Source organism: Lemur catta, chromosome 17 (assembly GCF_020740605.2).
Source record: "Lemur catta isolate mLemCat1 chromosome 17, mLemCat1.pri, whole genome shotgun sequence".
Lineage (NCBI taxonomy): Eukaryota > Metazoa > Chordata > Mammalia > Primates > Lemuridae > Lemur > Lemur catta.
Window position 1 is genome coordinate 15,559,288 of NC_059144.1, and position 286,408 is coordinate 15,845,695.

Below are 286,408 nucleotides of genomic sequence, written 5' to 3' on the forward strand. Positions count from 1 at the left end.
TGGGGTGCTGTGTGTGTTTCATAGCTCCACCTGGGCGGGGATTACATGGGTGAATTTTACCTATGTAAACATTTATCTGGTTGTACACTTAAGACTTGGGCACTTATAATAAGTTATACCATGATAAAAAATTTTAGAGTTATATATGGTAAAAAAAATCTTTGTTTAATTTAAAAGAGTTCTTTCAACACAGTATAAAATTAAAATCCTACGTAAGGAAAAACACACACAACAGAAATATCCCTTTCTTGTCCTCCCAAGACACACTTTCTACCCAAGACACACTTTCTACCCAATACACGTAAATACCCTCCCCAATATACTCACTAACCTCCCCCAACACTGTACACACATAGCTAAGGACTCCAACACCAACACAGATAGAAGTCACTGTTTAGGCTGGGCATGGTGGTGGCTCATGCTTGTAATCCTAGAGCTCTGAGAGGCTGAGGCGGGAGGATCATTTGCGCTTAGGAGTTCCAGACCAGTCTCGGCAAGAGTGAGATCCCTGTCTCTAGTAAAAATAGAAAGAAATTAGCTGGACAACTGAAAATAGAAAAAATTAGCCAGGCATGGTGGCACACGCCTGTAGTCCCAGCTACTTGGAAGGCTGAGGCAGGAGGATTGCTTGAGCCCAGGAGTTTGAGGTTGCTGTGAGCTAGGCTGACCCCACGGCACTCTAGCCCAGGCAACAGAGTAAGACCCTGTCTAAAACAAAAAACAAAAACCAGAAGTCACCGTTTAATAGAGCAGACGCACCCACGCTCCCCCTCAACCCCACAGCACACTCATCTTTAAACATAGATGCTTTTACACTCTGGGTGCATGGAAACACACCCCACCTGCAAGCACACGGAGACACACATGCACCAAACCTATGGACCTAACTGACTCGATGGGCAGATTCTCGAGCCAAACAGGTGTGCATGGGGGTCTTGGCCCCACCACTTCCTCACTGTCACAACTTCAACTCACAGGCCTCAGTCCCCTATCTGTAAAATAGGCCCAGTAAGGTCTTGTATCACAAAATAAAACGAAATGAAAAAGAAGAACATAAACAAATAAACTCTTTGGGGGAAGGAGCTATGCCTAATTTGTCTCTGTATCCTCAGTGACTCACATCACGTCATTATTAGTAAACTTACATGTGTTGTCAGTTCACTCCAGATTCATCTATAGATTCAGTATAATCTCAATCAAAATTCCAACACGGTTTCTGAAGGAAGTTGGAAAGCTGATCCTAGACTTCTTGCAGAAGAGCTACAGTCCAAGAATTTTCAAAACATTTCATCAGTCATGTCAGTAATAAGTGAGCACTAAGCAGAAAACAGAAAAGTAAGTGGAGGTCAGCTGAGCCAAAGGGACGGCTGGACACGACGGGGAGCCGGGACACGCAAGACGAGGCCAGGGAGCCCCACACACAGACTCCGAGGCTGGAGGGAATTGGGCTCATTTGAAGAACTACGGAAGGTCAGCTTAGAGAGGACCCAGAGGGTAAAGAGAGTGTAAGAGGTGAATGGAAGCCTGACGTGGTGGCTCAGGCCTGTCATCTAGGTACTCACTGGGGAGGCCGAGGCGGGAGGAAGGTTTGAGCCCAGGCATTCAAGACCAGCGGGCAACATAGCGCGACTCCTCTAAGAGAATGGAGAGGAGGATGGAGAGACAGGCACGGAAGTAAAGAGAAGCCAGTTCTTGTAGGGCTGGAGGCCTCGAATGCTTTGCCCTGTGCCCAGTCCTGGCATCCTACTGGGGGATGGAGGTTAGGGGTGGGAGGGAGGTGGGGAGAGTGGATCAGAGCTTAGTCCTTCAGGGAAAGGGGGCACCTGTCCCACTCCCACTTCCTAGGAGCTGATTTCTCACAGAACCCCCCAGAACCCTGAAACCAGGGGGAGTGCCCCCAGGTGTCCCTGCCTATCCTCCCCCTCCACTAAGGATGCTGAGCAGGGTGTTCTCCGGGACTGAGCCAGGGAGCTCACCCACCTGAGCATTAGAGAGGACTAGTCCCCTCTAAAAACTAGGGGGGGACCTGGAAGGTGGCCCAGCGCCATTTCAGAGGCAGAGCCTCCTCCCACCCCGGGGTGCCAGAGGGGTGGGGTTGGCAGAGGGGAGGGCGAGGGCCGGCCTGGCGCGGTTAGCCACGAGGGGGCGCCCGGCAGTCCGGGGCGAAGCCGGTGCCCTCCGAGTACTGGCAGATCCTCGCCCAGGTGCAGCCGCTGGATTTGCGGTGCCGCCGCCCGCGCAGCTGGAGCCAAAAAGCCTCCCGGCGGCGGGCGGGCTCCCCCTATCCCTGAGCGGGGCGGGAGCGCAGGCCCCGCGGCCACCTCTGGGCCGGACCCTAAGAATTCAGCGGGGCGGGTGCGTGACAACTGAGCCAGCCTTCCCGTCTGTTAAATGGGGACGGTGACACCTTGCCTGGCCTATCTCACACCCTATTGTGAGCAGTCAGAGAGGAGCAGCTTTAGTTTAGAGGTGACCATTTATTGTGCACCTACTGTATACCAGACACAAATGAAATAAGATTTCCCGTACTTACCCAGGCAACGAAGTCACCATACCTTTCTCATTGTTCAGGAGAGGAAACAGAGGTGAAGAGACTTGCCCTAGGGTGTGCGGGTAATAAATACTGAGTCTAGACTCGAACCCATGTCTGGCTGACCGTGTTCTCAACCAGTGTACTACATAGCCTCTAAACCTTGCCAACTGTGACCTGGCAAACTGTGCAAAGTGCCATGGCCATGCCAGTCTTTACTGACAGAAGGCAGGTGAGGTCAGAGTGGCACCTCCAGACCCGGGGGGCAGTGAGTCGTAGTGGTCAAGTGCTTTGGGGCACGCTGGCCTTAGTTTGAATTCCGGCTCTACAGGATTGCTAGCTGTGTGACCTTAGGTAAGTTTCTTAGTCTCTCTGGGCCTCAGTGTTTCCATCTGTAGAATGGAGTAATAACAGTACATGCACACCTACCCCATAGGGTTGTTGTGAGAAGGGTGAGTCAAAAACACTTAAGCACTTAGCACAGTGCCTGGCACTTAGTTAAGGCTCAGTAAAATAAGTGGCTCTTCCTAAAACCTAGGCATTTTATTCCCAGTCCGATGCTTCTTTTTTTTTTATTGTGAAATATAACAAACATACAAGATTTTGAAAATATAAATGTGTAGCTTAATGAATATTTTTAGAGCAAACACCTATGGTCTACCCCCCAGGGAATGAACTGGAACATTGTCTGCACCTCTGAAACCCCTGGATCCCAGTGCCCTCCCTCCACCCAATGGGTAACTGCCATCCCGGCACTGGGATACTCATTGATTTTCTTTCTAGTTTTGCCAGTGCTCTTTCAGGCAACAAAAGCTCCCCCTCCTCCCAGGCCTTGGCCCTGTGACTTCTAAAATAGGAGAGACCTGGGTCTGCAGTAGACAGTGGCCAGAGAACGGAGCAGGAGGGGCTTCAAGGCTGCTGGGGTGCGTAGGGTCCCAGGAACCCCTCCTGTCACCTGCCCTGCAGCCTGCAGATGAGCAAGGCCAGATCCCCGCCCTTCAGCTCCAGCCCTGCTGACCCTGTGCTCAAATGGGCCCGTTGAGGGTAGCCTGGGGTTGAGTGTGATTCAGGGCGAAGCCAATGGATACAAGCCCCTCCCAGTTAGACAGCCAGGCAGCCTGGCCTCTGGCAGACACCAGCTTTGCTCAGCTGCCTCACCCCAGGGAGTGACCAGTCGTCCCCTTGGGCCAAAAGGGGAGGCAGCCAGAGGTTAATAATGGGGGAGGCATTGCAGGGGAGAGCTCAGAAGGAAGGAATTGGTTCCGGGGCTGAATCCTCCTGCTCGATGGCCAGTAGCTGTGGACAAAGAGGGCTGCCTGCTGGGAGAGTTGCTGGGCTGCCTACCAGCCAGCCCAGCCTGCAGTGAATTATGTCATGCACACCAGCCAACAAAAGGCACCTGCTGGTTGCTCTTCCTGGAATGTTCCCACTGTTGCTCTGGCCAATCCCTGGCCAATCCTTCAGATCTCTGCTTAGACAGAAATCATCTCTTCCAAGAACTCTTTACTGACCCTTCCCTGGCCCTGCGGGGGCCTCTCCCGTGTAGCCCCAAGCATCCTTTGCTTAACCCAGCATCATTTTATTGCAACATCTTTCAGACTTTTATGGACCAGAAAACCCCTTCCACACAGATGTATAATCTTACAAACTCCTTAAGATTAAAAAAATAATAATATTATAATTGTTATTTTCTGTTGTTTCTCTTCTGTTTACAAAAAAGCAATTTAAATTCAAAAATAATTTCCTTTAGAGCTGTGTGTTAATAATGATTCTTTAATTTATTCAACAACAATAAAACATTTCTGTGAATGCTTCATAGGTGCCAGACACAGTTCTGGACACTTGGGATGCATCAGTGAGCAACACAGACAATGTGCCCTACCCTCTGTAGCTGACATTCTAGGGAAGACAGAAAATAAGCTATGCTGCCAGGCTGGGCAACACAGCAAGACCCTATCTCTAAAAAAAATTTAAAAATTAGCTGGGCATGGTGGCACACGCCTATAGTCCCAGCTACTCAGGAGGCTGAGGCAGGAGGATCTCTTGGGCCCAGGAGTTTGAGGTTGCAGTGAGCTATGATGACACCACTGCATTCTAGCCCGGGCAACAGATAGACACTGTGTCTCAAAAAAATAAAAAATAAAAAAAATTAAATCTCTAAAAATTCACATTATAAGGTTGAAATTTTTAAAATCTGATTACCATAATTTTAACCTTTGCTCCAAATTTTATATTTTAGGTTTCTTAGAGTCAGATTTTACAGAAGCAAGTAACTTCATGTTTACTACAGAAACGAACTATAACCAAAAATATGTCTGTCTCAAAAAAGTCACATTTTCTTTTTGAATGCTAAATGTAATTTCATAAGCAAACTCCATATATATGTCACTTTTCCCCCAAGAGTTAGGAGATTATAGAATTTATCTTGAAATCTGAGTCTCTCTTATGCAAATAAACACTTTTTGAATTTTTTGAAAGTCACTTTTACTTGTCTTTTCATTTTTATGGCAGTTGCTTGCTATGTTGCTCAGGCTAGCCTTGAACTCCTGGCCCGAAGCGACGCTCCTGCCTCCCCCTCTGAAAGTGCTAGGGTTGCAGGTGTGAGCCACCATGCCTGGCCGAGAAATTTAGTTTAAAGTGCTGCTGAGTACTTTGTTAAACTTTTCTTTTCATGCATATCTGCAACTGACTCTTCTTTAATGAATGTGGCTCACCAATATTTCAAAGCAAACTTTTCACTTCCATGTTGCATATGGTGATATTCTAATTCTATCATTCCATCTTCATTTATTAGTTGGGACATTTCTATAAAAAGAAACCTACTCTTTGGTTACTCAGTGGTTCAGTTAACATAGAAAAGGCAGGAAAATGCTTGATTCTTTCCTTTTATTTATTATTAATAGTTTCCAAAATAATGAGGTGGTTCTTCCAAAAGAGGCCATTAGTTTTTTAAGTACCATTATGAACCCATGGATTTAAACATATTTGTTTAAAGTTCCATCTATTGCAGTTATTATTTATGCTCAAAGTGCCCCATCTTCAGCCTGTGGGAGGGCTTTCCACTGATTCCTGTGTTCTCCTGACCTTAGCAGTCTTTGAGAGCTTATGGTAACTGTTAAAAGAAAAACTTTAGACAAAATAAATTTAATAGAGTTTATTTGAGCAAAGAATGATTCATGAAACAGGCAGCACTCAAAACCAAAAGAGGTTCAGAGAGCTACACTCTACTAGCACTGTGAACAGCAAGCTTTTATGGGCTGAACACAAAAGCAAAGTAGAGAAATTACCTGTCTGGCCACAGGTAGGTGTTTTCCTTATTTGGGTATGGTGTGATGGGAAGTCCCTAGTTACACAACCAATTGGCTGGTTGGCTATTTATGACTGACTGAGGCTGTTTTTGTTTTATTTTTGTTTCTGTGTCCATTACAAGAAACACCTCCAAGTTAAGCTTTGGTTTGCTTACATAAGAGCTCTGGGTACAGTGACAACCTCAGACTAATGGCCTTCTTACTCTCTTTAACACTTGCTACTTTCTGGTTTGACAAGACGATTCAGGCTCATCTTGTATATTCTGTCTCCAACCTGGGAAACTATGTTTTTAAAGGGTGATAAATCTGCAGTTATTAAGGAAACCCACCTAAAACATTAGAAGCTTCAACATCTAGCCCAATGCTTAGTGCAGAGTAAGTTGTTAATAAATGTTAGCTGATTGAATAAATTAATGATTATCACTTTCACTACATTTTAAATATCATGAGGTCAGAGACCATATACTTCTTTTTAAAAGAATTTTATTGTAGGCCGGGTGCTGTGGCTCATGCCTGTAATCCTAGCACCTTGGGAGGCTGAGGCCGGCAGATCATTTGAGCTCAGGAGTTCAAGACCAGCCTGAGCAAGAGCAAGACCCCTGTGTCTACTAAAAATAGAAAGAAATTATATGGACAACTAAAAAAAAATATATATATATATATATATATATATAAAAGTTAGCCGGGCATGGGGGCGCATGCCTGTAGTCGCAGCTACTCAGGAAGCTGAGCCAGTAGGATCACTTGAGCTCAGGAGTTTGAGGTTGCTGTGAGCTAGGCTAGGCTGATGTCATGGCACTCTAACCTGGGCAACAGAGTGAGACTCTGTCTCAAAAAAAAAAAAAAATCTACAGGTGTGAAGCTGCATAGTTTCAAATGAAACCAACTCATTTTCTTTTTACAGAAATACGAATCCTGAAACTTTCAGGAGGTACATTTGTGATTGTTCCTTGAGGTGATATCTTGTGTTTCTGTTCCCAGCAGTCTTCTTTCCCCCTTCCTTAGGTTGGGGATCAGAATCTTGATTTCCACTGGGGGAACCACCCAGCCAATAAGGAGGTGCAGCTGTCACTCAAACCCAGCCTCCCTGCTCTTAACTACCAAGCTGTTTCCTACAGAAAATAATAATATCAATAACTGAGCACCTGCTAACCTTAAGGTGCTAGAGGTGGTGTCAGGTACTATTTACAAGCTGCCTTCACAAATAACGCTTCTCTGGCTGTATAGTTTTTATTCCCAATCGTGAAAAGTCAAATTGAAATAATTATCCCTCTATTTTCTTTCTAAAACCTAGCTTTTGGAAAGCCCAGAGACATCTTGCTACATAAGAACTCTGATCAGATAAATGTAATTTACAGATATGAAGATAATCTTAAAGTGATTTTAAGGAATTATTACTTTTCTGTTCATCAATTTGTTGATTCTCTGCACAAGACTTTAACCATCAGTCCATCATAGGCATAAATCAGACAAGTGTTTCCCAAAGTGTGGCAGCCATCCCTTGTATAGGGATATGAGATTATTTAAGGTGGCTAGCAATGACCACTATTTTGATAGAAATGTTTTCTTTGTAATACAAGAAATATAACTGGCACACAGAATCCATGATTTCATGGATAATTTTGCTTGGGAGGCTATTCAGTGAGTATATGTTATAAACGTGTGTTGTTTAAAGACAAATACAGTATTAAATAAATAATAAAATCGGTGCACTTAGCCAAGAGTAGTTAAGGTGGCTGTAATGGGTTGAATGATCACCTCTAAAAATATATGTCCAAATCCTAACCCCTGGTACCTGGGAACGTGACCTTATTTGGAAATAGTCTTTGTAGATGTAAGTAAATTCAAGATCTCAAAATAAGATTATCTTGGAGTTAGGGTGTGCCCTAAATCCAATGACCAGTATCCTCATAAGAGGCGAGAAGACAGCCACACAGAGACACAGGGGGGAGACAGCCAAGCTGGGGCCAGAGGCTGGCGTTGTGCAGCCGGGATTGCTGGCAGTCACCAGAGGCCGGGAGGAACGCATGCAAAGGTTCTCCGCAGAGCCTGCAGAGGGAATCAACCAGGCAGACACCTTGATTCAGGACTTCTGGCTTCCAGAACCGTGAGAGAACAAGTTACTGATGTTTAAAATCGAGTTTATGGTAATTTGTTATGGCTGCCACAGGAAACTAACACAGGAGCAAAGGAGCAAGTCAAGGTTGGGAATGCTCAATTAGGCATTACACTGAGTCACCTACACCCTCAGGTGATCCCCATTAACCCTTTCCATCCACCATTTGCATTCAATATACATAGCTGTTTTAAAAGTGAAGATAAATTTAACAGTTTAAATTTACATTTAATAACTTTTTAATGAAGTTTCATCTCATGTCCCTATTCCTGAAGCAACATCATCAACCCCTGCTTGGGAAAGGCTGATCTCCTCTTGTCACCCGTACTTTGCAGATGAGAAAACTGAGGCTCAGATGGAGGCAGTGTCTCCAAGTCTCCAAGAGAGACTGAATGATGCTGTGACCACCGCTGCAGTTCCTACAGGGCTACATTTATTCTCCCCCAACCTCCTGCAAATACTCCCACGAGTGCCGCCGACCAGAGCCAGACGCCGGGGCTATCCGGACCCTGCAGTACCCGGGGCGCGTCGCCAGGGGGCGGGGCAGGAGCAGGGAAAGGGGAGTTCGGAGACGCGCACGCTGCAGAGGCCGCCAGTGGCCACGAGGGGGAGCGCGTGGGAGCCCCGCGAGGGGTGGGGCCCGCGGGCGGCGCGCATGCGCTCAAGTGGAGACGGCGGCGCCAGCCCGAGCGAAGGGTGAGACGGTGGCCGAGAGAGAGGGCACGGGACGCGGACGGTGGCCGACGAGGTCGGGTATGGAGCACCTGGAGCGCTGCGAGTGGTTCCTCCGGGGGACGCTGGTGCGGGCGGCCGTGCGGCGCTACCTGCCGTGGGCGCTGGTGGCCTCCATGCTGGGGGGCTCCCTGCTCAAGGAGCTGTCTCCGCTGCCCGAGAGCTACCTGAGCAACAAACGCAACGTCCTCAACGTGTGAGTGCACCGGGTCCTCTGCGGCCCCCCGGCGCCGGCCCGCTGCCGCCTCGTCCCGGGAAGCCGGGGGCTGGCTGCCTTGGTGGACGAGTCATTGGAAGGGAAGTCCTCCCAGGCGTGACAGCAGCATCTGCACGCGACGGAGGGACCCCGTAATAGCTAGTGTCACTAGCAGTTCGCGTTTGCAGACCCAGATAGGATAGCCTGAGCTAGGCTGGGCGGGCAGTGAGGGGCAGGGTTGTGCGTACGTCTGTGTTTGTGTGCAGGGATGTGGGGTGGGGTGCGGGGATGAACCAGCCTAGTCGCTGCTGCCCTGACCCCCACCTCCCCTTGGAGTTAGGAGTTGACCCCTGCCCTATTTGGGAGATGCCACCTCCCTGCTGCTTGCCTGTGTAAGATCCCTCCCAGCTTGTGAGGGAATCCCATCACGATCTGTGAAAGATCCCCCCCCCACTTTGAGAGCCTTGCCCCAACTTGTGACAGAGCCCCCTCTCCCAGATACTCACAGAGGAATGGAACCTTCAGTCTATGACCTTTCCCCTGGATCTCCTTGGTCCTTGGCCCTTCTCAGCCACCCAAAGTGCATGGCAGTGGCCCAGAAAAGCAATCCCAGCTGGGCTCTTTGAGACATCTCCTTAATTACACCCACCCACTCCTTTTCGTTTTCTTTCTCTCTTCTCTTTTTTTTTTTTTTGAAAAAAAAAAAAACCTCTTGGATTGTAAGTTTATTGCATAAAAACACAGTTGCAGTAATATAGGGAAACTCTGAAAGATAAAACTGCTCCTTTGATGTGAGCCTAATTTTTCTGCAGAATTAGTGTCTCCAGCATCTTCTGAAAGTCAGCCCAACTTTGGGTATCTACTTAAACTCTTGGTTTCTCTCCCAGGCAGCTTCATCAAATGCCTGGTGGGTCTCGGCTCTGGCAATATGTTCCTCATCAGTCCCAGTGAAGGTGTTAGTGACAGGCACTTGGGCGGTGCCTGAGAGACTGTTGGAACCTGGGAAAGAGTCCTTCTGTCCTTGGCCCACGTTCCTTCCTCACCCACCCCGAGAGGCTGGGCTAAGAATAGATGATGATAGTGGTGGTGGCCCCAAGTCTTGGGTCGAATGTTTACTGCAGCTGGTCCCTAGGTCAGCCACCCTTCATGAGCACAGGAGGCAGACAAGGCAGCTGCTGCCATATCTGGCCTGGGTGAGCCAGGACCCAAGCAGCCTGGCAGACAAGTCTGTTGTTTGGGGGTAGCCATGGAGTCGGGCGTTTCGTCGCAAGCCTCTGTGCTATGATAATTAATGGAAAGGAGCTAGTAGATCATTGGATCTGGAAGGGGTCTTAAAAATCATTTGGTTCCCCCCAGCTCTATTTAACTGCTCAGGAAACCAAGGCCTGGAGAGGTGTAGTAACAAGTTAAGTCAGAGTCAGGATTTGAAGATGAATCTTTTGGCTTGAAGTAAAGCTCTTTGTTCCAAGGCCATTTCTGCCATTTAGGAAAGAACCGTGGTAATGGTAGAAAAAGCATGGGCTTTGGGGCTGACCAAACCGTGGTTTAATCTACGCTTGTTGGTTGTATGAGTGTGACCCTGGGTAAGGTACTGAACTGTTCTGAGCCTCAGATTCCTTGTCTATGAAATGGGACAATGATACCTTCCTCCCAGGGTAATTGTGAGTGTTCCATGGGAAGGTGAATGTGTGTGAAAGCTTGTGACATTTAGTAGGTGCTTTCCTGAGTAAATAACATAGTGCTTAAGACCACAGGCGCTGGATTAGAATCCTAGCTCCACCACATACCGCCTCCACTTTGGACATGACACTTCTCTATGCCTCAGTTTTCTTATCTGTGAAATGGGGATAATAATTGTACCTACTTCGTGGAGTCGTTTAAGGATTAAATAGTTAATACATTTAAAGTACTTAGTAAGTGAAGGGAAGTAAATGAAGAATGTGATAATTGTTATGATCTATAGCCTTGATCGAGTTTTCTCACTTTCCCTCCCTCGGCAGGCTAGACACCTGAGTCATGACATTGTTTCTCCTCTGCCGTGTTCCATGTCTTCACTTCCACTTTCCTCCTCTGCCAGGTATTTTGTCAAACTAGCCTGGGCCTGGACATTCTGTCTCCTCCTGCCCTTCATTGCCCTCACCAACTACCACCTGACCGGCAAGGCTGGCCTGGTCCTGCGGCGGCTGAGCACCCTGCTCGTGGGCACGGCCATCTGGTATGTCTGCACATCCCTCTTCTCCAACATCGAGCACTACACGGGCAGCTGCTACCATTCGCCGGCCCTGGAGGGCATCAGAAAGGAGTACCAGAGCAAGCAGCAGTGCCACAGGGAAGGAGGCTTTTGGCACGGCTTTGACATCTCAGGCCACTCCTTCCTGCTGACCTTCTGTGCCCTCATGATTGTGGAGGAGATGTCCGTGCTGCATGAGGTAAAGACAGACCGAAGCCACTACCTCCATGCCGCCATCACCAGCCTGGTGGTCGCCCTGGGCTTCCTGACTTGCGTTTGGGTGTTGATGTTTCTGTGCACGGCCGTTTATTTCCACAACTTGTCCCAGAAAGTGTTTGGCACCTTTTTTGGTTTGCTGAGCTGGTATGGCACATACGGGTTTTGGTATCTGAAATCCTTTTCCCCAGGACTTCCTCCCCAGAGCTGCAGTTTGAATTCAAAGCAAGACAGTTATAAGAAATAAAAAGAGAAACAAAAGGGGGGACAGCAGGACGGTGGCTGATATATTTTTCATTTCTTTTGCTTAGTTATTTGGCTAAATTATTGATCCTACTTCAGAGGGGAAGCTTCCCAGATAGTCTGGGTGGGTGGTGGTGGAGTCTGAGGAGTGACTTCAGTCCTCAGGCTATTCTTGGCCACGTCACATGTGTCACAATCACCACCGTTCCCAGTCAGGCACGTTTTGTCCCTGCTAAGACTTGACCTCTGGAACACCCCTTTTGTCCCTAGAGGGGAGAGCTAAGGCTCAGCGAAAGGACAGGATCAGGAAAGCCCTGCTGTGTGGCTGAGGGGGAGGCAGAAGCCTCAGGCCTCTGCTACCTTCTCCCTGACTCTAGTTGCCTTTTGATTTTAATGGCTGCGAATGCTGTTATTTAACGGCATTTCCCTCTGGCCAATTTTGTATTAGCATTTATTTCTGGCAGGGTTCTTTCTAAAACACCCAATGCCTGAAAGACACTCTCTTGTTGTAATATTTGTTTCATTCGTGGAATGTTTTATATCTATAGCAACTGGCTCATGGTAAGCCACCAAAACAGGCCCGGTTACACTGCAGCGCCTCTGCAACCAGTATTGGATGATTCTTATGGAGTGAACAGTGACATTTTCCGTCTGTGTTGTCTGTTATTATATGTTGGGTTTTGGGGCAATAAGGTAATCTTTTTTTTCTTCTATTTTTAGTGAATACTTTATAGTTTTAATGACAACTATGGCATTTGTTCTTTGTTGACAAAACTCCTGAAAATAACTGACAACTCCAGTGCTGCACTTTGGCACACGTAGATTGTTTTGAGGGTTTTTTTTTCTTTCTTTTTTTTTTTTGAACACTACTTTTTATAAACCGACCTCTGGGCTTATAGTATTAAATTCCACCTCATGGGGCTGTTTTCTGTGTTAAGAATAAAACCAGAAAGCAGTCATTTTTAATAAAAACCTGATGAATTTTAAGCTGAGTCAAAGTAATTTTGCAAAATGCATAATTCCACTGAAACTTCCCTGACCACAGAGCAGTGATACAGGCTGAACAGTGTCTCGGGGTCACGTGCTGGGTGCATTGATCCCTCTGCTGTGGCCGAGAGCATTTTTACCTTGTGGACAAGATTATGATAATTCAGAAGTGAAGTATTATAAAATGCCTCCCTCTGATGGCAAAAAGCCAACCTGTTTGCAAAATCCTTATTAGATGGTGGCATGACTTTGGCCCCGCCCTCCTTTTACTTGCGTCACCAACCAAACCAAACCTGGGCCTGCTCATGTAGCCTTGAAATCAGTCGACCTTTTCTTTCCCCTTTGCACGCGCCTCAGTTTCCCACCTTGTCACTCTGTGGCCTCCACTGTGAGAGTGCTGGGAAGGGTTAGAAATCCTGTCATCTCCCTCCCACAAAGGCACAGTTCCACACTCTGTGATGGGACAGCCCCTCTCCTCTCCCCAGCCATCTCCTTAAACCTTTCAACGGAGCCCCTTTGCTGCTTGGGTTCATTCTTAAAGCCACTTTGATGCTCCTCTCCCTAGTCAAGCCTGGTGATAGCATTACTGATAAGCACTGACTCAAGCTTAGGTTGTTAGGAGTTCGAAGGTAAATTTTCAGGGCACTTTTATTAACATAAAGGTATATTTAAAATATTTTGTATCCAATTGAGCAGGTTAACTTTATCGATCAAAACGTGAGGCATGATACGTCGTACCCAAAAGGGACAGAAACACAGGCGGTGAGATGGCGGAGGTGTCCCCATGGTGCTTTGGAAGCATTGGCAGGATGTGATGGGTCCAGTGAGGGAGGATTTTTTGCCACCTGGAGTTTACATCCATCAACCAGGGGTGGGAGTCAGGGTGGACAGATAGCAGGGGTTTGCTGAAGGGATTGAAATCTCTCTTAAGTGTCATGTTCAGCACCAAAAGGAAATAGGCACAGGGTGACTCCGGAAGTTCTTTATCACACTTAAATCCCCAGACATTCTTCTCATGTGTGTCTGACTCAGGCTCAGCCCTGAACTCACACTACGTGGAAAGTGTCGATTGCCGAGCGTCCTGCTCGTGCTCAGCGCCCTTGTCTGTTCCTGGGAGCAGGCTCTCTGTCCCTGCGTGAGACAGCGTGGCATAAGGGGGAGACTCTGGGCTCAGGCAAACATGAGATGTGGGTTCTTGGCACCGCTCCTGGTACCTGTATGACCATGGCAAACCTCATTTTCCTCATCTGTAAAGTGGAGATCATTCTGTGAGGATCAAGGACGATGCGTGTGAAATGCCCAGCGTACGTGCTTAGCAGGCGATAACCACCCCGCCTCTTTTTTATAGACTGAGGCCTTTAGAACTTTCTGGCTTCTCTAGAGAAGGCAGAGAAACTAACATCTTCTGGGTGCCATCTGGAGTCTGGGTCTCCTGTTGTATAAAACGTAGTCTTATATTGATTGTTTTGCAAAGTGTTGCGCCCGGTGCTGAACAAGAGACGTTGGGGGGCCTGTGGTCACAGAATACGGCCGTGCTGCTTTCGCCTCTCCTCGTTGAGGTTCGTTCACCGAAGCCTCGTTTTCCACGTGCATCTGTCATAGTCTGGGTACCAGATTGTATTTAGAGAATGGCTCTTGCCACCGTTACATACACACAGATCGTGTGTGTAAACAAGCAAATTAAAGTAAACTGGAGATAATGAAATCCCACATTCCAGCATTTCGTGTGTTCCTTTCTAATACCACTTAAGGAAGTCCAGGGCCCAGTAAACCCCAGCTCACTTTGTGAAAGTTGGTAATTCTTTCCAAAGTTACTCGTCGTATATAGGGTATTTCTTGGCTGTAGCTATTCCTGTTTTTTCCCATAAAATAAGTATATGTTCAGTTATATATTTCTTTTCTTTTCTTTTTTTTTTGAGACAGAGTCTCGCTCTGTTGCCCAGGCTAGAGTGCCATGGCGTCAGCCTAGCTCACAGCAACCTCAAACTCCTGGGCTCAAGCAATCCTTCTGCCTCAGCCTCCCAAGTAGCTGGGAGGGACTGCAGGCATGCATCACCATGCCCGGCTAATTTTTCTGTATATATTTTTAGCCGTCCATATAATTTCTTTCTATTTTTTTAGTAAAGACGGGGTCTCCCTCTTGCTCAGGCTGGTCTCAAACTCCTGAGCTCAAACAATCCTCCCACCTCGGCCTCCCAGAGTGCTAAGATTACAGGCATGAGCCACTGTGCCCGGCCTCAGTTATATATTTCGTAGCTTGACTTACTCCTTCCCTCCATGCCACCTTCGTATCTTCCAGTACTGAGGTCTAGATCAGCTTGAATTGGGAGCCGTCCTCTTGGCAGAAGGAGCAGAGGCAGACTTCACGGAAGGAGCACTGAGTGAGGTCATCTTTGCAAGTGCTTGGTAGCCCTGGAGGCCTTTATGCACCCGGGAGCTTCTCGTGCCTTTTGGTACCCACTCATTTGCCAGCCTGACCTGCTTGGCACCTGCAGGCAGTGTCTGTCGAAAGCTCCACGGCTGCAAGATTAGAATTTCCTCACACTGCAGAAATTCCCTGTTCAGATTCCTTGGGCAGCAACAAAGCCTCCTTGAGCTCACACTGGGAGCCAGCAGTTGGGTAGAATGATAGCCGCCCCTCTTCACAGAGTTTGTGGTCCAAAGTCCACCCCTTTGTAGCTTAAACCATGTGCTGGGGTTGCAGAGATGAATTTGGTGCATCTCTGCATTTGAGGAATTTTTACTCTTGTGCAGAAGCACCAGTTCCACCACCAAGTGCTCTGAGTGCCGGGGCAAGGTCAGGGCCCGGGAACAGAGCAGGAACAACCAGCTGCCCTGGAGAATTTGGGAATATTTTCACAGAAGGTCACAGTTCTCTTGGGTCTTGAAGGATGAGGAGTTCAAGCAGTTGGTCAGAGAGGGGCATCCAGGGCAGTGGGGACAGCACATGCAAAGGCACACGGAAATGTTACCATGACTTTTATCCAGACGTCCGTCCCTTTTTGAGAAACCTAGCTTTCCCGTCATTTTCAAAAGCAACTGAGATTGGAGGAAAGACAGACTTAAAAAACTGTCAGTGGAGATCAAAGATGCTTCCTGCTAATGCCCCAGTGTTGAGAGGTGGGACCTTCAAGAGGTGATTAGGTCATGAGGACTCTGCCCTTATTAATGGAGTAATGTCATTATTGTGGGAGTGACTTCGTTATCTTGGGAATGGTGTCTTGTAAAGGATGAGTTCAACCCCCACCCCCGACCCCCTCGAAATCTTTTGCCCTTTTCCCTTCTGCGATGGGGTGATGCCAGAAGGCCTTCGTCAGATCCAGCCCCTTGATTTTGGACCTCCCAGCCTCCCAAACTGGAAGAAATAAATCTGTTCTTTTTAAATTACCCAGTCTGCAGTCTTCTGTTATAGCAACACCAAACAGACTAAGACACAAAAACACTAAAACACTCAGCTGGAGGTTCAAATACCTGGCTTTGAGCTGGGTTCTGACGCTCCTTTTTCTACTGTTCTGTGTGACTTGGAACTAGTCACTCAGCATCTCTGGGTCTCAATTTTCTCATCTAGTAAGTGATGGGGGTGGACTGGATCATCTCACCAACTCTTCTAATTTTCTCTATTCTGTTTCTCTGTTCTGCTTGAGGAAAAGTTCTTCCCAAGCTGGTTTATGGCTTTTATTTTGAAAACAACATAAGAAGAAACTCCCACTCAGAGTTGAGGTGACAGCTGGTTTCCCAGCGAGTGATGGGGGAACAGACCTCTGGGTGCACTTGATCACCTCCCTGCCCCCTTTTTCTCTGCGTCCACACCCTAATGTTGTTCAGACCGGATCACGTGGGTTCATGTGGGTTCACATGGGCTTGCTAGACACAGCGGAACCTAATTCCCAGAGGGCTAAACTGCCGAGGTCTTTTAAAAAGTCTCCAAAATCAAAACGTTTTTGATAGCTGTCAAGAAGGTAGGTCCTGTTAAGAGAAACCCTGCACAGTTTAGACACCCTTAGAAATCATCCCAGAAACCTCTAATACAGTCTCTGGGGTGTTTTAAAGTTGAACACGTACTGTACAGGAAAGGAAACAGGTGTTCTTGTACCTTAAGGGAAGTGGGGTGGTAAATCGGTACCGCCTGTTTAGATGGTGCCCTAGGAGTGTGGACTTAAAATGTACAGACCCAACAATTTCAGTCTCGGGATTAGGGCTTTGGGAATGCTTAAAGATGTGGGAAAAGATTTTATTACAGCTGTCTCTAAGAGTGAAAAATTGTCAAGAGCCCAAATACCAGTTAAATAAATTATAATAACCCTGTATGAGTAATATAATGTGGTCACCATAAAGAATAAGTGGTGTTATGTCTAGCGTGGAGGTGCAGAGACCTGGGCTGGTGCTGACTGCAGCTCAGAGCTGTGTGTCTTGGACCACGTCAGCTCTCTGAGCCTGTGTTTCTGAAGTGTGAGGTTGGGTTCATGGTGGCTCACCTCATGCCCCATTCCTGGCCCCAGCTGTTGAGGGGCACCAAGTGTATCCGGCTCCATGCTGGGCACCGGGGATGCAGCATTAATTTGGAGAGGCACAGACCTGCCTTCAGTGGGTTGTCTAGCTGGGCATGAACCCAGTGACCAGTGTGCTGAGCGTCAAAACCAGACTGTTCCCCCAACCCACCCTGACATTGTCACAGCCCAGGCAGAGATGACTTATAGAAAGCATTTAGAAAAACAAGGAGTGAGGAGTTACCATGGACTGCCTGAGTGCAAATCCTGGCTCTGCCACACTTACTGGCTGCGTGACTTTGAACAAGTTCCTTAACTTCTCTGGGCCTCAGTTTCCTCATCTGTAAGACAAGTGATAAGTACCTACCTCACAGGGTTGTGAGGATTAAATGAATTAATACTTGTGCTCAGAACAGTACCTGGGGCCTGGGAGGCACCCTGTAAATGTCTTTCAAGTGCACAGTAATCCCTAATGTGCCACCAGTGCCATAGCATACTTTACAAAATCAGGAAAGAGAAACCCCGTGCATGTGACTTTTACGTTTTGATTGACTTGCAGGTAGTCAAAAGTTACAGTTAATGAACATGGAAAGCCAGGTCCCAGGGCTCTACTGTGGGCATGGAGTCTGCAGTCTGCTTTCAGGGTTAACTCGGAGAGGAGAGAGCTATTTTCCAGGAGAGCTGAAAGGAAAGGACACATTGTATACGTGGTGCCCTTTTAGCAGACGGTAAAGGAGGTCCCCTTCTTGTTTGAGGTGCCCTCTGCTCCAAGATAAGCCAAAACCTACCTGGCCTGGTTGTCAGCCTGCTTATCTTTGGGGACCAGGCTGGGGTCCTTATCACAGCCACTTGCCCTGGCTTTGCCAGGATGTGGCTGCCCAGGGCACGTGCCTCTGAGGTGTCTGAGTGTCTGGGAGGTGAGTGGGTCGGGAGCCTGGGAGCCACCCCTGTTTAGCATCTTAATTTCAGAGCAAAGTTAGTCAGGCCCGGCCCAAACAAGCCACTGCAGCCCATTTCCCGCCCCATCCTTCAGCCCTCCCTGCTTTTGCCTGCATTTCCTGAGCATGCTGCATGCCAGGCACCCTGCCAGGCTGCTGGGGAGGGTGAACGAATGGGGAGTAAATTGACTCTCTTCTGGAGTTATTAGAAGCATTGGACCCACAGCCACACAGACTGCATTCAAATCCTCAGCTGTGTGATTCCGGGCAAATCACCTAGTCTCTCTGAGCTTGTTGCTCAACTCTGAAGTGAGGGTAATACTTTTCTGCCTCACTAGTCTTTGATTGGCTTAATGAAGTCACGGATTGGAAAATACAAGCTTTAAAATGTCAGGCCCCTGCGAGGGCTGCTTATTATTAAAGAGATTTATTTCTGCCTAATGAATGTCTGTCTCAGAAGCCTGTACACTATAGCTCCTAAATGTCCCCAATAACCCTGTAAAGCCTTAGTGTCATCAATGTAATTTTTAAAAAGCAACAATGAATACAATTAATAACTAGCATTTGTTCTTCATTTTTTAATTTGGTGCCTGACATTTTTACTGTATTATCTCACCTGTAGTTCCCAAGAACCTAGACCATAGAGAAAATGGCAAGGGCTTTGGCTTCTAACACATCTGGCTTCATATCCCAGCCCTGCTGCCGTATCCGTAGCTCTTGCTGTAATAATGTTTTGTAATGCACCACCCCAGAACTCGCTGGCTTATGACAGATGCTCCCGGGTCAGGGGCAGCTCTGCTGCCATGGGCTGGCGTCCGCTGGTGAGCACTGCTTCTGGCTGCAGGGCCACTGTGCTTGGCTCCTGGCCACCAGTTGGCCTCAGCTCTGCTCTACTTGTTCGTTCTGGTGCCCAGACTGAAAGGACAGCACCCACATGGGGCCATGCTCTTCTCATGATCACCGGGGCACCCACGCCTTAGCCACACCACATAGCACATTTAAAGCTTCTGCTCCTGTCACATCCTTCCAATAACATTCCACAGGCCCAAGAAGGTCCCATGGACGAGCCCGGTATCGACTGGGTAGGGAATAAACCGCCCACCATGGGAGGTGCAGCCGAGTTTCAGGTCAAAGGCTGTGAATGTATAATCCTGCTGGGGAGGACCAATAATCCAGTCTACCACTTGTGCCTTGGGTGCTTGAACTCTCTGAACCTCAGTTTCCTCATCCTTGAAACCTAAAAACCTATGCTTCTCAGGGTTAGGAATAATTCATGTAGATTTCCTAGTGCATAGTTACTATTCACTGGATGGCAGCTATTTTCCAGCTCCATATCAGAGATGAGAAAACTAAGGCCTTTAGGCAATGTGGGCCCTGGTTGCTAGAGAAGGACCAAAGAGGTCTCTGGAGATAGGTCTGTGACTTTGGCAGTAAGGAACCAGTGAGCTGAAGAAAGTATTCCCGTTAGCACCTCTTACTGTCCTCCCCAACTGGAGTCCTTCTGTGTGTGCTGGAGAGACCTTCCTTCCAGTGCAAACTTTGGGGGCTCCCACTGTCACAGTCCGGGCAGTGTTGTCCATCTTCCTGACTACTGAACTGGGATGACGCCCCCATCCTCTCCATCTCTGCATCCCCGATGGCTCCTCATAGAAAGCTCAGCAGCTGACGGATTCTGCGTAAGGATTGACGCTTCCTGTCCCCCACCCTAGATTTTCTTCATGATATTCTGAGAGAAAGAATGGGACCAGGCGCAGGACTCTTGGCTCTGGCTCTCCCACAGCGGGTCCTATTTAATGAGTCTGGCCCAGCACAGGTGCTCCAGGAGTGTTTGGGAATCCCTCCTCGTCCTGCTGGGATTCCGGAGCCCAGGATAACACTATTCTCCTCCTGCTGCGGCAGGTAGAAGAGACTGACACGCGGCATCCTCCCCAGCTCTAATCCTTGCCCCGTCAACAGTCATCTCTGCCTTCTTTCCAGAAGTAAATGATCAAAACATCTGTCAGAGAGTCAAGAGAGCCTGTGCTCAGATCTGACTCTGCCCTAACTTCGTGTGTGACCTTGGGCGAGTTACTTCATCTGAACCTCAATTTCTTCATCTGAAAGAGAATGTGTAACTCTCTCTGTCCTTCCCACATCTTAGGGCAGACACTGCGGTAATTGCGCTAGGCTGGCTTCCTAAGAAACAGACTCTGAGATGGGATTTCACTTAGGGGGGTTATTGGGAAGTGCCCTTGGAAACGTCACTTGCAAGGGAGCGAGAGAAGCAGGACGGGGCAGAGAGAGAAGTGGAGCTATGGTGCAGTTGCTGCAGAACTCAGCTCACCCCATGGGGAGCTCTGGGCCTGGGCTGACCCTTCAGAGATGATGTCCTAAATTGAGGCAAGAGGGCAGAGCTCTCGATCCCTGTGTGTCACTGGACGCGAGCTACCCTCGGGGAAGTGCAGTAACTTTGAGTGAGGCAGCTCCCTTCAGCTGAGGCAGTGTCCGAGAGAGACTCAGCTGTGAGCTGTTGGCAGCCAACGCTCCCAGCAGCTGGGGAGACAAGGCCCTCTGTGCTGGGGGGCACATGGTGGCACACCCCAGTATCCATTACAGCAATAGTATTAACAGCCCATGCAATGTAATAATAACCATAATAATAAAACCCTATCACAAATGTACAGCACTTGGTAGTTAATAAAGTAATTTCATAATCATCATCTCAGCAGTTCCTCAAAGCAATCTTCTCAGGTAAATAGGGTGTGAAATTTCTTTTTTACTTTATTTTTTATATTTTATTTTAATAGATTTAAAGGGTACAAGTTTAATTCCATTACATGTATATATTGTGTCGTGGCAGAGCCTGGGCTTCTGGTGGACCCATCACCCAGGTAGGGTACATTGTAATTACCCACAGGTGATTTTTCATCCCACGCCCCCTCCCAGGCTCCCCCTTTTTGAGTCTCTAATGTCCATTTTACCACTCTGTGTGCCCTTGTGTAGCTATAGTTTAGCTCTCATTTATAAATGAGAATATGTGGCATTTATTTTTCTGTTCCTGAGTTACTTCACTTAGGATAATGACCTCCAGTTCCCTCCAAGTTGCTGCAAAAGGCATTCTTTTATTCCTTCTTATCTCTGAGTGGTACTCCATGGTATATATATGCCACATTTTCTTTATCCGCTCATCAGTCGATGGGCACTTAGATTGTTTCCATATCTTTGCGAAGAAAAGGGGAGGAACTATCCTGCAGAAGTCATTCACAATAGAGACTTACAACCTCCTACACGGTTCAGAGTCCTGGAGCCCCGTGAACGCAGGGAAGGCTGGATCTCCTTGAGGAAAGACCCTGCAACTGCCAAGAATATAAACTACAATCTTCCCATCAGCCCTTCGGAGGACCTGCCACTTAGCTGGGTGCATCCCACAGCAAGAGCATGGACTTCCTCTCTTCAAGACTGATTTAGCTAATACCACCAATGAGTGCCAAACTTGTACAGAGTTCCTGACATGGCAACCTTCACCATAGCAACTAGCCATCCAATGGCAGACTGATTACACTGAACTCCATCCATCATGGAGAGAGCAGCAATCCGTACTTATTCTACGTATGGATTTGCCGTCTCTGACCACTACATCCATGGGCTTATGAATGCCTTCTTACAGCCTTGGTATGCCACATAACATCACTTCTGATCAAGGAGTTGATATTACAGCAAAAGAAACGTAGCAGTGTGATTATACCTATGGAATTTTCTGATCTTACCATGTACTCTTTTGCCTAGAAGTAGCTGGACTTACAGAACACTGAAATGGCCTTTTGGAGACTGTTATGGTGCCAGCCAGGAGACACTGCGGGGTTGGAGTGCTGTCCTGCAGGATGCAGCGTGTACTTTGAACCAACCACAGTGCTGTTTCTCCCACAGCCCGAACACGTAGGTCAGCAATGCTGAGGTGGAAGCGGCAGTGACTCTCGCCACTATATGTAATAACACATTCACAAAACTGTCGCTGCCCATCCCTGGAACTTTGGACTTTGATGGTTTGGAGACTAGAGTTCCCCGGGATGGGACACTTCCACTGGGGGAGCGCATCAGTGGTTCAGTGGAATTAGAAGTGGAGACTGCTGCTTGGCCATTTGGAGCTCCTCATACCACTGAAACTACAGGCACAGAAGTATGTTACTCTACTGGCAGGGGTGACCAATCCTGATGAACAAGGGTAAATTGGGCTGCTCCTATGCCAGGGTGGCCTGAAAGACTATGTATGGAAACTAGGGGATTCTCTGGGGTGCTCCAGGATACTTCCACATCCTATTGTAAAAGATTAATGGAAGACCACAGCAACCCCAGGACCGCCAACATCTGAGTAGTTTCACCAGGGGAAGTACCCCGGCCGGCTTAGGTGCTGGCTGAGGGCAAAGAGAACACAGAATAGCTAAGGGAGAAAAGGGAAATGAAAAGTGTCAGCAGTGGCCTTGGAATCAGTTACAGCAGTGAGCACCATAGCAGGCATGAGTATTCTCTTTGCTGGTTTTGTGTGTGTGCATACATCGGATGTAAGGACTGCTGGTGATGATCATTTACATTTAATCTGGATATTATAGGATACTGAGATGCGAGTGTGATCTCTAGAGCTAGAGGAGGAAGGAGGAGAGAACCCAGCACCACCATCCAGGGTGATGCTACTGACTGATGGGGCTTTGTGAGTCTCGTTTTCAGAGAGAGGGTGAGCGTGTCCTCGATTCAGGAGGGCAGCTGATCCTGCTGGGAGTAAGCATCATGTCATTGTTCTTGCGTAGAAGTTTAATTATGAGCAGGGAGGGTCCGTGGGGATGTTTGAGTAGCCCAAGATGTGGGTAGTGTCTGTGGTCACTAAGTTCTACCCTTGCCCTGTCTTGGCCCCTGGCTCACTGAGTTTTCTTTTTACCTTGATCTTAAAATGCACAGATTCTTATACTTTTTTGGCAAAATAAACAAAATTATGCTGTATGTTCTATAAATGATTTGATGTTCTTTGGGCATTTGAACACATTTTTTTCCTGTGCGAAATTGGGGTAGGGGGGCATGTGCCCTGGGTACCCCCTAAGGTCCATGTATAGGTTAATGTGAGCAAATGGTTGTGAACATGCTCTGTAAACCGTGAAGTACTGTGCCCAAGTGCGGTGGATTTATGTCAAGGTCAGAGCTCTGGAAGGTCTATCCAGAAGCCAGCCCCAGACCCAGCCGCTTGAGACCCAAACTCAACTCCTGCTCGCCCTTTCGAAGACAGAGTCTGAAACCCCATGTCTCTCCCCCTCTGCCCCAACCTTTGGAAATAAGAACTGGGTGGACAACACAGGCTTAGACATGAAAAGCAACCGTTCCTCCTGGATGCTTTATTGGGGGCTTTCAGCAGTTTCTAAGCACAAGTGGCAGTGACACCCAGACCCTTTCCCAACATGCAAAAGGCACAGGAAAGTGAGACCTGACCAGGGTGGCAGCGTGGATGCAGAGACCCCCCTGCATGTCACAGTGCAGCCTGGGGGGAGCCCCTGGAGTGATGGAGGGGTGTGTATGAAGGGGAAGGCTTGGGCAGAGGCTGGGAAGGGGACCTGGGTTCATCCACCTCCAGACCCACCCCTGTACTTGGACCAGGGCTGACCTTCCAAGAGGTCAGCATGGCTTTTACTGGAAGTCCCACCTTACAGGGCAGGAAAACGCAACTCAAAGTAGGAAGAGTATGACGGATGCTGCCTTAAGGGATTTCTGTTATATTAGTGCCAAACCAAACACACTGGCCAAATCCAGAGGGGAATGGAGAGGGTATGTTCACGGTGTTGGTCCCAACCATGGCCTGGCTATGGGTGCCACTGCCTTGGCTCAAGCCAGTGTGGTCTCAGTGCACATCCAGGAGAAGCAAGAAGCCCCTTCCGGTCTTCAGGGGCCTCCCATGGGGTCTCTGGTTCTCCAGTCCCACCCGGAGTTACCGAAGAGTTGAGTCTGGATGTTGGCTTTGTCCTGTGGAAGAGTTCCCTGGGCAAGAGGGAAGGGGAGGCGAGGGGTCAGGCCCTCGGAGCCCCAGCACCTCCCAGAATCTGGGCCCTGGTGGATGACACGGCCTGGAACTCACCTCCGATCCCAACCAGTCCCCACGGTTCCATCTTGAGACCTCGCGTCGAAAGAAAAGGCATTCGTGTTTTGTTTCTGTTTTCTTTCCTCTCTCTCTCACTTTCTCCTTCTCTCCTTTAGTAGAGCCGTGGCCTCCAGTCACAGCATTGGCAACATCTACTTCTAAACTATGGAATGTTTTCACACTGACGACAGGGTTACTCAGAACGAGGGGCGGGCATGGCTGTCCACGTGTTCATGAGACAGTGAGTTACGGAGAGCTCGTTGGGAATCACACAGCACAGAGACACCAACAGTCAGACACCAAGCCCCAGGCCTGGCCCTAGATGTATTTTTTCTTGAGGTACCAGTAGGCAAAGTAGCCCATCCCACCCAGGGAGCCCATGAGGAAGGACGCCCCGAAGAAAGAGGGGGGTTTCCGTTTGACCAGCCGGAAGGCGTTGGGGATGACGGCCGACAGCAGGGTGGTGTGGATGTCGCCCAGGACTTTCCGGAAGGCAAAGCGTCTCTGGACCCTCTCAAAGAAGGACTGCAGGTTGGGCCGGCTGCCATCTTCCCAGTATTTCTTGGACAGTCCCAGGAACTTGAGGCGGTGCAGGGTGGCTCCCAGGAGGACATCCGCGAGGGTGAAGGCACAGCCGCAGAGCCACAGCTCGCACTTCTGCCCTAGGGTGGGGAGAGAGGACACCGGGTGGCTCAGCCTCCTCCCTCAGCTCGCTCACTTCTCTCTCATCAATCCCTCCGGCCTTGGCCTGCCATCGCCCGCCATCGTGTCTCCCGAGGGTCATTCACTCCCGTACAACTTCAATGACTTGTCATGTGCTTATACTACCTCTGTTGTTATTGTCTGCTCTTTAAATCAACTGGCTTTCAAAGAGCAAATATGTGTGTTTAAGCTCAAGACTCACGTATCCAACTGCCCCTTTGACAGCTCGCCTTGGGTGTCCACTCTGCATTTCAAACTCAACACATCCAGGACAGAATTCCCGGTTGTCACCCCCAAGCCCTCCACACTCACCCCATCTCAGTAACGGCAGCTCCAGTGGCTCCAGCCGGAAGCCTTGGTGCCACCATGCAGTCTTCTCCTTCTCTCACCCCCCACGCACAATCTGTCCACAATTCCCATCTGCTTTATCTTCAAAATACATCCGGAATCTGATCACCTCCGCTTCTGCCATCCTAGTCCAAGCAACCATTCTCTCCTGCCTAAGTTAGCACAGTGTCCCCCTAAAAGTTCTCTCTGCTTCCATCCTTGCCCCCTAGCGTCTATTCTCAGAACAGCTGACTGTTCACAGGGGGACTGTTCAAACCCAAGCAGATCATGTCACTTCTGTCTTCTCAAAACCCTCTAAGGACTCCCCGTTGTGGCCAGAGTAGAAGCTGAAGTCCTTTCAAGCCCTATATGGCCCTGTGTGAACTGGCCCCCAGGTCCCGTCCAGACTTCAGATTCTACCTCTCTCCCCTTCACTCGCTCTTCTCCAGCCACACCGGCCTCCTTGCGGCTCCTCATGCCAGGCACATTGTCACTCAGGGCCTTTGCACTGGCTGCTTCGTCTGCCTGGAACAGTCTTCTTCCCCCTAGCCACGGGGCTCATTCCTCCACTTCTTGAGGTCTTTGCTCAAATGCCAGCTTCCTGAGGGCTTCACAGACCACCCATTTAGGATTAAAACTCCCAACCCCAGCAGTCACCACCCCTCCCCAGCTTTGTTTTTCCATGGAGAGCCTCACCATTATGGTGCCATCTGTCTCACGCACTTGCTTTGTTTATTGTCTGCCGTCCTCTACTGGAGCAGAATCCCCATGAGGGCAGGGATTTTGGTCTGTCTTGCTCGTGGCTGTATCCCCTGGACCTAGAACTATGCCTGACACACAGTAGGTGCTCAATAGATCCTTTTTTTTTTTTTTTTGAGACAGAATCTCACTCCATCGCCCCAGGTAGAGTGCAGTGGCTTCATCATAGCTCACTGCAACCTCAAACTCCTGGGCTCAAGCAATCCTCCTGCCTCAGCCTCCCTAGTAGATGGGACTACAGGGGCGCACCATGACACTCGGCTAATTTTTCTATTTTTAGTAGAGATAGGGTCTCGCTCTTGCACAGGCTGGTCTCGAACTCCTGAGCTCAAGCAACCTCCCAGAGTGCTAGGATTACAAGTGTGAGCCACTGTGCTGGCCAGTGTTCAATAAATCTTTACTGAATGACTGATGAATGAAAAAAGAAACTATATAATTAACAGTATCATTAGCCATAAACTATGTACAATAATAAAAGTAAGCATAACAAAAACAAAACAAATGCTATTAAATTCCAACTGGATACTACCGCCTGCCAAAATCTCTATGCCCCAGACTTGTTTTATTTTTAAGAAAGGGGCAGATGTTAACACATATTATAAAGGGGTTAAATACTAGCATCATACTAACACTCTTTCTTTGATATAATCAAAGGAATTGAAAGCAAATAACTCCCACTATGTGATTTTATATTATTCATCACCATGTTTGTGTGCCAACTAAAATTAGCCTGCATATTTAGAAAGCACCTGTTTGTGAAACATGTTTCTTCCAGGTGTTTAGACTTGAACTTCTGGAGCCTCTTTGATCTCTTTCATCACCTCTTTGCTCAAAAACCTTCAATTCTCCCCACTGAGTACACGTTAATGTTCGAATTCCCGTGCCTGGCTTCCAAAGCCCTTTCAAGAGTAAGTTTAGCTCTGGTACACTGCTCTAATCTTGACTCCTCATGAGCTGCCCACCTGCGCCTGTTTCTCCCAAACAAGCCCTGTGTGTTTCGGCCTCTGGGCCTTTGCCCCTGCTGCATCCCGTACCTACAGTGCTCTCCCCCCACCCCATCCCTTGCTGGAAGGTCTGCTTCCTGGGATGCTTGCTTATGCACCTTGGAACGGGCTGTGGAATTCCACGAATCCAATGCCCCCCGCCATCAAAACCTGAGCCGCTCCTTCCACTCTGCATCTTCTTGTTCTAATCAGAAGTTTGTTCTTGAGTACATAACCTTCGAGATGCCTGATGAACACCCAAGGAGAGAAAACGAGTCAGCAGTTAGAGATGCGGGTGCCCAGTTCAGGGAGCGCCATCAGTACAGAGGTGGCATTTAAATCCAGGAGAGTAGATGCTATCAGCCAGGGAGTGAGTGTAGACCGACTTGAGAAAAAAGCCAGGGACTCACCCTGGGGCCCTCCAAGGTTTAGATATTAGGCCACACAGAAACCCGCAAAGGAGATAAGAAGGAGCCGCCTGCGAGGCAGCAGAGTGGCGTCCTGGGTGCCAACATGAGAGTGTGTTCCAAGGGGAGCGAGTGCCCGACTGTGTGCAAACGCTGTGCAGAGGTCAAATAAGAGGAGGCCCGAGAGCTGGCGATTGCATTTATCGACTGATGACCTTGGCAAGAGCAGCTGGAATAGAACACTGACATAAAAGTCTGGGTGGAGGGAATGCAGCAGAGACAGGGAGGAGAGGAATTGGAGAGGGTGAGCAAAGACGGCTCTCTTAAGGCGTTTTGCTAGAATGGGAAGGATAGGCCGGTAGTGTGAGACAATTCAAGAGCATTTTTATAAGCTGGAAGGAATAAAACATGTGCATGGGAATAACCCAGCAGAGAGGGGAAGGATTCTGCAGGAAGAGGGGAGAGAGCTGCTGACATGGTGCCCTGGAGGGGAGGAGTGTGGATGGATCTAGAGCACTAGGGAAGGGGGTGGTCTTAGCAAGTTCAAGGACAGTCCACCCTTGGTAACAAGAGGGCACACGTGCTACCACATTTCATCCAATCTAAGTACCATCAAATATAAGACACCCACCCAAAAGTAAGAGAGAAGAATTAAATTATTGATTGTAAGAAACATTCTAATTTCAGAGATGCTAAGATGTGGTTTAACAAAGATGCATCTTAGAATCCATAAGACGCAGGGTGTGTGTGGACACTAATGCTGCTGGCAGGTCACTGTGGGGACCAGAGCTGTGAAAGTCTCTTCCCAATGCTTTGATTTCTTGGTGACATAGAGAAAGTGATCGGTTGTGAGTGAGGATGTAGGGGACATGGCTGGAGGGTCAAGGAGAAAGGAGAAGGTACAGAGGAGTCACCTGGAGAGTGGGGAAGTGGAGGCCCGGGGCAGCCTAAGGTCCTCTAAGGCTGGTGGTCATGAGTTCAAAGTGAGTCCCGCCACCATCGTGTGTGTTTCTCCAGCCACATTTAGGTTCCCAGGTCCAGGCACTGAGTGGGTAGAAAGTTGCGTGCAACCAGGTTTGGGGTTTTGCAAAGCAAGTATGATGAAGCAAGGGCGTATGAAGGAGGAGAATGAAGGGCCAAGGCATTGAATGTGCAGGCCAGGAAGTGCTTCTAAGGATGCACAAGGGAATGGCAGCTAGGTATGGAGAGAGGTGACATCGGCGGGGGACAGTGAAGGGAGGCGGGATCAAGGGATGGAAGTCTCCAGCTACAAACTGCTTAATACCAGCAAGGCTGAGTGTGGACAGATTTGGGAATAGGCCCACGGACTGAGCCCTGGGGCCCTGCAGGGTGTGGATACTGGACAACAAGGAGAAGCCAGCAAGCGGGTGAGAAGGAGCAGCCTGTAAGGTAGGAATTGAACTGGAGAGTGTGGTATATTACCTGGATCCTCACAACAATTCTACAAAGTGGTGCTATTATTATCCCCATTTTACAGATGAGGCGACCGAGGCACAGAGAGGTTAAGAAACTTGGTCAAAGCCACACAGCCAGTAAGTGGCAGAGCAGAGCTTGGATTCAGACCCGTGCCATCTGGTTCCAGCATCTGTGCTTGTAACCACTGTATGACATGACTTTTTCCCACGTGCAAGTGAACATGGACATGGCATGTGACAGTACGAGCATTCAGGCCCCTTTCAGTAAGTGCATTCTTTACTTGGGTCTGTGTGCAGATCTGTCCAGTGTCTGCATCCTGCGTGGACTGTGTGTTTGCCCCCGTGTCTGCCTGCACAAATCCACGCAGCTGATTGTGTAGACGCGTGTGGCTATCCGCACACAGGGGTGTCACACGTGTAAGTGCAGTGTGAGCCCGCGTGCACCTGGCCGTTTGCCTGCAGATGTGTTCACAAGCATGTGTGTGTGGGTCATGCCTACGCTTACGTCTGTGGGCAAATACTGACAGTCTACCATGCGTGGGCCTGGGTACCTATCTGGATGTCACCAGAGGGCCTGACCCCTTCAACTCCCCCTCCCTCTCCTCCGGTCATGCATGCCCTTGGCAAACCCCAGGCCTGGGTGAACCCCACCTGGCACTTCTCTGAGCCTGCCTGCCGACGACAGTGTCACAATGAAGCTGACAGTTACACTTTCAATGCAAGCCACAAGGCCCAGGAGGGCACCCAGTGCTGCCGGGCCCTAGTGCCTTCCTTGAGCAAGCCGGCCTGCCCGCTCCCTGCGAGACAATTGCGTATCTTTCTGTCTTCTCTCCTCACACCTCTCGCAACCCTTTGCCCAGCTCTCTCAGAAGATGGCAGCCTTCAGACATGAAAGCCCACGCGCCCCACCACAAAGCCCCCGAGAGCCTCTGCCTTCCACCTCCCGCTCATGCAGGTGCAGTGGTGGCACGTCCTGCTCCCCAGACCAGTCCCTCGACAGGTCCCTTGCACCGTCCTGTGCCACATCTACTCAGTTTGCCTTTGCAGACTCTCTCCCCGCCTCTGTACCTGTTCCGTGCCCCCGGAGGCCCGCTTGGTGGATGCAGCCCGGGCTCATGCCCTCTGGCTCCTGGTGTTAAGCCGAGGCAGGGGCAGAGGGTGGGCAAGCATGAGGTCAGACTTACTGCCCATGGTTCCCCGCTGCAGTCAGCACTGGCTGGCGGTGTCCCTAGGCTGGAACTGTCCCTAGGCTGGAAGTCGCAGCCCCTATCGGTGGCCTTCCCCACACAGCCTCTGCCCAGGCCCCTGAAACTGCCCCCATGGCCTCACGACTGCGCCCCCAGGCCCGAGCACTGCTCTTTGCCCTGTGGAGCCCTCACATCCTGCCCACATCTTTGTAAACAGTCCCTTTATTGGGTCCTCTTCAGGTCACCCAGTTTGCAGGTGCCCTCTGTGTTCTCAGGGGATGCCCTGAACCTGAGCTGTGCGTCTGGTCTTCAGGCGCTTGGCACCGCCGTCCGGCATCATCAATTCCTCCTTTCCAATGCGGCCTCTACCAGCATGAGAACACACTCGCGCATCTGCTGCCTTAAAACAGCTCCTCCCTGCACCCCACATCCTTCCTCGGCCACCACTCCACTCTGTCCCCACTACAGCCACACTTCTCAAAGGAGGCGTCTACACTCGCTGTCTTCATTGCTCACCTGCCTGTCTCTCTTCAGCCCACTCCAATCTGGCTTTTGCCCCTACATCCCATTGCAGCTGCCCTTGGCAAGGTCACCACCACCCACGGACATGGCACAGAGCCCAGTGGACGCTTCCTGTCCCGGTGTACGAGGTTTCACAGCAGCATCGGACACCGTCCTGCCTCCCTAAGACAATCCTTTCTCAGCTCCTGTGACAAGAGGGTCCTCCCACCTCACTGGCCACTCCGCAGTCACTTTGCCAACTCCCGTAACTGCCCTCACCATGGGGGAGCCCCGGGGCAGGTGTGGTAATTTTAAAGTACACCGCAAATTACTTGGTAGGTTCCTCCCTCCAGTGGAGCCAAGTTGAATAAGGGCTATGTCTTGTGCTCTTAAACATAGGATTGGAACACCTGACCCCCCCCCATAGACTGTGACAATGGCCACAAGCCCCTCCCATCCCTGTTTGCATGCTGCTGCCTCTTTGTAGTGTGGCTTTGCTGCTCCAGCCACCAAGAGGTGGCGTCTAAATCTCCACCCCTTTAATCTGGGCTTTGCCGTGTCACTTGCTTTAGCCCATGGGAATTCAGTAAATGTGACACGAGCAGAGGCTTGAGGAGGGTTTGCACGTGGGAACTTTGCTCTCTTGCTGCTCTTGGTAACCTTGCAACCACCACTCCACAGACGGGGCTGGGTCAGCCTGCAAGTACCTCCCCTGGCCCTGCGGACAGCCAGCCAACCGCAGGCAAGCCACTGAGGCCACCCACTGCCCACTGGCCACACAGGCAGGAGTGTCAGCCATCCCCCTGTGGGACAGAGGTGTGCCACCCCGGCTGAGCCCAGCCCATGCTGCCAGGCCCCAAATCAGGAGCAAATAAAAGGTTCTTCTGGTAAGTCACTCAGATTTGCTGTGGTTTGTTACACAGCAAAAGCTGACTGATACAATCCCCTGCTCAAAACCCTCCTAAAGAGTCCCCATTGTCCTCAGGATAAAATCTAAACATGTGAATATAGGCTCTGGGGCCCAAGATCTCACCTCGTCCGCTCTCGCTCCCTCCAGCCTCACTCACGGCACTCTCGCCGGCAGTTGCCTGACACCTGAGGGTTCCCGGTCCTCTCCCTCCTCCGGGCATCCCTCAGGCTGGGACGCACATCCCTGCTCTTCTCTGGGCTCCTTCTCATCCATCAGCTCTCACTCTGAATGTCACCTCCTCAGAGAAACTTTGTCCAATTTGTCCTGCTCATTTATTCTCAAATCCTGACACTTATCACTGTTGGTAAGTCTGTGTTTACTTATGGGATTACCTGACTAGTGTCTTTTTCCTCTCCAAGACTGTAAACTCCATGAGAGCAAGAACGATGTCAGTTTTTGCACATAATCTTATCTCTAGAGCCTGGCACATAGTAGGTGTTTGATAAATATTTGAATACATGAATGAGAAGGAATGGTAATAATCCTTTTTTTTTTTTTTGAGACAGAGTCTCTCTGTTGCCCGGGCTAGAGTGAGTGCCGTGGCGTCAGCCTAGCTCACAGCAACCTCAGACTCCTGGGCTTAAGCGATCCTACTGCCTCAGCCTCCCGAGTAGCTGGGACTACAGGCATGCGCCACCATGCCAAGCTATTTTTTTCTATATATATTTTCAGTTGTCCAGATAATTTCTTTCTATTTTTAGTAGAGATGGGGTCTTGCTCTTGCTCAGGCTGGTCTCAAACTCCTGACCTCGAGCAATCTACCCGCCTCAGCCTCCCAGAGTGCTAGGATTACAGGCGTGAGCCACTGTGCCTGGCCAATAATTATTTTTAAGAACTGCTATTTCTAGAACATTTTCCCTTGTGCCTGGCACTATGCAAAGTGCTCAACACTTACTATCTTCCGGAATCTTCATAACCTCGCTATGAGTTAGATTCTATTATTGTTCACATTTTGATCAAGAATTTGCATCAATATCAACTGGTTCTGTGCAAGGGCTCTTAACTATGACATTATAATACCTCCCATCCCTGCATTCTGCCCACAAGGGGAGCGTGGAGGGTGTGAGCACCCCCACCCCAGGCTGGTTCAGGGGCACCCTGGTGGGTGAATGAGTGACAGAGGCCATGTAGGCCCAGCCAGGTCTTTAAACCCATAGCCACCTTCCTGGGGTATCTGCTTCCCCCATGCCCACCCTGGTGGGACGTAGGACTACTGAGGCCTCTCCATCTTGAATAACCCATCATCTCACCATGGGGCCATGCAGTGTGGCCTCCTCTCAGCCTCCTCTCGGAAGATCTCAGGTCAAGAGTTAGCATTTGGCCCCTCCCAGTCTGGAAATCCCCCACGAGTGTGTGTTCAAAGCCAGGCTCTGCCACTTCTATCTGTGTGACCTTGGGAAAGTTACTGAACCTTCCTGTGCCTTAGTTTCCTCATCCGCTAAATAGGATCACTAATACTACCGACCTCCTAGAGTTGTTATGGGGATTGAGTGAGTTGAAGTCTGTGAAACACTTAGAACAGTAGCTAACACACAGTAGGTGTTGTTAAGTATATACAGTTTTATGGGCTGAATTGTGTCGCTCCCAAAATTCATGTGTTGAATCCGTAAGCCCCAGTATCTCAAAATGTGACAGTATTTGGAGACAGGACCTTTAAAGGGATAATTAAGGTAAAATGAGGATGCTAGCACGGGCCATAATTCACTGTGACTGATGTACTTATAAGAGGCAATTTGGACACGCGAAGACAGCAGGGGTGCGCGGCACAGAGGAAAGGCCGTGTGAGGACACAGCGAGACGGCGGCCACCTGCAAGCCAGGGAGAGAAGCCTCAGGAGAAACCAACCCCACCAGCACCTTGATCTTGGACTTCTAGCCTCTGGAGCTGTGAGATAATAGATTTCTGCTATTTAAGACACCCCATCTTGGGTATTTTGTTATGGCAGCCCTAACAAACTAATGTGTAAATAAATAACGTACCTGAGATTCAATGTCACCTAGTGAGAGAATGGCAGAGCTGGGACTCTCTCTGTATGACCCCCTAACCAGTCTCAGAACCACTTCGCATTTGGCCCCTGAGAACAATCCTGTAATCCTTCCCCGGTGGCTCCGCCTCTGATAGAATCAGCAAAGTCCCTCCTTGAGGTGGGTATTATTTTTTACTCTCTTAGTCATCCCGTGCTTTCTCCCAGAAAGGATTTAAGGCAGCTGGCATCAGTATGCATGACGATCATCCCTGCTCAGGACGTGAGGTGTCTGCATGTGTCTTGTGCTTGTGGCATTGGTTGTGAGATGCGGGAAACAACACTGGACTCATGGAGAAGGAACCTGTTCTTGCCCTAACCAGGCCGCTCGTGAGCCGTGTAAACTTGAGCAAAGCATGTCATCTCTCTGAGCCTCAGTTTTCCCATCTGCAGAATGTGCATGCTTTTAGCGGTCACATGTGTTAAACTGGTATTGTGCTAGGCCCTGTGCTGAGTGCTTTTAATTTTCACAAGAGTCCAGCAAGATGAGGTTAAGGTTTTCAGTTGTATTATTACCATCTCATTTTGCAGACAAGGGAACTGAGGTTCCAATGGGGAAAGCAACTTGTCCAAGGTCACGTAGGACAGGCCCCAGAGCTGGAACTCTGACTCCAATCCGTCCGACTCTAACCCTGGGCTCTGCGGCCCTCCCACTCATGCAGACATGTGTGTGAGGAAGCTGCAGGTGCAGCAGTGCATGCTGCACGCGCTCCACAAAGTTGCATTGTCAGGAGACAAGACCGACAAGTCTAAAACGGAGCAAGATGGAAAGGTCCAGAATGAGGTTTGAGGAAGGGCTGTGGAAAAGATGGTGTGCACCAGGCAGAACGGAGCAGAGTAGTGTGGGGAGATGACTGCAGGAGGGAGAGGTTGCAGGACCAAAGGTGTGGAGGTGGGAACGAAGCTGCCTCATCAGGGTCCGGAGACCCATCTGGGAGCAGGAAGGGTCAAGGTCGGAGAGTCCGGCTGAGCTTGGATGTTTGGCTGCAGATGAAGGAGCCATAATACATTCTGGAGCAGGGCAGGTGAGGTGGTATGGTGGGCAGCGGTCACCACCACCACCACCACCATCATCATCTTCACCAACCTTTATTAAACACCTACTCTGTGCTAAGCCCTGATCTAAGCACACTATGTGTGTTATCTCACGTGGTGTCTCAACAGCTCTCTGAGGCAGGTCTTATTATTATTCTTCCCATTTTGTAGATGGGAAACTGAGGTCCAGAGAGGTGAGCACCTGGCCCGTGGTTACTCAGCTAGTAAGTGGCCAAGCTGGGACTTGAACCTAGGTCTATCTGAGTCCATAGCCCATGATCCTAACCACTTGGGAGGTCCTCTGAGATCTCTGGGGGAAAACCAGGCTGGGACTGAGCAGGCGCAGGGTGGGCTGGGTGGGCTGCAACCCTCACCTCCCCCCAGGGCTGGGACCCACCTTCGTTCTCCAGCTTTCTCTTCTCCAGTTCGGCCTCGATCTGGTCCAGCACCATGGCCAGCTCCCCGAGGATCTTCTTCAGGTAGCTCACGTCATCGTGCTCCAAGATCTTGGCCTGGGGTCAGGACAGGCAGGAGCCAGAGAAGCTGAGTTGGCCTCACTAGAGCCAGGATGTCCTGGGATGGAAGGAGCTCTGCTAACCCTCCTTCTGCAAACCCAGCCTCCAAATATCCCCCAGCGTACGGGATGCCCCTTCGTCTGGCGCTTGCAACACTCCTGCGAGACTGGCTGTCCTGCCTGGGTCCCTCTCACGGAGCTGGTGCACTTACACACCCAGCTGGTGGGAGCTTGGTTGCTAGTGGCTCACAGCTGTTCCTTCTCCAGGAATTGCTCTCAGCCAATGGGGAACTGCCTTGCTCAGAAATACTTGAGAGGTTACCCCTCTTCCCAGCAATCTGTAGTCAATGACCGACTGATACGGGAGTATAACAGGCTGCCCCCTTGCCTCAAGGCTGGCCAGCATTGTGGTGCCATTTATGCTCCAGAGCTTCTTGGGGGTCAGATGAGGCTTGGCCGCTTCCTGTTCCTGTCCTGCCCATCCTTCCTGGGTTCCCTTCTGAGCAATCCCTTGGTATCTCCAAGAACCTCTGTTCACTGCTCTGCTTTTTGGGACACAACCTAACCCATGAGGAAACTGAGGTCCCAGCTCAGCAGTGGCTTGCCCAGGGCCAAACAGCCAGTAAGCAGCAGAGGAGGCAGAATGGGAAAAGCAAGCCAGTGGTTTCTCCATTCCTCATCATTGCTGATCCTTTACTTAGAACCAGCTTCTCCCAGTCCATTTCCACGGAAGAGATGGTGGGGGAGGGGAGCCAGCAGGCCTGGGGCCCTCACCATGAGCTTCTTCTGTTTAGAAAGGTAGGGCTCGGAGAGCTGGGGCTCCTCTTCGTGGTCCAATTTCATGAGGTCCGTGGTGGCGTTGGCTAAATGTCCTGGGGGGAGAACAGGAAAGGTCCCGTCCCTCTGGCACTGCCTCCCCGGTCACTTCCCCCACACAACTGGAAGTAGGTCTCAGCCAAACACTGGCCAGAGAAGTGACAACAACAGTCAGCACGTGGGGAGCGCTGCAGGCTGCAGCACAGGGATGGGCGAGACGCCATCCTGCCCTGGGCTCAGGTTGGTGTGAGAGATGGGCACACACAGCAATCCCTGTGACACGGCATGACCGGTCTGTAACGAAGAATGAACTTAATGGGGAGGGACCCAGGGACCAGGAGACCTCACCAGGGAGGAGGGGTAGGAGATGCCAGAAATGGGCAGGACCCGGGCCCTGGGCCTCATCATCTTCCCTCCCACACCTGCTTCTCCCCCTGCAACCTCCCAAACTGCAGCACCTCCCCCGACCAAGGCCATGCCCAATGCCTGGGATTTGTCCTCGGCTCCTCCCTCTCCCTCCTCCCCACAGCAAACCAGTCTCAGGGGCTGTGGATTCTTCCTTCTCCACTTTTCTTATGTTTTCTCACATTAAACGTCCCCCATGCCAGTTCCAGCTCTCTCTCTTCCCCTCTCTCCCTCTCGAGCCCTCCTTTTCCCCCTTCGGCCAGAGAGACAGTTCCTCAGTCACACAAGTGGCCATGCCACTCCCTGTTCAGAGCCCACCCTGGCTCCTCACTGCCTTCAGATAATGTCCCAGCTCCCCAACGGCCTTAAGGGAGCCCGAGGGATCCATCTCCTCCCCGTCTCACCTCCTCCATCTTTCACTGAGTGTCCCCAAGTGTCCCTGTCCCCAGAGGGTACATTTCGGCCACTCTAAATGCTTGCTGTTCCCAGAATGTTCCAGACTGTCCCAGACCTCCAGGCTTTTGCTCACACTACTGCTACCTCCTGGAATAGCCTTATCCTCTTCTGAAATCCTCCTTCTAGATCCTGCTGAAGGTCACCTCCTTCATGAAGCCCTTCCTGCTTCTCTCAAACAGCGGCCCCCAACCTTTTTGACACGAGAGACCGTTTTAATGGAAGACATTTTTTCCACGGACCGGGGGTGGTGGAGGTGTTGTGGGTGGCAGGAGGGTGGTGCAGAGCTCAGGCAAGGATGCGTGGCCTGTTTCCTAACAGGCCACAGACTGGTACTGGGCCATGGCCTGGGGGTTGAGGCCTGCAGCTCTAGGAGGTCTGGCCACTTACTGCCTTTGTTTCCCAGTGTGCACTGCCAGGGAATGCAAATACGCTAAGCAGAGCTGCCCTGGCACAACTCCATTAACCTTGTAGTTTATGTGACCAGTGTCCCCCTGGACTTGTGCAGTGCACAACCTGTACTGCTTGCTACACATGGAGATTTTGATGCTAATGGAGTTATCTCTGGATGCATATGTCTCTCACTAGAACTTGAGCTCCTGAAGAGCAGTGGCTAGGACAGATTCATCTCTGTTCCCAGGCCTGGCACAGAGCAGGAGCTCAGTGAGTGTTGAATGAATGAACAAAGGAACAAATGGAATGAGTGATTGGATGAGTGACTGCACTTGTTTAGCTCTGTCCTGGAGATTTCATCACCCACCACCCCCCCACCTGGCCTGATATAAACCTCAGTAAACACACTCCCAGCTTCCTCAGCTTTGGGGCTATAATAAGTCTGATTGATATTTTATTAATGTGAAGGTCGAGGACAGCATCTTCTCTCCTTCCTGTCACCGGGGCTGCCCGTGTGGCTCTCTTTAGACTCCAGGAGGGCAGGCCAGGCAGAGAGAAGACCTCAGACTGATTGGGGGTGGGGGTTGCTGCAGCCTGGTTCTGCTCCTCCTGCACCTGAGTCCTCTGCCCCTCCCCCGGCTGGGCTAGAGCCCTGAGGTCCTCTCTGCCTTCAGGGCGGGAGGGGAGAGGGAGGGAGCCAGCTGGGCCTGCTCTGGACTCACTGCTTTCTAGGCACCTTCCAACAACTCAGCACAGGCTTGGGGGAGCACCCCCAGGCGCACTTAGAGACTGTCTCCATCCTCAGCCGGGTCCCCAGTATTGCTCACCTGTGTAACAGCTGGGGGCCCCCTAACTGCCTGTCCATTCTTCCCCGGGGGAATGATCTTTGTAAAATGCGGATCTGATCAAGCCACTTCCCATCACTGTTTCTCCACTGCTTTCTAGATAAAATCCCGATTCTGCCAGACCTCCTCCCCAGACTCGGCCCACAGCCCCTCCCACCAGCCCGGGGCTACACTTCAAACACACCAAACACACCAGGCCTGTCCTACCGCGGAACCTGGAATGATTCTCCCTCCCCTCCCCCTCCGCCTGCTACTCAGCCTCAGTGGGAGCCTTCCCCGACCCCAGCAGCTGGCGTGGGCATCATCTCTGGTCCCACAGCCTCCCTGCTCCCCGATCGTAACTGATTGGTAGTAGGTTTAAAAAGTTTTAACTAACTTATTTTTGCACAGCTCACACATGCATACTTGTTAAAAATTCAAACAATATCGGAGACTATGCAATGAAAGCAAATCTCTCCCCTCTCTACCCGCAGTCTCTTAGTTCTGTTCTCCGAAGTCAAACACTATTGGCAGCTTCTTGTGCATCCTTCTAGAAACAGTCCTTGCATTGTAAGCACCTGTGTATCCATTTTACTCCCTTTTAAGTACGTTAATGATAGCACACTAGAAGGGGTGGGTTTTTTGCCCTTCACTTTTTTCTACTCACTAATGTGTCTTAAGAGAACGCTCCAAATGCCTATTGTATCTTTGAACATCTGTATAGGACTGCATTGTGTGGAAGTAACCATAGCTCATTTGCCCAGTTCCTAACTCATGGGTTATTTCCAGCGATATTTCTTGCTGTTACCAACTGTGCTGCAGTGAATAGCTTTGTGCATTCTTGGCGCACACATCCAAGTGTAACTGCAGCGCAGTCTCCAAGGTGTGGACCTTTTTATGTTTGACATAGAATGCCACACGGCCCTCCTGAGAGATTGCTCAGATTTACGTCCTCCTGCACTGCAGCTACCTGGTTACTTGTCTTTGCTTCCACGGAACTGTACCCCTGGCACGGTAGAAGCTGTGCCTATCCCATCTGTCCCCAAGCCCCCTGTCCAGGGCATCACAGATGTTGTTGGCAGGGCTGATGTTGGTCGCAGGACAGTACAGGTAATTCCTGAGTCTTGTTCAGTAGAATTCTAAAGGGACAGGGCTGAGTTCCACAACCTGACCGTCCTCCCTGCCTTTGAACATCAGCCTCATTCCTTCGAGAGGGAGGAGGTGACCATTTCCTGAGCACCTTTCAGGTCCCCTCTGGCTGTAGGACTCCATGGTGACCGTGCTGAGCCTGGACCAAAGTCCGTAAACAGCTGTTGGATTATCTGACTTAATCCAACACCATTCACGGGCACAGGATACAAAAGGATGGACCAGGCTATGGGCGTGTCCAGGCTGGCAGTTAGGACAGTGCATGGGTGACCTTGAATCGGAAATCAGAGACCCCACTGGGGGCCTTGCCACGTCTGGACATCCTTCCTTGGTAACCCAACCCCGGGGTCACTCAGTACCCTTGGCCACCAACCACAGCCCTGACTGTTGGTGACCCTCCCAGGGCCCCGACCCAGGTGTCTGTGGCTGGGACTCCTGTGGGGAGGTTCCCCAGCTCCCATTGGACAAAACAAGCCTGGTGGGGGGGACAGACAGCCCCATAGTCTTGTACAGGATGGCAAGATAAGAGTAGGGGGCGGGGAGGGGAAGGAGAGAGAGACTGGCAGAGAGGGAGAGACACATATTCAGTTAGAAACACGGGCGAATGAGAAGGGAGGCCAGAGAGAAAAAGGGGAGAGAAAGCAAGCAAGGGGCAGAGATGGGGAGAGAGAGAGAGAGAGAGACAGACAGACAGAGAAGTGCCCAAAACCAGACAGAACCCCCAGGCACACAGAGAGAGGCGGGACACACGCAGAGAAGGCGAGAGGGAGAGGAGGAGGAAGGGGATGATAGGAGAGGGAGCAGGGCATGAAGGAGGGAGGACTCCCATGGAAGGAAGGAAGGCGCCATGCGGGCGCCAGGGAGGGGCTCTCCCAGCCACCGGGCACTCACTGCGGATCTCGGCCGTGGCGTACTTGGGGATCATGGAGTCGGTGGTGAGCTCGGGGTGCAGGATGCAGCCGTGCGTGTAGGCGTCCATGGGCAGCGCATCCAGCAGCTCCCGGTACTGCAGCACCCGCGCGTGCTGTGGGCTGCCCGCCTCGGGCATCAGGGCCACCACGTGCTCTGCGGGGGACCGCCAGGGGCTGGGCCGGGCAGCAGAGGGCCCTGCCTCGGCCACCGCCCCCCAGCACCCCTGAACCCGAGGCCTGGGGCCCACACTGTCCCCCGGGGGCAGCCCCTCTCAGCTGTAGACTTGTTGCCGGGTGGGAGTCTAGGCCCAGTGTTGCTGGAGTTCAAGAGAAGCTGGCAACCTGGATGCCTAAAACGCAAGCCTGGATTTCTGCGTGTTGGCAGCTGACTCATATTCTATTTCAACAGCACCCGTCTGGGCCCTGATCCCCTCTCTACGGCTGTCTGAGCCTCTGCGGTGGGCAGCGCGATCCCGGCCTGTGGAAGGCCTGAGGCAGGGAGAGGACAGAGGGTTTTGTGGGGTTTGGGGGTGTCTGGGCCCTGCCCCTGTCACGGGGTTTGGGGGTGTCTGGGCCCTGCCTGGGCCTGGGGGTTCTGGGGCATCTGAGACCATATCTATGGGGAGTCGTTAGCCCTAGTGCTGGGGAGGGCTGGACCCTATCCTTGCCCAGGGACCCCTGGGAGATCTGGCCCCTGCCTGTGGGGACCTGGAGCGGGGGTCTGTGTCCTGGTCATGTCCCAGGGGCTCCTGAGGGTCTGCGGCCACGTCCCTGACTCCAAATTCCTGGAGAAGGGGGCTGTTGCCCTAGTGCTCCTAGTGGGTGTCTGGCCATGCCTCCGCCCTGGAGTATCGGTGGTAGTGGTAAGGGGTGGGTCTCTGGAGTCCCCAGGGACCTGTGGCTTTGCCTGTGGCTCTGTGGTTTCTGGGGGGCATCTGAGCCCTGCCTGTAGCCCTGTGGCTCCTTTTGGGGGAGACTGGGCCTTGCCCATGGCCCTAGTGAATTTCCCCAGGCTCCCCAAGGCCCCGGGACCCTGTCTGAGCCTGTGGGGCCCCCTGGGGTCTGTGGCATCGAGTGGCGGCAGCCGCTGTACCTCCTGTGAAGGTGCGCTCCACGTAGTCGATGATCTGGTCGTAGTCACTGATGATGTTGTCGCGGTGGATGATGACGGGCACCTCCTCGCCCAGGTTGAGCCGCATGAACCAGGGCTCCTTGTGCTCACTCTGCGGCAGGCTCACGTCGCGCTCCTCGCACGCCAGGCCCTTCTCAGCGATCACCAGCCGCACCTGCAGGCGCCAGGGTCAGAGCGGGGAAGGCGGGCGGACACAGGGGACACTCTGCCCAGGTGGGGTGGGGCGTGCGGGGAGGGAGGTCAGAGGTCACACACGGGAGGGGACACTGTTGCTTTCAGCCCACCCTGGGCTTCTGGTTGGGGGTGTACCTCCCAGGGGCATGCGCCTCGTGGTGGGAGGAACACAGCCCCGTTTGGAGACAAGGGGGAGTGCTGCCTGGTGGATAAGCCGTGGGGGTTTGACAGCTGGACACGCCTGGGATAGGACTCCTGGCTGTGTGAGTGTGGGCAAAATTCCTCAAACTTTCTGAGCCTCAGTTTCCTTATTTGTAAGATGGGAGTATCAATAATACCAACCAAGTGTCTGGTACACAGATGGGACTCCATTCATGATTATCACTGTCATGATTGGGCACACAGCCTGACCTCCGGGAGTGGATCTGGCCAGGAAATACACGAACATTCTTATCATCATCACAATCAATAGCTAAATTTCTCAAATTATTTGGGGTACAAAGTGGGGTGAAAAATAATTTGCCAGCATCGATCAAGCCCTTTATTGCTCCCAAACAGCTTCTCATCTGGTTGCCTGGTTGGATACTCAAAATAGCCCCCTGGAGGAAGGCAGAACAGAGAGTATTTCCGTATTTTTCTTAATAAGAAAACTAAAGCTCAGAGAGGGCAAGTAGCCTACCCAAAGTCACACAGCAATTCAGCAGCTGAGTTAAAACTGGAAGCAAAGTGCCTGACCCCCAGACTAGTGCTCTCTACCTTGAGGGCTCCTTCCAGGTAGTTCTGGGCCTGTCCCTTCCTGAGTCTTTCCTTATGTTTCTAGAAGGTCCCAGGAAAACACTGGAACTGGTGGAAGCTAACAGAGAACCTTGAGGCTGGGGCATGCTCCTGACCCAGCCCAATATTTCTGAGCTAGAAAATGGTTAGCGATCGCTTAGTCCAATTGCCCTCTACATGTGGACTGAGACTCAGAAAGAAGGATGGGCTTGTCCAGGGTCCCCCAGCAAGAGGATGGCAAGATGACGGCAAGTGGCTCCAGGCCAGGGGTGAGGGAGGGCATCTCTGTGAGAGGTAAAGTTCTGCTCTCCTCAAGCACCAAGGTCTCCACACACACCTGAGATGGTGGCTGCCGGGACTGGGTGTCCCCAACCTCCCTCCCGGACACTAGGAGTTCAGCACCCAAGAGAGGCAGCATGGTGTCTTGGGCAGAACTGTGTCGGTTCAAATCCCAGCTCTAGCACTTACTTGCTGGATGACTTGGCTTTACAAGTAGCTTTAACTTCTTTGTGCCTCAGTTTCCCCTCCTGTCCAATGGGAGTCTTATAGCAATTTCCACAGAGGGCTGTTGTAAGGATTAAATGCATTAGTCCCTGTGGAATGGTGCCTGGCACACAGTAGGGGTAATATGTCTTAGCTACTTGTATTAAACCAGGTTTTAGAGGCAGACGGACCTGGACTTGAAGCCTGGCTCTACTGCTTATTTGCTGTGTGACCTTGGACAAGTCCCTTGACCTCTCTGATTTCTAGTTTCTGTGAACTAAGGAAGGCAATCCACTCCTTCAAGGCTGGCATGAGGTAGAGATGGGGTGATGTGGATGGAGTCCCGCAATACATGGGTTCTGATAATGTCACTATTATCACACACACACACAGACTGCCCTGCACCCCTGGTTGATGTCCTAGAATGCTCCATGCTCCACCCTCACAGCTAACACGAACAGTCCCTTCTGTTTGGTGGACTGTGTGGAGGGAGAGGTAATTTACCCCTGAACAGATTTATTTGCTCCATCAGCCAAAAGCAGGTCCCATAGGTGGGGCCCACACAGAGCCCCCGGGCTAGGAGGCAAGGCAGCAACACCATGTGACCTTAGAGCTCTCAGCGCCCTTTCTGAGCACCCTTTTTCTCATCAGCAAAACAAGGCGGCTGGACTCCCTGTTCACGGACAGCCCTGCAGCCCTGCTGCGAGCTGACTCTACTACATTCACCACCATGCAGGAGACAGGGCTGGCTCTGCCTGCCCCCTTGGCAGTGGGAGGAAACTGCTGGTTCTGTCTGAGAGAGGGGGAGGAAATGTTGCAGAGAGTGAGCAGCACGCCCGCCCGGGGGTGGCATCTGTTTGGGTGTGTATGAGTGAGCAAGTGTGTGTGCATGTCCGAGTGTGCATGAGTGTGAGTGCCTGTGTATGAGTGAGCAAGTGTGTGTGCACATCCATGTGTGCATGAGTGTGAGCGCCTGTGTATGAGTGAGCAAGTGTGTGTGCATATCTGTGTGTGCATGAGTGTGAGCGCATGTGTATGAGTGAGCAAGTGTGTGTGCACGTCTGTGTGTGCATGAGTGTGAGCGCATGTGTATGAGTGAGCAAGTGTGTGTGCACATCCATGTGTGCATGAGTGTGAGCGCCTGTGTATGAGTGAGCAAGTGTGTGTGCATGTCCGTGTGTGCATGAGTGTGAGCGCCTGTGTATGAGTGAGCAAGTGTGTGTGCACAGACAAGTGTATGTGTGAGTATGCAAGTATTGCGTCAATGTGTGTGTGTGCGTGTGCACACGTGTAGTATGGGCCTTGTGTGTGTGCATGTGTTAGCATGAGTGTGTGTGTGTGTGTGTCTGTGTGTGTGTCTGTGTGTATGTTTGAGCTCGTGGGTGGCCTGTGCCCTGGAGAAGCCCAGGGAATCGAGGGTGGAGTTTGGCTGAAGCAAACGGCTGCCTTGTCTGATCCCTGCAGTCCTGGCCTCAGCTTGGGCCTCAGCTTGGTCCTCCAGCCTCTGGGCCGAACCGGGACCTCTAATTGGATGAAAACAGAGACCAAAGCAGGCCTTTGCCCTTGGCGGGTCCAGACACTTGGCCTTCCATCTTTCAGGGGCCACTCCCGGGCCTGGCGGCCTGGAGCTCCAGTGAAGGTGTCAGGTGTGGCTGCTGTCTGGGGAGGGGACTATCTTTAGAGGCACAATAATCCTGCTTGGAGCTGCCTCAGGGTCACCCTGGCAGGTGGCCAAGGAGACTTTCACCTTTAGCTGAGCTGCAGGCCAGAGCCATGTGTCACCCTGTGGGGGAGGGGGACCCAGAGAGGAAGCCAAGCCCAAGGGAAGGGCATGCAGTCACCAAGGCCATCTGCCATCTCTGCCTCCTAGAGGCTGGACCAGGCTTAAGTGGTCACCACTCGGTGTGACCAGACATCAACCATCTCTGGGTAAACCATCTTCCCTGTGGGTGCCTGAAAATCACCCATGGGCGCTTCACTGTTGTAGGTTAGGCCCTGTTCCTCATCACCCAGGTCCTTGTTTGGATGATGGGCTGGGTTGGCATCTCTGCCCAAGCCATTTAGTTGCTGTGTGATTTTGTAAAAGACACTTAGCATCTCTGAACCCCAGTTTATTTATCTCAAATATCTTTTTTTTTTTTTTTTTTTTTTGAGACAGAGTCTTGCTTTGTTGCCTGGGCTAGAGCGCCGTGGCATCAGCCTAGCTCACAGCAACCTCAAGCTCCTGGGCTCAAGCAATCCTTCTGCCTCAGCCTCCTGAGTAGCTGGGACTACAGTCATGCGCCACCATGCCCGGCTAATTTTTTCTCTCTATATTTTCAGTTGGCCAGCTAATTTCTTTCTATTTTTAGTAGAGATGGGGTCTCGCTCTTGCTCAGGCTGGTCTCGAACTCCTGAGCTCAAGCGATCCTCCCGCCTCGGCCTCTCAGAGTGCTAGGATTACAGGCGTGAGCCACCGCGCCTGGCTTCAAATACCTTTTTAAAAAAATTAATAGACTTTATTTTTAAGAGCAGTTTTATGTTTTTATATACCTTTTAAATATAACACTTTATATTTACCAATTCATCACTTTTCGAGACTTATTTATTAAGTGCCTGCTATGTGCTAGGTCTTGTTCTAAGTGCCAGCAAACAAAATACAGATCCCAGCCCCGAGGGAACTGACACGTTAGTGGGGAGACACAGATGATAAGCAGTTAAAATGGTTCGGTCTGTCAGAAGATGGTGAGGCCCTCAGAAAACAGAAAAACTAGAGTAGGGACGGGGATTGGGTCCCAGAGTGTCAGGGGGATGGAGGTGGTTTTAAAGAGCGTGGTGCATTAGGGCAGGCCTCTCGTGCAGGTGGCATTTGAGCAAAGGCTTGGACAAGGTGAGGAGTGGTCCACACAGCGGCCTGGGGAAAAGATCTCTAGGCAGCAGGAATGGCCCTGAGCACATGCGACAAGCTGGGACGGCAGTGAGGAAGCATTGCTGGGGCAGGGTGTGAGGGCAGACAGGGAGGAGAGAAGGAGAAAGATCCCGTGCAGAGGCCTTTAATCCATGCTCCTAGGCCAAGGGGCCTGTGAATAAATTCAGGGAGTCCTTGAACTGGGATGGGAAAATTACATGTTTATTTTCAGTCATCTCAAACTGACATTTAGCATTCGCTTCAATTAGGAATGTAGGCGATAAAGTATGGTAGTGTTAGCAGCGCCTGCAATATTGTCACCACCAGGAATCAGATATTTTCATCACTTTGCGGTTGTTACAGTTACCTCAAAATATCATGCACACTCATCACGACTTCAACATGACAGTAGCTATCAGATCTGCCACCAGATCGTGTTACATAAAGGGGTTAATACGGAAACATATATATTATTATATAATGCTGTACTTCACTATGATTGGTTTCCTTTCTAATCTAAAAATCCCGTGCATTTTATTTTATTCAATTAAAAACATTGTTCTGAGAACAACCCATAGGCTTCCTCCGACTTGAGTCCTGACCAAAGCAAGGTTAGGACCCTGTGGAAGGGCCTGAGGCCATCGTGAGGACTCTGCATTTTTCCTGGAGGGACCCAGGGAGCCACGGCAAGCTTCTGAGCAGAGAAGTAACAAGATGTGTTGCATCCGTGGGCCGCCACTTGGGCAGGGGAAGGTGGCAAGTGGTCAAGTGCAGCCTGGACAAGGCTGGAGGGCCGATGCCCAGGAGTTTGAAAGGCAAGGCCAGGGTGGGAGGTAGAGGTCATTCTTCACCTCTTGCTTTGTCCTGCCCTGCTTGGGTGTCAGGAATGGCCTCTGGCAGGCTCCAGACCTGGGTCTTGTACACCTGGGGGCCGAAGACTGGGCCAGGGGCTCCCCACAGGTACGCTCAAGACAGAGCAGACCCTGGGGGGTGGGGTGGGGTAAGGGAACCTTGAACCAGGCTTGCTGCAGGGAGCGGGATGGCCCCGGAGATGCGCTCTGGTGGAAATAGCAGCAATAATAATAGCCAACTCTTATATAGCACTTCCTCTGTGTGAGGCCCAGTTCTAAGAGTTTTACATGTATTAACTCTTAGTCCTTCCAGAACCCAACGAGGTGGGTTCTAGTACCTACCAGTACCCTCATTTTACAAAAGAGGAAATAGGCACAGAGATAGCAAGTAACTTGCCCAAAGTCACACAGCTAGGAAGTAGCAATCTTGGTTTTCGAAAGGCTGGCAGGTATGAGGACAGAAGGGGGCACGGAGAGGCAGGGCAGTGCTTCCTGCCTGGGGATAGAGGGAGGGAGGCAGGTTGTATCAAGCATCTAGTCTCGTTCCTGTTGAGGTAACTGAGGACCAGAGAGGGTCAGGTCACACAGCCAGTTGGGACTGCCAGCACTAGAATCTCAGTCTCTTGACGCCCTGCATTTTCGCCCCTCCCAACCTCATTCTTCCCCGCAGAGGAGGAGGGGGCTGGGGGCAGGAACAGCCTCAGAAGCACGCTAGCATTTACACCGTGCATTTAGAGCCTCTTCCAAACCCTGTGGCTCCAAACCATCACCTGTGATGGCGCCTGGAAGTTCATTATTAGTGTGCAAGTTTTCCAAGCATTGTGCTAAGTGCGACCATGCACGATATCGTTCGCTCTTCCCAACCCTCCGAGATAGGTACTGCTATTACCACCAAACATACGAGGAAGCTGAGACTTAGAGAGGGGAAGACACTTTCACAAGTCACATAGCTGAGAAGTGGCAAAGTGGAGTTTGACCTTGTGTCTGCCTAACTCCAAAGTCCATGTCTTTATAACAGCAACCAGCACTTAACTGGCACTTTCTATGTGCCAGGTGCTATTCTGGGTGACTTACATGGAGGCATTTGCTGAACCCTTACAATGACCCTGTTGGGGAGGCACTAATTTACAGATGTGGATAACTGAGGCATGAGAGGTTAAGCAACTTGCGCAGGACTACCCAGCCGGTCAGTGGTGCAGCTGAGATCGAAGCCTGGCCGGTCCAGCCCCAGAGTCTGGGTCCGGTACCCTGACACTCTCCTGCTGCCCTCTGGGTCTAGAATGGTCCCCGGATGCCCAGTGGAGCCACCATTGCTCCCAGAGGTGGCCATTTTCCGCTATTAATAGCCCATGTGCCACTAAGGGCAGGCTTCTTGGATGCTTCACAATGGGAGACTGCCCCCTTCATGCCAGCAAGGCCCTTCAGATGGGAGGGAAGGAAGAAAGCTCACGTGCTAAGCTCCTACTACAAGCCAGGCACTTACTATATGCCTGTGTACTCTAAATCCTCCAAGAATTCTGCAGGGTAGGCTGTAAATTCCCCTTTCCCAGATGAGGATATTGAGGTACAGAGAGGTGAAGTGACTTGCCCAAGGTCACGCAGTCAGAAAGTATCCAAGATGAGAATGGAACCCAGGACTATCTGACTGCAGAGCCCATGCCCTTTCTGCCAGACTACCCTGCTTCTAGAATCCACCATGAGCCCCTGTGTGGGAGGAAGGCCCTGGCAGGGGAGGCAGGAGAATGCCCAGGCCAGCTCGAGCAGAAACTTGGTCAAAATTGGGGTTACACTGGATGGTCCTATCCCTGACTAAGGGGCCACCTCAGCCCTGAACTCAGGCTGAATAGAAAATATTCTCGGGGAGAAGAGCAGGAGGCTCCGTCACAGTGTGGTTGTGGGAGGTGCCGCTTCCCTGCCCTCTGTCTTGTGCCAGCCACTAGGGCCTGATGCCTGAGGTTTCAGGTGGGAAGAGGTTCTAGAATCTGAAGGTCAGTCTGATTCATCTCCAACCCCCAGCCCCTTGCACGAGGCCTGGCATGCAGTAGGTGCTCAGCAAGCATGTGCGGGACTTATGGATGAGTCCCAGTATGACCTTGGCTAACCCTGGCCCTTTCTCCATCTAGAGCTTTAATAACCCCATATCACCCGTTATTAACAGAGCCTTGACCCCTCGCCAGGCACTGCTATCAGCACTTTTTGTGCATCCTATCTCATTTCACCCTCACAATAGCCCTCTGAGGAAGTGATTGCCTTAGCTCCACTTCACAGATTATAAAACTGAGGCTTTGCAGAGACAAGGTGACCTGTCCAAAGCTTTACGGTGAGCAGTGGGGAAGATGGCTCTCCTACTGGGGACTATCTAGTCTATATTGTAAACTAGGGCACTCAAACGGTGACCAGTGAACCAGCTTCCCCAGCATCAGCTGGTGGCTTGTTGGAGGGGCACTCCAGACCTCCTGAATCACAGTCTCTGGGGTAGAATCCAGCAGTCTGTGTGTTAACCAGGGTCACCCAGTGATGCTGATGCACGCTCAAGTTTAAGCAGTGCCAGTCCAGAGCACTAAGTTACACTGCCTCTCCAACAAGCCTATCAGCAACCCTGAGGAGGGCTTGTAAATAGAAGTATTAATAGCTATCATTATTATTACCCCACTTTCCAGATGATGAAACTAAGCCTGGACCAAGACTCAAACCCAAGTCTTTTTGGTTCCCAGGCCATTTCTCTCCACGGAATCTCTTTTTCCATCTGGAAAAGGAGTGATTGGAACAAAAGGACCTTCCGGGAAGAAAAGGAGTGGGAGGATCCGGCAGCAGGTGCAGCTCTGGCCTTCCCAGGACCCTCCCCCGGCCCTGGCCATGGTGCTGAATCCATGCCCCGGAGACGGGACAGACGCCCAGGGTGGGAAAACTGCGCCCCTGTCTTATGGGCGCAGTCCACCACCTTACCCCCAGGAAGCTGAAACCCTGATAACTCAGCACCAGACCGGATTTCCAACTGCCCCCCAGAGCCCCTGGGTCTGAGAAGGGTCTAAGGGCCGGGGCCACTCTGTGTCTTTAAGAACAAAACACAGATCTGATGGGCCGGGCTGAGCTGGTCTGAGGGGATGGGTTAACTCCTTCCTTCTCAGCTCAAGATGGGGGTGGGGTAGGTGACGGCTGGGGACAGACCCTCAAAGCCCCAGGCAGAAGAAGGCCCGCAGCGGGGATAGAGGGGCAGAGGGGCACAGCGGGCCTGGGGGTCTGCAGTGTCCCCGACAGCAGCGCGGAGGGAGGGCCTGAGACTGGGCTGCCGGGACAGACCCCAGAAAGCGCTTCTCCTCCATGCAGCCCCCCCAACAGGCCGCCTTCCCAGCAGTGCCCATCCCCTTCCTCTTGCCTTTGTCTCTCTGCTCAGCCCCCCGACAGACCGGGTCTTCCTGGGAGGGAAGGAGGCAGAATGGATGCTCCCAGAATTGGGAGCACAGCGCTCCTGGGGCCCAGCCAGGGCCAGTCACCTCCCGGGAGAGCAGCCCTGGCACCCCGCGTCCCCGTCTTCCGGGCCCCCCAAAGCCTAGATTTCACGCTCGGGTCCCTGGCCGCCGCCAGACCGCTCGAGCCCTCGGGGTCCCCCGCCCCAAGCCCGCCGGCGCCCGCGGGCTCTACCTTCTGCGAGCTGAAGGACTGGGTCCAGTGGTACAGAACCAGGCTCTCCTTGGGCCAATGGGCGGGGCTGGCCGCCTCGGGCGCGTCGGGGGCCTCCACCGGCTTGGCCACATCGCTCTCCAGCGCCGAGATGGGCCACCAGCTGCAGTTGGTGGGGGTCAGGTTGTTGGGGGTCGCCATGACAGCCCGCAATCCGACGGATGAAAGAAGGAGGCTCCGGCGCGGCGGCTCTCGCGCCCAGCATCACATGGCCTCGCCGAGCCTGCCCCTCTCCCTCCCTCCCTCCCTCCGCTACCAATGTCATTACTCAAGGGGGGAGGGGGAGGGCGAGGGGATCCCGGGAGCGCCTTCCTCCCGGCCACCTTCGGCCGGCCCCTGGCCCGCGCCAGAAAAGCCACCAGCCCGCTCTGTCAGGCTCCCCTGCAAGGGCGCAAGGAAGTGGGTCGTGCCCCCCAAACCGCTTATATCTGGCCAGTCACCTGCCAAAGACTCCACCATATAAACGCATCCGTGCCTGTCAATCTTGGAAACAGCAAATACCTCTTAGGACCACTGGGGTTACAGAGATCTATTCCTTTTAGAAATTAATGTCTGGAAATATCTCCTCTCACTTTGAAACTGTACTGTTCTAACTTTTCCCCTGAAGGGCCTCCAAGGGCAGAAGGGAACAAACTATGATTTATTTCACAAGCACTTACATAGCGCTTACTGTGTGCCTAGGCACTGTTCTAGGGGCTTTACAACTATCGACCCATTTAACCCTCACGATAATCCTGTTTGCCTCATTTTACAGAGAAGGAAATTGAGGCACAAAGAGGCTAAGTGACCTTGCTCAAGGTCATCCAGCCCGTAGGTGGTGGAGCTGATTCGAACCCAGGCAGTTTTGCTCCAGAGTCTGCTCTCGGCCATAAGGTCAGGATGGTAGCATAACAGCGCAGCAGGCGTTTAGCAACCAGAGCAGTTTGCAGGCACCATCTCATTTTATCTGCACAATAATCATTTTTCCCAGATGGGGAAGGTGAGGCTCAGAGATGTCAAGTCATTGGTCCAATGTCACACCTTCACCAGAGGAGACCAAGGCATAACCAGATGAGCCCACAGAAGCTGCAAAGCTTTTGCTGCCATGTAGTGTATCCTAAATATTTGTGGGAACTTTACATGAAGTTCCTTAATAAACCCATTCTTCCCTCACTGGAAATATTGTGTTTCAACATATTTACCATTGAGCAAATACAAAAGCAGGACCTGAGACAGTAGATGCAAATAGATGTATTAGGAAGACAAGCTGCAAAGCCCCCACCCCGACCTAGTCATGCTACTCGGGACTCCTGGGCACATCCCCCAGACTGTAAACATGGCTCATAAGGAATCAGCATCCTTCCTTCTACCAGGTAACAAATGTCCTGTAGCCCATGGGTTTCTCTTCTTGCCTTGGCTGCCAGGAAGCTTGGAGCTACACTTTTATCAAGTCCCAGTTGCTACATGAGCCTCCCTGGCTCAGCACACTTTCTTTGTCTCTCTTTTATGCATTTTTTTTCTTCTTTTTCTTCGTAGTGTCTTGTTGCTCACTGTTTGATTTTGCAAAGAAGGATATGGTACATTCTGGGGGAAAATTCAACATGTATGCCCCCAGGGGCATATCCTTGTATGTTTAACAAGTGGCATAGGGGATTCTCATGAGATGGCAAATTTGGGAAACACTGAGATAGAGGGAAGAGCCCGGATGGGAGTCTGTAAGACTGGGCTCCAGGCTGTGTGACTTCTCACAGGTCACTTGCCCTCTCTGAGGTTTGTCTCTTCATCCGTAAAATAGAGATGATAATAATAAGTGCACGAGGCAGAGATGGATCACTGTCTCCCAGAGTCCTGGGTACTCAGGCCATAGTATAGAGGCTACTTATGATCTTCACTTATCTCACTCTCCCTAAAGAAATATAAATGTATTTGTTTATGAGGTACTGCCTCAGCCCCCACTGGGAATGTCACGTAATATACACTGTAACACCATATTACCTTCCTATAATCCTACCAAATCTGAATTCAAAAATCCACTTCAGATAAGAGATTGTGGATTTGCCTACTCTTTCAGGAGGAAAACTTGGCAAAATATAACAAAAGTCTTTAAGATGCGCCTACCTTTTGATCTTGAGTTTGACTTTTTAGGAATTTATCCTATGGAAACCATTGGCTCGGCACACAAGCTTGTACAATTTATAACAACCATCGTAACAGATATGAGAGTTTCTATGTGACAGATACCATGCTAAGCACTTTACAGATATTATCTTAATTGAGATAGGTATTGTTATTATCCTGATAATACACATGAGAGAACTGACGCTCAAGTGCATGAAGTTATTATTGGCCCACAGTTAAGAGCTAACAAACACTAAGTCCATAGAGAAGGGACATCTAAGTGTCCAGACAATATGGGATTTATATTAAAAACTCAGGGCCGGGCGCAGTGGCTCACGCCTGTAATCCTAGTACTCTGGGAGGCCGAGGCGGGAGGATTGCTTGAGCTCAGAAATTAGAGACCAGCCTGAGCCAGAGTGAGACCCTGTCTCTACTAAAAATAGAAAGAAATTATATGGACAACTAAAAATATATATAGAAAAAATTAGCCAGGCATGGTGGCACATGCCTGTAGTCCCAGCTACTCAGGAGGCTGAGGCAGTAGGATTGTTTGAGCCCAGGAGTTTCAGGTTGCTGTGAGCTAGGTTGATGCCACAGCACTCTAGCCCGGGTAACAAAGTGAGACTCGTCCCCCCAACAACAACAAAAAAAAGTTCTTCAAATGATTGTAATGTGCAGTCTAGGTTAACACCTACTTAATAAATGGACCAGAAGATTCTGAATCAGTAGATTTGGGATAAATCAAACTTCCATATATATATATATATATATATATACACACACATATATATATTCCATATATATAATATATATATACATATATATATATTCCATATATATTATATATATATATTTAGAGACAGGGTCTCATTCTGCCACCCAGGCGAATGCAGTGGTGAGATCATAGTTCACTGCAGCCTTGGACACCTGGGCTGAAGCAAAGTGAGCCTCTTGCCTCAACCTCCCAAGTAGCTAGGGCTATAGGCATGCACCATCACACCCAGCTAATTTTTTAAATGTCTTGTAGAGATGGGGTCTGGCTCTGTTGCCCAGGCTGGTCTGGAACTCCTGGCTTCAAGTAATCCTCCTGCCTCGGCCTCCTTAAGTGCTGGCATTACAGGCATGAGCCACCACACCTGGCTGTTTCACCCCAGAGACTGTGACACTCCCCACTGCCCCAGGGTCTGGCTACTCCAAGTGTGTTCCGAAGCAGGAGCACATCACTGGGAGCTTGGAAGAAACACAGTCTCAGGCCCTACCCTAGACCTGATGAATGAAAACCACAGTTTACCCAGACTCCCGGGAGATCAGAACACGCCTTTCATGTGGGCAGCTCTGCTGTGAGGCGCATGGGCTCCTTTGGGGAGGACAGCAGATTAGGTTCTGTGATCAGGGCTGGCTCATCTTTTCTTCCATCCCCACTCACCTCTTGAAGCTGCAGACACTTTTCCAGTGTCACAGGCATAGTCTGTCCTCAAATATCTGGGCCTTGCTGCTCCCGCGCCGTGGCCATCTGTGCATGGGTACTTACTTCGTTGGAAGGTCTGGGCACATGCACGGTTTGATGAAGCAACAGGGGTTCCCAGGCCTTTCCTGCCAGGGAAGGACAACACAGAATCTGGGCATGCACTCGAGGAGTGGGCCATGGGATTGGGTGTTTCTCCCAAAGACCTAAAGGTCGTTAGATATGCAGGTTGGGGACACTACACACTTATTCTGAGGTTCTAGGACCAGAGGAAGTTATAGGGAAGGAGGTTGTGGTTCAATATAAAGAAAAGGTTCAAACAAGCAGGAAGGGGCTGAACCCAGAGGAGGACAGCTACCTGCTGAGTGTGCCGCACCCGGCAGGAGGTCCAGTATATAACAGCATCTGCCCTATCAATATTTGTTGACTTTAAGGTAATTGGTTAAAAATGAGTATAAATCCCTTGTTTGTCCCTGGTTATTTCTGTGCACTGTAGGATAATTTGGCAACCTTTTGTGCGCTTTTTGTGAGGTGTTCAAATTTCTGTGTTTTCTTATTTTCTCATTATGTTCTAATTCTCTTTCATCCAGCTTATATCTGCACCGCATTCTTTCCAACAGCTGAACAACTAAAATACCCTAAATGGCCCACAAAAGGGGGTTTGTGAAATCATACTTAGCTAAACAATGAAACAGAAGTTGTCAGAGTATTAAGATACAAGCTTACTGTGGTCGTAAATGAAAATAGCAGGCTGCAAAATAGCCTGTATGGTAAGATCTCATTAAAAATATTTTTAATATATATTCCTAGAAAATACCTAAAAGATAGTGGTTCTTTTTTGGACTACAGTCAGGAATCTGTCTGCAAATTGAATAAGAGGTAGAAAATCAAACCCAAACACACAATTTTAGTGAGTTCAGGGGCTCCCTTCCCCCCATAGCCCACCCATCAATTCAGGGTAAGAACCAGGTATCTGGAAGGATCCCACCAAGATGCCGACAGCATAGTCTCCGGGTGAGTGGGATTACAGGTGTCCCCATGAACTACTTTTTGCTTGGCTTTATCTTTCCCCGCCACCCTGTTCTGAGCATCTATTACTTTTGAATAAGAAAAACAAGCAAACAGGAACCAGACTTGTTCTAAACTCTGCTTTAAATCTCTAATTCACTTTGGCCAGCTCTACCTAATTGGCAGTGTTTTTATTTGAGAAAATTGCAGATTTTGACGCTGCCAATAACCAGTTAACAAGGAAGCTGAGGCCCCAGCAAGCCCAGTGATTTATCTGGCCCCGGCAGGCAGCAGGGCAGGACCAGAACTCAGGCCCTTTGCCTACATCCTCCCTTCCTTTCCCACCACGAGCCTCTTCCTGCTTTCTCTCTCATTAAGCCAGCAGGACTGGGGTGTCTTAGGCATTCATGGCCTCGTGGCCTGGACACGCCATTCCACTGACGTGGTCTGTGTGGATTCTAGAGAGTGGAAGCCATTGGGCCGGGCAGCCTCCGCACATGGGCTGTGGAAAACCACACTGGGCTGTGGCTCAAATGCACAGAACTGCTGGCACCAGGGCCAGGAGCTGTCTGCCCACTTTGAAAGTCTGCTACCGGGGGATTCCACACCATGAATTTGCAAAGGCTGCCACATGGGATGTTTTCTTGGGAATATCCAGGTGATACTGACAAGTCCATCACAGACACATCCTCCAGGCAGGCTCTGGCTTGCTCAGAACCAAGTGGAAGGAGCATGGCACTACCCTGGGAGTCCTCGCTGTCCCCAGTAGGGCTTAGGACTGGCTCCACTCCATTTCCACTCTGAGGGGACCTAGTGGACGTGAGGGAATGTGTCTGTGTTCATCCCCTACCAGAGCCTATGTCAGCAGCTGCAGGCTCCGCAGAAGCACCAGGAGGCTTGGCTCAGCTGGAAATTCACTGGGCAAATGGATCTCAGGTTTCAAAGCTGAGAAATGAGCGTGAAGGTTTTTACTGGCGTCTGGGCAGATGAGCCCATGGTGGGTGTTCTGGGTTCCCTAAGGTCAGCCACAGGATGCATTTTGTTTTGGAGCTCTGGTCTGTGACGAGGAGTCTCTCTGGGCTAAGATGACTCTCAGAGATGGCTCCACCAGGTGAAGGTGCTTTGGAAGAGCAATAGAGAAATTCTGAAGGCCAGAGGAGGGGAGACTTGAACCCGAAGCACTGATGGCTTCTCAAGGCCCACACTGAGGACTTCTTTCTATAACTTATCAGGGCCTAAGCAGCAGGCACTTACACGATTCAGCCTTAAGAAGAGTTGCAAAGTCAGCCAATAGTTAATAGTCAAAGACGTGTAGATTTAAAAAAAAATCTTTAATGGCATTTCAAAAGAATTACAGAAACACAGGTTCATTATAACAAATTCAATCATATATAAAGAAAGAAGTAAAAATAACTCCATTATCCTGAAGAGGCACAGAATCAAACAAGGTATCACTTTTTAAATTACCAGATTGGCAAAATTAAAAGGAATGACAATATGTAGCATTGGCAAGGTACAGGCCAGGAATTCTCAACCTTGGTTCTGTTGATGTAATTCTTTGTTGTAGGGGATTGTCCTGTTTATTAAAATTTGTATCATAAATAATTTCACTTAAAATACATTTACAAGAGTAAACATTTTTTTTTTTTTTTTTTTGGTGGCTGTATTTATTAAGAGACAGAGTCTCACTATGTTGTCTAGGCTGGACTCGAACTCCTGGGCCCACCCAAGCGATCCTCTTGCCTCAGCCTCCCAAGAAGCTGGGACTACAGGTGTCCACCACTGTGTTCAGGGAGTACAAACTTGTTTGACAAACTTTTTAACGCAGCACCACTGGTAATATTGAATAGAAATTGGTAATGACCCAAATTAAATAACGTTAAATGTAAAATGCCCAGATACAGAAAAAAAAATTTTTTTTTTTTTTTTTTTGAGGCAGAGTCTCACTCTGTCACCCAGGCTAGAGTACTGTGGCATATTCACAGCTCATTGTAGCCCTGAACTCCTGGGTGTGTGCCACCATGCCTGGCTAATTTTTTAAGAACTTTTTTTAGAGACAAGGTCTCACTAAGTTGTCCAGACTGGTCTTGAACTCCTGGCCTCATGTGATCCACCCACCTTGGCCTCCCAAAGTGCAGGGATTACAGGCGTGAGCCATCGTGCCCTGCTGAAAAGAATTTCTGTCTTTCTTTCTAGAAAGGAAAATTAGCTCTGATGTCGCAAGGTCTTCAAGATAAAATTATTAAGGGGAAAAGGCAAGGTGCAGACAGTGTAGAGGACATTTTTATAAAATTTAAAAAACAAAACTGTATAAACAAATGCATATGTGTATGTATTTAAAAAGTACATACATAGCACTATGTATGGGTTTTGTTTATTTAAAGCCTGGAAGGAGGTGTGCTAAACCACAGACAGTGGCTGTTTCTCCACAGAGTAGGATGGAAGGGCACAGGGGAGCACATGGAATTTTTTATTTCTACTTAAAATATTCCAGCATCACTTGCGTCATCTTACAAGGACATTGTAAAATAATAAAGATAAAAATAAGAGGTAGGAAAGGAAGAAAGGACGAAAAGAACTCTCACTGGAGTCCTGCCCTCCCCTCCCCTGGAGTAAGCAAGCCAAGCTTAAGGGGTTCCCTGTGCTCCACTATGAAGTCCCCAGGGCAGCATCACCCATACCACCTTATCAGATGCTCAAAGCAATGCTTCTAAGTTGGCAGAGAGGGGTAGTTATTTCCATTTTGCAAATGGGGAAACTGAGACCCAAAAGTACAGCGACTTGCCCAAGCCCTGGAGAGATCAAGGGGGAACCCAGATCTCTAGAGACCTGGGCTGTGGTTTCTTCTGCTGCCACCCCCCAAGTAACAGCAGCAGGTGCCTCAACAGGCTTCTAGGACCACGGGTCTGACATCCATGCCTGGTTCAAGCTTGTGCCTTGACTCCTTCAACTCCTCTTCAGCGCTTAGTCCTTCCCACACAGCGGGTATTCATCCCCCTAAAGTAATTTTCATCCTCTGGCTCTCCTTTTCTGAAGGGAACATGCTTTAGAAAGCGCATCTGACTGTCACTCACCAGCTCAAGCAGCGGCTTCACCTCTCTGGGCCTCATCTGCAAAATGGAGATAAACGTACCTAACTCAAGAACTGTCTTGAGGATCAAAGGAATCGTGTGTGAACGCATTTTGTAAAATATAAAGTACTTAAAAATGACAGTTTATTTTAACAGAATAAAACTCTAGCTCTCTCTCTCTGGGAAGTTTAAAATAACATTAGCAGGGTAATTGCAAGTGAGAGTACGTTGAATGAAAATATGAAGTTGCAACAGGCACAAGTATTGGCGTGGAGGTTGGGAAGAGTTCAGATAATGGGTCGGTACCCCTAAGCTCATATCTTACCCAAGTCAGGTTTCTTTAGAACCTATTATTGGGCTTTGGGACCTGTGCTGTCACCAGGGAGAGATGCTACAATGCTAAACATCTTAGGGCAGGGGCAACAAGGAAACAAGAAAAAACCAATGTGTTACCAGCACTACAGATTGTATTTCCACCCACAGGAAAACAGACCAAGCAGGAAACAGGTTAATATGTCCACCAGGGTTTATGGAACTGCTTGGTTAATTTACTAACATTATAAAGAGTAATGCAGGTGGAAGTGCCTTGGGCATGGGGCCAACTCCCACCATCCCAGGGAATGCAGTAAAACCCACCTTGTAAAGAAACAGCAGCAACAAAGGCCACTTTAAGAAAGCTCAGCTCATTGCCAGACAGGGTGTGGTGAGGTGGCCCTATTACATACGCTGCTGAGTGTGTGAGTGGTTCATTACCTTCCTCTTAAGCAATTTATCAGTGTGTCACTGGAGACTTTCAACAGTTGGCACCTTCTCACATAGGAGTTTTAGGTGTAAATTCTATTCTAAGAAAATAATCAGACTCATGGTCAGATGTAGACACACACGTTTTTGTACGTATACACTCACACAAAGATGCTCAGCTCACACACACACACACACAGAGACACCCCCCAACTGTCCAAAAATAGAGGAATGGTTAACTACAAAATATTAATAAGTTATGAATATATTTAAATGATGGATTATACAGTCATGAAAATCATGTTCAAGGAATATTTTGTGACATGAAAAATGCTCACAATAGTAAATGAAAAAAAGCAGGACATAAAACTTATATATAGTTTAGAAACATTTAAAATATACACATTTAAAATAGTAGTGATGATGATGATGATGATGATGATGATGATGATGATGATAGCAGTAGCTGACACTTATTGGATGCCGTGAGCCAGGCAGGGTTCCATCACATGACTCATTTCCACCTCTCCCTGCCCTCTAAGGTAGGTCCTATCATTACTCCCACGATTCAGAGTAGTAAACAGGGCACAGGGACTTGGGCGGTGTGTCTAAGGCCACACACGGGTGGGCACGGGGAGGCAGGGCTTCCAGCAGAGCCCTTGTGGCTCTCAGGCCCTCTGTAACACTGGGACAAAACGCTGAAAATGGACATCCTCCAGTGCTGGGACCGAAGGGCAGGTCATTTTCTTCTTTATTTTCTAAAGTTTCTATAGAGGCATATTTTTCTTTTGTTAACATTGGTTTTATTACAAAAATATCAACACATTAAAATATTTCCAAAATACAGGGGGGGAGTATGAAATAACCTAAGCTCCAGACAGATGGGAGGAGGGATATCAAAGTCAATTACATTGGAAGGGACCAGGAAAGGCCAGACGACAAGGCTTAGAGAGAAGACAAGCAGCTCAACTGGAAACACGTTTCACCGGGTGTTTGAGGGACATTCGTGTAGATGACTAGTAGGATAGGTGGACACCGCTGGACACAGGGGTGTGGCGCTGAGGAGACACATGGGCTGGAGGCAGATGTGGCGTGAACAGCAAGCAGATACACCTGAAGCTGTGAAAGACACCACTGTTTCTGCTTGTCCTTCACCTCCACTCCTTTCTTTGGGTAACAGCAACCCAAGTTTCCCCTCGGAGAACTACCCCATCCTTTCCACAAAGGCTTGGTGAGACAATCAAAGTGCCTTGCCACCCGGTGAGTGGGCACATCTGCCAAGATAGGTGGAAAGGAGAAAGTGTGACGTATAAACCAATGCACGTTTGTGGCTGATAATTCCTAATTCCTCATTAGCATGCAGTCCCCCCGCCATGCAATCAATGGCCTTTGCTGCTTAGGGAGCCACTGCTCAGCTCTGAGTTTTAAATTCAAATTTTCTTGAGCCCACAGTGACATAGTCTTAAAATCTGGCTTTGTTGAGGGAGGAAAAGTTTTCCTAATTTCCAAATCTTTCCTTTACAGATCAAGAGAACAACCTGGGGAGGAGAAGACAGAGATTTTCTATAAGCCACAGTGTGGAGATTACACAGAACAAGGTTAAAGACAAGCTCCCATACAGTAGGAAGGGACAAAGGCCTTCTGGTGCTGCCAAGCAGAAAAAGCAGGACAAGACTTCGGATGCAAGTGTTCTGGTCCAACCTCCTCTAAGGTCAAATCCTCTGTGTGGGGCTCAGAAGCACCTAGACAGGTTTAGGGTACACTGGTGTCCCACTTGCCCGAGCACAGCCCAAGGAGAGCGCTGGCCTCTCAGAGGAACCTGCCACTGGCCATGTCACAGCTGCATCAAAGCAGCCCTGGGAGTTGGTGTGCCGGACAGCAGCAGCTCCCCATTGCCCCTGGCCTGGGGGTGCCATGCAGGTGATCTGGAAGTGCGCACATGCTCTAGTGATGTGCTGAGAAAGGCTGATGGATGAGGAAAGGCCAGGTGACAAGCTGTGAGGGCCATGGCACACACATGGCCTTCATGACTGTAGACACTGGCAATTTTCATGATTAGAAGCAGGTCAGTGTACTGCTCGGGAACTACTAATAAATTAGGTCAGCCCCATCTTGGTGGGTTCTACCATAATCCATAATAGCTAGGGACAAACCTAGAGCGGCCACATGGCAGTGAAGACCAGCAAAGGGCAGAGAACAGCATCTGAACCACAGGGCTCACCCACTGCCCCCTTATACCCAGATGCCACCCCAAGACAATGGAAGCAGACGGGAGACAGGAGAAACCCCGGCTTATTGAATATGTATGCAAAACAGAGTGCTGTAAACCAGAAGAGACTGAAATGCCCCTACAGTTGGGAGAATGGAGGTTGAGAGGAAAGTAAGATCAGCTGAGAGATACAGAGGAAGCTGCATTGTTTTGCGCCTGAGTAGGAATGGGCAAAATGTGCCCCTGCCACGGAGCCCAGTCAGAGCTTCTCTCCCAGGAATTTGAATCTTGTAAGGAGAGACACACGGGACCAAATATGCATGGAACCGAATCACCCTGGGTGATGCCCCAGAGACTGCTGGCACCTGGAAAAGGCTCGGTCTGGTTCCCAGGCTGATAAGGCCTGGTTGTTCAGCTTTTCCTTTTGTTGAGTTAGTTTTCTGATATTCTTCCGGTATATTCCTTTTTCACTGAAGCAGGTCAGAGTTGCTTTCTATATTCTCTAACCCAGGATGATCCAGGAAGTCGGTGTGAGATGAGAAGAGAGCCGAGGTGTGGCCCCCGAGGACCAGCAGAAGGACAGGGGAAGTCTTCGAAGGAGATGGACAAAGAGAGGCCCAGAGGACATCCCCACGTGCAGTGGCTGCAAAGGCCAGAAGGAGGGTCAGTTAAGGAGGCTGTGTCCAGTGTCAGGCGGTGCTCGGAACTCAAGCCACGTAAGAAAGAGACGGGGACACTGGATTCAGCAAAGGAGGTTATTCACGACCTTGGCAAGATGAGTTTCCGTGGGAGAGGAGTCTGGCTGCAGTAGGTTGACAAGTGAGAGGAAGGGACAGAAAGAGGTAGCGACACTGACTACGGCTCCAACAGGGAGAAAAGAGAAAAGGAAAGGAGCTTTAGGGGAAACCTGGGTAGAAGGGGGCTTTGTGGGTTTGGGGTTTCCATTTTTTGTTTTCATTTTTTTTTTTTTTAACATGAGAGAAGACACGATGTGTATCAGCATGTACAGAAAATGCTGTGAGTTTCCTGAGAAGGTGGGAGAGATGGGAACCAATGTGATGTCTGAGTAGGGGCTGGTCTTAGACAGGAGGAGGAAGGGGGACAGAAGGGATATAGACACAGGCGAAGATCAAGGACATACAGCAAGATCTCATATCTAATGGCTTCTGGGACACTTCTATGGTAAAACCTTTTCTCTTTCCCTCAGGCAGAATTAGATGCTCATGAATGTATAAGCAGAGAATGAAGACATACTTTGAATAGTAAACAGCTGAGTGTCAACACTTGAGGGGGAAGATCGGGTCAGAGCACATGTAGGGCAAGGAAAGAATTCTTGAGAGTTAGGCTGAGCCAGGAAACTGTGACACAACAGTTCCAATGTAGAGTAAATTGAAGACTCTTACCACGATACAGGTAATTGAAACCGAAAATCCAAACCCAGGCATTCTGCAGCTGGGCAGGTATAATAATTTATGAATGCTTAAAGGCTTAATTAACTCAACAGCTTTAGAGCAGGGGCTCTTTAAATTTTTTGTTTTTCACCGGTAATACACTGACATGATTCAAAAGTCTAGAACACATGCTACACATTAAGAAGTCTGCCCTCTCCCGCCTGCCCACCATTTCTGAAACTCTTCTCTTAGTTTCTTGTCCATCTTGTCAGTGTTTTTTTATGCACATACAAGCAAAACAAATATATTAATATATTCTCAGCTGTACATCCTTTTTTCACTATTATATGTCTTAGATATCTTTCCTCAGTGCACACAGAGCTTCCTCAAACTTTTTTCTAGTTAGTGTTTTTTTTTAATTTTTAAATTTCAGATTATTATGGGGGTACATTTTGATTACATATGGTGCCTTTGCATTGCCCAAGCCAGAGCTCCAAGCGTGCCCATCCCTCAGTGTGCTCTGCACCCATTACTTGTGAATTTACTCAGCCCCTCCACCCCTACAGTGTTTCACTTTGCGTATGCACCAGTTTTTTTTCCCAGTCCTCTACAGATGGACACTTGAGTTGTTTCCAATCTTTTGCTATTGCAAACAATGTTGCAATGGATAACCTTTTACATAAGTTATTACAGATACGTACAAATGTCATCTACAGAGTAGATTCCTAGGCTTGTAATTCTGGTAGATATTACCAATCAACAGGGCTGCCTGTTTCACAATCCCTCCAGCAAGTATCAAAGGGCCTGCTGCCTATTCTACCCCTCACCTACCCCTACCTCCACCCCCATCCAGAGTGGGCTGTCAAACCCTGGGATTTCTGCCAATCTGATAGGTTAACAATGGTATCTTAGTGCACTTTTCATAAGCACTTATCTTTTGAAGAGTAAGGTTGAACATCTTTTCATAAGTTTAAGAGCCATCTGTATTTCTTTTTCTGCGAACCATCTATGTGTCCTTTGCTCATTTTTTCTCTACTACTGCTGCAAGAGTTCTTAACCTGGGGTTTGTGGCTTTCTCAGGGGATCTTATGACTCAGATAAGGTTAACAATTGTTGGGAGTGGGGAGAAGAACTCATACTAATCCAGTATCTACTTTGTGGCATACATATAGGGGTTTATTTTTATTTTTTAAGTTTTTAAAACTTTTAATTGAAGTTTAAACATACACACAGAGAAATGTACATATACTGTTACAGCGCACACTCCTATAACCAACACCAGATAAAGAGACAATATTACCAGCACCCAGAAGCTGTCCTCAATACTCCCAAAGATTCTTTTCTGTTGTAGCTATACTTTTTTTTTTTTTTACACAGAGTCTCACTCTCTTGCCTGGGCTAGAGTGCCGTAGCATCAGCCTAGCTCACAGCAACCTCAAACTCCTGGGCTCAAGCAATCCTCCTGCCTCAGCCTCCCAAGTAACTGGGACTACTGGTATCTGCCACCATGCCCGGCTAATTTTTTCTATATATATTTTTTAGCTGTCCATATCATTTCCTTCTATTTTTTTAGTAGAGACGGGGTCTCGCTCTTGCTCAGGCTGGTCTCGAACTCCTGAGCTCAAACCCTCCGCCCGCCTTGGCCTCCCAGAGTGCTAGGATTATAGGCGTGAGCCACCGCGCCCGGCCTTGTAGCTATACTTCTTGATTGTGTGTTTTAGCCTTAACACCTTCCTGATGTCATCATTCAGTTCAAACCGCAAAGTTTCAATGAATGGCAATTTGAGTGAGAAGGCAAGCGGTTCACAAACTTGGTCTTCAACAGTGTGAAAGTCCACAGTGAGAGGCTTTGCCACAGTTAAGGCAAGAGGACCTGCAACCCTCTAGGGCTCCCTCTGCTGGTGACCAGTAGCTCCCAGGAAGACACCCCCGACCCCACCTCCAGAGTTCTTGAGGATTAACTGGAGTCTCAGAATTCAAGTTGCTGCTTAATGGGAACCTGCACAGAGGGGCACGGCCAGGTCACTTATCAAGGCATCACAGAGTCCTTCACTCCCCATTCTGTTCCCCAACATTTCAGGAAAGCAACTACCAAAATAACAGGCCACAGTAACTTTGGGGCTATAAAGAGAATGACAAGAAAGGGCAACTAACTAATCCCCCCTCCCCTAGCCCTCACCTATTTCCTCCCTCCCCCGACACACTCCTCCCCCCACAAAAACAAACAAACAACAACAACAAAAAACACTCCTCCCCCCACAAAAACAAACAAACAAACAACAACAACAACAAAAAACAAGAGACTGGTGTGAAAGGCCCTGATGCTCAAATTGCCTGTCAAAGGTGTCCCCAGTCCCCAGTCATGGCTCTAAAAAAACCAGCAGGCAAATGGATTTGCTGAGTTGATTGAGCGATGGACCGATGGACTGATGGACTCACTGGCTCACTCACCCATTCAGTACATACTGTGGCAGATCCTGTGCCGGGTACAGGGACGCAAAATGCAGCCCCTGCTCTGATGAGCTACATGTGAAGTGCCATGGGAACAGGCGCCAGGGGTAGGGGAGAGGCAAGGGAAAAAAACGTAATATAAGTATATCTTTGCCTCCAGAAATTTAGAATCTAGCTGGACATACAAGGAATGTACGGATAAAAGGCTAAAAAATAACTGAAGGGGTCACCTGAAGAAGTCCTAAGTGAAGTGTTACTGGAGTACTAGAGACAGACACGGGCCCTGAGCTGACAAGGTTGACAGGCGGTGGACAGAGGGGCTAGAGGCTCTTCAATTGTAGATTTTAGCAAAAAAAGATGCCCAGTGAAGTCAACTGGACACCAAGTAAAACCTCATGAGAGAAGAGAGTGAGTTGGATTAAGGATTATCACCATCCAGGGTAGGTTACACCCATAACCCAGGTTGTGGGTCCACGAACTCTACTTTGTCAGGGTACCCAGAGCTGATCAAATTTGGAGGGAATGGGCCAGGTGCGGGGGCTCACACTTGTAATCCCAGCAGTTTGGGAAGCTGAGGCAGGAGGATCACTTGAGCCCAGGAGTTGGAAACCAGCCTGGACAATGCAGTAAGATCCTGTCTCTACAAAAAATCTAAAAAAAAAATTCAAGGGGATAGACTCAGTGTTGATCGATGATCTATAAGCCAGATGAGAATTCACAGAAGGAAAAATATCCTCCCCACAACTGGGATAGATGCTCGTGTTTGCCCCCATTCCTCCTATTATTTCCCACCCTCTCCTTGGGGGTCCTCATCCTTTCCTGTGGCTTTCAGGGCCACCTGTATGCAGACTCCACAGTCTCTAATTCCAGTTCCAATCTCCCACTTGAGCTTCTGACCCGTGTATCTTCCTGCCCCCTGGACACCTCCATACAGCTGCCCAAAGATCTCTCAAGTTCAGTCTGTCCCACCTGAGCTCGTCATTTAGAGCTATCTCAGTATGGGAAGGCAGTGACAGCACAAACTCTAGCCAGGCAGCCTAGGCTCAAATTCTAGCTCTGCCACTTACTAGCCGTGTGACCTCAGGTGAGTTACGTCTCTTTGCTTCAGTTTCCTCATCTGGAAAAATGAAGATAATGGTGATTTTATAGGATTCTTGTGAGAATTAAAATGAGTTTTCTGACACACACTAAGAGCTAGTATTAGCTATTATTATTTTCCTCCATTTAAATGTTGTTCTTTCTCCGTTTGCTGTCAACTGGATTTAGTGGAGTTTAATTAGACAGGCAGTAATATCTCTTCCACTGTGCAAAGCAGAAAGCAAAATAGTGACTTTCGCTCACTGCCCCCACATTCACCCTCTTGCCAAAGCCTCATCTATACAACTTTTCAATGTGTTAACTTGTCCTCAATACTATGGCCACCTGTTCTCTAGATCACTGCTACCTTAGGCCTGGCTCACTGTGCCAGGCCACACTGAGACCAGAATAATCTTCCTCAAATAAATCCAGCCATTTCTTTTCTCTCCCATGACCCCCATGGTCCTTAGGATAACTCCTTGCCATGGCCTCTAAGACTTTCCATGACCTGACTCCTGCTTTCATCAGCACCTCAAACTCCTCATGTCCGAAAGCAAACTCTCCCCACTCCCCAGACCTGTTCTTCCTGGATTTCCTCCCTCAGCCAGTGGGGCCACCTACGGAGACATCCCTGCTCAGCCTACTCACTGGCCTTCAGCCCAGGAGTCAGGTCTGGCCTTCCCCCAGGTTATTTCCAGTGCCTTCTAAGTGGCCACTTCTACATTCCCCTCCCCTTCCCAGCTACTTTCTAAGAGGCTGCCAGAACGATATCAACTGCTAAACGGGACATCACCATTTTGTTGAAAATCATTCATGACCTTCGGGATAAAATCCAAGCTCTTTAACTTGACTCTCTCCCTGACCTGGCCTGGCCTCGCTCTCCAGGCTCGTTCCAGCCCCTCCCTCTGCCCAGGCAACGCCTGACTCTCCAAACCTCTCCAGCAGCTTCTCCCAGACACCGCCCTGCACCACCAGAGGGGGCTCGGCAACGCTCCCAGGTGCCCACACAACACCCTGTGCCTCTGCTGACTCTGGGGCTCTCCAGCTAGACCACCAGCTTCGCAGGGGCTTCTGCACGGCACCAGGCAAGCAGCAAGTGTTCACTGAAGTCCGCAGAAAGAACGAGCGGAAACTGAGGACACAACAGGCAACCTGACACGCTGGGGTCCCACAGCTGAGCAGAGCCACTGGACACAGCTCTTTTCACTGCCCCACCCTTCCAAAACGAGCACATACATTGGATTTCCACTACCACGCTGCCTTAGTACAGGAAGTATTTCGTAACAGGATGACTGTGGGGATTAAAAATATTTAAATAGTTTCTGTCACACGGTGAACACTCAATGCCTTCCTTTGATAAGTAATTACTGAGTGCCAACTATGTGCCACACACGAGTTCAGGCCCTGGGGATATACTGTATTTTTGTCAACTCTAAGACACCATCATTTTAAAGACTTACCATTTATTGTGGGTACAATTAAGAAAGAAAAAAAAATACTACCATTAAACCAGGACACACTGTGGATTGTAAGACACATGCAGATTTTAAGAGTGCTAAGTTGTGGGAAAATGTGCAGCTTAGATTCAATAAAGAAAAGTGTTGATAAAGAAAAGAGATAAAGTCCCTGTCCTCAGGTAGCTTCTATTCCAGTGAGGGGGCCAAATAATAAACAGACATTGTCAGGCAGTGGTAAATGCTATAATGAAAAACAAAGCAGGGGAAAGGGCTACAGAGTAGAGGGGGCTGCTGGGGTGGCCAGGGAAGGCCCCGCTGGGAAGATGATGTGAGCAGGGATTTGAATGAAAAGATGAATTGTGGGTAAATATTGTTCTGGCAAAGGAAATGCCAGAATGCAAAAGACCGGAGAAGGAAATATGCCTGGTAGTTTCAAAGACACAGAAGGCAAGTTTGGCTGGAACACAGTGCCAGGCACTGAGCAGCTAATTTCCTCAAGCCCACTGGTGTTTCCGAGGTGAAAGCAGGTGTCCCTGGTCTAGCTGGGCGTGTATGGGAGGTGGGTGTGGGTAGGCTAAGAAAAGCAGTGTAACTCAGCAATCAGGCTGGTGGTGTGGAGTCAGACTGCTTAGATTAGAATCCATGTTCTGCCACTTACAAGCTGTGTAACCTTGGACAGGTTATCTAACTGCTCTGAGCCTTAGTTTCTCCACCTAGTTTCTCCAGGACATAATAAAAGTATCTGTTTCACAAGTTGGTTATGACAATTAAATGAACAGTTGTAAATCAATACACAAATCACAATTATTATCACTACCTTCTATCTATCCCAAAGCCATTTTAAAAATCATATCAAGGTAAAGAACAAATTAAGGGCCAGGCGCAGTGGCTCATGCCTGTAATCCTAGCACTCTGGGAGGCTGAGGTGGGCGAATTGTTTGAACTCAGGAGTTCGAGACCAGCCTGAGCAAGAGTGAGACCCTGTCTCTACTAAAAATAGAAAGAAATTATATGGACAGCTAAAAATATATATAGAAAAAAAAATTAGCTGGGCATGGTGGCGCATGCCTGCAGTCCCAGCTACTCGGGAGGCTGAGGCAGGAGGATTGCTTGAGCCAGGAGTTTGAGGTTGCTGTGAGCTAGGCTGATGCCACGGTACTCTAGCCTGGGCAACAGAGTGAGACTCTGTCTCAAAAAAAAAAAAAAAAAAAAGAACAAATTAAATTATTTGAGCCTTAAAAGATAAGAATGCTTTTCCAGATTACCAACTGCTAGGATGGCAGCCATATTGGCAGGGAAATAAATTTAAGACTGTGAACTTGTCTTCTTCAAAGTTATATTTAAAAAAAAAACTTATCTTCCTATATAAATTGAATGCTTTTACAGTATAAATGATGGAATTAAGTTTCTATTCAGTCACTTATAAGACACCTGTAACAAAAAGGAAGCACTGTTAGAGGAATTTTACATCTACCATAGCTTTCAAATTAAATGACGTTACTATGTGCATTAAGTTAATACCAAGATAATTCCTGAATGTAAAGTCCACACACAAGTTCAGGTTTTTTTCCCATGGCTAAAATGATCCTGTGTTGCTGGAACAGGAGGCAGGTCTGGCTTCTGTTCACTCAGATCATGTTTTGTGGCTTCTCTAACTCATTCCAAGTCATGATGGACCACACAGTGAACCAATCCTATGTCTAATGACTTAAAACTTCAGGCCATGTCAGGTGTGTGAGTTAAGAGACTTCATATTCCCAAGAGATTCTCATTTTCCAAGTACTCCTTGAGTACTGAGTCACATTCTCCATCATAACTTTACGATGGAGATGTGCTTACAAAAAATGAAACACTTCAACTTTTTAGATAATAGTATTTAACGTTATAACAGATGGAAATCAGGTAAAATGAGAATTCACCAAAATTGTATTGCACATCTACTAACCCCCAGGAACATGTTAAGATCTGGGAAGTCAATAGTGATCTAGACATAGTCCTTGCTCTCGAGGATGTATGAGATTTTATCTGAAGTTATATTCTGAAATGGCAGCTTAAAAACACTATTTAGTCTTGATGCAATTCACTTGGCAAGGTCTGAGAAAAAAATCATATTTTCCTCTTTCTTATTCTTTTCCAAGAAATTGTTGAGAAGGGCAAACACGGATAAACAGGTTTTTAAGATAGTTTAAATCCTGATTTAATAGCAGTGTGTGACACGAGACAAGGGAAATTAGAACAAGGTATCTAATCTTGAGGAGTCCCAGTCATCCTCATCTGCAGAATGTGTAAAATCACAGGAGCATTAAATGAAAGAATATGTACATAACTGCTTCTCAATAGAGGACAGCCATTATTATTATCATAATTAAGTTCAATTAACAGTTTTCTTTCACCCCTGCCAGTTATTGAGCCTCTGGTATGAATTAAAAAAATTTAAAATGTTTTACCCAGGGCTAAGTGCTTTACATTTAACAACCACATACGATAAGTTGTAGATTTCATTTCCAGACGTAGGCCAGGCATTCCAAGGCCTGGCTGTAGTTCAGCTGGACCTAGCTAAACTATCTTTGGCAGCCTATCTAGTTAGTTGACTACACCTAAGGCACTGGGAAAAGGGGTGGGAGGGGCCTGTTTTGGTTCCTGTAAAAATCCTTACTCTAGGGCTGGGCCAGAAGCGACGCTAGCCACCTCTATCGAGGAAAGCCATGTTTTCCCACGAAGCTTTGAGAAGTCTAGATGTAGAGCAGGGGAGTGGCAGGCGAGGAGAGGCACAACTAGATCAATACAGCCAGTCCTGGTGATGGAGGAGGTGGAAGCTGGTTGCACAAATCACCCTTTCCTGCCTGCCATTTGAGCAACCTTCAGAATCACAGAAATGGAAAGATCCCTAAAAACCACCTACTTAGGTGAACTGCCTAAATCTTTTTGCAAAATTTGGTGTGTATGCACATTTCTCTGGCTAACGGGTCTATAGCTTTCACCATAATCTCAAAGAAGTGTACGCCTGAAAAATAGAGATTCGCTGATACAGTCCAACTTTCTCACATACAAGATGGAGAAACTGAGGCCCAGAGAGAGGAAAGCAGCTGCCTCAAGTCAAACAACAGGGACATCAAAAGCGAGCATTTCAATTCAACTCCAAGTCCGGCCTCACATTCATGGTCCTGGCCATATCCAACACCTCCTCGCTTCTGTGCAGGACCTGAAAGATGCTAGGAGCAGAGGGCTGGTGTCAGAGCCCGGGAGATGTCGCAGGCGGTCCAGATTCTAGCATCAAGCCAGCCGCTTAGACGGGGCTAGACTGCGATAAAGACTCCAGATCCCGTCCTTACCCCCAGAATTCCGTTGCCTAGGTGATTCCAGGTAGAGGACTAACCACAAGGAAGCCCCGGAGAAATGGAGGCAGGCGGCGACTGCTAAAAATAACGCCTACTCACTCACCTGACAGAGGAGGAAGCAGGCACGCCCCAAACGCGGGTCGGGAGCGAACCACGCGGGAGGGAGCACGGAGAGAAAAGAATAACAGGAAGTGACGTAAGGCGCACGTGCTCCCGAGAGGGAGGGTGCCGGGCGTTTGCCAGGCGCTGCCACCGCCCCGCGCCTGCGCAGCCACCGCCTGCCTAGAAGCCGACTCACTGGGGTGGGAGGAGCATAAGCAGGGGGTGGGGTGCGTGCCGGAGTGACGCAGGCGCAGTGTGAGTTCGGAGGCGCGGGCCAACCCCTCCGCGGGTTTGGTTCCGGGTCAGTCAGGCGCCGCGATCGGGGAAGAGACGATCTGAACTGACGGGACCGGATCACCGGAGCGCCCCAGCCGCGAGGAGGTGAGTGTCCTGACGTGATGGGGAGGGGCCGCGGCACCGCGTCTCGGCCTCCACGCCCGGCCTGGCCGCGGGCGGCTTCTTCTGGGCCCGCCTGCCTCCAGTCGCGTCGTCGCCCGGCGCCGACCGCCTGGGCCGGGCCTGGGCCTCTCCGCGCCCCCTCGTCCACTGCGGCCTGGACCTGCCTGAGCTTCCCTCTCTCCCCTGCCCGCCCTCTTGTCCTCCCGCGGCCCCCGCCCTGTCCCGCTCCTCCGCGGTCTCCCGCCCAGCCGTAGCTTCCCTTTTCGCCTTCCTCGGCCGCCCTTTGCCCCTTCCCGCTCTTTCCCGCTTGCCTCTGAGCCCCATTCTCGTTGGCTACCTCTTCGGCCACACTCCTTTCTCCTCCCGCATCCCTTGAGCCTTGGTCCTACTCCAGCCACTCATTCTGGCCGGGGGACTCTCCTGAGGACGCAGCTTTCCAACTGGAGACCCCGGGCGGGCAGAGCGCCGGGATAGTTCCCTGCTCGGCGTTGTCCCTACTCTCCGTGTCCCCCCAAGTTTTGACCTTTTCCTCTCATCGTATTTAACCGCGACAGGTCCCGATTCTGTGTGAAAAGAATTAACATGGTGTTTCGGCTGTAGTACTGCGAGTGTGAGTGGGTGTGCAGAGAGAGATGTAAATGTGTTTTTTGTCCTGGAAGCCGATTGTTTGAACCCGGTCTTGTTTACGTCTTCGAGAGTTGCTGGGCCGGGTTTTCTTCCCCAGACTCCACGTTTCCTGCTGGTCTGGGAAAGTTTTGAAATCTTTAACATTGTGATGACACGCTTACGCGCGGATCCCTTATTTATCGTTCTCCGGTCTTTTAAGGGTCCTGGAAATGTAGACCTTAGCTTGAGGTTCAAGGAGGTCTTGATTAAAATGGCAAGACGTAAATAAGATTGTGACACATACTATTCGTAGAAAGAGAAAACCAGGAATTTGCCCTATTGATGGAGAAACTTAGAAGAACTTACCTTTTTTGAAAGGTTGGGGAAAATCCGAGGCAAAGTTAAAATTGCCCTGTCTGATTTGACTTAAAACAATACAAAGTAACTTCTAAAAGGCCTTTAAAAATTCTGTCTCTTTGGGGATTAGTTCAACAAGAAGTCACTGCGGTGAAAACGGCTAGAATGTCTCCCACAATTTTGATGTTAATGAAGGACAAACTAATTATATCTGTTGTGTGGAGTGAGTTGTAGAGCTCTTGCTTTGAATGAATGGGAAGCTATGAATACAGAAGAACATAAGCTTTTTGTAATTACAGACATGGCTCTAATCTAGTACTTAAGGCCATGCCTAAGACTCACCTTTGCTGTGGGTTAAAATAACTGAAAAAAAAGGTGAGTAATCAAAATCTTGGAAGTCCGAAAATGTTTACACAGAACTTCATTTCTAAAGCTTTAGTCTGTAGCCGTATTTTTTTTTTTTTGGTCTCTTTTTTTTTAGATGCTAGATCTTTTAGAATGTTAACTAAGTTTGTATTAACATTTAGAGTGGTCAGCAGCCATGCTATTAAGTCAGCACTGTATAATTAAAAGTTACATATGTGGGTGCAAAGCTTAGCACAGTGTTATATTGTCAGCTCCTGGAGGGCAGGAATGAGATTCTACTCCTTACAGAAATGGAGTTCACAGGCTTTGATCTCTAGGATCTAGTGCTACACTCATGGTAGAAATTCTGTAATACATTTGTGGAAGAAACGAATGTCTACCTATAGAATTCAGCAGTGTTTATTTAGATGTGATGCTTACTTAGATATTGACTGATTTCTAGAGAGGCCTAAAGAGGATTGAGGATTGTATGGGGTCTGTGGGTTGGGGAGACTGGCTCAGATGATTTTTTAACTCTTTAAGGGCCGAGCATTTGCCTATCTGGTCATAAGGTAATGGAGAACTATAAATCAAACTTTAATTTAGTTCTGGCAGCAGGAAGAATTTGTTTACAACCTGCAGTAGTACTCGTTTAGAGGCTGTGGAGCTTCAAAATATTAGAATAAATGGTCTTTGCTCCCCTCTACCCCCAGGTATATGGGACATTATTGTTTATTTGAGAGGATCCTGCTCCATAAATTGAATTAGAGACTGATGAAGTGTGGAATAGTACGGATAATGTGTCCTCATGTTCAAGTACTAGTTAAATAAACCAGCAGAATGTGTGTGGAGAGTGTATTTAAATTTTTTGTGTTAAGTTGAGGTGAAAGCTAGCTGAATTCTTTTGAGACTGTTTTCAGTGTTCTTCAGAGAGCTCTGCCTAAAATACCTTAGCTTCTACATATAAATAAATTAATGCATTGCATCTTGATTGCTTGTGTCTTTATTTTGCAATTACGACACTTTGACCTTTGGAATAATAGAGGTCTCACAATTACATCAAACCCACCCCTAAGAAATGAGCAGATACAGAATCAGAGAGGACCCAGGGGTCCAAAGAGAGGCACTGCTCCCTCTGAGAGTGCCACGGGAGTGGGAGGATGGGGTTGGGGGTAATTGCTTAGAAATAAAGAAGTGAAATGAGTCCTCTGCACAAAAATTCTCTATCTTCTATTTTTTGTTTTACTTTTTTGTTCTTTCTGATTCCTTGTGATATGTTTATAGATATTAGTTTGCTTATTTTTTGTTTGGGATTTGGTACTTACTAATTACCCTGAGTGAAAAAATAATTTAGAGACTAAATTCAAGGGTTTATTAACAAACTTCTTTGTTGTGTTCCTTGTCACTTTGGTTAGTCCTTCTTCCCCCTTTCCTTGTTTAAGTAGAAAAATTAGGGTGGGAGAAATGGAAAACTTTGGTTAAACAAACTAGTTAAGAGATCATTTAAAGGTGCATCTATAGAACAGTAATTTTTTTTTCTTTATTTCGTACCTCTTTTGGCTGAAGAAAAATTCTATTTTTTATCTTGTTTGAGTTGCAAGTATAGTTCATTTATTTTCTTTCTTGTTTAATAATTACAGTATTCAAAGTTATGAAAAAACCAATGAATCTTATTGGAAGAGTGTTGAAAAATCAATAATCATTGAAATAAGTTTCTAATTCTGCTTTAACAGTGGTAACATCTTGTTGTCTAAAACATGTATTCATGAATATTGATACCTGGGTCAGGATAACTTTAGAGATACACTGTCATGTGTCATGAAGTTATACTTAATTGGAATTAAGTAGTTAGAGTTGGAATTAGAGTTAGACTAGACAAATATTTGGTATCATTCTAAAGAATCAGAGTGCTCTAGTTTGAGCTTTTTCCTTTTATTTCTGATGTAAAAGTCATTTTGTCCATAGGTTTCTAGACCAACTGAGGAGATTTTTTTCCCCCTGTTAGAAAGTATACTGAAACATAGATGTCAGGTGATCTAGTTTCCACAACTGTGTAGTAGGATATTGGCATCAGGTATTTGGAGAATTTAAATTCTGTCATAATACATATCCATTTTTTGTATCATTTCATTTCTTAAAACCTATAGTGTCCTAATTATCTACACTTAAATTTCCTTTTAGAAATAAAAGTTTGCTTTTTTTTTGCCTTCCAACAGTAATGGTATCAGGAATATGTATTTTTAACAAAAGCTGTGCTTTTGATTGCACCTGTTTTCACTTTGCTCATCTTATTTTTCTTTTTTAGTATTAACTGGAACATCCATAGCAGTGTAAAAACTTTCACAATGAAATCTGAAGCCAAGGATGGAGAGGAGGAGAGTCTACAAACTGCTTTCAAGAAATTAAGAGTGGATGCATCAGGGTAATTAAATGTGTAATATATTATTTAGAATTATTTATTTACTAATTTTAAGTAGTCCCTTTCCCCTAAAGAGTTCTTCCTCTTTTAATATTTCTCATTCTTAGAAGACATAAATGCTGGTAGTGTGACATTCTACTAATTTCTGTACAGTATTGTCTTATTTTAAAAACAAACTCTATTCTGTTAAATTTGAAAAATAGCAGCTCATTTGTACTCCAAGGTTGGGTGTTGTGGGTTTCTTTATCTTTGAGGAGGGGTCCCCTCTTCTCTTTTTAATCAAAGATTATCAAGCAGTGTCCCATCAGGGATTTCCTCATACATCTCAAGGGAATGACAGTGTTTTTCACTAAAAGTGAATTGGCTCAGTAGAAATCTGTGAAGACATTGTCGATTTCATGGTCTGTGATTGCTGAGTCCATCACTATGGAAACCTCTATTCAGTAGGGTTCTGTCACTGAGATCAATAATCTTGGATCCTTTGGTTAAACTAATTAGAGCACCTGCAGACCAGCTGCTGTCTGAATGTTAATATTTTACCGTTTGCAAAATGTTCTGTACAAGACTCTTCTCACCCCAATTCTTTGCTCCAGACCAAAAGAGACCTCAAAATTTTAATGGATATAACAATTTTTCTTTTCATGAATGGAAACCAAACACTGGAGGTGTAGAGTAGAACATTCCACAAGTAATAATAATTGCTAATGTTTATTGCTCACATGCTGTGCCCTCAGCACTGGATTGAGTACTTTGTGCACGTTATTTAATCTTCCAGCTACCTTAGAAGATAGATACTACTGTCATTTCTGTTTATAGATTAAAGCACAAATTAAGTCACTTGCTAAAGGTCAAATTGGTAGGAAGTTGCAGAGCCAGGATATTTGAAACTAGATAATTTCTCTCCAGAACCTGTGCTCTTATCCACTCCTTTATGTGGTACCGTGAAGACAATATGCAGTACCTAGCATAAAGTAAAAATTAAGTAGATGTTGTTACAGCTGTCTGCCTATTGCTAGAATTATTTTTGGCCTACCAAATGGGAAGATTTATGCTCATAGATTTGCACAGATGTTACAGGTGCTTATGTCTGCTTCTGTGATACTCCAAAAAAGTACTTTTCTTCCCAGTGGTTCTCCAATATGGTCATCTTGTCATTTCATATCAGGACTTTGATAAGCCATTTTGGGAAACAGAAACAAAGCACAGAATCAGTTCCAGATTGTAGTCGCAGTGTATTTATTCCTTTGTGATTTCTTGTATAGAAATAATTTTTTTAAATTAAGAGAATACTAGGAATGTATACACACATGTATACATACAAATCTCTCAGTGTGTAAGCTTATATGAGTAACTCTTGATACACAGACTTCTTTCCTGATGTTTTAAGAAGTTAAAATATAAAATTAAGCCATTTTAGTGTCCCTAAAAACTACTTGGAACATAAAAAAAATCTTTCAAAGTATCTGTACAATATATGATCAAAAATTATATATTTGTAGCTGTAAGCTACCTTGAGTAAAATTACAGAAAGAGAAGGAACAGTAGAGAACATTTTAGAAAACCAAATAAGAGTACAAGGGGTGAGTCATTAGCATGACTAAGCAGAATAAGACTCGTATAGAGTAGCATACATTTCTAGTTGTTTCATATTGTTGCCAGTTTAAAAATGGGACATCTGAGGGACTGACTCATAAACTAACCAAGCTTTGTCAGGAATTTAGTGTCATCCTGTTCAACAGGTTTTTGATTCCTAATGGTATTTATCTTACCAGGACAAATCTGTATATATTTATTATAAAGCAACAATCCTTTTTATCTGACTATAAAATAATACAATAGAAATAATAAAATAACAGAAAACTTTCTGAAAGCAAAAAAAGATGAGAAAGAATTACAATTTACCATAACTGCTATTAACATCTAAACCATCTGTACCTGATACCCTATACTTTTTTTTACATAGTTGATATCATAATGTATGTAGAGGTATTTATGCTTTTTTCTTCGAATATTATTTAATATAAGCATTCTCCCATATCATTAAAAGTTCTTTGTATACTTAATTTTTAACAAATTCCTAATATTCCATTGTATAGATATGCCATAATTTATATAATACAGTATTTTTCTATTGTTGGATATTTAGGTTATTCCCAGTTACTTTTTGTGTTTCAGTGAGCATCTTTTTACTTAAGTAGATTTAATGTCTCTTTCTAAAGGATTTTGTCAATACCATGGCATGTATAGTAGGTGTCCTGCGTTATGTATTGAAAATGTCTGGAAGGATTTACACCAAAATGTTAAATGTTGACAGTCTCTGGGTTGTGAGATTGTAGATGATTCTCTTTTTCTCTCTTAAATTTTTTCATGTTTTTTACTGGGAATCCATATTACCTGTGTAATTTTAAACCACAAAGATTTCATTCAGTAATATTTCATGTTTATTAGATGTAAAAATTAGAATATTTTTTAAAGTTGTATAATAATTGAAAATGTATTCATTCATTTTTAAGTTAGATTGAGTCTCCTAAAGCTTCCATACTTAGTTCTCGTGGCTCTGGTTTGCCTGCATAAAATAAACCGTCAGTGTTAGCATTCTCAAGGCCTGATCTGCCCCAGAGAAACAGCCTAAAAGTCTGTTTATATCCTGCTGCTAGTTATACTTACAGATCATCTTTGGCTTACGCTTTTGCAACCATGGGCTTTTAGGGATCCTTCAAATTTGGTTTTGGAGGAAAATTTACACTAAGTGCTGAGCAATTTTTGAGAAACCCAAACTAGAAAGAAAATTAAGGAATCGATAATAGTTTTATTTGAGTTGGTGAGAGCAATAAGTTCTCTTCATTTTACAATTTTCTATAGCAATAAACTTTGTTCTTGTCTTCAGGTCCATAGCATCTCTGTCGGTTGGAGACGGCACAAGTGTCAGAGCATCAGTCAGAACAGCAACAGATGATACCAAACCTAAAACCACATGTGCATCTAAAGACAGTTGGCATGGGTAAGAGCTTTTTATTGAGATGATTTTTATCCCAATACCTTAAAATATTATTGAATTTTCTTTCCTGAGTGTCGAGGAAAGAATAGGTTACGACATAAAACCTAAGACCCAACTATCAAGAGAAGGACCCATTCTTCTCAGTTGTGAGTTTACTGAGACTTTCTGTTTGGCCTGGTCCAAAGTCAGTTTTTTTTTTTTTTTTTTTAAGACAAAGTCTCACTCTGTTCCCCGGGCTAGAGTGCTGTGGCGTCAGCCTAGCTCACAGCAACCTCAAACTCCTGGGCTCAAGCGATCCTTCTGCCTCAGCCTCCCAAGTAGCTGGGACTACAGGTGTGCGCCACCATGCCCGGGTAATTTTTTTTGTGTATATATTTTAGTTGTTTAGCTAATTTCTTTCTATTTTTGATAGAGACAGAGTCTCGCTTTTGCTCAGGCTGGTCTCAAACTCCTGAGCTCAAACAATCCTTCCGCCTTGGCCTCCCAGAGTGCTAGGATTACAGGCGTGAGCCACTGCGCCTGGCCATCAAAGTCAGTTTTTATAAATTTTCTACATGTGTTTGAGAAGAATGGGTTCTTGGATTCTATGGTCCATTAAATCAGGCTTTTAAATATGATATTTGAATCTTTTCTCAATTTTTTTGTCAGCTTGACCTGTCAGTAATTGAGATGGTGAAATAATCTCCATGGGAGTGAATTTGTATGTCTTATATTTTTTGTATTTTATATTTAAGTTTTATATTTTTGCTTTATATATTTCGAGGCTATTTTGTTAGGTTCATACAGCCTAGGTTCATTCAAGTTTAGAATGTTTTCCTCCTGGTGAATTGAAACTTACACTATATAGTGACATTCTTAATCCCTCATATTGGCTTTTGTCTTAATGTCTACTTTGTCTGGAATTAATATAGCTAATCCAGTTTTCTTTTAGTTAGTGTTTGCCTGGTGTATCATTTTCTGTTTTTTTCCAACCATTCTGTGTTCTTAAGTTTTAGATAGTCTCGTGAAAATAACATACGGCTAGGTTTTATTGTGTTCTGTTTTATTCAGTCTGTTCAGCTTTTTAACTGCTGAATTGAGTGCATTTACTTTTATTTTGATTATTGATATATTTGGACTTGATTCTGCCATTTTGCTTTATATTATTTGTGCTTTTTCCTATTTTTTTTCCTGTCTACTTTTCCTTTTTCCCCAGGAATTAAAAAAATTTTTTTTTAATTTAAAAATTTGTTTTAAAAATGGCTTGACAGGATTTTGTTTTTTTCCCCTCTACTTATTTGGAAATTGTACACTTGTTTCTATTCTTTTAGTAGTTAGCCTTGATTTTACCATGCAGGCTTTTAACAGAGACAAAAATCAGTAGTTGTTTTTTCTTTCCTTGGAGACTATCTCGCTCTGTTGCCTGGGCTAGAGTGCAGTGGCTTCATCACAGCTCACTGCAACCTCAAACTTCTGGGCTCAAGCGATTCTCCTGCCTCAGCCTACTGAGTAGCTGGGGCTGTAGGTGGGTGCCGCCACGCCTGGCTAATTTTTCTATTTGTTGTGTAGCGGAGGCAGTTAGCCAAATTAATAGTATTTTAACGCTACTTGTTAGAATCCTTTTACTCTGACTTCCTGACTTCCATGATGATATAGTTACCCAATATTTAATTTTGTTACTTCTTTTAATCTCATAAGCTAAGTTTTGTTATTATTAAACAGACAATGTTTAGACTTTACTACTTGTTCACAGTTACTTTGTTCACCATTTTTGCACCCCAGACTTTCCATATAGGATCACCTACTTCCTTCATAGTTTCTTTAGTAAAGGCTTGTTATTACTAAATAGGGCTTCTGCATTATATAACTCCACATAGAATACATTTGAATGGTGCCTCCTGGAGTTATTTATGTCCTATTGGTAAATATACAATTGTCCCTCTGCATCCTTGGGGATTGGATTGGTTCCAGGACTACCCCACCTTTGCCACAATCTGAGGATGTTCAAGTCTCTTATACCAGAGGGCATGATATTTGCATATAACTTACCTACATCCTCCTGTATACTTTAAATCATCTCTGTGTTACTTATAATACCTAATACGATACCTACCATCATTTCATTCATGCAGATTCAATGTAGTACTTGGTGCACGGCAAATTCAAATTTTGCTTTTTGGAACTTTGTGGAAATTTTTTTCCCCCCAGAATATTTTTGACTGGGGTTAGTTGAATCAACAGATGTAGAACCCATGGACACGTGGGGCCGATTGCACTTTGCTTTGATTTATCTGAAAATATCTTTATTTCATTCTTGTTTTTGAAAGATTTGATATACCTGAAGTCATATTTATAGGTTGGCAGTTATTTTTTCTTAGCACTTGAAGGTACAATTCATTGTCTTCTGGCTTTGTCATGTTGATATTGAAAGCCTACTTTCAATCTAATTGTTGTTCTTTTAGAAATAATCTGATTAGCCTCTGGCTGCGTTTAAGATATTCCTGTGATTTTGCTGTTGTACAGTTTTGCTACAGTGTGTCTAGACGTGGATTTGTTTTTCTCTTACTCCAGTGTTCTTCCTGTATTTATAGATTCTCTTCTTTCATCAGTCAGAAAATTTCTCAGTCATTAGCTCTTCAAAAAACACTGTCCTCCCTTCTCTGTATTCATTCCTTCAGAGACCACAGACTTGTTCTGTCTTCCATCTCTCTTAACTTTTACGTTTTTTCCAAATCCTTGTCTCTGTATTGCCTCTTAGCAAACTTTTTTTGTTAAGTGCCATGTAGTAAATATTTTAGCTTTTGGAGGCCAAGAGGCCAAATCCAAGGATATTAGGTAAGTAGTTATATAAGAGAGAAAACTTTTACCCTACCCTGTTTCCCTGGGGTTAGGCCATTCTGGCTGGTGAACACTGTGTTCACTTGCTGAGTCAGTCCCAGAATGAAATGAGCAGCCTGAGGGGAGGGCTTGGAGGAGTGGTTGGGTAAGGGGCAGCACCAGGATCAGTTTCACTCTGTCCCAGTGACACCCAGATCCCACCATGCTCTTCTCTTTTCTTCTCCAGATATCCTAGCACCAGTTGAGTCTCAAATTGAGATTCAGTTGCTCAGTGCTCAGCAGTTGACAATAGCAGAGACCCAACATGTAGATGGTAGCCAGTGTGGGTCCTGGACAGTGATGCAACATGTCCACTGACCAGGAAGGCAGGCAGGGAGAACAGAGACCAGGGTGGGGGAACACCCCAGTCTGGTCTCTGTGGCTCACAGTGCTAGCCCACTGGAGCAGTGTCCATAGGCTGTACAAAAACATCTAGGGGGCCAGATTTGACCCATAGCCTGCAATTTGCTGACCTCTGTTGTAAATAATTTAAATTTATCTTCCAGTTCAGCAATTCATTCTTCAGCTTTGTGTATAGTAGCCGCCTCTTATCCATGGGGGATACATTCTAAGACTTCCAGTGGATACCCGAAACTGCAGATAGTACTGAACCCATTGCTGTCAGTCAGAACATGTTTCTATTCATGTCTTCCTTCCACAAATTTGGTGCCTTTTTCATTGTAACTGAGCACCTATCATGCACTATGGCTCTAACTTTAGCAGTTTGAGGTGCAACAGCAAAATGCTCAAAAATTTCTTTTTCCTTCACAATTTCATGAACAGAAGATTCATTTTACTGTAGATCTTAGCAACCTCAGCGTATGATGTTTTTTTTTTCCTTATTAAGTCAAGAACTCTCATCTTTTCACTTAAAGGAAATTGTCTTTTTCTGTTGCTGTAATTGAGTACCTGAGACTGGGTACTTTTTAAAAAAAAGAAATTTATTACTTACAGTTCTGGAGCTGGGAAGTCCAAGAGCATGGTGCCAGTGTCGAGTGAGCGCCTTCTTGCTGTGTCATAACATGGTGAAGGGCATCACGTGGCAAGGGGGCTCACAAGAGATGGCCAAACTAGCTTTTATAACAGACCCACTCTCAGGATAACTGAACCCCTCCCTCTGTAACCCTAATTGATTCATGAAGGCAGAGCCCTTATCACCCAATCACCTCCCAAGGGTCCCATCTCTCAACACTGCTGCATTGGGAACCAAGTTTCCAACACATAAACTTTTAGGGGACACATTCAAACCATAGCAGAAGCACTTTACAACTTCTCTTTGGCATATCTGAATTGCCAGCATTGCCGCCACTCTTGCACTTCGGGGCCATTGTTGAGTAAAGTAAGGGTTTCTTGAATACAAGCACTGCGACACTGTAACAGTTGATCTGATAACCAGGACAGCTACTGAGTGACGAATGGGCAGGTAATGTATACAGTGGGGAGACACGGGACAGAGGGATGATTCTCACCCCAGATGGTATGGAGTGGGACATCGCAAAGTTTCATGACACTACTCAGAATGGTGTGCAATTTAAAACTTATGAATTGTTTATTTCTGGGATATTCCATTTAATATTTTTGGACCACAGTTGATGGGTACCTGAAACTCTGGAAAGTGAAAGCACAAATAAGAGGGGCTACTGTGTTCTGCTATTTAGGCTACCCATTTAGTTTAATTACAAATATAAAATGTTTTATTTCTTGGAGTCCTGTTTGATTCTTTTGTCTAATTTGCTTGGTGGTTTTGAGTCTCTATTTTTTCTTTGTTCTATTCTTTCATTTACTTAAATGTTTTATAAATAGCTATGTAGTATGTCCAGTATCTGAAAACCTCAGTGATTCCAAAGGTTTGTTTTTTTGTCAGCTGTTACCAGTGGTAGAAACAAATCATAAATCTGCTGCTCTATTTAAATATAGTAGTGGCGCAGTGGCGATTTGTAGCCTTAGCCTCATGGTGGTACTGAAGCAGCTACATTCACATTTAGGGCACAACTTTTATGCTTTACAGCATCAGTTTAAGTTGTCTTTGTGAGGTGATTCCCCCAAACCCACTGTTACGGTTCCCAAGCCTAGGGTTGGGACAGGGCAGGTGTTCTGCACCGTTTATCCCAAGTGAGTCAATTAAAAACTACCCTTATTTCACCTATTTCTGTAGCTTGCTAATACGAAGATGTTGAAGTTTTTGAGACAAAGACTTAGGCAGCTTGAATATGGAAGCAGATACATCTCTTGGGGGAAATTTCTCTTGGGGAAAATTTATGACCTTAGACTGAAATCTGAGAGGAGGTAAGTTTCCAGTTCTTCTAAAGTTCTGTTTAAGAGGGCTCTGTATCCCAACATCTTCTTGTATATTTTTTTCCCCTTAGGTCTACAAGGAAGTCTTCACGAGGAGCAGTGAGAACTCAGCGTCGTCGACGTTCTAAGTCTCCTGTCCTTCATCCTCCAAAGTTTATACATTGCAGTACAATAGCATCTTCTTCCAGCAGCCAACTCAAGCACAAAAGCCAGACTGACTCCCCTGATGGCAGCAGTGGGCTGGGAATTTCAGCTCCTAAAGAGTTCAGTGCAGGAGAAAGCTCCACTTCTCTTGATGCTAATCACACAGGGGCAGTCATTGAGCCTTTGAGAACTTCGGTTCCAAGGCTCCCATCAGAGAGTAAGAAAGAAGACTCCTCTGACACTACCCAAGTCTCCCAAGCAAGTCTCAAAGCCAATGATCTCTCTGACTTTCGATCCGTTTCCAAGCTAAACCAGGGCAAGCCATGTGCATGCATAGGCAAGGAATGCCAGTGTAAGAGATGGCATGATATGGAAGTGTATTCCTTTTCAGGCCTGCAGAATGTCCCTCCCCTGGCTCCAGAACGAAGATCAACTCTTGAGGACTACTCTCAGTCACTGCACACCAGAACTCTGTCTGGCTCTCCCCGCTCCTGTTCTGAGCAAGCTCGAGTCTATGTGGATGATGTGACCATTGAGGACCTATCAGGCTACATGGAGTATTACTTGTATATTCCCAAGAAAATGTCCCACATGGCAGAAATGATGTACACCTGATAGCAAGAAGCTAATTCATGTGCTTTAAACCAATGAAGGGTTATCAAAGAGATTTAGTTAACGGTAGACCTTGCGGCCACTTTTATGTGAGAAGACATCTTTCTGCTCACTGTGCTTGCAATAAAAACTTTTCTTGGCATCTCAGTTAATCTTATCTTCGTTCTTTAAACTTAACTGAGTTCTTACAATACCCATCAAGGCAAGCAGATGAAAGGAAAATGCCTCTCATTTAGAAATGTTCCCGGGGGATGAAGAAACGATAATTACTTGAGACTGACGGCAGTGGGTATATAGTAAACACGTTTGTGAAACAGTGCATTTTTCAGATCTGCTCAAGATTCGGTAGCCAAGGAAAATCAAATGCGGTTTTCTTACTATATTGAACATTTGTTATGCTGTAGTTGCCAGCCCAGAATATTAGAAGTTATAAGACTGATTTAAACCATCTCTGATTTAACACAAGATTTATTGTATCTATAAAGGTTTTTTATGTTATTGTTGAGCCAGAGATCTAAGGTTTAGATTCAATTTGAATAAACTAGCTGGCCTGCCCTGTATTGTTTGAGAGTTATTAACCATCACTAAACAACCCCCTGCTGATGCTATTCATTCCAAGGCGTGTTACGTGAAGTTTCTCAAGCAGCTTGAAGTGGGCTGCTTCAGTTGGAGGGAGGGGATGTAATATTTGAAGCTAGTAAGTATCTTTCCCACCTCTGGCATTTTTATATATGGCATATTTTTTTGTAATCAGTTATAATATAGGTCTCATACTTCAGTTTCAAATGTTCTAGATGGTTATTAGCTCTTTGAACTGCCCTCTCATTCCCAATAACCCGCAGAGAAAATTTTGTACATTTCTGGTCTGCCAGCCCAAAATCCCCCCAAAAGTTTGGTTTAAAAAAAAAAAAAAGTGTCCTCAGTTTCAACTAGAGGATGAATCCTCATCTTTTTCAGGTATCTTCAAAATGAATTTTGTATGTGCCACGTAGCTTATATTTTAATTCAGACCATCACGTACTCATCAAATTTAGTGACAATGTCTAGCCATGTTAACGTAACGTTAACAGAAAGTTTGTTCTATTTATAGTTTAACACCCCACTGGCTATACGGCTGATTCATGACAGTGGGCTTCACAAATAGGTGATTTATACTTGGGAGAGGTGGGAGGGGTATTTTCTAGAAAAGCTCTGAACTTGCTGAAGTAGTGGGAGTCCCCTGCTAGTTACTAGCTTAGTGTAGGTTTAGTAACACATGTGAAGGCTGTTACATGAGGGAGCAAAATGCCTTATCACATCACTAGAAGCTGTAACGTAAGTTCTCACACAGAAGGTACACTAGCATATCTAAGGCACCAATTCTCAAACTTTTTGGTCTCCTTTACACTGACAAATTCAGGACCCCAAAGAGGTTTTATTTATGTGGGTTATAACTCAATATTTAACATATCAGAAATTAAGAAATTCTAAAACTACTTTGTTTAAAAATAACCCATTACAAACCAACATAAATAACATTTTTAAATGACAAATTTTCCAAAACAAAAAATATTAGAAGAGTGGCATTGTTCTACCTTTTTGCAAATCTCTTTAATGTTTGGCTTTACAGAAGACATTCTCATATATGCTCCTGCATTTAATCTCTCCGGGTATCACATACTGTGTGGTCTCCAGCAAACTCTTGTACACTTGTGAGAATGAGTATGAAAAAGGCAAGTACGGGTTGAGTATCCCTTATAGGAAATGCTTGGGACCAGAAATGTCTCAGATTTCTTTCAGATTTTAGAATATTTGCACTACATACTTGGTGGTTCAGCATCCCTAATCCTAAAATCTGAAATGCTTCAGTGTGCATGTCCTTTGAGCCTCATGTTGACACTCAAAAAGACTTTGGATTTTTTTATCAGGGATACTCAACCTGTAATGTCTTAGTACCAGGAAAATTGTTTTGACCTCTCAGTTTCCCTAGGATAGCAGGAACTCCCGGGGATTCCCACACCACACTTTGAGAACCACTAATCTAAGCTATTTAAGCTTCTGGTTGTAAAGGTACCACCCCATCCTCACCTTCACAACCAGTGTTTTGCCTCACCCTTTTCACTGGAGGGTAATGGAGCTATTGTTGCTAAACAGTGAGCTACTTAATTCAAATTCATGTTAAGTGGGCTTAACATGGTAGCATTAAGATTAGTTCTTAAACCTTTTAAGTCCTTTTCAGTTTGCTTTTCAAGCCAGTGGTCTGATTATTTACTCAATGCTGTTATATTAACCCAGCAGTCACTAGAGAATGAAGAATGATACATATTCCTTTCATACAAAGTTGTTAGAAGGGGTGTAAGGATTGAAAAGGACAAAGTTCCAATGACCTAGTAACTTGACGAAATTCAACTTGGATGAAAGTTTAGGCATTCCAGATTTGTGGGAGTTAGTTGTAAGTTACCTACGTCTCATCAAAATCTTCCTGAAAACATGAATCTTGAAGTTAAAAATTACTCTGCTCAGATCCAATTGGACCAACTTTAATATTAGTGTCCCTCCTTGGAACATTAGACTTTCATTTGTGGATGTGACTTACTGAACTAATCTTTCTGTGATGCATCCTGGACAATGAGTTCAGTTCGTGAATTGAGGGATTGTTTCGGTTTTACTTGATGTTCTGGAAAAGTAGCATTCTGATTTCCACATGCCTTCATTTAACAACTTTTCATTGAACATTCATTCATTCAACAAATATATATCAAGTGTCTACAACACCAGGTACACTGTACTAGGTGCTGGGACTAGAACCGTAAGCAGAGCAATATCATTGTCCTCAGTGGAGAAAGATGATGAACATATAAGTGGTACGGAAAGAAAGGATTAGGAGACATGAAGGGCCAGGGTAGGGGAAGGGGGGTGCTATTTTATTTGGGGCGGTCAGAGAGGCTTCTGTGATAAGGTGACAGATCTGAAGGAAGTGGAGTGAGCCTCGGGATTTGAGGGAAGAACATTCTTGGCAGAGGAAATAATCAATGTGCCTTGAGCAGGTGGGGTCAGAGAGATGAAGTGGGGCCAGATTGTGGAGGTCCTGATAGGCCATTTTCAAGGCTTTGGCTCCTAGTCTGAGTGAGCTAGGGAGCCACTGGGGGGTTTGGAGCGGAGGAGAGATACATGGTGAGACTTACACTTTTTTTTTTTTTTTTTTTTGAGACAGGGTCTCACTCTGTTGCCCTGGCTAGAGTACAGTGGCATCGTCATAGCTCACTGCAACTTCAAACTCCGGGCTCAAGCCATCCTCTTGCCTCAGCCTCTCGAGTAGCTGGGAGTATAGGGGTGCATGTGCCACCACACCTGGCTAACAGACTTACTTTTTAAAAGAGCACTGGCTGCTACGTGCAGACTAAGGGAAGGCAAGGAGGGCAGTTAGGAGGCTCTTGCAGTAAATCAGGCAATGGGTTTGGTGGCTTGGACACTTGGCAGTTCAGGAGACAGGGTGTGCCCTGGAATTATTTTGAAGGGATTTGCTAATGCACCGGATATAGGGTGTGAGAGAAAGACATTAAGGATGACTCCAAAGGTGTTAATAAGTTGGGAGTCAGCTGGAGGAGCAGATTCGGAAGGGGAAATTGGGAGTTTGGTTTATTCTTGTCAAGTCTGAGGTGGTTATGAGATATATAGAAATGTGAGTAGGTGGTTGGATAAATGAAGATCAGGCTGGAGATGCAAATTTAGGAGCTATCAGTTATTCAAAGCCATGTGACTGGAAGAGATCACCTAGGAAATGAATGTAGAGGGAGAAGTCAGAGGACTAAGCTCTGGGACATTTCCAAGGAGCAGAGGTCAGAGGAATGAGGAGGAACCAGTAAGTCAGGAGCAGAACCAAGAGGAGGATTCTAGAAGTCAATTGAAAAAGCATTTTAAGAAGGGAGTCACCAGCTGCCAAATGGTGCTAAGGACAGCTGAGGAGCACCCACCGCGTGCAGGCCCCAGGTATGCACAGGTGCACCAGGGTGTCTGCCGTATAGGTGTTCATTTTTTTGGTTTTTTGGTTTTTTTTTTGGAGACAGAGTCTCACTTTGTTGACCGGGCTAGAGTGAGTGCCATGGCGTCAGCCTAGCTCACAGCAACCTCAAACTCCTGGGCTCGAGCAATCCTTCTGCCTCAGCCTCCCGAGTAGCTGGGACTACAGGCATGTGCCACCATGCCCGGCTAATTTTTTCTATATATATATTTTTAGTTGTCAGATAATTTATTTCTATTTATAGTAGAGACGGGGTCTCGCTCTTGCTCAGGCTGGTCTCGAACTCCTGACCTCGAGCGATCCACCCGCCTCGGCCTCCCAGAGGGCTGGGATTACAGGCGTGAGCCACCGCACCTGGCTTTTGGTTTGGTTTTGTTTATGGTTTCTAACAACCCCCAGTTTGGGGGAGGAGCCAGCACGTGGGAACAGTACCTGACCCAGCCAGGAATCTTGTCTGGAAGGCTTCCAGGCAGGGCAGGCTTCCTCAGCTGAGCCTTCAGTGGCCGAGAGGAGCTCGCCTGGGTTTCTGTGCAGTCTTTCTGCTCTGGATTTTTGGTTCTCGCCTCTAGGCGCCCTGAGAAGCAGCCAAGCTTGAGAAATTGAGAAAGTAATAGAGGGAGGACGTGATCAAAGAACAGAACCAAAGAAAAGACCTGGGAAGAGGAGAGAATGGGATAGCCACCTTTAAAAACAGTTTAAAATTCGTTTCAAGTTTAAATTCCACTTGGTTTGAGAACTTAGTTTTCCTGAGGGCAATCTGTTGCAATGCATACATGGCCACAAGAGGTCTCCCTTTTCCTGAAATGCACTGGTTTAAAGGGAGGGACAAAAAAGTAGCAGCTTGTCAGAGAGTTCCACACGGGGCAGGTAGGGCCAGTACCGAATTCCGCAAAGAATTTTACTTAAACTTTCATAAAATCAAAGTGTCCCTCTACCAGTAACTTAGTTTAGCAGTCTAAAAAAAAAAGACAAGCCACGGGGTACTGTGGAGTAAATGTGTATTGAGAACAGTAAGGAGTATTTTAATGTCAAGGTCTCTAATTTAGGAGAGGTTCTCTCTTTGGTGATTATTTTATTAAGCATGACGGTATGAAAAGAAATTTATTATGTGAGAATAATATTAGTAACAGCTAACATTTATTAGGTGTTTAATGTGTTCTAAGTCTTTTTACAGTATTAACTAACTCATGTAATCCTTACCTACCCATGTAAGACAGGTACAACTATCCTTAATACCAATAATAACCCTTTGAGGTAGGTACTTTTATAGATGAGAAATTTGCAGCTTAGAGAAATTAACAATTGGTCCAAGGTCACACAGCTTGTTAGGGGCAGAACTAGGATTCGAACACATAGCTAACTCCAAAACTACCCATCCCACACAGCCTACAGTTAAGTAAGAGAATTCATGAATTTATACATGTTATTAAGAAACAGTTTCTTGATTTGAAAACTTACAGTGGTTTTTAACCAGAGATGAGAATCAGATCCAGTGGGGAGCTTTTTAAAACAATGCAACTGCCCGAGTCTTCTCCCAGGACAAGGTATTCTATAGGTCTGGGGTGGGCTCTGGGATCTGTTTACGTTTTTACGTTCTACAGCTGATTCTTAGGTGTACCCACCCCTGGTAGAGAACCACCATTGGCAGCTGCTATGATGACCAGTAGATAAATTTATGTAGGTGGAACAGCTTACTAAGACACGGAAATGGCCACTTAGCCTTAGAACAGGATTACGGCGATTTACCCGGCATTTAATGATAGGGGGTAGTGAACTCAGGTGAGTCAAACTCTCTAGCTTCCAGTTTGTGATGCTCTTTCCTCTTCCTTTGACACCAGAGCTGGAGAGAGACTTGTGATTCTTCAAAGACTGTGGTGACAAGTGGTAAAAGCAGAATGATCTGGGGTAGCGTTGAGGTGTTCTTAGAAGAGAATTGTGCAAGCAGGCTGTCAGTTGACCTGGCCGGGGTATGAGTCCAGCTACCCAGATGATAGTCTTTATGCACTGCTATTTGCTGCCTGTCGGCTTGGCAAACAGTGACAGTGAGCTCAAGAGGCTGGGTGTTTCTACCTGGTGGCAAAATGTAGACACAGAAGGGACTCTCTAAGGTCCAGGGCTGTGAACAAAGACAGAATCCAGTCATGAGAACAGGTAATGAGCTGGGAGGAAAAGAGAGAACACTTTCTACCCATTTCTGAAACAAGAGCAAAACTTCTGCAGTGACTTTAAGTGGCCTCAGTCATCATGGGATTTGGAAATGTCAGATAAGTTTAAAGGCAGATAATAGTCTAATTTTCTCTACTGCCTTCTGTGCTTGATTTTAGGTGATTTCTCTGCCTGACCCTCAGCACGCACCCCTCCCCCCACGCCCCCCCCAGCTTCCTATTCTGGGTGGCTCTTACCTTTCCCAGAATTGCTCTATACTCCTGTTAACCCCGGCTCGGCTGGGATCTACAGTCACTGGCCAGGCACCAGGTTCTTGTCATGGAGACTTATTTGTTCTTTTTCCTGGAGTTTGGTGGGAACCTGAGTGCTGGGAATCCACCCAGGCTCTTCGTTCTTGACCCTGCCCCAAGAGCGTTCGGAAGTCTGGCCTCACAGGCTTTCAGGACACTAGAGCAAAAGAGAGCTTGGAAAAGGAAATAATAAAAAAAAAATTATGATCCCTGAGTATTTCTGAGAGGACCTCGTTCCAACACACCCCACGGCCCTGTGTCTTGGAGACAGAGCCAGGAGGGCGGGCTTCTCTCCCTTCGGAGGGTCCTCCCAGCCTTCCTGGGGTGGAGGGAATTTGGGGTTGTGCGTGAGCGCTGGACTCATACTTGGGGTACCTTCCAGACTGTGTCCAGAACTCACCTCTTTTTCTGAGTTCTCTCCTCCGCTTTCAAAAGCACATGTGAAACCGTCCCGTTCCTTTCTCTTTAGGTCACTGGATTCCTTTGACGGGGCTGGCAGTGGCGCTGTAGCCCCAGGTCCTGTCGGGGCATGTGAGTGGCGGTGGGGCTGAGATTTGCCAACCTCTCCGCTCGGGGGGATTTTCAGTGTTCCAGGACGGGGTGTTCTGCGAGTCTTCCTCTCTCCACCCTCCGCTGACTCTGTGTCCTCCCTGCCCGCAGACCCCGGGGACTCAGGGTGGAAGGGAGCTCTCACCCCAGGGAAGAAGAGACACCAAGTCCCCCGGGGCTGCCTGCACGTAGCCCTCAGCCTCCTTCCTCATCTCTCCGGCCCCCGCCCGGGCCAGCAGCTCGGCCGGTTTGAAATACCCCTCCTTCCCGCTTTGAAGGAGGCCGGGCTGGCCGGGGGGTTATTTTGGGAGCAGCTTCTGAGATCCAATGGCCTTGTTAGGGCAACGCTGACCTTTCCGTCCCGGGAGGAGGGCAGGGTTGGGGAGGGGGCGGGGCGGCGGCCGAGCCACACGCAGCCCCGCACACCCCCCGCTGGAGAAGGGGGCCAGCCTGGCGCGGGGGCCAGCAGGGGAGCTTCCCCGCTTCGAAGCAGGCGGGACCCCTTGCTTCTTAAAGGGATCACACCGTTTGGCCTCGGACTCCATGGAAGCCAGACGCGGGACGCTTTGCGGGGACTTGGAGTCTTTCCTCTCCGCCCCCTTCCCCGCGGGCGGCCACGCTCGGGCCGACTGAGGGGGGCTCCTGGCATGGCACTGACCAGTCGCCCCGGTGCTGACTTGGCTCCTGGGCTCGGTCGGCCTCTGCTGGCATCCTCCTGCTTCCCCCGTCCCGGGGCGGGGTGGTGAGTCGGGGGCCCGGCCCCGAGGTGCCCTCTGCACCCAGGCTGGAGGACAGGGAGGCCGTCAGGGGCTATGATGAGATGAGCGGGGGCCGCTTCGACTTTGACGATGGCGGGGCGTACTGCGGGGGCTGGGAGGGGGGCAAGGCCCACGGGCACGGCCTGTGCACCGGCCCCAAGGGCCAGGGCGAATACTCGGGCTCCTGGAACTTTGGCTTTGAAGTGGCAGGCGTCTATACCTGGCCCAGCGGAAACACCTTTGAGGGCTACTGGAGCCAGGGCAAACGGCATGGGCTGGGCATAGAGACCAAGGGGCGCTGGCTCTACAAGGGCGAGTGGACACACGGCTTCAAGGGACGCTATGGCATCCGGCAGAGCACCAGCAGCGGTGCCAAGTATGAGGGCACTTGGAACAATGGCCTGCAGGATGGCTATGGCACCGAGACCTACGCAGATGGAGGTGAGCCAGCCTGGGACTTGTGGGGTGGGGTGGGGCCAGAGAGGGTGGGGAGCACTGGCTGAGGGCAGGAAGGCTGGGGGGCAGCTGGCGCAATCCAATGGGCTGGGGTGTGATTTGCTGTGTGGCTTCGGGCAAGCTGCTCCACCTTTCTGAACATCTGTTTTCTTGTAGTAAAAGTGGGGCCAATAAAGAGGTTACTGAGAGGATTGGCAGGAGTGCTTGGTACAAGGCCTGCCATATAAATGCACAGTCCAAACGCACTCAACAAAATGTAACTACTACTGTTTGCAGGTTGGGTATATAAATAGCCATGGAATGTGCTCTAGCTTATGCTCTAGCAGAATTGGAGTCTAGTCTCAACTTTGCCATGAAAATTATTTTCAAGCAACAGATCATGAGGAGTGTTCATCCATCCATCCATCCATCCACATATCCACCTACCCACCCGTATCTATCCATTCTCCCACCCACCCACACACCCATTTGCCCAGCCATCGGTACACCCATTCATCCACCGACCCACCCACCCCTCCACCTATCTAGCCACTCACTATCCATGCCTTTTTTCATTCAATGAGTATTTCTGTGGTACTTCCTCTTTGCCAGGCATTGAACAAAAGATTAGATTTAAAGAAGAATAAAGGCCGGGCGCGGTGGCTCACGCCTGTAATCCTAGCATTCTGGGAGGCCGAGGCAGGTGGATCGTTAGAGCTCAGGAGTTCCCGACCAGCCTGAGCAAGAGCGAGACTCCGTCTCTACTAAAAATAGAAAGAAATTATATGGACACCTAAAAATATATATATACAGAAAAAATTACCCAGGCATGGTGGCGCATGCCTGTAGTCCCAGCTACTCGGGAGGCTGAGGTAGGAGGATCACTTGAGCCCAGGAGTTTGAGGCTGCTGTGAGCTAGGCTGACACCACGGCACTCTAGCCTGGGCAACACAGTGAGACTCTGTCTCAAAAAAAAAAAAAAAAAAGAGGAATAAGAGACATACAGTCCCTGGCTTCAATGATAGGCATGCAGACAGTTATACACATTCTACCCAAGTATATAGAGTGCTGTGGCAGAAAGGAGCACTTAGATTTGAGGAGATCAGGGAAATGCTCTGGTCGAGGTGACACCTAAGCTTGATCTTGGTGGGAAAGTTGCATTGGTGAGGCTAGGAATGGGGACCATCCAGGCAGACAGAGACGTGGGGACAAAGGTTCAGAAGTATGAGAATAATCAGTGGGTTAAGGAATCAGAGAAGAGTTCTCTGTGACAAAACAGCCCTGTCAAGTGACAGGGCACAGTCATTATCTCATCCACTGAGTGTAACTTTGGACATACTATTTAGCTGGGCCTCAGTTTCCTCATCCATAAAATGGGATGCTTTATAATATTGGTAGTGCTTAAAATGTGGTCATTGGACAGGTCAGTTCCATCAGTCTACCAGTTAGAAATGCAAATTCAGGGGTCCCACCCAGATCTTCTGAATCAGAGTCTCTGAGTGTGGGCCCAGAAAACTGTTTGAATGAGCTTATCAGGCAGTTTTTATACATGTTACAGTTTAAAAAGTGTTGCTTTAAATTAGGGGCTAGCAAACTAAATCACGGGCCAAACTGGCTCACTGCCTGTTCTGTACAGCTTGTGAGATGAGAGTGGTTTTCCATTTTTAAATGTTTGGAAAAAATCAAAAGAACAGTATTTTTGACACGTGAAATGATATGGAAGCCCCTACGTAATACATCCTCCATTGTGCCTCTTGTCCCACAGATCCTAAAGTATTTACTACCTGACTCTTTATAGAGAACAGTTTGCTGGCTCCTGCTTTAAATGGTCATTCAGACTCCTCCTGACTCAGATAATTCTATGAAGTCTTCCTAATGTGCATCACTGGAAAGAGACACACAGATAACTCAAAACTGGCTAATTAAAAAAAATCATATTTGGCATTAGAAGGCATTTGTAGGATATTATATTTGTCACTGGTCTCCCCTCTTTATGTGGAAGGACAGGAAGCGGGTGGGCAGTCTGGGAGTGCGCTGGGGGTGAGGCCGAGGACGAGGCAGAAGCGGCAGGAAGAGGCAGCAGTTAGCCCAGGGTGCCAGGTGTGCTGCGGCTGAGGCCCTTGGGCACACCGAGAGCAGCTGCAGGTGCACGACAGGTTTATATCTGGGCTTCTAATTAGCGGGTGTCCGGATCAAGGCCTGGCCTCCAACGTGTCTGGATGTTAACGAGGTTGTGTCCCTGGAGTTTCTGCAGGCACATGTGGCTGCCACACAGCACTGGCTGGAATGGAACAGGGCTCAGGACAAATTCCGCCTCCACCACTTGCTAGTTTGGTGACCTTGAGCCATTCACTGAGCCTCTCCCACTCGGTGCAGTTCGTTTCACCAGAGGTTTACGCCGGGCACTGTGCCAGGCACTGGCACCACAGCACAGAGCAAGCTTCAGTTTCTCTGCCTAGAAAATGGGGATGATCCTTGAGTGTGTACATGGCGTCAGTTACCTATGCAACGTGGTGCACTGCAGGCATGCGCCGAATGTCTCTTCCCTTCCCTCTCCTCTGTCCCCAAACCAAGAGGTGTGTGTGTGTGTGTGTGTGCGCGTGTGTGTCGGGAGTCTGGATGTGAGTCACAGAGACACATATTTCTGGGTTGAGATGAGTATGGGAACCTACAGGCTGATCTCCCAATATGTCTAAAAGGGAAAAACTGTTGATTCATTCATTCACGCAACCATTATTACTGAGTACCTACTCATTCCAGGCACTATGTCACAGCAAGTTCTAGGGCTTGGGGGCAGCAAGCAAGACAAGGTCCTCAAGGAACTGTGTGTAGTGAAGACAGAAATAAACCAGAAAAAACAAAACGTATGTAAGGACCAGATCAGAGAGGGAAGAGGGTGCTGTTTTTAGATAGGGTGGTCTCAGAAGCAGGATGGGGAGGTCTAGAGAGGAAGTAAAGACTTTCAGGCAGAAGGAATGTCAGTGCAAAGGCCCTGAGGCAGGACTGGGCTTGGAATGAACGCCAGGGCAGTAGGGACAGAGTGGATGCGAGGTACAGGCAGGAGTGGATGTTGAAATTGTGGGCATGGCTGGATCACACAGGCGTCGTAGGCCCTGGGTTTATCCTAGGTGTGCCCAGGAGCTCTTCAGGCCAGGTAACCAGAGCACCCGCTGCTCTGGTGTGTCAGAAGCCTGTGTTCCAGACTTCTCCCGCGTGAGAGATGGCCCCACACCCAGGGGCCCTGGAAACCTCACAGATTCTCTCTCCCAAGCCACACACGAGGTGTAACTCTCCAAAATTAGATGTGGCCACTGCTTCGGAAAATCTCTTTAATCAACCTGTCATCAGTCCCCCGTGGGTTTGTTAAGGATCTACCCTATGCTCTTTGCCCCGTCCTGGGCAGTGCTGAGGGAACGTGGACACGTAAGATCCTGTGATCAGGAACAGGTGGGAGTCGGGTGGCCCTGGGCTCTTGCTCTGGCCCCACCGTGTGATTTCATCCCTTTGATCCTTAATTTCCTCATCCATAAAATGCACCTATCCTGATCTCTCAAAAGGTTTCTCATGGGACAAACGAGTATTCAATAAATGGTAGTTGCTACTAGTGGCTATTAACTATTTTTAATTCATCCAATAAATACTTCTTGAGTGATTATGATGAAGCCAGCACTAGCTACACTGGGGGGTGTGGAAATAAACAGAATGGAAAAGCTCCCTGCCTTTGCAGCAAACCTATCAGGAAATGGCACTACAGGACAGTGTTCGGTGCTAGGCAGGGACACACAGGGGACCAAAGGAGCAAGATGTGGCAACTAGCAAGACTTAGGCATTCAGGGAGGCTTCCTGAAGTACGTGGAGAGCCAAGCTCTGCAGTAGATGCAAGAGTTAGCAGGTAACAAGATGGGAGGATGATACTCCAGGTGGAGAGAAAACAGAGTGCACAGAAGTTGAAGGTCCAACACGTACCATCCAGCCAGGAGATAAAGCTGAAACTTGCATCTTATTCTACCACCTTTTCTGTAGTCAAATGTTACAGGTGCCTGCCTGCTCTAAACCAAAGAAAATAGCAATTTTCCAACCTGGAGCGTGGTGAAATCAATTTCATCATCAGTGATGACCTGTACTTTCCAAAATGAAAGAATAGAGTAGAATAGAAAATAATAGGAGTATTTCACAGAGAATAAGATAAAGTATTATTTTCTGAAATGATTGTTCAGTTGGGGAATATATGTGCGTACATACAATGTGTGAGACAGTATGTGTGTTTTTAAATGTCTGTATTTATAATATGTACGTGCCATGATGTAAAATGTATTTCTTACTGCAGGTCATGGTATTTTTTTTTTTTTGAGACAGAGTCTCACTCTGTTGTCCGAGCTAGAGTGCTGTGGCATCATCACAGCTCATAGGAACCTCAAACTCCTGACCTCAAGCGATCCTCGCGCCATGGCCTCCCTGAGTGCTAGGATTACAGGCATGAGCCACTGTGCCCGGCCAGATCATGGTCAATAAAACTTGCAAATCACTGTTCTAAGGTGACTTGGCCTGGCACTTTCTTTGAAGCTTCTGTCATTCCTACCTCCATGGACGCCCCCTGTCCTCCAGGCTGTTGTTCTGGTCTAGGGCTAAGCCCTCCAGCTCTTGCCTGGGAAGGGGAAACTGGGGCTGGCATGGGAGCTCTGGCCTCCCAAACCCTGTTGTAAGCTTCTTGGCCCTCCTCCCCCTCCTATGGCCCTCACTCCTCCCCTGGCCATATATAGCAAAGCTAAAAATAGCTGCTCACTTAAAGCACATGCACACACCCCAGCCCTGAAGGAGTAATGTGCTGCTAGGCTGGCTGGCTGTTCCCACCGAGAGACTCCAGCACCCCAAGGGCCATTAGTGCACCTTCCTTTCTGAGATTTTTTGACCTGGGGCCCCTGCTTTGGCCTCAGAGGCCTATAAATGCCCTGAAACTTCAGGCAAGATGTGCACAATGTGCATAGACTATCTGTGTTTTTCTGGGAGGCGTTTTCTCAGATGGTCATCAGATTCTCAAAGTAATCTAGTGCTCAAATAAATTCCAGAACCATTGATTAGTTTAATAATCCCTTCCCCAAAATGTGCAGTGGAAAAACCAGGCCCGAGTTTGACTGTTTTCCATAAAGCTAATGATAATATTAATAGGTAACATTCGTGGAGTGCTTATTATGTGCTAGGCACTCTTCTTGGCACTTGATGTATGTTGTGTTATTTCAACCTTCACAGCAACCCTACGGGGAAGTACTGTTATTACTTCTGTTTTGCAGATGAGATACTGAGACAGAGATCTTATAAGTGGTCTCACTCACGTTCCTCTGGCCAATAAGCAACAGACATGGAACTTGATAATAATAAATGATAATTAAATATCTCATATTATTAATATGTATTTTCATAAATTATAAACAATGATACAAAATAGTCAAGACTGGCTAAATAATTTGTGGGACCTGGTTCAAAATGAAATGATTTTTAAAATCATTAAGAATTTCAAGATGGTGACCACAGAGCATTAACCCAAGCTCAGGACCCTTCCAAGTGCCAGGCCCTGCTTGACTACGTAGTTCCAACACCCGCGAAGCTGGCCTCGACCATAGCAATAAACGTGTCTACCATGTATTGAGTCTTTGCTATGTACCAGCCTCTGTGCTAAGAATCTTACATGCATTGTATTACTTAGGCTTCTTAATAACTCTTATCTACTCCACTAGTGGCTTTCCAACTTTTTTGATTGCAACCTGACTATAATATGCGTATTTCACACTGGAATTCTATATGTACACAAAGCTACAAAAATGTAAAACTGAAACAAACCATCACGAACCAGTATTTCCCTTCCTACAGGCAGTGCTTGCTATTTTCTCTTTTATTTTGTCTTGTTGTGAGAATTAAATAATGCCCTGATATGTGTAAAGCTCTTAGAGTTTGGCATCTGTTAGTGCTTTCATTATTATTTTAATATTACATGCTGAAAAGATGAAGCTTCTGTATTTAAGTATGACAATTAGGTCAAAAACCCAAGCTTCTGTGCTCTGGATCCAGTTTTCTTTCTCCTGTCCAAAGCTAACGACTTGAGTTCATTTTAGTCCACGGAACGCAGGAGCTAAGTGATTTTGCCAGGAAAGAGGACTGAGCAGTAATACCTGGTGTCACATTCTCTGGGCCTGTGAGATGTGTTTCTTGCAGAGATAAGCTTGAAGGAACTTAACCGCTATATTTATTTATTTATTTGCTCCCCCAAAGAATATCTTTTCTATTGATCTATTTGTCTGTCTTTATACCACTGCCATGCTGCCTCGGTTACTGTAGCTTTATATTATCTTAAAAGTAGACAGAGTAAATCGTCCAACTTTGCTCTTCCTGTTCAAGATTGGATTATTCTAGGTTATTTCCATTACCACATACATTATAAAATCAGCTTGTTGATTTATAAAAAAGGCTGCTGGGATTTTGATTGTGATTGTATTAGACCTATAGATCACGTTGAGAGAATGGACCACTTATCAGCAGTGAGTCTTCCAGCCCACACACATGGTGTATGTCCCTATATAAATCTTTAATTCCACTCAGTGATGTTTTGGAGTTTTCACTATCTTGTACACCTTTTGCTAATTTTATCCCTAAGTATCTTGTTTTTTTATGATATTGCAAATGGCATTTAAACTTTATTTTTTTCAATTGTTCATTGCTAGATTATAGAAATACAATTAGCTTTGTGTGTTGACTTTGAATCCTTTTACCTTGCTAAATTAATGTCTTGGTTTTAAGTGAGGTTTTTCTTTGTTTGTTTGTTTTTGATTTTCAGGTTTAAAAGGAGTATGTTTTTTAATTTAAAAATTCTTGATTGCTATTAAAAATCAAATGTAGAGGTCCTACGACAATCTGATATTACTACAGGGAGACACGGTACTTAAACACTCTAGAGTCAGGGCTCAAATCTCAGCTGTGCCAGTTCTTAGCTCTGTGAACCTGGGCACGTCATGTAGCCTCTCTGAGCTTCCGTTTCCTTTTTTCCGTTGGGGATGTCAAAATCTCCCTCAGAATATGGGTTGAGATAATGAAAGGAGATATACATATAAAGCACTTGGCATCCTGGCACATAGAAAATGCCAAAATATATGTTCTTCTTGTATATCCTTCCTACTCCAAAGGTTGAATTAATTCAGGATGGCCTGAACCATCGCGTCTCTGTCTTTGGGAGAATATTTGAGCACAAAAACTGGTTTTTGACTTTGGAGCAGTTAAGATGACAAGACTTTGATCTGCTTAGTCCTGCTAGTATCTGTCGAATCCATGCCAGGCACGATTCCATTTCGAATGTAGAATCAGCATAATTTAACCTCATCTTGAAAATCTCATGTCCCAGTTCACAGCCAGGGGTCAACGTGACAGCCAGCTGAGTCGCTGTCTCGGCAGCTTCTTGGCGTGATCTGGAGACCCCGGGGGAGCAGAGCGGACCCTCGGCAAGACAGGAAAGGAGACATAATAGTCTTTCCTCTCGGTGGCCTTGTTTTCAGTGATTCATGTGTCCGACTGGCTAAGTCCCTGCTGACGTGCCCCTGTCCAGGGCCAGGCCTTTGGGATTCACCGAGCTCGCTTGTTTCCAGGGCCTACTCATTCTGTGCCCCCAGCAGCTGTTCCCAGGACCAGGCCTTGCAAGCCACACCCTTGTGAGGAATGTCAAGTGTCATTTTCGGAGGGCCCTGGCTGAGGGTGGAGTGCGGGGTGAGGGGACAGGGTTGTTTCCTGCTGTAGACTAGAGGGCTGGCCTTGTTCTGTCCTGTCCATTCCCAAGCCAGAGCCACAGAGTAGGTGGGCGGCTGGGTCTGGCCTTCTTGGCTGCTGCATAACTTTCACTCCCTGCTTAAGGGGGAGCTGAAGAGAGTTGACTGGCACAGACCGGGCCTGGCAGAGCCCACAGAGCAATCCATGGGCAGCAGGAACCCCAGAACGACCCTTTCTGGGCCACCAGTGACACCCTGTGCCTGGAGGCCTTCAGGCCAGTGCTGGCTGACTGACCATGGCCAGGGGCAGTGTAGACTGAGGGCCACACACAGAGGCCTGAGGGCTGTATGCAACCTGTTTGGCATGTGTCATGTTTTTATTGCTTTTATTTTTAATTAAATTGGAATTCTTTGTGGATACCTTCTTAACAAAGTGATCAAATTTAACCTCATCAGTGACCAGACAAACTGTCAGCATGTACCCATGACGGGACGTGCAGAGAAGGACGTGACACCATCTATATACTATTCCTGCCAGGAGGGTGTGGGGAGAGGGTAGTTTGTACAGGGCCTTGTAGGCCATTGGAAGATTTTGGCTTTTATGCTGAGAAAAATGGGAACGACAGAAGTGACAAGATCTGGGCTGGGCGCGGAGGCTCACGCCTGTAATCCTAGCACTCTGGGAGGCCAAGGCAGGAGGATCGTTTTAGCTCAGGAGTTCGAGACCAGCCTGAGCAAGAGCGAGACCCCGTCTCTACTAAAACTAGAAAGAAAATTCGCTGGACAACTAAAAAATATATAGAAAAAATTAGCTGGGCATGGTGGCGCATGCCTGTAGTCCCAGCTACTCTGGTGCCTGAGGCAGGAGGATCGCTTGAGCCCAGGAGTTTGAGGTTGCTGTGAGCGAGGCTGACACCACGGCACTCACTGTAGCCCCGGCAACAGACCAAGACTCTGTCTCAAAAAAAAAAAAAAAAAAGGTTAAAAGTGACAAGATCTGAATTCTTTAGCTACTACATTAAGAAGAGCCTGTTTGGGGCTGAGGTTAGGGGGAGGCAGCGTTGAGACCAGTTAGTGAGTTTACTGCAATGATACGGGTGAGAGAGGATGGCGGCTGAGACCACTGTCCCTACGTAGCAGGCGAGCTGGTGAGAAGTGGCATTTGAAGGAAGGGCTGGTCGGTTGTGCTGACAGATTGCGCAGGAGGAGTGAGAGAAACAGGAGTCACGGGTGGTTCCCAGGCATGAACTGAGATGGGGTGAGGTTTATGGAAGGAAGCTCAGGAGTTTGGTGTTGGACACCATGGATAAGACATGCCTGCCTACGGGCATGGGGGCTGTGGGCAGGTCTGAGCGCAGACAGGGTGGGCCTCCTTTTGAACCCAGACTCTACCCACATGGCCCCTTTTCCTCCCGCACAAACAATTCTTTTCTGGTTTCCCAGGCCCTCAGGTGCTGAGCTGATCCAGGGCCTGGCAAAGGGGCTGTCACCCAGTACACAGCCCAAGGCTGTCAGCACCCAGGCCATGTCACCTGGCTAATCCTCTGCTGCTTGTGTGAGCTGTGGGGCATCGTCCGGGGCAGCAGCCTCTGGCATGGGGGTGGTGGAGCCTCGCAGGGGAAGGGACTTGTCATCCACCCGCTGCAACCCGACCCTGCTCCCAGGAACCGGTCACAAGCGCCGCCAGCCCCTTTGCTTTGGGTTGTCTGTCGGTGATCCCAGGAAACCAGAGACTGTGGAGATTTGATGGACGGCGGCATTTGGAAGGCATGGGAAGGGACTTTGGTGCCACCCTTGCAGGAGAGCCAGGGAGCAAAGCCTTGGGATTGTTATGGGGAAAACGTAATGCCGTCTAAATGCTCACCAAAGCGACTTAAATTAATTTAGGAGACCATGTGATGAAGTATGAAAGCCATTTAAAAAGACAGAGGTAGACCCACCTATGCGCATATGAAAAGGAATCTAAGGCATTTTAAGCGAACAGAAGCCATTTGACAAATACTTATTGAGTGCCTAGCATGTGCTAGGTAGTGTTCTCAGAGATGGAGAACAGCTACTTTTTCATCTATTTGTGACATGCATATGCTCATAAATGAATAGAAAAAGGCCTGGAAGGACCTAAATTGTTTTTTTTTTGTTGTTTTTTTTTTTTTTTTTTTTTTTTGAGACACAGTCTCGCTCTGTTGCCCTGGCTAGAGTGCCGTGGTGTCAGCCTAGCTCACAGCAACCTCAAACTCCTGGGGTTAAGCAATCCTTCTGCCTCAGCCTCCCAAGTCACTGGGACTACAGGCACGCACCACCATGCCTGGCTAATTTTTTTTTATATATGTATTTTTAGTTGTCCAGGTAATTTCTTTCTATTTTTTAGTAGAGACGGGGTCTTGCTCTTCCTCAGGCTGGTCTCGACCTCCTGACCTCAAGCAATCCTCCTGCCTCGGCCTCCCAGAGTGCTAGGATTACAGGCGTGAGCCACCGGGCCTGGCCGAAGGACCTGAATTGTCAACAGTGGTCATCAGTAGGGAGATGACAGTACAGAGGTGGTTGATTTTATGTACTCGTCTATAAAAGCTTAATGACTTTTATAATTTTTAAAAAGTTCTTCCTCCCCACGCCAAACAATATTTACATGTAGAAATGATAAGAAGCCCTCAGAGTGCAAAAGGGATTTGGGGGATTTAAGCAGAGTTCCCCAGAGTCTAGGCTCACAATCCCAGATGGTCCCCCTTTCATCCTCCCTGCTCTGGGGCATTCAGCTCTTCAAGGCAAGGCAGAGTTGAAAGAGCAATTGAGGCAAGAGATCTATTCTTTAGTCTCAAATAAGCTACTGTGGGCTGTGTGGCCTTGGGTGGGTTCCTCTACCCTTCTGAGCCTAAACTTCCTCCCTTGTGTAATGAGGGAGCAGGACCACACTTACCCCAAAGATAAGTCGATTTTCTCCCACATGCAATACCTGCTAATGGGCTGTGGCTACCTGGAGAAGTGGTGAAGCCATATCGGGATTCCGCATCATGATTGATTAGCAATGTCTGCTGTGGACATAGGATGGGGAAGAGATGGCGAGATGGTCCATGTGGTAGCAGATTACTTATTGCCTGGGACTAAATGGTCTTGAAGCTCCACTCCAGCTCTGACCTTCTCAGGACTGAGATATTGTCTTTTACACCAGAGTTGAGGTTGTCTATGACTGTGTTGCACATTTGCAGATATCAGGGACCTGATAGTCCATATTAAACATGGGGTGCTGGCACCAGCTCCTACTGGCTCATGAGAGCCCATTGTTAAATTTTCAGAAATTTTTGCAAACTGGCTGTTCAACTGTTGGTAGCTTGACCAGCCATGGCGGAGAATTTATATGGTGGAAATTGGTTAGTGCTTCAACTCGAGGTTGGCTGCTTTGTTTTCCCTGAAAAGCTAGTTTACCAGTATACCCCTGAATATTGTGCTAATATGAAATGCCATTCTTTCCTTCTCATGCAAATTTAGGGTGACCAATCATCTCGGTTTGCTTGGAACTATCCTGGTGTTATCATGAGAAGTCCCACATCTCAGGAAATATTTCAGTCTCAGGCAAACTGGGACGACTGGTCACCCTCCAGTCCTTTCCCCTGAAAATGAAGGGAGCTGACATTTGTTGAGAGCCTGAAATCTCCGCTAGACAACCCATGTAATACAGCAACCATATAAGGTAAACTTGCTATGCTCACTTTACTGAGAGGAGATAGACTCAGAGAGAACTTGTCCAAGGCTGTGTGCTCGTTAATTCATTTGACAGTGTCTGCTGAATGCCCTGCCCTCCGTGTGTTAGTCATTGCATCGAGTGCGGGGAATGCCGTGGTGGGCAAGGCAGACTCGGTCCCTGCCCTTAGGAGCATGATCCTAACAGCAGAGACCTGCACCTAACAGTTACTTAGCTACAAGGTGTGACAAACCATTGGAAGGGGAAGTGGAAGGGTTTATGAACTGATAACAGGGGATCCTGGCCCGGTCTGGTAATCAGAGAAGGCTTCCTTGAGGAAGTGATGTTTGAGCTGAGAGCTGCAGGATGAATATGGGTTAACTTGGTGACAGGGGAGCCCACGTTGTGGCAGGCAGGAGGGAAAGCAAATGCAAAGGCTTGGAGATGAGCCCAGAGCATGTTGTGTTCCAGAAAAGGCTTGAGCACAGAGACTGAGAGGGGAGTGGGGTCGATGAGGCTGGAGAGGTTGGCAGGACCCAGATCATGTGGGCTTCATGGGTCACAGTGAGGAGTTTGCACTTCATCCTTCTGATAGACTCTGGGGTACACCCTCAAATACCCCTCAGGACCAGGGGCCTCGATCCCGCAGCTCCCGGGAGTGTCAGCCGCTGACTGTGCCTAGCTGGGCACTGCCCTCATTGAAAGCGGTTGCTTCAGCCACTGTTCACTACAGGAATACAAAGACCTGGCCCCCTTGCTTCACTTTTGGGCAACTCTGAAGGGTTATTCCAGCTCAAGAGATCCCCTTGGGATCAGTTGGAGATTCTGTTGCAGATGCTCAACTTCTTCCGCTGCCAACTCCTGCACCCTTCCTTATGGGTGTTCTTTCTGAGAGCTCTAACCCCCAAATCACCACCTGCAACCTCAGCCTCAGACTCTGTTCCCTGGGGATCCTGACCCGAGGCAATCCTCAGGCACTGGGAAGCTACAAGGATCTTAAGAGCGGGAGTAGCCTGTTGAGATCTGCATCTTATAAAGAAGGTGACTCTGGCAGCAGCAAAGGGTCAACTGAAGTCGGGAACAGGGAGGATACCACTACAGTCAGCCAGGGAGACTGGGATGGCTTGGACTGGACGGATGGGGTGGAGATCAAGAGAAGTGGAAAAGTGGAAGTGATACATAGAGTCAGGTCTATCTGTTTCCAAAGCCCACGCAGTTCCCACTATTCTTTGCTGCCCCCAAAGCTGTCTCAGCCCTGACTTGCTTTCCCTGGGATGCTGGGTCCACAGTCTTTCTCAAAGTGGGTTAGAGCCCAGCTGGGATGAGTCCCCTGTACTCAGGAGTGTCTATATGACATCTGTGGCATGGACATACCTGTTCACCACAATGTGAATTTCTGATTTACGTGGTCTAGCCTTGGTGTGCTTGGACAAGAGCCGCTGACCCTGGACTCTCTAATGCTTCCTCCACACCTGCCATGCTCCATCTTAAACCCTGTGTGAAATCTGCTGATGGTATTTTCATGGGGCTGCCCACAGACCTTGTACTAACATCTGATACTATGTGAGAGGACTTGAAAAAGGACCAGGAATGGCTGGTAGATTAAGTAGACAAGGCGTAGATAAGAGAGCTGCCCTAGGAGGTACGAAGTGACAAATGTCCCAGATAATAAGGAAGGAAGTTGGTTTTCCGAATACGGTAGCTTTGAAACTGGGCTTTGAAGGATGTGGGGAAACAAGGCTGGGAAGGTGAGTCAGAACCAGGTCATGAAGGGACTGGACTGTCAGGTAAGGACATCCACAGGCCAGGGAGACCCCTGGAGAGGAGCAAGTCCTGTTTCCTTTCTCTCCAACTCTGTTCAGTTCTCAGTGTCTTAGTCTGTTTTCTGTTACTTACAACAGAATACCTGAAACTGGGTAATTTAAAAGAAATGAAATTTATTTCTTACAGTTCTGGAGGCTGGGAAGTCCAGGGTCAAAGGGCCTTCTTGCTGGTGGGGACTCTCTCAGAGTCCTGAGGCCGTGCAGGGCATCACATGTGGAGGGAGCTGAGTTTGCCAACTCAGGTCTCTCTTCCTCTTCTTATGAAGCCACAAGTCCCACTCCCATGACACCCCATTATTCCATTAATCCACGAATAGATCAATCCATCCACGAAGGCAGAGCCCTCACGTCCCAATCATTTCTGAAAGGCCCCACTTCTCAATACTGCCACATTGGAGATTAAATTTCAACATGAGTTTTGGGGGGGTGGCAAATATTCAAGTCATAGCACCTAAGGACACTGACGTTCCAACCTCAGGTGATTTCCTAGCAGTAGGAAGGTGTCACTGGCCGGATGGGTGGTGTTCTCTCCTCAGATTTGGAGCAGAATCCCTGGTCTGGCCCACATGTCTCTTCTCTGTCTGAAAGTGGATTCTAGATCTCCTAGCCGCTCCTTGAAGTCTTAGTCCATTTGAGGTTGCTACAAAGGAATACCTGAGGCTGGGTACCTTATAAAGAAGAAAGGTTTATTTGGCTCAAGATTCTGTCAGCTAGAAAGTTCAAGATTGGGCATCTGCCTCTGCTGAGGGCCTCAGGCTGCTTCCACTCATGGCAGAAGGTGGAGGGGGAGCCAGTATGTGCAGAGATCACATGATGGGAGAGGAAGCAAGAGAGAGAGAGAGAGAGAGAGACAGAGAGAGAGAGAGGGAGGGAGGGGGAGAGAGAGAGAGAGAGAGAGAGAGGGAGAGAGAGAGAGGGAGAGAGAGAGAGGAGGGAGGTGCCAGACTATTCTTAACAACCAGCTCTTGGGAACTAATAGAGCAAGAATTCACTCACCCCCTAAGGGAGGGCATTCATCTATTCTTGAGGGATTCACCACCATGACCCAAACACCTCTTATTAGGCCCCAACATTGGGGAGGAAATTTCAACGTGAGGTTCGGAAAGGGGCAAATATCCAAACCTGAGGTTTAGGTGAGGATTTCTGAACCTTTAACTTGTAAGGGGTGTTCTAAGATTCTTAGAGGTACAAGCACTCGTCAGAGTACTTGGCTGTGACCCCCAATAACTGCCACACTCTGTCATCATGAGCAAGTCATTTAAATTCTTAGTTTCAGTTTTTCCAACTGTAAAATCAGAGTGATGATACCTGTTATCTATTAGGATTTTTTTTTTTGACTGCAGGTAACAGAAATGACTTAAACCAGTACTTTCCAAGAGACATATAATGTGAGCTACATATGTAATTTAAAATTTTCTAGTAGCCACATTTAAAAAGGGTGAAATTAATTTTAATATATTTTATTTAACCCTTCATTCAAAATATCATTTCTGTGTATAATCAATATGTAATTATTAATGAAATATTTTACATTCTTTTTTCAAAAATTCTGTGATATTCAGTGCTGCTCAATTTCCACATGTGGCTAGTGGCTACTATATTGGACAGCACAGACTTAAACAATAAGGATATTTATGATCTCATGTAAACAAGAATCCAGAGGTAGAGCAGTTCTAGGATTGGTTAACTCAGAGGCTTAACAGTGTCAACAAGGACCCCAGGATCCTGCCACCTTTCTGCTCTGCCATCCACAGAATTTCAGCTTTGTTTTCAGCTAACTCTCCTCATGGCCCCAAGATGGCTGCCATAGCTCCAGGGGTCACCTCTAGATGCATCAACATTCAGCAGAGGGTGTGTTTCTCTACACGTATCTCTTCATAAGAGCAAAGAACTCTTTCCTGCCTTCCCTGCTCCCCCACCCAGCTGACTCTCCCTTGGTCTCAATGTCAGATTTCATCATGTACTCATGTTTAATTCAATCATAGTCAAGGAGGATAGACCTGAAAGCCTGGCTTAGAGCAATCAGGATTTACCCCTGGAATTGGAGACAGGCTTACCTCTCTCTAATTAATGGAGGAGGACTGGACACTGGAACAAAATTGAAGTTCTGTCAGCAAAGAAGTAGAAAATTGCTGTTGTGCAAAGTGGGTTTAATGGAACAGAAATCCTGGCAGATGTTCTGCAAAAAGTGTCTTCTCATTAAATAACATCTGCCTCTTGGACATTCATGGTACTCATGAGTACATTAAGGGTTCTGATAAGTCCCGTGATAAGGAAACCTTTCATTTTATTTAACTTTGATTTTTCTCAAACTTTCTTGACTTCAGAACTGTTGTGGTTTTTTTCCCTCGACAAAAACCCAAGTCTTGAGAAACACATTTCTGGAGACCTTGCCTTAATGGATTCTTTGTTTGTACAGCAGGGATTATCTTCCACAGGCTATAAGCTGCCACGTTGACCCCTTTTGGTTGGAACTTGAACGACCTGCACAAACATGTTGGGAAAATTCCTACAGACAAGGGCAAAGGCAGAGTATCCAGGGGCTCAGGCCACAGTCATTGTTTCCCTGAAAAAGAACAAAAAGTACAGTTTCCTCTGCGCTAAACTCATCCAAACCTTGGATTCATACCCTGTGGGAAAGTCTCACATAAGGTCACATGCCGAGGCCATTGGTATGTGGTTATTTGCTTATTTTCTTTGCCTTCGCCCTGATGATCCATATAGTGTCTTCCTTCCTGAGATAGACAGACCTCTTTGTCAAAGCACATGTATTCAGATTGATATTTAAAACCACAGAAGCCCTTTTATCTGATATCATCAAGACCAGTTGTGAGTTGGTTAATTGAATGAGTCAGTGAAAGCAGAGAAACCTAAAAAAGACACAAATATTATAATTTTTTATTTTAATTTAAATCACATACGTGTATAATGTATAGTCATTCAACCTTTATTTTTCATTCTCTGATCTTTTGGTGACAAAGTCTTTATTGAATGAAGTTTCCCATTGTCTTTCGTGCATGCCCATGATGTATAGTCTACAATTTCCCATTTCTTTTGGTTTCTTTAAAGTGGAATGAGAAGTTAAAGGCACTTGCAAAGCAATCCAAACATAGAAAATATCTAGATTTTTATCATTTCATTCTCAATCTTTTATAGTTATTTAATTCATACTGAATTTGAGGACACATTTTCAGGGATTCTCCTTTACAGACGTCTGAAACCATTTGGCTTTTCAGAGAAATAACAAAACTCTTTTTTTGGCACATTCATTTTTCACTGGTTTACATTGATAAACATTAATAAATCACATCATCTCAATAATGAACACAACTGAAGTCAACGAGTTGGGGAACAGTGTGAAAATAACTATACGACTTCATATGTGGGTATAGAAGCATTGGGCTTGCTAGAGTACAGTCTACCAGCCTGCAATATCCATGTGCGAAGGGCGTCAGTTAGCAGGTTTTATAGGAGGAACGCAGGGTGCTGGTTGCTTGGAGGTCAGTGGAGAGGTTTTACAGCTCCCAGCCCAGGAAGCACATCCGAATAATCTGAGCTGCCTTAAAAAACTCCAATGTCCAGATCAACTAAGTCATAATCTCTGGCCTGGAAGGTGGATCTTGTACTGCAGATATGGCTTCCAAAACTATTCTGTAGTGTGTGTTTAGGGACATGAAGGCAGACGAAGGGACCCCAACATTTTCTTCCTCCCAAGGACAGAAGCTCTGAGGCCGTCTCACTGTGTCAGGGGTTGTGCCCAAACCAGCAAGACCTGGGTGTTCCGGAGCACGGACGTGCTTTCTTACACGTAACTCGACCTAGGCAGAAAATGGGAGCTGGTCTCACTTTCTCCCTCTAAGTTCTCTCTGTCTTCCCTGGGTCCTTTTCATCTTTCCAGTTAATCCTTTCTGGGCCAGCTTTTCTGAGCAAAGACTCTGACCTGCCAAAAAGCTAGCCTTTATTGAGCACTTGCTGTGTGCCAGGCGCTGTGTTAGCTGCCTCACATATAGTTCGTATATTTTTCAACCAACCCTCCCCACTCCCTGCCACTTAAGACCTGGAGCATCGCCTCTCCTCTGGACCATTGCTCTGGTGCCATGTGTTTATTTTTGTGATCCGTTAATTAAATTTAGTCTATCCCTGGCATTCAACTCCAAGCCCCTTGCGGGCAGCGACTGCATATGTTTAGTTCGCCATTGTATCGCAGCACCTCACGTGATGAATGCGTGGTCGGTAGCAAATACTTGTCAAATCCGAAGGAATGAAGGAACACCCAGATGAAGTAGGTATCATCACCTCCATTTCACAGGACAAACGGAAGCTCAGCAGGCTTCATTAATTTATGCATGTTTTAGAACGACTCAGTGTCAGAGTTAAGGTTAAAATCCATGTTATTCTGTACTAACCAGAGCAACTGCAGGGAAAAGGCTATACTCAGGTTTTACTGAATTCAGGTGCTCTGTATTTACCTTGGTTACAGCCTTCACTAGCCTTTTCCATGCACCCCAATAATACCCAGGGTTTGAGCTGCTGAATCTAGACCTGAACACCCTTGGCAGTCACTGCCATTCACTATTGAGCACCTACTGCACCCTGAGTCATGAGGGAAAAGAGACGTGGTTTCTACCCCTCGAAGGACATTCAGGAAATGATAGTTGCGAAGTCATCAGATGTTCACTGAAGGCGTGTGTGGGCCTGGGAACTGCGCTCCATGCTAGGGTCACAGTGGGAATAAGGTAGACACGGCTCTCTCCCTCTTGGAAGCCAAGGGCAGGTAGGGAAGGCTTATAGTGCGCGAATGGTCATGATAACTATTTAAGCGCACCAGGGGAAAGCGCTAAGAAGAAGGGTGGGATAACAGCGTGTGTCTGTTTCCGGCAGTGCTCAGGGAATGGGGCTCAAGAAATCTTCCTGGATGAAGTCACAATTAAACTGAAACTTGAATTATCAGTAGAAGTTGGCCAGGGGACGGGGGAGGAGAAGAGCACACTGAGAAAAGGGGACAGCATGTGCAAAGTCCCTGGGGTGGGAAGGTGTGTGTGACTAGAGAGCAGTTCAAGGTGAGGCAGGGGAGGTGGCAGGGGCAGCCCATGCCAGGCTTTGTGGGCTGCCGAGAATCTTGGTCCTCGCCCCGAGGACAATAGGAAGCCCTGCAGGGTTTACAAAGCCTAGCGAGGGGGCAGCCACAGTATATCAGAGGAGGCACTGCCTTCTGCAGAGGGTCCCTCTCTGCAGATGGCTGTGGGCAGGGTCTTCCTTCTTTGGATGTGTTCTTCCTGTCCCCAGGGACAACTGTCCTGTCTTAGAGAGAGTCAGGCTGGGGATGGCCCCAGCAGCTGGCTTATCCCCCTTCCCAGGGCCCCGTCACTCCCAGCCTCCCTTGGGTGTCTGTGCCTCTTGCCACTTGCTTGTAAGTTTCCTAATATAGCCTGGCCGTTTCCTCCCAACCGGTGGCCAAGAGCAGCTCTCCTGTTGCAATCTCAGTTTTTCCCTGAGCTTAAAGGGACCATGTCAGCCCATTTCATGCCAAGTTTAAGCTAAAGGTAGGTTGGCTGATTTAATTTCACCAACTCGTCCAACCCAGGGATTAGATGTCTTCTCTCCATCCCCGAATTTTCCATCTTCTCTGCTCTATTCTTGTTCACTTTCTCCTTTCGTATTTTTTTTCTTCTTTCTTCTAAGAAGATGTAGAAGGAGCATAGCTAGACGTGCATGGATGTGAGTTTTGCCTCTGGCTTGTTTATTGGCTGTGTCATCTTAGATGAGTCCTTTGTTCTTGCCGGACCTTAGTTTTTTCTCATCTATAAAATAGTCACCATACAATGCCTCTCCAGTTATTTTCACAGAGGTGTTTTCAGAGGGATAAAGCAGAAAGCATAAACTGTTACAGAATGTATGAGGTTCATTCACTCATTCATTCATTCATTCATTCAACAAATATTTGTTGAGTACCTATTTGGCACTGCTGTAGACACTGAGGATACTTCAGTGAAAAAAAACAGAAAGGAATCCCTGCCTTTATGGAGCTTGCATGCCAGTAAGGGAGATGGTCAATAAACAAAAGAAAAAGCAAAATATATGTTATAGTAGATACGCTACGAGGAAAAATAAAGCAAAGAAGGGAGATATAAAATCTTGGGTGGGGGTGATAATTTTACATAGTGTGGTCAGGGATGGCTTTACTGAGGTGACATTTGAGTAAAGGCTTGAAGATGGCAAGGAGGTGAGCCACATAGATATCTGGAGGAAAAGCATTACGGGCAGAGGGAACAGCACGTGCAAAGGTCCTGAGGCAGGCCCATGGCTAGAGTGTGGGAGGAACAGCAAAGAGGCCTTTGTGGCTAGAGTGGAGTTAGGGAAAGGGGAGAATGGAAGAGAAAGGAACAGAGGAGTGATGGGGATGAGGTCAGGTAGGGACTTGTGGGCCATTAAGGACTTCAGCTTTTCCTCTGAGTGAGAAGGGGCAATGCAGTGTCATAATCTGACTTACTATATTCGACAGAATCCCTCTGATTGCTGTGTTAGAAATAGGTAGAAGGGGCAAGGGCAAAAGCAGGACACCAGTGTGGCAGCGACTATGAAAATTCAGGTGAGAGAGAACAGGGGCTCAGGCCACCTTCTAGTCAAAGTGGAGGTGGTGAGAATGGCTGGATTCTAGAGCTGATGGATTTCCTGATGGGTATTCTTTTTTCTTAAATTTTATTTATAATTTATTTATTTAAATTTTTAAACAATCAACTTTATTGATGTATAATTTCCATACATAAAATGCATTCGAAGTATACATTGGTGACAAATGTATACACCTTTGTAAACTACCAGCGCAATCAAGATACAGCATGTTTCCACCAACTCAGAAACTCTCCTTGCGCTCCCTCTGCATTTGATCCCTCCCTGGCAACCACAGATCCACTCTGTGCCACCATAGGTTAGTTTCTCCCAGACTTCCATGTAATTGGAATCATATAGTTTGCGCTCCTTTGTCTCTGGCTTCAGTCACTTAGCATGCTTTGGATCTCCATCCATGTGTTACATGTAACAGTATTTCATCACGTGGCTGCACTACCATTTGTTTATCCACATGCCATGTGACAGGCTTTTGGGTTGTTTCCATTTTGTGTTGTCTCATTTTTTATCCTCAAAAAAATCCTGCAAAGTGGGTATTACTTTTTCGTTTTCCAGATAAGGAAACTGATAATCAGAAGGAACTTGTCCAAGGTTCCACGGCTTAGATGATATTTGAAACCGGGTTGACTCCATGTCCATTCTGTCCCTCTGCCCCCATCCAATGTGGTCACATGTGAATGAGCTCGGAAAGTGGAACCTATTCAGTCCCCATCTATCTGTCTCCCCAGTTTCTTCTGTTGGACCACATTCTCATTTCTCTGGGCACTGCACCTGCCACAGAGCCCCATTTCTCCACTTGCTCAGCTTGAGTTGGATCTTAGTTCAAGTCCCACTTGTGTTCCCAGTCACATAACTTCTCTGGACGCCAATCCACCTATGCAATGGAGGTCATTTTTGCATCTTCCTCTTGGAGAGCCCTCCCGATGCCCTCCCCTCCATTTCTCTTTGGCCCTTTTATAGCTGATATTTCAAGATCCTTGGTTTTTCCAGGCTGGTCACTGAAGGGAAGGAGGGCCCAGATGTCTCTCGCCTCTGGCCGCTCCCCCTGCTGTACAGAGGGCCTGAGAGCACCAGGGACCTTCCCTGACCGATTAAATCAGAACTTCTGGTGGTGAGGCCTAGGGACCCATTGTTTTATAGGAAAGCTTCCCTGGTGCTTCTAATGTGCCACGGGCTCAGAGCGTGAGCCTTGGTATCCGATAGACTTAGGATTGGATCCTGCTTCTTTGGTCAAGTTGCTTTACCTCTCAGACCACCAGCCTCCCCTCCTAGAAATAAGCATCACCATGGGACCTGCCCCACAGGACTGCTGAGAGGTTTAAGTGAGCCTTTGACATTGGACCTGATCCTTAATGGGGGCTCTTAATGCAGAAGGGGCTATGGCGGGGGTAGGGGTGGGGCCCTGAGCTGCAGCAGCCTGTGCTGGGAGGGACCAGGCAGTGCAGGCGCATCTAGACGTGCTCTCCTTTGCCTCCAGAGGCACAGTGCCCCAGTTTCTAGAAGCCCAGCATCTCAGAGTTAGGTCAAGCCCTAGAGAGCTTTTCACCCAACACATCATTGATAGATGAGGCAACTGAGGCCTTAAGAAAGCGAGTTGCCCAAGGTCACCCAATGAGATGGAGTCTGTGGACAGGACCAGAGAGTCATTCTGCAGACATCAGTGGAGCACGTCTGTGTGCCAGGCACGGCTCCAGCTTCCAGGGATCCATCAGAGAACAAAATAGAAAAGATCCCTGTCTTCATGGAGCTTCCATTCTAGCAAGGGGAGCAAAGCAATAAATGTAATAAACAGGTCATATGTATGTTAGAGGGTGAGAAATGCTTTGGGAAAAAAAAAGGATAAGTAGGAAAGGGAGCAGAGTGCTGGCTGGGGTGAGGTGCCGACATATTGCAATTTTCAATGATGTGGTCATGGTAGGTCTCATGGAGCAAAGACTTGAAGGATATTTGAGGAAAAGAGTCCCAGGCAGAGGGAACAGCCAGTGCAAAAGACAGAATAAGAGCATGCCTGTTGGAGTGAGCTTGGGAGTCCCTCCCCTGGTTGGCTGTTTCAGTTACCCAGCCATCCTGCTCTTGGGCATTTGATGGGAAGAAGGCCATTTGGGTTTTGTTAACCAGGGGAAAGTATCAGCATGTGTTTAAAACAAAGGCTCCTAATTTCTGCCTTCAGTTCAGTGAACATTATGTATCAGGTGCTGTTCTAGGTGCTGGAGGTACGAAGACGGAGGCAGTGGTGCTGCCGGGGGAGAGAGACACCAAGATGGTGGCACAGGTGTGTGTGTGGGTGGGTGAGGGGAGATGTGACCTGGAGGTGGCTGGGTATCCCCATCTATAGGGACATCAATCTCCAAGCTGACATCTGAAGAGGGGAGGGGAAAGGGTTGGGGAAGTCAGCAGGGCATACATGGCAATTAAAAAACACTGGATGGTGCATTCACCCAGGGAGAATGGGAGAAGGTTTTGGATGGAGCCCTGGGAAGAACCACAGGTTGGGACGGGGGTTATTTTGGCAGCTGTGTGTCAGTTTGTTCATATAACTCAGGTGCCCTCACATGTTAGCACAATTTTATAAAATCACAGTATCACAACAATTTTTTTTTTTTTTGAGACAGTCTTGCTCTGTCATCCTGGGTAGAGTGCAATGGTGTCATTACTCACTGCAACCTCAAACTCCTGGGCTCAGGCGATTCTCCTGCCTCAGCCTCCCGAGTAGCTGGGAGTACAGGTGTACCGTGACACCCAGCTAATTTTCTGTGTTTAGTAGAGATGGACTCTCGCTCTTGCTTAGGCTGGTCTTGAACTCCTGAGCTCAAGCAATCCTCCCACCTCGGCCTCCCAGCGTGCTAGGATTACAGGTGTGAGCCACCATACCTTGCCTCAACATATCTTTTTGTTCAGAGTTTTTCAGTGGTATTAACTCATTTAAACCTAAAAAAAACCCTTATGAGGTAAGAAGCAGTTATTATCTCTGACAGATGAGGAAGCTGAGGCACAGAGAGGTTAAGTCAGTTGCCCAAGGTCACACAGCTGGGAAGGGCAGAGGCAGGATTTGGACCCAGGAGCCTGGCTCTGGAGTCTGTGCTCCTAACCACTAGTCTGTGCTGGCTTTCAACTCACATAAGGCTTGTGTGGCCTACTAACAAACTCCATCCTTCCAGAAGCTCATGACTTGTGTACCGGCAGGGCCTTGGTCGCTGACACCTCCTTGTACACACCACTATCCTTTGTATGTTTGGTTTCACATGCTCTCAGCTTCACTAACGCCCACAACCTCATACACTCAGCCTCGAGTGCCTCCTATTTGTTCTCTGACACTCAGATGGCCTTGCACACTCAGAACCTCATACACATCCCTAATGTCACCTCCATGGACCTCAGGCACTCACCCCACCACGTACACACCAACCTGCACATTCATGATCAAAAGACACTGACATGCACGCCCACAGAAGTGTCTTGTAAACACAATCTGGTACAGATACACACACTCGCAGCCCTGCGTTCTCCAACTTTCACACCACTGTGCAAACTCACTGGCTGATGCATTCGTGACCTTGAGTGTTCACATCACCTGGGACGCTGGGATTACTGTGCACGTACATTGAACCTCACGGACCCACGGGGCCTTGGCTGTTCACACAGCTTTGCACTTCTACACTCGGCTCACACAGCCTCACCTTATCTTGCACACTTGTGACCTTGCCATGTTCCCACCGGAGGAAATATTCACCCCGCGGTGCAAACTCCTGGCTTGCCCACTCGTGTTAGCCCCGCATAGGCACAGTAACCCGGCACTCTCCGCCCCCGCGGCTGTTCGTGCTCTCCCAGCCCCGGCCCGCCTTGCACACCGAGTCTCGGTGCACGCGCGGGGCCCCGCCGTGCCGCCCCACTGACGCGCCCTCTCCTCGCCCGCAGGGACGTACCAAGGCCAGTTCACCAACGGCATGCGCCACGGCTACGGCGTGCGCCAGAGCGTGCCCTACGGGATGGCCGTGGTGGTGCGCTCGCCGCTGCGCACGTCGCTGTCGTCCCTGCGCAGCGAGCACAGCAACGGCACGGTGGCCCCGGACTCGCCCGCCTCGCCGGCCTCGGACGGCCCGACGCTGCCGTCGCCGGCCATCCCGCGCGGCGGCTTCGCGCTCAGCCTGCTGGCCAACGCCGACGCGGCCGCGCGGGCGCCCGGGGGCGGCGGGCTGTTCCGGCGCGGCGCGCTGCTGGGCAAGCTGCGGCGCTCCGAGTCGCGCGCGTCGCTGGGCAGCCAGCGCAGCCGCGTCAGCTTCCTCAAGAGCGACCTCAGCTCGGGCGCCAGCGACGCCGCCTCCACCGCCAGCCTGGGCGAGGGCGCCGAGGGCGCCGACGAGGCCGCGCCCTTCGAGGCCGACATCGACGCCACCACCACCGAGACCTACATGGGCGAGTGGAAGAACGACAAGCGCTCGGGCTTCGGCGTGAGCGAGCGCTCCAGCGGCCTCCGCTACGAGGGCGAGTGGCTGGACAACCTGCGCCACGGCTACGGCTGCACCACGCTGCCCGACGGCCACCGCGAGGAGGGCAAGTACCGCCACAACGTGCTGGTCAAGGGCACCAAGCGCCGCGTGCTGCCGCTCAAGAGCAACAAGGTCCGCCAGAAGGTGGAGCACGGCGTGGAGGGCGCCCAGCGCGCGGCCGCCATCGCGCGCCAGAAGGCCGAGATCGCCGCCTCCAGGTAGGACCCCGGGTGGGGGCGGATGGGACGGGCTCCGGTCCGGAAGGGGGCCTGGGGCAGGGCAACCTAGGAGGCCCTGTCTCCAAGCCTGTTCCTGCTGCTTTTACCGTCAGGGGTTCCCCATGATCTTTAGTGGGTTAACTGGATGCTCTCAGGAGCTGGTGTCACCTGTTCACCCAACCATTGGTCCTCTCGTCCATCCACTGAGCCTCACCCAGCCCCTCCACTGACTTAACCCTTCTGTTCATCCAACCTTTCTAGTATCCACCCGAACAACCGTCTCTCCAGTCATCCACCCCACTCACCCACCCGCTCCACTTTCTGTTTACCCACTCAGCCATCCGGTCACCTATCCATCCACCCAGCCACGCAGTCAGCCACCCAGACATCCATCCGAATCCACCCAATCCCTCATTCACCTAACTTCTCTAACACCCACGGAACAAGTCTCTTCATCCACCCAACCATCTCCAGTCAGGCAGCCCCTCTAACGTCCACCTGAACAACCACTCATCCTCACAGCCACTTACTCACTCCCATCCACCCATCCAGTTTTCCATCTTTTTATCCACCTTAACCATCTAAACATCAACTCAACTCCCCAGACATCCATCCAAACATCCAGACGCCCATTCCACCACTCATCCATCCCCTTATCCACTGATCACCTGCTCTCACTCAGCTTCTTCCGTCCACCCAGCCACCCCGGTCACCCAACCACAGTTCCACCCAAAAGTCCGTCCACACTTCCATTCACTCACCCACCCCCCAACCCTGCATCAGTCCACCCTCCCATCCAGTAAGCACCAGCTCTACATCTACATTCAAACTCCTCTGAGTTGTCTCATTGTACTTCAGATAAACTTCTAGTGTTGGCTGCAAACATTTGCAGCACCTACTAGGCACATGGCAATTTTAAGTACTTTATAAATATTTGACTCATTCACTCCCCTTAACAACCTTATAAGACTCCATTTTGCAGATGAGCTAAATGAAGCTCAGAGAGATAATGTGACTTGTCCAAAGTCGCATTTAGTGAGTGGCCTTTCCTAATCTGGTTCCCACCCTCCTATCCAGTCTCATTTCTTTTTCTTTTTTACCATTTTTGCCTTGGGCCTGGATTGTTTTCCTCTGTGCTAGTAACTCTGGCCTTTTATCATCCTTCTTCAGTTCCTCCTGCCACAGGGCCTTTGCTCATGCTACTTCCTCTGCCTGGATTGCTCTCCTTCCTCTTCCTGCCCACTTAATTTCTACGCCTCCTTCAAAGCTCAGGTCAAGCCTGACTCCCTTGGAGAGCTGACAAGGTCCAACCCCCAGGACAGGCAGACTGTCACTCAACTGCGGGACCTATGCTGAGAGCATATCACAGTTGCAGCCTCACGTTGCCTATGTGATTTGTTTTTAACCTACCACTTGTGAAGGTCTCCCTGTGCGCCAGTCACGGTTCTGAGGTCTTTACCTTTATAACTCATGTAATCTCTACAAGGTCCTAACGAGGCAGGCACTGCTATTATTCTCATTTTGCACATTTGGTGTGAGCTGCAGAGACAGCAGTGGGTGCGACAGGAGGGTGGTGCAAGGCACTCACCTGTCCCGGGGCTATAGCAGTCCTATTGGAAAAGGGGCCTGTGTTCTTCAGAGTTAAGCAGACCTAGGGCCAAATCCTGGCCCCACCGTCTTTGAGCTCAGTGACCTGGGCAGGTCAGGTTGCCTGTCTGAGCTTCAGTTTCCCCATCAGGGGCACCACCATTTCATAGTTGTATGTCCTTGCAAATCAGTTTTCATCTCTAATCTCAGTTGTCTCATCTGTAAAGATGGGGTTGGTCTGAGGCTTAAGAAAGGTAGCGCAGGTGCCGTGGTGCATAGCCCTGTCTCGAGGTGAGTTCCCCGGGAAGCAGACTCGGAGACGGAGATTAGCGAGCAGGAAGTTTCTAGGGAGTGCTCTCAGGATCGGCACTGTGGGGATGGGAAGGAAGCAGGACTGGGCAGTGGGAGATGCCCGGGCTGCGATGCAGTCTCCACAGATGTCTCAGCCGACCACAAGGGGCGCCCTGCAGTAGTGGTGGCCTTCAGTGTTGTCCCAAATCGGGGTAAGGGAGCCGAATCTTTATACCCTCTGCATTGGATGCAGGCTGCATTCCAGAAAGGGGCTTGTCCTGGGGCTGGACAGTTGTCTTCTGCCAAAGGCAATCTCTTGGGGGGGGGGCTGACAGCTGGCAGCTCTCTGAGCAGCTGGGAGTGGAGAAATAAGTCCTGCAGTTCTGAAGAGGAACCTGGCTGGCCCATCACGGGTCCTACCACAGTGCGGGACACCAAGCATGGGCTTAATAAATACTACTTGTCATTGTCATCATTCAATGAATTCGTTTGACAGATGTGGAAACTGAGGCCCAGAGAAGGCATGTAATGTGCCCAGGACCATCTGGCAAGCGAGTGGGAGATTCAGGACAGCAGCCCCTAGCTTTCTGAGTCCAGAACTTTAACCAGCACATCTGGCTGTCTCTAACCTTTGTAAACTTCCATGAATGTGTGAGCAGTTAATATCATTAAGGGGGAAAGAAGGGATGGTTGATTTTCTTAAGACTTCCTGGTTAGAAGCTACAGTGGTGTGAATGTTTGTCCCTTCCAAAAGTGGATTGCCATCCTAACAGTATGGTACCAGTATTGGGAGAGGGGATTAGCCCATGAGGGCTCTGTCCTCACTGGTGGGATTAAAGCCCTCATAAAAGAGCAGGTTTGGGCTAAGCACAGTGGTTCACACCTGTACTCCCAGTGCTTTGGGAGGCCGAGGTGGGAGGATCACTTGAGCCCAGGAATTCAAGACCAGCCTGGACAACATAATGAGACCCCGTCTCTACAAAAAAAAAAAAAAAAATCAGCTGGGCAAGGTGGTGCACACCTGTAGTCTTAGCTATTCAGGAGGATCCCTTGAGCCCAGGAGTTTGAGGTTCCAGCCTGGGCAGCAGAGTGAGATCCTATCTCTTAAAAAAAAAAAAAAAAAAGAGCGAGGTTGGCCCCTTCCACCTCTTGGCCCTCCTGCCTTCTGCCATGTGAGGATCCAGCCTTCCTCCCTTCCGGAGATTGTAGCGTGCAAGGCGTCATCTTGGAGAAAGAGCGTGGCCTCACCAGACGCCACACACGCTGGCACCTTGACCTGAGACTTCCCAGTCTCCAGAGCTGTTGGCCAGCACATTCCTGTTGGGTGTCTATTAGCCAGCCTCAGGTGCTGTTACAGTGGCACAAATGGTCCAAGACAGAGGCAGAGCCAGGCTTATGACCTGGTGATCATATAATTTATTGTCTAAACCTGGACACTTTTATGAGTAAAAGGGAGTACTTTTTAAAAATAAAACTTTTATGTTGGGATAATTTTAGATTTATAAAGTTGCAAAGATAGTACAAAAAGTTCCCATGTACTCTGTACCCCTTATGTCAACATCTTACATTACTGTGATGCATTTGTCAAAACAAACATTGGTACATTACTGTTCACTAACCTCCAGACTGTACTTGAATTTCACTAGCTTTTCCACTAATGTCCTTTTGCTATTCCAGGATCCCATGTCGGATCCCACATGGCATTAAATTGTCAGGTCTCCTTGGTCTCCTCTGGTCTGTGATAGTTTCTCATTTTTTCCTGTTTTTTTATGACTGACAGTTTTGAAGAGTACTGGTCAGATATTTTGTAGAATGTCCCTCAATTTGGGTTGTCTGATATGTTCCTTTCCTCTTTTTTTTTCCTTTGTCAAAATAGAGTCTGACTCTGCTACCCAGGCTGGAGTGTACTGGCATGCTCATAGCTCACTGCAGCCTCAAACTCCTGGGCTCAAGCAATCCTCCCACCTCAGCCTCCCGGGTAGCTGGGATTACAGACATATGCCACCATGCCCGGCTAATTTAAAAAAAAAATTTCTGTAGAAACGGGGTCTTGCTGTGTTGCCCAGGCTGGTCTCAAACTCCTGGGCTAAAGCAGTTCTCCCACCTCAGCCTCCCAAAGTGCTAGGATTACAGGTGTGAGCCACCCTGCCTGGCCCTGATATGTTTCTTAGAATTAGACTGAGGTTATAGATTTGGGGGAAGAATGCCACAGAGGCAAAATGCCGTTCTTATCACATCATATCAGGGGGGCACATGACATCAACATGACTTAGCGCTGGTGATGTTAACCTTGATCACTTAGGTGAGGTCGTGTCTGCCAGTTTCTCTGATGTTAAGTTACTATTTCCCTTTTTCTGTACTCTGACTTTGGAATCAGACATTAAGATCAGCCCACACTAAAGAGGGAGAAGGGTCTGGAATTAAGCTGCACTCTTTTATTTAAGAGATAGAGTCTCACTCTGTCACCCAGGCTGGAGTGCAGTGGCATGATCATAGCTCACTGCAACCTCGAATGCTTGGGTGAGGGCAATCTTCCTTCCTCAGCCTCCTGAGTAGCTGGGACTATAGATGCATGCCACCATGCCCAGCTAATTTTTTTTTTTTTTAATATTTTGTAGAGACGTGGTCTTGCTATGTTGCCAGGCTGGTCTTGAACTCCTGGCCTCAAGTGATCCTCCCACCTTGGCCTCCCAAAGTGCTGGGATTATAGTCATGAGCCACCACACCCAGCCAGGAAATATCTATGTATGTTATTTGAAATTCTTCTGTGTGGAAGATTTGCCCCTTCTTCCAAAGGGAACATTTTTAATAATTGTACCAAATGTATATGGTTACAACAGGTGTAAGCCTGGAGTGTCCTGGGCCACCCTGGGACAGGGCAGAGAAAAGTAGGTAAGAGCTTAGGTTCTTGATTCAGAAGACCATGAATTGGAACTCTGGCTCTTCTAAATAGCTGTGTGACCTTGCCCAAGTTGCTTCACCACTCTGAACATGGGATCCTCTTTCCTCATAGGGTTGTTAGAAGGAGTAGATGAGCTAATGCCTGTAAAATGCTTGGCCCTGGGACAGCCAGCAGTAAAAATAATCCTTGCTGTCATCTAACAGTGTTAGATTTTAAAAGTGAGGAAATGGAAGTTTGGGGAGAAGGAAGGATGCCCCCTTACTTTCCCTACCCTCCTTGTCGTTCCTGCCAATAAATACCTGCCGTACTTGAATGTGGCCGTGTTGAGCTCCCACCGTGAAGGCCGCCAGGCCCACAGCTGGGAACTGAGCCTGTGGAGTGAGAAGTTGGCATCCAGCCTCTTGCACTCGACGCTGCTGTGTGGGTGCTCGGGGAGATCTGGATTCCTCGTGTGTATGAGGAAGGAGTCCTGTGTGCCCAGGGGGCTGGTGCCATGGGGACCGGGTGCTGCCTGGCTCGGTTTCAAGCTCAGGCTGAATTCCCAATTAAGGGAATTTGGGGGTCAGGAGGAAAAGCAGGCTGTGGCCTTGTTCCTCAGAGTGTCTTCCGTCTCCTGGGGCTTTGTGAGTAACCTGGCTGCAGCGGGACAGGCAGCAACCCTGCAGCCACCAGCCGCCTCGCACCCGGGCAGGGCTGGCGTTTGTCTCCATGGTGGGACTTGCGTGGAACTTGTCAGCCAGAGACTACAAACAGGACATCTTTCCCAGGAGAAGGGAGAAAGCTGAGACATCTCTTCTTTCTAAAATGGGGTATGGACTGAAAGAGATTCTTGGCCTGTGCTGTCTAATATGGTGGCCACTGGCCGCAGGTGCTGCTGGGCTCTAGAATGTGCTGGTCTGGACGGAGACGGGCGGCAGGTGTGAAACTCACACTGGATTTTGAAGATTTAGTATGAAAAGAATGTAAAGGAACTTGTGAATAATTCTTAAAATATTGATTACATATCGAAATGATTATATATTTAGATATATTGGGTTAGAGAAAACATATTCTTGAAATTAATTTCACCTGTTTCTTCTTACATTTTTTAATGTGGTTACCAGAACATTTAAAATGACATATGCGACTCATATTATATTTTTATTGGACAGCATGGCTGTAGACCCATTCAGGGCCCTCAGGATAGTCCAATTTCTTCATTGATCCTACGGGGAAACTGAGGTGCAGAAAGAGATAGAGATACACCCACAGCCACTAAGTGATCGAGGGGGTAGTAGATTCATGTCTTCTTCTGGTTTTGTGGCTAAGAACTCTTGTTGTAACGCCTTTTAAGGTCATGGATCCTGGATCGTGGAGGGAAGCTGGGATGTTAGGGGAGGTGCCTAAACTTTGCAACTTCGGTTGTCATGCCAACGCTTGATAAATGGCCTTCTTCTGGAAGGAGCACAGTCAGTAGTTAGGAGTGAGGCTTTGACGGTGCCTCTTGCTATATCTCGTCTTCTTTCCAGACCTCAGTTCCCTCAGGTCTGAGAGCAGATCTACCTCAAAAGTGTTTTCACAAGGGTTAAAGCAGAGTCTGTACACGAAGCCCTCAGCACAGGGCTGGCAGGCAGGAAGTGCTCAATAAATGTTAGCCACCATTGCCATTGTCCAGTATTCTAGTATTGTTGTTGTGTCACCAGGGCAGAGTTTAGGGCTGGCCCAGAGGAGTTCTCAGCCGCCCCAGGGGGTGAGGTTCAGAACATCTCAGGTTTTATACCAGGACGGCATCGCTTAACTGGTCTGTCTTCTGCCCCCCGAGCCCACCTCCACCTCCATCTCTTCCCCACCTGGACCTGGAAACTCCCAAGTTGAGTGCAGGTTGGAGTTGGTTTTGCCAGGAGCTCTCTTGCAGGCAGCTGAATGTCTCTGGTGAGCTAAGAGAATGTGCATTTCTCCAGTGGCTAAGAGCTTGGGCCGTGGCATTGGATGGACCCAAGTGTGAATCTGGATTCAGCCTCTTTATAAGCTGTGTGATCTCAGGCAAATGATCTCACCTCTCTGGGGCTCATTTTCCTTTTCGGTCAAATGGGAATTTTATTAATTCCTCCCTCAAAGTGTTGCTGAAGAGAGTAAAATAAACAGTTCCTGTTGAAGGCATGCAAGGAGGTGCAAGCTGTTCTTATGAATCATGTAGCATCCTGCACTGATCCGAGTCTCCCCTGAGAAGGAAATCACTCATGGAAGACCCTGCCCTGTCTTGCAGTTCCTGCAACTGTGCTTCCCCAGCTTTCATCTTCTGCATGACTGTCAGTGTTTGCTACATCCATGTACCACTTCTACTTACCTTCTTCATCTTTAAATCAACTTACTTAAACATACTTAGGTACATTTATTGAAAAGGAAGACTTTTCACTGTTATAAATGGGAAATCGATATCACAGGGAGTTCTGAAAACAGAACAATGTTATTGAAGTCTGAGGTCAAACTATTGATGGCCAAAGGCACTGAGCTTGAAGTCTGTTTTCTTTTTGCTAAAAAGAGACATCCGGCCAGGTGCGGTGGTTCATGCCTGTAATCCCAGCACTTTGGGAAGCCAAGGCGGGAGGATTGCTTGAGGCCAGAAGTTCAAGATCAGCCTAGGCAACATAGTCAGAACCCATCTCGACAAAAAATAAAATACAAAATTAACTGGCTGTGGTGGCACGTACCTGTAGTCCCAGTTACCTGGGAGACTGAGGCAGGAGGATTGCATGAGCCCAGGAGTTTGAGGTTGCAGTGAGCTACTGCACTCTAGCACATTAACTGCTGTGTGAGTTGTATTTTACTCACACTAGTTTTGAGCCTGGGGCCTCGTGAAGCATATGTAACTCACAAGTCTCTACTTTGGGAGCCGTGTGAACTATTTTTCAAGTTGCATATAACTCAAACAGAGAAAACAATAAAAAAATAACACATTTTTCATTAAATTAGAAAGGATCGTTTTGTTTTTGACGTTTTTATTCTATTTTTGTAATAAAACACTGTGGCCCCAAGGAAAAAATTTTTTTTTTCTAGTGTGGCAGTCAATGTGCTATCCCAGGGAACAGAGTGAGACTGTCCCAAAACAGCAAAAAAAGAAAAGAGACATTGGCAAGAGATCGACTAGTATGAAAGAGCTGCAGGCACCTAACCGAGGCTTTTTCCTTGACAAAAGAGAAGGATGAATTTGGTGTCATTTCAAGCTATGACTTCTCACTGCCAACACTCATTTCCAGCACCACCACAGGATATGGGTCACCCAGAGGGAAGAGGACCTGACCCTGAACTAGTCCAAGGGAGGGTCTTGGTAATTGCCCATGTCTGAGCCTGTTTATTTAATTTTAATGTAACAAGCATTCATATAGTCCTCATTTCTGGGAGCCAGGCGTGATTCTAAGTACCATATGTATATTGACTTATTGTATCCAAAAAATAACCCTATAAGGAAAGTACTATTATTCTCATTTTACAGATGGAAAAACTGAGGCACAGATAGGGTAAGTGTCTCAAATAGGATATAGCTGAGCAGGAAGCCAGGCGACCTGGTTCTAGAATGCTCTTAACTGTGCATGATCTGACCTTTGGTCGGTTTTCTTTCACAAACTTTGATTAGTGTTTACTCTGTGCTGGCTCGTGCTGGGGTACGGGGCAGCCAGTGGTGAATGAGTGTGGTCAGCATCCTCCAGGGCCCCCCAGCCTTGTGGTGAAGCCAGACGGGATTGGACACAGTGAGTGGTGGAGCAGAGGGAGGAATGACCTGCAAGCGCCGGGGCCCAGAGCAGAGAGCACCTACCTGTCCCTGGGAAGGTCTGGGAACGCTCCCTGCAGGGGCCAGGCTGGGAGTTTGCCAGGAGAAGTGGGAGACTGAGGTCGTTCCAGGTAGAGGAATGAGAATGTGCAAAGGCATGGAGGTAGGAATTTGCGTGGTGTATTTTGGGAGCCATGAGTCATTGAGAATGCTGGGGTGGGTGGGGGAAGATTAGAGATTAGGCTGGGGAGGCAGCCTGGGGCCAGGTTAGGACGGGCTTTGAATGCCAGGTGAACCATGTTACAAACTAAAACATTATGGGGCCCAGGCAGGTAGCAGGCCTGTGTCCTACTGGCTAGAGGGTAGTGGGACCTTGGAGATCTGGTCTCCTCAAGCCCCCTTGGGAGGGGCGGTGCCTTCTCTCTTGCAGCTACCGGCTGCCATGTAGAAACGTGGATTCAGTGCTAGCCCTGCTCTTGATGTTTCAGGAGAAACTGGAGATTTGCATTTTGGCATAAGACCTTTTGTCTTTTGACTTTTTATTGAAAACATCAAGTATATATAAAAATAGATTGATATAATGAACACCCATTTACTCATTAACTGGATTTAACAATTGATAGCAATTTTGCCATATTTGCTTCTTTTACATCTATTTTTTTTTCTGAAAAACCCTAAAGTAAATTTTAGATATCATGAGAGAATTCACCTCAAAGTATTTTAAAGTGCACCTGTGGAAGATAAGGGCATTTCCTACGTAAGCCTAAAGCCATCCTCATACCTAACAGATCAATGACAATTCATTATGAATTATTTCTTCCTCCAAATTTATTCAATATGTTTCATATTTCATTGGTTCCAATAAGGAGTTCTCTTCTTATGGTTTCAATTTGCATTTCCCTGAGGACTAATGATGTTGAGCATCTTTTGTTATGCTTGTGGGTTATTCATATATCTTCTTTGGAGAAGTATCTATTCAAATCCTTTGCTCATTTTTAAATTGGGTTACAACTGGCCCTCTGTATCTGTGGGTTCCACATCCCCAGATTCAACCAACCACTGATCAAAAATATTTGAGTAAAAAATAATGCAAATTAAAAAATACAGTATAACAACTATTTACATAGTATTTACATTGTATTAGGTATTTTAAGTCATCTAGAGATGATTTAAAATATACAGGACGATGCACACAAGTTATATGCAAATATACCATTTTATATAGGGACTCGAGCATCCACAGAATTTGATGTCTGAGGGGGTGCAGGTACCAAGGGACAACTGTATTTGTCTTTTTATTATTGAGTTGTAATATATTACAACTGTATACAAGTCCTCTATCAGAGATATGGTTTGCAAATATTTTTTCCCATTCCGTGGGTTGTCTTTTCACTTTCTCGATAGTGTTCTTGGAAGCACGAAAGTTTTTGATGTTGATGAAGTCCAGTTTATCTATGTTTCCTTGTGTTGCCTGTGTTTTTGGTGTCAGGCCTAAGAAAACATCGTCTAATACAAAATCTACTCCTACTGGTTAGGAGAGGAATAAAAAAATAAAGAAACAAAAAAAAATCTATTCCTATATTTTTTTCTAAGAGTTTTATAGTTTTACGTCTTATATTTAAGTCTATGCTTCATTCTGAGTTAATTTTTGTACATGGTGTGGAATCTAATTTCATTCTTTGGCTTGTGGATGTCTAGATATTCCAGCCCTATTTGTGGAAAAGTCTAGTCTTTACCCCATTGAGTTGTCTAGACACCGTTGTTGAAAATTAATTGGTCATAAATGTGGGAGTTCATTTCCAGACTCTCAGTTCTATTTCGTTGATCTGTATGTCTGTCCTTACACCCAGCGCTGGTCTCGATTACTGTAGCTTTGTATTAAGTTCTGAAACTGGGAATTGTGTGTCCTCCAACTTTGTTCTTTTTCAAGATTGTCTTGGATATTTTGAGTCCCTTGCATTTCCACGTGGATTTTAGCATCAGCTTGTCAATTTCCATAAGAAGAAAAAAGGCAGCTGGAATTTTGATAGGGATTTCTGTTGACTCTGTAGATCAATTTGGGGAACACTGTCATTTTAACAATTTTAAGTCTTCCAATCCATGAACATGGAGCATCTTTCCATTTATTTAGGTCTTTAATTTCTTTCCATGATGTTTTGTTGTCGGTGTACAATGTTTGTTAAATTTATTCTGAAATGTTTTGTTCTTTTTGTTGCTATTATAAATGGAATTGTTTTCTTAATTTCATTTTCAGATTGGGAACTATATCCTAAATCTCTCTTAATCCAGAGTCATCCTCTTCCTGTTTTTAATGACCGGACATCTTCTAGATTTGTCGGGTTGATTCCTTATGGTACTATTTAACTTGTTTCTTGCTTTCCTGTACTTACTGTAAATTCTACCTAGAACAGATTCAGGGTCAACTTTTCTGGCATGAAAACTTAATAAATGGTTCTGTATACTTGATATTGTATCACATGAGGAGGCATATAATGCTTGGTTGGTATGAATCTTCCAATTCTTACGTACTTTGCATAACAAATCAGGGGAACTTGGTTTGGGAGCAGGGGAGGGGCACAGAGGGGAGAGGGAGGAGGTGAAGGGGGTGGGGTAAAGGGAAGTCAGAGCAACAGGGAGCGACACGGAGCAACAGAGAAGCAGGGAGAGAGACCTAGATAGAACATATTTCACTACACCCTAAAGCTCTCACATCTGTGCATGAAAACCCACCAACATGGAAACATGTACATGCACATGCGTGCACACACACATGCGTGTGCACAAATATTATGTAGGCCAAATAAATCATGCAAGTGCTATATGCTGCCCCTGGGTCCCCTTTGGCTCTTTCTCTAGGCAGTGAGTGGGCAATAGAGCTGGGAATGGCCCACTCAGGTGGGGTGGCTGTCACTTGCTGTGACAGTGAGGGGTCACACAGCAGGCGCCAGGCTGTAGGTCAGGGAGGAGCCTGCCACAGGGATTTGGGGAGATAACAGAGACCCGAAATGTGACACGGCCATTGGGTGGGGAAGAGGGGCCTGGTGGCACCAGTAGGAGGCTGGCCAGGGGCCTGGTGTAGAGTTGGTCAAATTATCTTTTTTGTATTCTTTTTTTTCTAACTGAAGACTTTATGTATTAAATTCTTACAAGTAGAATTGCTGGGTTAAAAAGCACGTGCATTTTAATTATCAGAATCCCAATGTCGAGTGTTGAGGTGGCACTCTGCCCAGTGCTGAGTCAGGGGGCTTACAGGTATAGAGACACGTGCACCTTAGACTGGGGGTTGGGGGTGCACAGAGCAGACGGGCAGAGAAGGGCAGTGATGAACCCAAGAACCTGCAGCACCTCAAAGGGCAGCTGGGGTCGCCTTCGCCCTGCGCATTCTTCCTCTGCACATCCAGGACATTGGCAGTGGGTGGGATAGAAACCAAGAATCCTTTGTTTCCTTGTTTCCTCGTCCTCTGTTAGGGGAAGCCCTTGTGTTGGAAACAGAGGCAGGCACACACAGTAGGAGGGCCCTGGAACAGGAGGCAGAGGACCTGGGGCTGGCCTGGGCTCAGCCCCTCCTTGCAGTTAACAGCTCTCAGCCTCAGCTGCCCCAGAGGGTCCCAGGAGACCTCAGATCACAATGGCCAGCATTCTTAGACGGCATTTATTGAGGACTTAGTACATAGCAGGCATTAAGTGTTCAGCCGAATTAGCTTATCTAATTCTGAAGCACATAGAGATTTTTTTAAAAACACGTCTATAGTCACATAGCTTGTAAGTGACAGAGCTGAGATTCTGACCCCAAGTCTATGTCCCAAGCTACTCACCTACTCTGCCACATCAGATACACTGAGCTTCTCTTTTTGTTTTTTTTCACATTATTCTAAACAACACACTTGTCCTTAAAATTTAAGGAAGGTCAGAATAATGAAAAATAAAAAGTAATAAAACCGTTTGCCTGCATCCACCCCAGTTGTACCTGTGAAGGAACCATTGTTAACAGTTCACTTATAGAATTCTTCCATTTACCTATTCTGGTTGTGTTTGTTCTTGTTTTTTTCGTAACTAGGACTGCCTACCTTAATGGTTTCCAACTTGCCTTTTTGATGTAATATTTTTGAGATCTTTTCATCTACGCACATAGATCTGCCTCCCTCTCTTTAACAGCTGGTCTGCAGTGTGGTGGTACCATGATTTATCTAACCAGATCTCTGTTGATGGAGATGGAAACCATTTCATATTTTCATGATGACAAACGAGGCTGCAGTGAGCAGCCTTGGACACAGACCTTTACTCACGTGGCTGGGCAAAGGGATGGCCCCGCCAGGCAATGTATCCCATCAGGGACATTCAGGCATCGTTGGAATACATTGGACATATAATGCCAGTCCACCTGGCTCTCTGCGAGGGACTGATGCCTGCCATTCCCTGTCGAAATGCAGATTTGGTGTCCTCCCAACAAGGTCCACAGTCCCCTTGAGTGAATTAACACAAACAAGTAATTCATCCACCTCTGTCTGGTGTCTCACCCCAGCCCTCTAGTGAATGTTCAACAGTATTTAAAGAATTGTTGCAGGGAACATACAGAGGGGCATTTATGTGTTGAATTCTTACAAGTGGAATTGCTGGGTCAAAAAAGAATGTGCATTTTAATTATCAGAATCCCAGTTAACTCCCAAAAGGGTTGCCCCAAATTTATACCCTTTCCGCCACCAACGGTATGCAAGAGAACGGTTTTCCTCACACGCTCGCTGCCAACAGTCTTTGCACCTTTGCCAAGTTGTTTAAAGACAGTCAGGTGTTCTGGGAACCCAGTGTCCACTTCAACACCCCTCCAAACAACTGCCCAGACCCACAAGGCAAAGTTTGCCCTCGTTCTCGCTGTTTCCGGCTCACCTCCTGCGATTCCTGGATGTGACGTTCCGTTGAGTGGGTTGAACACCTTGAGGATGGGCTAGAGATGTTGGAAAGGCCCCTGGCCCCAGGCTCCTGCCTTTATCACATCCCTCCTCTGCGAATTCCAGATGGACAAAATCCCTTTGCGCCCAGACACTGGGGATTGGGGAGAATGGAATTTCCTGAGTTGTCAGAGCTGGATTCTCGCGACATACACGAGACAGCTGTGACTCCAAGGCTGAGTGGTCTGGGGAGAGAGAGAAGGGCTTGCCGGGGTCCCTGGCAGCAGGGAGATGTTAGAACTACGGGGACAGTGTGTGTGGGGCAGTCAGGCCTTCCAAGCTTGGAGAGTAGAGAACTAGAGAAAGGACCCAGCGTGTCCCCATCGGTCCTCAGAAAGAGCAGGTCAGAGCTGGAAGGCACCTTAGGGAGGCCTAATGTGCTCATTTCACAGATGAAGAAACTGAGGCTTCCCTAGAAAGGGACAGAGACCCAGCCAGGGTTGTGCAGTGAGCCTGGGCCAGAGCAGAGAGGCGTGTGGCCAGAAGGCCGGGTGAGGGAGGTCACAGTTCATAAATCAAATGGGAAGGGGACAGGGTTCTGCGAGGTGAAAAGGCATGTTGTGTCTCCTCCACCCCCAGCCCTATAAACTGTGCTCAGTGTCCAGCTCCGGAACCGTTCCAGCTTTACTTTTTAGCCTAACTAGCAGGGTCAGAGAACAGACAGGCACACGACACCCTGCACCTTTGGGAGAAAAATGCCCCTCCCCACAAATGCGAGGGAGTCCCCACCTCCTGCTTGGCCCCGATTCTGCCACCTGAGCTGAGTGCCAGAGACTCGGGGGTCAGTGCTGGAAGGACCGGGACACAAGAATGTTGGAATGACAGTAATAGCGAGAATGCCAGTGGCCGTGCAGGGTAAGTGTTTGAGAGCTCAGACTGCGGTCAGGCGGCCTGGGCTCTGGTCCTGCGCTGCTACTGGCCTTCATGGCTTTGGGCAAGGGACGTCCCCCTCAGCTTCCTGTACCTCCAGTTCTTCATCTCCAAGGTGAGGGCCCTGGGCAACCTGCCTCCTGGGGCATGTGAGAGGATCAGGTGGCCATTCACAAACGTGAAGAGCTCAGGGCAGCGCCTGGCACAGAGCGGGGCCTCTCCCGGTGCCACCTCCCGGGCTCTGCGCTGAGGTCCTTTCCGTGCGTCATTTCATTTACTCCTCGTGAAGGAGGTGCCGTGTATTATGTTAACCATGTCGTGGAGGAGGAAGCCAGTCCCAACTCACAGTGATGGACACAGCTGGGCTTCAGATTCTCTGATCCGATTCCACCCTCCTACCCACTGCGGGAAGAGAAGGTCTCTCAGCTCTAGCATTTCCCGTCACTCTCCTGCCAGGCCGTTGTTCTGAGCCTAGACCTAGGTGCCAGCTGTCCTTTTGCGTGGCAGAGCGCTGAGAGGGGAGACTGAGAAACTGGGGTTCGAATCCCACCCTGTTACTTGCCCACGGAGCATCCTCAGTCCTCTCTGAGCCTCACTGCCCTCATCTGCAGAATGGGGACAGCAACGGCCCTGCCCCCAGGGTTATGGCAAGGACTGCATGAGGTGATACGTGTAAAGGGCTTTGCATGGTCGTGGCGCTTGGCAGGTGCTTGATAACTGGGGCGCGTGGCCAGTCTGATCATCGTTCATCTCACCCGGAGGCTGAGGCGAGTGGAACTTGGTGAGGCCAGTGGGCTCCTTCTCCAAGCTTCATTCTTCCCCAAGCACCATTTGGCTCCTTGGGTTTCCAAAGCCCAGGCCAGCTTCCACTTGACTTCCTAAGTCCATACCAGCAAGTCTCTGCTTTCGGGAGGGGAGTTAAAAATAAAGCCAGTCTTCAAATCCCTCAAGTAAACACCCAGCTCTCTAAAAATAGTGCCATTGCAATAGGCCTTCGGAGCCAGGCCGGGCTCGAGGGCTGGCAGTCAGCGGGCCTGGTCGTCGCAGCCAGGCACGACCCAAGCTGTGCCCCACCACCCTGTGCTGCCTGCCGAGCCTCTGATCCCGAGAGAAGCCAAGCGCCCCGTTTGTCTCCAGCCCCTTCTCTCTCTCCACTGCCACCAGCCCAGTGCTGGCCACTGGCTCCTCATGCCCCACCGCTGGGGTCCCTCACTGGCTCTTCCTGCCCCTGGACTCTTCTTCACACAGCAGCCAGCCCGAGCTTTTAAAATGTTAGCCTGCCCATGCCACTCTGGTGTACTAAACTAACTTTTTTTTTTTTTAAGAGATAGGATCTCACTTTGTTGCCCAGGCTGAAGTGCAGTGGCCTGATCAGAGCTCACTGCAACCTCGAACTCTTGAGCTCAAGGGATCCTCCTGCCTCAGCCTCCTGAGTAGTTGGGACTACAGGCATGCACCACCATGCCTGGCTAATTTTTTTATATTTTTGTATTGATGGGATCTCGAACTCCTGGCTTCAAGTGATCCTCCCACCTTGGCCTTCCAAAGTGCTAGGATTACAGATGAGCCACTGCACCGACTCTGATGTACAAAACTTTCATAGAGCCCTTAGTTTGGGTTCCTGCAGAAGCAGAGCATGAGACAAGGATTTGGGCACAGGTAGTTTATTTGGGAGGTGACACCAGGAAGGAAGAGATGAGAGGGAGAGGGCGGGGGGAGTGAGGGAGGGAAGGATGAGCCAGTGCAAGCGGGTGCTATTGTGACGTGGCTGCAGACCACGGGGGCTGGATCCTGCTGGGACCTCTGTACCCCTAGGACTGTCCACCTGAAGGATGGACGTGGCCCCTGGTGCCTCAGTCACCGAGCGTTTGCCCTCGGACAGACCTCCCTCCACTTCTGGTTGTGCTTGCCTTGGGGCGAGGGTGAGGGCCCTCCGGCAGCATCTGAGCAGGCTCCAGGCACGAGGTAGACAGCTGTGCTTGGGTGGGACCCCAACAGTGTTGGGTAGTCTGGCCTTATGTGGAACTGCCCTCCACAGCTGTGGGTGAGATTGGGGGTACAGAGGAGATGCGTTGCTGGCCCCAGGGCTTTCTGCTTTTAGGAGAAATTCCAGATTCCCTACGTTGGCCCCCAAGACACTTCCTGTCTGGCTCCATTTACCCCACCAGCCCTGTCTCATGCCACCCTTGATGTCACTCACCTTCAGTCTGTTCCTCCACTTACTTCAGTCTGTTCCTCCAAAGCACCAGTCTCTTTCCTGCCTACAGCCCTTCGCACATGCTGTTCCCTTTGCACACGCTGTTCCCTTTGCCTGAAATGCTTTTCCTTTCCTTCTACTCTCTCACTGACACCTGCTCGTTCCTCTGGCCTCACTCAGCTCAAATGTTCCTTCCTCAGGGAAGCTCTGAGTCCCTTCCAGTCTGGGTTCCCTGTTTCATGTGCCCCTGACACCCTAGTCCCAGGTACCGGCACCTGGCATAGCACCTGGCAGGTGCGTGAGGCTCCGGAAGCCTGGTTGACTGACTGATGTCAGGCCATAAACATCTTATAATGCGAAAATGCCTCAGTACAGGGCACCCCCCGTTTCACTCATTTCAGCCTTTGAACACATTCAGCGCCTATTTCTTGAGAGCCTACTACATGCGAGTAGTGTTCCAGGTCCCTGGGGAAGGAAACCTCCAGATCCTGGCCCTCATGGTGCTCGGGGCTCCCTGGGGAGGCAGCCCACACACAGACGTAAACAAATCAGGGCGCCTGTGGTCGGGCCTGGCCTCACTGAGAAAGGCCTCATGCACATTTAAGCAGAGACGCCAAGGAGTTGGAAGAGTGAGCCCTGGGGACTTCCGGGGGACAGTGGCCCAGCAGGAGGAGCAGCCAGGGGAAGCTCTGGGGTGGGTGTGTGTGTGGAGTGCTTCGGGGACAACAAGGAGCCCCTGTGGCTGCAGTAGGGGAAGATGGTGGTAAGACAAGAGGCCAGAGGCTTGCGGGCTGGGGACACGCTGTGTTATTCAGGATGGGAGCTGCTGGCAACATGTGGCTATTTAAATAAACTGAAATTATTAATAAATACATGGAAAGTTTTGTTCCTCAGTCGCAGTAGCCACGTTTCAAGCGCTTGATAGCTACTGTCTCGGACAGCATGGATATACAACATGCTCCTCACCGCTGAAAGTTCCACTGGACGGTGCCTCGGTGGGGCCTGCAGGTCACCGTGGGGCACGCGCACTTGCCCATACATAACTGGGCACGCGGCCTGGGGGCCTTTCCTCACCTCCCAAAGTGGGTATGATTAAAGCGTGCGAGGCCATTTGCTCCAACCCAGGCCAATGTCAAAATGCCTTTCTGGTCATCCTTGCCAAGTCACTGGGTCACTGCTTCTATATCTCCAGGCACGGGGAGCTCACCATCTCTTGAGACTGGCCAGCTTTGGACAGCTTTGCCGTTTGAATTTGCTGAAACCAAAAGGACTTTATCCCTGTCTGTAGCTTCTACCCGTGGGTCCCAGTTCTGCCCTTGAGGACTGTATCAGTCAGGAAATAGAACCCGTCTGTGCTGCCTCACCCCTGGGCTTACTTTCTACATAATGTGATCGAGAGGCAGTGCCAGGCTGATGTGGCAGCTCCGTGACACCCTCAGCGACCCACCTCCATCTGTCTGCCCTCCGGCCATCTTTAGAGTGTGGCTTTTGTCCTCACACTCAAAGACGGGCATTGCACCCTAGCTTGGCCTCTGTATTCCAGGAGGGAAGAAGCGGAAGGGCAGAGATCAGAGGTCAAAATGCAAAAGCTTCTCTTCCTGGGGAAGCGAAACCCACCCCAGGGATTTACCGTTCCCTAGTGCAGAGGAGTCTGGGAAGGTGAATATTTTTAGCCAGACGCGTTGCTTCTCTGAACAAGCTTAGGCTGCTGTTAGTGGGAAGGAGGGAGAGAATGGGTACTGGTGAGCAGCCAGCAATGTCTGCCCCACGGTCCCTGCAGAGACTTTAAGACTGTGATCTTGGGGGCCAGGCGTGGTGGCTCAGGCCTGTAATCCCAGCAGGAGGCCAAGGCAGGAGGATCACTTGAGGCCAGGAGTTTGAGACCAGCCTGGGCAATATAGCAAGACCCTGTCACTACATAAAAAAATAAAGACTGTGACCTTAACACCCCTGAGTCTTCCCTCATCACCACATCCCTAGTCCCTTCACTCTGCCTCTGTTGTCACATCTCCTCAATCTGTCCATTTTCCAGATGGAGAAACAGAGGCACAGGCGTCATTTATGGTTAAGAGCACAGGCTTTGGGGTCAGATAACACTCATTCCTTGGGCATGTCACTTCCCTGAGCCTCAAGTTCCCCAGTCGTGGAAAGTGGTAGAAGTTGATGTAGTATTTACTGCTGAGGGTGTCAAGTACTGACCCTAGTGCTTGGCACACAGTAGTCATCCAATAGTGGCAGTTGTTTTAATTATTATGACTATTATTATTCTTACTCCAGTGATTTCTCCTGGTGTTATTTAATGAAGAACCAGAGAGAATCACTAGCATAAGAATGATAATAGTCATACAGAGTGAGCTCTCTGTGGGATTACCCAGTGGCTGCCCCAAGGACATCTCTCTCCTTAGGTCTCCAGAGGACGTGGGCCGTGGGACCACAGGTAGGAGGGAGGCTCTGCAGTGGGGATCCATCCCCAAAGCCACCTTTGGCCAAGCCATGTCTTTGTAGGGACCCACCCATCGAGTCACTGCTGACATGCTGTTCCCATCGGGCCTGGCCTCGTGCCGCCCTATCTGGGAAGGCGGTATGACCCACAAGGTTTGGCAGCCGGGCGCCAAAACCTTAGCCCCACAGGACTTGCTGTAGCCGTGCCGGAAGCCAGGCCAAGGGGAGGAGGCCCTGGAGCTCTGACCCAGCAAGTGGAGGGTGGGAAACGCCACAGAATGGGGGCTCTAGAAGGGAATTGTCAGAGGCTAAACCGGGGTGCTCCCCTGGGCCCAGGTCTACACAGTTCTTCCCTGACCACCCCAGCTGGGGTAGATACGGGGATAGGCATCCATCCCGCTGCAGAAAACCCGCACTGGGAAGACCTAGTCATTTTTTTTCTTTATTTAAAAAAATATGTCATACATTCATTTGGTTCCAAATCCCACGGTTACAGAAGTATGAAGAGTCTGTCTCCTCTCTGTGTCCCCACCTTGTTGGCGGCTCCGCACCCCACAGGCAACTGCTGTTTGTAGTTTCCTTCCTTTCCTTCCAGAGTCACTTTCTGCATTTATGAATAAAGGCGGGACACATGAAACTGCTACTATACGACCAGGTTTGCCTCCAAAATGGCAATTTCATATGATTCAACCTAATATACATAAATGCATATTTAGATTCCTATTTTTCTCTTTCTTACAACAAAAGGTAGCATCTTATACATACTGTTTTGAACCTTGCTTTTTTCTCTTTGCTGTGTAAATATATTGGAGATCTTTCTATATCTTTCCAAATAAAGACCTTTATCAGCTTATTTAATACCTGCACAGCATTGCATTATATAGCTGTGCCGTAAGTTATTTAATCAGGCCCCTGTTATGTAACACAATTGTTTCGGTGGCAGTCAGACTTTTGCTGCGTTAGAGAAAGCCGCACACACATCATTTTACCCCTGGGGCAATATATTTCTAGAATAAATTCCCCCAAAGTGCAGTTGCTGGATCAAAGGCTCTCTAGTGGTTGTCCCATTTTATCTGCCTGTCCACACTGTTTTAGGCTGAGAAGGCCTCTGCCACTGGTTTGCTGAATGACTCTGGGCAAGTCCCTGCCCCTCTGTGAGTCTCCGTTTCCCAGAGCACTGAGCTCTCCTTGCCTTGTGCTTGGGGAAAAAACACCGGCCCAGGTTCACTTCCTTGCCTCGCATTTCCCACGGCCCAGTCACATGCGGCTGTCGTTATTGAGGATTCTTTGGGAGGTGACTTCAGCCCAGAGGGAGTCCCAGGCAGCCCAGGGAGGTCAGCATGGAGGAGCAGACAGAGGGACCAGCCTGGGCAAAGGCACAGAGATGTGACAGCAGGGTTTCCCAAATGCCAGTCACTGGTGTACCTTCCATAGCCACATGGCCTCTGGTTTATCATTCCCTTCCTATTTAAAAAATATCTTAACTTTCTTAAACCAAAATTTATTTTTATAAAGGAACCTTAGATCATTGCCATAAATAGAAATCCAGTATGAGATTAAAAGAAGTTAGCCAGAAAGAAAAAAAGAAAAGAAAAAAAACCAGAATGAAGCAGAACATCCTTAAATCATCCCTCAGTCTACTAGAAGCTCAGCTCAAGGGCTGCTGTGCTCTCTCAGTTAAAAAACAGTGTAAGGCATTAAAGACATGTTAGCCCCAAATGAGACTTTCCTATTGATGCCATCAGGATGGTTGAAATTGAATTTTAAAACAACAGTATTACTTAATGAATGGCCTAGTACCATCTCTCATTCTTGGTCATACCAGTAGTGAGCACATTTTAGAGACACGGGCCCGAAAGGCATTTCTCTTCTCTCCTTTTCCAGAGCCTCAGAGAGAGGGAAAGCCACTCTTCCTTCGGAAGGGCCTGTCCTCCAGGAACTAGACTCCTTGGGGCTTTGGGTAAGAGGAGCCCAAGCTTAGACAGGCCTTGCGCACAGTAGGCACTCACTAAATGCTCATTGGTGACTGGCTCATCAGTGGGCTCGAGGGGCTCTCATGAGAGAAGGGTAGACATTCAGACAAACAGGTGCCTTCCTGAATCTTGCCCAAAGAGAACCAACGTCCTCCTCTCACTCTGTCCTCCGGTGGCAAATGACTGGCCTCACGGCTGAGGCTTGTTGGTGGAGCACTGCAGTAGGAGCCACCCAACCTGGACGAGGGGAACACAGGGTCACCTTTGCCACCTTTCCTTCCCCTTCCTCCATCCCTTCATTTGTTTGCACTAAGTAGGAAATAAACAAACACACAAATGTAGAACCAATCAGCCCAAGTTTATTTCTCACCTGAGTCTTAAACGGGTGCCTCCATTCAGGGACCCAGGCTCCTTCCACCTTGTGGCTCTGCAACCTTCAACATGTGGCTTCCAAGGTCATCTTGCTCTTCTGCATCAAGCCTGCAAAAAGGGAAATCACACGGATGGTCATGGGAGCTTTGTGTTGGCTGGGCCAGGAAGTGGGGTCAATAATGTCCACTCACAGAAGATTGACCAGAAGCCAGTCATGTGACCATCTAGGTGTGTGGCCGGGAGGAGGAGGGGGCTGGCTAGTGGACTGCGGGCTGGGCTTAGCCATGCTTAGTGAACATGGCCTTCAAGGTCTTTTATCACCTGCCTCCATCCTAGTTCTGCACTTACTTTTGACATTGTCAGGCTGAACTTTTCTCAGTTTCTTAAACACTGTGCGTGTGCGTGTGCGTGTGTGTGTGTGTGTGCACGCACACGTATGTATGTGTGTTTTAACATCTTTCTGTACCTTGGCTCTTGCTGTTCCTGCTATTTATTAATAAAACACCCTTTCCTCTCTTCTCTGACTGAGCAGCTCATACAGTTTTTAAAAATAAGACCGCAGCCTCAGAATTTAAAATAAGATTTTGCCAGTTTGTAAGAATTGCACGCAGGGAGAAGAGAGGACACCTGCATACGGGCTGGAAGAGTCCTCAGCTCCTTCACGGAGCAAATTACAGGTTTTCTTTTATACATAGATGCTGCCTAAGACCCACGCTGAGAATTGTCCTGTGATGAACAGGGAGGGGGACCTCTTATAGTCATAGATGGCAGACTTCAAGAGCTTTTTGTCAAGGGAGCTAAGAATCTGTTTTTCTTAGGAGGTCACATTGTCCAGGGCAGAGGTGAAACATAAGGGTCTGATTGCTGAGACAGTTAACTTTTTTCCTAGTTGATGTCTGTAAGGAGAGGTGGTGTGTTGATTAAATAGCTCTCCAGAGCAGGAAGAACCCTGCGTCCTAGAACTGGCCCGTTTCCATGGTGTAAATGCTGCCACCGTGGCTGATTTCAGGCTGCCGGTGTGATGTCTGCGTGTGAGCAGTCAGCTCTCTGGAGCAGGTGACAGCCTGCACAGGCCCCTCCAGCCCACGACGCAGCCTGCAACTGATTTCTTCATCTCTACTCTGCTTCCGGCTGTAGCTCAGCAATCTCAGCTTTCTGGGTCCCTTTTTCTCCTGAGCTCTATTTTAGAAGCCTGGACATTCCCAACTGGGTGGTTTTCCTCTAGATTTTCCCTCTTAGTCTATAAGCTCCTTATGGCCAGAACTTTGGTTTTAAGTTTCTTTCTATCTCTGCTGCATTGTCCGATGCGCACACTCAGTGGGCCCAGTAAACGCTTACAGAAGGCAGCGGGGAGAGGGACGAAGGAGGTGGCTTTGAAGAGCGCCAGGGAGCCAGTTCCTGCTCTGTGACTTCTTGGCAGCCAGACCGCAGGCAAATCCCTTCACCTGTCTAGGCCTGTTTCCTCCTCTGTGAAAAGTTCCTTTTATATTTTCCTCTGTTCCTGCTAGGCCAGACCTATCGCTGCCTGGTAACTAGGATGATAATAATAGTAATAGCTGCATTTGTCATTCTGCCAATTTTTATGAAGCATCCGCTCTGAGCCAGACCCTACCGTGGGTGCTGGGGATTCACCAATGAACAGAACAGACAAGGATCCTCTCCTCCTGGCCTTTGCTTTCCCCATTTGCAACCTGCCATGAACGGAGTGGAATTTCACAGGCGTCATCCCATCTGATCCCTGGGCAGCCCTGGAGGGTGAAGCTCTATTTTACTGCTATGGGGAGTAGAGTGCTGAGTTGCCACACTTGAGCTGGTGCCTCAGGGTGGGGAAGGGACTCACCCCCGCATCTGGTCCCAGGACCTAAGTTCTTAGCCACCAGGACATACCCCGGCCCCCTCAGCAAGCCCATTCCTGCCGCCCCTCTGCCTTTGTCCAGGCCTGAGTCCCCTCTCCCCCACCCCATCTGCTCCTGTGACCACATCCCTCAGGCCCCCCGAGACCTGATTCCTCCCTGATGGTGTCTTTTCTATGTCCCAGGCCCTGTCTCCACCTCCTTGCTTGTTGTTCTCGTCCCTGGAGTGGAATCTTTCTTTGTTTCGCCCCCCACAACACCTCTGTCCCTTCATCTCACCGCCCCAGGGGCTAGGCATGGACACACACAGAGGGCTTAGTAAACATGTCTTCATGAACGCATTGGATGCCTCAATTTTTGCTTGAACTCTAGCTCAAGTCTTGGTTTTAAATGACTTCATCATACAGGTTATTTATTGTTCCTGGGGAATCTGAGGGTCAGATCTGTTAAACAAAACCTAAATACCCTTCGTGTGCACCTGCTGTGTGCTGAGTGTGGAGTTCACTGCCGCAGGGTTATAGATCTTTGGTCTCACTTGGCTTCTTGGTGTGATCTCAGCCAGGATGACCACACAGCCCTGCGTGCCTGGGACGGTCCTGGCTCATGTGGGTGTAATTGCATGAACAGCCTGCCTTTCCCTCGCAGATGTTCTAGTTTGAATGATAAACTCTCCGGTCACCCTAAACAAGGCCTGAGAATATGGCCTCTTACCCCTCAAGTACCAAGCCATTTAAATCTCCCAACCCTATGAGGTTGGTGCTATTATTATCCCTGTTTCACAGATGGGGGAACAGAGGCCCAGAGCAGTATAGTAATTTGCTCACAGTCACAGAGCTGGGGAGAACCCAGGTCATCTGGTGCCAGAGTTCTGCCCAACCTCAGGAAGAACTTCTCTAGGATGCTTTTCCTGGCCCCATGCCCTGAGTGCATGTGTCTTCCCCCAGCCGACAGACACCACCAGGATCCAGGGGCTTGTCCTAGTCATGACTGCCATGATGGGAAGACAGCAACAGGGTTGGAATCCCCTCTGGACCCCTTGTGCCTGGTACAGGGCCTGGGGCCAAATAAGATCTCTGGAAATGCCTTCTGAACCAAGGGATGTAGTTTTCCAGGGCAGGGCTGGGTTTGGCCCCTTCCTTTCCTGTCCCTGTGACAGCAGGGTCGCCAGCCCCCAGGAACAAATGGAGCTGCCTGGAATTCCTAAGAGCTCCTTATCGGTTTTCAGAGCAGCCTCCGTGGGGTGTGAGTAGGTGTCAGTGGCTCTGGGGGCTGCTCTGGGAAAAGCTGGAATGCCCCAGCAAGCCCCACCTGGGGAGGGGCCGGAGGCGGGGGAGGCTGCTGGGCAGGGAGGGCTCAGCTGTCACATTCCTCCGGCTCACAGAAAGCTCCCCTGGGTGCCTTGTCCTTATTTAGGCAGGAGATGTCTGCTGACTTGGGCCCTGTGGGATGCCATCGCAGGCCGGCTCCCCGGGCCGGCTCCCCGGGCGGGGTGGGGCAGGGGCAGAGCATACCCGGAGCTAAGTCAGCAGGCTCTAGGTTGGGCAGGCCGTCCCCAGGGTGGAAGTGCAACCCTTTGGGAGAAAACTCACTCTCTAAGTAAAATAATAGCAGCTACCATTCATGGGGTGCCTGCTACAAGCCGGGCACCAGGCTAAGCTAGTCTGTAAGCTCCAGGAGGTAAGTCTCTCCTGTTCACTGCTGTACCCCCAGAATCTAGCCGAGGACTTGGCACACAGTAGGTGCTCAGTAAATACTTATCACAACTGAATGAACATACACTTCGTATATCATAGTTCACTTAATCCTTACGATAAGTCTAGCGGTAGCTAAGCGCTATTATTAACCCATTTTACCGATGGGGAAACTGAGACTTGGAGAGGTTCTATGACTTGGCAGAGGTCATGCAAGTTGGAAGTGGGGGTGCTGGGGTTTGAAACTAGGTCATCTGTCTTCAACACTAACCATGGCTTCATCTTCTCATTTTGGAGTAAAGCCACATTGGAATTCCTGGCTTTGCCCTTTACTGGCTGTGTGAGTTGGATGGGATACATAGCCTTCTCACCTACAAAATGGGGATTGGAAATTGCAAGTGTTGGATAAATCTACTTTAGAGAATATTGTGGGTATTTATTGAGATAACACATGCGAGCGTTTTAGCACAGTGCCTGGCACATAGTAGGTGCTCAGCAAGTATTGCCTATTGATAACGGTGGTGATGATTATGATGGTGATGATGATGATGATGATGGGCCTTCAGCATCCTCCTGCTAGGTTGCACCCAAAGAGCAGAGTAGGCAAATGGTGAGGCCACCTTCCAGCAGGCTGTGTCTCCCTCCCAGAACACAATGACAGTCATGGCCCTCTGGAGAGGGTGGCAGGGCATTCATTCCATCTGTGGTTTCCGAAAGAGAAACATTCACTACTCCTAGGACATCTGAAGCCTCCCAGGTTCCCAGAGCAAGAGGCTGCAAGGAGGCCGGGCAGGTGGCTCACGCTTGTAATCCTAGCACTCTGGGAGGCCAAGGCTGGTGGATCACTCGAGGTCAGGAGTTCGAGACCAGCCTGAGCAAGAGCGAGACCCCGTCTCTACTAAAAATAGAAAGAAATTGTCTGGCCAACTAGAATATATATAGAAAAAATTAGCCGGGCATTGTGGCGCATGCCTGTAGTCCCAGCTACTCGGGAGGCTGAGGCAGTAGGATCGCTTAAGCCCAGGAGTTTGAGGTTGCTGTGAGCTAGGCTGATGCCACGGCACTCACTCTAGCCAGGGCAACAAAGTGACACTCTGTCTCAAAAAAAAAAAAAAAAAAAAAAAGAGGCTGCAAGGGGTCTGGGGTTTTACCCTCTGTTAACACCTGGTACACGATCACGTTCTTGTGTCAACTCGATCACCCAAGGCTCCCATGAGCAGTACTATGTGCGCCGGTTGTCCAGGTTCCCATCCTTGCTGTCTGTGTGCCCTCGGGCAAGTTATTGAAATACTCAGGGTCCAAGTTTCCCCATCTGTACATGGAGGATTATAATAATAGTATTTCTTTCAAAAAGTGGTTGTTCAGATAAAGTGATGTAATGTGTGCACACACTTAGAATAGGGGCTGTCACGTAGTAAGTGATCCTTTCAACATGTATGTAACAGAATAACAATTATAATGGCTAACTTTCAATGATTGAAAATTGAAAATGATCATACAAACTTCTCCAAGCCTCAGGTTCCCCATCTTGTCCACTGTGTTGGTAGTAAATGAGGTGAGATGCTTTCTGAGGGTCCTTCCAGCTCTCATGGTCAAGTACATGTGATCCATATAACAAAACATTTATCCAACTTAGCAAGTCTGAATGTTTGTTGGATAAACAGGCCTGCTACATGCCAGGCTCTGTCTGGTAGAAGGCACACAATAGTGAAGTTTCTGCCCCTTGTGGGGCTCACAGACTAATAAAAGGAAGATAAAGTAACCTGGCAGCCAAGTGCAGGAGACTGTAAGAGCAGAGATCTGGCAGTTTCCTGGGGAAGGGTTCTGAAGGATGAGTAGGAGTTCGCCACGTAAAGAAGTGAAGGACGGGATGGGGACAAGAGTTCCCAGGAGAAGAAACCAGCTATGTAAAAGCCCCGGGGTAGGAACAATAAACAGGGCACATCTGAAGAACTGGGCACATCTGAAGAACTGGAAGTTTATGTCTGCCTAGAAGACTGAGTTTGGAGTCAGATGAGAGGCTGGCAGGAGCTAAGTCTGAAGTCATATTAAAGCATTTCCATGTTATCCTTCGAGCACTGGGAAAGGCACTGTGGGAACTTAAGCAGAGGGTCAACACCAAATCGCTAGAGGTGGCCTCTGGGGAAGCTTTCCTGGACCAGATAGGTCATAAGAGGGAAAATTCAGATCCAGGGTTAGTATCCAGCTAGGCACTCCAGCAGGGTCATGCCAGTTGTTAAATATGGAAATATTCTGTACTGGTTCGTAACTAGCAGCTGTCCTGAGCCCCCTGAGTATCCCCTGGCCGTTGTTGCTATTCTGTCCATTTGTCCTCTTGTGCAGGACATAGTCTTCCCCAGCACCCAGCAACTAAGTGGTTCACCACCTGGCACAGCAGGTAGTTATATATATATATATATATATATATATATATATATATATATATATATATATATATATATATATATTTTAATTATCACCTCCTGTCTACATCTCAGTGGAGCTTTCCAGCTCTAAGAAGGCATTAGAGAACATCAGATAGAACTGGTCCCAGCCTGGGAAACTTGGATTTTAACCCAGTCCTTGCCCTCTTCTCACTGGGTAGGCACAAGGTTAGACTGGAACATCCTCTAGGGCCACCCTACGCTGACTGAGGCTTAGCACAGGCTTTGGAATCGGGTCGACCTGAAGTTCCATCCCAGGGCTTCCCGGCTGTGTGGCTGCCCTCGTAGGTCACACTGCGGCTGGGAGCCTCGTTCCCTGTGCATTGAGCGGACACAGTAATGCCTGTCCCTTAGGGTTGTTGTAAGTAATAGATGCTAGATTTTTAAAATATATATATATTTATTTATTTTGTATTGAGTATACTACATGCACATTCAGAAGATGTGATAGAGTTGTATCAGTCAGAGTCCTGGCAGGAAAGGGTAGATTCCAAGGTTTAACTGAGGCGAGTTTAATGAAGGTACTGCTTGCAGAGAGATGGGCAGAAAATTAGCAAGGAGTGTTAGGGCATCCGGTGAGTGGGTCTATGCAAACCTACCCACAAAGTCGGAGGAAGCTGAGAGGATGAAGAAAGAGGCTGACAAACCCCGTTTCTCAGAAAGAGACTCTTAATAGGTGCTTTCACACAGAAGCCATGTTCCTGTCCCCGTGGCCACAAGAGGAAAAGGTGGGTCCCTGGCACCCGCACCTTCACCCTGAGACCCAGGGCTTCTGTACTGTGGGGAAGGAATGTGACAATTGAAGTCGGCCTCTCAGGGAAAGGCAAGAATTTGCCTAAGGGCAGGATTTATGTGAAGCACCCAAAAGCAGGAATCTTAGAGGTGTTCCCAGAACTGGGGTTAATCAGAAGTCAACATGGTGAGGTAGCATCCAAGATGGATTGCTTTAGCCTCTGTAGGAATCTGCTGGCACCCCAGGTCTGAAGGGGCGAGGGGGGGAATGGTGTGATTATTGGAGCCCCAGGGAGAGACCTGTGGTTCTGGAGGAGGGAGTCGGGCAGTAAGAGAAAGAGGAATGGGAACCTGGACTGCCCTCTCCTCCCGCCCTCCAGCCTCTTGCTGGTGCCTCCATTGCCATGGGCTAGACGGCTGGAAGCCATGAGCAGCAAGGTGCCGGGTGATGCAGGCAGGTGCCGGGTGACGTAGGCTGCAGAAGAGTCTCGCCAGGCGCAGAGCAGGGTGGGCAATGGTTGGGGTGGGGCGAGGGGAGGAGCTGGGGCACAAGGGAAATAACCAGCCCAAATGCTGTCTGTCTCCTCCCTTCCACCCCTGTCGCAGCCACCTAGTTTCCCTCCCAGTAGGTGACCTGTACTACCAGTTTCATACCTGTCCTTCCACAAATACTCTATATATAGAAGAGCAAACAGGTTCGTTTCTTTGCACAAGTGTTATGATATACATTCTTTTACACTTTGCTTTTTAGCTTTCCATATCTTGGAATGTGTCAGTACAGAAAGATCAGTCTCATTATTAGTCTTGGCTCCATTACAGTCCTTCAAGTGGCTATGCCATGATGTACTTACCCAGTTCCCATCTGCTGGCTTTGGGTTTATTTCCAAACTTTTGCTATTACAGTGTTCCAATAAGTATCCTTGTACGTGTGTCCTTTTGGACAGTTTGAATGTATCTGTTGGCCCCATCCCCAGCAGGAAGCACAAAAGTATATAGATGGTAGATTTCTAAAGAAAAAAAAAAGGTTGAACAATTTGAAATAAATATGAGTATATGGAAACATGGAAAATTATTTCAGTGAAAAAAGTACAGTAGAAACAGCTAACACTTCTCCAGTGCTTGCTGCGCCGTGCAAGGCACTGTTTTTAGCCCTTTATGGATATCAACTCCTTCAATTTTCATAACAACCCTGTGAGGTAAGTATTATTGTCTCTTTTGTGTTAGTTATCTATTGCTGCGTAACAAATTATCCCCAGACAGAGCAGCTTAAAACAACACATGTTTGTTGTGTTACAGTTCCGCAGGTCTGGCTCTGGGCAGGGTTGGCCGGGGCTGTGGTCTCATCTGAAGGCCCCACTGGGGAAGGATTCATTCCAAATTCCAGCACATGGCTGTTGGCAGCATCCGGTTTTATGCAGCCTGTTAGACTAAGGACCTCAGTTCCTCTCCGACACGGCACTTGATTCATCAAAGCTAACAAGAGAGTCTGCTAGCAAGAAGTAATTCATGTCTTTTATAAACTAATCATGGAAGTGACATCCCATGGCTTTTGCTATATTGTGTTCATCAGAAGCATGTTACTAGGTCCAGCCCACACTCGAGGGGAGGGGATTACACAAGAGTGTGAATACCAGAAGCCATCCGAGAAATCTACCTGTCACCTCATTTTTCAGAACAGAAAATGGATGCACAGAGAGAGTAAGTGACTTGCCCGGGTCACACGGCTAGTAAGTGTGAGTCAGGGATTCAAACCCAGAGAGAGTGACTTCGAATCCATGCTCTTAACCACTGTGCCTTGAATCTTCATTGTGTTCACAGCCCTTTTTAAAAAAAATAGGTGTGTACATTGTATTGTAAATGGAGGACAAAAAAAAAAAGAAAAAAAGAAAAAGTACTAGGTGTGCACATGGACAGAGTAGGAAGGCAGGCTCAAAAGCTAAAATAGCTATTGTGTTAGTGCAGTGCCTTCAGAGCACTGCTACTTGAATAGTACAGTTTTTACAGTTTGTAAAATGTCATTTTAAAATGGGACACTGCTCTCTGCCCACTCCCACAGTGAAGGCCTTTCTGCCGGCAGCTCGACTCCAGGGGGCACTGCAGGGCCCAGTCCCCTGTGGGGAGGAGGAGCAGGGCCTGAGGCCGCCTCCGTGTCATTTCACTGGTTGCTAAAGTGCAGCCAGACCCCAGTCCTGCACAGCCAGCCAGGCGATGGCCAGGCCCCAGCGGGCCAGCCTTTGTTCCCGGGAGTGAGTGGGGTGCACTGCTGGTAACCCAGCTCTGGGCCCTCGCAGACAGGCGGCAAGGGTGCTGGGGACGCACAGCGCCCCAGGGGAAGAGGCTGGTTGTGCTGTCAGGGCTGCTGGGCCCTTCTGGGAAGAGGGCTGGAGCTGAGGCGTGTGGCGTGCATGTGGCTCAGCAAAGGCTGTGGTGCCGGACAGACCTGGGTTTGGGCTGGAGCCAGCTCTGGACTTACTAGTTAGGAGCCTGGGGCAGATGATGTCCCGAGCCTGTGTTTCCTGCCCTGTAGAGCGGCTTGTCTTGAGGACGTGTGATCACACAGGTTGCTTTAGTTTCCTGTTGCTGCCACAGCGAATACCTACAGACTTGGTGGATTCAAACCATACAGACATACTTTCCTCTAGTTCTGGAGGTTGGAAGTCTGAAACCAGTTTTACTGGGCTAAAGTCAAGGTGCAGCAGGGCCGGTTGCTTCTGGAGGCTTCCAGGGAGGCTCTGATTCCTCACTTTTTCCAGTGGCAGTGGCCACTCGGCACTCCTTGTCCCCTCCTTTGTCTTCGAAGTTCCTCCCTGCAGCCCCTGCCCCCATCATCACAGCGCTGCCTCCTCTTCTCTGATCAGGACACTTGTGATGACAGTTAGGGCCACCTGTGTAATCCAGGACAACGTCCCCATCTCTAGATCCTTAATTTCCTCACATCTGCAAAACCCCTTTTGCCGTATAAAGTAACATCCCCAGCTTCCAGCAATCAGGACTGGGTGTCTTTGGGGCCATTATTCAGCCGACTGCCTAGGTCGAGTGCTGGCACATAGTTAGTGCTCAGTGAGCAGCAGCTCTGCCTCCCCCTCCTAGGCTGAGGGTGTCGCACACCCACTCGGTCCCTGGGGGAGGCTCCTCACCAGGCTGGGGGCTCTTCTCTAAGAAGGGGAGAAGGGTCGCTGTGAAACATGATCTGGAAGAGGCCACCACCATGGTGGGGGGATTGCAGCGGGGCTTCCAAGATAGAGGGGTTTCCAGAGGGCCTGAGGGTGGCACAGCCCCCAGCCTCAGAACCCGCACCCAACACCACTCCACTCCCCGCTTCAACTAGAACAGCTCTGCAGAGAGCTTACTGCATGCCAGGCCCTGTGCTGAGTACTGTATGTCCGTTAATTCACTCTGTTATCCTCACAACCCTGTGAGGTGGGGGCTATTCCTATCCCCATTTTACAGATGGGAAAATCGAAGCACAGAGAAATTCAATAAGTGACCCACAGTCAACAGCGGTGCTCTTAACCACTTCATGATACCAAAATGTTCATAGCCATTTATTTCTTTTAAAAAAAAATCTGCTTACTGGCCCGGCGCGGTGGCTCACGCGTGTAATCCTAGCACTCTGGGAGGCCGAGGCGGGTGGATCACTTGAGGTCAGGAGTTCGGGACCAGCCTGAGCAAGAGCGAGACCCTGTCTCTACTAAAAATAGAAAGAAATTATCTGACCAACTAAAACATATATATATAAAAAAAAATTAGCCGGGCATGGTGGCGCATACCTGTAGTCCCAGCTACTCGGGAGTCTGAGGCAGTAGGATTGTTTAAGCCCAGGAGTTTGAGGTTGCTGTGAGCTAGGCTGATGCCACGGCACTCACTCTAGCCTGGGCAACAGAGCGAGACTCTGTCTCAAAAAAAAAAAAAAAAAAAATCTGCTTACTTTCCAAAATTTTCTATGAGAAAGCCATTTTATTTTATTTTACTTTATTTATTTTTGAGACAGGGTCTTGCCCTGTTGCCCAGGCTGGAGTGCAGTGGTGCGATCACAGCTCACTGCAGCCTCCAACTTCTGGGCTCAGGCGATCCTCCTGCCTCAGCCTCCTGAGTAACTAGGACTACAGGCACGTGCCACCATCCCCAGTTGCCAAGTTATTTTTGTAACATATATCATTATCTAATATTTATAATATATATTTTATAATATATAATCTTGAGATAAAATACAATTTATGAACACATAGCCTACCCAGTGGGCTTTCTCCTGCTCTGTAGTTGTGTTTGTTCCACTCTGTTTTGTGTCTTGCCAGACTCTACATCCTTTGAGAGCAGGGGCCGTGTCTGGCCCAGCTCTCGTTATAACAATAATGGGCAAGTGACTTAACCTCTCTCTGCCTCAGTTTCCTCATTTGTGAAATGGTGTAGTACCTACCTCATAGGGTGGGATGAGGCTATAGATTATTTCCGATTTTTTCTTATTGGAAGCAGTGTTCATAAACCTAAATGTAAGAGCTAAAATTGTAAAACTCTTAGAAGAAGATATAAGAGTAAATCTTTGTGACCTTGGGTCAGGAAAAGCCTTCTTAGACATGACATTAAAAGTCCAGGCAACAAAAGAAAAAATAGCTAAACTGGACTTCATTGAAATTAAAAATTTTCTTTAGATAATCCCTCTATGCAAAACTATAAAATTTAAGGAAAAGTATAGAAAAATGAAAAACTTTTGTGCTTCAAAGGACACCATCAAGAAAGTGAAAAGAGGACCCACAGCATGGGAAAAAATATTTGCAAATCATATATCTGATAAGTGACTTGCATTAGAATATATAAAGACATTTTACAGCTCAGTAATAAAAAGACAAAAAAACCCAGTTAAAATTGGGCCCAGGATCTGAACAGACATTTCTCCTAAGAAGATAGACACACAGTCATCAAACACATAAAAAGATGCTCAACGTCATTAGCCATCAGGGAAATGCAAATCAAAGCCACAATGAATTAGCACTTCATGGACCACTATTATGATTCTCATAAAAAGTACAGACAATAAACGTGTTTGGGAGGATGTGGCTATACAGATACCCTTATGTGTCACTGATGGGACGTAAAACGGCACAGCCACTTTGAAGCCAGTGTGGCAGGTCCTCAAAAGGTTAAACACTGAGTTACCATATGATGCAGCAGTTCTGTTCCTAAGTATATGCCCAAGAGGAATGAAAACTTGTACACAATGTCCATAGCAGCCTTATTCATCATAACCAAAAAGTGGAAATAGCCCAATGTCCATCAACTGTTGAACAGATAAAATACGGTTTATCCACACAACGGACTGTTATGTGACAGCGGGAAGGAATGAAGTGCTGGTACGTGCTGTACCATGAGTGAGCCTCGGAATGGTGGTGAGATGGCGTATCCCAGTGTGTTGGCAAGCAGCAGAATTTTAGAAGGGAATGCTGGCAAGCGTCGTTGTAATAATAACAAAAACAATAATAATAATAGTGATAGCTGATATTTAAGTGTTCAGTTTATGCTAAGCACTTTTGTACTATCTCATTTTGGACTCCCAGTCATTTTGTGAGATAAGTATTCTTATCCATTTTACAGTTGTAGAAACTGAGGCCCAAGAGCAAAGATCAGATACTTAGAACATGATGGTGCCATGATTTGGACTTGAGTTTGTTCCTTAATCTCTCTGGGGCGGGCCTTCCTGGTGCCTTGCTGACCATGTGCCTCGCTGACCGCTGTCTGTCTCTCTAGCACCCAGTACTGGGCCCCCGGTAGCAGGGACTCATTGAGAATGAACGGAGTCCCAGGTGGAGGGAAGAGGGTCCCCCTGCGTCAAGGCTTCCTGCCCGCGCCCTTGCCTGCATCCTTGCGGGGGAGGGTCTCTCGCGGGGAGCTGGTGGGCCGGCGGCTGGACCCAGCTGTGGCTCCTCCTCTGGCTTAGCCTGACCATCATTGTTCTGGGGGGAGTGGCCGTGGCCAGCCAGAGCCAGGGCCAAGGTGCTATTTTGGGCGAGGGCAGGGCAGTGGCATCTGAAGCATCTCCACTTCAGGAGGACGCTTGGCAGCACGGTCCCTGTGACCGTGTCTGCAGCCTCCCGGAGGGCGACGGAGGCCTGAGCTGGGGACTCTGATTTTCTGCCCCCATCTTCCAAACTAGCATGGGCTTCCTGTGCTGAAGGATTTTTTTTCCCCCATTCTAAAGTGAACAGTTCAGTGGCATTTAGTATATTCAGGATTTTGATTTTAGTCGCCTCCAAAAACCTGCGCTCCTCATCCGTTTTCTGTAACAAGCACTTCCATAGCACTTCCTGTGTGCTGGCCACAGGCCTTGGCCACATGGCTGTGAACTGATTTACTCCTGACACCACTCCCTAGGCAGGTGCTGTCATCATCCCCATTTCACAGATGAGGAGCCTGGGGCTCAGGGTTACCAGGAGCAGAGCTGGAGAGTCTGTGCCCAGGCAACCTGGCCAGAGTTGTCTCCCATCACCACTCACCCATGCAGTTCATGGCCTTTGCTCTGAGCCCCTGTTCATCCACCGATTCCCAGAAACCTTGCCTGGGGGCCCTGGCAGGGCTGCCATAGGCTGGGAGCTCCCCAGACGGCTGCTAGGCTATTCATTCCCATCCTCAGTCCCCGCATGGGGAGGACCTGGCCCAGAGTTGGTACCGGCAGGGCGGCGGCTTGGTGTAATGGGTTTAGAGCTTGGGCAGATTCGCTTTCTAGCTGTGTGACCTTGAGAAAGTGACTCTACCTCTCTGAGGTCATATATATTCGTAAAGGAGACCGTAGCACAGAGTTGGGCACCAAGTGCTCAGCAAATAAGATCAGTATCAATAATGGTAGTAGAAGAGACGTTTGTTGAGTGAATACATTGGAACAGGGGTCAGCAAACTCTTTCTTTAAAGGGCCAGATTGTAAATACTTTGTAGCTTGCTGGTCTTATAGTCTCTATGGCAACTACTTAACTTTAGACAGTATGATTGCGCATGGCTGTGTCCAATAAAACTTTATTTGTAGGGACATGGATATTTTTATTTTATTTAATTTTTTTAGAGAGACAGAGTCTCACTCTGTTCTGCCAGCTGGTCTTGAACTCCCGGCCTGAAGCGATCCTCCAGCCTCAGCCCCCTGAGGAGCTGGGATTATAGGTAGGCACAAGCCACCAAGCCTAGCAAGGTACATGGGATATTTGAATTTTGTATAATTTTCATGTGTCATAAAATATTACTCTTTTGGTTTTTTGCAACCATTCAAAAATACAAAGACTATTCTTAGCTCAAGGTTGGTACAAAAACAGGCAGCGGGCTGGATCTAGCCACCGCTGTAATCTGCTGATCCCTGAACTGGAATGTATAACCTGCAAGGGGGTTTTTGGATGTTTGGTTTGCTTCTGTGTCCACAGCGCTCAGAACGGTGCCTAGTGCATGGTAGGCACTCTATAAAGTTGTATCCCGTGAGCGAAGCAATGTGTAGAAGTGGGTCTTGGGCTGGTCCTTTAAGGGCAGGGGCGTGGCAGGAGCAGAACAGCCTGAGCAAGAGCCATATGAACGAACGGCTCCACAAAGCCACCAATGCCTGCTGGAGACAACTGGGAAACAAGGCTGGCTGTCACCAAGCAGTTGGGGGCCCAGGGGTGGGGAAAGCATGCCAGAGTGGGGGTGGGTGCTCTCAGAAGTGGTTCTGTCGGGTGACAGCCCTGCCCCTATCCCAGAACCACCAGCCTTATTTTTAACCCTGCTGACAAAAGTTAATCCAAATGAAATCAAGAAGAGTGCTGCCTCCCTGGCCCTCTCCCGGCCCCAGTGACTGCTCCCTTCCCTTCTCCCGGGCAGGGTCAGAGCCCTCCTCAAGACCCTCACCCAGAGGCATCAGCATGGAAATGGGGAGAGGTCAGAGGAGCAGGAAAGGTTCCTGCATTTCCCTAGCTGGGCCTTGACGGCAGGGGAGATACCTGGTGCTTAAAGAAAAACATCCAAGGCTCCTGGGGTCGGGTAGGGGGTGGGGGTTCAGCAGGCAGGAACAGCCCAAGACAGAGCTGAATTTTCTGTCTGCAGAACACATGCTTCTCAAACTTCAGTAAGCAGCAGGTGCATTTGGAGGGGTCATCAAACACAGATTCCTGGGCTCATTCCCCGAAAATTCTGATTCAGTAGGTCTGGGGTGGAGCCTGAGAATCTGCGTTTCAAATAAGCTCCCAGGTGATGAGGATGTGGGGGTGGGGGACGCTGTGAGTGGCACCCGTCTAGAAGTGGTGGCCCCTGGGCCACAGCAATTCAGCCTGCCCTCCCTCTATGAGCCGCCTGGTACACCCCATCCAGGCTCCATCTAGGCTGCCTTGATCTGGGGGTCTGGAGAGCCTTGAAGGCCAGGCCCTGTGATTGGGACTTTATTTTGAGCACAGTAGGAAGCCCTGCAAAGACTTTAAGCACGAGGTGAGGCCACCTGCGGTGTGGGGTAAGCGAGCTCACTGTGCCCCGAGTGGGGAAACAGCTGCAGGAGTGAGCCTGCAGTCAGGGACATGACAGATGGGGGCTTTGCAGGAGGAATGGCAGAGGGGTGGGGAGACGGCAGATCCAAGAGCTATAAAGGGAGTGGGAGAGGCAGGAGTTGGTGATTGATTGGCTGTGGCCATTGGAGGAGACGGGAGGGAGGGTGTGGAAGAACATTGGCCAGGAGCTGGGGGCCGTTCCTGAGACTGAGCGGGGCGAGGGGAGAAGGGCTGATAAAGCGCTCAGTCGTCCGGCCTATGGGGCTGGCAGAGGTGCCTCCTTCTTGCACGCAGCCCTCATCACCTGGGCTGGGTGGCCACCTTCACTAGACCCCTGTTCTGGCTGCCCTGGAGGGTCCACAGTTGAACCCCAGAATCTTCCAGGGCTCTGGGGGGAGGCTGCCATTCCCCCCTGAGGAGTCCCACACACAGCTTCAGAAGGCAGCAGAAAATGAGCGTCATTCAGCTCACATGACCAAAAAAGGACATTCTCTCAGTTTGAAGGTTTGCCAGCCCTTTCCCTCCTCCCCCCACCTGGGGTTTCAGGTTCCCAGGGAAGTGGCTCTAAGAAGTTTAGGACTTTATCTCACACATACCTATGTGCAGGCAAAAATGAGCCTGGGATATGCATGTCCCACACTCGGTTTTGTTGTACAAATGTCATTCTTCCCCTCCTCCTCCTGCTCCTCCTTCACCATCACCATGGCCACCACCATCGTCGTCATCACCATCTTCATCATCTGGGCTAGACACTTCCGCATGCTGCCTCGCATTTCATCTTCACGGCAACTTCAGGAGGGAGAATTATTATCTCCACTTTACAGGTGAAGAAACTGAGGCAGAGTGAGGCGAAGCCGTGCACCAAAGGTCCTAGCGTCCTGGTGGGGTTGGGACCAGGGTGAGGTGAGTGAGGGACGGATTCAAGTGCAGGGTCCAATCCAGCCTTTCTTTAAACTTTCCATAGTTTGTTCATCAAGGATTTTTTTTTTGCATTAATTTTGACTTTTAAATGTATTGCATTAAAGTATGATTCATCTGGATCACTGAGTTGTTTTGGCATCCCTGTATATTTTGCACCTGAGGTGAGCGCCTCAGTCGGCTCACTCCATCCCCAGCCTTGGCAGAGCCAAAATTGGGATCCAGGGCCGGTGATTTCAAAGCCGAGCTCTTAACTCTTCTCTGGGCTGCCTCCTTGCCCGTGCACAGGTGCACACCTGCATGCGTGTGCGCGTGTGCATTCTCTCACCTGGCAGTGTGGCGTGGGGGAGAGGACAGCTCTGGGCTTGAAAGCTAGTTCCACTACTCATTATTGAGTGCAAGTCGAGCCTGTGGTTAGGGGACAGACTCTACATCCCAGAATGCCTTGGTTTGAATCCTGACTCTGTTACTTCCTAGCTGTGTGAGTTTAAGTGGATTGTTAAGAGCTTCCTGTGCCTCAGGTTCCTCCTCTGCAAAGAGGGACGATGGTACTAACATCTCAAATGAGTTAGTTTCCGTAAAGCGCTCAGCACGTAGTCAATGCTTTGTAAATGTTAATTATTTTGCATCCTGTAGCAAGATACCTCCCCGAGCCTCAGTTTCCCCACCTGTGAAGTAGAACCAGGTAAAAACTACCTCACGAGCAGTTTTGAGGATTGGAAGGAATAGAGAAAAGGCCTGGAATGTAGTAGGAACTTAAGGAAATCTCTCTCTCTCACTGTGGGCCCAGTTCTGTGCTGGAGACTGGGATAAAGAGATATCACCTCCCCGAGAAATTAACTCATCTGCAGAGAGTGGACATTCTGACTTGACCTTGCAGTTCCCCAGGGGCACCAAGCTCTTGCCCCACCTCTTGCACATGCTTTTCTGTCTACCTGGCTCACTGTCCCCACCCACCTCTTATGGGCCTAATGCATGTGTTTCTTCAAGTCTCAACTTAAATATCACATCCTGAAGGAAACCTTCTCTGACCAGCCACCTGCACCACCAGTCTGCATTAAGTCTTTCTATTCTGCTTTTCCACTGTGTTCTATACTCTTCCTTCATGGCACATTTCACAATTGTAATTAAGTACTTTTTATTTAATTGCTTTTTCAGGTTTGTTTACTATCCAGCTCCCTCACCCAACAGTGAGGGCAGGAGCTGGCCTGACTGGTCCCCAGGAATCTCTGTCCTCAGCTCCTGGCCAAGCTCCCAGCTTATGCTCTAGAATAGCACTCGAGTGCACAAGTTCTGGAGTCCTGTTGCCTGCGTCAGAATCCCAGCTTTTGTGCTTTATGACTCTGTGGCCTTGGGCAAGTTACTTGACCTGTTTGTGCCTCAGTTTCCTTTTCTGTAACATAGGGATAATAACAACAACACCAGCTTCCTAAGGTATTAGGATGATTATATGAGATAATCTTCCTAACTCCTTTAGAACCATGCCTGACCCATTTGGAACAGAACCATTATTATTATCGTAGGTAATACAAACTGTTAGGCTAGACTGACAGCTGAAACAGACATCTCCCAAATCTCAGGCACTTACTGCAATAAAGGCTTAAGATTTGCTTGTATCACATTCACCTGGGGACTGTGGAAGGGGGGCTTTGCTCTCTGCAATCATTTATGGGCTCAGGTTCCTTCCACTGCATCACTTATCTTGGAGTCCAACAGGAGCTTCCGTGGATAGAATTTGGGGGCCCATGAACTTGGATGGTGTTTTTGGTTAGATTCCCTAGAAGCAGAGCCTGAGATGGGGATTCTTGTGCAAGTGATTTATTGAGAAGACTCTCAGGAGAGAGGGGAGTGAGAGAAGCAGGGTAGGATAGGGAAGAGCTGAGTGAAGATGTGGTCTGACCCACCGGGGGCTCTGGAGAATGAATTGTACCTACTGCGGTTGCAGGTCTTTCCTCTTGGGAAAGAACATCAGTGTGGGTTGCCTGGGTGGGAGGTGGGTGGGGCAGTATTTTAATTTCTGGAACAAGCTGCTTGCGATTCTCTGGGGTAGCAGTGAGCCATTAGCAGCCAACACTTACTGCAGCTAGGGGGCGGGCACATTTGCTCGGTAAAGGGATCTGGGTAGGGCACCAAAAGTGTCTACTACAGATGGAAAAAGCTACATCTGTATTTTTACTAACTTCTAACTGAAATTTAGCATTTTCTTCAATTATGGAAGTAGACAATAAACCATAGTAGTATTAGTAGTATCTGTGCCTTTGTCACCAATAGATATGTAGAAATCGCATATATTTTTATGTCTCATCACTGTTGTTGCAGATATCCTTAAAATATCCTTTATGCTAATCTATACTTTTAAATTACAGTAGTTATTAGATTTGATAGTATTTTGTTTAATGTGTTAATAAATGACATATTATTGTACTGTGTAACTGCATCCATTTGTAATTCCATGTATTTTATGCATTTTTTTTTTTTTCCGAGACAGAGTCTCACTCTGTTGCCCGGGCAAGAGTGCCATGGTGTCAGCCTAGCTCACAGCAACCTCAAACTCCTGGGCTCAAGCAATTCTTCTACCTCAGCCTTCCAATTAGCTGGGACTACAGTCATGAGCCACCACGCCCGGCTAATTTTTTCTATATATTTTTAGTTGTCCAGCTAATTTCTTTCTATTTTTAGTAGAGACGGGGGTCTCGCTCTTGCTCAGGCTGGTCTCGAACTCCTGAACTCAAACGATCCACCCACCTCGGCCTCCCAGAGTGCTAGGATTACAGGCGTGAGCCACTGTGCCTAGCCTATTTTATGAATTTTAAAACATTATTCTGAGAAGGGGTCCATAGGCTTCAACAGACTGCCAAAGAGATCTGTGACACAAAAGAGGTTAAGTATCACCCTGTTCTGAGGCGTCGGCCTCCTCTGCATTCAATCAGCAGTGGGGGGAAAAAGAGAAGGCACGGAGGTTTTTATGGGCCAGGCCTGGAAATAGCATATATTATGTCTTCCCACAATGCACTGCAGAACTCAGTCATCTGACTACACCTAACTGCAAGGGAGGCTGGGAAATGTAGTCTATCTGTGTGCCCAGTAAGAAGAGGAAATGGTCTGGGGAATGTATAGCACCAATAAATATTCGTGGAGAGCCTGAGCGACTGATCTCTCTGCCCAGGGTGTCTCTTTGTGGGTTGGGGACATGGGGCAGGTTGGTTCTCTGGAGGGATCCTGAGCCTCCCACCGTATTGTCTCCTTAGGACAAGCCACGCCAAGGCCAAAGCTGAAGCTTCGGAACAGGCCGCCGTGGCCGCCAACCAGGAGTCCAACATTGCCCGCACTTTAGCCAGGGAGCTGGCTCCGGACTTCTACCAGCCAGGTAGGGCCAGCCAGGGAGGGATGGGCAGGACAGGGTGGGGGCAAGTCCCTGGGGTGGGCATTTTCTTTGCCTGCTGGAAGCTGAGATGCCCAGGTGGGTTTGTGGATGCCTGTGAGTTTTGGGAACTGTGGGGCATGGTGGGATAGCCCCTGAACGTGGGGTGGGATGATGCAAGGGGATGTGGAGAGACGCAGCTGCCTTCATGCAGAGCTCGTGGCGGGGTGGCAGAGGCACTGCAGGTTGTCCCTTCTCTCTGCTGCAAGCAGGGCAGACAGCTGGATCTAGTGACGCTTAGTGAGGAGAGGTCACTGGTGGATGAGGGAGCAAAGGGCTTCTTGTACTTGCTCAGCAGTTTCAGTCAAGCATTCACTGAGCACTGTCCATGTATCAGGCACTGTGTGGGCTCTGGGAACACATAAGTGGGGTCCCAAATCTAGAGGAGCAGGAAGTCATGAAGACAACATAGTTGAGGGGATGCAAATGGACTGTGTTCATTTAAATGCTAACTCCACTGTTTACCAGCTGTGAGACCTTTAAGGTCTTTAACCTCCGGAAACCTCAGTTTCCTGATCTGTAAAATGGGAGTAAGAATAATGCCTACTTTTTCGTGAATGGATTAAATGCATGTAAGGTGCGTGCCCAATCCACAGTAAGCTGTCAATGACTGTGGCTGTTGTCTCACTGTTACGGTTAAGTTTCACACAGCAGGATGAGTGCTGTGCGGTTAGGACAGGGACGGTGGGAGCTCACAGGAAGCAATTAATGCTTTTAGGCAAGGGAAGGTGTTAGAGAAGGCTGCTCTGGAGAGAGGCCCTTTGAGCTGAATCTTGAAGACTGAACAAGAATTTATCAAGTCAGTGGGTCTCAATCTGGACACAGATTTCTGGGCCCACCCCCAGAGTTTCTGATTCAGAGGTCAGGGGTGGAGACATGAATGTGCATTTCTAAGGATCAGGTGATGGGGATGCTGCCAGGCTGGGACCACACTTTGAGAACTATGGCACCAGGTAGCGCTGGGTGGGACAGATGAATCAAAAGGAGGGGACTGCAGGTACAAAGGCACAGAAACTTGGAACAGAGTGCCATGGTGGGAGGCTAGGAAATAGAAGTGGCTGATACAGACTTTGCGCTTGGATGGGGTGGAGGAGCCCCTGAGGGCAGGAGATTGGCGTTCTCTGCAGTGAATGAGTGACATGATTAGATTTGCGTTTTCTAAACATTATTCTGGCTGTAGAAAGGAGACCAAAGGAAACTAGATGGAAAACCCAGGAGTACAGACCTGTGCCTGGGAGGATCAGTCACTTCTGGTCACAGCTCTCCCCCTGCTGGTACCGGAAGAGCGACACTAGCTGGCTGCCTCTGCCTTGTGTGGTCACAGCAACAGCTGTAACTGTGCTTGTGCCAGGCAGTGAGCTCAGCATTGTACATGCATTTTCTCAATTAATCCTTCCATTAGTATTTATGAAATGGGTAGGATTAGACCCACTTCTCAGATAAGGGCATGGAAAGACACCGGTGTCACAGTTGACAGGATCACCAGAGCCAGACTGCCCGGGTGCTAGCCCTGGCTCTGCTCTTTGCCAGCTGTGTGACCTTGGGCAAGTGACTTAACCTCTCTGAGCCTCTGTTTCTTCATCTGTAAAATGGAAGTTCACAATAACATCAATTTCATAGGGTTATTAAAATGATTAAATGAGTTAATATTTGGAAATTGCTTAGAGCAGTGCCTGGCACGTGGTCCGTGCTGTGTGAGTGCTGAGGAAATGAATGAGGCTCGGAGAGGTTAGGTGGCTGGCCCACGACCACCCAGCAGGGGGCCGGGGTTCAGCCAGCCTCCCTGCCTTGTCCCTGGCAGGTCCGGAATACCAGAAGCGCCGGCTGCTCCAGGAGATCCTAGAGAACTCGGAGAGCCTGCTGGAGCCCCCCGAGCGGGGCGCCGCGGGCCTCCGGGAGCGACCCCGCGAGAGCCCACAGCTGCACGAGCGCGAGACCCCTCGGCCCGAGGGTGGGCCCCCGTCGCCGGCCGGGACGCCCCCGCAGCCCAAGCGGCCCCGGCCCGGGGCGTCCAAGGACGGCCTGCTGAGCCCGGGCGCCTGGAACGGTGACCCCGGCGGCGAGGGCAGCCGGCCGACCACGCCGTCCGAGGGCGCGGGTCGCCGCAGCCCGGCGCGCCCGGCCACGGAGCACATGGCCATCGAGGCGCTGCAGGCGCCGCCCGCGTCGCCGCCGCACACGCCGTCGCAGGAGCCCGAGGTGGCGCTTTACCGGGGCTACCACAGCTACGCCGTGCGCACCGCGCCGCCCGAGCCGCCGCCCTTCGAGGACGAGCCCGAGCCCGAGCTCTCCGGGCCCGACTCCGCGCCCTCGTCCCCGTCCACCGCGCCCTCGTCCCCGGCCGGCGCCCCGATGCACGGCCCCGCGCTCCGAGGCCCCGCGCCGGAGAGCCCCGCCAAGCTGGAGCCCAAGCCCATCGTCCCCAAAGCTGAGCCCAAGGCCAAGGCCCGCAAGACTGAGGCCCGTGGGCTGACCAAGGCCGGGGCCAAGAGGAAGGCACGGAAGGAGGCAGCGCTGGCGGCGGAGGCTGAGGTGGAGGTGGAAGAGGTGAGGCTGTTGGCCAGGGAGCATCCAAGGGCAGGTTCCCTGGAGGTAGTGGGGCTTGAGGCAGGATTCAGGTGCGGGTGATTTCGGGGTTGCTGGAGTGGGGGAGATGGAAGCAGGATAGGGCAGGGGCGAGTCCAGCCGGGCTGTGGATTAGCCGAGTGTAGCCTTGACCTATCCACAGGGGACTTTGTAACATGAACCCAAGGCAGTCTTCCTGCCTTGAGGCAGGTACCTTTGTACCTGGTGTCCCGTCAGCAGAGGCAGTTCTCTGGAGCAGGGGGCAGCTGGGAGCCTGAGCAGCTGGACATTGGGTGCCCCTGCCAGGTCGGGGGGATTTGAGCTAGGTACCAGTAGCTGTGCCAGATGTAGCAGGGAGGGCTTCCTGGGGGTGGAGGAAGGGCTTGTGGGAGGCTGGGAGCCAGGGAAGGCAGCGGCAAGACTGAAGCTAGGCTCTGAGGGACTGAAGAATGTGTCCCCAGAGGAATTAACAGTAGGGAAGGCAGGGTACCTGGGTTCCAGGGCCGATTCTGCACGCTGTATGGTTTGGGACATGTTCCTGTCCCTCTCTGGACCCTGAGGGATTTGATTAATTATTTCCAAGAATCCTTCCAGCTGTGATGGTCTGCCGTCCAGATTATGGATACAGCCGTGAACAAAGTGGGGGGTGCTCTTAGGAGGATACTTCCAGAAGTAGGAACTGCTCCTCTGTCCGGCCTTGCTGTGAGCTGGGTGGCAAAGTCTCAGAGGCCACAGGGACTCAGGCAGCCTCTCTCCCCTGCTCCCAGGTCCCCAACACAGTCCTCATCTGCATGGTGATCCTGCTTAACATCGGCCTGGCCATCCTCTTCGTGCACCTCCTGACCTGACCCTCATCTGCCAGGTGCGGCCAGCTGGAGGAAGGGGCGGGGATTCTGGGCTCCAGGGTGGGGGGACAGGGGGCCTACTCGGTACTGGATGACAGTCCTGTGACTGTCAAAAGCAGGGACCCAGAGTGTGGGTTTGACAGATCGTGCCCTTCCCCACCACACACGCTTCATTAGCTCAGCATTTGCAGGGTCCCTGCTGTCTGTCAGGTAAGCACTGGACCTTCATTCACTTGTCCATTCATTCATTTGACCAACATCTACTGAGCAGCTGCCCTGCTGGGAGCTAGGATAATCAGGGACTCCCTCCTGCTCTAGGAGTGGGGTGAACATGATGAGAGTCAACCCGTAATTCACAGCTCATTACGTGCAAGTCTTGCAGTTCAAACAGTAAGCAAATGTTTGCAGGCCCCCACATCTAGCTGAGTTCCCCTGGGGTGGTGGGACTCTCTTCCCTCCCTTTCTCTCTTCCCCCTCCTCAGTCCTTAACCCTCTGCCCTCCAAGCCCCACCCCTTCCTCTGTCAGTCAGCTCCATCTCAGTTTTCTCCCCATGGTGGGTGGCGCTGGGGGGCTGGGTAAGGTCCTGTGAGAATGGGTGGGCTGGGCTGAGCTGAAGGTGAGTGACCCTCACTGGTCTCAGGATGGTGCATCTACCAGACAAAATCTTTCTCCTGCTCGGACCAGCCTTTACAGTCTAAATTCTGTGCTTGGCAAAGCTAACAGACTTTCTGCCTCTTGCCCAGCCCCCCACCAAGGACCCCCTTTTTTGACCCTAGCTTTGGTGGGCTGGAGGTTCTTACTGAGTCCCAAGAGAGTCTATGTTGTCACCATGTAAATAGCCAATGACAATATTAGCCTGGTAGGTGCAGCCCTGGGGGTGAAGGCTGGGCTCCAGGGGTTCCATGTTTCCTAGGAGACCTGGGAATGCGTCCTGCAGGCACTGAATGAACCCGATGACAGTGGGGGAGGAGGAAGAAAGGGAGCCTGACCTGCAAAGGGAACAGCACGTGTCCACAAACAGAGGCAGGCATCCAGGGTCAGGGGAGCCCTTAAGGATTTGTTTCCAATTCCCCTGAATGTCCGGGCCAAGGGCCGAGGCTGTCCTGGGGGATGCAGAGGTGGGATCTTGCCCCAGAGAAGATCAAGCCTGAGTTAGGTGATTCAGTCTTGGGGTACCTTCCTCTCTCCCTCACCTGACCTGACCCTGTTGCTGTCTCTTCGCAGAGCCAGGAGTTCCTGCTGAGGACACGAGGACCTATCTTTCTGCAATGCCAGGCAGGGTGGCCAAGGAGGACTGGACTCTGGACCTGCAGCCTGGGGGTCCAGCTCACATTCACACCGCAGACGTTTAAGGAGCCCTCTGTGGCGCCTGCGCTGGATGGCTGGTGGTGCCCAGAGGGGTAGAATGAGCTGGGAACCTCCGGGGGTTTTCCACCCAGGACAAGGGAAGCCCCAAGGGAAGAGCCAGGTCCCTTGAGCTTCCTGATCTGCTCCTGTCCGTCATCCTGATCCACTCCCCCACCTGGCCCCTCGGTCACCCCTCCCTGGGCTTTTGTGTGTTTTGGGAGAAGTCACCTAACCAGAGTATTAATATTAAATCCGATCCCCCTCCCTCCTACCCCACCCCCACTTCAGTTTAGCCCTCTGGCTGTGGGCTGAGGCCTCCTGGGGTAGCTGGTGGGTTGAGGGGTGCTGAAATCCCTTGTGGTGGGCACAGAAGACCCCCTCAGACCAGTGCCAAGGCCCTTTCTCGTGCATTCTGGACCCAGCGCACATGCCTTCCCTTGCTTACAGATGTTCTGGACGACAGAGGAAATGGACAAGCTCAGTCTGAATATCCCAGAATACAGTGCTCTGTCTCCTCCCACCAGTCCAGTTAGTTTCCCCTCTGGACCAATAGAAGAGGGAAGATGATGGAGTCTCTGACTGGGAAGCCACTAGCCCAGTGGCCAGGGGTGGGGGGTGGGAAGAAGGGTTAAGGGGCAGTTATGCCGGGCCCTGTTTTTCAGTGTGTCTGAGCCTGAGGCTGGGGTTGCATTTGGGGTTTCCAGTGTGCTTAGGGTGCTAACGGGTCACATGCAGGAGCCCTGGGGCTAGCAGGATATGGCTGCCATGTTGCCCTGTGAATTGGTTTGTCCCCTTGCCCCACCAGGGCCCACTGCAAGCTCAGGGGAGCATGGCTTGGAGGCCCAGGGAGGTTTCCCTGGGGCAGACCCTCAGGCAAGTGCTGGAGACGGGCTGCTTGTTAAGAAACATTTCCCAGGAAGAGGGGAGCAAGTGGAGGGCTCCCCTTCGGCTTGCTTGGCAGAAGACAATACTTGCATGTACCTCACTTAAAGATGTTTTGTACCACATTGGCTCCTGGCCCTCGTGCTTGCTGGGATTGGGGTGGGGGCCAAGGGCCATGTTTCCCTGCTTCCAGCAGGAGGGAGGGACAGGGCTCCCAGGCCCCTCCAAGCCTGGGAAAGGATGTGGTGATGGCACCAAGCAGAGGTGGAGGGAACTGTTGCTGTCCTGCCTCTGGACCTTGGGGCTTTGGCGTTGTGGCCCGGCCTCCCCAGGCAGCTCTGGAACCTGGAAGTTTGCTTCTGATGGAGCCAGCTTTCCCTTGCCCCAGGCAGTACTGGGGAACCTTCTCCAGCTTCACACTTGCTGCTTCAAGCACTGCTGGGGCCTCACGGCTTGGCTGGAATCTGGGACTGCATCTCTGCGGAGAAGAGCTGTGGATCCTCCTGCCCCCAGACCCCGAGGCCCAGGGCTCCGCATCTGTGTTTGGGCTTCTCTGGACTCCTAGGGAATGGGGAGGTGGGGTGGGGGGAGCACTGCTTGCTGCTGACAGGCCTCAGGCCTCAGCTCGGAGATTATTGTCCTGGTTTTTTTTGCCTGGTCCAGTGCTGGGGACAAGCCTTTGGCTGCCAGGGCTCCCAGGCCTAGGTCTGGGGCTGGCGTTTGGTGTGAGGGTTCAGGATGCTCCAGTCTGTGCAATAATAAACCTGCATCTGCTCACGGGCCGTGGCTGGGCTGCGGTGTCTGCTGGTGGGCCCAGGACGAGGGACTGGCTGAAGGAGGTGGGAGGAGGCTGGGGACGCCATCCTGCCAGTCCTTATCGCCCCTCTCCCTTGCAGTTCCCTTGGTACCTCTTGGGCAACTGAGGGGCTTCAGTTCTGGAGGGGGGTTCAAAGACCACAGACCTTTTGCAGTGGAGTTTGAGTTTCTGAAGCAGACTTCCAGAAACTTCTCTGTGCAGCTTACAGTAGAAGCAAGAGCCTGCCCTTTGAGGTGGAGACCCCTGGGCTCCAATCCTGGCTCAGCTGCTTTCTTCACTTCTCTGAGTCTCAGTTTCCTCATCTGTAAAATGGGGATAATAGGAGTGCCTAGCTCCGAGAGTTGTGGTGAGCATTACATTAAATGTGAGGCTCATGGAAAGTCAGCTGCAATTGACAAATGGAGATGTGTATCATTACTGTTATCGTGTGCAGTACTGTTTGCTCTGTTGCAAGCCCTGTTGCATTTTGATGGAGAACCCTGGGAACCCCAAAGGGGTGGAGATGATTCAGGCCCCAGTTACATAGTCATAGAATATCTCAGAATGGGCCCAGATACCATCTCCTCACTCCACAGCGGCTCAGAGAAAGGACTTGCCCAAGGTCACGCACACAGCGAATCAGTGGTAGGAGAGCAGTTCCTTTGACCTGTTTGGACATGAGCCCTGTTCATGAAAGTTCTCTCAAAGCCAGTGGCCCCAGCAAGAGGGTTGGAGGGCAGGGTCCCCCACCCAGCAGTAGGCTGGGGTTCAGGCACGCCCCGCAATGGTTCATGCATCAGGAGCCTTCGTTCTCTCCCCGGCACCTCCACTGCCTTGCTGCACGTCCCCTCCGCTCACTCATTCCTTCTTTCTGTGCCTCAGTTTCCTCTTCTGCCAAAGAGACTATGATCCCTGCCCCCTGGCCATAGGCAATGCAGTTGTGAGACTCAGATGATGTAGATCAGGAGTAATAAAGGTTTTCAAAACTCAGGAATGATCCCAGGGTCCTCAGGAAGAAGGATGGGCTTGGAGGAACCACAGGAGGGATAGTGGGAGTGTGAGGGAGGAGGGGATTGTTTTAGTCTGCAGGGACACTGATAAAACCCACAGAGGGGAAGGAGGCGGGCAGCCAGCCTGGCCAGCTGGTCTTCAGACTAAGGCTGTGTGTGCGGGGCGGGGGGATGGGGGTGGGATGGGGAATGGAAGCGTGGGGGAGGCTGCGTTGGACTCACCTTGGATGGTGTGCGAAGAGGGCTGCTTCCTGAGCCCTGTCCGAGACGGGTAGGATTGGTTGAAGACAGCGCCCCCTGGTGGCGCAGGCCCAGGACACAGCCGGGTGAAGCCTCTTCCAGGTTGATTCCACGCAGCTCTAGGGAAGTCTGACCTGGCCCCTGCCATGTGCTGGGTTCATTTCAGGTGTTTTGTACCATGCATGAACTTACAAGCATGGCAGGGAATTATACTCCTGCCAAACAAAACACTGCTTAGAGAGAGAGGTAATGAACTTGAGAAATACTTGCTCTTAGTTCAACTCTTGTTCCTGCAAGTAAAATTTGCCATGAAAATGACTCATAGGGACAAAGTTTGAAACCACTTGTGGGAGTAATTTTTGGAAAGGAAAACTGTAAAGATGTCCCAGTAACAACACTGAATGTGGCAAAAATATTCATGATACTAAGCAATAGAGGACACTTTCTACAATTAAAGACTCTGACAGGAAACTTTTTGCATCTAAGGGATCTGGTTTAAAAGCCTTATTACATAGAAGAGTATTTCTGAAGGAGAGAAACCATATGAATATATTAAGTGTAGTAAAGGTCTCAGGAATAAGTCAGACTCCATTTTCCGTCAAAGAACATACACAGGGAAAAACCCATGAATGTAAGGAATGCAGAGAAATATGTAGGCAGCAGTTAAATCTTATTGTACATCAGAGAATTCCTTCAGGGGGAAAACCTTAATGTAACGAATGTGGCAAATCCTTTTTGCAGAGGATACATCTTGTTGCACGTCATAGAACTCACCCAGGTGAGAAATTGTGTGTGTAATGAATGTGGAAAATTCTTTGGTAGGAAGTCATGTGTCATTTTACATCAGAGAACTCATACAGGAGAGAGACAACATACATGTAAGGTGTGTGGGAAACCCTACACCAACAAGTCATCCCTTATTGTGCATCAGAGAATACACACGGGGGAAAATGTATGTAATATGTGATGTATGAAATATGCCATGTCATGTATGAAATATGTATCGAATGTGGGGAATCGTTTGCTCAGAAAGAAATCCTCAAAGGACATCATAGGAGAACTCACGCAGATGAGAAACCCTATGCGTGTAAATCACGTGTAAGATAATTCAGGCATAACACAACTGTCACTGTGTGTGTGGGAATACACACGGGGGAACCCTATGAATGCAGTCAGTGTGGGGAATCCTGTATCATGGGATCAGGTCTCGCTGCATGTGAGAGAGCTCATAAATGAGAAACACCAGGAATGCAAGGTATGTGGAAAATCTGTCATTGCAAGTCAACCCTCACTTCACATCGGAGAACACACACAGGCAATGAGCCCCATAAATGTAACAAATGGGAGAAACCATTTGGTCAGAGGAGACCCTTCAATATGCATGAGAGAATACACATGAGGGGGCTCCCTGTGCATGCAAGTGGTGTCCGAAGTCATCCAGCTGGAAGTCAACCCCTTTTGTCCATCAGAAAACTAACATCGCAGTGGCTCTCAATGTGTGGTTCCCGGACCAGCAATGGCAGCAGGAGTGGCTGGGAACATATCAGAAATGCAAAGTCTTGGGCAGACCTACGAAATCAGAAACTCTGTGTGTGGGCCCAGCAAACTGTTTCCGCAAGGACTCATAAGGTTTCCATAAGGCGCTTCTGACACATGCTTAAATAGTCCAAGAACTATTGCTCTATAGGCAAAAATCCTGCAAATGTTATCATTTTCGAAATACTTTTACCCAGAAGTGATAACCATGTCCTCACTCAAGTACCCAACTGGAGGGAAACCATTATAAGTATAATAAATGTGGAAAATCATTCAGTCAGGAGTCAGATTTCTTTATATGACAGATAACTCATTTAAGCAAGAAATCCCATGAGTGTAAATATAACGTGGTAATTTGTTCTAGCAGAGACCATGTCTCAATGCACCTCAGAGGACTCAAGTAGGTGACAAATCCTGTGTGTGTCATGAATAGAGGGAGTCTTCTGGCAGACTGGCGAGTCTTATACGTCAGAGAATTGACACAGTAGTGACATCTATGGCTATAACCTATGTGAAATCCTTCTGCCAGAAGTCAGCCCTGTTGTACACCAAGAGGACCCATACTGGGGCAAAACCCTATGACTCTATGAATGTAATAATGAATGTATGGGACATCGGTCAACCAAGTCACCCTTCAACATGAAATCAGAGGAATCACAGAATAAAGAAGGCCACAAAGATAGGAAATCCATCCCACAGATTCCCAGGGTGGATATTTAATAAAGAAGTGAAAACTTTGAAAAATTTTAACGAGCAAAAGCTAGTAATAAAGAATTGAGACATTATTTTTCAAAGATTCTATTTTCATGAAGTCATCAATTTTAAGAAATATAGGAAAAGCAGTTTTCCAATAAATGATATATTTATTGTCATATTTTAGCTATAGTGCTCAACTTTCTCTAGAAAAATTAACAAAATATTCATGTATAAATAACGGTCCTGTAAGCAATGTGAAGGTCATTAGAAAAGCACAAACAGGACAAATAACCAAATAAAAATTATAGTCAGTGTACACATGAGCAACGTCAGTTATGCAGGGACTGTGTTTCTAAGTATGACTAATACTTACATGACTACATGACTAATTTTATATATCATTTGTATATATGGGTTGTGGGTTTCAAATACTTATGAGTAAGTAAGTATGTGATAGAATTCTAAAAAAAGAACTGCAAAGATTTTCTTAACATGTATTAATAGTATATCTTTATATCTTAGTACAACATATTTCAAATAAAATATTATTTGACATATTTAAAATATATTAATCCCTTATCCATTCTTTTCTGGAACATAAATGTTTATGGTCCATTTGCTGAATTTTAATTTTTAAAAACCAATGTCTTTTCTAGTATTAATAGTTCTGGGTCTATGAAAGTGTTTGAAAGCATTCTCACATATAATATGCAACAGTAAAATACAAATCTTTTACACAAAGTAAATGTGAGAAAAATTTAAGCACTATAAGATAAAAATAAGTGTTTTAAAAAAAACCTATGTTTTATGTCCTACTAGTTCCCAGAAGGTGCCTATAAAATACATTGGCACAAAGACCAAGTATTATGAAAACCAGAAACCATATGTATATTTATTGTAGTTGATAAGATGTTACAGATTGAGTATCCCTTATCTGAAATGCTTGGGACAAGAAGTGTTTTGGATTTTGGATTTTTTCAGGTTTTGGAATATTTGCATTAATACTTGTTGAGCATTCCTAGTCAGAAAATATGAAATTCAAAATAATCCAATGATCATTTTCTTTGACTCATGTCAATGCTCAAGAAGTTTTGAGTTCTGGAGCATCCTGGATTGTAGATTGTTGGATTAGGGATACTCAACCTGTATTATGTGGTATATTGTATAAATACCTGACTTTTAAAATTTTATTTATAACCACTTACATAGCATGATTGATTTTCTAACCAATAGTCATTTCTCTAATATCCCACTTGTTGCCAGAGATTCTATAATAGATCTTGATTATACTAAATATATCTTGCAAATTATGCTGGGAGTGTTTGGTTTGGGATGGGTACGTTGACCCAATTCTAGCGAATCCTCAGGACAGATCATGGAGATAGTGAGAACAACAACTACACAAAATCTAACAGTCAGACACTAAGTGTTTCAGTGGTAACGTTTAATCCTAACAGCAGTCTAATTAGATGGACAGACACCACCATTACCCACATCATACAGATCGGGACACTGATGGCCAGAAAAATGGCACAATTTCCCCTGAGTGGTTCACCCTGACTCCGGGGCCACCATTCTGACCTCCACCCTCCACCATCTCCTGGTGGTAGAGTGGGTGCTTGATCTCCCCTAGTAATTATTTTTCTTTGTTTATTCTTGGCCATTGTTTTCTCTGAGCCCTCTTGTAGGTCAGGATGTAAAAGTGTTGACCAGGGCACACCAGCAGGGAGCGAAATATCCTGTGAGCTCTTATCTAACACGTTGGCCACTGTAAATACATCAGATATTTAGGAAAATTTTGTAGCTGCATTTAAAAATACTCTCCCAGCTGCAGAATTTGAGTCATGCCTGCTTCGGGTCTATGGTATTCAGCCAAATAAGGCCATGCTCAACAGAGGGCGGCCCCTTTGTGGTATTGGGGGGGGGGGGGAGCTGGCAAAATACGGCTGGGGGGCCACATCTGGCCTACTGTCTGTTTTTGCAAGCTAAGAATGATTTTGACATTTTTTAATGGTTATAGTGGGAAATGAAGGATATTTCATGATGTGAAAAGTTCTGTGAAATTCACATTTCAGTGTCATAAAGTTCTACTGGAACACAGCTATGCTCATTTATTTATGTATTTTTAACCTTCATCGTGGCAGAGTTGCCTAGTCGTGATAGATAACCATGTGGCCTGCAAAGCCTAAAATATTTACTTTCTGGCTCTCACCAAAAAGGCTTGCCAGCCCCTGATCTGGGTAATTCAAAAACATCTACTGACTAGACTCCTTCAGGGAGCACAGGAAGTCCTTGGTCTCACTTAACGCCTGGTGGAGACATAAGCTTTTGCTGCCTCATGTTTTGTTTTACAGGAAATAAAGGATCCTTTAGGCTCCAGGCCCCAGAGATTTTGGGGACAGGACAGGAGATGGATAGGGCTGATCTGACCAAAAAAAAAAAAAAAAAAAAGTTAAAAAAAATTAAACGCTCCTTCTAAGCTTCACTATTCTGCTAGGTCTAGATTTTGGGTAACTACCAAGATGGTGGAAAAGAGTATGGTAGGAAGAAGAATGCCTCACCTAGGAATGCCCATGTCCTAGTTCCCAGAAGCTGTGGGTGTGGTACCTGACATGACAAAAAGGAATTAAGGTTGCAGGTGCAATTAAGGTTGCTATCATCTGACCTTCAGTTGCGAAGATTACCCTGGATTATCCAGGGGGGGCCGTTCTAATCACATGATTCCTTAAAAGAGAGCCATTCCCAGCTGAGGTCAGAGGACACGTGATGAGGGATGTAGGGTCCCATAGGTGCTATGTTGCTGGCTTTGAGGATGGAGGAGGGGCCCTGTCTAAGGAACGTCACCAGGCTCTGAACACTAGAAAGACAAAGCTTGTCCCCTAAAGCCTCCAGAAATGCACACAGCTCTGCTGACACCTCAGTCTTATCCCAGGGAGCTCCTGCTGGACTCTGACCTGCAGAACCACGAGATGATAAGATAACAAATTGTGTTGTTTAAATTCACCACATTTCTGGTAATGTTTGATGGCAGCAGTGGAAAACTAACATGGAGAGTGAGCTGGGGCTGCCTCTTAAATCACCATCTTGCCAGATTTTGTCACATCTATAGTATGATTTTTGGCTGTCTAAATACGTTCAGAATCATGTTATGTTTTAGAACTAGAAAGAACCTCAGAGCACGTCTTGTGAATGTCTTATTTTATCCTTGAAAATAAAATAGTATCTGAATCTTCGAAATTAACTTCCTTCTTCAGCGAGACTCCGGTCTTTGCGTGCTTTGTGTAGTTCACTCCCCTGGAATCTGCACAGGTCCGATTTCTTACTTTAACCCAGTGGTTCTTCACCTGGGTGGTTTTGTCCTCTAGGGGACATTGGGCAATCTCTGGGGACATTTTGGTTGCTACTCCTGGGGGCAGGGGGTGCTACTGACATCTAGTGGTGGAGATGAAGGATGTTGCTAAACATCCTACAGCACAAACACCTCCCCTAATTCCTCCACCCCCACCAAACAAAGAACTAGCCCATTCAAAGGTCAGTAGTGCCTGGGTTGACAAACTCTGCTCTGGCCAGTAGACCGTGGCAGAGTGATGCTGTGTCAGTTCTGGGCTCAGCCTTTAAGGTAACTGGTAGCTTCTGATTCATCCTTGGAGTAGAAGTCACCCTGCGTGTTAGTTTGCTAGGGCTGCCATAACAAGGTACCACAAACTGGGTGGCTTAGAACACAAGAAATTTATCTTCTCACAGTTCTGAAGGCTAGAAGTTCAAAATCAAGGTGTTGGCAGGGTTAGATCCTTCCGAGGGCTCCAAGGGAGAATCTGTCCCATGCCTCTCTCCTGGCTTCCCGTGGCTTCTTGCTACCCTGGCCTTCCTTGGCTTATGTCAGCATAACTCCAATCTCTGCCTCTTTCTTCACATGGCCTTCGTCCCTGTGTGTTCCCTACTCTTCTTATAAGGACACCTGGCACTGGATTTAGGGCCCACCCTAATCCAGTGTGACCACATCTTAACTAGTGACATCTGCAATGACCCTATTTTCAAGTAAGGTCATATTCTGAGGTTCTAGGTAGACATGGATTTTGGGGGAACACTAATCAGCCCACTATACCATGTAAGAAGTCCAGTGTCCCTAAGACCACCATGCTGTGAGGAAGCCCAAGCTAGCCTCATGGACGGGCCACGTGGGTGGAGAAAGAGGGATGCCCAGTGAACCCCAGATGTTCTAGCCATCCCAGCTGAGCCCTGGGTATAGGACAGAAGCCCTGTTGGAGGCCCCAGCTCCAGCTGACCTAGTGCCCCAGCCAACCCCGTGGAGCAGGAGAGCCATCTAATCAACCCACAGAATCACGAGCTAGAATTATCACTTAAAGCCATAAGTTTTGGGGTACTTAGTGATGCAGCAATTGATAACTGACACCAGGCCAGGGCGGGGCTGCTACCAACAGTATTGCCCACGCTCCTGTAGGCTGGCTAATTCCCTCTCCCCGCCACGAGGTGCACGTGGGGTCGTACAGCTCACACCTGAGCACGGAGCTCCAGTCAGGACTGGAGAGGGCCCCCTTCTCCCTCCCAGCTCCCCTGGCCACCTGCAGCCTCAGGGCACCCCTGGGTGATGTCCTTTCCACCTGGCGCTGATGTGAGGGACTGAATGAGGATCTCCTTAGAGGGGGCTGGGATGCCTGGTCCCCCACAAGTCCTTTGGCCCCAGAGCCTGTAGGAGGGGCCCGAGCAGGAGGCGGGCGGCTGGCCAGTCCGCCAGGCAATGTCCCCAATTTCATCCTGTGCTTCTGGTCAGCACCCAGCCTGTCTCTGGGAGCCATTCCAGTCCTTGGAAGCCCAGCTAATTAGTCACGTGGTGTTTGGAAAGGAGGTCAGTTGGGAGGTAATTCTGGCATATCACATGAGTAGTCAAAATTAGTCGGCCAGACCGTACACCCACTTTGGAAGACGGTTGGCAGGGATTTTTTTGAAGTTAAACATATACCTACCCTACGATCCAGTATTTCCACTCCCACGTATTTACCGAAAATAAATGAAAACATATGTCCACAAGATTTGCACAAGAATATTCATAGCAGCTTTAGACATAATTGCCAAAAACGAGAAACAACACACATGACTGTCAACAGGAGAATGGAAAACAAACTGTGCTCTGTCCCCCATGGTGAATTCTGTTCAGGAAACAAAAAGCAACAGATCACAGATACGCAGGCCATGACGTGGATGGGTTTAAAAGCCAATATGTTAAGAGAAAGAAGCAGACACATAAATAGTACATACCGAATGCGTGTATTTATATGAAATTCTAGAAAATTCTCTCTATAGTGATAGAAATCAGGACAGGGATTGCCTGGGGCAGGAGGGCAGGGACTGGTCCTGGAAGTGGGGGGTTTCTGGGGGGAGGGGAATGTTCTGTATCGTGACTTGGGAAGGTGGTGACATATGCATCTGTCAAAACTCCTCAACCTGGACATTTTAGAGGATGTAAATTATACCTCAATTTTTTTAAAGTTTAAAATTTTAAAAATAAAAAAATTAAAATCTTTCAAAAAGCAAAGATTAGTCTTTCGGGTCAGAGCTTTTCCAAGCCAAATGTTTGTCCATCAGTCGGTGATGACCCGTCACACATTCGGCCAGTTACATTCACCAGGGTGGTCAGAGTCGGCTGGATGATTTGTTTATGTTCATTTGTGGCTAGTCCGGCAGTGGGTTAATGGGTTGGATCTTGGTCCATGAGACAAATGGTCAGTTAGCAGCAGGCCCCTGGGTCTGGGGGTGGAGGGCATGGCTCCCCATGGGGCAGACGTCCCACCATGGTGAAGGGGCGGGTGTCAGATGGCCCACACAGGCTCCACCACTTTCTAGCTCTGTGACCCTGGGAAAGCCACTCGCCCCTGTGAGCCTCAGTTTCCTCATCTGTGAAATGCAGATAATTAATTATGTTGCCTCCCACACGGGGTAGGCGAGGTGACTAAGTGAGGCGACTGGTCTGCAATGCCCAGCCCAGGCCCCCGCACACAGCGCTCTGGCAACATGCGCTGTGGTTCCTGGTTATAGTTCTCCATCTCAGCAGCAGGACAAGATAACAAGTGGGGACCCCTCTTCCTGGGTTTCGGGACAGACAGTGCTGCTGTCCTGGGGTCATGCTACAGTCACTCTAGGATCATCGCCAGCACTTATTAAGGACTTACTGCATGCCAGGTGATACTACTTGGTCTCATTAAACTGTCAGAGCCATTCCACAGGTCGTAATTGTCGGGAGAGGGGGTTGCTGGAAAAAGAGCCGAGGACCTTGTAAGGAGGCACTAGCAGGGTGAGGGGGGCCGTGCTGGAGGAGAGAGCTGCTCCACGGGGCCACAGGGGAGGGACCCCTGCGGTGTCTGCTTCCCCATCTCCTGGGATGGCCCAGCTGGCTTGAAGCCAGAGTCCCCCATCCTAGGCAGCCTGGCCTCTGAGAAAACAGGACGCCAGCTCAGCATGACAGCAATGGCACGTGGGCAGAGGGGTGTGAGTGGGGGACGCGGTGGGGTGGGGGATCCAACCAGTGGCAATGATAACACAAAGTGTCCCCTACCTCCATCGTCCCCAGGCCCCTCCTGTCAGGGAGGGAGGCAGCTGACAAACGCATCTTCACCTGGGTATTTGGGACTAACAGTCATCCTTCCTGGGGAACTTCCAGTTTAAAAGAGAAGTCTGGGTAGAGCAACGCCTAATGCCTAATCCAAGGGAATACTTGGCTTAAGTATTCTTGTGCCCACAGTGGATCTATTTTATTTTTATTTTTTTGGTCAGGGGCTCCAGTCCACAGTAACCCCTCCCCACCGCCACCCAATGAAAGAAAAAGTAAATAATAACAACTAAGCACGTACCTTTTCCTCCTTCTTACGAGGTGGAAGGATGTTGGCGCAGTGGGGCCGGAGTCCTCTGAGTGCTGGGGTCATGCTACAGTCACTCTAGGATCATCGCCAGCGCTTATTAAGGACTTACTGCATGCCGGGTGATACTACTTGGTCTCATTACACTGTCAGAGCCATTCCACAGGTCGTAATTGTCGGGAGAGGGGGTTGCATGTGGAGCCTAAGCGTGGAGGCGAATGACCTGTGTTACTTACTTGCATGTGGCAGAACTGGATTCAAACCCATTGTCTGAAGAGCAACCTGGCTCCCAACCCTTGAGAGGTCTGCTACACCACGCTGCAGTTCTTGATAATGACCACCAGGGCGCGCCATGACCCCGCACAGGAGGGCTCTCACCATGAGTCTCGAGAAAGCTGCTTTTTAAAAAAATCACCATTACCTCCTTCTGATTTACCAAAATAATAATAGCTACTATTCATTAAGCACTTACTATATGCCTCGGGCCCTGCGCTGAGCACTCTGCGTGCTTTATTTCGTACATTCCTCACACAGCTCTGCATTTCATGGAGAAGCTAAGGTTCAAAACCGGGTTTGTGCTTCTGTCTTCAAAGCCATGTTCTTAACCACATCTCAGTAAGGGTCACGGACTAGGTGCCCGGAGGCTGCGTGTGGCTGGCAAACTTGGTTTTGCTTGTTTGTGTTTGCTCGCTGTTGGGGGCTGGCACACATGCCATCTCAGTGCTTTGGGGCAGGCGTCACTCTCCACTTAACCGGAGTCCTCAGGCCTCCCGACTGCATGTCACCCTGTCTCCTCGCTTTCCTTATATTACCTGCCTGGCCCTGATGTCATCTGGACTTGCAGCCACGCTGGTGCTAACAACGGGTTATTGACTCCGTTTACATTCATCACACTTTGTGGACCAGATGCAAGACAAAAACCTGAGGGGAAGCTTGGGCTTAGGAAGGCACACGGTACGGTGACACGTGGTGTGGCCCGGGGTCCTTCTGGAGATGTGGGGAGGTAGCCCTGTCCTGCAGCATCCACCCCAACATATCAGTAGCTGTCCTTTTCACCGGGCCAGCATGCGGGCACCTGGCAAGCCGTGGGGGTCTCCTGGGGTGGAGGAGGCTGAGCCGGAGGTGGAGCGCGGCACGTGTAGACTTCACAGCATCCGCCTAGAAGAGTGATCCGACTGCTCTGCACTCAGCAGAATCCTTCCTGACCTGCATCTGTTTCCTTTTGCCTGGCCCGTGAACCACGCCTGGACTTAACCAGCATCCTGGGGTTTCTAATCCTTATCGAGCACCTTGTCTGCTATGGACTGAATTGTGTTCTCCAAAATCCTCATGTTGAAGCCCTAACCCCCAGTAGCTCAGAACGGGGCTGTATTTGGAGATGGGGTCTTCAAGGAGGTGATTAAGTTCCAATGAGGCTGTTAGGGCGGGCCCTGATCCAATCTGCCTGGCGTCCGGGGGCCTGTGTGCACAGAGTGGTGACGCAAGGACAATATGAGAAGGTGGCCATCGGCAAGCCAAGGAGAGAGGCCTCAGAAGAACCAAGTCTGCTGGAACCTTGATCTTGGACTTCCTGTCTCCAGAATGAGAGAAAATAAATTTCTCTTGTTTAAGCCATTTCCAATGTTATGGCAACTGAATCTGACTTACACTGTCTTCATCAAAGGTGGGTTTGGCAGGGGCTTAGGCAGGGCTGGCTGAGCTGAGGCTGCAAGTCTGTGGCTAGAGCCAGCCCAAGACGGGGAGATGAAGGTGCTTGGAGACCACCCTCCTACGCCCTACTGCCCCCAGGGTAAGACACGCAAGTGGGGGGATTAACTGAGTGCTCTGTTCCTCGCACTCTTGCTATTAGCAAAGAGAACCACCGTTTCTTCATGGACGAGAACACAAAGAAGCCAAATTCTTGGTTTCTAAGTTTAAAAATATAGTCTAGGAGTAAGATCAAAGAAGTTGGACGGGGAGCTATAATCTAGCACTCTTCAGATTGGAAGGGTCCAGCCAGCACCAGGATAAGGAGAAAACACCCACCTAAGTGTGCATCCCTGGGAGATTTCAAGATATAGTGGATAAAGAGAAAACCAAAAAGTTACTAGAAAAAGGGGCAAAAAGTAAGCAAAGTACAAAGAAATGGGAGGCAGAATAACATCCAACTCTTCAACAGCAAGGAGGCGATGCCTTCGACATTCAGTGAGAAAGTTCCTTTTGGCCTAGAAGGCTCTGCCCAGTGAAACCATCAATCAAGGGTGACAGTAGAAAGCCAACATTTGTGAACTGCAAGTTTATTTCCCACATATTCTTTCTTAGAAAGCGCCCGGAAGATGTGCTCTACCTCGGCAAAGAAGCAAAACAATAAAGAGGAATGGAGGGAATCCAGAGGGGTGAGGCCCCATCAGCAGAGACAGGTGAGGAATTTGCTATTAATAACAGTGAAAGGGAGGTTCAGCTGATGGCTGTCATCTGCCTAGAGGGAGACCCGGCTGGAGCACTCTGTGTGTGTGTACATTGGATTAAGTGTAAGGAATCTAGGGATGATGTGCGTAGGTTATATGCAACTACTACACCGTTTTATATCAGGCACTTGAACATTCTCGGATTTGGGTATCTGTGTGTGCAGTGGAGTGGGGGTCCTGGAACCAATCCCCCGGAGATAGAGATGCCTGTATTACTAAAGTGTTAAAGTTGAAGTCAAGGACCGTGAAAATTAGTATTCTTACCCCATCCAGATGCTACTTGTCATAAAGCACCAAGAAAGGCCTGTGCAGAGCAGACCCCACCAGGTGAGTTTACACTGCCGGGTCCTCCCGCCCCCGCCCCCAGCACTCCTGGCCCCAGCGCTCACAAGAACAGCGGGCAGCACCTCCGCCCCAGCCGGCTCCCGGGCACTGTCCACACGATTGTCCCATGGAAGGAAATGACTGCAGGTGTGGGGGCCACCAGGGCACCCCCTCTCAATCTAAAACAGGACCCCTCGTATTCAGGTCCTTCTTAGCATCATGACAACCTGTAGCCTTCTCTGATTCTGTGGGTGTCCTGGCTTAGTTTTCCTGCTAATCTGAAGTCCCAAAGGGTGGGGACCTGCCTGCACTGTCTCACTCATCACTTTCTCACGGCACCAAGCACAGCGCCTGGCACTTAACAGGAGTTCATTAGTATCTGCTGAATGCCCACTAACCTGGGTTTGTATTTAATAGGACCCTCTGGAGGGCAGCCTTCCCCCACTGGGAAGCGTAGCGCTAAGGTATAAGGTCAAACACAGGCAAAGCCAGGAGGGCAGAGAGAGAGGGGCAGGCGGGTCGTGGGTGGCGGTGCCTTCCGGCAGGGGGAGCAAAACAGGAGGGAAGGGGACAGGAGAGGCGGGGCTTGACCCCTGCATGCCCAGTGAGACGGAGGCCAGAGAGATTAAGGGTGACACTGGTCTTTTGACTCTCAGGTCCAGGTAAAAAAAAATCCCACATCATAATAAACAAGAATGTGATTTGTTAACAGCCAGACATCACACATGCCATTGCTTGTGATGCTAACAACCGTTTTGTGGGATGGGTAATAGTAGTCCCATTTCTCAGATGAGGAGAGTAAGGCCTAGAGAGACAAGCAAACAACATTTATTAAATTGTTTCAGGTGATTCACACTGATTTTCTCACTTAATCATCAAGCAGAGCCATTGCTGTTACCATCACCGCTTTTCATATGAGGAAATCAAACCTCCAGGTGGGGAGTTTCTCAAGTGTCACAGGCAGGAAGGGCACAGCTGTCCGAGAGCCCCAAGGCTGTTGCCACCCACAGTTTCTGCTTCTTGCCAGATGCTGTGCAATCTCCACTGTGCCTACAGCCTCTCTGGTCCTGCCCTGCTGGGGTTCACACTCTGAACCAAGCCCTCTCTCTCCAGACCTTGCCCACACCCCTTCATCTGAAGGACGGTGACAGCTCATCCGGTCCCCTTTGCCAGGATGGAAGCCATTTTGCAGAAATAAATGTGTCCAACAGTCCATACACCTCCTCCAGAAATGCTGAAACTTAGGAAAAAGTTATAAGCAGGCGAGATGAAATTCCTTCCCGAATGCTGCACATCCAGCCATTACTCTAAAGTATACCAGACCGAACTGTTTGTGCCGACTCCCACAGGGGCAGTGCGTGTGTGTAGGACAGTTCGATCCTGTGCTGAATGTCCCCAGATTGCCACGTTTCTTGAGTTCTCGTGTCTGCTTCATCATTTCCCTATCTCTCCCCACACTGCCCAGCGTCACTTGTCACCCATTGGGTGTGCCGGCCTCTAGGAGAAATTTGTTGCTGACCTCCTTAATATGCTCACAGCTGGAAGGCAGAGCTTGCTAGGGCTGTGTGCAAAGTGATGCTCTGGGACCATCTGCAAGTCAAGCCCCAGCCCTCCTGCAGGGCTTGCTTCCCCTGTGCAAGTAAGTGTAAGAAATTTGGAAAGAGGATAGACCTGGGGTCTGATGTCATTTTAATTCTCAGCTCCATATAAATTATGTGACCTCCAACAAGTACCTCGACCTCTCTGGGCAACATGTCCTTCATCTGAAAATGTGTTACAGTATATGGCGAAAGTATTGCTGTGAGTTCCACAAACTTGCATTTTTCCCCAGGAAGATTCCATTTCCCGGCCCTGCTGACCAGTTCTGACCATCGGAAAATGGGAAGCAGTGACATGTGTCACCTCCAGGCCTTGTTCCCAGATCTTCTGCATAGTCCTCTGCTCCCCTGTCATTGTCTGGCTGCAGCAAAGGATACAGGGGAGGACTCGAGGGCCGAGGGGGTGGGAGAGCCACCGCAGAGAGGAGCCCTGGAGCCCCAAGTGTTCTCAGAGGCTTGGAGGAGAACCGTCCAAAAGCATCAGGGCCAGAATGAGCCAGAAACAAACTGTACTGGGTTAAGCCACTGAGGTGCTGGGAGTTGCTACCACAGCATTGCCTAGCACATCCTGACTAGTGCATAATACAAGAACTTCACCTTCTGGTGTGGAGACTGACTAATAATGATGATACTGATAATACTATTCTAAGAAATTTATGTATTTTAACTCATTGGTACAACAGCCCTTTCAAGAGGAGACTGCTATCCCCAAGTTACATATGAGGAAATGGAGAAGTTAAGAAACTGGCCCAAACTCACACAATTTGCAGGCAGCTGAGTCAGTGTTTTCCCAGGCAAGCTGTGTCCAAAGCCCTCACTCTTGACCATCATAGCAGGGCACCTCTCGCGCTCTCTGCGATTGCCCTCCGGCACGTAGTGGATTCGGGGTTATTAGTTTTGGGCAATTTGGGAAGCAGAGTTGAGTGATAACTGATGTGTTGAGCAATTTTTTTAAAAAACTTGAATCTATAATAGCACACCAGGTCTTTTTTGCAAGTGAATTCTTTCAAACTTTCAAGAACAGATAATCCCCATGCCGATGCATGTATATGCACGTGCCGTATACAAGTGTGAGCAGTTGTGTGGTTTGTGTGTGTGAATGCATGTGTGTGTGCATGTGATAGGCATGTGTGTGCAAGATGCACTTGTGTGTCTAGTGGGCAGGGACGTGGGGGATGTTCATGTGTATGTGGTATGTGTATATGTGTGTATGGTATGTGTGTATGTGTATATGTGTATATGGCCTTGTATGTATGAGTGTGTTCCATGTGTGTAGTGTGTCATTGCATGGTATGTGTGTGCACGTGGCATGCATGTGGTGTGTGCTGGTGTGTGTCTGTGTGCTATGCATATGTGTGCTATGCATGTGCATGTGTATATGTTTGCGTGGTGCGGGTGTGTGCGATATACCCATGTATGGGTTTGATGTGTGTGGGTGTATGTGTTTGTGTGGCATATGTGTGCATGCATCTGTATGTGTTTTGGTGCTGTGCTTATGTGTGTGCTGTCACACATGCACACCAGCTACACATATGCACACCACACACCATACATATATACATATATCCTGGACTCACCAAATACACCTTGCAGACATGCATACCACATGCACAGAAATGCATATTACCACACACATATGCACAAGTATTAATACACGCATGCCACATACAAACAGGAAAGCGTGGCACACTGGAGCACATGTCAGTCCTAACCCCACCCTTGTCATCGGTCAGGGCATAGCCCAGATATCACCAGGGAAGCCTCCAAGACCCCACCCTCTTCTGCATTCCCCTGACTCTCCCTTCTTGCACTGGTCACATGGTATTTTTAATTTTATATTTTTATGGTTTATAATCTCAAGTTACTAACATTTAATTAATTATAAAATTACGTTTTCCTTCTCTGCCTTCCCAACTGGACCTTAAGTGCCCCCGGGGTTGGATCTGTGTCTGATTCCACGTGCTCAGCCGAGGGCCTGGCAGAGAGTAACGGCTCAGTTGTTTGTATTCTTGCTGAATGAACAAATTGAATTTTAGCATCATGAATTTTAGCATTCATCTGAAAATTAATCAAAAAATTAACCTATGCCCAGTTGCCTACATTGCAGTCTAGTAAGGAAACTCATGCCTCTCTCCAGGGAGGAATTATTGCTGGGCAATCTGGGACCTGCCATGCCTTCGTCCTGGGGCAGGAGTGTCAGCCTGGGCTCAGGTGGTGTCCCCTGCTAGGACGCTGATGTGTGTAGGCAGAGGTGTGGGATGAAGGAGTCTGACACAGGCCCAAGCACCAGGAAGGGTGAGTGGTGCTGGTCCCTGGGGCAGCTCCCTCGATAGTGGGGACAGGCTGCAGGCAGAGGAGGGAAAGGTTTTCACAATGTCAGGGCCACTGCACTAGGGTCCAGCAATAGCACGTGGCCTTGAGATGTGGCAGGCCCAGACCACGGCCTGGCCCTGGCAGATGGCGGATGCTGCCGCTGCAGGAGTTCTTGGCCCACAACAAAGCTATGGGATCCAGGGCTGGCAGTTCAGGGACAGGGACGCAGGGACCACAGTGGGGGAGGGAGCGTCCGGGGCCGGGACCTCAGGGCTGTTACAGTGGGTGTGGCATTGGGCTCTCGGTGGCTCCATGGCTTGTGGCCACCATCACCGCAGGATGGAATAGAAAGAATGCAGCACACATTGCTTCCCAGGAAAGAGGATGCCCCTTGGCTGGGGCTTGGGTTGTGTTCAGACACCGAAAGTCTTGCATTTGCACATTTGCAGATAAAGCCAGAGCCAGTGAAATGTGGCACATCACTGATGTGGCCCCACTACACCCAGCTGGTGTCACAGGTCCCTTTCCTCAGAAACATACAGAGCCTTCGATGGGGATTCTGGTTCAAGTGGTTTGCCGAGTGGGTGCGCTCAGAAGGGGAGTGAAGTCCTCAGAGCGGGACAGGGCAGTGTTGCAGCCAGGGCCACTCCAGCCTGATCCCACAGCCACTCCGAATGCAGATGGTGCCACAGGGCCCGCTTCTCCATGATTTGGTCATTAGCTGCAGGCCACTCTGGGGACACAACCTCCCGATCAGTCTGGGATAAGGCAGCTGTGAACTACAGCAGCTGACGCTCAGGAGCTGGGGTGGCCAGCAGAGGGGACCTGGGTGGGACACAAATAGCACCTGCTGCAGTCGGTGCTGTGGACCGAATTCCTACGTCCTCCCAAAATTCGTATGTTGACCTCTTAACCCCTGATATGATGGCATTTGGAGGTGGGGCCTTTGGGAGATGAGCAGGTCCCGAGGGTAGACCCCTCCTGACTGGGATTCTGCTAAGAGCTCCCCACGCTCTCCTGCTACGTGAGGACACAGCCAGAGGATGGACGTCCATGAACCAGGAAGTGGGCCCTCACCAGACACCAAATCTGCTGGAGCCTTGACCTTGGACCTCCTGGCCTCTAGAACTATGAGTAATAAATTTCTATTGTCATAAGCCACTTGGGCAACCTGCAGCCTTAAGGCCACACATGGCCTTCAAGGTCCTTAAGTACAGCCTTTGGACTGAATCCAAATTTTACAGAGCAAATCTTTTATTAAAAGGGGTGCAGTAGAGAAAGATGAGCCTTTTCTGCTTCCTTTGGTGCTTAAAAAAGAGCAATCTTGAAATCAGAAGGCTGCAGGTTCCCCACCCCGGACGGCATTCTGTTATGGCAGCCCAAACGGACTGAGACAACCCATGTTCGCTTCATGGCCCCAAAGCAGCATTTTGGCGGGGTCCATTGAACTACTGGCTCTGTGCCCACCCTCTGGGGCCACAGCACACACCCACACTGCAGTCCCTGATGTCCACTGCAGTCCCTGATGTCCACAGCAGGGAACTGAGATTCCGTTGGGGTCTCTGGGTGGCCCGTGCAGCCGAGAGGCACCTTGCGGTGTGGACACTTCCCAAGGACTCTGAGCTCCTGGCGCAGCCCCGGGGGTAGCAGCGGGCCCACCTCAGAGGCACGGGTCGGATGGCCCCGCACGCCTGTTATCGTGGCTGTCTGCGTGGATCCCAGTGCCGCTGTTTTCTTAAATATGAAAGCAAGAGTCAAATATTAAACTGCCTAAGCCATCATCGTGTTACTGACAAGCTCCACACAGGAACGGAAACCGTAACCACATGAAATATTCACGCTCCACGTCGCGGTGCTGCACTGACGTGAGGCAGGTTGTTTTTGTTTGTTTGGGGTTTCTTTCTTCTTTTTCCAAGGTGGATTACAAAACGCCCCCCAGTGAGGAAGCTGCTCACAGAGAAATTGCACCCCACTCCCGGAGGGGTCGCCCCTGAGCGGAGAACACGAGGCCCTGAGAGCCGTCGTGAACATGGGGGCTTCTCCGTCAGGGTCACGGGCCTGGCTGGGAACAGGGGCACCTGCCCCCACCTCAAAGCAGCTGTGTCACCAGTCGGTGCAGCAGCCTGCAGCCTCCCACCGACTCCTTCACACCAAGCGATCGTTATTTTCCAGATGTGCAACAGTCACATTACTATTATTACTTTTTTTTAAGTGCCACCACCTAACATCTGCTGGGAAGCCTAGGATACTGCCTACACTCAGGTTTGAAGAAGCCCCCTGGCCCCCTCCCGGGGCTCCCTCATCTCCACCAGCCTGCGAGACCCCATCCTCGAGGGGCTTGGCGGGGGGTTGCCACTGTCACCTGCTGATGCCACTCTGGTGTGGTGGCTCTCTACCCATCATCACCAGAACCCCATGGGTCTGCACCGTTTTTACCTCACTTCTTTACACAGCAAGACTGAGGTCAGGGTGGCCCTGTCACCCACACGCAGACCCACGTGGGCTGGCGAATGGCAAGGGAGACTGTTCCCCAGGTCTGTCTGCCATGAGGGGCTCTGTCCTGGCCAAGCCACCACCAAATGCCACTTCAGGAGGCCCGGCCCAGGCTCACAAAGCGCAAGAAGACACAGACTTGTTTTCAACTTTTCAGAAGTTTTATTATAAAGAGAGTCGAGAGAAGCACTGGGCACCGAGACACACATTCGCCAGGGCCAGGAAACAGCTGCAAACAACGTCAAGAACCAAAACCAAAACCAAACCCCAAAACCACACACACGTTATGAGAAGCTGCAACTTTGTTCTCAAGGTTTCTTCATAAATAGACAAAGGTCATCGTTGGCAATTTTAAATAGATGGACATATGGTTAAAGGAAAAGAGCGACCCTCCAAGGGTGGCTGTCACTGTCCGGTTCTGGCTATGCAGACAACGAAATGGTTTGGCGGCCGCTTTTGTGCACGTCTCCCTTAAGATAAAACTTAAAAAAAAATGTGCTAAGGGTCATATAAAATGCTTTTTTACCTTAAAGGAAACTACTTTTTCCCCCACAAAATAATCTTACAGATGTCTTCAGCACGGTTCTAAAACACTTAGCCAACTACTTACACGGAGCCAACAGTTCATAGGTTTCATACTCTTTTGTTCACACTGGAAAACCGTTATGTGCACGTCCATGGCGGGCCCGGCCCCCTGGCCCATGCATCTAGGGTGGGTGTCTGTTGGTAAGAGACCCCGCCAGGGGCAGCCCACGTGGGCTGGGGCTGGGGCCAGGCATCCAGATGTAGGGTACCGTGTGCAGGGTGAGGAGCGGGGTCCACAGCTACCCTGGAGCAAGCAGGTCAGCGGGCAGAAGGTTCCTGCAGGTTCTTTGGGCTGGCGGCGGGCAGTGGGCCGCCTCTGCAGAGTCTGGTGGGAGGTCGAGGGAGAGACTCAGCCCTGGGGCATTGGTGTGTCACTGCTCTCTCGGATCAGTCACCCTGCCTCCTGCCAACGCCTCTTTTCTGCTGTCAGCCCTTCAGGCCCGGAGCAGCGCCCTTCCAGTGAGCCTCAGGGAGGGGGGGAGGCGGGCTTAGGTGAGGTAGAGTGATTTGTCCCTGGGGAGCAGGCTGTGGGAGAGAGGAGGGGCTGTCAGAGCTGCTGAGCCCACCCCGGCCTGGGGAGCACCAGGACGGCTGCACTCTGGCCCGTCACTCCGCCTGATCCAGCAGCCCCTCTGCAGAGGAACACAGGGCCATGCCCTCCCGGACCACCCACCTCGCAGAGACAAGCCCCTCCTGGAATCCCAGCAGGGACCACCGGGCCCTCAGCTCTGGGAGGAAGGGCAGCAGTGTGTCTGTCCTGCATGGAAGCCCATGCCAGCGTCACCATGGCTCTCATGTCGGTTTTTAATTGCAGGATTTTCATTTGTAAATTTCAAACTGGATTAAGGGAGGACAGGTGATTTTTATGTTTTTAAAACAGGGCACTGCTGTGGTCCGACCTCCACGCTGGGAGCGAAGGGCCAGCCTCAGGAAGCTCTGCCATTCTGTGATGTCCACTAAAGACATTGCCTCGGCTTCCCCCGGTGAGGGGAAGGGCTGGGGTAGGAGGGTCTGCACCTGCTCAGGGTGCGGGGAGGGAATCCTTGCTCACCCATGTAGAAGCTCTCCCCAGGCACGTTGGAAAGGGGGCACGTGCCCTGCTGGCTTGTGCAGTACCCAGAGCACTGGCGACCTTGGCAGGGGGGGAGCCTTGAGCCGGGAGGCCCACACCCCGGGCTAGGGGCAGCTGGCGCCAGCCGCAGAGATGGCCACTAAACATGGTGCTGCGCCTTCCAGGCTGTGGAGCTGTCACTGGGACAGCGTTTGAAAGGCTAAGAACACAGGACGGGAGAGGGGGCCTGAGGCAGGAGGCCCACCAAGCACCAGGAAGGAGCCCCAGACGCCAGAGTCTGGGCAGTTGGTCCCCTGTCCTGCATTGTCAGCTGCCCTCTTCCCCAGAGGACTGCCTGTGGCTGAATGGGGACCGCCCTGCCCAGGGGGCTACACTGCCCCAGGGGAGCCCACAGCCAAGGCCCGACGGACACAGGGGTACACACAGCCAGGTCCCGGCGCATAGGTGGGCCCCATTCTGCACTCCCTGAGGTACCGTCATGCTCCAGGGCTCCCGTGGGACCCGGTGGGAGCTGGGGTCCAGCTGAGGCCACATCCTTGCCAGCTCCTGCCCCTGCCCTGTCTGCCTCCCTCACCCCCTTCTCCTCAAACGCGACTCCACAACACATGATCCCGGGCACCTATTCCCTCCTTCCTCAGGCTCTGCCTCTAGGGAACCTGGCCTGAGACACAGGACCCCTCTGTGAATGTCACATGGAGGGAAGAAAACAAGCAAGACTGAAGACAGCCTCATTTCCCAAGCAGGCCTCCCCATCCAGGGCTTCTCCTTAAGGCTCTACCCTGTCCCCCGCAGGGCTGGCAGTGACTACAGGGCTGCACCCAGGCCCCTTCCCCTGGGCATCCCATTCCCACTCTGCCGTGCCAGCAGGACGGAGGCAGGACCAGTGGCGCGACGGGCGAGGACTGACCTGCAGGTGCTGATGCCACACTCCCCGCTGGGGTAACTGCTGTCCCAGTCCCCGCTGCTCGTGGCGTTGGATGGGCCAGGAGAGCGGGGGCCTGAGCTGCCGGGGAACTCAGAGATGTGGGGGAAGTCCTGCAGAGGAAGGAGGACACGGTGGGTTGAGGAAAGATGAGGGTGCGCTGTCTCAGGCGGTCCAGGGGGGTGGGGAGGGGACCCGGTGCTGAGGGCATCCTTGCTCTGCAGGGACACTTCCTCTGGGTCACAGGCAGTGTCCACTCTGCTTCCCATGCATCTTCCTTTCCCCCTGCACAGCATGTTTCAACATATTCAACCCTTGTCTGAGCTGAATCGGGGGGGACAGACTTTGCTTTAAGGGCATCTCCCTTTCTGGGCCACAGTTTCCCAATCTGTAAAATGGAGTCACTGGGCCGAACACCTTCCAAGGGCTGTGTGACCCTTGTAACAGTCAGGGGCCAGGCCTTGAAGGCTTTGGGGAGAGCCAGGGACTAAGGCTAATCTGGCAGAAGCCATGGTGGCCCCAGCTCCTGGGGCCAGGGAGCTGGGATGGACAAGGCGTGTGGGAGGGAGGGCCTGGAATAGCCCAAGAATCTGCCTGGCAACTTGTCGCCAATTCCTGACAGCCAGTTATGTCTCAGGTGAGGTGTACCAGACCCATGTCACAGCTGAGGCAAAGATGGGTTAGGTGCCAAGGCTGAGGTCCCATCGCTGGTGAGTGGCAAGGCCAGGATCTGAAACTCCAAGCCGCTTCCCCTCCCCACGTGGGGTCGCAGAAGGGCTCATTCCTACTCCACCCTGCTTACCTGTGGCCCTGGAGGTGAGGGGCTCATCGCCAGCTGCACCTGGAGTGCCATGGGGGTGGGCAGGACAGGGGCCTGGGGGGCTGGGGACATGCTGACAGGTGGGCTGAGCAGGGCGCCCTGTGCGTGGGGGGGCAGTGGCAGCTGCTGGTGCAGTGGGGGGCTGAGCGGGAAGGAGGGTGGCGGCGGCGGGGACGCGCTGAGGCCAGGCAGCAGTGACTTGGAGCCCAGCGTCCGGGCGAGGCTGGCAGGAGAGGCCCCGCTGCGGAAGGCCTGCAGGTCCGACGGCGTCAGGAAGGAAGCCAGGCCCGGCATGGCGTACATGGGCTGCTTGGGTGGCAGCATTTTGGCTGGTGGGTTCACCTGAGTGCTCTTGGTCTCACCTTGGTCTGGGGAGCTCTGGAAGGAGACAGAAACCCGTCACTGGAGAAGAGGGGTAAGCCAGAACTTGGGCCGTGAGGCCAGGTGGCTCGGCAACCCTCTGGCACGGCCCCCGGCTGGCCCTGTAACCAGAGCTAACGCAGGCTCCCTAGTACACTTGCCTCTGACCATCCACTCAGCCCCTGCTTTTATCCCTGGGGGGCTCCTCTGCCCACAGGGGGGGTCCCCCACTCCTCAGCGGGGCCAGTGGACCCAGCATCACCCAGACACGCCGTCCTCCCAGCCCCTGCCTTCACACGTGGCATTCCCCCAACCTCAAACACCCTCTTTCCTTGGCCTTTGTGGCCCAACACAGATGCCATCTCCTCTGTGACAGCTTCCAGGACAACATCCACCTCTACTTGGGCCACACATCCACAGCCACACCTCGCCTCTTGCGTTGCTGGTGTTGACAGAAGGGGCAGAGAGTGTGGTGATGAGATGCCATATTTGGGGGTAGCATGTCCTGAACCCCACCAGTGGTCAGGAGTGAAGGCCAAAATTTGAAAACTGGCAAAACTGGGTTGAATCCTAGCACAGCCACTTTAACAAACTGGATAGTTTCAGGGAAGCCGCTTAACCCCTCTGGGCACTACAGTCTTGAAGAATTCGATGACGTGAGATGCATGTAAAACGCCCAGAGTGAGCATGGTGCAGCATATGTGCACTGTAGACGCGGCCATGTTGGTCTCACCCACTCTTTCCAAGACCTGTGGTGCTGACCACTCCCGTGGGCCCCAGTCCTCACTCTCTCCCTCTGGTGCACCCCATCCCCCAATCAGGGCTATGCCTGGGGATTCCAGGCATTACCTTGGAGACGAGGCTAGCCCTGTAGGCGGCCAGAGCCTTCAGATATTCCTTTTTCGCTGCTTCAGTCTTCCTCTTATAGGCCTGAAAGATCCAACACACGGGCAACGCTGGGGAGAATGTTATAGACGAGACACAGGGCAGGAGCCTGGGATGGGAAGGTGTGGATTTGAGGGCCATGCATGGATGGGGGTGTTGGGATCAGAAACTGGGTCAGTCACCCACCAGCCCCCTTCTAGGAGAACTGCACAGGGATTATGGAGACCAGGGTATATCCCAATTCCTCAGCCAAGTTGCTCTGTGCCCTTGGGAAACATGCTTCACCTCTCTGGGCCTCCAGGTCACACCAGCACACTGACTATAAAAAGACAAGGCCCCTATTTTGATCCAGCACAGTGCAGATGTCTTAATGTTGCACTGTCTTTGCATCCTAGAATGAACCCTACTCATTCATAGTATGTGAATCTGGATTCCATTTGCTAATATTTTTATTAGGCATTTTAGACCTAGGTTCATATGTTATTATAGGAGAGGCCAGTGTACTCACACCGCCTTGTGTCCATACCTTTTGGTAGAACCCTCCCACCATGACATGGGGCTTGGCCTCAAGATTTGCTTTGGCCAACAGGAAGAGAGCAAATTTGATGCAAGCAGAGACTGGAAAAGTGCTTACACACTGGGGCTTGTCCTCTTGCTGTTCTTGGAACTCTGAGTTGCTATGTGAACAAGCCTGAGCTAGACTGCTGGATGATGAGAGACACATGGCCCAGTTTGGCCCCACTGCTCTTTATTTTTTATAAAATTTTCATTTCGACTCTGGTGGGATATGAACCCACAACCTTTGAGTTCCCACTGCTCTTAACTGGTAGCCATACAACTCCTAGAAGCAGAGCTGCTTAATTTACTGGCAGCTGACTATAGACACAGGGGTGAGCCCAGCTAAGTGTAGCAGAAGAACCATTCAGCTGAGCCCAGCACAACTCATGGGCCCTCAGAATTCTGAGTTGAATAAATGGTTGTTGTTTGAAGCCATTAAGTTTTGGAATTGTTTGTTACACATTCAAAACTAATTGATACAGTTAGCTTCATTATGTCTTTGTGCCAAGATTACATTGTGTATAAAGACTTGTGAAGGTTTTCATTTTTCTAAGCTCTAGAATCATCTGTTCTTTGATGCTTTGAAAGAGCTTTCCCATTAATCAGCCACGCTTGGAACTTTTGGGGAGAAGTGGGATTTTTTTCTTGTTTGTTTGTTTCCTATAATTTTCTCAATAACACATCCCTTGATTATTAGTAAAATAGGACTATACATAAAATTTCTTAATGTGATTAAAAAAAACAGGTACAAGCTATCAGCCAGCCTTATTTAATAGTGAAACACGAGAAGTAATCCAAAAAAAGTAAGAAGACCATTATCCCCATCATTATTGAACATATTTTTTTAGAATCCTAGTCAGAGTAGCTAGGGAAAGAAAATAAAATTAGAAATATAAATATGGGAAATGAGACAAAAATAAAGAGAAAAAATTATCATCATCATCATTTGTAATGTATATATACACACATGTGTATTAATAGACATATACATATATATGTAGATAGGGAGATATGTATGTGTGTGTGTGTGTGTGTGTATTAACCTGGAAGACCCAGGAATTAATTTAAAATGATCAGAAATAAAATAGTTTAGCCAGGTGGGTAGGTACAAAATAAATTCTTAACTTTTTTATACATCAACAATAATCTGCCAGAAAAATGTGAAAAAAACTATGTCATTTTTTAATGTATTGTGTAAAAGGAGAGATATACCAATTATTGGATGGGAATAAATACATAACAAGTTCTTGGATTAAAAAAAATACACCAGAAAGGTCAAGAAAAATGAATTAAAAACTCAGAAATAGGACCAATGCAGGTGGTAAGGACCCTCAACCACCTTCGCTGGCCCCTGGGCTGCGCTGAATGGGGTCAGAGGCAGCCTCTGCTGGAAGGAGTGTCAGTGTCTGGGGACAGAGCACCCGAGACCACTGTCCCCTCAGACTGTGTACAAAAGGGAGAGGGAATTCCCCCTGCCACCAAAGAAACTGAGGTCTTCTTAGGAAGGAGAATGGATGCCAACAAACCAGTGAAAATGACAAACGTCCTTGCGGCAGAGGCTGGCAGTGCCCTGTCCCTTATCCCCTAGGCCCTTACCACTGTACTACACATGAGCTCAGCTTCCAACCACCAACGGTGTCCCGGTGACCCTTTGCCTGAGTGTTTGTGCTGGTAGCAGCAGCCTGGTCTGCCATGTGCACAGCAGGCCAGGAGTGCTGGAGAATTAATGTCCCCTGGAGCAGCTCTCAACCAGTGAACGACAAAAGCTGGTGTCCACCCCAGCACCCCTCCCCCTCAGATGGGGTCACTCTAGGGTATGGCGGGTTCTGTGCTGGCCCCCGAGTTCCCCACGGGGTCACGTTCCTGTCGCCCGCAGTGGTAGCTTCTTTGACAATCTGACTTCCTTTCCCTGTCTCACTTCCCCACTCCCCTACCAGCAGATTTTGGGGTGATCTCACAAATAGACCATTTATACTATAATACATTCTAAAATTATTAAAAATTTTAGAATGTGAAAAAGGAGACATTTACAATAAGGCAATAATCTCTCTCCCTGGCCTCAAGCCTGCTGCTCTTCCTGTGTCTCCCATCTCAGTAAAAGGCATCTCCGTTTACCCAGAACACAACCCAGATCCAAGGAGGTGACTTCCATGACACGCTCTGGGTCCCCTACCCCAAACACCTCGTCCAGGCCACCGTCCTCTCCCCTGTGCATGACTGTGGGACCGGCCACATCCGCTTACACCGCCTTATGCAGCCACACCGGCCCCTCCTGTGCATGAAATTCTTCAGTCGGTTCCTCTGCTCTCAGCATGAGGACGGACTCCTTCCAAGGCCTGCAAGGGCCCTGCCCTCCTCGCCAGCTCTGTCTCTGCCAGGGTGACACTGTCTCCTCCCTGGGCATCCTGGTCTCTACTCATTCATACGTGCTTGTCCTTCCCTTGCCAGGCCTCCCTACCCGGGGTGCTTCCCCTCCCTAGGGAAGCTCACCCTCAGGTCTCACCCGGAGACCTGACCCCCAGGACTATGTCTGTTCCCTCTCTTTTCACTCTCATGTACCATGTACCCTCTTGGCACATGACACAATCACAAATGTAATTTTGCATTTACTTATCTGCTATTTAATTATTATCTCTTACGCTCATAGCCTCAGTGAGTTTCTTAGTTCTACAGGTCTGAATGCAAATCCTGTCTGTCCCCTGATTCCCAGTGGTGACCCTGGGCAAGTCACTTAGCCTCTTGGTGTCTTGTACGGATTCAGTGACATAGTGGAGAGGAGAGCCCAGCACAGCACTCAGCCCAGACAGGAGTTCAAAGAATGGCAGCCAGCACCTCTGTTTTACAGATAGGAAAACAGAGGCTCAGAGAGGTTAGGTGGTCAGTCTGAAGTCACACAGCACACGACTGGTCATTGCATTTGCCTATGAGCTGGTTGTGCTCTCTATTCCCCCTGGAGGCCTTCAGAGGAGGCCACAGGCACATGGTCAGTGGGGTAGGAAGCTCTGGGCTGGACTCCAGACTTTCAGGCTGGAGGACAAGATGGACGAGGTGCCTATTCTCACTTCATAGATGGAGAAGCACAGAGCCAGGATGGCACTAGTGAGCACAGCTGGTCGTAGTAGAACTAGAAGGAACCTAGCTTCCCAGTTTACAGATGGGCAAACTGAGCCCAGGAAGGACTCTGCGAGAGTCTCTCATCCCAGAGGCGGGGCTTGGTTTCGGCCCTCCAAAGTCTGTCCCTGGCTCTAGGACCACAAAGAGGATGGCCCAGAAAGGGACGGGGGCTCACCTGCTTCTGCTCCTCTCCCAAGCTGTCCCACATGGAGGCCACGATCTTGGACACATCCCCGAAGGTGGCGCTGGGGTTCTGTCCCTTGATGGCGGCCTGAGTGTCTCTGAAGAAGAGCGCGTAGGCTGACACAGGCTTCTGTGGCTCGTTGGGGTCCTTCTTTTTCTTCTTTTTGGGGTTCTTGGCCTTTTTTCCTGGGTCAGCTGAGGGTCTTTTTTCTCCAGAGATCTGCCCGGGGGAGAGGAAATCAGAAAACCAAAGAAGCCTAAAGGCCACCTGCTGAAAGTGATCCACGCAGCCCTCGGCCAAGCCGGACTTTGCTCGACAGCCCCGAGTGCCTGTCCAGTCCTGCTGACACACAGGCAATGACAGGCACTGCCACCACAGGGCTCAAGCACTGCCAGGCTGCCCCCTCGCTAGGTGGGGGAGGCAATAGACAGACAGCCCCTCGCCCCCCACCCCGGATAAAATCCCTGGGTGTTTCTTTAACTCATGAAAGAGAATCAGCATGACTAAAGTAGATTCAAAGAAATGCAGGAGGAAGAGAAGTCTTTATGGTCACTGAAAGAATGCTGGAATTAGATTATTAAATTACAAGCAAAATTGGTTAATGTCCTATAGAGCCATAAAACTATCACCTCTGGGACTTTTAATCTTTTCTGCTGGACAGAAACCACTTGCATCTCTACAGGGCAAAATTAATTTGCCTTGTAATCAGACAAAAATCATTTATATCTCTATCACTTTTTCCTCCCCCCAAGGTAACACATCTACTTTTACAGAATTGTAAACTCTCCTAATCAATAATGAATATTGAGTCAAAGCAAAGGCCCATCCTCCTAGAGAATCAGATAATTCTTGAGTGAGCCTGCTAGACGATGCTTTGCTGTGACACTGAAGGCATGTGCAGTCATCTGGGGGCCTGTGTCGAAGTTCGGGATAGATAACTCTTTCTTAACTGCTCTTCCTCTTGTGATCACAAATAATCCCCAAAGGTTATCCTGGATTACAAAAAGCTGGTCTCCTCCACCACATTTCTGTGTTGCAACTTCAGACAGGTGGCTTAGTTCCCTGGATGGCTGTGAGGTGGCTGGAAGGAATGAGGCTGATGTGACAGTCAGTGGGTCAATCCTGGAGCCAGTGGCCACATCCTGGAAAGACTCCAGGACCACAATCCTGTGAGCACCTGATTTCGGGCTTCCAGGATGGGGAGGGGGTTGGGATGCCAACTGCAGATCTCAGTGGGTCTCTGTTAGGACGCGGGGCCACACAGGGACAGAGGACTTCGGTCAAAAGCTCTGGATCCTGAAGCGAAGACTGTGGCTCTGTGTGCCAAGAAGATGAAGGTGACACCATGAACTGACAGGGGAATGGTGGCCAGTGGACATGACTCAGGCCTCCACGTCTGAGGGGCAGGGAGGGACAGGTCTGCAGCAACACTGGTTCTGTTCCTGACACTTTCTCTGCAGCCACCCCCCTCTCCAAGCCTCAGTTCTGCCAGCACCATGGTGAGACACAAGCAAGATAAAGGGACGAAGATGCGTCTTGTACTGATGAAGACTGAACTGACGTGGCAGTGCAGGGCCTCAAGGGCATATGTGACAACTGCACCTGTAGCTGCCTGGGTTTGAATTCTGGTTCTGCCTCTTACCGGCTGTGTGACACTGGATAAGTTACTTAACTGTCCCGTGCCTCAGTTTCCCCATCTGCCCAGTGGAGATAATAATGGTACCTGCCACACAGGATTATTTATGAGGATTACATGGGCAAATACTTATGTGCTTAGAACAGTGTCTGGCCCACAGGGAGTGTTTTAGGAGTGTTTGTTGCATAAAAAGTAAACTAAAAGCCATCCCTGCTTGGCCTACGATAAAAGCTGAGTTATCCCGAGGATGAAGCTGAACCACGATTCGGAGCTAAGCACCCTTTCCGCAGTCCAAGAGGGCAGGGTCTCACGGCACCGGCACCGTGGTTGCTGTCCCGGCCTCTGCAGGGCCACCACGTGCAAAAGCCCTTACAAAAAAGAAAGGGCTCCAGGATGACGGAGGCAGGAGTCCCAGGGTCAAGTCTTGATTCTGCCACCAGCTCGCCAGAGATTCTGGCAAACGCTCCCATCCCCAGACTCTCGGGGCCTCTGATTTCCTCCCCAGTAAAACAAGATGCTCCCCAACCGGGAGGCGGGCTTGGAGTCAGTGCAAAGAAAGGACCAGAGCCTGGACAGGTGGTGGCCCCATTCCTGATGTGTTCTTGAAGAGGCTGGACCACTCTGGACTCCAGGGATGTTGGGGGGAGGCAGGTCCCCAATGGGGGGGCATTTTAGCACCCCCCTAGGTCAGTGTTGAATACCCTGGGCCCAGAGGGGCCCTCTGCTGGACCACACGTTTTGGTCACAATATTTTAAAAGGCCAAGATGGCCATGAGACGACCCTGATGGGCTTGCTGAAGCCATTTATACTGCAGAACTGACCCGCTGGCCATGCAGGAATGAGACTTGGCCACGGTTTCACGGCATGTTCTCACCCAACGCCCTCAACATTTGTTGGAGTTGCCTCTGCTTTATGCACAAGGCCATGGGGACAAAGAGGGAACCGAGCTGGCTAAGGACACTTGACAACTTTAGCAGGCAGAGCACGATACCCCAGGCCCCATGGGTGCTGTCCTCACGGGCCGGGTGCTCCACCTGCTGACTTTCCTTTTCCCTGGTTTCCAAGCAAAGGGTCCGGCGGCTGCAGCTTCCCCTTGGGTCCCTGAATCTCAAGGTCAAGCTCCAAGCAACTTTGACCCTGCATGATTCAGTGCGCTTAGGGCAACTCCAGCTCCTACAGCTCCTTGACAGTTTGCCATTGTGTTGACAGTCACCTGGACAGAAAGTTAGCGATTTATTAAAAGGATTTGTTCTGTAAAATGTGGATTCAGTCAAAAGGCCGCACTCAAGGGTCCAGAAGGCCACGTGTGGCCCCAAGGCCGCAGGTTCCCCACCCCGGGTCCAGCCACTTTTCTAGTCTCTGCTAGAGGGAGTTGATGCCCGTGTCCCATAGGACCCATCCCCGCCGATGGGAGGGCACCGCGTGGCTTGGCACCTCTACCCCTCTGCCCCTCATACCTTGAAATGGGCTTCCGACTCCTCCTCCTGAGTTGAACTGGAGGGAGAGGGCGTCGCGGACTTGCTCCCGGGGGGAGACGGGGAGCTGTGGGCGATGCTGCTCCTGACGCCCAACTGCGAGATGAGCTGGGACTGGCTGAGGGCGCCCATGTGGCTGGCCAGCATCGCCGGGCGGCCCAGCAGCGGCCCTGGCCGGCCCGAGTCGTAGGCAGCCACCTCCGAGTGGACCATCTCCTGGATCTAAGAGAGGACAGGGCGTGTTGAGTCAGAAAGGACCCGCCCTGCCATGCCGTCACATCTGTGTTGCGGGACTCCGGGGAGAGGCAGGCAGATGAGAAGTGGCGGGTGGGGGGCGGGCTGGCTCCATGCTGAGCTGCTGCTCCCCCTTGAGTCCCTGGCAGGTGAATCTCAAGGTCGAGCTCCATGTGATTCTGATCTCTGCGTGACTCGGTGCGCTCAGGGGAGCTCCTAGAGCTCCTTGTCAGTTGGCCATTGTGTTGACACTCACCCTGGGCAGAAGGTTAGCACTTCAGCCCTTGCCAGGGAGCTCGATCTGGCTGTGAACAGAGCATTTTATGCTAGTGAGTCTGCCCTCCTGGAACACGGTACCTCTCTGCACTGATCCACCAGGCAGCACAATCACAAACAGCACAGATGCCGGAAGCTAACTACGTTTTGAATCCTGGTCCTGCCACTTACCACCTGTGTGACTTTGGCCAAGTTACTTAACCTCTCTGTGCCTCAGTTTCTTCATCTGTAAAATGTGGATATAATCAAACCTACCTTCTAGGGTTGTAAAGGATCAAATGTACCCAGCAAATAGTAAGCCTTATATTGTATAAGGGTTTGTTAAATACATTGAATAAATACCTTGATAAAAGTTTAGTACTTTTCTTCCTATAGTTCAGTAACTTTCTTATTAACTCTATTCCCTGTGATATTTTCTGACTGGTTATTTTTGGAATATAAGAAAGCTACTGATTTTTACATGTAAGCAGTTCTCATACTAAACATATATTTAGAATAGTGTATACTTTTTGACCTAAATATAATATATATACACTGCCCATTCAGCAAAGCATACCAGTTTGCATAATCTTATAATTATTTTTATTTCCTCTGCATCTGTGATTACTTCCCCCTTCTAATTTCTGAAGTCAAATATCTGCATTTTCCTCTCACTTTTTCTTCATTAGGCAAGCTAATGGGTTTCCAATTCTGTGTGGGTTCCTTTCTCCTTAAAAGAATCGAATCTCAAATTTATCACTTCTGCTTCTGTGTTTTCTAATTCTTTAATAGTGCATTTTATCTTTAGTAATCCCTTTCCCTGCATTTTAAAGATTTATAATTGTTGCTCTCCCCTCAATTTTGAGTTGTATTTTAATGTTTTAATGGACAAATGACAAATTATATATATTTATGGTATACAACGTGATGTGTTGATGTATGTATACACTGTGGAATGATTAGATCAAGCTAATTAATATATCCATCATTTCACATTTCACTTTTGGAAGGAGAATATTTAAAATCTACTCTTTTAGCAATTTTCACATGTACTATATATTATTATTAATTATAGTTACCAGGCTGTACAACAGAGCTCCAGAATTTATTCCTCCTGTCTAAGGGAAACTTTGTATCCTTTGACCAACACCTGCCTATTCTCCACCTTCCCCAAACCCCCCAGCCCCTAGTAACCACCATCCTACTCTCTACTTTTAGGAGTTTGAATTTATAGATTCTACACATATAAGTGAGATCATGCAGTATTTGTCTTTCTGTACCTGGCTTATTGAATTGCATTTTTAATTCATTGATTTCTTCATCATGTAAGAGATATCTGTGATTGCTCTTTTTTTTTTTTTTTTTTAAGAGACAAGGTCTTGCTGTGTTGCCCAGGCTGAAGTGCAGTGGCTATTCACAGGCACGATCAGACCCCAGTACAGCCTCGAACTCCTGGGCTCAAGTGATCCTCCCACCTGAGCCTCAGTGGGACTACAGGAACATGCGGCTGCACCTGGCTGCTACTGCTGTTTCTTATGGACTTACTTTTTCATTTCAATCTTAATTTCCTCTTTGATCCAATAGTTGTCTGAGAAGAGTTCTCAAATTTCTAAGTGGTTAATTTTCTTTTTTTTTTTCTTTTGGCTACTAATTTCTAGTAACAAAAGTGATCAAAGAATGTAGTCTGTACTATTTGTAATTCTGAGATTTTGTTAAGGTTTTCTTTGGGACCCAAATACGATTAACTTTGGCTCATATTCCATGGTACTTACAGGCAAAAGTAGGCTGTGTTTGCAGATGAATACAGCACTACAATATTTATCTATTCAATCAGTGACGATTCTATTATTTATATTCCTTTCTTACTTTTGGCCCTTTAATCTGACACAGGCTTGTCTAGGTCACCCACAACTTTTCTGCTTCCATCAAAATCTCCTGTTAGTGCTCAAAGTTTTTATTTTGGAAATGTTATGTTGGTTTTTATTGCAAAAGGAAGACAGACTGTCCATTATATCTTCATTATGGATTGAACTTTTTATTATTATAAAGTGTCTGTTTAATCTCTTTTTTTGCCTTGAATTCAATGTAGTGCTGTCGCTGCCTACATATTTGTTTGAAGGTGTCTTCATTTCTGAGAAGCTGTCTTTCTTACATATCTCTTAGTTTTTATTTCTTAGTGTTACCTTTATCAAATTTTTGGTGTTTTGTTACAGTGTTTAGAAAATGAAGATTTTCTAAAAGAAAATTGCTTTCTTCTTCATACCCTGGAACAGTATAAATAACATAAATTCTTTCCTTACAGAACTGAAAGAGTTTAGAACTAAAACCACCTGAGGCCCAGTGCTTGCTGTTTTCATAATATTTTCCATGGCTAATAGTTCTATTTTAGTTCCATTTTCTCTTGAGTCAGTTTGCTTAAAAAAAAAAATATATATATATATAATATAAATATATTTAAAAGTATCCATCTTATCCAGATATTAATACTTAATAGCATATAGCTGAAATATATTTTTAATACACTCTATGGTTTTTATATTTAAATCCCCCTTTAACATTGTAATACTGTGAATACATGTTGCCTTTTAAAATGTTCCTTCTCAGGGCCGGGCGCGGTGGCTCACGCCTGTAATCCTAGCACTCTGGGAGGCCGAGGCGGGTGGATCGCTCGAGGTCAGGAGTTCGAGACCAGCCTGAGCAAGAGCGAGACCCCGTCTCTACTAAAAAAATAGAAAGAAATTATCTGGCCAACTAAAATATATATATAGAAAAAAAAAATTAGCCGGGCATGGTGGCACATGCCTGTAGTCCCAGCTACCCAGGAGGCTGAGGCAGTAGGATCCCTGAAGCCCAGGAGTTTGAGGTTGCTGTGAGCTAGGCTGACGCCACGGCACTCACTCTAGCCCGGGCAACAAAGCGAGACTCTGTCTCAAAAAAAAAAAAAAATGTTCCTTCTCAGGAGTTTATATATTTTAACTGTCTATCCAAAGAACCAGTTCTTATATTTTAAAAAATCAATTTGACAACTTTTATGAGCATTAATTAAATTCCGATTTCTTCTCTATTAATGTTGACCTCAGGTATCACATATCTCTTTTTATCTAACTTTCAAACTAAACTATTTATTTTCACATTTTCTTTTTTAGTAATAGAATCATGTAGAGCAGGTGTTCAAACAAGAGCCATTTTCCCACACAGGGGGCATTTGTCTGAAGATGTTTTGGGTTCTGACAACTGGGGGGAGGGGTGCTACTGGCATCTAGTGGGTAGCGGCCAGGGATGCCCCCCTCATCCCCATGACAAAGTATTATGTATCCCAAAATGTCAACAATGCTAAGGTTGAGAAAGCCTGCTCTCTATATAACTATGATTTTCCCCCTAAAGAGAATGTTAGCTGCATCATATAAATATTTTAAAACTATTCTGTACTTAAGATTTGACTTTCTTTGTTACCCTAAAGTTATTTGGAAGAATGTGTTCATTTAATGTGTTCATTAATTAGTTACTGTGAGCAGAGAACGTGACTCCTAGAATTTTATCTTTTTGGAATGTATTGAGGTTTTCATTACAGCTTAGGATATGATCAGTTTTTGTAAAATTTTTATGTACATCTGAAATAATATTTACTCTGTACCATACAAATTTCTCTATATATCTGTTCAAGAAACAGTTTGGGCAATTTTAGCTTTGAAATCTCAAGAAAAATGGGTTCAAGCCTGCCATTCCTGTTGTGCTCCCCTTAGTTTGGCTATAAAATTTAAATAGGTTTTCTTCCTTACATTCCTGACATAAAGTTAAATGTCCCAGAACGCTATGTCTTCATCATGGCTTTTCTTGTTCTAAAAAAAATATAAGCATCTTTGCCTTAATTAATGTTTCTGTATTAAATCCTATCTTATCTTCTATCCTTATCACTCCAGTTTTTCCACTGTTTTATTTTTGTCCGGCATCATTTTAAGTGTAAACAGCAGATAGGTAGATTTTTGTTTCTAACCCTGTTCTTAATATATTATGATATATATTTTTTATTATTACATTAATCATAAGGAGATCTAAGGAACAGACTTAAAGTGAACTGTTTTAAAGGATAAAAGATTTTAAAATCTATTCTCTAAACATCCCTCTCTTCCCTCCCCAACATGCACACACTCGTCCTTCCCTAAGTCTTAAACAAGAATCTGACACTATTTCCTCAAGGGCAAATTGGCCTTAGAGCTTTGTGATAGGGCTTGTTTTGTTTTATTTTTCTTCCCAGATGCCTGCTTTAGAATTCTTCCATCAGCTATTCCTGACTCAGTAATTTCATATCTTGCCAACACTTGATAATGATAGAGTTTTGAATTTTTGCAAACGCGCTAAGTGTGAAATGCTCTCAAAGTTATTTTAATTCACACTGTTCTGATTCCTAGTGGGGTTGGACACCTTTTCACAAGTTGACTGGGCCATTGGGGTTTCTGCTTATACTTCTGTTGAGAATATAAACTAGTAAGTGTGACTCTCTAGGAAAAAAATCTGACAATATCCAGTACATTGAAGATGCACACATCCTACGATCTAGCAAGTCTACTCCACATGTTTACTGTAAAGAACTTGCCCATGTGCACAAGAAAGCATACATAATGCAGGAAAAATTGTGAAAGACTTTGAAATGGACAAATGAGTGTCCTTTTAATGGACTGCTAGGCATTGTCTCATGGACCTCCAGGGTTATCTGAGTTTATAGGAGTGTGTGCCTTTGTCTTAGGGCTATTTTACAACTTTGTAAGCTGTAGAAAGACGATATTAAGGCAATCGGTTTTTTTATCATTCAAAAATTTAAATTGGCCAGGCACAGTGGCTCACACCAGCTATTCGGAAGCCCGAGATGGGAAGATCGCTTGAGCCCAGGAGTTTGAGGTTGCAGTGAGCTATGATGAGGCCACTGCACTTCAGCCTAGGCAACAGAGTGAGACCCTATCTCCAAAAAAAAAAATTTTTTTAATTGTGATAAAATATACATAACAAAATTTAGCATCTTAACCATTTTTAAGTGTACAGTTCGGTGGCATTAAGTACATTAACAGTGCTGTGCTACCAACCACCAACAGAATTCCACAGAATTCTTTTCATCTTGCAAAACTGATACTCTGTACCTATTAAATAATAACTCCCCATTCCTCCCTCCCCCAAGTCCCTGGAAACCAGTATTCTACTTTCTGTCTCTATGAATTTGACTATTTAGGTACCTCCTATAAGTGCAATCATACAGTATTTGTTCTTTTGTGATTGGCTTATTTCACTTAGCATAATGTCTTTTAGGTTCATCCATGTTGTAGCATGGATCATAACTTCCTTCCCTTTTTAAAGCTGAACAATACGCCATGGCATGTAAAATATCACATTTTGTTTATCCATCCATTTGCTGATTGATAGACACTTCGGTTGCTTCCACCTTTGGTGTATTGTCAATAACGCTGCTATGAACATAGAGGTACAAATAATGTCTCTTGGAGACTCTGCTTTTAATTCTTTTGAGTATACACCCAGAATTGGAATTGCTGTGTCATATGGTCATTCTATTTTTAATTTTTGAGAAACTCCTGTACGGTTTTCCATAGTGGCTGCGCCATTTTACATTTTCACCAACAGCGCATAAGAGTTCTATTAATAGTTCCGGTTTTTCTGTATCTGTGCTCTCTCTCTCTCTCTCTCTCTCTCTCACAGCCATCCTAATGAGCATGAGGTGGAAGGGAACTCACTCTTATCCATAAAAATGCAAAATACATTTTGGCTGGGAGGGATATAATTGTTCCCACCCTGTAGAAAAGATGATTCCAAACATCATATCCTCTTGCTCTACAGATATCAACCAGTTTTTCCTTTATTAGGAAATTCATTTCAGCATCCCGATTGCCTACCTATGTGTCTACTCTTCAGATTCTCCTTTGAACCTATTTAATATCTCACTGGCTTCCTTATTAATAACGAGTTAAGTCTTTTGACACATTTTCATTTTATATTTGTATGAGAGTTACGGTGTCACCTTTTGAAAATTACGCATTACAACAAAGATGATCATTACAGCATTTTTTTTAATTCCAGAAAAACTGGAAATAATCTAAATATTCCTCAGTTCGGAGATGGCAAAAATCTGTGGTATATTTTCATAATGAAATTCCGTACAGTGTTAATGGGAATGACCTAGAGCCACGCCTACCAACGTGAATGGATTCAAAAACAGAGTGAAAAATCTCAGATGGACACACACAGTATAATACCGTTATGGACAGGTTTAAAACATAAAACATTACTATCAAGTGCTTAAGGACATATAAAAATATAATATTTATTTCTTCAAAAGCGGATTCAAAGCAAACAACAATAAGGACAACAACACAGGCTTTTCAAAGCAGAGTGCTGAACTCCAATGTGATGAGTTCTGGGAGGTCTGGGATGAGGGGAAATGGCTGGCACCCACGCAACTTCATTGGCCACGTTAGGTACCATGAAATGTTTGAAATAAGGTCAAACAGATCTCCTCATCTCCAACCCGGGCTCCAGATGCCTACGTTCAGTTGCCTAATCGACATACTCACTTGGATGCAGCACAAGCACGTCAAACTTCACATGCTGCAAATGGAGCTCTTCGTTCTCCTTAACTTGGTTCCTTCCCCAGTTTTTTATTTTATTTTATTACCAAAATAGTACATGGCACCATCTTTCTTGCAGTTGCCCAAACCACAAACCTGGGCACCAGCCTGGACTTCTCCCTCTCCCTCACAGCCCCAGGCCCTCCTGCAGACATACCTCTGTGGGCTCCACCTCCGGGATACATTCTACACCTCTTACATTCCTCGCCCTCCCATGCCGCTGACCTCTCTCTAAAATATGTAAATCAGGTCATGCTAATCCCCTGCTTAAAATTCAGATCCTTTTAGAATAAAATCCAATCCAAATAATAATAACAATAATAATAATAATGGCTTTTTTAAACCTCTAAATAAAAAAAAATTACACTGTGCAATTTTTACATGTGGGCAATAGATTTAACTTTACTGATACACGGTAGGTTCTTTTCAGCTGAACATTTTCTACTTTCTTCAGATAAGAGAGAGTTTCTACAGTCATTTATTTCATTGTTGCCTCTTTTCTAAAATTCCTATTAAACACATATAGAATCATAAGGATCTTTTATATTTTCAGGCATGATTTTGAGCTTTTTAACATTCTTGGAGTTTGGGGAGAGAATGTTGAGTTGATCATTTTTGCCCATGTGGTTGTCGGCTGTGTTGCTCGCTGCTTTCACTGGAATTTTAAATCCAATGATCACGTATTTTATCTGAAAGCAATCTTTCCCGATTTCAAATTTTTCTCATCCCATGAATACACTATATAATTGAAGTGTAATGCACCTTCTTCAGAACTACAGCCTTTCGACAGTTGTCCAGTGACTTTTCTGCATATTCCTGATACCCACATTAGGGCCTTCACGCAGCAAGACAAAGCCTTGCTGGACCTATTGAAAAATTAAAGCCACAACAGCAGAACTAGATGTGATCTGGGCAGGATGTCACATTCTCCACGGAGGAGCTTTTCTCCTGCTGTAGTTACGAATATATGCTCAGTAAACTAGTGTCAGGCCTTTCGTGAACGTCTGCTTTGTGATGGACATAATGCTAAGCTCTGGGGACGAGAGAGCCCCCTCCCCAACTGCCCTTCAGTCCCACAGTCACTTAGGGAGACAGACCCCGCATAAAGACAATATATGACTGATTAGTAACAGACGCAAACCAACGAAACATGGTACAGCCACTAAGCATCCCAGATTTTCTAGGGCATCTAAAAAACTTTGTCCTAATGGGCCCAAAGCAAAAAACATGCCCCCCGTTTGAGGTCTGCTGTTGGAAGGTGCTCACTGTAGTGGATGCTGTCAGCGACGGACCCGATGACACCCACCCACGCAATGCTCCGCCCGCAGAAGGCCACCCCCTTGCTCCGTGGGGCAGCTGTGCTCCAGCCAAGTCTCCAGCTGTGGCCACATCCTTGCCCAGCCCTTTCCCCCGTGCGCCCCGATTCCTGCAGCCCCTTCTCCGGAGGGCCCTCCCTCAACAAACGACCTTCACAAGAGCCCCCATCCCAGCCTCTGCTTCCAGGGAGCCTCACCCTCTGTCCCTCTGTCACTTCAGCTCTGATCTCCCCTCTCTGCCCACTGCATCTCGTCAGCATCAAACCCTGCTCCCGTCTCTCCTGTCTTTAAATAAAAGCCTCTCTTAGCTCCGGGTCTCCTAAAAACTTCTGTCCCCACTCCTTCCTCCCCGTGCAGCTAGGGTAGGGTAGAGAGGCCCAGACATGGGGCTACGCACATCCACATAGGACTCATTTAATTACCACGATGTGTATAGGGGACGCAATGTAATCACCCTGGATGGAGGAAGCCAAGGCTCAGAGAGGTTCAGAGACTTGCCTGTGGTCACACAGCTGCCGAAGGTGGAGCTGAGTTTCTCCAAAGGATCACGCATTTCCCCTAAGTTATGACACCTTCCCCGAGACACTCCTCAGTCCTCGACTCCTGGGACTGCGGCTTCTGCTCGTGACCCCCTTCCCTCTGTCCAGGGCCCGGCGCTTGGCTGTCGGGCCACCTCTCGAGCCAGCCCCTCTTGGTCTTCAGCCCACTCCTTAAAGGCCGGCACTCCTCTGTCTGCCCGACCTTCCCTCCTCACTTACACTCCCCTGGGTGATCCGTGGCCCCTACACGGATCCCTACAAACGGGGCGTCCCCTGGTGAGGACTCCAAATTCCCACATCCCACCCGAGAAAGTGCTCTGCTTAAAGCCAATGTCAGCCTTTAGAAGAAAAATGTGAGCTCACAGGACAGGTATACAGAAGTGGCCACACCATGTCCATCCCTCTGGGAATTCTAGAACATTCTGTTAGCTCCCAAGACCCCTACCCCAATCAGAATCCACACTCCTCTGTCCCACCATGCTTAGCAACCCTCACCTTTTGTGCTCGTCAGCTAAGCAGGTGCTGAGGGGCCTCCCCTCTGCCCTCGGGCTCCCCCGGGTCTCCCTCGCAGGGTTACTGCGGGTGTGGATGGTTTCCTGGCTCACCACCTGAGGGCGTCCTCTGGCCCCAGGTGGCTTGGAAGTCCTGAGCGACTGAGGCCCAGGAGTGACGCTCGACCAGCAAGGCCCAGGAGTTTGTGGATAAAACCTCGGCTTCCTCTCCCCTCAGCGGGACAGTCCCCACACGTCTCAGAGGGTCCCCAGCAGGATCGCGTTCCTGTTGTCCAAAGTGGTGACAACCCATAAACCCACCTTTATGGACTTTCCTTCTGCTCTCACTTCCCCTCTTCCCTCGAAGGTTTCTTGGGTTCACCCCCTAAACAAACTTCTTGCACCAAACCTCTGTGTCCGGCTCTGCTTTCAGGGGGATCCCAAACTGTGCCACCAGCACCCCTCCCCTCAGCCTCCAGTGTGGCTTCCTGAGTCCAAGTGCCACGCTGGCCGCCAGAGGGACCCTTCTGGGCTATAAATGTCTCCTCCCTGCTGAGCACCTTTCAGCAGCTCCCCTTCTGAGCAAAACCTTGTAAAACGCCCCCCAAAGTTCCACAATCTCTCTCCTCCTGACTTGTCCAGCCCCTACCCAGAGCTCTCTGGGGACATGTGGGCTTCTCTCTAGATTGGGGACCTGCCCTGTGTGTCATCTTCTTTTGAGGTTTACCTGAAACATCACCTCCTCAGGGAAGTCCTCCCTGCTCTCACTCTCCTGCTCCATCCGCCGTCCTCCCCCTCTTCCCGAGCCTCTCCTGGGGCTCCCCGCGGCGCGTGCAGCACCTGCCTGTGTGGGGAGACACCTGCCTCCCCGCTCCGTGCAGAGGGCCTGGCACGCAGCCAGCTCTCGGGAGGTGTCTGGGCACCACATGCAGCGAGCCTCCTGCTTCCCTCCTGGAAACATATGGCCGCGCTGGAAAGCCACATCTGCACCCTCTCCAGGAAGGACGAGACAGAGGAAACAGTAACGAGGCGGCCTTGTGAGCGTAATTAGGTTCGCAGGGCTTAATAGATTCTCAGGGCTGCGGGAACACAAAGGCGTTTTCCACAAATTCCCCATTTGCAATCTCTATGGAGAGCAGCCCTGTGAGCTGAGAACCCCACACAGCGGGGAGGGAATAAAAAAATCACACCTTCCCCCTCCCCGCCTTCTGCTGATGCACAGAGCTGACACCAACACTCTGTCCTACTTGCTCGGAGACCAGCACGAGGTGTCATTAAACACAGCCTCACGCTCTGCCCAGGGAATTGGAACGTTTTTTTTTTTTTCTTTTTCTTCTTTTCCACAAGGAAAATTTTTAATTTAATTTAATTTTTCATTGACAAATCATAGTTGCAGATGTTGATGGGGTCCAATGTGATGTTTTGATACATGTACACGATGTGGAACACTTTGCTGGTGGCAACAGAGTTCTGTTCGTTCATTTAAGCCCCTGCCTCAGTTTCAGAGGGTCCAGACACTTCTTAATTTCTGCACTCAGACCCCATAGGAAGATTAACAAGCCACCGACCAGCATTTTACAATCTCTCCTACAGTCTCAGAGTAGCCCTTTCCAACAGATACCAACATCTTGTTTTATGGAGGATGGTAACAAGAGTAATAGTGTTAGTATTAATTATATTATATTAGTATACATTCCATTAATACATATTAACGTATTATATTAATATTATATTTAGTGAGTGCTTACTATGTATGTGCCAGGCACTGTGCTAGGACCCTCACAAACACATCTTTGATATAAGCACTCTTATCACCCCCATTTTATGATAGACACTAAAACTCAGAGAGGTTAAGTGACTTTCCCAAAGTCACACAGCTGGGAAGGGGGAAAGCCAGAATTCTGCCTGTCTGCTGGGTCTGACATGTTTTCACTGCCCCCGTACAGAGCTTCATGGCTCTAACAGGGGTAAAGGGCTCTAACGATGGGTAATGACCCTGCCATCGCCAGGCCGCCTTGAGGACCAAATGAAAAGATGACTTTGTGCAGAGCTGGGCACGTAGTAGATGTGCCGCACGAGAACCTTTCCTTCCCCTCATCCCCTCAGGAACTTGTTCAAGGTGTGAACTGGGCTAAGAAGACGTTAGAAACAATAGAAAGTTCTGACATACAAGAGGAGAGGGACACCAGGAGGGAGGCACCCATGACACCAAAAATAACAGCACAGAGCCTGGCACAGGGTGGCGCTTCACAAATATGCGTCTTCTCTGTCAGATCAGGAGGGGGCAAACTTCTGCAGAGGGTCAGACAGTACCTATTTCAGGCTTTGCGGGCCACATGGTCTCTGGAGTAACTACTCAACTCTGCTGTGGTGGCGTGAAAGCAGCCACAGACAACAATGCAAATGAATGGCTGTGGCTGTGTTCCAATAAAACTTTATTTACAAAACAAGGCGGAGATGGACTGCCAACCCTTGTGTTTGTCCAGTGGTGTTAAGTAGACAGGAATAATGGCGGAGTCCTATCCTTTATTTGGCAGTTAGCATTTGCCAGGGATTGCCCTGACCACGTTTCATTCTTACCCAGTGGTGGGGAAAGGTGTGTTTGCCATTGGCACTTTACAGATGAGGAAGCTGAGGTCAGAGTGGGAAGTCACGTGCCCAAGGTCATTTGGTTGCAGGGATAGAGCTGGGATTCACATCAAGGTCTGTGTGTTCCCCTGGCCTGTGTCCTTAGCCCTACACCATCGCCCCACCCTCCTGCCCAGCTCGGTCTTGGCAGCTCTGTGTGCTCTTGCTCAGCTAAGCCCTGCCTTGGCCACCAGTGTGGGTGCACTGAGGCTTTGGAAGTCGGCAGGGATGGACAGCGAGGGACCTGAGAGCCAGGCTGGGGAGTTTTGCCAGGCCAATGGGGAGCCATCAAAGGGATTTCAGCAGGGGAGTGGTATGTCCAAGATGGGCCCATGGAAAGACCATCGGCTGCATGTGGGTGATGCAGCCAGGACCGGAAGCCACAGTAGCTGCCCAGGAGAGGGGACTGTGGGGGGGGGGGCAGTATCCAAGTCCATTGGTTGGGTCTGAGAGGCACTGAGGAAGATTGACAGGTGACAAGGATGTGGGGGATGAGTAGTGGCCAAGGGTTAAGCAAGACCCTTGGGATGAAATGGTGACAAGGGGTGGGCATTGCAGTCCTCTGAGGTGGAGACATAGGAGGAGGAGCAGTACTGGGGAGAGGGAAGGATGAGCACAGGCTGAGATGTGCTAAGCTCGGGGCCCCAGGGAGTGTCTATGGAAGTCAACACATTCACAGGTTCTGGGGACTGGGGTGTGGACACCCTTGGGGGGCGATTTTTGAGCCTACCACACTTGGATCAGTGATGTGAAAAGTCAACACCAAGCTCCTGCATGCCAGTCCTGAAGGAAGAAGAAAAGGTCACAGGTCTGGGGACCAGCCTAGAAGTCTAGACTCCATGGAGAAGCCCAGACTAGTGACAGAGGCCTGAAAGTTGGCTACTGCCCTCTGACTGAGCTTCCATCGCCTCCTTGAGCCTCTTTCTCACGTCCTCTGTCAGCCTCTGCTTTGAGCTGCCCTTATCACAACTACTTCTGCAGCCATTTCACTTCTCTAGTCCTCCCGAGTCCCCAAGCCTGCTCCTGGAACTCATTCATTCATTCAACAAACATTCCATGAGGGCTGCTATGCCCGAGACCCTGGGCTAGATGCAGGAGACAAAGAGCAAACTAGGAACAGCCCCATCTGGAGGGCACAGTCTGGTGCAGGAGGCAGGGATGCACCCATGATGTTAACCAGTGCAGCAGCCCAGGTGTGCCTGGGGTCTTGTGGGCTCCCAGAGAAGGAGCCCCTCCAATGCCCAGAGAGCCAGAAAGCCTTTCCACAGGAAACAACTCTGAGCTGACTCCTGAAGGGGAAGTTTGCAGAAGACACGGAGGGTATGGAGAGTGTACCCAGGAGCAAGAACAGCATATGCAAAGGCACTGGGGCATCAAGTGGCGTGATGAGCTTGGCTCGCTGCCCATAGCCTGGCAAAGCTGGAGTATTGGGAAGGGTGGGAATGAGGATAAAGGGGTATCCAGAGGCTGGGACTTGGAGGAAGAGACCATGCCTGCAGGTGCTAAGGGATGGCCACAGGCCACAGGTCTGTGCACTGACAGCCGACAGGAAGTCCGACAGTCTGCAGCGAATGCAGATTTCCCCAGGGAAAGTTGGTACATCTCCACACGCTGAGGAGGTGGCAGAGACTCTGTGCATTAGTTTCCTATTGCTGCCATAACAAACCAGCGTGAACTTAGTGCTTTCAAATAACACAAATTCATTCTCTTACAATTTCGGAGGTCAGAAGTCCAAAATCAGTTTCACTGGGCTAAGTCAGGGAGTTGGCAGGGCTGGTTTGCCCTGGAGGCTCCAGTGGAGAATCTGTTCCCATAATATTCTTTTTCAGGGTGAATGCTGTCCTCGTTCCTTGGCTTGTGGCCCCACATCCTTCTCTCTGCTTCCATGGTCTCATCAGCTGCTCTGTGTGTTGGACCTTCCTACCTCCCTCTTCTAAGGACTATTAAAATTTCACCACTGGGCTCACCCAAACAATCTGGAATAATCTCTCCACCTTAAGATCTTTCACATAATCACATCTGCAAAGTCTAAAAGGTAAGACAACCACAGGTCCCAAGGATTAGGACATGGACATCAGCGTGGGGGAGACATTATTCAGCTAACTGCGCCCAGAATCAATGACGTGGAAAGTCACAACTAAAGCTCCCCTGTGCCATCCTTCCCAGGGGCACACTGCTCTCTGAGATGTCCTCAGGCTTGAAGAGTCAAATAATTAAAAATTATCTCCTTTTAGGAAAAAAATTCCAGCACAAAAGAGAAGAAAAGAGAGCCAATAGGAAGCCTTCCCCCGTGCCTGCCCCGCCCGCCAAAGCCTCATCGGTAAGTATTTCTAATAAACTTTCATGCTTGGCGGGAGATCCTTCGCACGGTGACAAATTCCTCCTGAAATTTAGATGTCTTGTTCAGAGTAATAGCTGTAGCGCACAGGTGCCCAGCTGCTATTGTAAAACCGGTAAGCATTTAATTGAAACAAACGACTATAATAATAGTACATTATCCCTGCAGGCCGAGCGCCATCACAGTTTTAATTATTGAGTTAAGAGTCAGACTAATTTATCCTTTAAAGCAACAGCCCCATTCCTGGTGATACTGATCATCTTGTTATGAATATGAAGGTACCGGCAGGGAAGGATATAAATGAAAAGCAATTTGTCCCCTTTGGGGTTGGTTTGGTCTTTGAAGAAAGGTTTGCAAACACAGGTCGCTGAGCCCCTGGGTCTGGGATTGCCCAGCTGGGGGTGTGAGAGTTCTGTTCTGGTTGGGGTGGGGGCTGTAGTCCCTGCGCTTCCTTCGGGGATGCTCAGAGCCTGCGCGAGCTCCCTGCTGCATTCCAGCTAAGAGCCAACGTCCTTGCTAAGCCACAAGTCCCGACAATAACCCGACCACCACCACTTGGGACCTCTCCAGCCCCCTCCCCTGCAGCTCCCCGCCACGCACCCCTCTCCAGCCCTGCTGTTCCTTCAACCCCCTGGCAGGCTCCCACTGTTCTAGTTCAGTGCATTTTTGTCCACGGAGGACATCTGACATTATATGGAGATAAATTTTGGTGGTTACGACTGGGAGGATGCTCCTGGCATCTTGTGGGTAGAGGCCAGGGAAGCTGCTAAACATTTATGATGGCGGGACAGCCCCCACAATCGAGACCGATCCAGCCCAAACGTCAACAGAGCTGAGACTGGAAAACCCTGGTAGGTGAGCTACTGCCTCTGCAGGGAATGTTCTTCCCCCATCTAGGGGTGGGGATACTCGCCCGCTTCCTCCCCCACTTCCTGCAAGACTTTGTTCCAATCTCACCTTTCCCAAAGGGCCTTCCCTGAACATCCTACCTAACACTGCAAGCTGCTCCCCCGCCCCACACAGGCCAGCATCCCCAACCCCTTCATGTCCATTCTTTTTCTTTCTTCCAAAGCACTTAGCACCTGCTAACTTACTGTATGACCTATTTATTAGTTTGTTGTTTATTATCTTGCTCTCCCTGCTAGACATAAGGTCCACGTGGGCAAAGATCTTTGCTTTGTTCACTGATGTAATTCCAGCACCTAGAACAGTGCCCGACACCTACTGGTGTTCAATGAATGTTTGTTGAATGAATTATCCGTTCAGCCTCCTCCTCCCTTCACCTCCCAGGTCCACTCGGCCTCCAAATCAGGCACATGCCACCTCCTTGTGATCGCCCCCGTCCACCGCTTCTTGCCAAGATTCAGAGCCATTTCGTTTTCCTGGATAACGAAGTGTCTCTTAATGGGCTGCCCAGCCACTCCGCCAGCAAGCGTTTTGGGTAACTCCCACATGCCACACAGTACATTTCCTGTTGGTTCCTTGTGGGGCCCACAGGGTGACAGCCCATGAGCCACATGCCTTGGGACACAAATAGGCAGGCACAGGCTGCCAGTGGGACAGACAGACGAGTGGGGTGACCACGTCAATATGGCACTCACCCCCTCAGCAAATGCCATGTGTCCTTGTGATACAAAGTATCCTGTCCCTCCCAGTGAAGAGGGGAAGGTGGCATGGCATGGAGAAGGTGGCATGGCATGGAAGCCCTGTTCAGGCATCCATGTAGTATTAATACCATTTTGTGCTACCAAGGAGCGGCCGCTGGGCACAGAGGCGCTATCACAGCGGGCTCAGCAGGCCCTGGAGGAGTGGGCACCATCCCTGCTGCCCATTCGCCACCTCCCTCCTCTCACCCCGTCTGGTCACTTGCTCTGGCTTCTCCCCAGTCTCGGTGCATTTTGCCCTTGTCCCCGTAATTCAGCAGCAAAAAGGTGTCCTTCCATCAAGCAGCCTTCCCAGTCCTTACTGGGGGTTTTTTAGTAAGACTTTACCAAAATCTTTTAACTGTGCAGGTATATGCACTGGGATCGTCACTGCTTTCTATTAGCGGTCTGGTTACAAAGTTGTGCATAGACTTTGAGTGGTTTGCCCCAGCTCTATTTTTTTCCTGTAAACTCTTATTTTCAGGATTTTGCAGGTTTTCCAGGAATGCGTCTGTCACATTATAGCAGATGCGTCTATTAAGCATGTGCTGCGTGCCACTGTGCTGTGCATGGGAGATTCATGTTGACTCATACAGGTGGTCCCTGCCGCACGGAGCTACTTCTACACCTGAATCGGTATGGTCCCAGTGGTGGTGAGAGCTGAAAGGAAGCCACAGGCCGCATGAGGCTGTAAGATGAGGGGTCCAGGACAGACTGGGCATCTGGAAAGGCCCCCGTCTGGCTGCAGAGGAGGGCAGGGGAAGGAGGACAGGCAAGGATCAGCCTGGGGGGGCTTGGAATGCCAGGGAAGACATTGGACTTTCCTGAGGGTCACTGGGAACCCAGAAAGGTTTCAGGCAGAGCAGTGACTTGTATTTAGAAAGGCCAGCTTGGCTGCTAAGAGCAGGTGGCAACTTCCAGGTGAGAACTGATGTAGCCACCAACTGAGACTCAGACGGACAGCAAGAGATGGAAGGGGAGATGCAGGAGTGGCGACTGGACTTGGCAGGTGGTCAAGGACGACACCAGATCACTGATGGGATTCATGGGCTGTTCACAAGGGAGAAGAGACATGTCCGGCCAGGTGAGAGAAGTGGTCAGCTGTGGACAGGCTGAGCGCAGGGACAGCATCCAAACGGGTGTCTCCAGGTGGGGACAGGCTGATCGCATGGTCTGGTGCTTAGGAGAGAGGACGGAGCACCGCAAGTGGCCTGGACTCCCCCGTGGCACCCAGCCATGAAGATGGAGGATCAGGCACAGACACAGAGACATGGGAGGGACCATGAAGTGGTGGCCTGAGCTGTAGAGGACACCAGTGACAAGTCCCATGGAGGGAGAAGAGAAGGGATGAGTTTCAGACGGAAGGGAGTGGCCGGCTGGTCTAATACAGCCAAAATTGAGTATGATAAATACAGCAGGTGCCCAGTGGGTTTGACAATGTGGAGCCACCAGTGTCCCTAACCAAAGAAATTCTAGAGCCGTGGGGAGGCAGAGGCCAAGGTGGATGGGGAGGGAGGAAATACAGAGTCAATGACCCCCTCCTGGAAGCTCTGCTGGGACCACGAGGGAGAGACGGGACAGCAGGTAGGTGTCACAGGACGACTTTCTGTTTAAAAGTGCAATTGTGGAGGGCAGATGTTCCCACCACAGTGATGTCCCTTGGGGACCCTAACAGCAGAACTGCTTGGCCATAACACAGCTTCGCCATCTTTAGTCTCAAGCGATCCTTTAGCCACCCTGTGAGATAGATGCCGCCAATTCCACTTCACAGATGAGCAAATGGAGTCTCAGAGGGGCGAGGCCAGCGGCTCCCCGTCTGCAGCTCAGACATAGCAGGGCCAGGATCCGCACCCAGGTCTGTCTGACCCCAAAGTCTGGGCTCTCTCACTATTGAGGGCAGAGGGACACTGGCTGGGCTGGGCTGGCCTCGCCACATCCTCTTGCCCACAGGCACAGGGTGCCCGAAAGGGGACGGCTCCCGTTATCACCATGCAGGGACCTGCTCAGCACTATCTGTCTGTTTTGACCAGTCTTTGCGACTAATCTTTCCGGGTCTGTGAGGAACCCGGCAGGAGGTGCTGGGCAAAAGCAACGACAAAGCAACGACAAAGCGCCCCCAAATGGCTACGAGGAAAGCAGGTCTGCAGGGTGAGGCTGGATGTCCCCAATCAGCTCGCTGGCTGCCCAAGTGTCGGGGGCTGCTAGGAGCCCCGGGGGCCAAGGAAGGGGTGAAACTGGGGGAGCCAGGAGGGGTGGGTCACAAGGGATGAGGACTTGGTCCTGCAGGCACTGGGGAGCCAGGGTGGTGTGGGAGCCAGGGTGGCCCGCAGCCTTCCCCGTGCTCGGGGCAGGAGGCTGAAGGTGGGTTCTGGAGGCACCTGGGGCAGAACTGATGGGCAGGAGAGAGCTGAGGAGGTGCAACCAACCAGCCGCCCTCGGTCATGGGGCAGGGGTGCAGATAACCAAAAATGACCCATCCACGCCGTCAATCCTCCATCTTCCTGATTTTGATCTTCAGTTTCTACTTCGAAGGGGGCCTGATACCCTGCCCACGGCACCAGGGCTGAAGGATGGAAGGATCTGGCAGGAGGCATCAGCGTTTCTGGCAGGGAGCCTTTGGTCCCCCATCTGAGTGACAGGGAGGGAGCATTTCACTTCTTTACCTCTGCCTGTCCGTCTAGCCCACTGGGATTAAGCCCCGTGGGGACCGTCATCAGCCTTATTCACTGCTCAGGGCTTGGAAGAGTGCCTGGCACACAGTAGTGGCTAAAAGTTTGCAGGGTGAATGAGTGAGTGTGTGAATGAATCCCGAGGAAAGGAAACTGAGAACCCCCCCATGTCTTGCTTGAGGTCTTGCAGCAGGAGCCAGGGTCTGGGACCAGAAAAGGAGGTTATTTCCTTTCCAGCAATGGGCCCCCCATGGACAGATACCCCTCTCCTGGCATCGGCCCAGCCCCTGCCCTTTTTACCAGCCCAGCCCCACCCTAGACTGCTGTTGGAGGCTCTGCTAGACCCTTTGAGAATGGGACAGCTGACACCTGCTGACCTAGCTCCTTCCTCCTGTGCCCCACTTTTCCTTCCCCCTGGTACACTTTTCAGGACTCAGCTCACAGGCCCCTGCCTCCAGGCAGCCCTCCTGGCTCTCCCACCTAAATCAGAGTCCCGGGTGATTCCCTCATATGACACCTGTTCTGTTTTTCCATTGAACTTGCCACAACTGTAATTATTCCTTCACCCGAGTGGGTACATGATCCTGGCTGTGTGCTCCAATCATGAAGGTGGGGACCGTGGCTGATGCTGTGCTCTGGGCCACCTCCCCAGTGTCCAGCCTCAGGCCTGGCACCCGACAGGCATTCAGTAAATGTTGAGCAATGAGTGAGCCAGGGGGGCCTGGGAGCTCTAGGCCCCAGAGTGGCAGCCTCCTCGAGCCCCTACATGGGACCTGCCTCCTGCATTCTCCCCCTCCAAGCCTTCGAGGCACGCCATGGCCAGGCCCCTGCTTCCTCCACACCTCTCTGTGTCGTGCCCTGTACTGGCAGCCCCCAAACTGGACATTCCCGTCTCCTTGCTGTTGCTTGTGCTGTTCCCTCTGCCAGCGACACCTTGCCCAGCCCCAGGCCTCTAGGGACTGGCTGAAGTCAGCGAGTCCTTGAGACCTATGGGAACTTGGCGAGCCACTTATCTCTCTGGGAGTCCTCAATTAGGGGTGTCTAAATGGAGCAGAGATGGAGCCAGATCTGCATTCAGAAAGCTCCCTCCGGCTGGCCTGGGGGAATGGCCTGGAGTGGGAGAGACAGCAGCACAGAGCCCACCCAGCTCAGAGGCTTCTGCACCTGCCCAGGCCACGGTGGAGGATGCCCGAGCTGGGATGGGGCCGTGGAGGAGGGAGGGATCAGGAGGCTCCGCAGAGGGATTCCTGGCAGGTGGTGGGGGCCCCCGCATGGCAGGGAAACATAAGGAGAGGGGAGGGTGATACACCCCCTCCTCCTTCATGCTGAACATCCTACATTCCGAATTGGCACGTGTGCTAATTAAAACCATCTTTCCAAAGAATTTATTATAGGCTATTCCGAGCTAATTATAAATTCTCTGTAGCTGATCCTGAGCAGTTTGCTAATGCAGTGTTGAAATCTCTTTGGCCACCCTCGTTTAAATTATTCATCAGGCCCTGCAACAGTTGTGAACTGTAATTTAAACCGTCAGCTCATGAATATTCAATTAACACAACAAACACTGGCATGTTTTACTGCCTTGCCGCTCAATATTTTGTATCCTCACCCGTGTTTACATGTTTTTATGAACTCTCGAGAAAAGCGCTGCCTATTGAAGTGCCTGGTTAAGCTGAGATTGAAACGCCAGGGAGGGAGGAGAGGCGGTGGGCAAAGCTCCCGATGTCCTTTCTGGGGAGACTTGTGGGTGGTCAGGCTGCAGGGGCACAGGGCTGGGGCTCAGCAGCCTAACCCTGCAGGAGAGAGAGGGAGCCCAGAGAGGGTCGAAACTGGCCCTGAGGTCACACTGTGGATCCAAAGCACAGACAGGACTTGGAGTTCTGGGGTGGTTCCCGCTGCCTGATTTGCCACAGAGTCATTGGCAAAGGGGGTCTGGGGACATGTGGGCTCTGAGACAACATCAGGAAGGCAAAGGAAGCCCGGCAGCTGCTGTTCCCCAGCCTCTTATGGGCAATGGCCAAATACTGCCAGTCAGGTGCAGCTGTTCGAGGCAACAGATGTCTTAGAATGTGGGCTGGCTTAAAAATCAGAGTTCCCACCCCTCCACGGCCAGGAATATGAGTCCTCCTCCTCCTGTGAGCTTTAGGGCCTCCCAGCCTGCAAACAGTTTTGCGGGCTCCACAAATGGTTTCTCATTTATCCTCACCTCCCTCCTGTGAGGCAGGCACTGTGGTGACTTCCATTTTACAGATGAGGAAACTGAGGCTCAGTGGGTGAAGAAGCTTGCCCAGGGTAGAGCTGGGGCTTGAGCTGGGATCCTCTGACCCCAGGGTCCCTCCTGTCCTCACTGCCTCAGATTCCTCCTCCCCTGAGGATGTGGGATCCACCTTGGGGTGGGGTGGGGTGGGGCTGTTACTCTTCCTTCCCAAGGAAGTTAAAAATTATTTTTTAAATCTACCAAATCCAGTGCTGACACGGGTGGGAGGACCCTGGTGTCTCTGGCATCGTGCGTGGGGGTGTAACTGATGTGGCCCTTTACCGGGCAGTGTGCAGGGAGTAAGAGCAGCGACACTGGGCAGACACAAAACTGACTGCACAGCTCTTGCCCTTAGTTGCTTTATCCATGCAATGGCGTGATAACAGGGCTGACCTCATATGAGAATTTAATGAGAATAATAATCAGAATTGAACAATGCACAAGGAAGCACCCAGCACAGTGCCTGACAAAAGCCCTTCGTACACTACAGCTGTCGTGGTCATGACCAGCAATCATCCTCATCAAAACCACTTGACAGTATCCTTCAGCCTGTGCGTGTCTTCCAGTCCACTACTCATTCAGATCTTATTTTAGAAAAACGACGGCGCTCCTACTATGTATCAGGCACTGATTTCGGTGCTGGGGATACAGCAATGACAGACCAAGTCCCTGCTCTCGGGGCACCTGCCTTCCAATGAGAGAGATGAAGCTACAGCGGATGTATAAATGATCGTATCATATTTTAGTTGGCGATAAGTGCCCTGAGGAAAATAAAGCAGGGAAGATGAGTAGGAGGTGTTGGGTGGGGTGCAATTTCAGAAAGGGTGGCCAGAGAAGGCTTCCTGGGGAAAGTGACATTTGAGTCACCTTCTAAGACACAACAGAGGCGTAGGAACATGCTCTGCAGGTATCTGGAGGAACAGCATTCGAGGCAGAGGGAACAGAAGTGCAAAGAGACTGAGCGTGAGGTCAGGCGTGCGCCTGGCATGTTTAAGGGCCAGCGTGGAGGCCGGCGGGGCTGGAGCAGAGGAAGCAGTGGGGAGGGGGCGTGGGGGGTGCGTGCAGATTGTGCAGGGTCTCATGGACATGATGAGGACGCTGGCTTTTACTCTGAGGGAGATGTGAAGCCACTGGAAGGTTCTGAACCAGGTCCTCACCTAGAGCTCTCTCACCGAGAGAAGCAGGAGTGTGGGATGACCCCAAGTTTTGTGGTCTGGGAAGCTGAGAGGATGGAGCTGCCAGTCGCTGAATGGGAGGGGCTGGAGGGAGCAGCAGGGCAGGGGAAGTGTCAGGACCTCGGATCTGGAGAGGGGAAGTTTGAGATGCTTGTCAGACACCCATAGAGATATCTGCGGCTGCAGATAACAATTTGGAAGTTCTCAGCACACAGAGGGTATTGCAAACCACAAAGCCGCATGGATCATGGAGTGCCTGGGTGTCGATAAGAAAGAGGAGAAGTCCAAGGACAGAGCCTTGGGGGCCCTTCAGTGCCCGGAGGTGAACCCAGGAGGCTGAGGCAGGAGGGAGCAGAGGAAACCAGGAGGGCATGTGTCCTGGAGGTCAAGTGCAGACAGTGCTAAGCAAGGATGAGAGAGTCATTGATTGTGTCAAAGGCTGATGACTGGGCAAGAAAGATGAGGGCTGAGAACTGACCACAGGATTGTGCAACGTGGAAGTCGTTAGAAACCGTGACGAGGGCAGTTTCAGGGAGGGCTGAGAAAGAAACCCAAGAGAGGCTGGGAGGACAGAATTTGGGGAAAGTGAAGACAGATGACGGTTTCAAAGAGTTTTGAAGTCCCAAAGGAGATAAATATACAGAAATGAAAAGATAAAGCCACAAGAATATTTATTTTAAGATTGGTTTTGTAGTGCAAGGTTTCTTAGCCTTGGCATTAACAGTATTTGGGGCCAGATTATTTTGGCTGGGGAGGCTGTGCAGGGCATGGTAGGATGTTTAGCAGCATCCCTGGCCACTAGTAAACTAGCTTCAGTTTTGACAATCAAAAATGTCTCCAGACATTGCCAAATATCTCCTGGGGGTGGGGGTGTGGGGCAACTGCCCCAGTTAAGAACCACTGATCAGGTAGAAGCTCTTGGGGCCATGCCGAGGTCACCTTCACTGGAGTGGCACCCATCTCTCAGCTGCTGGGTGTTGGTAAAGGTGCCCAGCTGCCCCCTTCTCCAGAGAACACCCCTTGGCCAATAGGCACCACAGTCCCCAGGAGGTCACTCAATCTCCCAGTCTATGGCCAATGACAAATGGACATGGGGTACAAAAGGCCACCTCTTTGCTCTAACATGAGACCAACCATGTGGTACAATCCATCCTCCATGGGGCAGGCTGAGGCTCAACTCCAGCTCAGGGAAACTTCTTCATCTCCCCTCACACACTTCTCTCACTCCCCGTCCTGAGACCCCACCCTCAAAAAGTCATTTTCACAACTCCTAAGGAACACACGCCAAGAGAGTTTGTAATAGAGAAAACTCAGAAATAGCCTCAATGTCTATCAGTAGAAGGTTGTGTAAGTTCATGGTGAACATCCATGCGGTGGAATGCTATGCAGCCACTAGTAAGAAAAGCACGACCTATAATTACAGACAGGGAAATAGACCCACTATACACTGCTGCAGAAAATCAGCAGGCCGTAGAACAGCTCCAGCAGAACACACTAGAAAGTGCAGGAAAAGGTACTACATTATGGCCCCGTATATGTAAATTGTATGTGTATGATGCACAAAGATATGACTGAAAGCTTAATAACGGTTATTTGTGGATGGTACAGTTTTAATGATTTTTATTTCTTCTTTGTATTTGCATGTGTCTATTTTTTTTTTACAATGAATATGTGCCATTTTTATAAAATCCACATAGCTATGCTTTGGGAAGAAAGGAAGAGGGATAAGAACACACATTTCAAAATTTATAGGATACCACCAAAGCCATACTCAGAAAAAAAATGTACAGCCATGAACTTTTCATTATTAAATAATAAATAATAAATGTAAATTAACTAAAGAAATCAAAATAAAAAATTTAAACATCTACAGGAAGAAAGAGGAAGGGAATAATAAACATAAAAGAGGAAATGACTAAATTAAGGAGAAGAATTGAAGCAATTCTGATGGTTAGCTCTCTGAATAAAATGCATAAAACAAAGTAGAGAAACCAGTAACAGGGATGAACCTCTGGTCAAGATGAGCATGAAAAAGGAGACGGAAATCGGCAATATACAAATTTAGGGATATGAAAGGGGATTAAAATATAGGTAACAAAGGCCGTGAAAAGATAAGATAATACTATATGCAATTCAATGGCAATAAATGTATAGCTCTCAGTATAATGAACTGTTCCTCTTATGAAGATGGTAAAACTTCAATACAGAAGCAAGAGAAAGCTATCTTATAAAAAGAAATCTACAGACCCATTTCACTACAAAAAAGTAATAGAAAAATCCTAAGAAAAACTAAATTTAATCCAGCCTTATATTAAAAAATAAATATATCTGTGTACGTGTGTTTACATATATACATATGCACACATACCATAACCAAGTAACCTATATTAGTACTGAGGAATCTATTAATAAAATCCATTACCTCAACACACCAAGGAATAAAAACTATATGATCATCTCCATACCTACTCAACAGGCATTTGAAAAACTCAACAAAAACTATGAGTAAGCTGAAAAATTAAGGATTTTTTAAAAAATGTGCTAAATAAAATTAACTTCATACCAAGGGCGAATCCCATTTCCATTCAATCGGGGAGAAGACGAGGATCACCGGTCATGACCTCACCACGTGTAACTAAGTGAAAGTTCAATCCGATGCAATGACACAAAAATAAATGAGTTACAAACACTGGAAAGTATTTTCTTTGCAGATGTGAGCACATTTCTAGGAACCCCCAAAATGGTAAATTCTAAAAAATTAGAATTTGAGACAGCCAGATAAAAATAAATACCAGATAGACCATGTGAAGATTCGGGGCTCCCCAGTGGTCCAGGCTTCGGTGCAAGCAGAGCTGCCATGTGGGCCCCCTGATACAGCAGAGCTTATGGTGTTGGACGTGTCAGTGGTGGAGAAATGTCACTGGGAGCTTACAACAGAGTCACATGCAGGTCCCCGGGATTCTGAGTAGAGCCACGCCATGCACAGCATGTACTTAGACTCCTGGAACTGCCTGTAAGAGCTGGGTTCTGTTGGATGAACCCTAACATCAGATGGGCCCCACAGCAAGATGGGAATGGTATGACCAAAACTGAGCCCAAGCAGGGCCACAGGGCATGAGTACGTTGAATGGGAAGGCAGCCCAGACCCTCATGTCACATGACATAGTGGCACCAATGCCCACCCCCCGGCTTACACCCATGGCTGCACTGGGGAGGGGAGCTCTTGTGTCCTTTTATCCTCAGCTGTCAGACCTGCACTGTGATCTGAAACTTGCCCCCCTCCAGCCCTCTCTTTCTCCCTCCTGAACAGCTCTCCCACGAGTCTCATCCTATCTGGTGCCTGCTTCTTGGTAGATGTGAACTAATGTATGAACAGACTCTCTTTCTGGGAGAACACTGTATTTGTTTGATAGAAATACACTGATGACCCACTTGGGGTGGAGGGTGGACCCCAGGGATGCTCCATTTGAACCAAAGGGTCACTAAACTGACTTTAAGGAAGGCGGGTCCTGCCAATGGAGAGGGCTTTGTTTAGTGAGCACGCAGGTGCGTCTGAGGGGAGGTGCCAGGGCCGAGGGAACCCCAGGGCAGGCAGGACAGAGAAGAGCCCCAGACACACGTGTCACTGGGTAGTGGTAGGAGAGGGATTATCGCAGCGACAGTGTGGCCTGGAAGGGAACACAGACACGTGCAAACTGCTTGTGGTGGGTACCCCCGTACGACCACCAGCGTTCCCCAGTAGTTGGGCAGGGGGACTTCTTGGGGGAACCGGAAAGGCTATAGAGTTCTCCACGTGGGTTGGCAGGAAAGGCAAACAGAGACAGCTCACACGTGAAGTGCTTAGAGACAAATAACAGCATTGTTATGGCTACCATGCTGAGTATTTTATAAGCATTACAGCATTTAATTTTCAAAACAATCCCATAAGGTAAGATTATTAACATATCCATTTTACACCTAAGAAAACTAAAGTTCAGAGCAGGTGGGTAACTTGCTCAACACAGCACGTAGCTGGACGAGCTCATTTAAATCCAGGCTCTCCAAGTCCAAAGCCAGCGATATTAATTCCAGCAATGAGGAGACCCTCTTTCAGCAGGACTGTGGGCGCAGAGACACAGCGCGTGGGCCCAGGCTGGCCTCAAACTCCTGACCTCAAGTGATCCTCCCATCTCGGCCTCTCACAGTGTTGGGATTACAGGCGTGAGCCACGGTACCTGGCCACATTTTGCTTCTGACTCTTTCTTAGGCCCTTGGGCAATTGTGCACCAAGGGCCTCCCCGAGATGAAGCATTGTACAATTGGAGAAAACCTGAAGTCTTTCTGATCACAAGCTGGGGACTGTCCTCACGCCAGAGTGTCTATTTCAAGGCCTGAGCCGAGGGGAGGCATGAGGGGTTGGGAAGGACCAGGAACCACAGGCAGAGGTGTGGGTCCTCCGGTTTCTCTGGGGGAGAAACTCTGCAACCGTCACAGGTGTGATGAAATCCTCAAGGCAAACAGAAACACAAGTGACAGTTCTGTGTGTCCTCAAACAATGGAAAACTCAGGGCTCAGCTGAGCATGACTGAAGACCAGTGGTTCTGAGCAAGCATGAGGATGCCCTGGAGGGCTGGCTATACACGGTTGCTGGGCCCCAGTGCAAAGTCTCCAAGTCACTGGGAGGGGCCTGAGAATCTGCATCTCCTAACAAGTTCCCAGGGGACTCGGATCCTGCTGGCCTCAGGACTGGATTTTAAGACCCAGCACAGCAGTCAAAGCTGTTGGAGCCTCACCCAGATCCACTGCTGGGAGCACTGGCTGCCAAAGGCTCATGGCTGAGAAACGCTCTTGGCCAAGGAGGGGGCATCTTGCCTAGGAAGTTACGCATGAGCTCCACCCCCTCCCACCCTGAGACCAGTGACACTCACACCTCACCTCACCTGTGGGACAAATGCCAGCAACTCTGTGGCCTAACTCATGCTCCAGAGCTCCCTGTGCCACCAGACAGACCTCCCTCTAGCACGGCTCTGGATACTGTCTAGAATGTCTCATCTCCTCCTCACAACAACCCCACGAGGAAACTATGGCACAGAGAGGTTAAGCAGTCGGCTGAGGTCACACAGCCCTCCCTCCTAATCCACCAGCTCTGAATGCTTTAGACTCTCTCCCTTGATCCTTTCCGTAACTCCTGAGGTAATCTGGGTTTCATTCACTCAACATGGAGAAAGCAAGGCAGGGAGGAAAGTGACTTGCCTCCCACAATCCGTTAGTGGCGGCAGAGACAGGAAGTGACCCCAGGCTTCCTGACTCCTGGTCCTGTTATCAGATTCTGGGGGGACACAAAGAACCGACCATGCCTCACCGTGAGACAGATTTCTCAGGGCCCCGGCATCCCAGGCCCACAGCTCCATCCAACACGCACAAGCGGGTGACAGCCGCTGACTCGCACCCCAATATTCTTTTCCTTTCTCCTTGCCACGGGGAGTTTGGAGAAACAGTCACTGGGCCAAAGTTTTTGCCCTTCCTAACCCTGCATCAGCTGAGAGCGTTGACCGACCCCACAAAGGAAGAGGAGATGGGGTGACAGTCCCACCCCCAGCTCAGAGACCCGGAGCCGAGGGCCAGGGTGATGGATGCACAAAACACTTGGGGTTGAGGCAATAAGAGTCCCATCCTGCCTCCACCACTTCCTAGCTGTGTGTTTGGACAAGCCACTTGTCCTTCTGCGTTGCAGGGACACATCTGTAACATGAGGATAATTCGGTCTCCCTCAAAAGTCTCTGGGACATGAGATGAGGTAAGGTGGGCTGCACTGTAAGACAGAGTAGGCCGGAGGGTCCCCACTGACTGACTCTCCAACAATGATGGAGGCAGCACTCTGGTTTGTGAGGTGCTTACCCAGGCTTTTATTTGTCATTCATTCCTTCTACAGTCAGTCAGTCATTCAGTCAACAAACCCTTTTCAGGCACTTGCTGCATCCCACACACAAAGCCCAGCATCGGGAATATTCATTAGCACGTTTGATTCTCACAGTCACCCCAGTGGAGCAGAGAGGACCATCTTCCCTGAGGCTCAGAGAGGGAGATAAACTTGCCCAAGATCTCCCACCGGGGCAGGACAGGGACTCCAGGACTCTAGACTCTGTTAAGTGCTATCGCCTGAGCACCAGACTGTCACCACCGCAGCCGGGCCCCGGCCCAGCCCAGCTGCCATGCTTAAACCTCGGAGAGGACTCTCTCCTCCTGGAAATGCTTCCAGCCTCGAGTCTTGCCTAGCGCATCGGTGACGCTCTCTCGTGCAGCTTTAGTATTTAGATGAGTTTTATTTGTCTCGCTGCCCATTATAAAGACTCCCAGTTCCAAATGGACAGAGCCACAAGACGAGAGAAAGAGAGTGCACGAGACTGACTTTTTATTATCCAGCCAGAGCAGGAGGAAAATGACTCCAATAAATCTCAAGTTTTATGTGCTCCAGACATTCTGCGGAGCCAGAGATGGCTTCTCAGCGCTGCCGATGGTACATTAAAAGCTCATTTTCCCAAACATGGTACTGAATATGCACTCGGAGGAAAGAGCCATTATACCGGGCGATATCGAGGCTGCAGCTGACGGATGTCGCTGCGATTTTTCCTGAATTCTCCCGCGTGACTCGGGAGCCGGTCTCAGAGCTCATACTCTGTGACGCCTGGCAGCCTGCCCGGATTGGAAGTTAAACACCTGGCCTCTGCGCTCCTCCAGGTTGGGGGTCGTGACTCCGATTAGGACCCTGGCAGGGGGTGGAGAAGGTGGTACCGGAGGGCGGTAAGTGATCATAAAACATCACAAACTGTTTTATGAATTGCAGCAGGAGTGGTGATCGGGTCTGAACTGGGAGGTCCGTGCAGCTATGACGTTTCTGGCTTTTGCCACTGTCCTCTGGCCCCCAAGGCTACCACCTCCAGGAAGCCTTCCTGCCACACCCCTCCTCTGAGCCCAGAATGTCTCCTGATCCTTGTTCCGAGTCCCAAGCAACTCACACGTCATCGTGTTGCGGTGACGTATGAATGTGAACGGCTCATCTCAGAGCGGGACAAAGTGGGCCTCAATCCCGGCTTGCTCCCTCCCCTCCTCATTCATTTATCGATTCTCTCACTCGCACTGGAAAGCTCTACAGGGCAGACACTGAGAGCCCAGGCCGGGGAGTCGGCCTGCCTGGGTTCTAATCTTGGCACCATCATGTTGACAACTGTGTAGCCACGTCATTTACCTCTCTGGGCCTCTGTTTTCTCATCTGTAAAATGGCAACAATAATAGCCCCTCCTCAGAGTCAAGGATTAGATGAGATAAAGGGTTTAAGTGGGCGGCAGGCACATAGTAAGTGCTAAATAAATGTCAGCAGACTACAGTTATAGCTCATTCATTTAGGAAAAGTTCACTGAGAGGACACAGGGTCACACAAGGCATGGTCCTTGTCCTCCAAGGGCCAAGATGAGGACCCTGACCACATGAGCGTGAATGGTGCTCCCCAGGGCTGGCCATCGGGGCTCTATTCGGTGCCTCACTGAGCTGCCTGTGCCAGCTCTTGCCTGGCACGGAGGTTGTGGGGCTGAAGTGAGACAGCCACGGGGAAAGCCAGGTTGGCACCAACCTGAAACCCTGGCTGCTGTTCTCTGCCCCCTCCCCCAGATGGTGAGCGCCCCAGGGAGTCCTGACATCCTCCAAGGCTTAGGCACCACTCTGTAGACTCACCCCGCACTCAGCCTGAAGGGTGCAGAGAGCACTGGGCTTTAGAGGCCTGGGTTCAAGTTCTGACTTTATTCTTCTTCCTGGCTCTGTGACCTTGGACAAGTAATTCTCTTCTCCCATTCGTTCCATGATAAACGACATCGAGGGTTCCCTGCTAGCCAGGCCCTTTGCTAGAGGCTGGGGCCGTGGGAAGGCACTAAACACAGGCCCGGCCTTTAAGCTGTCGCAGGCCGGCAGGCAGTGCAGACGACTGTATAAAGGACAACCACGTATTTCCGTGAATTCACTGATTCCACCTTGATTTAAATTTTTGATATGTTGTTCATCACGGGTTTTTGTGTTAATTTTCATTTTTAAAAATGTTGAGTTAAAATATGATTGCTCTTGAGTTCTTTGGCGTTCTCTTAAATGTTATGATTGAGGCAAGCATTTCACGTGCTGCAGCCTAGCCCCAGCCAAGGGGACCCAGACGGCCCCCGAGAGAAGCAGCCTTCTGCACTGGGTCCCCACACAGGAATAGGCGTCCGCCAGGTGGCCAAGGGGGACGACCCTTCTAAGCAGAGGAAGCAGCGTGCAGTGGTTCTCGCCAGGGGCCATTCTGTCCCCCAGGGGACATTTGGCAATGTCTAGAGACATTTTTGGTTTTGATTTTGACTAGGGGAGGGCTACTAGAAGCCAGGAATAGTGAGTAGAGGCTAGGAATCCTGCTAGACATCCCCCAGTAACAGAGAATTATGCCACCCAACATGTCCCAGGTGCGGAAACCCCGTGCTAGAGGACAAAGGTGGGAAACAGCATGGCACACGACGCCACCTCAGTCTGGGCTCCTGAACTCTCCAAGCCCCAGTTTGTACATCTGAAAAATAGGAATAATAATGGTACCTACCTTAAAGGGCTACCTGGAGGAAGCAATGGTGCTAAGTCTGTATACAGCAGGTGTTCAATAAATGTCTGTGCCCCATCCGTTCCCACTCTTAACACATCCCGAACTTTAGAGCCAACAGTTCTCAAAAGAGACAGTGTCCCTGCGTTCCAAAGAAAACTGGGACGTGGAAAAGAACATGTTTTGTCCCTTTCCGACCTTTCTTGTAGAGAAAACCATAAATCTTATCTCTTCAACAAACGTGATCCCGTTCGCAGAGAACTGGCCTGGGTGTCGGCTTATCACTGGCCTGAGTTTTAACAGAGAGTGAATTTTTATGATCAAGTTGTAAACCTTCGCAAAAGCCATTTTGAAACTAAAGGACGCTGACAGAGTCTTAACTACTATAGCTGCTAAATTAAGCATGAGGGACGGGGCGGGGTGGGGAGTACGAAAGAAAACAAAAGTGCCCTAAAAGAGTTAGTGGGGGTAAAATGATGTTCATTAAAAATAGAAAAACAAACACACACACAAAAAAATCTTTTGTGTTCAACTTCACACTCGTACATCATAATGTTCCAGTAAAAGGCCATTTCCCCCTGAGATAATAAAAGAATTGAATTTTTCCTTATCGGTCATCTATTTTTCTAGCCGAAGCTATTACTCCCGCTCTGGGGTTGCTAGGCAACAAGAAATATTAATAGCAGCTTTTATTAGCTTAGCTTTTGCAGCCGAGTACCAGAATGAGAAAATGGGAAACATAAATGTGTTACATAAATCTTTCAACCTTTCAGAGCCGGTGTTAGTCTCTGTTTTCATAATGATTTATTGAAGTGATGGTTCATTTATGAGAAAAAGGAGTATAGGATAAGAAAATGGAGCAGTCCCCTGCAGGAGTGTTTGAAAATAAATAATTATACCAGGGGAGCAAAAGCTGTTTAAAGCCATTTTTCTGAGTTTTATAAAATGGAAAAAGACATATTTCTTTCGCTTACTGCCTCTGAAAAACAGAGGAAAGGAGTCTCACCTGGACCCTGATGCACACAAAGAAAGCTCTGGGCCTCTAGTTCCCCACATTTAGGACCCTCAGAGGCCCATTTGGGAGATCAGTCACCACCACCCCCCGCCCCCCGCCCAGAGGAAAATTAGACAAAACATGGTACCCAGGGAAACTCCACGCGGCAGGCAACCCTGTCAACCCCCTGCTTTGACTAAGATGGATCCTTCCCCTGGTCACGCAGCCAGGAAAAACTGAGTCTTGGGCCTTCGTTTTCTTGGCAAGCAGTGGAGCTGTCACTTTGCTGTTGCTTTTAAGCTCTCAGCCCTGAGCGAGGTCCTTATGTAATTAATATGCCTTCCCCCTCCCTGCAGGGGCCCGCAGCTGCTGGCCTGGTTTCCCGACACAGGTCTCTTAGACCCCGCCTCGGTGAGCCAGGCCGGCCACCTCCCGCAACACCCACATCCTGCAGGTCAGCCTGGACAAATTTAGAGAAGACACTGCAGCCACCCAACTCCTGTCAATAAAGTGACTACATTAATAGACACAGTAGCTTAACATTTGCTGAATACCTACTGTGTGCTGCTTCGCCTACATCTGATCACTGAATCTTCGTAAGTTCCTATGGGGCAAGTAACATTACCTCCGTTGTACAGATGAAGAAACTGAGGCTCAGGGAGGATTCACCCCTTCCTCTCAGTCACAGGGTTGGGGGTAACAAGTGAGGAAGTTGGGGGTTGAACTAAGGTCAGTCTGACCACAGAGCCTATGCTCCTGACTACTAGATATACTCTATGCCAAGAAAACAAAAACACACAGAAAAACAAAACACCATCACTGTGGATTACAAAAATGGCCACGCATTCCTGCCTCCCTGCCCCCCTGCCCTTCTGCAGTGCAACCCTGCCATCTCTCCCTCCAAGAGGCTGGATCTATTTCTCCACCCCTTGAGCTGGGCTTGGCCATGTGACTGGCTCTGGCCATGGGACAGCAGCAAATGTGATGCCAGCAGAGGTTTGAAAAGCGCTGCAATGCTGGGGCCTCCCTGCTCTTGCTGCCCCTGTGACCATCGCCGTGTGAACAAGCCCAGGCTACCACAAGATGAGAGAGAGAGACTCGTGGCCACGTCACCCTCATAGGTCCCAGCTGAGGGCCATCTGCTGAGATGTGAATAAAGCCATCCTGGACCCCAGAAATCACCCAAGCTAGTCCAGATCAAAAGAATCTCGCTGACACACAGAATCATGAGAAATAATAAAAATTCATTGTTTTAAGTCACTCAGTGTTGGGTGGTTTGTTACACAGCAAAAGCTAACTGATACAATCATAAAACAAAACAAAACCCAAGACGTGCATTAAGAATAATAAAATGAATAGGTTGGACTAGGGGGTCTCTGCTGCCCCCCATGGCTCAGAATTCCAGGGGCCCAAGTGTTGGGGCTCTTTGGTCCCTTCTCCTCAGGAAGAGATCCCATGGGTCTCAACTTGTAAGACTCAAACAGGGACAGACAAAGCCTCCTGGGGGAGGAGGGAGATGGCAGGGAAGGGAGGATGAGAGGGAAGGGAGATAGGAGGGAAACAGCACAGAACGGGAAGGGGAGGTGCTACGAGGTAGATGAAGGACCTCCCAGAAGCAATACCCAGCCCCTGCCCCTAAGCTCAAGGCCCTGTCCCCAGGATCCACTCCTCACCCCAGGTTCTAAGCCCTGCCTTGGGCTCCAGGCATGGGAACCCTCTCTATAGCAAGGTGCAACTTAGGTACAGCTCAGCCCCCTCCCCAACAGCCTGCCCCCCAAATACTAGCCTAGAGAGGCCCTTCAATTGAGGTGAGGGTCCCTAGGCCATGGTCCCTAGCCCTCTGTGTGGCAGAAGGAGCAACCCCCGCAAGATGCTTTGGGACAGAGACCTAAAGCACAAAAGATTGAAAACTCAGCACTCAAGACTCTGGTCCAAGCAGACAGAATTGGAGCCTCCTCGGCCAGGGATGCTTGTGGTGGTGGTGGGAGGTCTGCCACACCTTAAACCCACATACTTGTCCCATGTGTCACAGCTGACAAAGCAATTGTTTCATTTTCCTACTAGTGAGGTCACCAGAGCTGGAATCCCAATCCCCATTTCACAGATGGGAAAACTGAAGCCGGGGGAGAAGTAACTTGTCTGAAGTCCCAGAGAAAGCAAGTAAGAGTCACAGTGGGGAGGAGAATGCATGAATGACATCTGTCTACCACCTAGTGCTGCATGAGTCCCCCAGCTGGACCACCCAGCTCTAGGGACCCTTAGGGCTCAGCTCCCAAATCACTAGACTCCATGGCGGGTGTCGAGGGGGCTTCGCCAGAACTCGTCTCCCGCTGGGCCGGGCCTCCACCTGCCCGAGGCTTTCCAGGAGTTTCTCTGGGCTCAGAAAGGGTGCAGGAACTTGTCTAGAAAAGTCAAGCGCTGTCCCCTCCCGGGATAGATAATTCTTCTCCCGGGTAAGCCAGAAGCAGAGGTTCGAACATTTCCCAAGGACGACTCCAAAATAAATGATTTCAGACTTAACAGAAGCTGCTTAACAAATTCCACTCCTCGAGTTTCTTTGGGTATTTTAGAAACTGATTTATACATACAATATCTCTCTCAAAATGAGACAATCAACACAGGATAAAATTATTGAGTTATGAAAATAGGGGTCAGATGGAGGTGCAGCACTTTAAATTAAACCGGCAAAATGTGTCTTTCATACTAAATTGACTCTTTTTGTCTTGGAAATGAATGTTTAATCAGTTAAGACGGTGAAGTCGGGAGAAGCCTTAAGCATATTTAATTTGGTGAAAGGGGCCCGATGCCAGCACCGTCCGCGGTCCTGCCAGCAGGGATACCTCCAGAGCAAGGACTGACTCCCACGCATGCCCGCAAGGCTGAGCAGGCTGGGGCAGGGGACCAGAAGGAATTGGTGGCCTCTGGGATCAGAGCCAAGGAGGCTTGGCACTTATGGGATGGCTGTCGAATGCCTTGGCCTCGCCCACCTCCCCAGGGTCAACATCCGTGGTGCATCTCCGTCTGCGCAGACAGCACTGAGCACCTGGACCATCAGGGCATCCTCTGTGCCACTTCTGTGGCCCTGCGCCCGGCTGCACCATCTCTCAGCCACCTGGCAAAGCTAGGAGGTGGATGGTAGGGCACAGAGTCGGGTTTGAATTCTGGTTTTGCTGCTTAAGTGCTGTATGACATTAATTCATTCACAACGTACTTACAGACTCTACCCTGTGTCAGGCCATCACTTCCTGTAGGAAGTGAGAACCCCACATCTGAGTCAGGGCCTCTTGCAGGCACTCGCATTTACTACGATTTTAGAAACGGGCTCTTCGCCTTCTCTCCGTCTGCACCAGGAGTCTGCAAGGTCATCGTGTAGATTCCAAGCTCAGAACAACACCTGGTACCTCGGAGGTGCTCAATAAAGGCGGTTGCACAGCGACAGATCACTGCGGTAGTTGAGACATCAGGTCTTAATTCTTGGAGCTTGTAGAGGGTACCAAGACTCTTTAGAGAAAGAGTCCTGCAGATGTGGTTAAGCTAAGGATCTTGAGATGGGGATATTACCCTGGAATATCCCCAAATGCCCTCAGTGCTGTCACAAGTGTCCCTTACAAGAGGGGCAGAGGGAGCTTTCACTGACAGAAGAGGAGGCAGGGTGAAGATGGAGGCAGAGGTCAGAACGATGCTGCCACTAGCCAAGGACGGCCAGAAACCCCAGAAGCCAGAAGAAGTGAGGTCCTCTTGGCACCCTGATTTTGGCCTGAGGATACAGATTTTGGACTTCCAGAGCTGTGAGAGAATAAATATCTGGGTTTTTTTTTTATTTCAAAGTATTACAGGGGTATAAATGTTTTCGGTTGCATGGATCACTTTTGTAAGACTTGAGTCGGGGTGACAAGCGTGCCCGTCATCCAGATAGTATCCACCGCACCCACCAGGGAGGTTTTCACCCATCCCCTCCTCCCCCTCCCCCCTACTTGATTTCCATTGCGATTTACTTCCCTCTGTGCACATGTGTGCTCATCAGCTAGTCCCCAAAATGTCTGCTGTTTTAAGCCACCAAGTTTGCGGTATTTGTTACAGCAGCCACAGGAAACTGATACGCTCACCTACCTCCCCAGAGTCTCCCTCCCTCGGTCAGGTTCTTAGGATGGATACGTGAGAAAATGTTCGCAAAGCCCTCTGCACGGTGCTGGACACCCAGCAGATATTAACACAAACTGCGGCATCGCCTGCATTTCCGAGCGCAGGCCACACACACGCAGACCCACACCCTTCACCCTGCACTTCAGACAAATTTAGAAACTTTGTCTTTAAGGGCCCCTTGTCTCTCTGCACCAGATAGTCCCAGTGTACGTACACGTCCTTATCTGGTTTTCCCAGTTGGGCTGGGCGCTCTCCCCTGGGTAATAGGGTTTGGCTTATCTATCATGACATAAAGAGGGAATATAAAATTCAGTGAACCCTTGCGAAGTCTGACTAATGGAAGAATTAAGGCTATCTGAATTTGTGAAGCATCTTAAACATGAGCTCGTTTTAAAGAAATCTGGAAAACGACTGCAAAGTGCCTATTTGGACGGAGCCCAACCAAAGCATTTCCTAGGCAGGGTGACTGGGGGGTCATCTTTGATCAACAGATAACACGCTTTGTAATTATTAATATCAGAGCTATCGTAAACAGGTGGCCCTGCAAGTGTACCTGCGGGTATCTGCAGTCTGCTCCTTTAGGTAAATGAGACTTGAGGGAAAACGCTGCCATTTGGTGACAGTGGGAATTCATTTTTATTACTAATAACAATAGCAAATATTCCCTGATTGTTTACTCTCTGCCAGACATTTGCTAAGACTTTACATACATTATCTCAGATATATTTCACCACATCTTGAGGTGCATCCTATTATCATTCCAAGACAAGGAAACCGAAGCCCCAAACACGGAGCCAGGGTCTAATGTGGGTCGGTGGAACTCCAGAGTCGCACATTAACCACTACCCTACACTGTCTCCATCAACCCCAGTACCAAAGGCCAGCGACACTGTGGCCCAGAACTGTGGCCAGACTCACCCCTGCACCATGGCTCTCATAGCACGTGACAAAGGTGTCCACCCAAACTGGGACAGTCTGGAGTAGCGAGGTTTTTGTTAGGAAGTTATCTGGGAAGCTAAGCTATAAGCATTCTAACAAAGTGACATTAAAACCACATGGCTGTGGAGTCGGAATCACTAGTTCCCTGAGAGATGAGGAAGCTGAGGACCTGCACTGTTGACGGGCCCGAAAGGAAAAGACACAGGAGCCATAGAGCACCAGTTTCCATTGAGTGAGAACCGAACACTATAAAATGTGGATCCTGAGTTTGTTTCCTCCTCCCTCCCTTCTTTCTCTCCTTTTATTTCTCACCTAGCTTCAAAAACAAACAGAAAATGGGATGTGCCTTACAAAAATGCACAGAGTACACCAGATTTTTTAAGCAACGAAATATGGTGGCAATAAAGGAAGGGTGAACAATAAATAAAACACAGTTGAGATTGTCTGAATATAAAATGCATGCCTAAGGTCCCAGGCGTCTGTTAGAATTGGGCCACAAATGTGACTGTGGCTTCTGACCAGTCATTGCAGAGGTGAACACAATCCACCCAACAACAGGTGATTCTAATATGAAAACCAATTAAGTGACCCCCTCCTTCCCTGCTACAGGTGTGTTTGTGACTCAAGCTGACAAAATACAAGACTGCTTCCTCCTGGACACAGGGGTTGGTTCTGTGATGCTCAGCCATGGTCCTCCCTGGAAGACCCAAACAGCTTCCTGCCAGAGATGTCAGGGAAGATGTAGGCTGCCGGCAGTCAACAGGCCTGCTGTGGAAATGGGGATGGGAGGGGGTTGTGACACTGCTGGGGTTCCTGGATCAAACCATGCCTGAAACCCCATGTCCACTCCCTAGATATTTTAGTCTTTTTTGCTTCAGTTAATTTGGTTCCTGTCACTTACAAATGAATGTAAGAGATGTGACTAGTGTATAATATTTATAAACTGTGAAGGAAACAAAAAAGCAAAAATAAATACAAATCACACTTGTTCAGGAGAAGGACAGGAATTCTTTTAAGGAGATTGTTTTATTGTGTAATATAAAAATTGGTCTACTGATTTTCTATAGGTCTTGATGGTTCAAATCAACCATTCATGCTTAAAAAAATACATCTCCTTAGCATGGGATTCCCAACCCTTATGAGCCAGCTTCTGCTGAGCTCTTTCACCTCCTCTCTGTCCTCTTGGCTCCAGGTTCTTCCTCTCCAGCCCAACAAAAAGAAGAAACCAATGCCAATCCCAAGCTTGGCATGAGCACCCTGCCTCCTCCTCTGTAGGTTCTATTCCCCCAGCCTGGAAGGTCGTTTCTTGCCTTTGTCTGCCTGCTGAATTTTTACCTACCCCATGAACTTTAACTGAGTAATTACCCCCTTCCCTGGCAGCTTAAGCAAGATACAATTTTTAAAAAAAATGATATGACTCCATTTATATGAAACATCCAGAAGAGGCAAATATATAAAGACAGAAAGTAGATTAGTGGTTGTCTAGGGCTGGGGTCTTCAGGAGGCAGGCTGGGAGTGATGACGAGGGTACAGTGTTTCTTTTGGGGGTGATAAAATATTCTAAAATTGACTGTGTTGATGATTACATAACTGTGAATATAATAAAAGCCATTCAATTGTGTACTTTAAACGGGTGAATTGTATGGCATGGTGAATTCCATCTCACTGAGGCTATTGAAAACTAAAAATAAGAAATAAAAATGAGAGTATGCTATTAACAAATACTAAAAACCGATACCAAGATATTATGAACAGAGCCCCCTAAGTGAGCAGCGTGCGGACATCAGATCTCCCGCCGTGCCCACCCCCGGAACCTGCAGCCTCCCACGCAAGCAACCGAGTGAAGCCAGACCCTGCACGTGAGCACAGGGTCCTCATCAAGGCATCGTCATTCTGCTTCCCTCTCGACCCCCTTCCCTGCCATAACCGGCAGGAACCATGGCAGGTGACAGGGACTCACCGTGGGCAGCTGGCCCGACAGCAGGTGGCCGTCCTGTGCCAGAATGTTGGACACCATGATGGCAGGGAGGTCCATGGCCTGGTAGGAGTAGGCGGGGAGCAGCCCGTTGGGGGTGAGGCCGTGGCACAGCGAGTGGTAGCTGGCTTCGTGGTCCCCCAGGTGCAGGAGGGACGGCTCGGGGAGGTTAGGAGGTGTTATCGGGGGGATCTCATAGTCCTCGTTGCTCTCGCTCTGGCCGTTATAGGTCTAAAACATCAAAAGGGCATGTTGTTGGGGGTCAGTGTCTCACAACTGCAGAACATACTCATCAGCACCAATGACAGCAACGACAGTAACGACAACAACCCCTTGGTGAAGGAGAAAGGGGTGAGCTCTCCGCAAGACCGAGGGTCAAGACTGCTGCCCTATCCCCCAGCGGATGCTCCGTCCCACTGGAGGCTCTCCGCACCAAGCCTGCCTGCCTGGACAGTGGGGGCCGGCTCCCGTCCACCCGTCCCTCTCTGTTGTCCCACCAGATCTGGTCCCCACAGCCCACTTGGATCCATCTTTCCACATCCGCCCATTTTACAGATGGGGACTTGGGTGGAAGGAGGAAAGCAGGCCCTCCAAAGTCAGTAGATGAGCTGGGAATGGAGCCGAATCACCCCAACCCCCTATCTGGTGGTCTTCCCAGGGCGGCTGGATGATTTTCTCTTGTGTTCCCAACACTCAGCCCGACTGGGGCTTCTCTTAGTCTTCTTCATCTTGGTCAATGGTACAAACATTCCCGAGGAGCAAAAGCTAGAAACTAGGAGTCACCCCAGACACCTGCCTTTCCAATCCGTGCTTGTTTGCTTTTTCCCACCTCACTGAACTGTCCAGGAACCTCCAGGACAATGTTGAACACAAACGGTGAGAGTGGACACCCTTGTCGCTTTCCTTATCTTTAAATCCAACATTTTACCGTAATGCATGATGTTTGCCGCAGGTGCTTTCAGTTGTCCTTTAGCAGGTTGAGGGAATTCCTCACTTGTCAAGGTGGGTGTTTTTAATAAAAAATTGTGCATGGCTTTTTAATTTTATCAAATTCTTTTTCCCTGCATCTACTTCAGTTCATACAGTAAGTAACTCATGCGGTTTTCTAGTATTAGAATAAACTTGCATTCCTGGAATAAACCCTGCTTGCTCACGATGCTCATGATGTATTATTCTTTTTAAGGATTGCTGGGGTTTGTGCGCTGATCCTTTGTTTAGGATTTTTGCATCAGGTTCTCAAGTGGGACTGGCCTATGATTTTCCTGTCTCGCACTGCCCTTGTTGGGTTTTAGTATCAACGCTACATGACCGGGCAGAGTCATTCTTCCTCGCCTATACTCTGGAAGATAGCAGAGCAGCAGAAGAGAGATGTGTGAACCGGAAGATGGATCTGAAGAAATTATCCAGAATTCAGCAGAGAGAGTCAAAGAGAAAACCTGAAAGAGGTTACGAGCAGTAAGGGTGTCTGATGGACATCTGTCCAATCTCATTCTGGAGGGAGAAGGTTGGGAGAATGGGTCAGAGGGATAACTGGAGAGATAATCGTTGAGAATATTCCAGAACTGACGAAAGATACCAAAGGTATTGATGAATATGAGGGTAAATTTTAAGGGGGGGGGGGAACCTAAACCACAATAGCTATAGGAAAATAATATCTTCTAACATCTTTGTATGGTTTGGTAAGCCAAGGATGTATGTTGAAACAGCCAGGGTCACTGAGCCCAGCACAGTGCCTGGTTCCTAGTGGGCCAGCCCTGACCGACTGCTTGCTGGCTGGTCACTGGGCAGTGGGGACGGGCACCTGTGCCTAGAGCCCCGGCGACAGCAGGGAGTACAACGTCCCTAAACGCCTGCTCGGTGCCGAGGCCTTTGTCCTTGGGCACCGTGCGTGAATCTCACAACGATTCCATGGGGAAGAGCCCTAGACTGCACTGCACAGCCAAGAAACAGACCCTGAGAGGTGAGCGGCGGCCCCCTGCCCCCAGGGCCCACCCCTTGGACCCAGAGCCCACGTCACCTCTCGCTCACTGGCTCCCTCTGCAGGGCTGCGGTGGGATCATCTCACAGATGAGCAAGCAGAGATCAGGGAGGAGGTGACGACTGTGCCCACCTTCTTGCTTCACCTTCTCTCTCTCCGTTCTCACGTGGGAGTTTCTCAGCCTCAGTCCTGAGCGCCCCTCTCTTCCTGCCCTAGGCCCTCTCCCCAGGGGGACCTCGCCAGTCTCGGTTTCAGTTCCTACCAAGGCGCCCTGGTCTCTCCTCTGAGCTCCAGAGCTGAGCATCTCAACGTGCACTCAGCATTCCCACTGGACGGTCACGATGCCCCTTCCCCTACCGTGTCCTGTGTCCTCCTCATCTAATGACATGACGCTGTCCTCCACCCACTGAATAAAACCACAGACCTGGGACTCATCTTCTGTCACCTCTCAAATCCAATGAAACTCCCCCAAAATATCTTTGAAATCTGCCTGTTTGTCTCCATGCCCACTACCACTGTCCCAGTCCAGGCCACTGGCATCTCTTACCCGGACAATGACACAGGCTTTCACTGGCCTCCCCCAGCCCTCTCTTGGACGCTCTATCCCCTTCCTGTAGCCAGAATGGTCTTTGTAAAGATGCTCATTGCACCATGTCACTCCCGCATAAAGTGACGAGCTCCCCACTGCCTTTAGGAAAAGGTCCACAGTCCCAAATCTGGCCCTGGGAGTCACTGCATGACGTCTCTACCCATAGTGACCTCTCCTGCCTCCTGGCCTTCGCCTATGCCGTTCCCTCTGCCGGAATGCTCCGCCCACCGGATGCTCTCCCTTCATCCAGCTCGTTCTTACCCATCCTTCAGCAACAGGTTTGGTTTAAACGTCTTCCCAGGTGCCCTCTAGAGTAGCTCAGACTCCTTCTACACCCAAGAGAGCTCAGCACTTCTCCTTGGAGGTGCTCAATGAACTTGCAGTTAGCTCACCTCTCACATGATCCTTTGTTTCGTGTTTAACGTGAATTTTGCTCACTGTTTCCCCAACACTTAGACCAGAACTGGCCCAGAATCGGGGTGCCAAGGAAGAGCTCAAAAACAGCGAGCTGAACAGACACTGTAAACGTGCATCTCGCCCTCGTGACTGCCCCGGGGGCAGAAAGGATTGTCCCTGTGATGCAGGAGAACGTGCGGTGCAGTGGGCAAGAGCCAGACGGCTGGGGTTCGAATCCTGGCTCTACCACTTCCTACCTGTGTGCTACTCTGGGCACACTACTTACCCTCTCTGTGCCTCAGTTTCCTCATCTGTGAGAAAAGGTGATGACAGGACAGTGCCAGGCACATAGTCAGCACTCTCAGTGTTTCCTGTAATTGCTATTCTTGTCCTGCCTGGAGTGTCAGATGCTCAGGGACTCCCCCAAGGACAGAGTGCATAAACAGCAGCTCACTGGCTCAGCACCCTCACTCGAGAGTGTTCCTAACTCACGCATCACAGTCTGTGCACCATGGGGTGATGTCCAACTTCAGCTGGACCACGGAGATGGGCTGGGGGCCGATTGCCTTTAGGTGGGAATCAGCTGCAAATGTATCTCCCTGGAAAGCAGCGTCCCCCTGCCAGCTTTCCTGCTCAGAGTCACCTCCTCCAGGAAGCCTGCCCAACCCTCTGCCCACTCTATGGCAAGACACTGCCCTGCAACTCTCCCTTCCCAGCCCCGTGTGTGTGTCCCCATGGTGGTCATCACCACCTGAAATTATTTTTGACTCTTTACTTACCTTTTCCTCGTGTCCCCCTTCACCCAGAGCCCAGGCTCCGTGAGGGCAGGCGTCAAGTCTGTCTTGTCACCAGTGCCTAGCACAGTGCCTGGCACACAGGAAGTACTCAGTCACTTACAGTGCAACGAATGAGCCCCCGAGACTGGGGAATGCCCCAGGCTTCAGGTTCAAACCTCACCAGGTGCTTCCACATCTGTCCCTCCCAACGTACTGTAAGTCTCTCAGCCACCCACCGGTCGTGTCTGTCCACTGCCACCTCCCTTCCGGTCCCCCAGCCGCCAGAACAGGTGCAGGCACCTAGCAGGTGCCCAGCGAATGCTCAGTGACTGCACAAGTCCATTCCTTTCAGTCAAAAACCAAACCCTCACTCCCTTGGAACCAGCCCAATCGACCAGAAGCCTTTTGAAAAAATAAGCATATGTTGTATCAAAATATTGGGATAACACAATTATGACAATAAAGTGGCAATTAGCACACTTAAAAATAACTATGCATGCAAACACATACAGGCCTCTTCTGAATGCAATCAAATCCTAAATTCATGACATCTGAACACAAACCAACCCGTTCTGAGTACCTACTGTGTGCCAGCCACTGGACCCGGCATTTTCACACACATTCTTCAGTTAATGCGTACACACTCTGCAAAGAAGTGACCGATCCTCGTTTTGCAAATGAGGAGGGTAGAGCTTGGAGAGTGGAAGTGTCACATAGCTAGTAGGTCTTGGGTGAGATTCAGACCCAGGTCTTGTGAGTCTGAACCCAGCTTTTGCCCACAGTGGGTCACACTCATACTGCAGACTTCCCGTAAGTGAGAGGTTGGCCACTCAGTGGTGCCTAATTTGCTCTCTGCCACTGGTGTCCTCCTGAAAATATAGAAAGACATGCCAAGCTGTAAGAGTTCTGGAAGTTAAAAATATTAGTAAAATCTTACAGGCAATCTGCAAAAAGTTTCCTCCTCCTGTCCACCCATTCTTTCTCAGATCCATGACAATCGCATTTTCATCCCACCTTCTACCCAAACTGTCTGGGAAGGTCACCAGTGACCTCCATGTTCCTAAATCCAGTGGTCATTCTCAGTCCTCCTCTGGCCATCTAACTCGACCCTATCAGTGGAATTTGACATAACTGGTATGTCACCTTCCCTGGGAACAAATTTCTTCACTTGGCTTCTGGGACACCAGAGGTGTTGGTCCTCTAACAGCTCCGTGTCCTTTACTGGTTCCCATTCTTCTCCTCAGCCTAGTAATGCTGGCACGTCCCAGGGCTCGGATCTTAGACTCTCCTCTAAGTGCATTCACCCCCTGCTTCTCTCGCCCAGACTCGTGGCTTTAAACACCAAGTCTCTGCTGCTCACTGCCCGGTTCTCCCAGGCTGGACCTTCCCCTGAACTGCAGATTCACATGGCCCACTGTCATCTGTCACCTCTGTTTGGGTTTTGGTCAATATCTCAGACAGCTTAACATATTGAAAAGACAGCCTGTCCCTGCCACGGTCTTCCCCCCTCCGCTGGCAGCAACTCCATCCTTCTCGTCATCTGGCCAAAAACCAAGGCGTTAGCCTTGATTCCTCTCTTTCTCTCATATCCGACACCAAATCTGTCAGGAAATACCACCGGCTCCACCTTGAGAATAAATCCAAGGTGTGGCCACTGTGGTCCAAGGCATCATCCTCTTTCCCCTGAAAGACTCAGCCAGCGGTCTCCTACCTGGTTTCCCTGCCTCCACCCTTGCTGCGGGCTGCTCTCACTGGGGACAGAATTATCCTGGTAAAACATAAGCTCTGCTGACAACCCTCCAGTGGTCTCCTTCTCACTCAGAGTAGGAACAGGGTTCTCACAATGGCCCCGTACAGCATGCCACATGGTCTAGCTCCCCCCAATGCCACCTGCCTTTTTTTTTTACCTCTCTGACATCATTGTTTCCAATTCTCCTTGTTCAGACCACTCCACACATGCTTCTGCCCCAGGGCCTTTGCACTGGCTATTCCCTCTCTTTAGAACAGTCTTCTCTCAAATATCCACACAGCCTGTTCCTTCACCCCTTTGGGGCTTTGCCCAAACACCTGCTTCTCAAGGAGGTTACCCTCATTGCCCAACTTAACATCACATACCATTGGCCATGCTCTCCCTTTTTTAAATCACTTACCACTGTCTAACATCCCATATATTTTCTTAATTTATTATGTTTATGATTTAGCACCTGTCACCGCTGCACTAGGACATCAGCTCCAAGCTCCATACACACAGGAGATTTTCATCTGTTTTGCTCACTGTGGGATCCCCAGTTCCTAGAACAGTGCCTGATATGTAGTGAATTCTCAACAAGTATTTGCTAAATGAATGAATGAATAAAGGCATGAATGGACGAATGAACTACTCACTAAATGCCAGAAGATATAGTAGTAAGAAAATAAATGGATTGGCAGATCGGGAAGGCCTCCCATCCCAGGAATTCCAGGCGGAGACTCACCCTTGGCTCTGACCCAAGGGCAAGACATAGGTGGCTGGAATCAGTCCAGCAGTCAGTCCTCCCTTCCCTGAACTGGCACATGAAAACCCAAAACTGACTGTCCTTTGGGGGTGTCAGTTGGAGTCGGGGGAGAGACATGGGGGCAAACAACAGGGCCAGGAGGTGGGGATTTGCCAACAAGCACAGAGATGGAGCTCCCCTACCATGCAGAGATGTGTTAGGAGGCTGCTAGCATCACCTGGTTCCTCAATGCCTGCATTTGCACTTCTCTTTCCAAATCAACTCAGGCACGGTACTCCAAGCAAAGGAATACGGCCGGGGTGGGAAGAGCAGCCAGCAGTTCAGACTGTCTGTTATGTCTTTCATACCCCAGTTCCAGGAAGGGAAGGATGCTAGACAGATTCAAAGGCTGTGTGGCTTGCCCCCTCCTGGAATTCCTGGGAGGAGGGCTCTTAAAGCATTGAAGGCAGTAACTTCTTGAGACAGGGGAGTAAGCAGGCAAGGGGGAGGCCCCTGGGCCCGGAGGACGCGCTGGGGAGGAAGGACCATGAAGCACATCCAATGGGTGTTACAGAGATAAGCTTGTGTTGTATCAAATCGTCACAATGAACGCATTCACTTACCACAATAAAACGACAGATTCATCAAAAATTCAACCACAGAAAGGAAAAATAAAAATTCTTTTAACTAATCCTTTCTGGAAAAATACCTAAAGCTAAAACCTAGAGAATGAAAAGTAAACACGAGAGGGATTCTAGAAAGAGCGGTGAGCTGACAGTTTATATTAATTCAAAATAGTTGCTGATAAAGTGAAATTTCAAATGTGACTGCTGACTAAGGATTCCTAAAATAGAAGAGGTATAGGATTATCAAATTAATACTGATCCCGAACTGAAAATCCAGAAGATTTCAGCTGGAAGCTGTGTCTTCCTTTGCGGAGGAGATGACAAACACTGATTCGTTATTTATGTTGCAAGAAAACTGTAAGTTTAAACATATTTGTTATAATGTTTAAAAATTTATTGAGGTAGATTCACATAACATCAAATTAACCATTTTAAAATGAACAATTCAGTGGCATTTAGTACATTCACAATGTTGCACAAGCACCACCTGTATCTAGTTCCAGAACATTTTCATCACCCCAAAAGGAGACACTGTACCCATTAAGCAATTTATCCCTGTTCCCCTTGTCCCCTCAACCCCTGGTAACTACCAATCTTGGCTCTGCCTCTGTGAATGTACCTATTCTGAATATTTTCATACAAATGGAATCATGTAATGTATGACCTTTTGTGTCTGGCTTCTTTCACTTAGCATAATGTTTTAGGGGTTCATAGCACATATCAGTACTTCGTTCCTTTTTATGGTTAAATAATATTCCATTGTATGTATATTCAACAATTTGCTTATTAACCTGTAGATGGACATGTGGGCTGTTTCCATCTTTTGACTACTGTGAATAGTGATACTATGAAGGAGCATGCGCTGATATGTTTGCGTCCCTCTTTTCAATTCTTTTGGGTATATGCCTAGGGGTGGAGTGCTGGGTCATCTGGTATTTGCATGTTTAACATTTTGAGGGATTGCCAAGCTGCACATTTTATTATACATTCCCAACAGCAATGTATGAGGATTCCAATTCCTCCACATCCTTGCCACCAACGTTTATTTTCCATTTTTCAAATTATAGCCATCCTAGTGGGTGTGAAGTGGTATCTTATTGTGTAGTTTTGATTTGTATTTTCCTAAAGATTAATGATGTTGAACATCTTTTCACGTGCTTCTTGGTCATTTGCATATCTTCTCTGGAGAAATGTCTATTGACGTCTTTTTCCCATTTTAAAAACTGGGTTGTCTTTTTGTTGTTGTGTTGTAAGAGTTCTTTATATTATGTATTCTAGACACTAGGTCCTTACGATATATGATTTGCTAATATTTTTCTCCCATTCTGTAGGTTGTCTTTTCACTTTCTTTATGATGTCCTTTGGTGCACAAAAGTTTTTAATTTTAATGAAGTCCAATTTATCTATTTTTTTCTTTTGTTGCTCACGCATTTCCTGTCATATCTAAGAATTCATTGCCAAATCTAAGGTCATGAAGAGTTACCCCCATGTTTTCTTCTTAGAGTTTTATGGGTTTTGCTCTCACATATAGATCATGAATCAATTTTTTTGGTAATGCTATTAATTTTTTTGCTTTTATTATTTTTAATTGACACATAATAACTGTACATTTTTATGGAGTACAGTGTGATACTACATGTATAAATGTACAATGATCAAATCAGGATAACTGGCGTATCCATCAACTCAATCATTTATCAGATGGGTCCATTTTGAATTAACTTTTGTATATGACATGAGGTAGAGTCCAACTTCACTATTTCGCATGTGGCTATTCAGTTATCCCAGCACCATTTGGGGAAAAGATTGTTCTTTCCCCATTGAATGGTCTTGGCACCCTTGTCAAAAATCAACTAGCCATAGATGTATGGGTTTATTTCTGGACTCCTCAATTCTAAACGTCTATCCTTATGCCAGTACCACATTGTTTCAATTACTGTGGCTATGTAGAAATAGGGAAATGTGAGTCTTCCAACTTGTTATTTTTCAAGATTATTCATGCTATTCAGGGCCCCTTGCAATTCCACATGAATTTGAAGATAAGCTTTTCCATTTCTGCAAAATAGACCAGTGGAAATCTGATAGAGAATGCATTGAATCTGTAGATCACTTGGGTAGTGTTGGCATCTTAACAATATTAAGTCTTCTAATCCACAAACACGGATGTCTTCCCACTTATTTAGATCTTCTTTAATTTCTTTTGGCAATGTTTTGTAGTTCTCAGTTTACAAGTCTTGGCTAAATTTATTTCTACATATTTTATTCTCTTAGATATTATTGTATAGTTTCCTTTTTAGACTGTTCATTGTTGGTATATGGAAACACAACTGATTTGGCCATATTGATCTTACACCCTGAAACTTTACTGAATTCATTTATTAACTATTTGTTATAATTTTAAGTAAAAGCAGAAATTCTACACCATCAGAAGAAGAAAAAAAAAAAGTGAAAGAAAACAGAACTTGACCGACCTAAGAAAAATCTGAAAAGAAAATAGAAATGAACTATGAAACATGATAATAAATAGTGTCATAAAATTGCAGTATTAAGACTCAATATTTAGTAATCAAAATAAATTATGAATGATTTCAATTGATTTATTAGAAGAAAAAATTAATATTTTGATTAAGATAAATGAATCCAGCATACGACATTTATAATAGACATGCCTAAAATAAAATGACATGGAAGGTTAAAAATAAACATATATCAGGCACATAAAAAGCAGAGTGGCAAAATTAATGACAAATTAAGTACAATTCTGGGCAAAAAGCACTAAAGAGACCAAGAGGACTATTTAAGTTGATAAATGATACAATTCACTAAGAAGAAATGACAGACCTAAACTTTTATGTAGATTGATAAACCATACATATAAAATGTAAAAAAACTGTTAGAAGTACAAAACCATAAACAATGTCAGTCACTTTAACACTTTTCAAAAATGGACAAATCAATCAGAGAGAAATGAGTAAGAACAGAACAATTGAATAACCTAATTTACTCTCCTGATTTGTCCTGATATTTAAAAAATACATTCCTTGCAAACATCTATGGCATGCTTATAAAACATAACCATGTACTAGACACAAAGATAATCTCAAACTTTTTCCAAAAGGTAGAAATTATATAGACCACATTGTAAGATCTAAATGCTCGAACCTAGTTATTAACAAAACAAACAAGGGAAAGAGGGAGCAGAAAAATTGGAGGGAAGAAGATATTCCTAAATACTTAGACACTTCAAGAGCAATCTTCTAAATAACTTTTGGGTTAAAGAGGAAATCACAACTGAAATTATGAGAACATCATTTGAAAAAAACCTATGAGAGATTAACAATGAAAAATTTTTATTTTTTTACCTAAATGAATTAATTGGAAGACAAGAAAGACAAAATAAATGAACTCAGTACTCAACTCAAGAAGGTAAAAATAGAGTAACAAAATAACCGAAAAGTCAGTAAGAGAAAAAGTAATAAAACAGAAAACGAATTTTAGATAAGAAATGCAAGGAAAAGCTGGCTTTTCGAAAAGGCTAACAAAATAGGTAACCACTGATAAGAAAAAAGAAGAGGATACCCAAAAAGGAATGAAAAATACATTGATTCTTTAAAAGCCATTGAGAATTCCTTTGTAACACAGTATCAGGCTAATTTTGGTCAAAGTTTATCATTTTCAGCTTGCTAATTCTGTTGTTTACATCTTCTAAATAACTATTATTTTTCTAAATAACTTTTATTTTTCTGTTTGATCCTTCAGTTTCTGAGAGTAGTATGTTAAAAGTTATCCACCATGATTGTGATTTTACCAAATCCTTGTATTTCTGTCCATTTTTGCTTCATATATTTCAAAGCTATGCTGTTAAATATTTACTTATTAATTTTTACGGTATCTTCTTGGTGAAATGTTCCTTTCATTATTTGATGGCTTTCTACTTTATCCCAGTTAAAGCTTCCTGCAAGCTTCCCACACTGACATGTTGAGTCTCCACCTCCATTGCCCATCCAGTGCTGTATAAGAGAGAGGCACAGATTGACTGAGGCAGGAGGGTGATCCGACCCTTCTCCAAACAGGTTGCTGAGACTTGAAGTATACCACAAAAGGGGACGTGGCACCTCGCTCCCTGGTGAAGCCTGGTGACCAAGGCTTCTTAGGAGAACCCAACTTGTGTCTCCAGAGAAGCTTAGAACACCAATTAGTATCTGGTTGTCACAGGAAGATTTTGGAAGATGAGAGTATAGCTGGAGCTGCCTGAAACGGCAGGACGAGGTGAGAGACAGAGAGAGGGGGAGGGAGAGAGATTGTGAGCAATCTGCACCTACACAGTTTAGCAAGTTAAGGACATGTGACTTCCTGGGGCAAGTGAATGCTAAGGAAGGCATCTAAAGGGGTCCCACCCAAGACAGTAGCCCGATAGAGCAAGGAGACCTCAGCAGCAGGAGATACGTCAGCAGGTGTACCAGCTGCAGGGCAGGTCACAAGAGGTGAGCTGCAGGTGAATCCCTAGCTCAATGTACCTCACGGGAAAGAACCACGACAGCAGACACTGACAGTAAGACACCCACAGCACTCGTCAGCAAGATGTAATGACCCTACCCCTTCAATCCCATCTCGCCCTGTCCTATCCTAGAGTCTCCGGGCAGCAGCCGAGGAGCTGGCGTGGAGGGGCGAGTGCTGGATCACCCCTGTCCCCACCGTAGGTCCCCGAGGCCATGAGCCGGGAAGAAAGATCACGGGCCATGAGACTGCAGTTTTGATTCTCATAGTTCAAAATGCCCAAAAGCTGCAGGATCTGCCAGAGATGTCTTCTGAGCAGGCAAGAGAGATCCAGCAGAGCAAGTCCGGGGCCAGTGCAGGGAGGAGAAGGAACCCACGTTTTCTTGTACCCAGGGGAGTGTAGCCTGCTGAATAAACCAGAGTCACCGTCACGGCAACGGCACCTTATGTTGACACAGGGCTCTGGGGTTCCAAATGCTTTCACATATTTCAAATATTCCTCCCAACAAAGCTTGGAGATTCTTGGACTATATAATCGGTGAGCACTATGGTTTGATCTGCAGAAAGAACTCTGGCTTTGGGGTTAAAATGACCTGGGGAGTCCAGTGCTATCACTTACTTGCTGAGGGACTTTTGACAGCTTATCCAAACTGCCTACTCCTCGGCTTCCTTGTCTTCAAAAGCCCACCTAACAGCTCAGAGAATTACACAAGGAAACAGGTGTGAAAACGTCAACAGAACATCAACCCCCCTACACACTCGAAAAAAAAGAAAAAGACCTTAAATGGTAAAAAGGACAAGTTTAAATAGCATTTCCATTTTACAGACAAGGAAACTGAGGCTCAAGGGGGCAAAATGACTTCTCCAAAGACACAAGACATGCTACAAGGGTAGCAGTTATGGAATCGAGGAGTTTCCTGAAGCCAGAGCTTGCTCTACCAATGTTCACACCTCTCCCAACACACACATTAACCCAGCTTAGCTCAGGAAAGTTCTGCTTCATGCCTCTTGTCCAGGGGTAGTGGTCAAAAGCACTCTCTTTCTAAAAAACATCCCAATTTGGACAGTAAATTACACAGCCATCCTACCATTTAAACAAGTAAAACCTACACCTGTAAGAATGTCTCAGCCAAAAGACTGTAGAGCAATCCAGTGTTTCCCAACTGTGTTCTCAACAGGAAAAGGGCATCTTATCCAATCCCCAACCCCATCAGCTGGAGCAGAGATCCCAGCACTGGAATTTCTTATCATGTGTACAGCGATTTTATGAATTCTGTGGGGAGCAAAATGCAATTTTGTCAGGCTTGTCTGTGTCCATAATGACTGAGTCAAATTAATCATCTCGGATAATACCCCTGTGTCACCCGTCCCAGAGATGTTTAATAGAATCTTTCTCATTCGTGTCTTGCCGTAGATCAGATGTGGAGTATTGCAGCACTTCTGGAAACTCAGTACAATTATGCCTTCTGCTCGGCCTGTCATTTTCCTGGACTCAAAATGCTTCTGAAAATAAATAAATAAATAAAAGCCTCATACCATAATAAGCCAAACAGGATTGGAAAGGCCATACTGTTAAAATTAAACCTGGGTTCTGGAGGAGGTGGGGGAGGGGGAATGTAATATCTTCTTAAGCCTTTATTTACGGGGGGACAGTCCCAGCCAAGCCGTGGCTATCACGGAGGAGCATGCCCAACGCTGTCCTGCTGGTGGCCTGCCACGCCGTCAGCCACAATGGCTTCATGGCTGTTCCTGACCCCGAAATGCTTGGATTGCAGCAGACAGAGGCATCAGAATGGGACAACGATGGGAGGGCACCTTAGACACGACTTTCTTTACTAAAACCCTGTTTAGGAACAAACACGATCATCCCTACGTGTTCTCGCCCAGGGAACTATCTGACTCACCTAAGGCCGCGGCAGCTTTCCGGGTGATTCACCTGCGGGGGAGGAGGAGATTCTGGAAGGATGCAGGATTGGTGGTTTGAGATTTGGGGTTTCCTTCTTTAGGAAGAAACAGTCCCAGCAGAACTTAAGTAGCAAAGCTGGGGACAACCTGGGGGCCACGGCATTTGAGGGAGAAGAGGCTGCACCAGGCAACACCCCCACTTTATAGATAAAGAAGCTCACTTTTCTGATATGTGGCAGCATTGTTTGTTTTTTTAAATCACATTTTTAGAACCACACATCCAACTGTCTTTTTGACACTTTCCCTTGGATGTCCTAGAGAAGGGCTCCGCAAACTTTTTCTGCAAAGGTCCAGATAATAAGTATTTTTGGTTTTGTGGGTCATACGGTCTCTGTGACAACTATTCGACTCTGCCGCTGTAGCATGGAAGTAGCCACAGGCAGTATCTAAACTAAAGTTTTGTACCTTCATTTACAAAACACAAGCGGAGGGCCAGACTTGGCCTGTGGGCCATGGTTTGCTGGCCCCTGTCCTAACTGAGTTAGGCAAGTTAACACGTCCAACACTGAGCTCGTGGTTCTGCCCACAGCCACCAAGCCTGTTCCCCCTCAGTGTCCCTCCACCTGTGGCTCAAGCTGGAAACCTGGGTGTGATGTTCAATTCCTCCCTCTCTCCTGCCCCTGCCTCCAACTGTCACCACGGGCCCTATCTCCCAATGCATCTCAAATCTGCAGGGCAGCCAGCTTTGTCCAAACAGTCACATCTCTCCCCCTGCCCCGGGACAGCTTCAGTGGCCTTCTCAAAGGTCTCTCAGCTCCCACTCTCTCTCCCTGCCGGCCATTCTCTCCATAGCAGCCGGGGTGACAGTTTCACACACATCTGACCATGAGGCTCCCATCAGTCAACGTCCCCTTTGCACTCACGATACAGAGCAAAACCCTCTCCGCAGCTGCAAGGCCCTGCGCGATCTGGCCCTGCCGCCCTCCAGCCTTGCCTGCTGTGACACCCCCTTACCGCTACGGGCCAGCCCCAGGTGCCTTCCCGTTGCGTGACTTAAATCTTACCAAGGTTTTAGAATTTAGCCCAACTGAGAAAAGAATATCTTGCTGGAATTTTCATTTCTTTAATTGTTCATTGGGTTGCACACCCTCTCGTATTTTTACGGACAACTTATACTTTGTGTTCTGGAACCAGCATTACCTTTGCCATGTCTCTATTGTCTTAGTCTATGTATTTGAAAGAGTGCTTTGCATATTATATGCTACTTCTCATTGACCTTAATTTTTTTGCCATACCAAGGGTTTTATATTTAAGTTAATAAAATTTAATGTATTAATGTTGTATGATGTCTGGCTTTCATATCATGCTTAGAAAACAGCTTCCCTGGGGCTAGTATTACTAAGATATTCAACCATGACTTTTTCCAGACTATGGGATTTGAACTCAGGACTGGTTGGACATAAAAGCCATGATCCTTCCCTACATCATTCTGCTTTCCTGAAATGGGCCTGAAAGTGGGATCTCTTTTGGCTCCAAGACATTCTGAGATGCTGAAGCTTCCCTTTAAGTCCCTGCAAGGGATGCCAGGCCATACAGGCCAGGAGCCTCACAAAGGAAATGGGTGTGTCCTGGCTCTTGCACGATCACTCCCGACCCAGCCCTGGGTCACTCACTGCTCTGGGCCATCCCAGCCATTGTTCAGGTATGTCTCCCAGCTGCTCCTACACACTCTCTCCCTCACTCTACCCCAGCCACCTTCTTCACACATGCCGGGCACACTCTGACCACAGGGCCTTTGCAGTGGCTGTCCCCTCTGTTGGAATACCTTTTTCCAGATCTCACTCACTCACCCTTTCAAGTCTCTGCTCAAATGTCCCCTTCCCAGTAGGGCCTTCCCTGACCACCGTGTTTGCAAGTGCAGCCCCTGCTGGAACACCCCCACCCGCTCTGCCAACATGCAATATACTTGACTTTTCAAAAATAATTATTTCCTGTCCCTTCACTCTCCCAAGAGCTGAGGACAGTATCTTACACGTAGTAGGCCCTCAATAAACATTTGCTGAATAAAAGAATACACGAATGAATAAGGACAGGAGATTCTGACTGCTTTGTTCATGGTTCTATCTCACAGGAGGTGCTTAGTAAATACGTTTTTGAATGAATGAAGGTACTAATGGCCTGCAGCGGTGCTGGGCCCAGCTCTGCAGCACCTTCTCTGCAAGCTCTAAGAAGTCAGCAAAGGTCTGAAGTGGCCTTGCCTTCAGAGATGCCGCTCAGTGTGAAATAATCCAAATTTGGCCCATGTCCTTATCTTGGAAAGCATCTTCCCACGAAGGCTTGAGTCCCAGCCTTGCCCCGACAGGCTGTGTGACCTTTGCCAAGTCACTGCCCCTTCCTGGGCCTCAGTGACACCACCGGTAAAAAGCAGTTGGACCAAGGGATTTTTAAATCCAAATTTAATTCCTGCCTGGGCCACTGGTTTGCAGGTACACAGGCATGCGTGAGGTATTGCTGATTTTAAAAATATTTTAAAATGATGAGTAGGCTTTCTGGTTGTTTCTGTGTTAAGATAGTTTCTGGAAAAGTATGTCTATCTGCAGCTTTTTTTTCTTTTCCATTTCTACCTTCTGAAAATGACAGAAGTAGCATTGCCTGAGAATGTGCCAAGCTAGCTGCCTGTGGATGAAGGCACTCAAGATCTCTGAGAGGGGCCCCTGTGAGTGCCCTGAGATCCCGTGACACCAGGCTGTGCAGAGAAGTCCCCCAGCACGTGCTGCCCCATGGACACTGCCCTGCTCAGACCCTTCCAAGGCTGGTGCCTTCAGAGAGGGGTCAAAGCCTCTGTCTGGCATCTGAGGCCTCCCGGACCAGATCTTGCAACCTCACCTGATGCCAGCCACAGTGGCCCACTGCTGCCCCCAGACAACACAGGCTCTGGTATCACCACGGCCCTGGATGTGCCGGCCCCTCTGCTCAGCCTACTGTCCTCCAGGTGATACTGACAGGACTTCCGCAACACCCCACTGCCTTCTAAGGACCAAGGATTGAGCCCAGGACTGTAGGCCTGCCCTGAGCAGAATGGAGCAAGGTCTGCTCCTCCTGCAGCCTGGACCCCATACTCCTATTAATATGCCCCAAACATGCCATCAGGGCCCTGCCATCCAAAGCTCATCCACTCTCTTAAGGTCTATTGAGCACCCACTCCAAGCCAAACTTGTGCTGCAACCTAAAGAGTTACTAGTGAAAAAGTAGGTTGGCTCCCATCCTCACATTGGTCTGACCTGCTTTTCTACAGTTTTGTTCAAAAAATAATAGCAGAAATCATTTATAGAGTACATACTATTTGTATGTATATCCCTGTTCTATGCACTTTTCATACATGAACTTATTAGTTTTCACAACAGCTCTCTGAGGCAGGTGCTATTATTATACCCACTTCACAGAGGAAGAAACAGAGGCACCGAGACGTGAAGCTTGCACAAAGTCAAACAATGAGGAAGGAAGAGACGCAGCCAGGATTCCAACTTAACAGTCTAGCTCAGGGGGACTGGATCCTGCCAACCACCTCCAGAGGGAGCTTGGAAGCCAACCGCGTTTAGTCGAGCCATAGGATGAGACCACAGCCCTGACCATCACGTTGAGTGCAGCCTCCCCAGAGCTCTTAGGCCCCAGGCACCCAGCTGAGCCACACCTGATTCTTGATCTGCAGGAACCATGAGATGATTAACATGTGTCATTTTTAAAATTAAAAAGTCCAGCTCATGAACTGGTGCTCTTGCCCATGTGATTCTGCTTCCTCACGTGTGCAGCTCAGCTTCGATGCTGATTCTGTCGTCACAGGTAGCTCCCAGCTGCCTTCCCTCCCATTCTCCGATTGCTCCTCAGGGTGGGCATGCGCCTGTGCCCACCAGCTTATGAACCCTTTAGCATGGTCTCACTAATTCCTCCTAATGCTGGGGAAGGCAGCGCACGTCAGGCCAGCGCTTCTCAATCTGCCATGTGCACAGAAGTCAACTAGGGAATCTATCAAAATGCAGACGGCAACATAGGAGGTCTGGGTGGGGACTGAGATGCCACAGGCCTAACGAGCTCCAGGGATGCTGCTCGTCCACTAGCGTACTCGGATAGCAAGGCCGTGGGCATTAAAAGCGTAGACTTTCACCCAGACTGACCATGGTTCAAATTTCAGTTCTGTTACATCCCAGCTGGGAGTCTCTGACCTCTGAGAAGAGGAGGGACTTACCCAAGGTCACATAATAAATTAGAGTTTCCTGGGCCATGAATAAAATCCTGTGTTCTGATTTCCAGTCCACAGTCCCCAAACTGCAGCTACACGTACCCTCCTGAGTTCTCAGTCTGGACATGGCTTTTTGGGCGTGTGTGTGTATATCCCTGTATGTGCCGACAGCAGTGAATGGATGTGTCTGCAGACATGGACAAATGCCCATACAGACGCACTTGTGAATGTGTCTAAACACCAGCATGTGTGCCAGTGGGTCTGTGGGAATCGTTCATTCCTTCACTCCCTCCCTCTCCAGATATTAACTCAGCTGCTACTGTATGCCCGGTCCCTGCTCCCACGAAGCCTGCCGTCTAGGAGGAAGGCAGCCATTAAACAAATAAACAGAGAAAAATCTCATTCGTGTGGTGCATGTGCACACATATGAGTATTGCTCACAACAGCCCTGAGAGCCAGGTGTTTTATCATCTCCATTTCACTGAGGAAACTGAGGCACTGAGAGGTTAAGTAACTTGCCTAGAGTCACACAGCAATTCTCAATGTGTTGAGAGGTGTATATAAATGCACATGCCTACATATTGTATTTGTTTGTATTTGTGCATGAATGTGTCTGCACACAAGCATGTGTGCGCTTGTGCCCAGAGAAACTTCTCCATAGACATCTTCTCCATAGACATCTTCCCCGTCACCACAGCATAGCATCACAAAACCACACGTACACACACACATGCACGTGCTTTGAGATGCTTATGTTTCACATGTTTCCTAAAACTCTGTCCAGAGAGAAACGTGAGTGAAGGCCAGAGCCTGCAGAGCTGAGCAGATCTGGGGAAGCCCGTGCCACCTGCTTCCCTGGGGCAAGCCGCTGCTGGAGCAATTTCACAGCTCATCGTCCATTATGAGACTAAAATAATTCTTCCCCTCCCAGGAAGTTAAATAAATTGTTCAGACTGTAAAAGGCTAGTCCATCCACACTCCCAGTGGGAACGTGCTACCCTAGGGACCCTATTAACACAAGATACAAATGACCAAGCCTGGCTAGGTTCTCTTCCCCCACTCCCCTGTCTTTACAAACGGCGACACCTACACAAATACAACATATTGATCATTTTTTCTCTTTATTGAAGCATAGAATACCAACAGAAAGGTGCACAACTCATAAATGTACAGCCAACGAATTTTCACAAGGAGAACAGACTGTGTCAACAGCACTGAAAGAGAGAAAACCTTACCAGTACTTCTGAAGTCCCTTGCAGCCCCTACAGTCACTACCCAACCCCTACCAGGGTGATCATGGTTTGCATTTCTATCATCATTGATAAGTTCACACGTGCTCTGTGTGAACGGAATGACACAGAATGTTCTGTTTTGTGGTCTGGCCTCTTTCAGGGAACATAATGTTTGTGAGATTCATCCACTGATCACACGTGGCTATAAATCATTCGTTCTCACGGTTGCATAGTATTCCACTGCGCCGGAATGTTCTGCGATCATTTATCCAGACTACTGCGGATGGACATTTGGATTGTTTCCAGTTTCGTGCTTGGATGAAAAGTGCTGCTACGAACATTCTTCTACATACCTTTTCATAAACGTACCGTGGCATTTATGGAGTTGAATTGCTGGGTCACAGAGACGTATGTGCAGCTTTAGATACTGCAAAATGGTTTTTTTAAGTGGTTGTACCAATTTACACAGCCATGTATGAGGGCACCGGTTCCTCCAGATCCTTGTCAGCTAGGTATTTTCTGTCTTATTTATCTTCTCCATTTCGGGGGAGTACTTCATAAATTTTAAAATGTTTCCTCACTCCTTCCCCTGCGATGCTTTCCCCCTGCTATCTCCGGCAGTGGTAACTGCTCGGTGTTTCTGCACCACCCAAGTACAACCACTGGCCACAACCCACCCACCCCGAGGGCCATCCCCGCACAGAATACAGCCAAAAGTCACACGGAGCCAACTTTAAAATCCTTGGAGCAGTTACAAAGAACTTCGCTTAAGGTTTTCTTGAGGGACTTTTAAGATCCCACCTCCCAATGCATAGCAAAACTTCCTTGAAGCCCCCCTTCCCTCCTTTTCTCCCTCTCCAAAGCTGGCAGTCCCCCCCACGGCCCACCTGCTCTTCCTCTCCCAGCCTGGCCCACGCTCCTCTCAAGACCATGCCCCCCGAGCTCGGTGCCCCTGGGTGGCTGTCTGGCACAGACTCCGACACCTGGCAAGCAGATGCGTCCTCTGGGGCCTGTGCCGCTGGTCTCACCTGAGGGTTCCTGGGCCTGTACTCGGGGCTGGATTTCTGTTTACCCGAATCACAAGCCTCCTCTCACTGATTCCACCTGAGTCCTGGTAAAAAAAATGTTCACCAAAACCGGAGTGGACATTGTCCTAGGTCCTTCACCATTTGGCTTCTCTTCCCTAAGTTGCAAATGTTAACAACACAACATTATCAATCTCCTATCACAACTGGCACAGGCCAAGCTGGTTACCTTATACCTACTTCTGGGCCCCTTAACTAACCCTCCAGGTAGGTATTAACACTCCTGTTTTACAGAAGTGGAAACTGAGGCCAGGAGAGGTTGGGTGATTTGATCAAGGTCCTACAGCAAGAACAAGGCAGAAGGAGGGGCACCCGAAGCACAGAACGGCCACCCAGACTCCCACCTGAGTCGCTCAGGCTGTGCACTGTGCCAGGAGCTTGGCAGGAGGACGGACGCCAGGCGGGCAGGAGCACCACTCCTTGCCATCAGAGCCTCGGGCTTTGAGTTTGGGAGAAACGGAGAAACTGGCTGTCTGGACCACATAAAGGCCTTTTAGCCTTAATGAGACGTGAGGCAAGGAGGCTTAGCAACCCCAGCTGTCCCCCGGAGCACTGAGCCAGAGGGCCATCAAATGGCCGGAGTGGGGGTGGGGCGAGGTCGAGCATCTTCAATAGGCTAGAAATTATCAGGAGGCACCTTTTACTAATTTTTTTTTTTATTTTATGGGGGCATTTCTTGGCACATTTTTAAAGCAAGATAGTTCCAATAGCATCTTTTCAATTTCAACCCTTAAGATAACCTGATGTTCATTAGATAAAATAGCTGACTGGCCTCCCTTAGCTCACATTTCTGATGCCGCATGTAACTCCTGAGCCTGCCATGTCCTGGGTGGGTGACCTTGGGCAAGTCATTTTGCCTTCCTGAAAACCAGTTTTGTCACTTATAAAGCGGGTGCTTTTGTGGCACCTCATGCTCACTGCCATTGCTTTGGAGCAAACATCAGAGCAAGCACTTCCGGTATAAATGCATCTCATTGACTTCTCTCCATACCACTTCAGGAACTTCTAAAGACATAATTGAAGCTCAGAAAAGTTAGTTAACTTGTCCAAGCTCCCCCAGCCATGAAGTGTCAAGATGATCACTTGAGCCCAGGTCTGCCTGCCTTCTCGTGTCATTGCCTTTGTAACCCAACCAGCCAACAGCGTGTCCTTATTGTCCTGCCCGACGGGCTGACCCTGGCCCAGAGCCACAAGCCTCATCTCAGGGCCCTGTCAGCAATGGCGTGACTCAGCCAGGTGGGGAAGGTCAGTCTGGGGCCTTTCGGACAGACCGCTGTCCCCCCTAGGCACTCAGGCAGGGGGCAGACGAGGCGGGTCCCTCGGCCGTAAGACACAACCTGGAAGGTTCCTCAGAGATACACATCCAGTCCCCATCCACAGATGCAAAAACCAGGGCCCAGAGAGGACAAATGGCCCATCCAAGGGCACACAGTGACAGAGGCTGAAGAGGGGCCAGACCCAGGCTCCTGACCCTTCAGAAGCTAGGACCTAGTGCCATTCTGGACAAGTCCCCACATCTGGCCCATTTCTTCTTGGTCACAGGTGAGCTCACACGTATGGATGAACAAACACGTAAGACCTTTGTTCTCCGACCTCCCCAGCAAAGACCCAGGCCCTACGGGGGATGCTATGTTCAAGGCAGCTGGGAGTGGGGGAGGGGTGCTGTTTTTAAGAAAATCCTTGAAATTGCGTTTCCACTCCACTGCTCTCCCCTCCCCCTTCCTACATCATCATCATTGTTTCCATCCCATTTAGAGAGAGTGAACGTTTCCTGGGATTCAATTTCTCTCATAATAGTTGGAAGGAAACAAAACTATAGGCTGTAAACATTCCCTGCATTGTATGAAAAATATCTTCATTAACGAGGCAGGCACCAATAAATGCAGACCAAGGTCTTCCCCCAAATCCGTCCCCTAATGCCTCCATGTCTGTGCCTGCAAATACTTAAACATCTCACAGGCAGGAATCCGGAGCTTTAAAATAAGATTTGTAGCCACTGGGATGCAAAATTAAGATTGGTGAGGTCTAAGTACCGACTCCTTCGAGGCAGTTTTCTCTCAATGAAAACGAGGGAAGCGAGTCCATTTTTTCTGAGCGTGTGTTTAGGGCTCTAACGGAGAGCTCATTAGTACAGTCTGACATATACTCGATTCTCTCCATATACATAGGATGTTTTTTTTTTTCTTCCTTGCATTTTATTCTCCAGCTGTGAAATGATATTAAATTTCATCAGATTTGAACAAAATCTATGGTCATGAAACAGTTTCCTTGAAGGGCCCCCCTATATTTATTCAGAATTCATGAATCATGTTCTGATAACCCAGCCATAATTATTTTTAAAGTGTGATGTTTGTGGCTTTAATAGGAAATGCTTGCAAAAGGCCTTTTCTCTTTGATTGTTTGTAATCTTAGCAGTAATCACGCTGTTACCGTCTCCGCACCACAGCGGGCGAAACACAATTTCATTTTAATATGAATCGCGAGCTCTTCACCCAGGTTTTAATTAAAGCAATAAAAGCCTTGTCATCTTTGCCCTTTACAAGGTACACAGACTCAGAGGCCTCAGTTACTAAGCCTAGAATCTTAGATCTCAACAACGGCAGGAGGGTCTCGCTTGCCTCCCAAATACATTTACTGGGGAGCGTTTTTGTTGGTTGGTTTCAAAAAGCCCCAGCCACTTCTGTCTCTCTGTGATGCAGTTTCCTCATCTGTAAAAAGAGGCCAGCAACTGTGCATACATGGTAGAATTAACGTGGGGATGAAATGAGACCAGCCATGGAAAACACGTAGCCCCCGTGCCTGAGCCCGAGGAAGTGCACAGTAACATTAACTATCATCAGTATCATCATTATTTAGGACTGGAAAAAACTAACATTATTCATACGAGGAAACTGAGGCTCAGAGAGGCACCAACAGTAGGTGAAGGGATGAGAGCAGGGCAGAACCTCGAACTCAGAGCTCGGGGCTCTTTTTCCCCACTCTGGGCATTCTGCACTGCCCCCTGCTGGAAGGAGGCTGTGACTTCAAGGCCACAGGCCATCTGTGCTCTGAACTGCAGGTGCCTGGTCCACTCCACGGGCTGCCCAGGTGCCTGTCTTCCAGCCTCCTGGGTGTGCCCTCCCCCCACCCCAGGTCTACCCTTGATCCAAGCGGTAGGAAAAACAGACGAGGCACCCTTGGGGAGCTATGAAGGAAGGCCGCTCCCCAAAAACACAGTAGTGTCTGCTGAACCAAGAGTGACAATCATTGACTTCAAAGTTTCGTGTGTCGGCTGTGTGCTAGGTGTGCAGTGAGGCACTGGGAGGCCTCATTCTGTAGCATGGGGATGTTGGCTTATTTAACATGACAGCTGCACTCCAGCCACATGTCCTGCTGGAACATCGGGGGAGATGCTACGGGGTGTGGGGGCAGGGGCCACAGGTGCTGCTCATGCTCCACAAGCATCACGTTTGGGGGTATGCACTGCACTCCAGGGGCCCCAGGGCTCCCCAGTGAGCACCTGGAGTGTAAGGCCCCCCGAACCTTCATGCTCTGCTGTGCAGAGTCTCTCCCTTGCAAACAGCTCCTGGGCCGCTGGGGCTGTCACTCTAGGAACAACAAAGTCCCCTATTTCCCAGCCTCATCTTAGAACACGCTGTCCAGTCGCCTGCTGCCTCAGCCAGAATCTGCCTTCACACATTCTGCAGATGGGCTGCCCGTGCCCTCACGCCCCCCAGCTCCCGTGGCAAGGTGGGATTGGCATCCTCCTCCCTCCCCTCTCCACTGCCCCATCCATCCAGACCCCCATGCTGCCCCCATGCTCCCAGCCTGCAGCTCTGGCTCTGCTGCCCACCCACCCCACCCCACCCCAGCATCCTCCTGGGCCCCTCCCCTCCTGGGAGTTTCTCCTCCAGGCATCCTCAGCTCCCCACTCCCCACACACACCAGGACCCTGCCGATGCCACAGCCACTTACCTTTGACATCTCCGGCCCTCTGCCACTCTGACCCAGCTGTCCTCTCTGCCCAGTGCTCCCCAGTGGCACTCTTGCTTCCCCGGACTCTGATCCGGCCCCCGTCTTCTCTCCACACCCAGCTTAGAGTCCCTGGTCCTTTCTATCAGTCTTTCTGTTGAGAAGGAACCTTTGAGTGTCCTTCTGGTCTACCTGGTAACCCTCTTGCCCTGGACTACCCCCCTGTCTGCGCCCACAGCCCCTGCACCAGGAGCTCAATCTCCCGTGCTCCACGACGAATAGCCCAAACCTTCCCCCCACTCCCGAGAACCCCTGGAGCCCCGACTCAGCCCACCAGCTCTCTGAGAAGACAGACGCTTGCAGGGCAGACACGTTCTGCACCCAGCCAAGCCATCCACAAGCCACACTCCTTTTCTCCCCTGTCCCCACGCACTCCCGGCTAAGGCCAGAGCCACCACCTCTGGGCAGAACCCAACCCTTCCCACCTTCTCTGAAAACTTAAACCATCAATTAACTTGTCCCTTTCCTGAACCCTGAACTTCACCCTGTCTCCTGGACACCTTCCGTCATCGACACTTAAACATGCTAAAGGCTCTCGTGTTTTTTAGAAAGTCCCTTCTATGGAGTCCTCATCCCATTGAGCTATGGCCTTTGCCCTTGGCCTGCACAGCTAGACTAGACTTCTCACAAACATCATCTCCATGTACCGTTTACGCGTCCTCACCTCACACTCCTCCTCGGTCCTCCCACGGGACCTGCATGCAACCCTACATGTCAGACACACAGGTGCTTTACTGAGGTCCAGAATAACCTGCTTTCTGCTAAAACTATTGGACACATTTCAACTCTCACCTCATCAGAAGCATCTCACCTAATTGACCCTTTCTTTCTTGTTTAAATTTTATTTAACTTTTGGAAAGTTATAATAAATCCCCATGGTTGAACACCCCCTAAGTATAAAAAGATACAGTGGAAAGTCTCTTTTCTACTCCTGGCCATCACCTGCCCGGTCCTGATCACACATGTGGCACATGCACACGTGCACACGCACACTCATTGCACACAGTCACTGTGAGCAGTTTCCATACACCTTCCAGAGTTATTTTAATCAAATACAAACACATAGAAACGTATATTCCTATTACCTTTTTTTGCGTAAATGGTAACACACTATACTGTTTACTGTTTTACATCTTGCTTGCTTTCTTTAGTAAGTAATGTATCTAAAGAACTTCTACATTGTTTCAGTTTCTTCTTCTTCTTCTTTTTTTTTTTGTGACAGAGTCTTGCTCTGCTGGAGTGCAGTGGGGCCATCATATCTCACTGCAGCCTCAAACTCCTGGGCTCAGGAGATCCTCCCACCTCAAGTAGCTGGGACTAGAGGCAAATGCCACCATACCTGGTTAATTTTTTAAAATTTTTTGTAAAGATGCAGTGTCACTATGTTGCCCAGGCTGGTCTCAACTCATGCTTTCTTTAGAGATACACGGTATTCCATTTGATAGATGGCACAAATTTTATTTAACTTGCCCCATATTGTTGGACATTTGGGTTGTTCCAATCTTTTGCCATTACGAACAATACCAAAATGAATAATCTTGAATATGTCATTTCTCATGTGTGCCAATATATCTGTAAGAGATACTTCTAAAAGGAGAGTTGCTGGGTTAAAGGTAAATGCATTATAATTTTGATCGATGTTGACAATTTGCCCTCCAAAGGGGTTACACCAATTTACTCTCCCTATAGCGATGCATAACAGTGCTTGCTTCCCCACAAGAACTCCCACAGAGTGTGTCATCAAACCTTCAGATTTTTATCAATCTGATAGGTGAAAAACGGTAGTTTTAATTTGTTCCTCTTATGAACTATTCTTAGCATCTTTTCATGTATTTAAGATCCATTTACACTTCCTTTTCTGTAAACTCTTGGTTCATATCTCCTTCCCTATTTTTCTACCAGGATTTTGAATTGATTTCTAGTAACTCTTTATATGTTAAGGCAACTAGTCCTTCAACTATGGCACGAGTTGAAAATATTCTTGCCCAATTTCTCATTTGTCTTTGGACTTGACTCATGCTGGTTTGGCCATACAAAAATTGTATGTTTGTTTTATGTTAATTTTTATATGTGTGTTAATTTAGTTTTATGTTAATTTATGGCCCATTTTTTAGGTCTTTTCTCTTAAGGCTTTGAATCATAGAAATGCTTTCCCTGCTCCAAAGTTGTAAAGTATACCTTAAGGACTGTTTTGCTGACGCCTTTATGGTTTTCTTGAGTACATTTAAATCTTTCATTTACTTAAAATTTATTCTTTGACAAATTTTAAGGAACTCTGGATCCAACATCATTTTCACCCAGACCCCCTCCCTCTTCTTGAAACACTCTGCCCTTGGCTTCTAAGACTCCAAGTTCTCCTGCATCTCCAACCACTCCTGCTCTACCTTGCCTTCAAAGGCTGGAGCTCAGCATTTCAGAGTCACTTGTCCTCTGATCTCCTCACTCTTCCCTCTCTCTGCATAAACCTCCTTCACTCCCAGGGCTTTACTATCACATGGGCTGAGGATTTCCAAATTTATTCTTCCCATGAGCTCCAGACTTGTGCAACCATCTACCCACCTGGACATCTCCCCTCAGATGAGCATCTCAAGTGTAACATGTCCAAGTCAGACCTCATCATGCCTGCACCTCCCCGGGCTTCCTCACCTCAGAAAATGGTACCACCCTGTTGGAAAACGGGCTCATGCTAGAAGCCTGGGAGTCACCCTTACTCATCTGCTTCTCTCTCCCTCTATGTCCGTCATTGTCAAGACCCACTGACTTTATTTCCAGAACACATCTCAGTCCCATCTACTTCTTTCCATGTCTTCTGCCTCTACCACAATCCAGGACAACACGGTCCTGCACCTGGCCTATTGCCACACCCTCCCACTTGGTCTCCCTGTATCCACCCTTGCCCTAGAAAGCTTTTAAAGCTGCAAATCCGATCATGTCGTTTGATCTCAATCTCCCCCCACTCTGTCTCTCTGTCTGTCTCTCTCTCACTCACACACGCACACAAAGTTCTTTCAACAATTCTTAGGAAAAATTCTGAGATCTTTAGCAGAAGTGGTATTTAGCACGATGAGAGTGGAAAAACGCTACCCGCAGCAGGCAGGCTGTAATGAGGAGGTGACATTTGCAACACCCCGAGAAGAACAAACGGGCATTTGTTGGGTGAGAATGACTGGGGGATTCCCGCCGAGGGAACAGGGCCTACCAAGGCCCAGCACAGCTTGTCAATGAGCACCCGGGGTGAGGGGAGACTCATCTTGTGTGACCAAAGCATTATTTATGGTAATAAAAACAATAAAAATAAGTCACAGCTAGTTTTCCCAAACACTGGTGCTTTACATACTCTTAGTTTAGATTTTCCCTGAAGCGGAGCCTGACATGGGGGTGTCTATGAGAGTGACACGGGAGGAGGCCCTGGGGTGGGGTGGGTGGACAGGGCAGAGGCAGGGTGCGGCCTCAGCTGGAGTCTGGCTGTAGTCAGCTGGGACCCATGGGGGACTGCAGAGTTGGCCGCCCCTTGAGAGAAGGGGACCGGCTTCCAGACCACCCCCCATACCCCTTTCTGGGTTCGCAGTTTCCATTTGCCAGAGGCTGATTTTCCAGAGAAGGGGCAGCTGTGAGGAGTTAGCAGCCAACACTGGCAGCAGCTGGACAGTGGGTGACACTCAGGCGAGACGTCAGCAGAGTCCACAACGCACACCCCAGGAGGCAGGACGTGAGTCCCCCACGTGATGGGAAGCTGGCCCCTGCTGCGGCTTGGAAGAGCTGGAATTGGAACCCAGGTCTGCGAAGTCCCAAGCCCACTTCCTTTCCTCCTCACCTCATCCTAGGAAGAAGGAGACTCTTCCTGGGTCACACAACCAGGAAATATCAATTCCTGTAACTCCTGGACAGGGTCTGCTCGCAACAGGGGTAAGAGCCGATCTGCACGAGGCCCTCTACCCCTGAAGCTGCCGATGGGGCTGCAGTCCTGCCCGAGACCGTATCTCATTCTCAGGTCACCCAGGCACGTCTGGTGCAAAAGAAACACAGGTCCGGGGAGGCAGAGGGAGGGATAATGTGCAGAAGCAAAGGCAGCTATGCAGGAATTCTGTGGAGACTTGCGAAAAGACAAACAATGCAGCATGCATTTGCAAAAGAAACTTCAAGCCTCAGAAGAGCTGGTCTGAAAGTTATTAAAAAGGGACACAGTCGGCTAATACACACCTGGTTGGACCCTGTCTCAGCTGAGATTTCTAAGTAAAGAAGATGGCGTTTCAGGAGAATCGTTATATTAAAGAGCAGGTTTGTAACATGGTAAAACTGGATGTTCCCGGAAGCAAATGCTTCCAGAAATGGCTTCCCACGCATACCCAGAGCCTCGCACATCAAAGGTACCTAAAGAACATTTGCTGAATGAGCGAACTTTGTATTTAGCTGTGTTTATGAAATGTATTTTATGCTACTTGGAGTGTTTATCCTCTAACTCCTCAGTGGCTATGAGACCTTTGTTTTGCTCAAGTGTATGTCAACCCTTAATCCAGTAACTGGGACAACTGACCAGGCCACACACCACGAGAGGGTGTTCCTGTGTGTGGGGGGGGGTGGGGTATGTGAGTTCAAGCAGTCCGTGGAAAAGACTGGAAGGAAATACACAGAACCTTTGCCATTAAAGACTAGAGGCCAGCAGAGTCCCAAGAAGCCACAGGGGGCTGCTGGTGCCAGGAGAGTCTAAGTTATTCTTCAGCAAGATCGGCATGAACTACATCCCATACGTTTCCTATGTGTGCTAGTTTATAAAAAGACCACAATATTTTGCAGCATCTCCCATCAAGAGGTGGTATTTATTTCCTCATTCCTTGAATCTAGAGTGGCCCTGCGACTGGCTTTGACAAGAGAAACATGCTGGAAGTAGTCATGTACCTGTTTCAAACCTAGGCCTCAAGAGTTCCTGCAACTTCTGCCCTTGCTGCTCTGGGAACCTTTCTCCCACCATGTGAACAACCTCAGGCTAGCCTGCTGGAGGACAAGAGACCACGTGAACAGAAGTGAGCCTCCCCCGCCCCCCATCAACCAGGCCACAGCTGATCTGGCAACTTACTGCTGCCACTAAGGTGATCTTGGCAAGACCAGAAGAGTCACCAGCTGAACCCAGCCAAAGTGCCAACCCATGGAATCAAGAAATAGATAAATATTTGTCGTTGTAAGCCACTAAGTTCTAAGGTGTTTGCTATGCAGCAAAAACTAACTGCTACACCATAAGAAGTCTTAGATTGCAACTGCAAAATTTGCTCATGTTAAGATTGGCTCTTGCTGCCAGGTAGACTTAGTTAATTAATCTCCAAAAATCCGGATGTCTTCATAAAGTCCTGAGTTAGGAAGCCCCTCTGGATGATAGCACAAAAGATTTAGAAGGGCCCTCGGGAAGTCCAACCACCTTGTTCTACCATTAGGGAAACTAGAGTTCAAAGAAGAGAAGAGGCTACATTCACTCATTACACAAGTATTTCCTGAGGGCCTTCTGTGTGCCAAACACTGTGCCCCACAGGGGTACAGAGCAGTGAACAAGAGAGACTGGATCCTCCCCCAGGGGAGGTCACAGGCTAGGGCGGGAATAAGATGTTAACTAAGTCATCACACAGACAAGTAGATGACCACAAAGAGCGACAAGCACCATGAATTAAAATGAGCTGGTGCCATGACAGAGAATTGTGGGGAGGGGACCTCATCTGGATTTGGAGGTCACAAAGAGCTCTCTGTAGAAGTGACATTCAGGCTGGAGAAAGTTGGTGGCAACCTTGGGGTGGAAATGGGGCTCTCCACAGACAGGGCAAGGTAAGCATGTGGAGCTTTAAGTCCCTGCTGCGCAGGTTCAAATGCCAGCTGTACCACTCCCAGGCTGAGTCACCTGAGCTGAATCAGTGAACATCCTTGAGCCTCCGTTGCCTCATCTATAAAATGGGCTTAACAATGATATCCACTCATCTCGAGCTGTTGTGAAGATCAGCTGAAATAACCACTGAGGAAAGGGCTTTGCAAACTGCAAGGCGTTGGGTGAATAGCTGAGGTTGTTACTGTTAATGGTTTGGGGAAGGTGACATTTATTTGCCCCGAGTCTCCTCTCCAAGGCACTGTGCTCCCCTCTGCACACGACCGGAGCAGGCACAGCCCCACTGAGCACCACCTTCCCTTCCTGGTGGAAGGACGGTGCCAGCACTTTCCATCAGGGTTCGGGCCAGAACCGACATCACCACAGTATGGTTCTGAAACCAGGGTTCAATACGTTCACAAATTGCAATGTAAACACTGAGAAAGGCTCAGATGAGATGTTCAGGGTCAAGCTCTGGTCGGCTGTGATGACCGCATTTCAAGCGGATCATGTACAATTAATTCACATCGATGGAGTCTCCCAAAATGACCACTTCCGGCCTGGAGCCTTGCCCACCAGGTTGGCACATGGCATGCAACATAAAGGCAGCTGTGCAGCAGCAGCACGGTGCTCACACGGCACGGGCCGGAGAAGGGGCATGGCATGGTGGCCCAGCACCAGTCCTGCAGTGGCAGGGGAGGGGCCGCAGCGCCCCACAGCAAACTTCCACGTCCCCCTGGAACTGCAGTGTCTTCCTCACTCGTAGTGTCCCCTAGAGCCACATGCCCGTCTTACTCATCTACGGCCCCCGTGGCACCCGCCACAGAATAGAGCATGTAAAGGTTTGGGAGTTAATAGGTTTCTATTGCCCCAGCTGGAAGATATGAGGCCAGCCCGACGGCCGGGGCTCCCAGTCTGCAGTGAGGACCCTCTGTGGCATCACAGTCTACAGCGAGGATGCTCCCGGCTTAGAGAAACGTTAATTTTCAGAGACCAGACTCTCAGCGCAAAATCTGACTCCCAACACCATCTGTGCCCCCCAGAGGGCAGGGCTGGGGTTGGGACAGCCTTGCCCATGGTGACTCAGTCCCCTTCGCCACCGCCAAGGACCTCGCAGGGAGCTCTGCTCCTCCCCCTTTGTGCGGGACCCCCCCCAGGGGCCTTAGACAGCGCCCGGCAGGCGGGAGAGCTCACCCACACCAAACACGCCCCCGGGTGCTGTGTGGGAGCAAGAGGCAGGCAGCGCCAGGGCCCAGGACACCCGACCCGCTGCCGCGAGAGCTCGCTCCAGGCACGGGAAACGTGGGCAGCACATTTCACGTTTCGTCCAGTTCTCAGTCACATCCACTTTGGGCCAACAGTAGCCACGGAGGTGACGGACAGAAAACACTGTAGTCCTACTTTGATTCTTCCTTTTAGGGGGACTCGACTGATACCCTTGATCATGCTGAGAGAGGACAGTGGCGGGCTGGGCTCCCCCAGTCTGCGCCCTCCCACCTCCACCCAGGAGCAGCCGGCTCCGCCAGCCCCAGGCTGAGACCCCCCCGAGGGAGAACAGGACGGCGCACCCACCTGGCTGGCTGACAGGAGCTCTGGGTTTCCGTCACTCATCCCCACGTAGGCACTGTCACCATCAAACTAGAACAGAGAGAGAGAGGGAGAAGCAGCTCTGGTTAAAATGTTCGCAAGAAGGCTCCAGGAGAAGCAGCCGGAGGAGGCTGTGGGACCGACTGTGCGGGCCCGTGGGGCCTGCAGAAGCCAAGCCCAGGACGCCAGAGGCCCCGTTTCAGCAGGGCTCCCTCTTGGGTGGAAGGAGAAGCCCCTGATGTGTGGCCCCTGAGGGCTCAGGTCCGCACCATTAATCACTCTTAGAATGAAGACAGGAGAAGCTTTCTGCCCTCTAGACTTTGTCCAAAGACACTGCAGACTGCCTAGTCAGGTACTGAGCTTCCCATCCCTGGAAGTATGCAAACACCTCCCTTGGCCAAAATGACATCAAGGGATCAGCTCACACTAGAATCTCATGTGCTATGAGAGGCCCAGATCTCCAGAGCCTTGGGGTCATGACAGCCTGCCTCAGACATACCCTCTGGGCTTTGTGGCTTTGCCCCTTCCCCTGCACCCCATCCCAGCCCCAAGGCCACCCCTGGCCACAGGCAGTGAGGGCTGCCGGAGAAACCACGTGTGTACAGAACTACAATCCTGTGTTTGGAGGAGCTGCCAAGGCCGGATTCAGGACGATTTCCCTACAACAGAGCAGGTGCAGTGGGTGAGATGTCAGCCCTGGGGTCCCTGGCTCCCTCTTTGCCCTATGTGTGATCTTGAGCTGGTGTCCGAACTCCTGAGGCCCCTCCTCTGTCAAATGGGGGTGATGCCTGTGCTCCCCATTCACAGGATGCTGCATCGTTGAGCACTCAACTTGATTTCAGCTAGTTCCCTTCCCTTGAGATAGGCGGCTTAGATTGGGTTCCCTAGAAGCAGAGCCTGAGGCAAGGGTTCAAATGCATGTGATTTTTGAGGGACTGCTCTTTAAGCATAACCTGTATGTGTGAGACGGATGGAGAACAGGACAATGGATGCAGCTGGGATGTCGTCTCAGCTAGAGACTCCATCAGTCTGATCCCGTGGGGAGCTCTGGGGCATGAATTGCGATGCAGAGTTAGTTCCGAAATGAAGAAAGGGGTGGCCTTTGTAAGTCAGGCATTGGCTGTGAGCTGCCCTTAGGGGACACGGGGAGGCATAACCTCTGAGAAAGGTGGTCCCCATTTGGCCAAGGATAATTCTCCAAGGAACTGTACCAGCTGCCAGCCACGTGCCGCCAATGCTCAGAGCAGATGGGAGATGTCTGTGCTGGCACTAACGGGTTCGGGTGGGGCACCCACAGCCACCCGCCATTTTATTTTAATTGAACAATTTATGTATTAAGATATATTCCCATGGTTCAAAATTCCAAAAGTACAAAAAGCAATACCACCTCGCCTCCCAGCTATCCATTGTCCCTCCCCAGAGGCAACTGTTCTAGCAGCTTCTTTATACCCTTTCAAAAACTATCTACGTATATACATTTTATAGCCATTTCTTCCACACAAATGACAACATACCAGACACACTATTTTGCATCTTATTTTTCTCTTAGCAACCATCTTGGAAAATGTTTTATCTCAGAACATAATTCTTTCTTCTGTACCCATATGGCACAGCATGGATGTAACATGGCCAGTTACATTGTCTTTGGCTCTTCCAACGCTGCCCCTGTAAATATCTGTGTACATCTATAATTTACTATGGGTGAGAGTTTATCCGTAGGATTAATCTGTGTAATCGCTGAGCCCAACTGTACGTGCATTTGTAATTTGGACAGACATCACCAGTGGCCCTTGTGGAGGCTGCAAAAATTCCCACTCTCTCCCATGACCATGCGCAAGGTGTCAGCTCCCCAGCCTGCACTTTGCCCAAGAACTGGCTCAGATGCCAGCCCCAGACCCCTGTGGGCCAAGAGCCCCCCACCACCCTGACCACCCTTCCCTGTTTACCCTGTTCTTTGCCCCATAGCCCCTTTGCCTCTTTTACCTTCTAGCATTCTCTATAATTTACTTATTTACCATTTTTATTGCTGATGGTAAAATGGAGGCTCCCATGGTTTGGGGATCTTAGTCTATCTGTACACTGATGCCTCTGAAGCTCCTTGGAGTCGTGCAGATATTCAATACATGTTTGTTGAATGAATGCATGCATGAATGAATGAAGCAGCCACTACAACATTCAGATTGTCTCCCACCAGGCCAGTCTTCCCTTGTAGGCAGTGGGGTTGGTGGTTACACCCTAGAGCCTCCCCACACAGGGATGGGCAGAGTTCCTCAGCGACTGTGGGGTTATCAAAAGAAAAGGATGTGACGTGCCTGGAGTTTGGGCACTGACCCCCAATACAGAGCCCTGTCCACCACACTGCACCCAGAGCTCATGCTTCAAGGCCCTGCACAGAGGCCACCTCCTCCAGGAGGTCTGCCATGCTCTCATCTCCTCTGGTTGTCCTTCCTACAACACAGACTGTGTCCACATTTGTCATCTGTCCCAGACCAACATGGAGACTGGAACCGTGTCCTGGTTGCCTCTGAATCCCCCAGCACCTGGCACAGGCTGGCAGCAAACTAGGCAGGGGAGAAGAGCTTCCAACAAAAGCTCCTAGATACCACATGGTGTGTTCCCATGGTCATTGATTGCTTTGATAAAAACAGAACTTTTTAAAAATCCTTCATAATATATAAGTATATTCTATTTAGAATAGAAAGAACAATGGAAATGGAGGGGCATTAAGTTGAATGACGTGTTTGAAACATTTTATAAAGCAATACTAATCAAACAGTATGGTATAAGTTAAAAATATAGAAATATACATCAAAGAGACAGAGGAAAAGATGTTCAAAAAAACATTTATACCAGCCACCACGTGTTAAATGCTGGCTAGAACAGAGCCACCAACAAAGGCGGGGCCACCGTCTGCCTCCTGCATGGCAGGCAATCAATAACTATTTGGTGAATGACTATATCTGGCACTGGGCAAAATGCTTTCCATAAAAGATCACATTTAATCCTCATAATGAACCAATGAAGAAAATATTCTTTTCCCTGTTTAAAATCAGGGAAACAGAGAGAGGATAAGTAGTTGCACAAGATCACACGGCTGGGGAGAAACTGGACGTTAAGAGTCATTTGTTTGATTTCTCCTGCTTTGGCCCTCCCACTAGGCTACAAATTCCTTGACAGCAGGAACCAAGGCTTTTCTAGATCCTACTCCATCAGTAATTAGCCCCGGGCCTGGCACATAACAGGTGCGTGGTAAGTGTGTGTTGGAGGTTCCGGAGAGGGAGGCATCGTCCACGCGAGCAGAGGGGCACGACGCTGGAGAAGTCGGGCAGAGATGCCTGGGTCTTGATGTGCGTGTGTCGGGGTAGGCAGGGGAGCGGCGGGGCAGTGGATTCCCGTGAGGTCACTGGAGCCTGTCTTATTCATTCACTCGTTTATTCAACCAACATCTAAGAAAGAGCTGCCACATCCCGGAGCAAAACGATTGCTTCCGGCTTTCGAGGAGGGCTTGAGAAGTTGGCGGAGGTTCCCAAGGCAGGGCCCGAGTCACCTCAGCTCTGTTACCCCTGGAGCCCTTGCACGGTGCCCGGGAGCGTGCTGGCTCAGGATCAGCGGCTAAGACAGCAGAGGCCCTGGGGCAGAGGGGAGGCCTGTTCTCTGGCCCCCCCTGCCAGGGCTCCACCATGTCCGGGTCCTTGGAAGGGGAAAAAGAGGAGGGCAGGGGACCCTGAGGACTCCCAGGCTTCCCCTGGCTTGGCCTCCAGGGCAGCAAGGCCTGGGCTTACCCCCTCAGCCCCTCCTCGTTTGGGACCCTTTCTGGGGGAATGAACCTGAAAGCCAAGGGGCAAGGTCGTCACCTCTGCCCTCAGACACAGCAGGGCGACCTTCTCCACGTGTGCACAGACAAGATCAAAGACACCCACATCCTCACCCTCCGCACTGCATACGCCGAGGGTGAACACAAAGGTATATGACAGACGCTGCGGGCACACACACGTACCACACCCCCACGTTTGTGTGGACTCATAGCACACACAACACAGCATTCCAGACAGCACTTGGTCACACAGGTACCACACCCATGGGTAACACAAACCAACACAAACCAGCGTGCACACAGCACAAGCTCGAGTGTGCACGTATCAGAGACCTTTTACATGACTGGACACGATACCCACAGCACGCACACATAGGAAAGGAGGGTATGCCCAGGTGTGCATGGATACCCCACGTATCTGCAACTGTACAAATGCAACTCGCATAAATGTGAACACAAACACATACTGCACGTGCTTGTAGAGACACACAAAGCAAAGATGTGTATGAACTTAAATTCCATGCATCTTTCACAATTTATCCGTCCCTAGATCAAAAATCTTTTTTCACACCACACAACCTTCTGCACGCTTTAAAATGTGGGGGGAAAGAATGGAGGGAGAAACAACAGCCTAAGAATTTCCATGAAACGCCAGGAGAACATCCTCTTACCAGTGACTGGAATAGATTAATTTTCCCCATTTCATATTCTAATTATAATTCCTTTTCCCATTGCCATCTTCAGTCCTCACTACAGCTGGAAGATTGTTCTGCAAAAGCCGGGCCTTCATCTTCTCTTCCCAAGAGTTTTGTCATGGAAATGAGTTTTGGAATCTGAAAGAACCCACATTTTTGCAAATATTGAATGTGTAGGGATAACCCTTTCATGACGGCCACCAGGGACACGGCTCACAGAGGCTTCCAAAGGGTCTGTGTGGTCCCCTCCGGGAGAGGGGCTCCCGGGTTCCTCTTCCAACAGCCACCCCCCAACCTAAGCACACCATGTTCCCCCAAAGGCTTTTTTAAAAAAAATTTTAAGGAAACTTAGCAAATAGGCAGCCAAGGGGAAAGGTAAAAATTCCTGATTGTAGGAGAGTCAGATCCCGGCCCCATCTGGGCCACCTCGGGTACGTTCTGTGACTGCTCTGGCCTCAGTTTTCTCATTCTCGTGAGCCGCAGTCACTGTCATGATAGGTCTAAATTAAATATTCAGGGGACAGACAGATGTGAACAGTAGGGTGGATGAACAGATAGAAGGGAGGGAGGGAGGAAAGGATGGGGTGGGTGAGTGGACAGGGGATGGATGGATGGATGAGGGATGGATGGACAAGGTATTGTATAAATTAGCACTGTCCCACAGGAAAGTAATGCAAGTCACAAATGTGAGCCACATATGTCATTTTAAATTTTCTAGTAGACACAGTTCAAAAAGTGAATATTAACAGATGAAATTAATGTTAATGATATATTTTATTTAACACAATCTAGTCACATTTTAACTTGTAATCAATATCAAAATGATTACTAATGAGATCGTTTGTTAAGGGGATGAAAGGATGGATGGATGGATGGATGAGGAGGTGAGCGGCTGGGGTATGGATGGGGTGGCTGGGAGGAGAGGGAGGAATGGATGAACGGATGGAGGAGGTAGGGTGGCTGGGTGAGTGTGAGGAGACAAGTGTATGGGATGAGGACTGGGGTGGTGGATGAGATGAACAGATGGACGGACAGATGCCTGGGTGGACAGGATGGGTTGAATGGGTGGCTGGGACGGAGAGGTGGGTAGACAAGTGGGTCTGGTATTTCCTCCTCACTCTTTTTACACCTTCCCTGGACAACATCATGGCTTCTCAGGGTAGTAATATGTCACTCTTAAATCCTTATCTATAGCCCAGTTACCCAGATTCCAATGTACGATTTCTCCTAGACATCTCCCCCATTTGGCCCATGAGCACCTCAAGTTCAACACACCCAACACCAAACTCATGACATGTGCACAGACCTGCTTTCTCCAGTCCTTCCTCAGCATCATGTAAGCTGTCACCTCCCACACCTCCCACAGCCAGTACCCCTGGGATGACTCTGGACTCCTTCCCTCCTACGTCGTAGAGCTTCCATAGAGCTGATCCAATCACCTGCAAGAGCTTTCTGCTCAGCTTCCTGCCAACCCGTCTTCTACGATGCCTGTCGCTAGTGGCCTTTGGGCAATCATTTGCCTCCTCAGATCAAAATCTTCAGTGACGCCACATCACTTAGCCTGTATCCAGGACCCGCCATGGCAACGGGCCCAAGCCTCAGCTCCCACGGGGACCTTGGGATGGGAAACTTCAGCACCCTTGCCTGTGCACACTGACCCTTGCCCCATCAGCCTGGCACACTGACCCCTCCCCCATCAGCCCGTGCACACCGACCCCTCCCCCATCAGCCTGGAACATTCCCCTTCCTCTGCCCACCGAAATCCAACCCTTCCTAGGTCGTTTTATTTTCTGGCTATGAACTCCAAACTTAGCAGTCTTGCTTGTTTTTATAAACCCAGATTCTTTGGACTTAATTCAACTGCTATGTGCAGTAAAATATACTGGGTAACAGCACTGATTTCTGAATCCAAGTACTGGTTCCACCACTTACTAGCCGAGTCACCTTCATGTGGATTTAACTTCACTTTGCCTTAGTTTCCTCGCCTATAAAACAATAATCAGGGCAGCTACGCTCCTACCTCCTAAGGTTCTTGTTACCTGTTACAAGCTATCAGATATGAGTTAATACCTGTAACATAAAGCTTAACAATGTTAACTATTTTTGACAGGTGCTTAATAAATGTTATCTATTATTATTGTTATTATATGCTAAACTCATATCTCCTTATCAGCCCCAATCTTCCTCAATCTAGCAGATGACCTTGTGTCACTGAAAAACTGAGGCCATCAGATACGCCCCTTAACTCTCCCAACTGTCCCCACATGGGTGTATAGCACACCCATCCCGACTTCCCTTCCTTTAGCCTGAAAAGGTGAAGTGTCTCCCTCCTGTTCAAGGTCAGTCCCTTCAGCTCGACCCCATCCCTCCCATGTCCTCCCATTCCCATTCGCTCTCACTCTTGGTCCTGGCTATAAGGTCTAATCTAAACGTGCTGAAGCCGAATGAGACCAGGCGATGCCTCTGTCGTATCATGTACCAAGCGCCTGCAGCGTGCCGAGGAACATGCTGCTCCCGCCCTCTGGAGATCTACAATAACTGAATGTTGTCGCTGCCCCTTGGAAAATCACAAACATGCAAACAGATCATCACAAGCGCTGACAAGAGGTAAAACAAAGGGATCTGGAGGTTACAGAGGGGGCAACAGTCACTGTTCACTGAACATCACCTAGTGAGTGCTTGCTGTGTGCCAGACATTGTGCTCGATACCAGGCGTACCCTGATGGTTATGACACAGCCCCTGCCATCAGGGAGCCCCCAGTCCTTTGCAGAAGCTGACAGCTATAGCGGGACAGTAAGACCGTCCTATTCACAAATTTGTAAAGAAAAAGACAGGTCATTCTTAGGCCATAGTCCCAAGCCGCAAGTAATCGTACAACCAGTTTAAAGCCCATCATGATGGGTCAGTGACAGCTTTGCAATCCCCGCTTCTGAAAGTCAAGCGATCACCAGTCTTACTCCAACAGCCCCGTAGCCACGGCTGCAGCCAGACTCACAGCCTCCTGCACCGAGAGTCCTCCTCCCCAGGGCTCCATGCTCCCCAACACCCTGGAGAGATAACTCCGGCTTGATGTGGGGAGACTAGTTTTGCAAAGTACAGCAATAGATTCATCTTGTTGCTTCAGATATTGAATGATGTCCTCTTCTGTGACACATGCGACAAAGGCCCAGATAAGATTAGCGTAGGGGAATAGGAGCAAGGCAGAGGGTCTTCCCAGAGAGGCATCTCATAAAAAGTGCCTTGGGAGCTCTACGATGTAGGACACACAGGAGGTGACTGGGCAGAGAGCAGGGAACATGACATCCAAGACTGCTGTGAGCACGAGCCAGTGAGCACCTACTGTATACCAGCTCCTGTCCCAGAGCTGTGCCTAGTCATCTCATTGGAACCCCCTGGAAACCTCCAGGCTGTTGGGACCAGCCCCGCTGTAGCCATGAACAAGGTGAGGCGGAGGGCTTGTCCAAAGCCAACCAGCCATTCTAAATTTGGCCTTGACCCAAGGTACCAAAGCAACAGCTGTTCTGTAGAAGCTGCTGCTCCTCCCCTCTGCACAGAGACACAGATCAAAGACCAAGGATGCACAGCCCTCCCCCCAGCGAGTCACAGACATTGAGAGACGCGGCTCACAGAGATCTAAAGAGGAAACAATCAAAGTAGCATACACTGCTCCCGCCTACCCCCACATCGGGCCTTGAGAACACTCGTTGTGTGCTGATAAAACCCAGCTCGGAAGATAGAGGCAGGGAACGCGCAGCTGCCACCTAGGCCCTGCTGAGAGTGCGGTTTTATGCGGCAGTCTCACGGGGCGATAGGTATCAGGACCAGGGACGTGCTGGGGGGAGGGGTGGGGGCCAAGAGCCCTGCACAGATGGAAGCCTCTGCTCAAACTGACCCAGGCCCTCCATGGCCACCTCCGTCCCATCACCACTTGGAGAAACATCATGGCACAGAGGTTACAAACATGGGCTCTGGGTTCAAATCCTGAGCTTATTGCTTTCAAGCTGTGTGACTTTTTAAACTACGTTACTGTATCTCAGTTTCCTCATCTAAAACTGAGTATGATGACTCATTTTGGGTTAAATAAATTAATATATGGAAAGAGCTTACATTGTCTAGCACAGAGAAAGCGCTCCATAATTATTAGCTATTTCTCATTTTATTACTCAGTCCTCATACAGCCCTGTCAGGTTGCAATTGCTACCTCTCTTCTACAGGTGAAGAAGCTGAGTGGGGCTTTATGGAAATCTCTGAAGTCTTAAGCATGGGAAAGACCCCCGCTGCCTCTGTCGCTGTATGTCATTTAAAATACAATTTGTAAATTAAAGGCTTTGTAGGAAAGTCTAACTGAGGGTGGATTTTTTTTCCCCCGTGATTGTGACTTTTGTGCTTTGTTCCTGAAGTATCAAACATCAATTTCTCTCCAAAAATGTTTTTCTTCTGATTGGTGTTGCTGCTTTGCCAGGCATAATGTACTTTCTTACTCTGCCCACTGAGAAATCCAGTGCCACAAGTGAGGCCCAGAGAGGTTAGGGGATCTGCCTAAGGCCACACAGCCAGGATGTGCCCAAGCTAAGTCTGATGACCAGGAGGCTGGCCCCACAGAAACTTCCCACTCCCACTGTGTCCAAGCTATGTGAACCAGAGAAGGTGACCTCATGACTCTGGGTCTGGGGACTTCTCCACCCGTAAGAAGGGACAAAGCCTTGGGCACAGCCGCCGAGAGGAGCTGGGAACATGCCTCATGAGCAAGCCCAGTGCCGTGGGCCACTGCAGGACCCTCGTCCCCACTGCTAACAAGAGTTGGCTTAGATGGTGTTACGTGTTTTAGTCAATAAAAACATACAGCTTGAGGCCAGGAGTTCGAGACCAGCCTGGGCAACATAGGGAGAGCCCGTCTCTACAAAAAAAAATTTTTTTTAATTAGCTGGGTACAGTGATGTGCACCTGTAGTCCCAGCTACCCGGGAGGCTGAGGTGGGAGGATTGCTTGAGCCCAGGAGTTCAAGGCTGCAGTGAGCTATGATCACACCACTGCACTCCAGCCTGGGTGGCACAGCTAGACCCCGTCTCAAATGAAAATAAAAAACAAAACAAAACATCAAGAGGTGGCATGAAAGTAGCTGGGGTCACTACAGCTCCCAGGGTGAGCGATGCCAGGCACCTGGCTCCTCGGCAAAGTGGGAATCACTGTCCCCATTTCACAGATGAGAAAGCAGAGCCCGCCCACCTGGCTGTGCTCTGACTGTGCTCCTAGATCTTCGCTGTCCAGAACGGCGGCCACCGGCCACATGTGGCTACTGAGCACTTGAAACGTGGCTCACCCAAATTGAGATGCGTTTAAGTGTAAAATACACACTGGACCTCAAAGACTTCGAGCAACAACAAAAAAAGAATGTAAAATATCTCATCACTTTTTTTATATTGATTACATGTTGAAATGATAACTATTTTGGATATACTGGGTTAACTAAAATATATTTTTAAAATTAATGTCACCTGTTTCTTTTTACTTTTTTGGAATGTGGCCATGACAAAATTTAAAATCACATGTGTGGTTTGCACTGTATTGCTACAGGACAGTGCTGGTGTAGACGCTGCCCCGGCCATGTCTGCTCCTGACCCAGAGCCCTGGAGAGAGAAGAGTTGACATCAGCAACAGCTGAATTCAATTCTCCATGACAGATATGGGGAAACTGAGGCCCACAGAGTCTGGTAACGAGGCATTCACTCACTCAACAAATGTTACTTGAAGCCCTACTATGTGCTGTGGGTGCTGGGATCTAGGAAGGAACAAAATATACGGCCATGTCCCAGTCCAGGGCTCTGCCCTGATGCCAGCTTGCAGGCTGGGGTGAGCGGGGTCATGAGGCAGGACTCCTTGCCCAGCTAAGTCATGCTGGGGACCAGCACCTGGACTCCGCACCAGCCCTCGTCTCCCCCCAGCTGGCTGGACCACAGCTCTCTCAGACCGCAGATGGGAACTCCAGCTCCAACCTAGCATCAATCGGCCTCCAAGACCACTGGCGAGTCCCATCACAGCACACTAAGTGGCTGCCACTGCCAAGAGGGCCCGATGGGCAGGGCAGCCCAGTGGGCGCAGCGCAGGGGCCCCGCAGGCCTGTGTTTCTTCCCCGGTGCAGCCACTGGTAGCTCATACGCTGTCTGCATTACTGCAGATTTATGGCAAAAATTATCCTCTCTCTCAGCTCCATTTAAAGCCATTTGGAGCTCGCTCCCATCCCCGATTATAAATCTAATTGCACATTCCAAACAGACAAGCGCTCATTAAGCTTTAATTATGCACATGTTGTTTTCAACAAACATTTTCATTTGGCCGCTATGAGGGGGAATGTTCCAAGGGGGCTGCAGACGCTGCCTGGGGCTGGAGGGAGCTGGGGCTGGGAAGTGGGTCAGGGCGTGGTCAGACGAGGTCGTTCAAGGGGCAGGGCTGGCCGGGACCCCATCAGATTGGGCCCGTGACTTTGTGGCTTCTGCTGGGGCACTCCGGAGTCCCCGTTGTCACATCTAAGCTGGCGCCAGTGCCCCTCTCCAGGGATGGGGAGGAGGGAGCATAGGGACCCCTGCCCCAGCTCTCAAGGATGAGCCCCCCAACCAAGAGCCCGTGTTGTCAGAGCTCCAGGCGTCCCCCTGCTCCCACCCGCCCCCGCGTAGAGCACAGTCATCTTCTCCAGTGCCATGTTCCCTTCCCCATTCGTTTACTCATTTATTCCACAATTACCTCCTGAGCATCGGCTGGGTCAGGCAGTGTGGGGCCAGTGAGGGCCACAACAGATAAGGCCAATGTGCGTGTGGCTCCGCCCAGGTCACCCTCTGTCCAGTTCCATCCCCCACCCCCGCACTGGGGAAAAGTCCAAATTCTTTTTTTTTTTTTTTTGAGACAGAGTCTCGCTCTGTTGCCCTGGCTAGAGTGAGTGCCATGGCATCAGCCTAGCTCACAGCAACCTCAGACTCCTGGGCTTAAGGGATCCTCCTGCCTCAGCCTCCCGAGTAGCTGGGACTACAGGCATGCGCCACCATGCCCGGCTAATTTTTTCTATATATATATTTTTAGTTGGCCAGATAATTTCTTTCTATTTTTAGTAGAGACAGAGTCTTGCTCTTGCTCAGGCTGGTCTCGAACTCCTGACCTCGAGCGATCCACCCGCCTCGGCCTCCCAGAGTGCTAGGATTACAGGCGTGAGCCACCGCGCCCGGCCAAAAGTCCAAATTCTTGACCACAGCCTTCACCTGAGCATCGGCCCCCTGCCAGCCCACCCATCCAGCCCGGCTCACATCCCTCGAGGATGCTCACCCCCCATCTGCCTTCCCAAGAGGCCTCAAGCTCCCTACGCGGACCATACACCCCGTCTAGGCTTCTGTAGTGCCTGTACCCTTCCCCTGAAACTCGCTTCCTTTTCTCGTCCATGCAGTTAATGCCCGCTCAGCTCCCGTGCTGCCCGCTCCAGGCAGCCATCGCTGATACCCACTCCCGGGCTAGACCAGCTGCCCCTCTGCTGTGGGCACCTATTAAAGCGTTTACTGGACCTCAGCGCCACGACCTAACTGACACCACACGTGTGACCCCTAAGACCAGCCTGCCCCCCACATCCCGAGGTGCCACATCCCTGTTCACCCTCCCAGGGTTGAAAAGAGGGGCACCTGCCCCCTGTGTGGCCTTGAGCAAGGCCTTCCCCTCTCTGGGCCTCAGTTTCCTCACTTGTACCTGGCGGGGTTGAGTGGATGAGGCTTTCTGGGCCCCTCCAGCTGTTCCATCAGTTTTAAGTCTGTGGTTTGCCCAGGAGCTAGGCCTTCTTTTCGCCTGAAGAGTGGAAGGACCCTGCGGGGGCTGATGACGCCGGCTGAGACATGTCAGTGCACAAATGGTGCACACACGGAGACTGGGGGACAGGGTGGCGGGAAACCCCGAGGCCCCTCCTCAAAGAGCTGGAAATCCAAGTAAGTGAAACAACACGTGCTTTAAAATGGAAATCGGGATCCATCCAGCATCTGGATGGTTACCTGTCATTTCAGGCAGGTTGCCTGTGAAATCCACAGGTAGGAAACTGACTGGGGAGCGCTCTAGGGGAGTGAGGGTATGGGAGAGGCCAGAGCGACAAGCCCAGCTGTGATGCCGTCACAGCAGAGGCCGCCACCTGTCCCAAGGGGAGCTCTGGAGCTGGGACGGTGCTGCAGAGATGCTCCAAATTGAGGCAGGGAGACAGCCAGTGTGTTCCCAAGTGGGCCAGCCACGGGCTCCATGACCTTGGCCACGGCCTCCTCCCCCCACCGAAGGCAAGGCCCAGAGAGAGGCCCCACTGAGCAGCGGCAGCAGCCAACATGCCGAGCAGGTGGCAGAACGAGTGCCTCAGTCCTGAGCAGGGGCCTGGGTGGCACACGACGGCAATCACTACAGCTACGATCACTTATTCATTCTAAATAATTGTGCAACATTTACATGGTGCTGACCGCCCGCCAGGCAATCTTTTAATTGATTTACAAATGTTAACTCATGTAATCCTCACAACCACCTTGTGAAGTAAGTTACTATGACTAAGGCTCCCATTTTACAGATGAGGAAACTGAGGTCGAGCAAGGTTAAGTAGCTTGCCCAAGGCCACACTGCTAGCAAGGGGTGGGGAGAGGATTCAAACCCAGGAAGTCCAACTCCAGAGGCCAAGCTCTAATGATGAGGCTGTGCTGCCTCTGGGCCTTGCCCCGCTACCTCCCCGAGCCGCAGCCGGACCACTCCCGGCCTCCTCCCTGGAGGCTGGGCTGCGGTCGGCGGTCTAGGGCCTAGGGCTGCCCAGCGCTGCCAATATTTGTGCTTGACAATTATCTATCATCTGAGCGGTTGGGAACAAGTCCCAAAACCGATTCTTGCCAAAGACAATTAACTAAAAGCCGCGTGTGTCGGGTGGCACTGTGGCATGGTGGGGGGGTTCCTGAGACAATGAGCAGCAGATGATTTGGAAGATATTTTCTCCCCAGCGCTACAAAACAAGCCCTCAATCATGCCACAAAGGGCTCGTATTGTTGGAAGGGAAATATGTCAACGACAGCGTTCGATCGCAAGGCGGTTTTAAAAAAAAGAAGAAGAAAAGGAAAAAAAAAATGTTTTGAAATTGTAATTTGACCTAGAAAGGTTTTTCTAGGTCACCTGCACTTGGCACTCGTGCATCTAACCCCAAAACCTAACACGGACAAAGTGCCAGCTTCACTTCCTTCTGTCAGTACCAGATAACACAGGAAATGATATTTGTAAACACGGCTGATAGACTTTAAAGTGCGGTATTGAAATCAGCCTTTGGACTGAGAGCGGGGAAAAGGCTGGTGCAGTACAGCTCTGGAAGCAGGCAGCCCCGGGTCACGTCCAGGCTCTGCACTTAGCTGCTGGGATCCTGCCTCTCTCATCCTCCCATTCCTCCCCTGTAAAATGGGAGTGGAGCTGGCAGGACCACGCACGCTGCCCGGCGGCTCAGGGGCACACTGCGGGGGCCTAGAAAGGCTGGCTCCCCCCTTCCAGCCCGGCCGCCTTCTCACTAGCGAGCCCCCATGCCCCAGATCTGGAGCACAGGAGACCCAGGAAGGCAGCAAGGGGCTGTGTCCTCGTAGGCCTGCTCTCCGGCAAACAGTACAAACTACATGGCACGTGCCAATGAGTTAATCTAATTCATCCTCACTGTAGAGCCATCACTTTTAAGATAAATCCCAGGGCCTCAGGGCTGGTAGCGCTTCAAACACCTTCTCAGTATCCCACTAGGGAAACTGAGGTGAGGGCTGGTAGGTGGCCCACAGTCGACGACAACCACCACACTGTTGGGTCCCCTGAGCCTGCACCTCTGGGAGAAGCCAGATTTGGCCTGTTACTGTCAAAGCCCAGAGGCGTGGTGAGCCTCCCCCCCTTCCCCAAGCCCCGACCTGGGCACCTAACATGTGCCCAGCCTTGTGCAGGCTCAGGAGGCACCTGGGACCCAGGACCGATCCGCAGGGAAGCTCCGGTGCAGAGCGGGTACAGGCACCAGCGTGATGACACCCGGGGAGATAAGGCACTAAGGTGGAGATAGGCCAGGTGAGAGCAGTTGACATACACCTGTCAGGCAGAGGGGCCACAGTGAGCCAAGGCTGGGCCCCTGGGAGGGTGAGACCATTCAGTGTGTGACTATTCAGTGTGTGTGCTGGGGGAGGAGGGGTGTCCCCAAGTCACTGAGCTGGGTTGCAGTGCGGAATGGGAGGGAGGAAATAACGTTACTGAAGGAAACAGGTGAGAGTTTCATTAAGGCAAGATTCCTAAAATTAAAGGAAGGGTGCCCAGTTCCATCAGAGAGTAAAACATCCTGTGAAGCCACAGTTAAAGCGGTGTTGCAGTGACAGAAAATGAGAACTCCGAATTAACGTAACAGAAGAAAAAAGGACAGAATTAGACCCAGCCAGGTATGGATGTGTATCATGATTAAGCCAGGTACCATGTGATGCGCTTTATGCATAATATTCCTCTCAATCTTTGCAACAATCCTAGGACGGAGATATTATCACCCCGTTTCACAGAGGAGAAAACAAGCTCAATTTAAGCAACATGGTTATAGGTCACGCAGCTAGAAAGTGGCAAAGCCCAAATCTTAACTCTGCCAAAGCTCATGCTCATAATGACTCTATTCTGTCTCTTCTTTTAGAAACAAAGAGACAAAGACAATTATTTAATAAACAGAACGGGGACAAGAGGCTCATCCTGTTCCTATTTAGGAACATCGAACCAGATTCCCACTGCAAGACACCCACCATAATGCTCTCCAAACGGATTAAAGAGTTAAGCACAGAAAGTCACGTTATAGGGAAACAATCAGAAAACAGAACAGAATGTTTATCAGATCGGCGGAGGCAGGGTAACTTCCTCAGCCCTTGAAGCAATCGCGCAGGGCGAGATTGACAGATTCAAATATATATGCATTCATATCTCCTGTGGAAGGAAACATAATAAAACCAAAATGAAAAGGACATCAGACTAAGAAAATATCAGCACCAACTAGGAGACGGCTAATATATACGACGTAGAAACGGCTCAGTCAAATTAAACAGAAAGCAAGATGCCGACAGACAAAAAGACACAGGATTCAGACGGAAAAGTCACGCGAGAGGCAATGTACCCAGAGACGAGCACGGGGGGAAAATAGACACTTGATTCAATGGCAAGCGGGAGAGGCACATGAAACAAGCCCACTGTAATGGAACGGGCATGTCTCGCCACGGCTGACGTGGGAAACCGATTTTAGATTACTGGGAAATGACGCAGCAGCCACCCCTGAGCAGACAGCCAGCCAGAGGCAGGGGACAAGGACCAGGTGCCCTCAGAGGGCACCCCCTCCCCACACCACCCAGTCTTGCTTCAAACACCCTTTTGCTCCCAGTGTCGGGGACGGTTCTAGTGATGTCCAGGACACACAGTGTTTGTTCTCCTGAAGCTTATGGCTTAGGGAGGGGGACAGGACCAGCACTCAGCACCTGGCTGAGTGGTGGGTACACTGGCAGCCAGGTTCACGGGTATAGCCAAGGGCCATGGACAAAGACCTCACAGACCTACCTACAGGATGAGCAGAACTAGCCAGGTGAGGGGAGAGGACGGGGTGGGACAGAGGGAAGAGCCCCGGGGGACAGCATTCACCAGGCCTGAGGGCAGGAGAGAAGGGCCCGTTCATAAGACGAAAGGCAAACAGGGCCCTATCGAGACGGAACTTCCAGGGCCACGCTGGGGAGTGGAGACGAAGCCCAGAACGAGAGTTGCGTGTTAGAAACCAGCCTCTGGCTTCTGGGTGGAGAATGGGTTGGAGAAGCTAAGACTGGGGAACAGGACGCGAAGCAGGGCTTGGACAGGCAAGAAACACTGGATAAAGCAACAATAAGTAAAACAGTGTGGCAGGGATTCAAACAGAAATTTATATCGACGGCCAGAATGGGAAGTAGCTTTGGAGCCAGAACCAAACCATGGCAGCCCCAGGGTGTTCGGCAGAATACAGCCCCGAGAGCCTCAGAGATGAATGAAAGTTGCCAAGAGCAAGGGATCACCCAGGAGTCAGAAAGGGGGTGACTCACGTAGTTCGCAAACCCTAATTTCCTCTCCTTGGTCACATACTTCCTTCTGATTTCTTTTTCTGATGATTCATTAAAAAAAAAAAAAAATTTCCCCTTTTAAATTTCATACCAGAAATGTTTGAGTACCTGGGCTCACCCTGCCCCAAGCTGTAACCTCTTGCCCCTGAACCAGCAAAACCCAACTTAACCCCAGGTGACTAAGAAGATGCCACCGAGAGGAAGCCAGAGGTTTCGGGCCCTGTTATGGCTGTCAGAGACCCTGTGGGCCTGCCCAAGCCCCAGGGGGTGTCCGGCAGCAGCTCACACACAGATCCACGGCCCTCAGCCAGAGCCCATGTGGTTTCACAATTCAAAATTGGTTTGGATTTCAGAAAAGTAATGAAGTGCAAATTCTGCAGATTCTGCAAATCCTGCCATAGCTTCAGTGGGGCCCGGGGCAACACCTGCGTATTTCTGCAGTGGAACATATGCATATTCACACAAGTGGGGGTAAGTGAAGATTACAAAGAGCCTCGTGTCAGTTCAGGTCATGTTTGGGGGCCAGATGAGTTTGCAGCATACTTACAAAACCACGTACGGTTGCATAAGCTTGTTGGATTTCTGATGCGGCAGTTTCGAGCTGAATCAAGCACTGGGACCCATGTGATAGGCTCCTGTTGGGTGGCTGGCCCTCTGAATGCCCATTTTACAGATGAGGAAACTGAGGCTTGGAAAGGGAAAGGAAAGTGCTCAAGGTCTCACAGCTATTAAGTGGCTGGGCTGGGGTCCAAATTCAGGTCCAACGTCTTTCCACCCACCCTCATGGGTTCTCCAGCGGGTGAAATGGCAGACAGAACATTTAACATCACAGGGAACGTGCACAGCACAGGGGGTGGGCAAGACCAGGTGCAACAGGAATGAGGCTGCCCAGGCACCTAGAAAAAACCCCATACTGGGCGTCTGTCTTCCGAGGTAGGCCCAGGAGCATCCAGCCATCCTCCCGCAGATGTTTGCTGAGCGCCCACTTCGTGCCAGGCCCAGTCCTGGGGGCTGGGACATAGTGCAGAGCAAGGCAGACACCGTCCCAGCCCCTGCCGGGCTCAGAGTCCACTGGGGAAGACAGGTCACAAGCAAGCAAACACAAAAAGTGGCTACAAATTGTGAAAAAGGCTGTGAAGCAAACAGAAAATGCAGAGATGGAGGGTAGAGGGGACCGTACTTCAGAAGGTCTCTTTCTAGAGGTGACACTTCAACTGAGGGAGCCCTGAAGGAAGAGAAGGAGCCCATCAGGCAACAAGCAGGCTGGGGGGCACTCCAGGCAGAGGGGCAGCACATGCAAAGGCCCTGCGGTCAGCGAGTAGAGAGCCCACACGTGGGGAAGGAACAACACAGCTGCACATGGGTGACAGAGGGGAGGGAAGGGACGCCACGTGGGGGCCTGGGGCCACAGTAAGGCACTTGGATTTCATTCCAAATGGGAAGCTCTTGGAGAGATTTGCAGGAGAGTTGCATGCTCTGATTCATATTTTAAAAGATGACTCAGGCAGCCATATGGAGGATGGGTTCTGTGAGGCTGTTCTGTCTCAGTTTTCTCATCTGTAAAATGGGTTCATGAGACACCTTGTGCAAAGCATAGCCAAGGGGTGTCTGGCACAGAGCTGAGTCCCAGAAGATGGGAGAACAAAGACTGGGTCATCTCACCTAGTTATACATCAGGGGAACCCACTGGTAAGTCACCCTTAGTCAGTCCCCTGCTCAAAATTCTTCCAAGGTTCCCCACTGTCCTCAGGACACACCCACCTCTATCCCAAGGTCCTGAGGTCCTGCTTGGCCTGGTCCCTGCTGATTCCTCCAGCCCGTCCCTCACCCCCTCACCGTCTCCCACTGGGTCTCTACTCCCCTGCCAACTGGGCCACTCCTGGGTCGTGCAGGGCCCTCTGCCCAGAGCACAAGGTCTCCTTTACCCTGGTCTCACTCTCGGCCTCCCCTCCTTCCCACAAACACTGACGAGCACCCACCCTAGGCCAGCCCTGTCCTGGGCACTGAGGTGAAGGGACCGTGTTAAGAGATGATGCCTCTACCTGTGCATGAACAGGAGGTTGGAGGAGTGTAAGGGGCACAAGAGCACAGGAGGAAGGGTCAGCACTATCTGAGTGGAGAGAGGAGGCTTCCATGAAGTGGCCTGCAAATCATTTCTGATTTAAGGTGATATCTTAGTTTCCTATTGTTGCAATCACAAGTCAATACAAACTTGGTGGCTCATAACAACACAAATGATTCTCTTACAGTTCTGGAGGCCAGAAGTCCGAAATCAGTCTCACTGGGCTAAAATCAAGGTGTCACCAGGGCCGGCTGCTCTGGAGGATCTAGGAGAAAATCCGTTTCCTTGCTTTTCCCGCCTCTGGTGGCTGCCCGCGTCCCTTGGCTTGTGGCCCCTCCCTCCATCGTCAAAGCACGTCACTCCAGTCCCTGCTCCCATCCTCACGTCGCCTCCTCCTCGGACTCTGACTCCTCCTGCCTCCCTCTTGTACGGACGCTGTGATCCCATCGGGCCCACCCAGATCACCCCAGGTCGTCTGAAGACACTTAGTCGCAGCTGCAAAGCCCCTTTTGCCACCTAAGGTAACATTCACAGGTTTCAGAGGTTAGGACCTGGATCTACGCAGGGGCTGTTATTCAGCCTCCCACAAGTGAGTTCCATGAACTGTGCCTCAGTTTCCCTGTGTGTCTGGAGAGGGCAGGGAAGGAAGTGCTTGCTGTGTAGACTTCACTACTGCTCCCCCGTACCTGGCTGTCCTCCCCTACCTGGCAATGAGATGCTACACCTCGGCGGGGTCCCCTTGCCATTTACCAGGGCCACGTGTCTAGCTTAGGCCAATGGGCTGTGAGCAGAAACAACAGGGATCTCTTCTGGGTGGACACATAGGAAAGCAAACATGAGGCCTCTCTGCAGGACCAGCAAGGTTCCACATGCTCAAGACTCCACTGACCTACAGCCTTGTGTGTTGATCAGAGCCCAACCCCCTACTTCTCTGCTGATCGTTGTGGGACACGTAGCAAGAGCAAAAACAAACCTTCCTTGCGATACACAACTGAGATTTGGGGGATTGTTACTGCAGCATAACCCAGCCTAACGTGACCAACATACTCCATGGCTGTTTAATAGAAACCACCATTTGCTGAGGATCTACTATGAGCCAGACGCTTCACCCACATTACACGTAATCTTCATAATCACCACCCCAGCAAGGTCAGAATTACCTACTCCATTCACAGTCGAGGGAACCGAAACGCAGAGAGGTGGAGGTGAAGGCCAGGCGGCTGGGAACTGGCGGAGCTGGGATTCAAACCCTGAAGAGTGTGGTTCCAAAGCCAAATTCGTAACTGCTGCAGAGGAGCCTCCTACAAGGCATCAGGGGCTTCCAGAGCCTTCTCTAGCCCTAGATAGCTGCCACCTCAACGGTCAGCAGGGGACCAATGCAGGTGGACCCTGGGCCCAGAATCCCCAATGACAACGTGAGTTCAACCTTGGGTCCTACAGCCCTGAAACAAAAATCCCCCCCACCCCAAATCCAGCTCGAGCCTCTTCAGATGGCCAGGCTGGTTCTCGCTCACACACTCATGCATCCGTGTACTGAAAGAATTTTGCTGAGCACCTGCTTGGTGGCAGGCACTATTCTGGGCACGTGGGAGATAGCAGTGCACAAAGATCCCTGGAGCTTGCTCTCTTGCATTGGAGACAAAAAACAATACGCCTAGTCAATAAGTACCTTACATAGTACACTGGGAGGCTACAAGTACTATGGAAAGAAGAAGCGGGTGAGGGAATCCGGAGAGTGGAGATGGAGGATATGCAAGTTTAAACGGGGTGGCCTAGGGGGGCCTCGCTGGGGAAGCAATAGTGGCGCAAAGATTGGAAGGAGGTGGGGGGTGAGCGAGTAGGCATGTGGGGAGAACATTTCAGGTGGCCGGACAGCCCGTGCAAAGACCCTGGGGTGGGAGTGCACAGCAAAGTGGGCAGAGCAAGCGACGGGGAGAGGGAGGAGAGGCTACACAGGCAGCTGGGGCCTGAGTGCACCCTGTAGATGGCACTGAGATTACCCCTCCCTGGAGAGAGGAAGCCAGCACTTTTTCCACCAGCCTTATCTGATGCTGTGGTTGAAGGAGCCAGTGAGGGCAGGCGCCAGGAGCTGCATCGCTCGGCACAACCGAGGAACCTCAGCGGGGCCCTCAGAGCAGCTGACATCCGCTCAGCCTGTGGCTTCTGCCTGTGGCTTCTGCATCTCAGGTTGCCCCGATGGCTGCTATTTTTGCCCCTGTTTGGGGTTCCATGGAGGCTCCTCTGTGCACGGTTGGGTTTGCTCTGCTCAGAGCAAATGGGAGGGGTCACTTAAACACCCCAAGTGTCCATCCCAAGTGGGAAAGAAGAGGAAGTCCGTCATATGTATCCTTTTGTCAATCCTCATGACTTTCCAAGCTCAGAGAGGGTAGGTGGCTTGTCCAAGGTCACACAGCCAAATTGAACCACACACTGAGGACTCTATTCCAGTCTGTCTAGGTCTGAAGGCCCGTAATTTGCATGAAGGTCTTTGCATTTACTGCCCAAATTAACATTTCCCGAGCAGATACTCTGCTTTCCAGCCTTCCAGCAGGTGTGAGAATAAAGATGCATCCCCGTGGGTGATGTCCTCCCAGAGCACCACAGCACTGGCGGGAGGACCATGCCGGGTGGACACAGGGAAGGGACCTCTGGCTCAGACTGCTGGGGGAGGGTCGAGGGGGCAATAACAGAAGGCGTCTGGAAACTCGTGATGTCACAACCACACCTGCAAGACACACAGTCTGGACAAAGGGGTCTGAATATACAAGATCAAGAGGCATGACAGCTTGGCCATAGGAAAGAGGCTTTGCAAAGGAGCAGGCCAGTGATTCTGCAGGAGGTGGAAGCTGTAATAGCCCGTGGGATGCAAAAAGTGAGATCGGACAGGTGCCCCAGCCCCCAGGTGGACATACTGAGGGTATGGAATGGATGCAGCAGGCTGCAAGGGACATCCAACAAAAGACTGCAAGCAGGGGATCGATGTGAGCGTAGGTGGCTCACAGAGATCCCGCTGGCTGCTGTGAGAACGGACTCTGAGGGAGGGTGGAGGCAGGTGGCCTGGCAGGAGGCTCCTGAAGCCACCCAGGTGACAGGAGCCGTGACGGCACCCTGAAGGCACAGCCAGCAGCACGCGCCAGGGGATGAGAGGCAGCGAGTAAGGCAAACAGATGGGCCA

The 286,408-nt window shown here is 48.9% G+C and overlaps 5 protein-coding genes and 1 long non-coding RNA gene across 9 annotated transcripts in view; 3 read left to right on the forward strand and 3 right to left on the reverse strand.

Annotated features, from left to right (window-relative positions):
• Window positions 1–8,611: 8,611 nt before the first annotated feature.
• FITM2 (fat storage inducing transmembrane protein 2) lies at window positions 8,612–14,268 on the forward strand. The gene is made up of 2 exons (XM_045529179.1): window positions 8,612–8,882; window positions 10,960–14,268. Exons 1-2 carry the CDS (start codon window positions 8,710–8,712, stop codon window positions 11,573–11,575), a joined length of 789 nt encoding a protein of 262 aa, XP_045385135.1. The 5' UTR covers window positions 8,612–8,709; the 3' UTR covers window positions 11,576–14,268.
• Window positions 14,269–24,368: 10,100 nt separating this feature from the next.
• On the reverse strand, window positions 24,369–50,242 carry GDAP1L1 (ganglioside induced differentiation associated protein 1 like 1). 3 transcript variants are annotated; one of them, XM_045529180.1, is made up of 6 exons: window positions 49,816–50,242; window positions 40,966–41,158; window positions 39,853–40,026; window positions 35,696–35,793; window positions 34,805–34,919; window positions 24,369–24,739 (listed from the first exon to the last, which is right to left on the reverse strand). In XM_045529180.1, exons 1-6 carry the CDS (start codon window positions 49,993–49,995, stop codon window positions 24,396–24,398), a joined length of 1,104 nt encoding a protein of 367 aa, XP_045385136.1. In that variant the 5' UTR covers window positions 49,996–50,242; the 3' UTR covers window positions 24,369–24,395. The 3 variants fall into 3 exon arrangements, with proteins under 3 accessions (XP_045385136.1, XP_045385137.1, XP_045385138.1); XM_045529181.1 differs by lacking the exon at window positions 39,853–40,026 and having other exon boundaries at window positions 49,816–50,066; XM_045529182.1 differs by lacking the exons at window positions 34,805–34,919; window positions 35,696–35,793.
• A 20,160-nt stretch (window positions 50,243–70,402) lies between these two features.
• Window positions 70,403–83,439, forward strand: OSER1 (oxidative stress responsive serine rich 1). The gene is made up of 4 exons (XM_045529183.1): window positions 70,403–70,642; window positions 74,274–74,390; window positions 77,275–77,388; window positions 82,608–83,439. Exons 2-4 carry the CDS (start codon window positions 74,314–74,316, stop codon window positions 83,293–83,295), a joined length of 879 nt encoding a protein of 292 aa, XP_045385139.1. The 5' UTR covers window positions 70,403–70,642; window positions 74,274–74,313; the 3' UTR covers window positions 83,296–83,439.
• A 4,523-nt stretch (window positions 83,440–87,962) lies between these two features.
• On the reverse strand, window positions 87,963–90,562 carry LOC123622654. The gene is made up of 3 exons (XR_006729571.1): window positions 90,149–90,562; window positions 89,695–89,921; window positions 87,963–89,408 (listed from the first exon to the last, which is right to left on the reverse strand). It is a non-coding gene; the product is annotated as an uncharacterized LOC123622654 (long non-coding RNA).
• On the forward strand, window positions 90,232–163,356 carry JPH2 (junctophilin 2). Its single transcript, XM_045529185.1, has 6 exons — window positions 90,232–91,496; window positions 115,277–116,066; window positions 156,764–156,882; window positions 158,738–159,483; window positions 160,269–160,363; window positions 161,572–163,356. The coding sequence occupies exons 1-5, from the start codon at window positions 91,118–91,120 to the stop codon at window positions 160,347–160,349; spliced, it is 2,115 nt and encodes a 704-aa protein (XP_045385141.1). The 5' UTR covers window positions 90,232–91,117; the 3' UTR covers window positions 160,350–160,363; window positions 161,572–163,356.
• Window positions 163,357–183,043: 19,687 nt separating this feature from the next.
• TOX2 (TOX high mobility group box family member 2) overlaps window positions 183,044–286,408 on the reverse strand; it is a 133,745-nt gene continuing 30,380 nt past the window's right edge. Inside the window, exons 2-9 of one of the 2 annotated variants that reach the window (XM_045529186.1) lie at window positions 264,546–264,611; window positions 233,311–233,556; window positions 194,496–194,735; window positions 191,393–191,620; window positions 187,510–187,590; window positions 186,283–186,678; window positions 185,466–185,593; window positions 183,044–183,811 (exon numbers count right to left, since the gene is read on the reverse strand). In XM_045529186.1, coding sequence (XP_045385142.1) covers window positions 183,745–183,811; window positions 185,466–185,593; window positions 186,283–186,678; window positions 187,510–187,590; window positions 191,393–191,620; window positions 194,496–194,735; window positions 233,311–233,556; window positions 264,546–264,611 — 1,452 coding nt within the window. In that variant the 3' untranslated portion in view covers window positions 183,044–183,744. Of the gene's footprint in view, window positions 184,012–185,465; window positions 185,594–186,282; window positions 186,679–187,509; window positions 187,591–191,392; window positions 191,621–194,495; window positions 194,736–233,310; window positions 233,557–264,545; window positions 264,612–286,408 lie in introns of both variants that reach the window. The other variant, XM_045529187.1, reaches the window with a different exon arrangement.

Bases quoted from the DNA above. Each gene is read 5' to 3' on its own strand.
- FITM2 (XM_045529179.1), top strand. From the start codon at position 8,710: ATGGAGCACCTGGAGCGCTGCGAGTGGTTCCTCCGGGGGACGCTGGTG. The intron at 8,883-10,959 runs GTGAGTGCACCG...CTCCTCTGCCAG, and splicing joins AAACGCAACGTCCTCAACGT to GTATTTTGTCAAACTAGCCT.
- GDAP1L1 (XM_045529180.1), bottom strand. From the start codon at position 49,995: ATGGCGACCCCCAACAACCTGACCCCCACCAACTGCAGCTGGTGGCCC. The intron at 40,027-40,965 runs GTACAGCGGCTG...GGTCCCCCGCAG, and splicing joins GGAGCGCACCTTCACAGGAG to AGCACGTGGTGGCCCTGATG. The intron at 24,740-34,804 runs GTGGGTCCCAGC...TCCCCACCCTAG, and splicing joins GAGAAAGCTGGAGAACGAAG to GGCAGAAGTGCGAGCTGTGG.
- OSER1 (XM_045529183.1), top strand. From the start codon at position 74,314: ATGAAATCTGAAGCCAAGGATGGAGAGGAGGAGAGTCTACAAACTGCT. The intron at 74,391-77,274 runs GTAATTAAATGT...TCTTGTCTTCAG, and splicing joins TTAAGAGTGGATGCATCAGG to GTCCATAGCATCTCTGTCGG. The intron at 77,389-82,607 runs GTAAGAGCTTTT...TTTTCCCCTTAG, and splicing joins TCTAAAGACAGTTGGCATGG to GTCTACAAGGAAGTCTTCAC.
- JPH2 (XM_045529185.1), top strand. From the start codon at position 91,118: ATGAGCGGGGGCCGCTTCGACTTTGACGATGGCGGGGCGTACTGCGGG. The intron at 156,883-158,737 runs GTAGGGCCAGCC...TGTCCCTGGCAG, and splicing joins TCCGGACTTCTACCAGCCAG to GTCCGGAATACCAGAAGCGC. The intron at 159,484-160,268 runs GTGAGGCTGTTG...CCCTGCTCCCAG, and splicing joins CTGAGGTGGAGGTGGAAGAG to GTCCCCAACACAGTCCTCAT.